This window comes from Xyrauchen texanus, chromosome 37 (assembly GCF_025860055.1).
Source record: "Xyrauchen texanus isolate HMW12.3.18 chromosome 37, RBS_HiC_50CHRs, whole genome shotgun sequence".
Lineage (NCBI taxonomy): Eukaryota > Metazoa > Chordata > Actinopteri > Cypriniformes > Catostomidae > Xyrauchen > Xyrauchen texanus.
This window is the reverse complement of record NC_068312.1, coordinates 33,998,065-34,249,492: the sequence shown is the minus strand read 5'-3', so window position 1 is coordinate 34,249,492 and position 251,428 is coordinate 33,998,065. Positions and strand designations below refer to the sequence as shown.

General features: G+C 37.6%; 2 protein-coding genes across 3 annotated transcripts; one reads left to right on the top strand and one right to left on the bottom strand.

The window, feature by feature from the left end:
• The first annotated feature begins 10,845 nt into the window (after positions 1-10,845).
• Positions 10,846-25,226, top strand: pnck (pregnancy up-regulated nonubiquitous CaM kinase). 2 transcript variants are annotated; one of them, XM_052108729.1, is made up of 12 exons: positions 10,846-12,008; positions 12,543-12,641; positions 13,190-13,321; positions 13,486-13,560; positions 16,162-16,300; positions 16,507-16,630; positions 16,916-16,991; positions 17,103-17,215; positions 18,954-19,032; positions 20,954-21,041; positions 23,004-23,094; positions 24,378-25,226. In XM_052108729.1, the coding sequence occupies exons 1-12, from the start codon at positions 11,722-11,724 to the stop codon at positions 24,386-24,388; spliced, it is 1,314 nt and encodes a 437-aa protein (XP_051964689.1). In that variant the 5' UTR covers positions 10,846-11,721; the 3' UTR covers positions 24,389-25,226. The 2 variants fall into 2 exon arrangements, with proteins under 2 accessions (XP_051964689.1, XP_051964691.1); XM_052108731.1 differs by having other exon boundaries at positions 10,847-12,056; positions 24,378-25,225.
• A 28,891-nt stretch (positions 25,227-54,117) lies between these two features.
• On the bottom strand, positions 54,118-249,614 carry LOC127631087 (plexin A3-like). The gene is made up of 32 exons (XM_052109062.1): positions 249,460-249,614; positions 236,485-237,773; positions 229,158-229,340; positions 170,088-170,228; positions 160,133-160,233; positions 141,115-141,238; positions 140,347-140,503; positions 137,520-137,619; positions 127,909-128,023; positions 107,751-107,951; positions 92,156-92,252; positions 86,945-87,135; positions 86,706-86,854; positions 84,169-84,289; positions 82,465-82,601; positions 81,682-81,849; positions 80,766-80,859; positions 80,407-80,646; positions 77,750-77,893; positions 75,532-75,766; positions 73,312-73,454; positions 72,014-72,270; positions 67,208-67,274; positions 63,138-63,284; positions 60,674-60,833; positions 58,509-58,612; positions 58,293-58,389; positions 57,747-57,937; positions 56,580-56,749; positions 55,921-56,133; positions 55,481-55,631; positions 54,118-54,258 (listed from the first exon to the last, which is right to left on the bottom strand). The coding sequence occupies exons 2-32, from the start codon at positions 237,670-237,672 to the stop codon at positions 54,163-54,165; spliced, it is 5,682 nt and encodes a 1,893-aa protein (XP_051965022.1). The 5' UTR covers positions 237,673-237,773; positions 249,460-249,614; the 3' UTR covers positions 54,118-54,162.
• Between the last annotated feature and the right edge of the window lie 1,814 nt (positions 249,615-251,428).

Below are 251,428 nucleotides of genomic sequence, written 5' to 3'. Positions count from 1 at the left end.
ACATGACGTATGCAAATGACAAGTCATGTGCCAACATCATCGGCGTGATAGCAGATACCATCCGCGAGAACACCGCAGTAAGTATCGTCAGCTCAGTACATCTCAATCATCAATGATGGAGACACCGAAATGCCTGTCAAGTAGTGTGTGATGGTGTAGCTATGTCCGCATCCTGCTTGATGGACAGCCCACAAACATCCTCGTCGGACATGTTGAGGTGGAACACACCAATGCTGATGGTGAGGATGTTTTTAAAAAAAATACATAGCCTATTTAGTTTTATATAGTAACACGTTGATTTACCTGCAGTAATAAATGGCAATATATTAGCCTACTATATTAAGGTCACTTGTAATATCACAATTAGTGTCTTACTGAACGTGTATGTTGGTTTTTCTATTCTAATTGGATTTATTCGGTAAATGTAATTGTTAAATTATTAATGATATTAGCCTTGTTTAAACAGCATTTAACCAGTGGGAATTATTTTAGGAATCTATGCAGCCACCAAATCAAACGAAATCTGTTTATATTGCGTGAGTGTGAGGGAATTCAAATAAATTGGTAAGGAAGCCAGAGTTGTGTTAATATTTTTTATGTTTTGTTTAAATTTTTTTTTTTTTTTTTTTTACTAATAATTATGCAAAGTGCCCTTTTTTTCCACTTGAGCCCCTGCCCCCAAAAATGTCTGTGCACGTCCCTGGGACTAGGACTCATAAGGATGCTACGAGAAAACGTAAAATATGCGCCCTGTGGTTACATTTAAATTAACTTTTTTTTTTTTTTTTTTCAGTCAAAAATTATATGACTAAATGGACCTGTTAAATGAGGTTTGAACAACACAAGTAATTTTTATGGGTTAAATCATAGAAGTAACAGTTGCAGGTTAGCATTTTTTTTTCAGTGTGTATTGTGACATTATTTTCCTGACAATGCAAAATAGTATTTTATTATTATTGTTCTGAGAGACTTTGTGAGATTCACCCATATGGGGACACACACGCACGTACACACACACACACACTGATGTGAAAAAGTATTATTAAGTATTTGCCCCCTCCTGATTTGTTCTATTTTTGTGTATTTTTCATGCTAAATTGTGTTAGATCTTCAAATGAGATATAGCATAAAACAAAGGCAACCTGAGTAAACACAAAATACAGTTTTCAAATATTTTTTTTTACTGAATCAAAAAAGTTATCCAACACCTATATCACCCATGTAAAAAAACGAACTGCCCGCTTAAACTTAACTGCTGGTAGTGCCACCTTTGGCAGCAAAAACAGCAAGCAAATGCTTCTGATAACTGGAGATCAGTCTTTCACAACGCTGTGGTGGAGCTCTTCTTAGCAGAATTGCTTTAGTTCAGCCACATTGGAAAGTTTTCGAGCATGAACTGCCCGTTTAAGGTCCTGCAAGTTCAAGTCAGGACTTTGACTAGGCCGCTCCAAAACTTTCATTTTGCCTCTTTTGAGTCATTCGTGGGTGGACTTACTCCTATGCTTTGGACCATTGTCTTGCTGCATAATCCAGTTGAACTTAATCTTCATCTCACAAACTGATGACTGGATTCTCTCCTTTAGGATTTTCTGGCAGAGAGCAGAAGTCATGTTTCCCTCAGATGTTGCAATTCGCCCTGACCCTAAAGCAGCAAAGCATCCCCACACCATCACAATACATGCTTCACTTGATATGACTTTAGACTCATCAGACCACAGAACATTCTCCCAAAAGGTTTGAGGATCATCAAGGTGTGTTTTGTCAAAATTCAGACGAGACTTAATGTTCTTCTGCGTTAGCAGTGGTTTTCGCCTCGCCACTCTACCATGGATGGCATTTTTGGCCAGAGTCTTTCTGATAGTGGAGTCATGAACAGTGACCTTTATTGACGCGAGAGAAGCCTGCAGTTCCTTGGAAGTTGTCCTTGACTTTTGTGTGACTTCCTAGATTAGTTGTCACTGTGCTCTTGGAGGAATTTTGGAAGGTCGGCCACTTTTGGGAAGGCTTGCTACTGTGCCAAGCTTTGTAACCCTTCCCAGACTGATTTATTTCAATAACCTTTTTCATCATCATTTCTGGAATTTCTTTCGACCCTAGCATAGTGTACCACTGGGTGAGACCTTTTAGCCAACGTCATGCAGCTGAAAAATATTCAGTGTTTGTGACAGACATGTTGTTGACAGGCTTTGTATACACATACAACCATAAACATATACATATATTTGTTAAAAATAAATAAATAAATAATGAATTATTTATTATTACTTTGGTATTTTGTTTAATTTAAAAAGCAAATTAATTATCAAATATAAATCAAACTAAACATATATGAATAAATAAAAACAGCTTGCTTCATCTACAAAAAACTGTCCTTGACAATGATAATTTGTCATTTAGTATATCATTTTGTGATTTCACTGACTTCACCTGTATTTTGCTACTTACATAGACCCCTCCAGCACTTTTTTGTTTTTGTGCTACATCACACCAAAAGGTCTATTATCAAGTCCTGTACAGTACATCTACTTCCCTCTGACCACAGGAAATCCTGTTGTCCCATCCGGAACATCACATATTTCCACGATCTCTGTATGAGACACAGCAGAAAATTGTACATGAACTTAAAATAAACTACAATGCATAAATACACATACAGAACTACAAACATGTACACATGGATACATATATACACACATGCAGTCTTCAAACAACGTTACTCCTTTTTACCATAGTGTTTGCCAGAATTACTACAGTTACTTTTACAATAAATTTGTGTTTACTTGGTAAATTCCAACACACTGTCATAAAAAAACAACAATATTAAAAATAGACAGAAACATTCTGAAAGCTCCTTATATGTCTAAAGGACTTCCCATATTCATTTATGATGACTTAACTGTAGTTACTGTCATTAGTATGATCATTTGGTGGTTAGTACGGTACATTTATGCAAGGAAAAATTCCACTTACTAGTCATTACCAAGCAGCACTTAGTTGTTTGTCCGAAGGCTGTACGGGGTACGAACAGTTTGTCCTTGTGGAACCATGTAAGAGCACTTTTGTGTCTCCTTCAGGTTAGGTTTGTGCCAATGCCATCCCTAAAAGTATCACTAACTATTTTTATCCAGCAAAATGGAAAGATTCAGATTATTGCAACACAAATTCTTAGAAAACCACACATGTACAACATATGAATAGTATTCATGGATTAATTAAATTCTACTGTAAACATCTGTGGATTTTACTGATTCTAAGCCACTGCATATTAAAGAGGTTCTATGAAATGTTAAATGTATGTTAATGTTCAAGGAAACCTGTTACGGTTCAAGGAAAACCCCACATTTTAGCTCTAAGATGAGTGAATCTCGGTCATAAGGGATCATGAATCACTGCCCTAACATATGTTTGCATTTTATTCTTGTAAATGAGCCAACATTCTTGCAAAGTCCTACTGTATTGGTTCCAAGGCAAATGTGTGATAGGGGAACACGCAACATGTTTTTATTGGTCAAATTAATGTTATATGTTGATGTTCCTGACATCTGTGTTTATGTTTTCCAGATTCAACTGTATGAATATAGTTGATACATTGTCAAATTGGAATCATAACATCTCAAGGGTAATAACTCAACCTAGTGTAATGTTAGTCAATATTCCAACATGATCACACAGGTAGTAGGCATGTTGTTTCCGAGAGTTCCAGTATCCTGGGATCAGCCACATTATGCCACTGTGGCTGAATTCGGAATGGCATACTACCCATGCTACTCTTACTACTTCTGCCATATTGGTCTATGATGTGGTAAGCATAGCATGGTAGTATGCCATACTGAACTTTTGCATCGGCTCCAGTGTGTTTTCCTTCCCTTGTGGTGTGACCAGAGTTGTGTTAACTCAGTAGCGTGCGAGACCTGGGTTTGGGTCCCATGTTGAAACCAGGAAGTAATCGTGTTTGCATAATCAATAACGAGTGTGATTTAGAGCTTACATTTTTCCCTCTAACATTACATTTGTACTCCACTGAATGTAAGGTTTGGGATTTGCGGTACAGTATATAAAATAAGCATTCATCTTTGTGACAGGGCGGAGGGCGGGGCCGGGTCGTGATTATACACATCCGGTCCCTTATCAGGATAATTAAGCCTCAGAGAGGGAAAAAGGCCGACTGTGGATGGTGGTGCAATGAGAGAGAGATCGTGTAGTGGGGCAGTGGTGGCTCAGTGGTTGAGGCTCAGGGTTACTGACCAGAAGGTTGGGGGTTCAAGCCCCAGCACCACCAAGATGCCACTGTTGGGCCCTTGAGCAAGGCCCTTAACTCCAAGTTGCTCCAGGGTGATTGTCCCTGTAATAAGTGCACTGTAAGTCGCTTTGGATAAAAGCGTCTGCCAAATGCATAAATGTAAATGTAAATGTAAAACGATTATTTATATTGTCAAGCCGGTTCTCTCCTCCTCCTTTCCCGTGAACTCCTTTACACTCTTCAATGTATTACAGCCTGTACAGCTTAAAATAACTCATTTCACAAGTCACTTTTGGCGCCCCTCTGTGGACAAAACACATGGAAAATGAAGCTCACACACCCCCCTACATCACTTACCACTTTGGCCATTGAGGGCAGTGTTTTGAATTTTGGTATGCACAGACCAATTTTACCTAATGAAAAGTCAACCTACAGGAACTGATATTCATAGGTTAAGTCCTCCAAATCATAATATATTAGTGGGAAAAAACTAAATGTTGGGAGGGGAACTGCTGTCAAAACATTACTATGTTAATCTGAACATCCTGACCAGCCTGACATGTCAAAATTGGCTCAACCAATGGTGTGAGTTTGGGACGTGACTATCTGTTTGTTTACCCAATGGAAGTTATGGGCAGTTTAGAAAACCAGTATGAAAACAGTCATCATTTCTGCAATTCTATTTGATGGCCCTAATGGCGCAGATATTAAACACTTATTTACTTATTTAAATTTAATTTGACAGTCACCATCATGGTAAGCAACTAAAACTAGGTTTTTACTACTCAAAATCATATATCATACACGTGAATCTGGGTATTTAAGAAATTGAGAAGTGAAATAAAGAAGCTTTGGTCATAAATATAATTTACAGTTTACTGATGACTCATAGGTCATTTGAAACACAAGCCACACTATATGCTAAACTCAGACAGCAATAGTGATCATAGAGGTTTCTGTAACTCTTTAAAAATAGCATCTTCCTGTCAAGTTACATCACTGTATGTCCAAATATGTTATACCATAGTACGTTGTTAATTACTTTTGCCACATTGTTTAAATACATGACCAAAAAGACAGTAATTGCTTTTCACGGAGAGCCACAGAAAGTCTAAATCACTGCCAATGTTCAATATAGATACAATTAAAAATTCTTGTTATGAAAAAGCTTGGCTAGTCTTACAACACTGCAGTAATACCAACCTAAATCTCACCTACAGAATGACATTCAAACAATGAGTTAACGACTGTATTTGTTGTTTTACATTTTATATTGAATTAGAGGTCCATCTGCAGGCAAGTAAAGATACATTTATTTTGCTAACCGATAGTTAGCTGCAAAGTTTGTTCCCAGGTCTAAGAGTTTTTATTTTCCCCAATGTAATGTGACTTAAGAGGAAAATATCCACTAATTATAAAATCAGGCTGAAATTATATATGTAAGGGTTTCTTGAATGCCTGATTCTGATGAGTAAATATTCATTCTGTGGTAAAAAAAAAACTGTGTTAATTTTTTTGCATAATGACCACAAGAACGGGTGAACACTGCTATCGATTGCACTTTCATGTTTCTACCAATCTAAGTTTAGTTTAGAATAGACCTCGTGACTTCAGGAACAGCTGCCTTGCAAAGATTATGGCCCTTTTTTATAGCGCCTTCGAAATAGCAGCTGAGTGGAGTCATAACACCATAATCATAACCACCCATTTCTTTACTGATTAAATTGATTGATTTTTTTTCTATATGAAGTGATAGATTTATGTTTTTGGAAATTGAGCGAATAATTAGCCTATTGTTTATCTTTTAATATTACTCTTTAAAGCCAAGCTCATTATACAGTTGATTGTGCATTTTTCTCCAAAACATGAAACATAAATCAATCATCATTGTATTTTTAATGCATAAACAGAATTATATTACTATAAACATTTAAAATAAATAAAAAATGACAGTAGTATAGGTCTAATTGATTCCATTATCTATAAAATAAATGAATGAACATGATTTGCTACATCTTATTGCTAGTCAGAATCATATGGCATGAGGGGGAGGGACATTCTCATTTTAGAGATCAATTGATAAGACAAAATAGGGAGTGCAGGGTGAGTCATTAATATTTTTGTTCCATATTCCCAGAAGAGAGTGACTGTACATTTTAAGTGTGAATATCTGCTGTATAAACAGTTTGAAACCTCACAGACATGGATTAAAAGCCACAAAACTGTGATTTTGATTTCATGGGGGACTAAAAGGAATATTCAGTGTTCAATACAAATTAAAGGGATAGTTCACCCATAAATGAATATTCTCCCATGATTTACTCACCCTCCTGGCATCCCAGATGTAAATGACTTTCTTCTTCTGCAGAACACAAATTAAGATGTTTAAAAGAATATTTCAGCTCTGTAAGTCCCCACAATGGCAAGTGAATGGTGGCCAAAAGTTTGACGCTCCAAAATACACATGAAAGTAATCCTTATGACTCCAGTGGTTAAATCCATGTGTTCAGACATGATATAATAGGTGTAGGGTGAGAAACAGATGTGTTAAAGTCATTTTTATAATAAATTGTCCTCTCTGTCCAGTAGGGGGGTGATATGTATTAAGACTGTGAATCACCAAAAACAGAAGAAGAATGTGAAAGTAAAACGTAAGTATAGATTGACTGATCAGGGAGGAGAATTTATAGTAAAAATAAAAAAAAGACTAAAATATTGATCGGTTTCTCAGCCACACCTATTATATCACTTCAGAAGACATGGATTTAACCACTGGAGTCATCTGGAGTACTTTTATGTTGGCCGTTGTGGATTTTGGCACCCATTCACTTGCATTGTGGGGACATACAGAGCTGACAGAAGTCATACACATCTGGGATGGCATAAGGGTGAATAAATGATGAGAAAATCTTCATTTTTGCATGAACATTTCCTTTAAGCTCAACCGAGAGCATTTCGGCCATAAATTTGAATACCACAAACAATAACTTATCCCTCTATTATAAAAAAAATAAAAAGAAGAGACATAAACCATGGTTGTAGTAAGGCACTTTCAAAGGAAGTGAATGGGACCAGTCCATAAACATTAAAATACACACTGTGTTTAAAAGTATAGCCACAAAACGTAAACATTATACTTGCTAACATGATTGTAAGTGCCTTACTGTAACCGTGATTTTTGAGTTGTTTGTGTTGGTTTGTGGTGATGAACATTGTGCCACAAATGCTGTCGATCAACCTCAATTTGTATTGAACACGTAGTGTTCCTTTAACATCACAATTTGAGGAGAACTACATTTCCATTGTGAGGGTTACCCTAGGAAATTCAAATATTGTGTGGTTTAAAACAGCATATTATTGATCTCTTTCAAACCTGCCCTTAAAAAAGACAATTTTTTAGGATTTTTTTCTGTATGGTGAAAATTATACAGTAAGTTGCGTAATGTAAAAACACCATACCACAAAGGGTTAAATGGAATGTTGAACATCCTTGGAGCCCGTATGAGTAACTCACACAACACGTCTGAAACTTCAGTCATAAGTTTTGCATCACATGTCACAAAAGCTGTTGACCTGCCAGGCAACAAGAATGCTGCCAGTGTATTCAGCAATGCTGGCAATTCAGATTCACACTGGCATTACAATTACAATGCCAATAAAAGTCACTTAATTTGATTATCGTAACAGAGGAAGCTAGAGGAAGGAGCCAAATGTAAATAAATCAAACATACAGTCACACCCTTAACTGTGCACAGAGGGTCATTTATCCGACAGTGTACGATGTTTACTTCACAATTTCAAGAGACCAACTTTCACTCTCTCCTCTTCACTGTTGACCATTTCCACATATTACTGAAATTCCATTTGTTTAAATAGTATGTATCCTGTCTTAAAAATAAAGTGCATCATTTTTGGAGCCTGGTCTCATGAAAATGATGTGACTGTGTGGCGACAGCTGAAGTGGATGAAATCTCAATAGGGTGGTGTTAAAAGATACATAAATGTTCTCCTAAACAGATAAGGGTTTTGAGGTTACTACTTTATCCACTTTTAAATCAACAAATCTGAACTCTCTCTACCCTAAACCTAACCCTAACCGATAATGTCATAAAAAGCAAACGTCATATGGATTTGTGTCTATCTAGTAACAAACACCATCATTACACTCTAAAGAGGAAGGAGTCTGTATCTGTTGACATGCTGTGTGGTGGCACTTTGTGGTTCGATAAAGATACATTTGTTAGTATAATGGTAGTTCTATTAGATGATTTGCAATGTGTGTGTGTGTGTGTGTGTGTGTGTGTGTGTGTGTGTGTGTGTAATTAGAGGGTGATTGTGATGACAGCTGGCTCTGCTGGGAAGAAATAACTCCCAGCAAATGCAGAAAGGATTTGGATAACATGGGATCCACTGACACAGGAGTTATCCTCTATTGCCAATTCGAATATTTCTATAAATCCACTTTTCACACAGTTTCACCCTTTGTTTTTAATGTTTAAATGACAAATTATTCATTAGGCTGATTATTTGCTCACAGAAATTATGAATCGAAAGACATTGGAAAGCTAATTAGTGGAGCGTCACTATTACTACTGCTCATACTTAAGGTTAAGGATTGGAATGAACCCCTAACTTTAAGTATTAAACTACCTCTGCCAGCAGTTTGCTGAGAAGAGGTGTGCAATTACTTATCAGTGTGAAAAAAAAAAATCACAACCAGAATATCATAGAAACTTTAGTGTGAGTTCTATTGATGTTAAACATTTTTAAAACAACCAGTACACCCTAGCAACCATATAACAATGCATTAAAAGACACTTAGAACACTTTGGCAACCACCCACAACACCCTTTTGCATGGGTAAACACCATTCCTATTCTTAAGAAAATGTAAATATTAATCCAAGGGTACGCCAACTTTGTAAGTTTAAGATTTAGATTCAAGATTTAGATTAATATAGTAAAATGTATTTTATATTTGTATCCGGTGGGTTGCAAAGAAACAACATGGATACAAAAATATACTTTGGGTTTTATTCTGACTGCAGATAAAACAGCTGATGTTATATGTGTATAAAAATAAGTTACATTTCAGCACAATGAAACACTGTAGGTTGAAGACTGTAAAATGAAAATAGAAATGAAATACAAAAATAAAAAAATGAAAAATGAAATACGGCAGAGGCCAGTTCTTGCATGTGCTTAAAACATGGTCAAACTCAACACATGCAATCCATATGCATTCCAAGAATCCTCAAAGGATGAACAAAATCGCGACCTCTCTTGCACAACGTATGTTCTCACGTCTCTAACATCAGAGCCTGCCGAAAAGCATGTGTTGCAAAACTCTGGTTCTTAAAGGGGCCACGTCCAATTTATGACTAAATTTAAATTATACAAAATTTCTCCACTTGGCTAAATATTCAATAGTTCTTATTAAACCTAATAAAACAAATCCTTTTAGATGCTGTTACAGTAAATCTAGCAAAATTGAAAAAATCGGAAAAAATTGAGCACACTTTGTTAGGTTTATATGTTATGCGCCGGCACCCCATACAACAGTTAGATAAGTACATATTAACAGCTTCTAGTTTTATCCTCGCTGTCGTTATAATTAACATGCGTGTGTTTTAACTGATGTGAGAACATCATGAACTTCTTGTTTAGAATCAGTGGTGACATTTATAGACACTTCACATGCAAGAATTGGAGCTTCCTGTGGACTCTGGACATTTCGTTCGGTTCAGATATTAAGGTTAAAATGCTTTAATAGCATTGAGATCTACAATAATTATGAATTATAATAAAAATTATAAAGAAATTCTGCAACAGTGCAGGATATGGTCCCTTTAATGTTTAGGGAATCTATTGCTCAAGAACGCCTTCAGCAATTGCATACATATTAATAATAATAAACTTTCTATTTTTATATAGCTCCTTTCAAAAACAATGTCTACAAAGCAGCTTACTGGGAAATTATACTTGTATCAAGTTAAATCTATACATAACATTTTATATAATATTAACATGATATATTGTACCATATAAAAATATTCATAATAATCTTATATATAAATGAATATATTATATAAAGAAAATTATATATAAAATGTAAATTGATGTATCTCTATATTAATTAAAATAAAATAAAAAATATATATTTTTTGTACATAACATATATTAATTATATTATATATAAATTGATATATTATATAAAGAAATATACATACACATACAGTATATACATAGATTTATAAAATGTTAAAATAAATTAATTTATATAATATAAATAAAAAGCAATGTTATTTAGTGCAAATAATATATAAAAATGAATAGAAATGAATGTGAATATTTATGATTTATTGTAAAAAAAAAAAAGAAAATTGTAAATCACTGTTTATGGCATTTCTAATTTATATTAATTGCGCTTCTTGACAATATATCAACAAATATTTACAATATTTTCTCTAACTGTTTAAGGCTAACAGGGAAATAAAGTAAATCAAGGCTTCCATCTAGTGGTGAAACTTTATAACAACATATGATTCTTCACAAAGGCCTTGCTTTATGTCTCAGACAGTATATGACTAATGTATACAATGTACACATTCAGTGGCATTAAAAAGTATTTTTCAGGCGGTTCAAGGTTGGCTGTTAATTGCAGGGTTGGCGGTTCGATTCCCGGCCCACGTGACTCCATGCGCCGAAGTGTCCTTGGGCAAGACACTGAACACCAAGTTGCTCCCAATGGCAGGCTAGCGCCTTGCATGGCAGCTCTACCGCCATTGGTGTGTGAATGGGTGAATGATACACAGTGTAAAGCACTTTGGTAACCTCTAAGGTTAAAAAAGGCGCTATATAAGTGCAGACCATTTACCAATTTTGTCCTTTTTGGATCAGGCACCTGCCTTAATGTTTGGATGTGCCCATACTACTTCTATTCCTAAAAAGTATTTGGACTCTTATGACATACTTAAAGCATGTTAAAATATATTTAAGTGTTAAGTGAAGAAAAACACCATTTGTGGCCCCGGTAGTGTCTTAAATGTTATTTCAAGACACATTTCAACTATTTACATTTAATACCTTATTAGATGGCAGATTTAAACACCTGCCAGTTAACAACACAGCAGTTGATAAATTCATCTTCATTTGAGGTTTAAGAGTGAGTATGAATACAGTTTACAGGCCACAAAGATGGACTGCTAGGACTCATATGGAGTACCCTTGTGCCCGTACAAGGAGAGCTGAGAGAGATCTGGACGTCTGCCATGTTACTGAAAACAGATCGGATAATGTAAATAGAGTGTAGCTTCTGGCAATCTGAAGGCATTTGAAAACAAACTGAAGCACTTTCAGTTGAGCAAACCCTGACTGTAATGATGAAGAATGCTTATTTGATGTGCCGATAGAGTAGATGGTATCAGGTCTCTTTATTACTGGAGATATTGAATGTTCATGTCTCATCGTTGTAAATAAAGCATGAAATTTAAGGAAGTCACTATTAGTCTTAAGGGACTTGTTGAAGGGTGCCCCCCTCCCCCCCTCTCCTCTCCCTCTCCCTCCTCCTCTCTCAGTCTCCATCCATCTATTTTTTACTTTCTCACATACTCTTTTGTCCTTCGTCTTCTATCTTTTCAAAAGACAGCACTAAGTTCTAAAGGGGAGTGTGGGCATTCAAGGCCATCACTCCAAAATGAATGTGATTTTCGATTAAAAAGAGAAGCTTGGGAGTTTGGTGATGACAACAGCATTGGGAAACTGAACTGGTAAGGACCAAAGAGAGATTTCCAGCTCTTCACAGCAGCAATTATCAGGTAATAGTCTTATTAGATGAGTTTCTATTATAGATTTCTTACATATAAGGCAAAACATCACTGATTATGCTGCTAAATCTTAAAATTAGAGATGCATCATTATTGCTTCATTTATAGATATGCATGTCAAAAAGTGAGGCGTAGTTTGGTAGAAAATAAGTCACTGCAGCGTCTTTTCATGCCAAGGAAATCAAACATCAGGGAGTGTTCTGAGCTTGTGCAAATGAAAAGAAAATCTATCAAATCTTGCTGCTAGTCATTCAGATCTGCAAAAGGAATCAGATTTTGGAACTTGAATGATTGTAGGCTACTCCAAAATATATTCTTGAGTGATTGTTGCTGTAAGAAGGCAAGCAAAATGTGATGCTTAGGGCATACAAATGAATGTTCTAGTGATTTTCAGTATTTATTTGCATGCACATATTAGTGGTGTGTGTGTGTGTGTGTGTGTGTGTGTGTGTGTGTGTGTGTGTGTGTTATATGCAGTTCGCACTTACCCAGCATCAGGATGCCTCTTTTGAGAGACCCTCGGAAAAAAGCTGATGACATCAATGCTGTTTATGAGCTGAAAGAGAAATTGGGAGAGTAAGTAATTCCTTAATTACAGACACATTTTGCAGAAGATATTAATATTTTAGGCATTCTTATGTAAGGATAACAAGAAACTGAAAGATGTGTTGATTAGAAACAGAAAAATGTTAGAGACTACATTAAAAATACTCTTTTAATCTTTTTTTAACTATCGAACTACCTTCTACATAATGTATGATTGTTGAAGCAGCTCTTGAAAATATGAAAATAATTACATTGCTTAACAGACTATTATTTATGACAGTACTTTAACAGTAGGTTACGTCAATGTTGTCTAATACAGCATTTCATATTTAAGGCTTATCAAACCAAGTGTGGTTGATATAGCAAAGTATTTCTGTAACAATTACAATTCAGTTAGTATACGTCAGCTACTGTAATTGTTGTTATGATCTATTTCACAATGTGCCGGTGGTGGCTCTCAAACTCAGTGTAATACTGATTCTAGTCATTCAGTGAAAACAAAAGTCAATAAAGTAAATAAAGTGAATTCTGGTTTCGAAGTAGTGGGTTACAAATAATAGAAATGTATAATATTTCAGGGGCTCCTTCTCTGAGGTACGAGTAGCTGAGCACAGATGCACCCAGAAGCTTGTAGCTGTCAAATGCATCCACAAAAGGGTGCTAAAGGGTAAAGAATCCATGCTGGAGAATGAAATAGCAGTGTTACGCAGGTCAGTGGTTTCAAAAACTGAGGTATTGAATGTTTGACTGAATTAATGATACATAGATTGTTTTTCTTTGTAAATTTTATTTATTAATAAAAAAATATATATTTATATGACATTTCCTGGGTTTATGAAATTCATGATTTCAAGTGCATCATCTTTCTTCACAGATTAAACCATGAAAATATTGTTTCTTTGGAGGAAACCTTTGAGACCCCTACAAAACTGTATTTGGTAATGACACTGTGAGTGGACCAGGATGTATTCAAAATGTATTTAAGGAGTTTAAAAATGATAACAATTATAAAGGTTTTATAAAAATAAATGAATAAATAAAAATATAAACATGAATACAAAAATAATTTAAAAAAAAAATTGTAAAAAGGGTTTCAAAATTATTTAGGCTGAATTTTCATGGTTAGATTAGGCAAATAGACAGGCAGGCAGGCAGATCAATAGATATACAGACAGATAGACATGGATGGATGAATGGGTTGATTTATGGTTATAGAGTATGGATGGATGGATTGATTGATTTATGGTTATAGAGTATGGATGGACGGATTGATTGATTTATGGTTATAGAGTATGGATGGATGGATGGATTGATTTATGGTTATAGAGTATGGATGGATGGATTGATTTATGGTTATAGATTATGGATGGATGGATTGATTGATTGATTTATGGTTATAGATTATGGATGGATAGATGAACTGATTTATGGTTATAGAGTATGGATGGATGGATTGATTGATTTATGGTTATAGAGTATGGATGGATGGATTGATTGATTTATGGTTATAGAGTATGGATGGATAGATTGATTGATTTATGGTTATAGAGTATGGATGGATGGATTGATTGATTTATGGTTATAGAGTATGGATGGATAGATTGATTGATTTATGGTTATAGAGTATGGATGGATAGATTGATTGATTTATGGTTATAGAGTATGGATGGATGGATTGATTGATTTATGGTTATAGATTATGGATGGATAGATTGATTGATTTATGGTTATAGAGTATGGATGGATAGATTGATTGATTTATGGTTATAGAGTATGGATGGATGGATTGATTGATTTATGGTTATAGATTATGGATGGATGGATTGATTGATTTATGGTTATAGAGTATGGATGGATAGATTGATTGATTTATGGTTATAGAGTATGGATGGATAGATGAATTGATTTATGGTTATAGAGTATGGATGGATGGATTGATTGATTTATGGTTATAGATTATGGATGGATGGATTGATTGATTTATGGTTATAGAGTATGGATGGATAGATTGATTGATTTATGGTTATAGAGTATGGATGGATAGATTGATTGATTTATGGTTATAGAGTATGGATGGATAGATTGATTGATTTATGGTTATAGAGTATGGATGGATAGATTGATTGATTTATGGTTATAGAGTATGGATGGATGGATTGATTGATTTATGGTTATAGATTATGGATGGATAGATTGATTGATTTATGGTTATAGAGTATGGATGGATAGATTGATTGATTTATGGTTATAGAGTATGGATGGATGGATTGATTGATTTATGGTTATAGAGTATGGATGGATGGATTGATTGATTTATGGTTATAGAGTATGGATGGATAGATTGATTGATTTATGGTTATAGAGTATGGATGGATGGATTGATTGATTTATGGTTATAGAGTATGGATGGATAGATTGATTGATTTATGGTTATAGAGTATGGATGGATAGATTGATTGATTTATGGTTATAGAGTATGGATGGATAGATTGATTGATTTATGGTTATAGAGTATGGATGGATGGATTGATTGATTTATGGTTATAGAGTATGGATGGATAGATTGATTGATTTATGGTTATAGAGTATGGATGGATGGATTGATTGATTTATGGTTATAGAGTATGGATGGATAGATGGATTGATTTATGGTTATAGAGTATGGATGGATAGATTGATTGATTTATGGTTATAGAGTATGGATGGATGGATTGATTGATTTATGGTTATAGATTATGGATGGATGGATTGATTGATTTATGGTTATAGAGTATGGATGGATGGATTGATTGATTTATGGTTATAGAGTATGGATGGATGGATTGATTGATTTATGGTTATAGAGTATGGATGGATAGATTGATTGATTTATGGTTATAGAGTATGGACTTGATTGATTTATGGTTATAGAGTATGGATGGATAGAATGGTTGATTTATGGTTATAGAGTATGGATGGATGGATTGATTTATGGTTATCGATCATGGATGGATTTATGGTTATAGATTATGGATGGATTGATTGATTTATGGTTATAGATTATGGATTGATTGATTTATGGTTATAGAGTATGGATGGATAGATTTATTGATTTATGGTTATAGATTATGGATGGATAGATGGATGGATTTATGGTTATAGATTATGGATGGATTGATTTATGGTTATAGATTATGGATGGATGGATTGATTTATAGTTATACATTATGGATGGATAGATGGATTGATTTATGGTTATAGAGTGTGGATGGATGGATGGATTGATTTATGGTTATGGAGTGTGGATGGATGGATGGATTGATTTATGGTTGTAGATTATGGATGGACGGATTGATTGATTTATGGTTATAGAGTATGGATGGATGGATTGATTTACGGTTATAGAGTATGGATGGATGGTATATATTGGGGGATTGAATTTTAACACAAGTAAAAATGTCTCTTTAGGATCAGGTGGATTTCTCTTACAACCATGTAGAAGATGAAAGATTATTCTGTCAATGCTGTGATGAGTTCAATGCTTATGAAAATGTGTGTGTGTATAATGCAGGTTGACTGGTGGAGAGCTACTGGACAGAATTCTGGAGAGAGGTAGTTACACAGAGAAAGATGCAAGTCGGGTCATTTATCAGGTGCTGCAGGCGGTGAAGTACCTCCATCACCTGGGCATCGTCCATCGGGATCTAAAGGTACCAGACAAACATGATTATCACAGTTTTCTGTTCATTTTCAGAGCACTTAAGCTGAGCACCATTTCAGGCAATGTTTTTCGAGAGCATTTGCGTACATCTTGTATAAAACATGCAAAGTTTAAATTCCAGCCTTTGGTATTCTCTGTGGGTGGTTTGTATGAGGACAAGAGGACATTTCAATCATTGTCATTTCTGTCCATTAGCCAGAGAACTTACTGTATGAGACTCCATTAGAAGACTCCAAGATTGTCATCAGTGACTTTGGTCTGTCTAAAATGGAAGAGCAGGGAGCCCTGTCCACCGCTTGTGGAACACCGGCATATGTTGGTAAGAGTGGCACATTAACTGATATCCCAGCCATCAATTTTTGGCTCCCAGGATGTTGCAGGAATGTTCATTTATGGTCATAAAAATATAAAACCTAAAAGGAACATTTCTAAAACATTAACAGTTGGTCCTATTTTAATCTGTGAAGAACTAGTTAATACAAAAACCCAGCACAAAAATACGGAGCTAATTATTTCTGGTCCTAATTTGTAACAAAAAACAATAGAAGAAGACCCTTTATAAAGTGTCTACTTTTCCACTGACTATTATATTGATTATTTATAGCCCCTGAACTTCTTCAGCAGAAAACATACAGTAAAGGGGTGGATCTCTGGGCCATTGGAGTGATTACGTTCATTCTGTGAGTGATGAAAAATGTCTGTCTATACACCAGTGTGAATAAACTCTATTTCATAAATAGCACTGCTTTAAATGTAGAGTCTGATATGAGCAGTTCTGACATTCCTTACAGACTTTGTGGTTATCCGCCGTTCTACGATGATAACGACACACAACTCTACAAGCTGATCATAAAGGCTGAATATGAATTTGATTCACCATACTGGGATGATATCTCAGATTCAGGTACCACAACTATATCAACAATATTTAATACTTAAAAGCATATTAAAGATATCTTGGAGATATAGGCTCTCCAATTTGGAAAAACAACACATCTTTTGGACTCAAACCATAATACATAATTATGTGGTACATAATACCACATAATGCAGCTAGGGGTATACTGATTTTAGAAATTGACCTACCTAAATAAGGATGCTGCCACCTCTCTAAGGATTTTTTTTTTTTTTTACCTGTAGTTTTGTACCAACCCACTGCTACAAAATAATGGATTACTCAGTGACCCTTGACATTAATTATTTTGGCTTTCTCTATCATTTCTGTTTATCTTTCTTCAGAAAAAGTAACAAAAATAACACAATTATTTTAGCCAGGGAAGTTTCTGAAATGTGATTGATTTGACATGGAATAACCCTACATGGCCAAAACTGTTATACAGTTGAAGTCAGAAGTTTACATACACCTTAGCCAAATACATTTAAGCACAGTTTTTCACAATTCCTTACATTAATCATAGAAAACATTCCCTGTCTTAGGTCAGTCAGGATCACTACTTTATTTTAAGTATGTGAAATGTCAGAATAATAGTAGAGAGAATTATTTATTTCAGCTTTTATAACTTTCATCACACTCCCAGTGGGTCAGAAGTTTACATACACTTAGAATTTGGTATCATTGCCTTTAAAGTATTTAACTTGGGTCAAACGGTTTGGGTAGCCTTCCACAAGCTTCTCACAAAAATGTTGGCCCATTCCTCAAGACAGAACTGGTGTGACTGAGTCAGGTTTGTAGGCCTCCTTGCTCGCACACGCTTTTTCAGTTCTGCCCACAAATTGTATAACGTATTGAGGTCAGGGCTTTGTAATGACCACTCCAATACCTTGACTTTGTTGTCCTTAAGCCATTTTGACACAACTTTGGAGATATGCTTGGGGTCATTGTTCATTTGGAAGACCCATTTGTCACCAAGCTTTAACTTCCTGGCTGATGTCTTTGAAATGTTGCTTCAATATATCCACATACTTTTTTATTTTCTTAAAATAACTGTAAATTTGAAGTAATAGAATAATCTCTAATATACTGTGTGGGGCTTGGTCTAATTTGGGTGGGCCCAGAACCACCCTGGCCGACCCTTTGCTACACCACTGCTAGATGTGTAGAATTTTAAACTAGTGTCCATATTACACATATTAGATTATAATTACATATTAAATGCATTTACATTAATACCCAATAGACCTTTGCATTTACACTTTAACATTAAAAATGATTAACTTGGGTATTAAGTAGTATAATTAATACTTAGTATTATGTAATTAGGATTTGTGGTGAAAACAAACATGTATATTAGAATTACATCAGAATTCATGTGCTTCAGTCTGAATGTCCAGTATACTGTTATATTTTGTTTTACATTGCAAAGATGGTATAAAAAATGCATTCCAAGTGTGCCTTAGGTGTCTAAATATGTTTGGGTCTGCCATATATTAAAAAGAAAATGCCCTTCTGATGTGATATCCGTTATTAAAAATGCTTTTACTAATACTTATGGTATACTGGCTTAAGCTCAATTCTAGTGTTTGGAGCAACAGGTGCATAGATGCTGTTAAGAGTGGTTTGAAAACTTCACCCATTGAATTAAAGCAGAATGTTTTATAATGCAGCTCTAAACACACCACACGCTGGGCACATTAAGTGGTATTGATCGTGTTGTTGTGTTCTCTACCCACTAATGCTTCAGTGAAAGACTTCATAGTTCACTTACTGCAGAAGGATCCGGAGAAGAGGTTCAATTGTGACCAGGCCTTGCAGCATCCTTGGTGAGTCCATAAATAGCAGCATAGATGCAGGCAGGGAACTAAAGAGTTGATCAGTGGTGAAAAAAGACATGGCCATGAAAACAGATGAAGAGCGAGGTCGCATCTGTGCAGCGGCGTGGGAGGGCGTGTGCGCAAATAGGCAAAGGATTATAAAATACACAAGCAACAGATGTCTGTTCACCTGCAGAACAGTTGGAGATTGTAAATGACTGGGGTTTTTTAACAAGCATAACAATTATGTTTCTCATTTGCAGAAATGACATACTTTCCAGGAACACAAAGATTGAAAAAATCAAAGAATTGAGGAATTGATTTTTTTGTGAAACTTTTATAACGTGTATAATAACTTCTCAGAAGATTTTGTTTTGCTCAGATTTTGCTTTTAATAACTTTGGAGATGTTGTTGTCTCAGATTTCTCCTAAAGTCTCATAGGAGAAATAAAAAGACAAGTAAATAAGAAAATAATATGTTTACTCATTTATATTAAGGTCTTAGGATGCTCTTGATGAATTTAAACTGAAGCCTTTAGTTCTCAGAAGCAACACTCAAATATTTTAGCCAATTTTTAAGATTTATGGATTTCAACTAAATTACAAAATTCCATCAAATTGAATTGTGTAATGTTTAAAAAAACAAAAGAATAATATTTAAAGGTGTAATGACATACTCTTTTTTTTATATATACTTTTATTCTCTTCCCTGAGGTCCACTTATAATGTCAGAAACGTTTTGTTTTTGTTGCAGCAAAAATTTAATAATATTTGATAATTTCCCACCCTGTCTCTCGCCCTCTGTCTAAAAGCTTGGTTTAAAGCTATCTGGCCCTTTAAGACTTCAGTGTAAACACCCTCTGTTCTGATTGGCTAACTTCGTGCAGTCTCTCAAATACAGCCATATTTGAAACTCAATCGGAAGATAATGAACAAGTTTCACATTATAATTTATAAAACTACATTTCAGGTTTAACACATAACGCACACCTAGCACATTTCATTTGAATGTATAAAAATGTCCCCCCTAAAGCTCATCAACAATCAAACGGTCATGACATATGAAAGACTCGTGAATGAAACTGTATACTAACGGTCTGGTAGTGAATAACTGCCCCATCCTCAAATAACAAACCCTTTGCAAAGCTTGAATCATATTGTGACACATATGCCAGATATGAGCCGTGAACACATACAATGCACACTGAAATGTTCTGAATACGCGAACGAAATGCAATCCATGGTGATGTTTGGTGCTTCAACTGGTAACAGGCCAAAGCAGAGACGCTGGTCTTCACAAAAGACTAACAACTAAAAATAGCACAGATATGTGCAAAACCGGTCCAGAACAACTTTAAAAAGGAGACCTCCATCTTGTTTTATCTTGCTGTTTTGGAGTCCTAACTTCACATGTCTTTTAAAAGTGGCGCGAGATTACTGATAATGGTCAAAGCTGTTCATCTAATGCAGGTTCATGTAGGAAAACATTTACATCCAGATGATAAGGCACACGAAGGTGTCTTAAGTAAGTCCCCTTTGGATGAATCTTCAATGACAGGCCCATCTCTCTCCTCTTCACCTGTGTGAGTTTGACTGACAGCGCACCAGTGGGCGTGGCCAAGGGCGCAATGATGAAAAATAGGCGTTGATGTCTTGCTGGAGGCAGTCATATGCATATATATTTGGTCCTTGTGACGTCTCAAGTTCCACAAATTCCAAACGCCCATTTCTGGAGCCTGGATTAAATAAATTATTATATTATTATTATAGTATATTTATTATTTATTTTTAATTAAATATATATATATATATATATATATATATATATATATATATATATATATATATATATATATATTAAGGAAGAAATTTTCAGTTGAACGTTTAATGTTTTATTTTGAATATCAGTGCTATATGTTTGGTGTGGCAGGATATCAGGGGGTGCGGCTCTGGACAAGAACATCCATGGCTCAGTGTCAGCACAGATTCAGAAGAACTTTGCCAAGAGTCAGTGGAAGGTAAGAGTGATGAGACAAGCCTGAGCCAACTACATTCCCTCCACATTCTAGTCTCAGTCATAAGCAGCACTCCTGCAGGACCGTCCGATGTATATTCGACATAAAAATGGCAAGAGCATGCTGAAATCGCCTGATGTAATCTAATTGGCAAGCTTCATGCAGGAATCTAGGCGCAAAGGTTTCTATCAGTTAAATGAGATAAAACATTTATTTACAATGTACCAGGCTGCTACAATGAGCACTTCAGAGGAGAACTATTCACCAAAATCTGCAAAGTTCATCGTACCAAATCACTGAAAGATGTTATTGAGATCAGTAGAAAAAAGTAATGAGAAATCTGTTTACTCCACTTTGCTTTCAGATTTATTTATGATTTCAGAATATATACTTCACTTCACTTCGAGTAACTGAATATTTTTAATTTCACTCAATTTAATTTCTGAGGAAAATATGGTACTTTTTACTCCATTAAAATGTCAGTGAAAGTAAAAAGTACATTTTTCATGTCATCGTGACTTAAATATGCATTTTTGGCCATACTACGGAGTTACTAAGACAGTCAAATCGAATGTTATTGGCCACAACTCATATAATCAGTCAGAAGGTGAAAAAGAAGGCGGCATTCTTCATTCTTTCAATCAAAATAGTCAATTGCCTTTTTGATAGACGCATCGCCTGTTTTTTCCTTTGGAATGCATAGCACAGCAGCTCGACCTACCTGAAAAAAGTTTTTACTGATGTGAACTAAAGACAAAACTATTTCCTTCTATGATACCATTTTTCTCACGATTAATCGCAGGTTTAGAAAGTGCTTAAATTTGACTCTACATATGCTTCTTTTCCTGTCTAAATGCATGGAGTCCCTTCTTATCCAAAGCGACTTACAGTGCACTTATTACAGGGACAATCCCCCCGGAGCAACCTGGAGTTTAGTGCCTTGCTCAAGGACACAATGGTGGTGGCTGTGGGGATCGAACCAGCGGCCTTCTGATTACCAGTTATGTGCTTTAGTCCACTACGCCACCACCACTCCATGTAAAGAAAAGAAAACAATGTCCAAACAAAGTATTCCACAATATAAAGACATAAATGCACTAAAATAGCACCAATTCAAGTAACATTAAACACTTTCAAAGTCTAAGTGGAAGGTTAACTGATTGAAAGTACTCCCATATGTTGAGTGTTCATTGCAATGGGCTGAAACATTGCCAAAGTTCTGCCCTACTTCAACCAGTGTTCAGCACTCACGTGGAGCTGAATGAAATATCAATTCAGTAAATGCATTAATCATGATAAAGAAAATTTTACATGCTAAACGTTTTAAATTAATTGCATATGATAGCACATTAATGTTGACTGATCTACTAATTTGACATACTCAGTCTTTTCTCATTCAAGTAGTGCCAAGATGGCCATTGAGCAGTACTTACAGCCAGAATGAGCTGCAAAGTGAACCAGACTTTATGGCAATTGTCAAAGGCCTGGCTCCATGAGACAACATCTAGCTCCATGTACAATTTTTAAAATAGCTCCATATGACCTGCAATGTGACCTCAGAGGCTGATACAGCACTTTGCATTGGAAAATGTATGGATTGAGTTACTTTAGAGGTAAAGGGAACAGTTGTTGTTGTTCTTCTCTTAATAGCTCTGCCCTGCCATACAAACATGGATTGCACCTTTAAAAGGGCAATTGTTGATTATTACTGTAACTATTAGCCTTTAAGTGCTAGCACAACAAATGCCTCCAAAACATTATATTGCCTCCTCTGTACTTATATGCCATCTCCATATGTAGTTTTAGTTCATTGTTTGCTGACGTTCAGTCAGAATTCTGTTGTCATTATCTTAGCCTCGTGTCTTTTCAAACCTGTACTTGATTTATTTTTTTCTGAGTAAATGATGACAGAATACATTTTTTTGTGTGAACTATCCTTTTAACAATGGCGTCCTGTGTTTTTAGAGAGCATTTAACGCCACGATCACCATACAGCGTTTAACGAAGAAAACACACTTTGGGGAGGACGATGAAGGGGACAACTCCACAAGTACAGGTAAAAAAAAAAAAAACTGTGATATCCCTTTATATTTGCTACACCAAAAATTATAGTGCGCAAATCCTTGAAAAGCTACATATGGTTAGCGTCTAAATTGACCCTTAAAAATATATAAGCCTGTTATGATGGTACAGTGATAATATCAGATGGTAATAAGGTACTTTTATGTATACCGTGGTGCTGAATAAATACTATATTTATATATCATATTTACATGGTATTCCAAGGTACTTAAAAGAACACAATGGTACTACTATGGTACACTGTCAAAAACATGGTGGCACTCTCAGAAAAGGTACTGTTTAAGGTACAAGGGCTGTCACTAGGGTGGTACACTCAAGGGGACATTTTTTGTACCTCTATTTAAACTGTATCACTTTTTTGAGTACGTACACCAAGGACCTACTGTGTGCCTTTTTTTCCTCTGGAAACCAAAAAATCCATCAAATGTTTTCTAGCCTCCTTGCTAGTGTGTTCGGCTCTCATCCCAGGGATCGCAGGTTCGAATTCCGCTCGGGGCAGGTCGAGTTGGACCGGTGACACTTAGTTCAAACAATTTAAACACTGACTATTGTTCCACTGACTGTTTGAAGATACATGATGCATTGTTATCGCAGCCAATGATTACATAGCAATTTACATACTGTATACTGTATACAAAGTGTGTCTTTACAATGACAGGTCGAACACAGGACTCCTCAATTTACATTTCTGGGTGAACTATCCCTTTAAGGGTACATATATGTACCCAAAACAAGGGTACAATCCAGTGTCGGCTTTGTACCTTAAACGGTAGAGTGCACCATGGTCCATTTTGTTATGGAATGGGAATACTGTTAGAATGTTATTTTTGCAGAATGCAAGAAGTTGCTAAAATCTTATAACAAAATTATATATAATTTAACAATTATGGCCCAGTGGTGGCTTAGTGGTTAAGGCTCTGGGTTACTGACCAAAAAGTTGGGGTTCAAGCCCCAGCACCACAAAGATACCACTGTTGGGAAAGGCCCTTGACCCTATCTGCTCCAGGGGCGCTGTTTCATGGCTGACCCCAGCTCTGACCCCAGCTTAGTTGGGATATGTGAAAACAACTGCATTTCATTGGCTCTGCTCCTGTACTCTGCACAATGACAATAAAGTTGATTTTTGATTACAGTGTTTCATCCAAAGTCTGACATTTTTCTGTTAGTCTAGTTACTACTTTCATTCTGAAAATAAATCCTGTTTTTCCAGGTTTCTGATAATCATTCATGAAAATGTCCCTTCAATCTCTCCCACAGGGTCCATATGATGATCCACTAGCAGTTAACCCAGCCTCTTTTAACACGCCGACAAGTCTGACAGCATGTGTGTCAATGGTCACTTTATTTAATAGGGTTGATGTAGACGCTATCTGCTGCAATGTTTGAAATGTAGATGTGCTTTATATGAAACGTGACAGAAATCACTTTGCCTTAGCTTCTGCTGCTACACATCACTAGACAGCTGCTGTACAAATATTCTTCCTTCACAACTGTTATTAAAATAAGTGTTCTGGTGCCCATGTACTGTTCTTGTATTCAGTTGTAAGTATAGTCACTTAAAGGTGTAGTACCTTATCAAGGACACATATGACATAGAATGAGAAAATATAGTAGATAAATGAACTAAAGAAATAGTCAGTGTGTGTTTTCTTTTCTTTCTTTTTTTACTTCTGCAGTACATTGTGGAATAAATGAACCAACCTGTCTTTTATGCTGTGCTGTGGTTGGATACAGCCAAAGGAAAAGATTTGGTTTCTGAATGGTCACAGTAAATGTTTTTGTCCAAATATTCAGAATACTGAGTTTTTCCAATGACTGATTCTTAAGCTATTACGCCCCCATCCTAAATACGAGGTCAAAGCCTTGCAAAGTACAAAAAGTTTTTTTTTTTTATCATTGCTAACCTTAAAATGCTTCATTAATTCAACCCTGTCACAGTAAATTTGGAACTGATGTACTTACAGTTTGAACAGATAACTGAGTAAACTATGGTCGATTCAATTCTTGCAATTAATCAAACATTAAAAAAATGAAATAAAATATAAAAAATAACCCATGACATTTCTTTTGGAGAAAATGTGTTGTGAGCCAAGGCTGTGGCATTGAAAAGGTTTTGGGATTGAATGGTATTAGGTATTATATAACTTATTTTAACATTTCTTTTGCATTATATACTAAATGGTGTGATTGAGTTGTATGTTTTAGTTGTTTGAATGAGCAGTTATATGTAGGAACTGTAGGACTCTTTTTAACAGTTAAAGGGGCGTTCACACTACACTTCGCACTCCATTCACCCCCATTCAAACACATCTGAATCCAGCAGAGCGGAAACTCATGCTCATGCAAAGAAATTTCGTACTACACTGCGTAATCAAAGTTCAAGCTTGGTGCACTCTGAACCGTGAAGAGGTCGCGTGAATAATAGGAAACTGAAACGTCACACGCTGACCTCTTGGCTCAATTCAAAGGATACATATTTCACAGCTGCAAGAATTATTGTTGCAGGAAAGAGAGTAAACATTATATTTTAACACTTTTAATATAATATTGTTTGTTTTTTGTGATGTATTATTTACTTACAGCAGAAGTCCACCCAAGTGACATCATATCCTGGCGTTGTAAGAAAACAATTGTGCGTGCTCAAAGCCTAGTGTGACCCCCCCTTTTATGCAAGATGTTGATTTCCAGACATAACAAATTTCACCCTTATTTACTTGTCATTATTGAACAAATAATTATTAATATTACTTGAATAGGGACACCACCAATCTAAACGGAGGTCATGCATGCAAAAAAAGAAGTCATAGCAAACTCTATTTCATTAAAAATAACTTAACATATTTAATGTTTTGTTTAAACCTGGACTGATCTCTAAACTTTCTCAACATTTTCAGCACAAGTGATGTATAGAGTAATTGCGGTCACAAAATTGTTGGCCAGCGTCAGTGTAATGCTATTTTCATTTGGCAAAGAGGCTCAAGCATGACCTAATTATCGGACGAATGGAAAGTAATTAGTGATTAATGTTTTATTGATGTTTAATAAGATTAAAAACATCCACTCAGCATGATTTATTATACGGGCGAAACAGACATAGAAATAACACGATCAAATGTTAAGAATATGAAATGATCAACCTCGGCATGCCAAACTGGAGTCCAAAGGGAGTTTATACACAATTATGTTTGATCACTCCTTTCACATCATGTTAATTATAGTTTTCATTTCTATTTTATTTCAATCTAGTTTGATTTTTGTTAGTCACTCTATGATTGAATTGATGGTATTTTCCAGTATTTTCTAGCTTCAGTTTGTCAATATATTTAATTTGATTTCAGATGTGGTCATAGTATTTTTTCACTTTCAATGTTATTATGTTAACTGATATCATTTAAATATGTTCAATGCTGTTAAATTACATATATGCAAAGTTCAGGTTCAGGTTCAGCTCAACACCATAAGGATTTTCACATGTTTTTGCCTAAATAATGATGTCCTTTAGAGTACAGAGCAACAGAATATACAATTTCAAACTTTTTGAACAAATATTTAATGTTTCATAATTAATTGTATCATAAATATTTACCTTATTCAGTAAAGTTTTTTTAAGAGATTTACACATTTCAATTTCATAATGCACTAGTTTGGTATTAACACACAGGGTTAGAAGGGGGTTCATTAAAGACTAATAACTTATTATAGATAATAAGATTAATTTACAAGTACATACTAAATGATTGATTTGCATCATTGTTATTGATAAATATTGTCTCTTATATTATTAATGAGTCTATATGACACATTCTCTCCTTGTAATCTCCTGAAATCTCACAATAGAACAACATTTTTTCTGCATTGTGACATAATCATGAATCATGGCATTTTATGTTTTTGTTTACAATAAGTATGAATAAGTGTCTTTACTAAGCATTTATAACATGAGTTAATATTGGTCACTATTTAGCAGGTATTTCATCAAAGTTGGCCTTCTAATGTAGCAGGTTGCATATTACAACCGATTATCAATGATGTATAATGCATTTGAGTTATTAGTCAGTAATGAACCCCTTTATAAACCCTAAACAAAGGGAACGTTAATGTATTAATGTAAAGTGTTACCTAAATTTTATATACAGTACTGTTTTTATTTACTATATATTTTTTTATTTTAATTTTCCAATTATGTCAGTTTTTATGTTTCTATTTCACTTGATAATTTGCTCTAGTGTTATTAATGATATTGTTTACCAATATCATTAATAACACTAGAGCAAATGACTTAGGAAATGTAAGAGCTAACACAACAACAACATTTGTTGTTATCAGGGACAGCAGTTTTAATAAAAGAGCTCTTGGTAAAGTATAAACATCCTGAAGGTATCGTGGTTTTCAAGGAGTCATGTGGAGGCAATTTAGTGCACCGCAGGCAATTATATATTAAACAATTTGAAAACAGTTTGCCAGTGAAGACGACGTGTTGTCAGGATGTTCCAAGGCAGAGAATGCGCACAAGCTCTCGGATTGGACAGAGGAAATATCTTGCTGGCCAGTAGGAATGTAGCACCCCTGGAAGCGTGATTTGAGAGTGCATGCATGCCACTAGAACAGCTGCAGATAATGCAGCTGGGATTGAATAAATATGTAATGGAGAGGTTTTTAATCAGGCTGAGTAAGTGCTGGATTGAGTGGTGCATAGTGTGACCTGGGTTACCACTAACAGCTCCAGACTCCTGAACTGTCCAGTGCACTTACCTGCAGTTGAAAGGTCATAACATCCCAGCATGTCTGCTTGAGGTTCATGTCTACACGTGCTTGTGAATCAGATGTCTTGTGATGTTTGCCCAAGATCAGAGTCTTTAAAAAACACATATAATTGTAATAAACCTAAAATCTAATTATGGTATTTGCCTTAGTAAATCAAAGTAAGCAGGACAAATTCTAGGTGGAAGTCCCTGACATTTAAAGAAATCACTCACCCAAAAAAGAAATTTCAGTCATTTTTTATTTACTCTCATGTTGTTCCAAACCAACTTAAAAAAAAATTTAAAACGTACATTGTTTAAACTTAAATTATGGTTTACAATGAGGCACTTACAATGAAAGTGAATGGTGACTGAGATTACCATTCTACCTAACATCATCTTTGGTGTTCCATGGAAGAAAGAAAGTCATACAGGTTTGGACCAACTTGAGGGTGAGTAAATGATGACAGAATATTTATTTTGGGGAGAACAATTTATTAAAAAACACAACTGTCACACCCTATTTCTGGTATGCTGTATACGGACACATGAGCGCACGTTAGTTAGAGAATATTGCATCTTGTTAACAGAGCAGTGTTTACTGCTAACTTGGCCCATTTCCTTTCCACAATCTGCTACCCATCTGGCATAACTCATTTTAATTAAGATGGTGATTTTCTTCAAAAAGGAGCAAAAAAGAAAAGGAAAGTTGGCAATGACAATAGAAACTGCCATTATGCTGAGGTGTGTAGAGAACACCTGCCAATGTCCATCTCCGTGACTGGTTCCAGCAGGCCACGCCGCGCCGCTAGTCGACTCTGACAGCCCGCCACAGCTACTATAATGCTTCACTGGCCAGCAATAGGGCCAGATGTTTCTAACATGACAGAGCGAAGAGAAAAATCCATTAATGTTTGAAACAATAGGGGGGAAAAAAGCACTGTGTATGTCCTCTATAGTCTGTGAAATCGCAGATCACAGGGTCTCAGACATGCTGCTCAGGTAATCTCGCAGGAGTGGCCACTTCAGCTCACTTTTGTGGATAAAAATCCACTTATTCTAGAGAGTGAAAACACACACTTCGAACTGATCATAAGCACCTTTTTCTTGCCTATTCAGATGCATCTGATGCAACAGAAAATCATAAAATCTTGTCCTTGGAATGGGGGCGCAATACCCCTGTTTTTTTGTTTGTTTGTTTTTTGTGTAATTCTTTCGATTGAAAATTCTTCCGGGACTCCAAGATTTTCTGAAGTTCTCTCTCAAAAAGTTTTGCGTTCCCTCACAATGAGATTTGCATCCCTGTGCAATAGCTTTATCAATCCCTTATGTAAATGAATATCTGATTTCTGGTTTTAATACAGAAATCAGAGGCCTATTTTAACCATTATATTTATAGTTAAACAATAGTAATTATACAGGAAAACAATAATAAAAATCAATCGTTATACATACTTACATATATATATATTCCACATAACGACAAAGCAAAAAAAATGATTTTTGCTAACAAATTTATTAAAAAGAAAAAACTGAAATATCACATTGACATAAGTACTCAGACCCTTTGCTATGACACTTGAAATTTAGCTCAGGTGCATCCCATTTCACTAGATCAACTTTGTGATGTTTTCCACTTTGATTGGAGTCCACCTGTGGCAATTACAACTGATTGGACTTGATTTGGAAAGGCAGACACCTATATAAGGTCTTACAGCTGAAAATGCATATCAGAGCAAAAACCAAGCCATGAGGTAAAAGGAACTGCCTACAGAGCTCAGAGACAGATTGTGTTGAGGCACAGATCTGAGGAAGGCTACAAAATGTGTTCGGCTCCATTGAATTTTCCCAAGAGCACAGTGGCCTCCATCATTTTTAAATGGAAGAAGTTTGGAACAACCAGGACTCTTCCTAGAGCTGGCCGCCCAGCCAAACTGAGCAATCGGGGGAGAAGGTCCTTGGTAAGAGAGGTGACAAGGAACCCGATGATCACTCTGGTTGAGCTCCAGAGGATATGTGTGGGGATGGGAGAAACGTGCAGAAGGACAACCATCACTGTAACACTCCACAGTTCTGGGCTTTATGTCAGAGAAGCCAGACGGAAGCCTCTCCTCAGAGCAAGACACATAAAAGCCCACTTGATGTGCAAAAAGCACTTAAAGGACTCTCAGACTGTGAGAAACAAGATTTTCTGGTCCAATGAACCGAAGATTGAACTGTTTGGCCTCAATTCCAAGTGTCATGTCTGGAGGAAACCAGGCACTGCTCCTCACTTGCACAATATCATCCCAACGGTGAAGCATGGTGGAGGTAGCATCACGCTGTGGGGGTGTTTTTCAGTGGCAGGACTGGGGACTGGTCAGGGTTGAAGGAAAGCTGAACTCAGCAAAATACAGAGATATCCTTAATGAAACCTGGTCCAGAGCGCTCAGGACCTCATACTGGGCTGAAAGTTCACCTTCCAACAGGACAATGACCCTAAGCACACAGCCAAGACAACTCAAGATTGACTTAGGGACAACTCTGTGAATGTTCTTGAGTGCCTGAGCCTGGACTTGTACCCAATTGAACATTTCTGGAGAGACCTGAAAATGGCTGTCCACCGACCATTCCCTATCCAACCTGACAGAGCTTGAGAGGATCTGCAGAGAAGAATGGCAGAAAATTCCCAAATCCATTTGTGCAAAGCTTGTTGCATCGTACCCAAATAGAATTGAGGCTGTTATCGCTGCCAAAGGTGCTTTAACTAAGTTATTAGTTAAGGGTCTGAATACCTATGTCAATGTGACATTTCAGTTTTTTCTTTTTAATACATCTGCAAAGTTATCAAAAATCAGTTTTTTACTTTGTCATTATGGGATATGCCCTCACAGCAAGTTTTACCAGTTTTCACTATAGTACAACTGAAGTAACCATTACTATAGCAACCATTTTTGTTGTAAGGTTTTAAAAAACACAAATTAACCATGCCATTATTATAGTAAAACTGTATTTTTGGCAGAGTGATTGTGATTTTTTTTTTTACCATAGTTTTGTTTTTTCTTTATTACTACTGTTTTACCACAAATTACTAAAATATTAAAGCATTTCCCAAAGCCATTACCTCGCTACAGTAGTAAACAGCTGCTGCTAGTCCTTATTTTAATGTTGCAAATGTACAGGGGTTCGGATGGACCCAAATATTACAATAAAATGCGAAAAGAGGCCTGCAGGGCAGGGGTAGTGGGGTGTAACCGAACTAACCAGGCCACTTTTAGCCTAATTTCAAGTAGATCACATGATGTGGCGACAATTTAGCAAAATCCGATGTGAAATGTCCACTGAATGGCACTAAAAGCAAATTGCATGCTCTCTCAAATGGGTGCTTAACAACCCTAGTACGATCCATTGTTGGGAAAACTAACCAGCTAGTCACAACTGTTTCCCGAAACTGTAGTAACTATGACACACACCACATTGGTTCAACAATATAGAGCTGTCGTTAATTACTTTATGCAGTGATCAAATGGATACCAAATTATAATAGCTTATTTAAACATTCACATCAAAGCCGTTTATTGAAAGCTGCTGAAGAAACTAAAACGGCATGCATGGTGAAATGCAACAGATGCATTGCACAGCAAAGTTGTGTTTTCATCGACATCAGACTTCAGGGTTTCCCTGATTTTGCCATTTTCAAAAGGATATCAGAAAGCCACTTGTGCGTTAAAACTGAAGTCAAAAGGTCTAGTCACCATTAATTTACATTGTATGGACCAAAGCTCAGATATAACTATCCCTTTAAAGACACAACAAAAACAGGTCTGTTCAATTCAACAAACTGAAAACATTTCCATAAAACAATACGAGCTCAGTGGGTTTGTCTGATATTGTGACGGAGTATGCTCAAGGCGGAACAGCATGTGTTTAACACATGAGATCCAGAGATTTAAACACCAAAACAGAGAAACTTCACAGACCGACTCATTCAAAACAACACTGCCAACCATAAATGCACATCTAACTATGATCACAGAAAACAGCCTGTTTTGATTTTGGTTACACATCAACAACACAAGTCGTATAAGTCGAATTAATACAATAAAATGAAACCGTGCCACCACAGTAGGCACATTCACAAAATAAATGATATATATGAATGAATAATAATATGAATATTGAGAAAGTAAAAACAGCCTTTCTTACAGGAGCTGTAATAATCAAAGTGTAGACTGAAGCAGAGTTGAGTTTTCACTGCTTGCACCCCCCCTCCCTGCTGTCCTGCCAAAACCTCTTATCTGCCCAAAACAGCCCCTTCACTCTGGCAAAGCTTTAGCAGTTCAAATCGGGGCTAATGTCTTCCTCTTTGTATGCGAGTCCGATCACATCGTATGGATGAAGTGATTATGGAAATGTCAGGGCGGTGCTGGAAACAGCTTTTGGGGGAGACGAGAAGTGAGTTGACATTGAGTCGCCGGCGTGGAGAGAGAAGAGCCGGGCCATTGTGTTGTCAAGTTAGGAATATAAAGGATGTTTTGTGTGTGTGGACTGTTTTCATATAGAGGGAGACATACTACTGTGATTTCCTATTGTGAGGACAGACAGGAAAAAGGAACTGGATATTTCTCTGCCCATTTATTGATCAGGTCTATTCAAAGCCCTGCGTCTATCAAACTGTGCGCCTGAATGTTTCCTTTTTTTTTAAACGCTCAATCAATGCACTTCTGTAGCCAAGCATGCTATTGACAATTATAAATGGTAGTTTAGCCCTATGAACAAACACATTGACCAATTTAATCATCCAGTCTGATTGTGTAACAATTTAAAGCATAAATGAGTGTGTAAATACTGTAAAATGAACTTGGGTATGCATGATTGACTCAACTGTAAGTTTGTATTTTAAAATCCCATTTTTTCTAACATTTAGTGGGGAGTCCACACTGGAAATATGCTATTCAAATATAATTTAAATAAAAGTTTTTAAAGAATGATGCCTTCTCATAAAAAAGGAAACATTTTGTTCACTGTGAGGGAGTGAATGGCGGCAAATTTTGAATTGTTTAAAAGGCATAAATGCAGAGCTATACTTAACTCTTCTGTTAAAACTTGTGTATTATTTGTAAACGATTTTATAACACTAAAATCATATTAAAACATGTTAACATGCACATTGTTTACACCTTGTGGCTATACTTTTGAAACACTTTTGAGTATTTTAACGTTTAAGGATTGGCCCCATTTACATCCATTGTGCCTCATTATAAGTTATTTCTTTTTAAAGAAAAGGAGGGACAAGTAGAAATTGAATTTGTGCCACAAATGCTGTCGATTAAGCGTAAATTGTATTGATCTTAGAATATTTCTGTAAGATTTAAAAAAATTGTAAACAAAGAAACATAACGACATAAAATGTAGAAATATTTAAGATTCTGCTCTATTTTCAGATCACTAATCAAACGTTTGCAAATTTTGGGGCTTTTCCACTGCACGGTACAACTCCACTCTGCTCGCTATTTTTGGGTTTTCCACTGTGGATAGTACCTGGTACCTGATACTTTTGTTAGAACCTCCTCGGTCGAGGTTCCAAGCGAGCCAATCCATTTACATTTATTCATTTGGCAGACGCTTTTATCCAAAGCAACTTACAAAAAGTGGAAAACGTAAGCGAATCATCTTAAGGAGACATTTGTACGAAAATTGCCATACTAGCACCAGAAAAGCATTCAAAACAGATTTAAGTGCAACAAGAATCTTTTTTTTTAGTGACTGGTTAAGTGCTTGTGGAAAAGATGTGTTTTTAGCCGTTTTTTGAAGACAGAGAGTGAGTCAGCTTCACGGATGGAGTTGGGAAGGTCATTCCACCAATGTGGTATGATGAAACTGAGAGTCCGGGAAAGTGTTTTGGTGCCTCTTTGTGTTGGTACGACAAGGCGAAATTCCTTAGCTGACCGCAGGCTTCGGCGGGAGTGTAGATCTGCATAAATGATTTTAGGTATGCTGGAGCAGACCCAGTGACTGTTTTGTATGCCAGCATCAGAGCCTTGAATTTAATATGTGCATGAACCGGCAGCCAGTGGAGAGAGACAAAGAGTGGTGTAACATGTGCTCACTTTGGCTCATTAAAGACCAGACATGCTGCTGCATTCTGGATCATTTGCAGAGGTCTAATTGCACATGCAGGGAGGCCTGCAATAAGAAAGTTGCAGTTGTCCAGTCTAGTTATGACAAGTGACTGAACAAGCAGTTGTGTCGCATGTTCAGAGAGGAAAGGTCTTATTTTCCTGATATTGTAGAGTGTAAATCTAAATGATCTTGCAGTCTTTGAGATCTGGTCTGTGAAATTTAGCTTGTTATCGATGGTTACCCCTAGATTTCTGACCGTTTTGGAAGGCGATACTGTAGTTGAACCCAGCTGCACGGTGATGTTGTGATCAACAACAGGGTTGGCTGGAAAGACAAGGAGTTCGGTCTTGTCTGGGTTGAGTTGCAGGTGGTGTTCTTTCATCCAGGCCGAGATGTCTGACAGGCAGCGATTCGAGCAGTCACTGTGATGTCGTTGGACTGAAAAGACAAGTAGAGTTGCGTGTTGTCAGCATAGCAGTGGTAAGAGAAACCATATGACTGAATGATGGGTCCCAGTGTATTTGTGTATATGGAGAAGAGAAGTGGCCCAAGCACTGATCCCTGAGGTACCCCAGTAAGTAACTGATGTGGCTTGGATATCTCACCTCTCCAGGCTACCTTGAAGGACCTATCTGAGAGATAGGAGGTCAACCAGTCAAGCACAATTCCTCTAATGCCCAGAGTAGAGAGGATGGAGCAAATGATCTGATGGTTGACTGTGTCAAAGGCTGCAGAAAGGTCCAGCAGAATCAGAACGGATGATCTGGATTCAGCTTTCGCAATCCAATACTATATGTGACGTCAAAATCCTGCAGATCACTGATTGGTCAGAGAGAATCATCACTACCAGCGTCACTGGATTTCCGACATGCAGCATCAACCCGCTAGTTTTAAAGTTAAGTAACTGCGCTAGCAGTATTATTTGTTCACGCGCCTTTCAAATTGTGAACAAAGAAATGGCTGTGGTCAATAAACAAGGTGCAGACGGTCCACTCGTTAGCGATGAGCGAAAAGAAAAAGTGTCTCAGGAACTGCCTCAGCTGTTGGCCGCACAAGGCTACCACCGGACTTACCAACAGTGTAGGGAAAAGTAAAAAAAAACATCAAGGAAAAGTGGAAGTGGTTCGACCAAATGAACGCTTTCTAAACTGGCGAGCAATGGGAGGTAGAGTGCCCTGGACTCAGCCACGATTGAGGATGGTATGTTTTGTTATGTTAACTCTATACTCTGCTTGAAAGCGTCACTTTATTTAGTTGACCAACTACTGGAAGCTTGCTTCTAAAACAACCAGGACCATTTAACTGATACACTTATGTAAAATTATCATGTAACAACTGCTTTATGCAGCACAATGTTATCTATTATTAGCTATCTGTTAGCTAGTAGCTAACAGATAGCAGTTGTGTTATTGTTTTGGTCAGTTTGTGTCACGTTTAAGATGATGTCACGGCAGTAGAGTCGGTGCAACTATGACGATCATCCTATAATCCCACCCACGTTGAGGGGCGCTAAACTGCAGTGAAAATGCAAGCTCGGAAAAGTAAAGCGAGTAGAGTTGAGGTGAGTCGAACCGTAACGTGCAGTGGAAAAGTGCCATTTATGACTCCTCAGTACAAAAGGTCAGGTTTCCACTGATGCCAACTTGAGTGTATGCATGTCATTCATGACATTCTAAGAAATTCCTGTACATTTTAATTCACTTTTAAAGTTAAATTTTCACTTAAAAACTAAACACTTCACTTAAATCAACAATTGCTATGCTGATAATACACTTTGTACATTTATTTTAATTAATTTAGAAAAATACTAAATAGAAGCATTTTCACAAGTCTACTTATGAACTCAACTGTATTTACATTGATATGCAAGGATTATGCATTTGTTATTGTCTAAGCAGATATAACAGATTACAAAGTTTGAAATGAGCTTTTCATGAATAATCAGCCTTACTCTGTATTATCCACTGAATAATATTCAAGCTGAAAATGATGATAAATTTGCCCGATGTTATCCTAATTGCTTGTGGTTTGGAGGAATGGCTTTCAAAATGAAGGATTAGCCAAACACAATTTCAGAATGTACGCCAGTGTGACACATGACTCGAGACTCCTGTGGAGATAAATTAGTCACATGGGTGACGTACAGCAACAACAGCATAAATACGCTGGTCTAATTTTGGGTTTTAGATAAAATTAACAAAAAAAAGTATCTTGGGTTTCTGTCTTTTCTATGTTATTTAAGACTTTTTTGGCCTTAAATTTTGAAAACTGAATTGAAGACTTTTAAAAACATTTAAGGATCCGTGGACACATGTTAAAGGAGTACTTAGTAATTTTTTCCACATTAAAAAGTTTGACACCTTAAGACATAAATAGCACTTTTGACAAATATGTTTAAAATGTAAACTCACATGGGATGAATGAAGACTGTTCATATTAGTGGCTTACAAAATGCTGTTTTCATCTACATGGAGCGGGTCACCTCATGGGGGCTGACATGTTGAGAACACATGACCAGTAGAATACAGCCCAACACTTCCTGCCCACTTTTTCAGCCATCTTGGTTCTGGATATATTTTTCCATTCATTTTCTCCATAGTGATTTCATAAAATCCTTCATAAAACAGTTTAATGCCATGAACCAAACCAACCAGCTCCGAAGTGAATCATAACATTACCATCTTATTGATGGCTCTTTTTCATTCTATCCATCTGGAATTGAGTCATAAAAAGTGGGCATTACACACTTCAATAGACCCAGACTCACCTCCTGAAACACAACCAGGCCTTCGAAGTTTCGGCACCCCTTCACTTGCATTGTGAGGACCTACTTTTCTTACCTACTTTAATCTTTGCTTGTGTTCAGCAGATGAAAGAAAGTCATAAACTACACATGTTGAATGGCATGAGGGTGAGTAAATGATGAAAGAACTTACATTTTTGGGTGATCTATCCCTTTAAATTGTATTGAACACAGAATATTCCTTTGACTTGATTTGACACGCATTCACATCTGAATAAAATTTCAACTACAGTTTTACATTTGACACAAGACCTTCTCACAAAAAAGGACTTAATTGCCTCTCTTCTAAGGACTCTTCAAATTAAAGGTCTTTTATGAGCAAAAACTGTTTTGAAATTAATCCATGCCAAGGAATTTACAAATCAATGTGCTGTGGACACACAAGCAGTTATATAATGGAAAAACTGACAGTGTTTGACATGTGTCGACACATAACAGCGTAAGTCAGCTGAAATCAAACAGGAGGTTTGTGCCTGTCAAGAAAGCACATTTCAGCTGTTAGGTTATTAATCATGCGAAATGTTCCAATCACAAAAGACGTGTAGCAGTAGACAGTACCATCTTCTTCTCTCCTCCGACAAATCCAGAGAGTATTAATGCTTTTAAGAGAACAAAAATGGATTGCACTCTCAAATCAATGTTCATGTGACAAATGAAACCCCAGAAAATATGAAAAGAGGGATGAAAAATGCAAAGGGGAGGGGGGAATGAAAAACTACAGCTGGGAAGAACCGTGAAAGCGTGACCTATTCAAAGGGATAATTTGCAAAGATCTGTCATGTCTTGATGGAAAAGCTAATCACATTAATTTAAGACTCCCCTGTTTTTTTCCTTCTTCTGTGTGGTTTAAGAGAGAGAGAGAGAGAGAGAGAGAGAGAGAGAGAGAGAGAGAGAGAGAGAGAGAGAGAGAGATGGCGACGAGGGGATTTGCCATAGTCAGGGATTACTTACAACAGCCTTTGATGGTTTCAATTATTAGTTTGTGTACGCAGAGGAGGGCAACATCAAAGGCTGTGGGCGATTAGCACGCTGCTTGCTTTGCACCGGACGCACGCTAATCTTTAAGATGACACCAAACATATTGTTGGAACTCCAATCCAGATTCCGACATGTCAGGGCGCAGCTACTAGGTTAATTAGACCTGTAACCTTCTGAAGTGATGCTTGAGGTTAATGGAGGGGTGAAGTGGCTTCCACATACACACCTTAAATCTGATCCACTGAAACTGAGGTGAGCTGCTGCAGGATTTGTAAAGGGATTTTTTTACACAGGAAGTCAGGAAAGCCAGGGAAGGTGCTGATGCTAGTCCTAAAAGCCTGACATATAAAATAATTGCCAGAAAATTATTTTTTTTAGACATTAGACAAATTATAAAAAGAAATTGTAAACAACATTTTTGCACATGTTATTTGATAGATTAGGCTTTAAAGGTCATTACCCTCCTGAGGCCCAGCAATTTATTTTTGTGTAGGATAATTGTTATTTAATTTTTCTTAGCCTATACATACAACAGTGGTAAACCATGGGGCATTATCAGAGGACTCCCTGGGCTTTTCTAAATGTTTGAGAGTTTGGCCAAGACAACTTTCATACACAACTTCTTGGTCTGTAAATATGGATTGAAATGTATCACAGTTCAATTCTGCACATCAATTACAATATGAATAAAATATAATTTTTTTCAATAAACAGTTTTTATTATATGTATTTTATGTATCAAACACTATATTGACATTTAAAAAAGGGACATTGTAAAACATATGGTAAGATGACATCATCATTGCTTGTAATGTAAAATAATGAGATCTTTTTAATCACCGAGCGGGCTGCATATATGAAAATACACAGAAATATTAGTTCACACTTTAAATGTATCTTATAAAAATTATATGCCAGAGTTTTCAAAGATCTGTGTTTTTTTTATTATAGTAGGCATGAATGGAATTTAATGGTGTAGACATACCTCAAAAGCATGTTGTATCATATTTGATACATATAATTTCAACATGCTTTTTTAATAAAATAATATACACATTTTTAACCAGGCATAGGTTGCTTATATTCAGCAACTATTCATTTTAAAATATCGTTAACAATATAATCATTACTATCACTTTTACTTTATTAAAATAAGCTGTCATTTATCCCAGCATAAGTGTCATTTATTGAGGAAGTTTGGCACCATTTTAAATAGATCGATATAAACATTGAAACCACTTTTTCCCCCCAGAAATAACCACTAGAAAGTGCCACAAACATGTGAAAATTACATACCATAATATTTTGGCTTTTCATCTTGAACAGAGAGTGAGACAGGATCCGTCAAACGTTGGGTATCACATTTCATTCATACGGCATTAAAGACCCCATGAAATGGCTTTTAAGTACATAAAAGTACTTTTATGTTTGGAATAACATCCCACCAGTGCTAGGTAGTATGGGATGGCATGTAATATGGATTACTTAATCAGATTACAAAACTCAAGTACTTGTAATTAGATTAAATTATATTTTAAAATGCTCATTATCAGATTACAGTTACTTTTATGCATTACACGATTACATATTAATCATTTTATAATTTATTGATGAATTTATATGATAAGCACACAGCATACAGTATATACATCCATGGCTTCTTATGAGGAACATTTATGCAAGTTACTGAACACCGGTGATGTATAACGGTGAATTAATATGCGTATATTATATACAGTGTCATTCACTAGTTGTTTCTTCTGAAAGACAATAGTTAAAAAAAAAATCCTCCTCTTAGTAAGAATAATTACCATAATCTTTTTCTCCCATCTTTGCCAAGAGGTTATGTTATTGATTGCAATTTTAGGCATGTAATTTATAATCAGTGCTATATTGTAATTGTTAAGTAATCCACCCAGCACTGCACACTACACACTGTATGTATTAAATGGTATAATTACATCAGAATGCGATAAATACAAATTCTGTCATAATTTACTCATCCTCATGTTGCTGAATTTCTTCTGTGGTTCACAAAAAGAGATGTTAGCCTAATTTACTTTCATTGCATATTTATTTTTTTCAATGCAATGAAAGTGAATGGTGACTGAGGCCTCTTTTTGTGTTCACCAACCTAGTCTCATGACAACTGTTAATAATTTGTACGAGATGGTGAAATTGTAAGAATTCGTACTAGTTTTAAGCCCATTGAGGCCAACTAATCAATAAACAGTTTTGAATACAATAAAGGCATCAGGTTACAGGGCATCAGACTTTAGCTAGCCACTGGTCCAACAATTTATTTTAAGAAAGGAAATTAATTTTCTTAAAGACACTGATTTTTCTCTTTCATGCTGGCATATAACAGTGATTTACCTATTAGGTTTAGGGTCTGGCTAAAGGGTTACACTTTAAATTTAGCCATTACGTTTTTTTTTTTATTTGCCAAATCATACACTCTTGTATGAGCCAACTCGCCAACTCGAGTAATTTAGGTTTGGAACAAGATGCAATTTCCTCACAAGATGGGGTGAGTAAACTGTGCCTTTAAGTGTTTTACTCAATGGAGTGAAAGTTCATGGATTCAGTTATTCGCCCATATCTTTACCAACTATACCACCCCGAATGGTGTCAAATAAAGGCACTAGGACTATTAAATATACAGTAAATATCACAATAAAACAATTAGTCCATTTATAAAGTTGCTTAAAGCTGATCACCCAAACCAAAAGCTGCAGAAAATACAGTTAAATCTCCAACTCTAGTAAGTACAGCATGATTCATCAAATTGGGATTCGGTGTAGAGGCCAATTGTACCCGTACCCTCTGATAAATGGTTTTATTTTCCTGCGTCATTTAAAGAGCATATGTGCTAATGTTTTATACTGTCCTATGGTTATATTATGCCCTTTTCCTTATTACGCTGAAGGCCGTACGAGGGACTGGCCATTTAATGGCAGGTACATTAACTAAGTGCCTAGAGATAATGATTTTTTCCTACTGCCCTACAAGAATACATTAATTGATAAATGAGAGCTATCTCTTTAGCCATTTTATGCTTTCAACACTGAGGTTATTGGAGCACAAATATAGTCAATGATATTTATCATTCAGTATCAAAACGTCACAATAATCAATCACTGGAGTTCATGATAGAACTCGAAAAATGTGGACAGGAAAATGCAAACATGAGGACTATCTTTGACGGGGTGAAAACTGTTTCTTTGTTGCAGGAAAACATGAAATAATTCCCTGCGGAAAAGAAAATTGGTAACACTTTACAATAAGGTTCTATTTGTTAACATTTGTAAATGCATTAGCTATCATAAATAACAGTGAACAGGATCTATTAATCTTAATAATGTTTATGAAAATTCAATTGCTCATTGTTAGTTCATAATGCATTAACTAATGTTAATATACACAATTTTTAATACAAATATTTTGCCTATTGGTATACGTCGAAACTACCATTAACTGAGATTAATAAGAGCTGCAAAAGTATTGTTCATTGTTAGTTCATGTTAACAAATAAAAACTTTGTCAAGTGGTGTCAGAAAATTCCACAGCAAGAGATGCACATATGTTCTGTACTTTTGCCAACTCTTTCTTTTGTAGCAACCAGATGAGTATAATGAAACACACACACACACACACACACACACACACACACACACACACACACACACACACACACCTTTAGGCTTTAGTTAAGCGAGATGCCTAATTTAATGTGACAGAGGGACAAAAGTACCGTCCGTTCTCTATGTCATGCTGTTGTGGAGTTGGGTTTTGATTTATGATACATAGGACCGGCCCGTGGGTTTGTGGGGCCCCAGGCGAAATCATGAAAATGGGCCCACCAGTGTGAAAATTGTCATAACTTTAAAACGTCCATAAACCCCTGCAAACGTGATGAGCATATATTTTTTTAAAACAGAAAACACTAAAAGAGAAGCACTTTTACTGTATAGCTCAGTAGATGCCAAATGACGTGTCCAATAGCTTTTTTTCCCCAACATGAAGATGTTAGGTTAAAATGTACATGCATGCATAAGGGAATATTCACACAGTTTTTAAGTCACAATTTTAGCAGCTTATTGTGAAGTACAAATAAACTACTGTCTCAATTCATATGAGGTCATGATGTGCTTTTTTCCTGTTGAAGATATCGGTTTGATTCTGCATTTTATCAAATTTTTCCCATCCTGTTTCTTGTCTCTACTATTAATACTTCCTTCCTTTAATGATAATTTTAATAATAAATCAAAATTTATATAAAGGTTGATTTCCTTGCAATGATTTGGTCACGGTGAATGTCGAGAGTTTAGAGAAAGGTTTGATTTGTGTAAAATGAACCATGGTTTTACTATAGTAATATTTTAGTTACCTTGTTTTTTGGTGGAAGCTATAGTTTTAATGCAATTAACATGGTGTTAAACAGGTAACCATTTTTAAAGGGTTAGTTCACCCAAAAATGAAAACTCTCTCATGATGTACTTACCTTTAAGCCATCCCAGATGAATATGACTTTCCTTCTTCAGCAGAACCGAAATTAAGATTTTTATAAGCACATCTCAGCTCTTTTTGTCCATACAATGCAAGTAAACAGGTGCCATCAGGCTGCTGGCTGGAAGCAATTTTTTAAAATTATCGGTTTGTTTCTTACACCAACCCATTGATTTGCTTCAGAAGACATTAATTGATCGAGTAGTGTGGCTTAATTTTATGGTGCCTAAATATGCCTTTTGGACTGTCAAATAGCCAGCAGTCTAATGGCACCCATTTACATGCATTATATGGACAAAAAGAGCTGAAATGTGCTTATAAAAATCTTCACTTCGGTTGTGCTGATGAAGGAAAGTCATCCACATCTGGGATGGCTTAAAGTTGAGTAAATCATTAGAGGATTTATATTTTTGGGTGAACTAAACCTTTAATTTTGTGGTTACTATGATTCTATTACAAAATATCATGGTGATACTCTGGTTACTGTAGTAAAACCATGGACATTTTTTGTAAGGGAAGGTCAGGGTTAGGTTTCGGGGTAGAGGTTGGTGTGGTCTCTGGGACTCTAAATAAGCTGCAGAGTTGCCCTGTATTGTATGCTAATTTCTTAATAATGGGTGCAAATAGTATCTGCCACTATTTGCACCGGGTGCAAATATTATCTAGCACTATTTGGACTTAGTGCAAAGAAGATTCTTTTTTTTTTTTGCTGTTTACACTTAGTGCAAATAGCATCATGGATAATATAATGTGGAATAAGAGTTGTAGATTAGCAAATCATGCAACATTACAATATATTACACCTTATTTCAAATGAAATATGTAATGTGCAGGCAGATAAGGCCTATTTTTTATTTTTTTTTAATCCAGCAAGGTGATAGAATTAAAAACTATGTAAATAATAATAACAACTATCTATACATAAAACTAAGACCCATATATATATATATATATATATATATATATATATATATATATATATATATATATATATCAACCATAATTGCTTCTTTGGCCAGTTTACAACTTCACAACTAAACAAAGTCTACAAGAAACATCTTTAAATTCAAGTGCTCTCCCACATTAACTGGATCTTGGAGTTATTTACATTGATTTCATTGTATAACTTTCATGTATTTTGTGGTTGTTGTTAGCCAGTTGATCTGTGGGGATGGTGTGGGCCCTTCAACAGCACCTGTGGTTGCATTGATACTTCGCTTAAAGACCACAAGGGGAGAGATTTGGCAGAGGCTTCTTTCAGGCTATGGTTCATTGACTCCACCATGGCAGAACAAGGATTGTGATAAGCGCGTTGGAGTCCTGAAGGAGCCAGTGCTGCTCTCTCAAATGCATCCAGTGTTTAAGAAACTCTCGCTCACCGCTGCCAGGATTTAGAGGTCAAGACTTCCTTTATATACTTAATGTTTTAGTGCTTTACATTTGAAAATAATATGCTAGCTGAACTGCTTTAATTTTTACCCATGTAATACAGTATGTTTTTTTTTACACTTGCAATTTGATTTACACTTTCAAAAAAATGACTCTTTTAGTTTAACTTTTAACTTTGTTTTGTACGATAACAGATTTGTCATATTTTTGAGTGAAATATTTCTTCAAGCATGCGTCAATATAAAGCACAGATTATCTATAGTAACCAAAAAGTTAAAAAAAATACAAATAATTATGTAGACATTTCAATAAGTGTAATATATCTGGTTAAAGTCAGTTACATAAATGATTGCAATTGGACAAGGTTAATTGACTTTACCATTTGTGAGACCAGTGAAAACCTTCCCTGCATGACCAGAATCAAAATAATCACAATGACATTCATGGCACACAAACAAAATGTCACTTTCATTTTTCCTTTTTGCAATCTGCAATAATTGTTTGTGAAGCTCATTTTATGAATTAGCCATGAATGCATTTAATGCCAGGCAATATGCTGTGCTCTAATTAAGATTGAGCGAGAATACCTGTGACAAGTGACTTTTTAAAATGCAATTACCTAATTGCACACAACCCTCCTAATCGTAATATGAGTAGGCAAATCTGTTAACAGGCATGTCCTTTTTTTTCACCTGGCTTGTCGCCATTTTGGGGCCCCTCTTCTCCTGTTGCTACACCGTTCATAAGGGTTTGCCATCATTAATCAGAAAATCAATAGAGCACAAAGTTCAGGGAGATGGGAGAGAGACGGGCAAGAGAAACTCAAGCAAAATCAATGAAATGCCAAATATTTGAAAGGGTTGATGCTTGCAGTCGCAGGAAAAAGTTAGCGAAGAGACATTACTGGAAGGAGGAGAGGCCGTTTTTAATTTTCCAAAGTGGTTCCAAAGCAGTGTATGACACCTTCGGATTAGGATTAAATTAGACTTCCAATGATGGAGTGCTTTGGTAGAGGGTCCCTGACCATTTCTATCCAGATAGATCTGCTTGGTTTGAAATCTAGCTCTTTACAAGCAGAAGTGCAGGGGGTCCATTTGAAAAGTGCCCTTGGACTACACTGAAGTACATACCTGAAGTATATTTCTTGTTAACGTAATACAGAAAAAAATACAGAGTAATAAGAATCACCATTGTGATAAATAGGAATTAAAAAAACATTTCTGAACGCATTATGTAACGGGAGCCAGCTGGTACGTGATGGCTGTGCACTATGTGTAAAACCTCACTCCCCGGGCCTCAACAGGTGCACTAGCGACTGATGCTAGGGGCTGTACCATTTAGCCTCCTTGTTAGCACGGCCACCTTCCGGAGACGCCAGTTCGAATTCTGTTTGGAGCGGGTTGAGCAGAACTAGTTACAATTGTAAAATAAAATCATGGATTCTTAATGTAAAAGATTCTTATTTTTCCAATTGATTTTTGGGTGGAATGTGACCTGGACATGTTTTCATGAGATTTGCACAAATATGTCATGAACAATTTCTGGCTGTAAATGTTGTTTCAGCACTTAGTGTATTTATATTCACACCTACCAACTACTGTGAGATGACAGGCTCCGCCCCTGCTCAGCAATGTACAAAAGCAGCCAGCTTGTTTTTACACTTTCTTTCTGGTCACTTGCAATTGCTTTTATTTTGAACAATTAATCAACATTATATCTACTTCCCTTATGCTTGATTATTTGCTTTTGAACCTTTTGAAAAGATCTAAAGGGGGATTTGGCAATTTTATCAGAATATTATCCTACTCCAGATATGAAATGGACAATTTACAAGCAAAACCGATGAATAGCTACCCTAAAAAGCTCAATAAGACAGGCAGGACTGTATACCAGACCCAAGGATAAAGCCAAAACTATCAGGAATACCCCCACACGGACTTGTCCCCCTGTCGTAGCCAGAACAGCCTCTTAAAAAGCACCGCACACTGGTGTGCAGGAGAACCAGATTTATATATGCTGGGTCCGTCTGCAGCTGGTTTGTTATGCCACAGGATGAGAGAGAACAAGGGAGGACCCAATCTCGGAGATGGAGGCAAAAAAAACTTTTATTAACAGAAAACTAAATATAAACCAAAACTCTCACAATGGAGACAAAATGAAAAGCAAAACAGAGTCAATAACTGACTAGTATTGGTCTCTATTTTTCAGTTTACAGTAAAACTAGATTATTACATTTTATAAAGAGTGGTACTTTCCCATTCTCGCAGCCATAATGCTAGTTGTTTTGCAGTTGCTGGGGCTCTTTGGGTTGCTGCTTACTGGTACCCCATTATATTATGATTCTTGGATACTACTCATGTCCCTCTTCAATTTGCAACCTCCAAATCATGCAAAAGGGAATTCTTCCTGGATTTAACATGGGATCTGAACCCAGGACTCCCAGCTGCTGATGCAATGCACCTTCTGTTGCGCCACAGGGGAAGGTAAATGAATTGGAGCTGATGTAAAAATGTTTGATAGATTGGAGATGGTGCATAATGTGGGTATTGGACCTCTCGGAAACAACATGTCAAATCCCAATGAGATCATGTTGCCCGAAGTCTCCAACAGTCTAATGACAACTTGTAATAATTTGTTAGAGATGGCTAGGTTTAGGGTTTGGCTAAAAGGTTAGATTTTATGGTTAGGGATTAAACTGAAGAAAAATCATAATAACTTTTGTTGGTCAAATCAAGTCATTTTTATTTGTATAGCGCTTTTCACAACACACATAGTTTCAAAGCAGCTTTACAGAAAATCATGCATTAAAAAAAAATTAAACAGTAATATCTATAATATCTTACAGTGATTGTATTTAGAACACTAGTGAGCAAGCTGAAGGAAACTGTGGCAAGTCCAGAACATGTTGGTTAATGGAGAAAAATATTCTTGGGAGAAACCAGGCTCACTGTGGGGGCCAGTTCCCCTCTGGCTAACAGCATGAATATAATGCTAATATTAGTTATTTATGTGGAGTCATGGTTTTAAATTTGTAGGTCAAGTGTTTTAAAAATAAAATGAAAATATTTTTTTATGAACTTTAATGACTAATGTCTTTGAAGTCCATCCTGGATTAACTGCAGTAGTTCACATATATGCATTGTCCTTTGTTAGTTGGCTAATGAAGGCTTTTGTTAGCAAGAGTGTAGCTCATCAATAGACAAAGGTGATGCAGGCAGAGATCAGTGCGGTGCATCGCAGTTCAACCAGCAGGTCATTTCAGTGAGGTCTATCCTAAATCCAAGGTTCAGCAGTGGCATATGAAGTATCTGATGTCTTACAGTTGGAGTTGGCATCAGTTCATCCTCTAAAGTCAAAAAACTGAAGTGATGTCTGGCTAGCAGTGGTTGTAGTTTGTCGTTTACTCTTAGTGACATATAGCAGTGGAGTCTGACACCAAGCAGGAACGGAGCTGGATCTGGCAGCCTCTGGTAACCTCGGGATACGAATCATGGAATCATGGATTGGTTGAGTCATGGAAACAAATAGAATAATATTAGCATAAATGCCATTCAATTTTATGCAGTTATAGATCATGATGGATGTTTCAGGTTCTGGCAGACCTAACTGAAGCAGCCTAATTGTGAGCTGATGGATAAATTAGGTGTCTAAATATATGAGTCTTTATTCTAAACTTAAACCGAGAGAGTGTGTTTATTTTGTACAATTATTACAATTTGTCATGAGACCAGGATGGAGGTCTCTACAAAATTATGTTATAATTCTAAGAGTAAACACAAATGACTGGAAATGTCATGGAAATTCATCAGGAACCCTGTAACAAACATCACTAACTACTGAAATCAGTCAATAATGTAGAACGTCAGTTCTTTTGTGCCACAGAATTCTTATAGCTCAGGCTGATTTAATTTGCATGCTGAAGGTATGTTTACCAGACAAAGTCATGCAACTTATTTCATGTCCCTTCAGAATTGAGAAAGCTGGGTTAATGAGTCCCCCCCATCAGTATGGATTATTTATTTATAAGCTCAACACCCCAGAGGCGGCCTGTCTTTTGCCTTTGCGCTTTTCTTCCCGCTCTATTTCTGTAATCCTTCCTTTTTGTTTGGGGGAACAGCTCTTCCGTTCTCTCTGTTTATCCCTATCAGATGTTCAGCACCTCTCAGCAGCATAAAAACAGTGGGCTAAAAAAACAAGGAGAGATGCCACTGATTTGTAAAAATCATGGAACATGCTTGTAGCAGATGTACAGACAAATTGATGTATTTCACAAACAGGAGACCATGTTGGTCATTGAAGAATGCTAAGACAGAATATTAAGTACAGTGTCAGTCACCATTCACTTTCATCGAATAGAAAAAAGATGCAATTAAAGGGAATGGTGACTGAACATATTCTTGTGTGCTCCATGGACTAAAGTCATACGAGGTTGAAACAATATGATGAGTAATTAACTATTTAATTATTATAATTTTTTGGGTTGTACCCAAATGTTTGAATGTGTATTTCAATCATGAATGTTATAATATGTATATTGAATATATACTCTGTTCCTCACACTGAGCTCTTGTATACTTCTAGAAGACTTTAAATGCAGCGCAAGTAATTTGGAATAGTGCTTTTTTGGTCATTTTTAAAAATACATTATAAAGACAGTTCTTTTATCTGCTTGTTACATCTTAAATAGTTGAGAATTGGTTCGGTTAAGGCATAGGGTTGGGATTAAATGCTCAAAAATATCTGTATTTTAGTGTAATGTAACTAACAGTGCTGAATAAATTACTTAATTGTCACACTTGAGTAAAAATAAAAATACCTTAATGGAAATTGACTCAAGTAAAAGTAGCTCTTGAGGAAAATACTCAAAGTAATTGATATTAAATGTACTTAAGTATCAAAAGTAAATGGTATAAATAATGGCACAGCCAGTCATTGTTGATTCATACACATGGTACCTTGGTTAAATGTAAAAGGTAACCACATTTTAATCACTTACGAACTGCTAAATCGTACACATATGTACATTTCTACAGAAAAGGCAGGAAATGTAAAAATGTTGATATTAAATGTTTGAGCCCAAAAATGAATAAAATTAATTTATAGCAAAAACACAGATTCAAACCTACATGAACGGTCTCTTGTGTTTAGATTAAAAAATTTAAAAATAAAAATTCTGTTATCATCTACTCACCCTCATACCATCCCAGATGTGTATGACTTTCTTTCTTCAGCAGACCACAAAGAAGGTTTTTGGAAAAATATCTCAGCTCTGTATGTCCATACAATGAAAGTGAATGGTGATCAGACATTTGTAGCTCCAAAAATCACATATAGGAAACATAAAAGTTATCCACTTGACTTAATTGTTTCAATTCATATCTTCTGAAGCAATAACATAGGTGTGGGTGAGAAACAGAACAATATTTAAGTCCTTTCATACTCTAAATCTCCACTTTAACTTTCAGATGTGAAAGTGAAAATAAATGGGCACCACATGTGTCTTTTATATGTAAAAGTGAAAGTGGAGATTTAGAGTACAAAAAGGACTTAAATATTGTTCTGTTTCTCACCCACACCTATTTGATTGCTTCTGTAGATATGGATTTAACCACTGGAGCCATTTAGATTACTTGAATGTTTCCTTTGTGATTTTTGGAGCTACAAAAGGTCTGATCACCATTCACTTGCATTGTATGAACCAACAGAGCTGAAATATTCTTCTAAAAATCTTTTAGTGTTCTTGTTCAGTCGCAAAAGTAACAAAAGGGAAGAGAAATGTATCGGATTAAAAGTAACAAATTTATTTTCAAAATGTAAAGAAGTAAAAAAAATAAGTATTTTATACTTGAGTAAAGTACAAATATATATTTTTTTACTTAAGTAATAAAGTATTTGTTATACACCTGTTGTAACAAACATTACTGTGTCTTTTACATGTATTATTGTTCGCTGTCCTTTTCTGCATATCGCGTGGTTGTGGTCTGGTATGCGAGATTACCAGTCCAGCCCTGCCCTTGACCAATCAGACTCAAGTTTTCCAGAATGCCATGCAGTAACTGGATGTAACAGTGTGCTTGCAAGAAAAACATGGTCTGTCAAATCCATCTCTAAAATGCTTGACCCCCAAATTTGAAATCTTTCAGCACACTGCAGAAAAATACAGTAATTTGATGTTACTTTAAACCGTAGCAGACATGTTTTTTCATTTTGTCTAAATGAGAGTGATCAAAGACTTTGAGAGAGCAGCTTTGAAATTCAACTCGGCAACAGTCAACTAAAAATACTTTTTTTTTTATCTCTTGATAAAGCGTTGATATAAGATGTTGTTAAGCTAGACATGATATGTACATTTCTGCATTAATATGTATAATGTGCTAGCTGTCATGTAGTAATTACTTTAAAACTAATTTATCTGTCTGAACTGCTCTTTGATCTAATCAGATCTAAATAATGGAAAAGCAACCAAGGCAACTTTAACACAATTTTAGAAAGGTAAGTCATGCCAGAATTTTCAAGTACCCAATCAAAAAGATCTATGAGTGTTCAATTGACTCCAGGTGCGATTTGCGTAGGTTTCACTGAGACACTTGTCTTTATTTGAATGAAAACATCAAGCTTTTGAGACAAAATAGTCCTTGCAGATGATTATATATACAAAAACAATAATAATAAAAAAAAACATTCAAGAAATATACAGCATCATCCACATATCTTTTAATTAGCAAAAAAAAAAAAAAAAAAAAACATACTTGTCCTTTAAACATTAATTTAGTATCCAATCTTTGAAGAAAAAAAAAAGAAAAAACAGCACTGAGTTAAAAAAAAAAAAAAAGGTGCAAATATATACAAAACACTTCATTGCAGCCAGCATCTTAGACTCATTCTCACAACGCCCTCTAAAATTAATACAATAATTTAAACAAAATAATAAAAGAAAAAAACATTTCAGTCCAATAATTATACAAAATATATTTATATATTTATATAGAATTAAGGACTAGGCATAGCAGTTGCCCAATAACAAGTCATCCGATCAACCAGTCAGACAAACACAAAGCTCTCTGGACACAGTTAATAAACTCCATATAATTCTGAAACTGTAAACAAGTATATGTTACAATAAAACCGATTAAAACATTTGGGATAAAGAGACAAACCGACAAATAAATTAGAATTAATTCATCTGAGACAAAAAAAAATCTTATACTTTTATAACTAGAACACTGACTGAAATGTAGTTATGGATCTAGAACAGACATTTTCTATTACTGTATCTACTGAAAAAAAACACCACAGTTATTTACGCACTCCGCTTTCGTCCTCACAAGTTACAGGAGCTTTTAAGAGTATTCCATTTCACCACAAAACAAAAACAATTCGCAAAGCGCCTCATTTTTGCTCTGAGTTCTGCTTGAACAAAACAAAACAGATGATTTTAAGATATATGGCTATCGGCCCGAGGCGTCGTTAGCGTTAGCTCTGTCTTCACCAGTCTATGTAAAAACACCCCGGAGGGCAGTTGCATTTAACAATAGTCTAAAGTTATCTTACAGGCAGTATGTATGTGACCAAGCTAAGTCCACTCCCCCACAGTATGTTTGGCTTTACTCACAGTATAGAAAAATCAGATATAAACCTGACGGTGTGGTTTTAACCAAGATTAATCAAAAAGTTCAACCACTGATAATTTTTTTTTAATTATGCAAGATTTATGAATGCGTTTAATTTTGCAGAGTGGTTCGTTCAGACGAAGGATGTTGGTTTTACACCTGCGTTGCTGACTGCGCAGCTTTAGCAAACAGGCAATAATTCCTGACCGAGCCATAGCATGTAGCAAGAGGTTAAAATGCCATGGCGAAACCCCATTCACAAGCTGACCCCATTCCCCTTGGTGAAAAAGATAAACAAACACAAATGTTCAAAAGGATACCACCTAATTATCATCCTGCAACTTTTTCATATGTTAATGAGCCCCAAATTTAGATCAAAAACATCCTGCAATCATAATTTAACAATTCCAGCCTTGAAAACTTCACAAAAAAAGTTAGCGTTTGATGATGCCACATCTAGACCAAGAATAATTTTTGCTGTCATGTTCGGTACCAGAGCTTGTCATCTTTCAAAACAAATTTAAGCTCTAACGAACATCCAAATCCATGCAGTAAACTTGAAGGCAGGTTTAATTACATTCAATGAAACTGCAAATTATTGTATCCAGATGCTTTTTTTGTGTGTGTGTGTGTGTGTGTGTGTGTGTGTGTGGAAATACCCAGGATTTTGGACTGTGACCTCGCAAAACCAGGCCTACCATTAGTAACGGCTACTAAGTGTTTCATTCCTGTAATTACCAGCAGAAGTTCATAGTTTGTGACCAAGGTAATCACGATTAGCACTTCTGAGCTTCAAAAATCCAATGACGCTCACTTTGTGGAGCAAAATCCAACAACGTACGAAGAACTTAAAGGTATGATTACTTTAAATAATTGTCATAACAAAACATACATTTGGGGATTCTACCCAAAGCTTGATGATTATTGAATATCTACATTCAAACTCAAAACACAACTAATAAGGCCCCAATGGATTTCCCTTCCGTTTGATGATCCGTATTATGATTGCTGTTTATTTGCTTGGACTGACCTTGATAGAGTCTAAAATTAGGATTTTTACATTTTTCAGACAATGTTGAAAACAAACAGATGTCCCTGTAGTCCTGGTTGTGATCTTGAGAGGATAAAATGATTTTTGTGTTAAAATTCTGCATAAAATGGAGGTTGAATTTAGCACGATATGTTCATTTATTCATGCTGTATGTACATTCTCGGTTGTTCAAACTAAATTACTCAATCGATATGATATTAGACAGGGCAGAACTCAGAATCACATACTGTATAGCAAGAATAGAAAAACAGTTGAGAACATTTTGAAATTCACGTATATCACAATTCGAGCCCAAATCAGAGTACCTGGAATAAAACCAGCAGTTTGCAGTTCACATCCGTGGCAGCAGAGGGCGATACTGCTGTCACAGACGTGGTGAAACTTGCATCAAATAAAGACAAAATGACTTAAGGCCTTGTTGTTTTTGTATACAGACATAATTGACACAATTTTTGTATTCAGTCAAGCAGGAACGGACGACTACGCAACTTTCAAAGAACATTGTGGATGTTTGTATCTCTAGCTCGGGACTACAGGTCTCAATAGCTCAAAAATTGCATTTGTTTGTTGAAATAGTGATAAAACAATCAGCAGAACAAGTAGAACAGTCGCCCTTTTGTTTGTGCTTGGCATCGTGAACACGTTTTGCCTGTAGTTTTGACAGAAGTACAGGAAAATAAAAATTGCATGACTCCGCTACAGCTAACATTGATAGAATCAGGATGGTGAATTTGGACTCACAGGGAACTTAAAACACATGGCTTGCAGGTAAATTGAGTTATTGCTCTAGATGGATCTACTACATTTAAGATGCCTGACCAATGGACAAAACATGGTCCTCGCCAATGCAGGGACCACAGAAATGTCAACACTCCAAACCTCACAGTAACACAGTGGTGTACAAAAAAGCAAAGAATGCAGGGATGTACAAAAAGGATAAATGTCCAAAATATAAATGAACACATCCTAGGTACATCCTGGCAAGGGTTTGAGTCATATCCGGACGCAACGAAAAGGCAAGCTTCAAAAGACACTGATCCATACCTCTTGACAAGAAGAGGTCCATTTGGCCCCAAAATCACGAAAAAGAGAAAGAAAAAGATAAAAAAGGCGCTTTTATAGGTCTATGGCATTTTCGAGACAAATAGAAGGTTCCTCCAATTCCGCCCGGACCCGACACTACACATAATGCAGTTTCCCCCAACATTTGGTCTCCATTTTTGATTAATTCTGTCATAAATATCATATTCATTCCCTCGTCGCCCCAGCACAAGATTGTTCCAAAAGTCTTGAGGCATCTTGCAGAGGTCAATAGGAATCTATCGAGAATTGTTTTCAGTCAATTGCATTAGTTGCTCTCAGGTTTACTAAATGCTGCTTCTTTTCTCTCCCAAGTATGCTATTTTTTATCCATGGCACTATCTTGGCAATTTAGCACAGTTTCCAAGGCAACAGCAACGTGCACCTTTTTCATTGGAATGTATCTGATCCACAGTAGTCCAAAAAGTTTGTTAGGCAGTCGTATAGAAGTGAATGGTGTTTGAAATGCCAGCGCAGAAGAGAGGTACCCAAGCTGAGCCAAGGAATTCGGTCCAGGCATTAGGGAGTGAGGGCGTTTTGGTGTACAGGTTCTGGTCCAGAAAAAGATTGGGCTTCATGTGCTGTGCTGTGATTCCTTTAAGAGTTGATTGTCCAGTGTTTTAAGCCTCGACCTTTTGCTAGCACAAGCTGTTGATGTTCTATCACAGAACATTCTGTATATTTCGGACTCCCAATTCCATTGCAATCCTCCCACCCCCCCAACCCCAAAACCCTCAAACTTCCCTCCCCTCCCGTTTCGACCAATTGTTTGCTGCCCTCAGCTGCTGCCAGACATCAGGTTAATGGCTTGTTCCAGTTTGTGTCTTAGCTTGTGTTTGCGGCAGTAGCCATCTCGATCCAGTGCAGTCAAGATCTGTATGAGAGAGAGAAAGAGAGAGGCCATTAATTGAAGGCCAAAGCAATGTAATAATTCAATGTTCTACAGTCATCATTCAGAGTTTCGAGATGTGCACTGGAGCTCATAATGACAATAATAAATGAGCTCATCTGTACATTCATCAAGATCAAACCACTGATACAGAAACAACATTTGCAATTCAAAACGTTTGATAAAGATACACACTATCAGTCAACAGTTTGGAAACACTTGACTTAATCTATGTTTCTCATGATCAGAAAGACCTATGTATGAATTTCCTTACAAAAAACTTGTAGCTGACAATTATCTAGCATACATAAGGACACCTTGAACACTGTTTAAAAAGCCTCTCTGGATGCACCTCATGGAGATGGTTGAGGGAATACCAAGAGTGTGCTGAACAGTAAGCTAGGGAAAAAATAGATACTTTGAAGATGCTATCATTACTCTATTTGTGTTATTTCAGTTTGACATAACATTTCAAAAATTTGATTATATTTAAGGTCAGAACATACATTAGTATATGAATGCAGACACAAGCTTGATTTCGTGCATTGTTGCATGAAATCATGCAGTTTTTGGGGTATGTGGGCAGTTGGGGGGATAGAGTGCCCCATGATCATTTCCCTGTCAGTCAGAACTGCAACATGTAGCAACTTACCTGAATAATAACACGTCAGGCTTTATAGCATTGGCAATGCGTTGGTCATGCACTCGCATCTGCATTTGTGTACCCGTGTTAAATGTGTTTCTGGCCTTAGAGTAAATTATGAATTTACTATGAAAATGTCTAAAATGTCCAAAATAGTCATAAAAAAATAAAAGTGTGTCCAAACTTTTGACTGGAAGTCTTTTGTTACACCAACTCATTATCAGTATCAGCTGATAACTTCATTCTGATTAACAGATGTGTTAGTTCCCCCCATGTAAGTTCCAAAATCTACCAACAGTCATATATATTGTGTAAAATAATTCATTTAATTAATTGCCATCATTAAATTGAATTCTTTATCATATACATCTTTCAGAATAGTATCTGCCTTAGCCACCATGGCCTGTAGATATGAGCCATTGCAAAAAAAAACACATTTTGGTTAACTTCTATTTCATTTTGAATCCCGCCAAACATTAATTCTGCTCAATATTAAATGCAAGTCTCCTGTGTCTAAATGTGTAACGTTTAGAAAAGAGTGTGAAATACAGTCACATGTCTCACCTCTTCCTTGTACTTGTTGATGTAGAAGTACAGTTCACTGAGCGCGCTCAGTGTGTTGAACTCATTACCATGGAGACGAGACTGCTCTACCAGATAAGCATCCATGTCCTGATCACTAATACTCGGCATCTTACTGATGTCTCTGTAATATCTTGAAAACACAAACACACGTGCATAAATCCTCTGCTTAAGAACAGTTTGCAATGGATCTACTAGAGTCTGAAAACAAAACGAATTCATTTCCGTCTACAATGCTGCAAAATAAAGACTGTATAAAGAAAATCTCCAGAATAAAAGGATGACTAATCAATGACTTTCAACCTTAAATCTGCAACCTTTTGGTTACCATTCTAGATCTTTAAACCCTAGGCTACATCAATCAGATAAATAATCTTTGACATTGTGTCATTATGGGTGCAGAGTACAGGGGCTTCTTGTACCTCTCCACCCAGCTCTTGTAGTTAGGAATGTCTTTAGCGTAGAGGAGTTTGTTGGATGGAGAGTCTTTGCCCAAACGATGCTCCGATGTTGAGCAGGAGTCCATGAAGGTCTGAGCCACCACAGACAGACAGGCGTCTGTAATACTGTTCTTATGGATGTCAAAGACAAACTGAGGGTTCTTTATCACATTCACCCAAAACCGCAGAGGCAGGCTTGATGGAGAGACAGAGAGAGAGAGAGAGGGGTAGAGAGACAAAGCAACATTCAATTACATCCAAACTGAAGTAAAAGGCTTTTTAGTGATTGCGGTTTGTTTCAAATCTCAATAAAATGTTATTTTTAGGGCAGTCAATCGATTAAAACTTTTATCTAATTAAATGCATGGTATGGCAATTAATCAATCAAATTAATCACATACCAACATTTGCTAAGAAAATCCCCAAATGTAGACAATTCAAAGACAGAACATTATTTATGGCAGACAACTGAAAAAAGTTGCTTTAGAAGTCAATATTTTGTTTGTGTCATTTCCATATAATTAAACACAAGCCTGTCGCTACCTTCATTAAACTGGAACAGAACCCAGCTGGGCTTCAACACATTAAAAATGGATGCTACAGGAAATTAGGTTAGAGACAGGAAGTGCTCTGTATCTCACCAGTTGCTCTTCCAGGTGTGCCGTACGTCTGGATCAGTGATCTGTCTCTTGTCCGCCTGCTCGTCCAGGAAATCAAACATGTATTTGATGGCTAGTGGTAGAGCGCTGCCGCGATGAGCCGTGCTGAATACAGTCTCAAACAGATCGTCCACAAACTTCTGCAGTGTGCCCTACAAATGCAACGCACACACTCAAGAGTTACATGGAGGTTCTAACAAGGTTTTTTGGCTATACAACTGCTTTATTTCTGGCTGTTATCAGGATCATGGAAAAGAAGGTCAGGAAGTTTTCAGTATCTACAGTAGCAAACGCTATACAAATTGATGGTTTAAACTGACATGTTACAAAGGCAACAGTTAAGGTTTCTGCTAGTTTTATAGTCTAAGAGCAAAACAGGTTTGAATCTTGAGGATGTAGAATTATTCTTATCCACAGTTTTCCTGACCAACCACTAGCACTATTATGATTGCCACTAGCCTGTTTTCTGGTTCCGGTCTCCACATGAAGCAATGTAGACACTATCAAAACGAGAGATCCAGATGGAAAGCAACAACCATTTTAATTCTTACTGCACTCAACCTGTACAGTTGTTGGCAGTCATAACCAAAAGTGGTTAATAACATCAACGTAACTAACCTCAGGCCACCTCGTCAAGCCATCTACACACTCAGGTGAGGCACTCTCAAAAGACTGTCATTGCAACTCTGTAAAGTATCGTCACTACGGAGCCAAATCAAATTGAATACGCTTAACGTCACTATATCCCCCATAAACATGCTGATGCAAGCTAGAACACTGGACATCGGAAAAGTAGCTACAGATATGAATCACGAAACACTTCATGGAAAATGGATAAAACTTCTTTAAAAAAAGTTCATTTTGGTTTGAAAATTTTTAGTTTAGTGGTAATGGAAAGCGTTTTCATTTCTGGTAGAGAACAATGGCGTTTGGTTGAGCCATGTTTGAAGCTACTGCAAAATAGCCGATGCACACTCACCTGTGACCGCACATCATTTGAACATCACAAATGTGGCTAGTTGCTTGGCAACTGTAAACCGTAAGTTAACAAACTATGTTTTTAGAGAAAATGTTTTGCCATGTTTTACAGGGTTTTTACCCCAACGAAAGGGAAGTTTAGGAATTCTGCTTTGCGTTGTGCCTTGGTACCTTGGTAGCCAGTAAGCGTGTGAGGTAAATCTCAGAGACCATCTTGCTCCCACGGTCTCCCTCGCGCTGGTCTGCGTGCTCGTGGTTCTTCACAAGGTGCCAGAGTTTGGTGCCCGTCTCCTGGTCAGGGGTGATCATGGGAGCTCTTGATCGTAGACTGTCTGGACTACTAGAGGTCCTGAGGAGGCTCTCTGCAACACCACAACAACAATCCAAGTTAGAGACGAGTACTTCAATCCAATTCTTTAAGGTGTAGTTCACCCCGAATTGTTATCATTTAAAACAAAAAGAATATGAATTTGGAACAACATGAGAGAGAGAATAATTACAGAATTATATTATATTTTTGTGGTGAAGTGCCCCTTTAAGTGCTAAATCCAGCTGAATTCAGACAAACAGAGCTAGTGAAACAGATCACAATTTCAGTCTCTCAGTCAAACATATTTCACATGGCAAAAATTGTCGAAGTCACCATGATATGTTCAACAAACAAGACCAAAGCCGTGGATTGTGTGGCGTAAAGTGATCCGAGAGACAGCAGCTTACCGTATCGACTGAGGGAACGGGTGAATGTGAAGGAGTTGGCAATGTTGTAAGCGGATACTTGCTTCTGAACCAAAGCCACCAAAGACCCATCTGTCATCTGAGATGGAAAAGGAAAACTATTAAAAAACATGTGCATCTCATATCATAGGAGTAAACAACAAGCATTTGTGAACTTGTGTAACACCACATAGTAGCCGTCAGGAACTGTTGTCAAACCTGGTAGTGCGCCAGTGTGTTTAGTCTCTTCCAATCACTCTCGATCTTTGTGGTGACATCTTCATCTTGGAGGATAATTCTGATTAGTCGACCCTGCCGCCATTCTGTAGAATGATAAAGAAAATTACATTGATGTTTTGAAGTTTCATAAACTCAAGGTAAATCTTTTGATTTTGGTACCTTTACGTTAAAAATGATGTAGGGTAGGGCTTTATTAATCCATCTGAATTTGATTGTATCGTGAAATGTTGGGCTATGATATTATTGGTTAACATAATTTTTCTCTGCTCCAACGGCCTTGGTTGTATCAACAAAAATTATTTATAAAGTTTTGTCACAGTCCATTTCATGTTGTCTTTAAAGACCCCATCAAATGAAGTTGCGGCAGGACATCCTAAAGGATAATTTGCTAGAAGAAGGGACATTCTCATCCTATAGAGAGCTTTTGATAGGATAAAATTGTGCATAGTGCAAAATGAAACACTGTGAATTTTAAATGTGCATACCTGCATTTATAGTAAATTTTGCACATTAGCATATAGATGACCATAATGCTAAAAGACATGGGGCTCTATTTTCATAAGCGCACAAAGTGAAGTGCTAATTGCTGATTTTAAGTGCAATTTTCATGCCAGCGCTAAGCGCAAGTGTATGTGTGAAAACTGTTGGTGTATTGTGCGTTAATGAAGTGGTGCAAAGCGTAATTTACTATTTTCCCAAGAAATAGGTAATTGCACTTAGACGTTTCAGCTATATATATATACACACATACACACAGAACAGTTAGTTACGGTCCTCGAATCTGACTGGACGAGAGACATTAAATGAGCACTGATGGTCTGACACCATCAGCACTCCGACACTTCACTGTGTGTGTATCACTCTGCTTGTGTTCGTCCTGTTCTAAACTTAAGTGGAAGAGCAGTGCAGATCTGTTAAGAGCTATGTTTTGTTTTTGTTTTTTTACATTACATATGTTAGCCAGCAGGTGGTGGCAAAAGATAATTTTTGTGTGTAATATGAGCCAGTTAGGTGATGTGAAGTGAATCCCCATCAGCCGTTACTACACTTACTACACTACACTACTAAAGCTAGGAAATAGCTTTAAATGGCCTTAAACTAACAACTTCAGCATTACAGCTCATCACAGCTGAGACACAACAGACTGATTGATGACACAATGGGAGCTGTTTAAAAGTGGCGGAGGAACATTGCAGTTTCTATAGTGATCGACTCTTGTGCACCGGCTACCTCGAAATAGGGAGAAAAACCCCCACTTGGATGCTATTTTTCCACTGAGAAAGCTGACAACATCTCTGCTTGGGTATGTCAACAAATGATCACACACGCTCAGTCTCTCTCTCTCTCTCCCTCTCGCACGTTTTTTAACACTTCGTTATACGATTATACAGTATTTTCAATTGAAGTGTAAAGTAATTTGAGAGATATTTTTGGTTTAATATTTAGTATTTCAATACATTTTTCAGAAGTACAATCTACCGGTACAACTGAAGTACGTGCTGATACAATCACTTTTATTAATAGCCATGAGTTGTGTGTCAGTAAAAATGATTAATAATGATTACATTCTTTATAATTAATGGAGCGCAAAGCCAAATACTGACAAGAACCACATTTTCTATGTGAACTCATGGAGCGTGTCATACAAATACAACAAGATATTCAACAAGGATGCAGTTAATGCATAAAAGAACTTCAGTCAATATTTATATTCTTCTAATTCATTGCAAACAGTTAATTAACACAAACAAATTCTTATGTGCCATCTTTTGTATATCGCTGGTGCTTGACAGGGAACTGGTTATATAATAGGACACAGATGGTGCCAGAAAAGAACCTCAAAATTAAATTGCACTTGTCCCAGCCCACTGGCGCTTTGCATGCCCAATTTCTCCAGACCCACTTGTGCATAGACTTAGTACATGCTTGCATGAAAATACCAATCACCAAATGACAAAGCGTTGCGCTTAGCACTCTTAAAATAGGACCCATGGACTAAAAACCACGAAAGTCCAATACTGATTTATGGGGGTCTAATTAAGGAATTAATGATCATTCTATGGCCTACAAATAGTACATGGGGCCTACAAAAGCTTATGTCATAGATATGAATTCAGACACAGGTTGTAATCAGAGTTATTTACCTAAGTCCATGTCGTCGGCCTGCGGTCGCTGAGAGTACGGTATGCCTTTGTACACAGCATCTAGCAGCTTGTCCTTCACCTGAGTGATCGTGTCACAGTTTAGCACCTTAACAGGGATTTCTGTACCTGCCTCTCCCTCTGGGGCAATACACATGAGTGTCTAAGAGAAATTGAACGAGATGAAGAGATCTTTAGCATAAAAGGCAACACTTAGAACACATCCAGACTAACACTCATATTTATGTTTGTAAAAGCATTCATTTTGCTGTTTAATTCCTCCATCAGAAAAGGGGGTTTTGAAAATGCTCTACATTATGGCATACTTTGGAAAACAGTAAGTATTAGTGTGGAAGTGGACAAAGTCATTCAATAGCTTTATGTTTATGGTGCAGTTTCATCATTTTTGGAGCTTGTAGGCCCCAGTGAACATTCACTTATTTATTATATTGAAAAGCAGCTTGGGCATTCTGTCAAACTTCTCTTTTTGGGTTCCACAGAAAAAATCATATGGGTTTTGAGCGACATGAGTACAAGGAAATGGATTGGTAAATGATAATTCGTTTTTGGGCACCATTTAAAGGGTGTGGAAAGGTCAACTTACACATTATTATTATTATTATTATTATTATTATTATTATTATACAAAGCTTGGAGGCCCTATTTCACTCTGGTCTGCCAGTGTATCAAAGATTGATCGGGATCCCATTTCAAGCTTCAGCTTGATTTATCATAATAGCCATCTCAACTTTAACTGTTATGTCGATGGTGCAATATTTATCTGCCTGCAAAGTGACATTTAGAATATGTGAAATGCTCCGGTTTTGATAAAACGGTCACAGATCAATAAAAATAAAAAAATGCACGAGGCAACTGATCCGGCCACAAATAAGGATTCATGTGGCACATCTGAAAGTAAAAGAGATACAATACTTGAAGCAGATGTGTGATATTTTTTTCCCCTGTTAATATACTTTCTAAGAGTAAGTAAGCCATTTGCAGGACAATACAGTGCATCTATTGAACATTTCAGCAGAAAAACCCATTGTAAATCTTCATAAAGGAAGGCACCGTATATATTGCATTGTTACAAACAAACAAAAAAGAAACTACAGAATGTGTTCATCAGCTATTATATGCAGGCAGTAGCATGAAAAACTCATAAAAAAGATAACATGACTGCCAGCACTTACTGAGTAACACATACATATAACAGTTTCATAAACAGGCAGTGGAGTTACATTAAAGAGCCCAGCGTTTATTATGAACCCAACACTGATGTATCTCCATTCACACCATGACAACAGTCCATGTAAATTCATGAGAGAACCTCATGCGCTGCGTTAATCGCGTGATTACAACAATGCAGCTGGCACTGATGCGTGACTGTGCATTTGTGATCGTGGCTACTCACTGTTCATAAATTCACGCCAATTCCTGCCCTTCAGCAACAGCTCACACACGAGAAGTTTGTGATTAAAACCCAATTATTCAGTAAATTACAAAATTCTTCCAGAGATGGAGCGAAGCTATATTTGGGACGTATACAGTGCTGGTTTAGGAAAGGGATTGGGTTGAAAACCAATGGAAATTAGGGTTTTATGAACACAAGGGATAGCTCAACCAAAACTGAAAAACAAACCAAAAATCAAAACAAAACTGTAGGCTGTTTATGGTTGAAAGGCAACATATTAACTTGTTGATTTAATATAGAATGTATGATTACAGGTGTGTGTTTATCTGCATTTTCCATCAGCTTTGGACACAGCTCGTCCAATCAGAATTTTGAGAACTAAACATTTTAAAAGTCATGATTCAAATACGATTCATCATTTAGAATTGTAATTGAAATGAATCATTGTGAGAGCAAATATTTACACCCCTAATGAATATACTTCCATATACACTTACTGTAAGCACTGTGTACACAGGTGTGTCTGACCTTTCTTGACAACCCCCGGAAGACTCTCTTTAGAGTTGACAGCTAAGACAGCTGAATAACTATGCCACTTATCAATTACCTTATGCTGACCAATACTAAATATGGTGGAATTGATGGACTGTCTTATAGCTTTAACTACCACTGAGGAGCCATAGATTAAGCCTCATTTATTGTTCGACTCATATTGTTCAATTTAAAATCAATGCACAGAGCTCCGTCGGTACAGACAGTACATATGCCAACAGCGCAGACCATAATTTGCGTAGGCTTCAGTGTAGTTCTCAGTGACACAGGTGTTTGTGCATTTGACCACTCTTTTGAGCAGACATTTTTGTATATGTGTTTGAGGACAGATAGATTACTACATTGGTCATTTATTCCAAGATTTTCTAAAAATCACGCTCCCAATCCAACATAAGGTGAAGTCACACAATTGGTCTGACAAACACACTCTTTTGTGAGACTGGGGAAACAGGAAGTGGGATTATGGGATACATGAGAGAGCTTCACCATGGGGACACTGACCAGCTGCTTGTAGTCGATTTGCTGTCGGATGAGCTTGTCCTCGCTTAGGGAGTATCGCGCCTCTCCTGTGATAGCGTCTATGGGTCCCTTCTCCATCTGCTGCTTTATAGCACAGTAGAGCATGAAGAGAGGCTCGCCAGCACACTCCTGCAGAGAGAGAGAGAGAGAGAGAGAGAGAGAGAGAGAGAGAGAGAGAGAGAGAGAGAGAGAAAAGAGAAAAAAAAATATTATGCCCTTTTATAATAATTGTCAAGGTTTCTTCCACTAAAAACAGTCAATTCATTTAGTTTTAAACATCCATTTTCACCCTTTCTATTGGGGCTTTTCCACTGCACGGTACAACTCGACTCGACTCCGCTCTCTTTTTGGGGGTTTTCCACTGTGGTATAGTACCACAGTTACTAAAAATTGTAACTTTTTTAGTACCGCCTCAGAGGTTCCAAGCGAACTGAGCCACTGATTGGTCAGAGACACGGGACATCAATCCGCTAGTTTTAAAGTTAAAAACAGCGATAGCTGTATCATTTGTTAACGTGAATTTAGAATTGTAAAAATAAATGGCTGTGTGCAAAACCACGCCGTGGTCAATAAACGAGGTGCAGACGTTCCTCTCCTTAGCAATGTGTCTCAGCTGTTGGCCCCACACAGCTACCACTGGACCTACCAACAGTGTAGGGAAAAGTAAAAAAAAAAAAAAACATCAAGGAAAAGTGGAAGTGGTTTGACCAAAAGGACACTATGGGAGCAATGGGAGGGAGAGTGCCCTGGACTCAGCCACGACGTTGTTGGAGTTCACGATGGAGGATGGTACGTTTTGTTATGTTAACTCTATACTCTGATTGAAAGCTTCACTTTATTTCGATCACCAGCTACAGGAAAGCTTGCTTCTAAAACAACCAGGCCAACTTAACTGTTACACTTGTGTAAAATCTTTTATTGTAGTTAATTTACTCTAAATTACACTAAATAATTGTGTTAAATCAACAGCCTTAATTATTTATTTATTATATTAAGCCAATAATTTACAGTACAATATAATTTGTTTTTTATTTCAAAAGAGTTAGAACAATTCTGTTTTCCTTTTTATATCCACTTTAAAACATTTTACCTTCAACTTAAGCCTGCTTCCTGTGCAAAATACCACAGAACGGCATTTCAATAAATCACACAGGTTATAATTTTCACAGACTTCGAATTGCTTAATTGCATGGAAAAGTGGCCATGAAAGGAGAGGAAAAACAATATTCTCAGCATAGGAGTGAAATCTAGTTGCGAGCAGTACAGAGAAAGAAAATATGACCATGAGAATAAGAAAGATGGTCAATCTTCTCAGATGACATTTGTAAAGCATACAGAAGTCTCCAATTACCCACTTAAACGTGTTTGATGACCAAATAGTGATACTGTGGGGAGGCTATTATTTAGTTCTTAGGCGAGATCAGCTTGACATTATTAATTACAGCATGGCATCTTGATTCGCACTCTGCTAACAGACGGAGAGGGCTAGCCAGCATCCATACCTAACAGCATAACAGCACGCTATTCCAAACCAGCGTCTTAGATGCATCTGAACGCCATGTCAAATGCATTTTAGTTTCATAACATAAATCATATTCTCATCTTTCTATTGAGCCTGTATGATTCTGTGTGCATTTTGTCTCCATTTACTATGCACAGGATGGGTGTTAAAACCTTGTTATGACACAACAGATGTGCGTCACTGGACTCATGCCAGGTTACACTTGCTAACGGTCACATTTGAACATGGAGTTCACGCAATTTAACGTATGCAGTGTAAATGCAAATGACATGAACGGATAAGCTCAATTTAGCAACCCCTTTTACTTTTGTAATTTGTCACACTGCAAAAAAACATTCTTAATTATTATTTTTCCACTTTTTTTCCCAGTAAAAATAAAAACATATTCTTAAAACAAGATATATTTACTTAACATGCAAAATGGCATAATATATAAAGTCTTTTTTTAGAGAAATCTGACCAAATTTTGTAAAAAAATTATGCTTAAAACAAGAAGAAAAATCTGTCAATAGGGGTTAGAAAAACCTTTGAATTAAGTTTTTTTTTTTTATTTCGTTATTTTTCTTGCCCAATTGGCAAAATAGTTTTTTCTTGTTTTAAGCATAAATCTCACTAAATTTAGATTTCTCTGAAAACAAGACAAAATATCTTGTGCAATTTTGGTTTGTCAAGTAAATATATCTTATTTTAAGAATGGTTTAGATAATTTTACTGGAAAACATAAATGTAGAGCGGAGGAGGGCGGGGCCGGGCTGGAATGATGCACGCCCGGTCGCCCGGTCCCCAATCTGCCTGATGGGGCGCGTGAGGGATAAAGGCGGCCGGTGACAACAGTTGAGACAGAGAGAATTATGTATGTGTTTGTGTGTGTCATTTTATTTAATTAGATATTATTTATATTGTTAAGCCGGTTCTCGCCCATCAAACCCCCTTACAAAAAAAATACTAATTTAGAAAATGATTTTTTTTTTTTGCAGTGCTTATTTTTAGAGTGAATCAGGATATTCAAAGAGAACAAATGGTGGGATTTAATTTTATCAATCAGAATTTGATTGGATAATAAAAAGTTAGAAGAAGGGTGTGGTGTAGAGATAGACCTTATTCACGCTAGCGCCATCTTTGATTTTTGAAGGGAATGACAACGAGGCCGTGATGGATAGACTTACCATCTCTTCAAATGAAATGAATTGTATAAAGCTGTAAAAAGCTCCTTGATCACATCTGATTTTCCATAATCTTGTTGTCTGGAGATCTTTGTATACTGGATGTTCTTGGAAAGATATTTTATCAATGTTTTTTCTGCAATACTATCAAAAACACTTTAAACTGCAGTAAAGCCCATTGAAAAGATTGTAAGTCTATCCCTCACAGCTTCGTTGTCATTCCCATTAAAAATCAAAGATGGCGTGAATAAGGTCTATATGATAGCTGGTTGGAGAGGGAGAGTTAAAAAAAATAAGAGAGCTTGGTGACATAGATTGGGGGGCAGTGTGTTTTGAAAATTCATGAAGATAAACCTTTTTCTTCTTCGGGATAATAAAATGATGCACAATAAGACTCTAAATCAATAAAGAACTAAATCAAATGTGTTTGAAACAACACGAGGTTCAGTAAATAATGACAACTGAACCTTTTGGATGAACTATCCTTTTAAAAAAATAAATAGGGTTAATTTAGATTTCACATTGATTTTAAACTTTCAAAAATATTCCAAACTTATATTTGGAAATAATCATCACGCATATCAGAGAAAAGCTGACTAAAGTTCTTCAACAAGTCTCTGAAGGTAATGTATACAACATAAACATCCTTTCAAATTATGCAACATATCTAAAAATTTGGCCAACAATATGAACTACCATATAGGCCATATGAGAGGATGCGCTCACACAAAAATTGCACTATATAGTCGTAGGTAGGACTAAGGAAGCATTTCGGGGTAATTACTTCTAGAGGCCCGTGTGTTGGCCAAAAACACTTTAACATCTGTACTGATGGGACTTAAAGACACTGGGCGACCGGCCAGAGCTACATTCTGGGAGAGAGCTACATTCCGGGAGGCAATTCCAGCCCTGAATGCACAATCGGCCTGATGTTCTCGCCCTTAACGCTAATTAGCCATCTGAATCTGCTTTAATACAGCGCTGTTTGGGCTACGGAAGCCACAAGCCGGGCGTCTTGGTCAACTTTGGAACACCTGACAGGATGTGGGTTTGAGCGAGTGCCCTCGTGGCCTCACAGGGATGATTTCAGGCTTGGGTGGAAGCTGTGACATTCCGTCATTGCTATCTGGACCGTAGGATTTAGCAAGATTTATAAGTGGCTTTACAGTGAGTCAGCAGTCAGCGCAGAGAAATCTTCTCACACAAATTAAACAGGATGCTAGTTAGCCAGGGTGAAATTAGTGGTTGTTATTCATTTAACAGTGGTCACGTAACGATTTTTGAACTGAGAGGAATCAGTAGAATTGTATAAATAGACTTGTATAATAAATAAAACTAAGGTAAATCGACAACATAGCAACACAAACCTTTAGGAAACGGTGAAGGAGGAAAGTGAACCAGTTGGTGAGCATCTTCTCAGCCACAGATTCAGTTCTGCAAAGGAAAACAAACGCAATCAATTATGCTAATAAGCAGCATTTCACATTGTTTGCAGCACAGCAACTTGCTAAAAGTCAGCTGTTAAAGCTGCAAAGACTGCCCTTACCAGTTTAGAATTTCAAAATTGACCAAATTTACCAGTTCTTACATAGTATCCATATTTACAACAGAACCATATTATCCACAGCTTAAACTATGGATGACTCCTCATTAGCATGGTTAGATCAAGTATAGTTTCTATAAAGCCAACTACAGTAACTTATATGAAAACTAGTAGTCTAAAGACATTTAGAAACTAAAACGCTTCAGCTACTGTAATAATTGTAATAAAAATAAAATAGATTTGATCATATCCTTCATATGTATGAATCCACAACATTTGCTGAGAAATGCCATAGTTACTAAAGAAAAAATTACTATAGTAAAATCAGGAAGGTGGCGAATCAACCAAGAACTATTTTTGATTATTTGCATTGTTTCAAGAGGTTTTTAAACACATCTCATGCACTACAATGTTGAAGTATTAGAACACCTTTATTAATTTGTAGTAGTAATATCTGAGCAAATATTAGGTATATTTTTACCCCACAAATGAAAATAATTTACTCAACAATAGAAAAAACAAAGCAAGTTCTCACGTGAACAGGCTCAAAACAAATCAAGAGCTCACGTAAACAAGCTCAAAACAAAGCAAGATCTCGAGTGAACAAGCTCAAAACAAATCAAGTTCTCGCGTGAACAAGCTCAAAACAAATGAAGATCTCGCGTAAAGAAGCTCAAAACAAAGCAAGATCTCGCGTGAACAAACTCAAAACAAATCAAGATCTTGCGTAAACAAGCTCAAAACAAAGCAAGATCTCGAGTGAACAAGCTCAAAACAAATCAAGTTCTCGCGTGAACAAGCTCAAAACAAATGAAGATCTCGCGTAAAGAAGCTCAAAACAAAGCAAGATCTCGCGTAAACAAGCTCAAAACAAATCAAGTTCTCACGTGAACAAGCTCAAAACAAATCAAGTTCTCGTGTGAACAAGCTCAAAACAAATCAAGTTCTCACGTGAACAAGCTCAAAATAAATCAAGATCTCGCGTAAACAAGCTCAAAACAAATCAAGTTCTCGCGTGAACAAGCTCAAAACAAATCAAATTCTCACGTGAACAAGCTAAAAATAAATCAAGATCTCGCGTGAACAAGCTCAAAACAAATCAAGATCTCGCATAAGCTCAAAACAAAGCAAGATTTCGCGTGAACAAGCTCAAAACAAATCAAGTTCTCGCGTGAACAAGCTCAAAACAAATCAAGTTCTCGCGTGAACAAGCTCAAAACAAATCAAGTTCTCGCGTGAACAAGCTCAAAACAAATCAAGATCTTGCATAAACAAGCTCAAAACAAATCAAGATCTCGCATAAGCTCAAAACAAAGCAAGTTCTCGCATTAACAAGCTCAAAACAAAGCAAGATCTCGCGCAAACAAGCTCAAAACAAATCAAGATCTCGCGTGAACAAGCTCAAAACAAATCAAGATCTCGCGCGAACAAGCTCAAAACAAATCAAGATCTCGCGTAAACAAGCTCAAAACAAATCAAGTTCTCGCGTAAACAAGCTCAAAACAAAGCAAGTTCTCACGTGAACAAGCTCAAAACTAATCAAGATCTCGCGTAAACAAGCTCAAAACAAATCAAGTTCTCGCGTAAACAAGCTCAAAACAAATCAAGATCTCGCGCGAACAAGCTCAAAACAAAGCAAATTCTCGCGTAAACAAGCTCAAAACAAAGCAAGTTCTCGCATTAACAAGCTCAAAACAAATCAAGATCTCGCATAAACAAGCTCAAAACAAAGCAAGTTCTCGCGTAAACAAGCTCAAAACAAAGCAAGATCTTGCGTAAACAAGCTCAAAACAAAGAAAGTTCTCGCGTAAACAAGCTCAAAACAAAGCAAGATCTCGCATAAACAAGCTCAAAACAAATCAAGATCTCGCATAAGCTCAAAACAAAGCAAGTTCTCGCATTAACAAGCTCAAAACAAAGCAAGATCTCGCGCGAACAAGCTCAAAACAAATCAAGATCTCGCATAAACAAGCTCAAAACAAATCAAGATCTCGCGTAAAGCTCAAAACAAAGCAAGTTCTCGCGCAAACAAGCTCAAAACAAAGCAAGATCTCGCGTGAACAAGCTCAAAACAAATCAAGATCTCGCGCGAACAAGCTCAACAAATCAAGATCTCGTGTAAACAAGCTCAAAACAAATCAAGTTCTCGCGTAAACAAGCTCAAAACAAAGCAAGTTCTCGCGTGAACAAGCTCAAAACAAATCAAGATCTCGCGTAAACAAGCTCAAAACAAATCAAGTTCTCGCGTAAACAAGCTCAAAACAAAGCAAGTTCTCGCGTAAACAAGCTCAAAACAAAGAAAGTTCTCAAGTAAACAAGCTCAAAACAAAGCAAGTTCTCGCATTAACAAGCTCAAACCAAATCAAGATCTTGCGTAAACAAGCTCAAAACAAAGCAAGATCTCGCGTAAACAAGCTCAAAACAAATCAAGATCTCGTGTAAACAAGCTCAAAACAAATCAAGATCTCGGTGAACAAGCTCAAAACAAATCAAGTTCTCACGTGAACAAGCTCAAAACAAATCAAGTTCTTGTGTGAACAAGCTCAAAACAAATCAAGTTCTCACGTGAACAAGCTCAAAACAAAGCAAGATCTCGCGTAAACAAGCTCAAAACAAATCAAGTTCTCACGTGAACAAGCTCAAAACAAATCAAGTTCTCGTGTGAACAAGCTCAAAACAAATCAAGTTCTCACGTGAACAAGCTCAAAATAAATCAAGATCTCGCGTAAACAAGCTCAAAACAAATCAAGTTCTCGAGTGAACAAGCTCAAAACAAATCAAATTCTCACGTGAACAAGCTAAAAATAAATCAAGATCTCGCGTGAACAAGCTCAAAACAAATCAAGATCTCGCATAAGCTCAAAACAAAGCAAGATTTCGCGTGAACAAGCTCAAAACAAATCAAGTTCTCGCGTGAACAAGCTCAAAACAAATCAAGTTCTCGCGTGAACAAGCTCAAAACAAATCAAGTTCTCGCGTGAACAAGCTCAAAACAAATCAAGATCTTGCATAAACAAGCTCAAAACAAATCAAGATCTCGCATAAGCTCAAAACAAAGCAAGTTCTCGCATTAACAAGCTCAAAACAAAGCAAGTTCTCGCGCAAACAAGCTCAAAACAAATCAAGATCTCGCGCGAACAAGCTCAAAACAAATCAAGATCTCGCGCGAACAAGCTCAAAACAAATCAAGATCTCGCGTAAACAAGCTCAAAACAAATCAAGTTCTCGCGTAAACAAGCTCAAAACAAAGCAAGTTCTCACGTGAACAAGCTCAAAACTAATCAAGATCTCGCGTAAACAAGCTCAAAACAAATCAAGTTCTCGCGTAAACAAGCTCAAAACAAATCAAGATCTCACGTGAACAAGCTCAAAACAAAGCAAATTCTCGCGTAAACAAGCTCAAAACAAAGCAAGTTCTCGCATTAACAAGCTCAAAACAAATCAAGATCTCGCATAAACAAGCTCAAAACAAAGCAAGTTCTCGCGTAAACAAGCTCAAAACAAAGCAAGATCTTGCGTAAACAAGCTCAAAACAAAGAAAGTTCTCGCGTAAACAAGCTCAAAACAAAGCAAGATCTCGCATAAACAAGCTCAAAACAAATCAAGATCTCGCATAAGCTCAAAACAAAGCAAGTTCTCGCATTAACAAGCTCAAAACAAAGCAAGATCTCGCGCGAACAAGCTCAAAACAAATCAAGATCTCGCATAAACAAGCTCAAAACAAATCAAGATCTCGCGTAAAGCTCAAAACAAAGCAAGTTCTCGCGCAAACAAGCTCAAAACAAAGCAAGATCTCACGTGAACAAGCTCAAAACAAATCAAGATCTCGCGCGAACAAGCTCAACAAATCAAGATCTCGTGTAAACAAGCTCAAAACAAATCAAGTTCTCGCGTAAACAAGCTCAAAACAAAGCAAGTTCTCGCGTGAACAAGCTCAAAACAAATCAAGATCTCGCATAAACAAGCTCAAAACAAATCAAGTTCTCGCGTAAACAAGCTCAAAACAAAGCAAGTTCTCGCGTAAACAAGCTCAAAACAAAGAAAGTTCTCAAGTAAACAAGCTCAAAACAAAGCAAGTTCTCGCATTAACAAGCTCAAACCAAATCAAGATCTTGCGTAAACAAGCTCAAAACAAAGCAAGATCTCGCGTAAACAAGCTCAAAACAAATCAAGATCTCGTGTAAACAAGCTCAAAACAAATCAAGATCTCGGTGAACAAGCTCAAAACAAATCAAGATCTCGCGTAAACAATCTTCTTTCATATTGCTCATGAATACATAACGAACATCAAATTGATAAATCAATAACATTATATTTGATTGTTTCTCGCGAAACGTCGTCTTCAGAAGACTTGGAGTATGATGCGTGAGTCACATGGACAACTTTTATGAAGCTTTTGGTTTTTCTTAAAGTGAGTCCCTATCAACTGCCATTTTGTTGCAAAGATGGACGACTGTGATATGTGATACACATTTTCCTTTTGTGTTCTGCATAAGAAAATCCAGGTTTGGAATGACATGAAAATGTTTTTGACAAAATACAAAATCTTTGGGTGAACTATACCTTTAACACTTATCCACATTCACTATAAACATACAGTTATACAATTAAAATACAGTTAAACTCTTACCGTCTGAGCAGCAATTTGGGATGGTTCCGGTTCTCCAGGTTCTTTTCGATCAGATCAGCTAGCAGCTGTTTGAGCACCACGGTGGCGTATTCCATCCGTCCCTGCAGCGCCGCCATCAGGAGGGAGGCCACATTGCCACGATCCCGCATAGAGAAGGATCGCTGAGCTTCCAGTGTATGAATGAAGGTCAGCAGAAACATCTTGTTGTGTAGCAGCTGACTGAACAAACGCAGGGCCTTCTCCACATTAGCTGGAGACTGGGAGGAGAGGGAACATTTGTTTAAAGGCATAGTTCAACCACAAATTAAAGTGCCATCATTTAATCACCCTCATGTCATTCCATGTATGACTTCCTTTTTTTAAGTGGAACACAAAAAAAGAGAACATTTGAAGAATGTTAATGAAGATCTTACCCATACAATGAAAGTGAATGGGACTGAGGCTTTCAAGCTCCAAAAATGACAGTTAAGCACCATATAGGAGTCTACAAGTAATGATATGTGTGCTATATTTCAAGTCTATCGAACCCATATGATAGATTTATGTGAGAAGCAGAAAGAAATGTAAATAGTAACTCACTGAAAATCACTCTTAAATTCTAATTTTAATTTCTTCATATTCAAACTTGCTTTTCAGAGATCTGAAAGCTTTAAAGAAGAGGAAGATTTTGAGTGATTAACTAATTTTGGTCTGTTCCTCATACATACCTTTCATATGGGCTCAGAAGGCTTATAATATAGGTTATTGACTATTTTTATGGAGCCTGACAGCCTTAGTTCCCGTTCACTTTAATCGCATAGAACTTTCTTTTTTGCTTAACATCTCCTTTTGAGTTCCACAGAAGAAATTCAGTCATACGGGTTTTGAATAATGACAGAATTAATATTTTCAGATGAACTACACTTTGAAATGAAGTAGAAGAATGGAAGAATTGTTCTTTCTTGCTAACCATTTTCAAAATATTTTTTTTTATGGTGAGACACGTCTCTAGATGCCGATTCCACCAGGGATTTGCAGAGCTGTTGATTTTATACAGCCTGAGGTTTTAATTAAAACTCAAGCTTAAAGAGGACGTTTACTGTGAAGCTGACTACTGAGACAGCATTACCGCAGTAGCTCCAGAGCTTTGGGGATCTTTTTAAAGCACATCTATAAGTTTCTTTGCTTTCTTTTTCTGGTAGAAGGATTAAAAGAAAAGGGTCTATGAATTGTGGCAACCTACTTATTGCCGCTTATAAGTGAAAGACTACACCCTGGGACAAAGAAATGGAACCAAAAGGTTGTAAAAGCTCGCTTACATCCAGCTCTTTCAGAACAGGGTGCTCTTCGATACCGGGGAACATCACTCGCATGGTGTAGGTACGATATTCCAAGAAAGGGATCTTTACACCGTCCATGTCGTTGGTTAGCTCTTGGATGTCTGTTTGTAGCTCGGCAAATGCTAAGAAAAATAAGGAACAAAAATATGCATCCATCAGACCTAAAATAAAATATACACAAGTGTTTCTTAAACTTTAGGACATTTTAGCACGGTAGTCTTCTAGAAAGTCTTGTTAAAAAAAAATGTGTCCACTTTTTTTTTGTGCACCGCTCACAAGTGATTTTTACTTTGATTTTCTCTTTATTTTCATCTCAAGCATGCTCTTCTGACACGTTTGACTCGGTAAACAAGTATACTAACCTTTGAAAAAAACTTTATTAGGGGCTAAATTGTTTGGTAGAAATGATAGGAATAATTTTCACACAATATTTATTAAAATAGTTTATTTTACTATTCGCTTAGATTAATTAACATGCAATAATTTGTATTTTTATAATGAATAATCATAATTTAATATTGAAAGTCTGGGTTTGGAACAAGGCAAAAGCAGTACAATCTGTACATACAGTAAAAGGCATTTGAAAATAACCAAATAAATGAATTAAATCATAATAATGATTCATTTTTAATCAAATCAAACAGAAATAAATAAACAAACAAATAGATAGGTTGAAATCTGTTAAGTTTGAATGAAAATTAACCATTGGGACATCAAACTGAAAAAAGACATCCAAATATATTTTGAGATTATAAAACAAATAATCTCGAAACATTTGGTTTATTTCCAGGTTAAAAAAACAAAAAAACATTTTCATTATATCAGCATTATGTCATATGTATGCAGTAGAGTCTTAGTCTTTTTCTGTTAAAGCATCCCCACTGATGGCTGTCACAAAAACAAGCACAAAATTTGCATCTATTCCAGTTCTTCATAGCATTCTTTCAATGAGTGCATGAAAAATACAGTGGCGCATCAACCCGAGTTACAGATCCTTTAAACCCGTGAATAAAACCAGTATCAAAGGATGAGGACGTTATGACGTCATGACCCAGTTTAATCACCACATAGACTGCGTCAAACTCTGCAAGAATCCAGGCTACATCCTCAGTACAGCAGTGTGAGAGTGTGAGAACATCCAAGTCTCTAGTTTCCAAATACAACACTGCAAGCTGGGCGCCCACAGGAGATATTGCATACAATAAAATAATACATCACAGCTCCATCTGATTTATCCTATGGCTTAAGACCATTAGTAGCTAATTAAAACACTCAACGTACCTGTTGGAAACAGCTTGATACGGCCATATGCACCACAGATGATGAACTATAAAAAAGTGTGGGCTGTTCAGGGCAGGTGTGACGCAAATTTCAGAATTTAAGAATTGGCTCCCTTTCAATCCTTAAGTTGTACTTTGAATTCAATTGGATTTTGAATTGCAAGTACAGGGAGAAGAATTTACTGAATTACAATTCAAATCAATTCAACACAATAACACAACAGAAAAAGTTCAAATTACACCCTTTTATTCCCTAATAGGTTAAATATTTTTTTCTGAACTGATTAGAGATATTTTTCTTAACTAATTTAAATGCATTTAAAAAAAATAGATATATGGATAAATATAATTTTTTCAGTAGCTTGAAATATGATTTCTTTTTTTTAATCTATAAATGATACTGTATAATATAGATTAAACTGTAGTCCATCACTGGAATACAGTATATTCATTTATCACACACACACACACACACTTTATATGTTTAGTGTTTTTTATATAAATACACATTTTCATGTATAAATAAAAAAAGATAAAAAATAATCCATAAAAATAAATAATATTATTTTAATATAATACATATTAAATTAAATACATAAATGAAACACAACTTTCTGAAATGAGCATTTCAAACTTTGATTATTCAGATCATCTAACGTTTCTGGAAATACCCCAGATGTTGTGCGTAAGGGCATGTTTATGTGTAATTCACAATGAAAAACGAGATGTATCTAGACTTTCAGCAGTTTTATGAATTTATTTTTTGAATGTTATTCCATGTTAACTCTACTTTTTTAAATTCAAATCCGTATTACAATTCTGCATCACGTTTGCCATCTTAATTCATCTTCAAGGACTGAAGTGGAATTTTTCAAAGCATCCTCAATTCAACTCTGAATGAGTGTGCTTGGACTCTTACCTTCTTTGCACTCTAGTGCGACTCGGGACTCCAGGTTGTCCATTTGCAGCTGCAGGCGTTTGAGCGTGCGGTCGGCGTCCCTCGTTTTGCGTTTGTAGGCGATGAGCACGGCAATAATTGCGATGAGAAGAACGCCTCCGCCCGCTCCGATCCCTATGATGGCAGGCAGCGTGAGAGTGCTGTCGGAATAGATGTGAAGTGTGCCGGGGGAATATTCCAGACCTCCTACTAGAATCTAAACACACACACACAAAAAGAAACAAAGGTTTGTTCTTGTTAGTGAGTTTTCCAGTCAAAGAGTCCTGCTGATTTTAGTGGGTCATAATGAGGGTGTTTGATTGGTTGAGGGCACACACACTGCTTTTTCCTGGATGAAATCAGCACACAATTAGAATGACAGTGAAATGCACTTCAGAATTATGCACTTGCAAGGTCAGCAGTGTTGGAGAGTAAGGGGCTGTTCAAACAAAACACGTTCATGCATTAAAAAAAGGCTAAGTGCTCCACAGCATAATGGAAAAGAAAGAAGGGGTCTCAAGACACGTTTTTAAAAGTTTAACTTCTTTTACCTTGAAACTGCATCTTAAAATGCAACAATTATAATTTAAAATGCAGAACAAACAGTGAGGTGCAAAACAACGGTAAAAAATGTCAGTCTATCTCAAGTTTACAAGTGAATATCCCAACTAAGAGTTGTTTTCGTGCCAGCCAGATAAATACTGCCCATATTGTAGAAAAAATATCATCCAATAGCTGTAAAAATGAAGAAAAAATAGCTTCAAAGTAATTAGCTACATGCTAGTAGCTTGTAGAGTTGAAAACAACTTTTTCCGCCACTTAGTTGTTGTAGCAGGTACGTTTGGATAGGGGATAAAATAATTTGTGCTCACAACAATGTGTTTTATACCATGAATTAATGGCCAAATAATTATAATGAACAACAAAACATTGCAATGTTTAACTTGTACTTGTTCGTGAACTTTCGGATTCGTAAACTTTTCGTATTCGTCAATTTTTATAACGTTTTTCGTATTCTCTTGGATCACCACTTGATGTACATAAAAAAGAAGCAAAACCATTTGAAAACTACTGATCTAACCACTTAAAGTTATTTTAAAAAATCATGTAGCTTGATAAGCTTCAGTTTCAAAGTAGCTTCCCCAACACAGTTGGCCTGAGAGAACAACTCCTCGCTGTCTTCTTCAGAGCACTAATCCAAATCAAATTACTTCAAAAAGTCATTTTGGCACAGGTGTGACGGCAATTAGGCTCAAATCAGCAGGTAATAGAGGTTTAGTTAGGGATTTCGGTCCGACTGTGGCGTGGTACAGGGAACTCAGCCTTGTACTATTCGTGGACCAATTAAGTCCGGCATCCTGCAGACTGTACTAACGAGTTTCACCTTTCCACCACTGCCTGGGCGCTGCATGGCTGCATGAATTATTGAGAGTCACGGATTGAGAAGAACAAAGTGAAACCTGGTGAGCTGTCGATATGTGTCAGGTCATTAGCCGAGTGATCCCTGCATTCTCACTCGTACTACTATTTCACTTTCTCCTCTCTACTGGTGTTTCTCCAAGCCGTGGCTTCACAAACAGCCTTTAACTTTCATCACCGGAACTCTCCGCATCGTAATCTCCTCTTTGAAACTGTACATGCAATCTTGTTTTCTTAGGGCTTGTTCTAATTAATTAAACCTGATGGAGTTTGGGTGTATGAATACAGCTCTAGGACGTTGCTAGGGTGTTCTCATGAAGGTTATGAAGGACTCCTCTTTGCTGTTCGTAATAATTGTTTGAGCTGTCGAGAGAGCAGATAGCTAGATTACAAGGAAAATTGCTTATATCAGCGCTCCGGTGTAATCCTAATAAGTACTTAATATACAGCGAGCCGCTTCCAGTTGACCTTTATGTTTTCTGTTTTAGCATTAAGGTAAAAATGGTCAAGCAGCAGTGGTTTATTACAGATTAAATAAGACGTACAATGCCCGAGTCCGCGCAAACCAAACATTCAGCATTTTCTCCATTTTATGGCCATCCTTTCATTTTCTGCCACATTTATTAGTTGATATACAAAGGGATAAATATAGGCTCGTAAATTCTGAGTAGCTGTATTGAGAGGCGATACTGTTGTCCTCTTCGCTGGCAGAGAGAGGGTCATTATGGATTAGGTGTTTATTATGCATAATGGGAAAATGTCATGACTGTGTGAAGCTCACCATCACTCGCTGTTCTCCGGTCAGATCTGGTGAATCGCAGAGCAGCTGAGATTCAGAGACTGTAAGCAGACAGGGCATTTCTCCAATCATGACGCTGTAATTCAGGCGGGCATTTCCGGGGGCTGGAGGAATGAGATTCTTTCCCTGTTTTGAAATGGAGAAATCATAAACTAAATTCAAAAATGTTTTTAAACAAAAAACGACTAGCATAGTTTGACACAATTTTGAATCTCGCTAAAACTGTGCAGAATGTTCGGTCATATTTAACCCCAAAATCTAAAGAATTGGATTTGTTTAAAAATACTGAGCTGTTCTACATTTCAACATATATATATATATATATAGTATATAATAGTAGCTACACGACTCTTTCAAACATGTCTTGTTTACATGCAGAAGGCACAAATAAAAAGTCTTCAAGACCATATTGCTTGTCTCTTTATTCACATATGTTACCTTAAAAGGAATATTCTGGGTTCGATACAAGTTAAGCTCAATCAACAGCATTTGTGGCATACAATTGATTACCACACAAAAATAAATTTTGACTTGCCCCTCATTTTTTAAAGCAAAAAAGCAAAAATGTGCATTACAGTGAGACTTACAATGGAAGTGAATGGGGCCAATTTTTGAACATTAAAGGAGACCAGTTATGCCCGTTTTTACAAGATGTAATATAAGTCTCAGGTGTCCCCAGAATGTGTCTGTGAAGTTTTAGCTCAAAATACCCTACAGGTCATTTATTATACCATGTTATAAATGCCTCTTTTTGGGTGGAATCAAAAACACTCTGTTTTTGTGTATGTCTCTTTAAATGCAAATGAGCTACTGCTCCTAACATACTGTAGCTCTAGTTTCCGTGAATACAATCAGACACAATGGTAACTTTAGCTGCATTAGCCGTGGAATCAGCTAACAAGCACATTAGGAAAGGCGATTTGCAAACATTCACAAAATATAAAGTGCAGTACTCAGATCTTCAGGATATAAAGCTGGAACACGAACAGTTGGTACTGATCCATGCTTGATAATAATAATTAATTAAAAATCCTGCTTTATATTGACACTCATTCACAAAGTAGTCCGGTGTTAAATTATTTGCACAAACATACACACATTTTTGTATGTTTGGGGGCACATTTCCTTCAAAAACAAAACTTGTCCACTGCGTCTTCAGTGGCTCTGATGCCGGGAGTGCATGAAGACTCTTATGTTCACTTTTACAGCCAACAACAGAACACTTATGAAGCTGAAACATTATTCTTCTCACTTTATCTGCACCAGCGCGGAAACAAATGGCAGACTACATGTAGATCACTCAGGGGAAGAGCTAGGATAATAGGGTGGAGTCCGTCACCAGTCGTGGGCGAGGCTAACTTGACGTCACTTTAGAGCAGAAACGAAAACCATTAATTTTGACACACTGTTTTTGATTAATAGAAATATAAGAAAGAGGAGTGGGTGGACTTTTAACATTGTACTGTGGTTGTGTAACACTGTCAATTCACATTTATGTACAAACACCATGTAAAAGTGATTTTTGCATAATATTTCCCCTTTAAAATACTCACTTTTTCACAAGTATAGCCATAAGACATAACAATATGCATGTAAACATGATTTTAGTGTGATGAAATCACTTGCTAACCTTTTCTGTGTAAAGTTGAAGCCAATGTTACATCTTTGTTGCCATAACGATGTAATGTCAACAAACCCTAAGACCCTAAAATGACTGTAAAAATTATGATTTAATCCACTTTACAACTGAAATAATACATGAGTTTTAACAGTTGAATTAATGTAAGTACTTTTATAAAATGATAAGCTTTACATTTCTGCCTTTAAACCATCCAAAAATTGGCCCCATTCACTTTCATTGTAAGTGTCTCCTTGATTTTTTTTTTTTTTTTTTTTAAAAGAAGGCTCGAGTCGAAATAAATTTTTGTGGTAATCAACATTATGCCATAAATGCTGTTGATTGAGCTTAACTTGAATTGAACCCGGAATATTTCTTTAAAAGTGTACTCAGTTACTTTTGTCTTTGTGTCATCTTGGACTTACACTTACACCTAGTGGCTTGGATGCAGCATAATTTAAAATGAATTGTTTTCAGTTTCAGATGTCATTAGAAATTTAGTACTCACAGTCAGCCATGGTTAAATTAATCGATGAGTGAAAGTGTCAAATAACAGGCGGGTTACTGAGATTAAGCGAGAATTATTTGGCTGGTCATGTGATTCTAACATGGCAACCCCCATGTGCGGACCCTCTCCATGTAGAATAAAATAGCTTTTATAAGGTTACTGACAAGACTAAAGTCTTCATTTTAATGTGAACAGTCATGATTTCCTACATGAATTGCAAAATTACAATTCATGTCTTTAGAAGTTAAACTTTTTGAATGAGGAAAAAATGACTGAATGCACCTTTTGTTAATAGAAAATTATTCAAAGAAAAATAAAACTCAAAATTACAGTATTGATAATTAAGAAATATGAATGTAATGTCTTCAGGTGATTGGTATCGGCGAATAAATATTATCTTGACATTTATTTGTGAGATTCATCCAAATTGTGAGAAAATAAATTCTCATGCCTTAAATCTAATTAGAACAGTAATTAAAACAAATTAAAACAAGATTAGAACCCAGGTCGTGCCTTTAGAATGATGGGTGACCCCGGTTTGACCTCCAGTATCCCTGCATTCCCAAGGGGGTCAAAGGTCGGGTTAGGGTAGTACATGAATGGAGTTCCATTGAGGATGAGAAGGGCGGAAACGTGGTCCAGAATGAAGCCGAATTCGTCCGGGTGAATTCCGCTCTCTGGAACCTGCCGTTTGGTGTAGATGATGCCTGGAGCCAAGCACGTCATCACAGAGTCGTTCACCACAGTACAAAACTGCAGAGGCACATTCAGAGAACATTCGCTCAAGAGATCTTGTACACAACAGTCTGCTCATAATGACTCTGATAATGGTGGGGGACAGAGAGGATAAGGACAGTTGGCTGGGAACTCACGTTTGTAGTCTCCACTCCTCCATATTTGGCTCTGACTTTGGGTTCCTGAATGGTGAGCAGATTGGTTCCTGTGACAGTGAGGGTGGTGCTCCCACTGTCAGAACAAACAAGCAACAATGACTAAGTTTAGGCATGGAACTCTGAATGGTTCAAGCTGAACTTGTTATCTGTTAGCTAGTCAGCTCGCTCACGTGATGCAGTATGTCAAGCCAATCGTGCGTACTCTCTCTTTGCCTAAAATTGTAATTTGCCCAGTTTGCAAGTTAGCCAGTTTCATTGCAGCGAACATGTATTTATGTCTAATTGTGCAGCAGCAGCATGTCATATATGCTTAAATCAGTATGTCTGTGTATCGTCTAGCAGTAGCAAGTCTCTGCACTAGCTCTGCAGCAGCGTAGCAGATCTAGTACGTAAAGACCAATTTCCTATCAATATGTCACACCCACATTTACATTCTAAATCTTTCAGAGAGTTCACAAAACTAAACTTTAGTTAGACGGGAGATACTCACTTCATTCTTCAAATTGAGTAATGCGTGGGCATTTGTGTGGGTCTGTTGCAAACCCTAGCGAGCCGCCTAACTAGACAGCCTTAAGTTATGCTCTATCTTCCTTAACATATGTTTTTGTGTCCATCTGCAGTGTATTTCAATAGTTTTACTATGTTAACATATGCTAGACGCACATTTTCGACTGTTGTGCCATATCTCCTTTTTTGTTGTTGTTTTTTTTGCTCCATTTCAGGTTGAAAGGAAGGTAAACTTTTAAAAACTCACCTTGAGACAACTGCGTTCTGCATGCGCTGCATCTTGCTTTTTTAGCACGATATGCTATTGGCCTGAGCGGCCCTTATAAGGTAGCAGGAGATATTTGTGTCCGTTGACAGGTTTTGGAACAGTGATTGTGGGTTTACTTACTTTATAATACTCCAGTTTGGCTCCACGCTGGAAATGGTTGGATCCTCGGTGTAAATATAACGTGTATCGCTGGTGACCTCTGCCTTGTCAATGAACAGCTTGACAGATGAAGTCCCAGAACCAGATGCTGATGGTGGGGTCACACACACTATCTCACGCACCGTTCTCCTGTCAGAACAAAACACAAGACCATTAACATACATGAATTATAATTCGTTTGTCCATTATTATTCTATGATTTGAAAAATAAATCATGGCCCAACAGAGAAGACCAGGATATGATGCAATTACGTGCAGGTCCTCCAACCACCCTGCTTTAAAAAAAAAAAAAAAGCTTAAACCATCCATCTTCTAACCTGGACAAGTCAGTAAAGTCAGTGGTCTATTTTTATGGTTTTATAGGGGTTTTGGGCACTTGTCAGCTGGTCAGGTTGAGAAAACTAGCTAAGACCAGCTAAAAAAACCAGCATCATCCAGTCTGGACTAGCATGGAAATACATGCTGATCTAATATAGTATTTTTAGCCACGAAATTACAATATTGTATGTCTTATAAGCAGCTGTTATAATCCTTTAACAACTCCACCAACAACATAAACATTATGTTTCTTGCCTCAACCAATGACTAAAATCATTGTGAGCATCAGAATGTGGACATATTTGAGGATCTCCATGCGTACTCAGTTGATTCGATGTGGAAATGACACATTTTGCTTCCCACAGATGTCGTGGGACACAGATATGATCCGCACCAGAAGATCCGGTTCTGGCAATCGCTGCTCACCTGACAAACAGACACTCTTCCTGGGCCAAAAACACAGTCACAGTGCTGCCTGCGTCCAGATATCGACCTGAGATAGTCAGTCTGGTCCCTCCAGACACGGGTCCTTTCTCCGGCCGCACCCGGCTAAAACTCGGAGTCTAGAGGAAAGAGATATTTCAGAACAAACATGTTAGTAAATAGCGGGGGATGTTGTCACTCCATATGGGGTAAGCTGTCGCAATGGAACCTGCCATTAACCCTCACAGACCCAGTGTAGCACAACTGCAATGTTTGTTTAAAGCAATTAATACCTCATTTTTATTTATTAAAAACGTTACCAACTACACTTTGAACTATATCCTAAGTGCTTAAGTGTGAGGGTGAAATAGATATATATTTTTTTAAGTCTTTTTAAGTTTGCTTAAAAATCAAGATTTCCACATTGACTTCCATTGTTTGCTAAATTCAGCCCAAACTAAAATTTGTTTAAAAATCTAGACTTTTACAATCAGTGGCTTTCTAAAAACACTTTCAAGGAGGAAAATGGCCTTTTAATATTAGTTTTTCAATTTTAACATTTTGAATCAAGATGGAAATTCCGGAAACAGCAATGTAAACGATAACAGAAAAATATCAAATCAATGTTTTGGCCAACAAATTGTATAAATCTACTACATGAATGGGAAACATTCAGGCAAGGATCATATATAAAATGAAGGTAGATTTAAAGGCTGTGTTCTCAGGACAAGGGTATTTTTCAAAAATGTCAGATCGAGGCAAGTTGTCACATGGGTTTCTTTATGTCCACTTGTTTACCCAAAAAGCTATAGCAAAATATTAAGCAGTTAGGAATTGCAAACCATTGCTAGAGAAAACATAAATGTGTAATTGGAAATTTGACTCTAGCTAGAGATATAGCCCTTGTGACAGCTTCCTTGTGTGACAACTATCCCAGTCTCCCCTATGCATCAGCCTTGAAAACCCTACTCTCTAGATTTCGGGATCATCGATTAAAAAACCCATATAGTTTGGCCACTGTCTGACTGGAGTCCCAGTGGAAACTTCCAAACAGATGGGAGCTCAGTGCAGTGTTGATACACACTCGAGCACGCTCTTGCTTTCTCATTCTGGTACTACAAGAAGAAGATTACACTCATCACTGTAATAGAAATGTCCTGTTTGCTGTTGGGGCAAGCAGGGCTCGTTTGTTTCAGCGTAGGATCTGTCAGGCATCGCTGCAGTACTGTCCTTTCACAGTAATTAGTTGCATACCTGTGTAATTGTGTAAGTCTACAAGACTAAAGCTGCCTGGATGCTATTGATTAGATGTTCAGGGAATCCAGGCAGGGCTATCCATTTATGTGTGTGCGTGTGTTCAGCTCCTGGGCTAGGGATAATAAACGAAAGCCCTGTTCCTGCTGGGTACCACTTAAAACTCAGCAGGGAGGAGGGGGTAATTGTGCCACTCTTTACATCGCTTTTCCCCCTCAGCGAACTGCATAATCACATGGTCGCCACAACCAGATCTGATTGGCTAATGGAATGTAGAAGTGGAAGTCCTAATGATTCATTGTGTTTAGGTAGAATACCTGATTGGCGAGTCTCAAATGATGGGAACTTATTGATTGGCTGAGTCTAAATCACCACAAACAAGATGTTACTAGAGATGAGGAGATCTATAGGAAAATAATGATAAGATATCTTAAGAATAACATTGGGACGTACCACAAAAGAGTATGTTTGAGACGATTGCGTGCGATACTCTGCACTGCAGTCACCGATACACAACTCCACCGGACCACCAGGCGGGTTCAATATCTGAGATTCCTCCATATCACACACAATCCTGCAGGACAAACACACGCACATTGAAAACATACCTGTGTAAAACATTGCCCAAACAGGGATAATAACTATTTGACTATAACAAGCAACATGGCAAGAGGTTTACAAAGTACCAAAGCAGCCTATGGGAAGTTCCCATACCAACAGACAAGTACTAAAAACCTCCATGTTATTACCATATAAAGCCATGATTTTTTGGACATGTCCTATAGTAAAACCACACTTTTCAGGACATGTAATATGCAGGGGTTAAATTGGGCCAGTTCCAGATCCATTTGACAGGTTCCTTCTCTATTTAATGAGTGTACTTGTTTAAAAATATTTAGTTCACCTGTTTCTTAGATACATTATTATGCTACTAGCATATTAAATGGTTTCACTGTTATTTGAATTTATGTTGATTCTGCATTTATTTTAATTATGTGTATGTTTTGTTTCCTTTGAAAAAAATATTTTTTCTAGCAAATCCGCAGTGGGATTCAGGCGCGAAGCGGTCCAGTATAAAAGTTGCAAACACCATTCCTCCGAATTTTCGGACTAAGGGACGGAGCGCATTGCTCGCACCCAGAAAAAACAAAAACAAAAAAAAACTCTTGAGTCTGTAGTGCGGCCAGCTAATACAATGTCTCATTCCCTTCATCTAAGGGAACCGAGATTACATGCATAACCAAGATGTTCCCTTACAATTCAGTTCACTAGACATTGCATCATTAAGCTGAAGCAGTGGGCAACAGTGTCCCATCACGCCGCAATACACGACATAACCCTCCCAGAGTGGAAACATGACACTGCAGTCCTGCGGGATGGCGACCAACACGAGTATGCCGCAAGTGAATGACCTTCATGGTGAGCCAGGAGGGGAACACTCAGAATGGATATACAAACTATAGTCATATAGTATGAATAAACCTCTTCACGAATCAGGAAGGAAGTTTTATATATAATGAAAGTGCTTGTGACTTTGGAAAATACAACGGTTTGAATGAAGGCGGTTGTGTAAATGACAGGGAGCCCATACTTAAAAAGAGGGGCAAAATTCTCACTGCAAGAGAGGACTTGCAATGAGAGAGATGTACGCAATTCGCACCCTGCATCTCATAAGCTAGGGCGATAGCATCAATGATCCAATGAAAAAGTCTTTGCTTGGAGATGGACATTCCTTTTGTGCATCCTCCATAGCACACAAAGAGCTGGTCAGACAGCCTGAACTGGCAGGTGGACTCAACATATGTGTGTTGCGCTCGCACAGGGCATAACAAATGCAAAGACTGTTCCTCGTCCAAATTAAATGGAGGAGGGGAAAAAGGATTGAAGGTGAACCACCTGCGCTCTGAAGTATGTGGTTGAACCTTAGGGACATAGCCTCTTCTGGGTTTTACAGTGGCTTTTGAAAGACCCAGACCAAACTCCAGACATGAATTGGCAGTATTTGCAAATCATCAACATGTTTTACTGAGGCCAGAGCAAGCAGTAATGCGGTGTTAGGTCCCAAGTTGGAACAGAAGCCAGGTGAAGGAGGTTTAGCCGCCCCGCTCCCCTAAGGAACTTTATGATTAAATCATGTTTGCCTATAGAGGTGCCGGCTTCGGGTGCTTCCAATTAGTGAACACATTTCATCTCTGAGCGTAAAGGCGTCTTGTAGACGGCGCTCTAGCCTGTAAAATGGTATTCATCACCGACTGAGTCAGTTTTGGCACGTTTAGTGCGCTCCGTTTGGGGGCCACACATGCAGGTTTCACAGCTTGGGCTGATTTTGCCCTGCGCTTGAAATGCGCTTGAAGAGGAGATCCCTCCTCAACATTTTGAATGGGCGCTTCGCAAGTGCGTGAATCAACTTATCTAAAATTGGCTTTCTTTGCCATAGTGCTCGCCACGCATCCGCGTAATGGGACAGAGGGCTATTTGGTTCGTTCATTATATGATATAACGCGTCGCTCACCATTGGGAAGCGGTTAGGCATAAATGTGTATTTTGTGTTCATAACACCGGCGTGTCAGAACACTGTTGAAACGGGGCGGTCGACGTGCAAATTGGATTGCATAATCATGTTCGATCGTTTTTTAACACCCAGATGAAAATAACGTCTGTGTAACGGGACAGAGGGTGATTTGGTTTGTTCATTGTATGATATAATGTGCTGCTCGCCATTGGAAAGTGGTTGTGTACATGTATATGTAAAAAGTGGCACCATAATACAATATTTTTTGGTCATAATATACTGGTAATACAAAAAAAAAATTCCAACACCATGCAATGGTAATACCATGTTTTTTTTCCTACATTCTCAATTTTATGGTGCAAGAACAATCATTCAATACCATTGTTTCACCTTTTCTGTACCATGATACAGCCAGAGTAAGCACACACTGAAACTTGAATAGCCTCATATGTTGTATCAAATATTTTGTATAACTCACCTCTCAGCACTGATATATTCAGAAGCTGTGGGGTAACAGCGCACCCCCGCCACACGCACATATGTAATCTCTCGAACCAGCAGCCCCAGATTCTCTCCCTCAATGGTCACGCGAGTGCCACCCTCTTTTGGCCCCGTCAGTGGGCGGATCTACAGAGAGACAGAAAACATAGGTTTCTCATTGGAGGATCTAAAAGAGAAAAGTCCCTATTTGGATTTAGCTAGACAAGCGTGTGTTACCTTAGCGATACGCGGATGACTGCAGCGTACGTTGCGTCGTCCCTGATGCATCCAGTTGTGTTCAGGTGATGGACAGTGCTGCTTCAGGAGACATTTCTTATCGGCAAGACACCAGCCACATTCAAACATGCTGTCTGCTTTTAGACACAGTCCGCAGCTGTCCCTCTGCGCTTCACACTTGTACAAGAGAGCTACACAAACAGACATAAAGAGACATAGAGAGTGAGAATATAGCCAAACTCTCAGCTGGCCAGTTAAAAGCAGGGCATGTTTGGAGTGGTGCCAGCTGCACTGTGCCAATCGATAATTGAACTGTAAGGGGAAGGTAGGCAAAGCCCACGCCTGCGTTTACTGTGCCATGATTCACTGTGCTGCCCACATATACAAATAAATCTGACCCTAGGCCTCTAGGAAGCAAAGAATCAAGCTGTTCTGGTGTGGTGGGAGTATTGAATACACAACTAGTGTCTACACAGACAGCTACGTTCTAAGGTGATTGATTTGAAACAGTCTTTATGGGTAGCAACTCCATTAATGGTCACTTACATTTGCAATGCAAACACCACTCTTCCCATGTTGCAAAATTACTGTGTAAGTCTGCCTCAGGGCCGTTTGAACCAAACTTGTTTTTGCTTACTGTTTTTTGATAATTATTCTAATGTAAAAATGTGCGTCTTGTGTCTTGCGCTGGAGCGCCATGTTTTTAAGGTGGCATGTCTAGTTAAAAGTGCTTTGGAGCACAGAGATTTAATTAATGCTTAAGAGTTTCCAATGGAATCTGATAGCATGTTAGCATGCTGTTAAGCTAACAATGCGATACTCTAATATACATATATATAGCATACTGAAATACTGCATGAAATAGCACATTTTAATTGGTGTGACCTATTTTTCACTGATATTTTATTGCTTGTATGAAATTGTTAATTGCATTTTTTAACAAACTTGTTGCTCTGCAGTCTATGATAGCCTTATCCACAAATTACATGCAATGCTGTGTTAAATATTGACCAAAACAAGTATCTTAGAAGGCAGCATAATTTTGTTGTCTACTGTTTGGATTGGAACAGATTTCATGTCAGAAACATGCATGTACTGCCTAAAAATGCTGCCTTAACCTTACAAAAAATGACTGGGGTAATACCACGATAATACCATGGCACTTTGATACCGTTGTACCATATTGCACTATGTACAGTGATATTTACATGGCACTTCAAGGTACTTCAAAGAATATCATGGCATTACTATGAACACTTAGGGATGATTCCGATATAGTCTTTTAGCATGTTAGCATGTTGCTAAGCTAATGACATGACAGATTTTCTTTTATATGGAGATACCAACCTCTGCAGCTTTACCATAGGAGAGAGCATAAAGGTAAACTTGCATGTTTTTAAGTCACTGTTTGCTGATACCATACAAATGAATAGGGAGAGCCATAAACCGACACCTACCTGTTGCAAAATTGTCTGTGACTTCTCTTATAAAAGAGCAATTTTATCATTGTAAACTTCACACATTTTAACATGGTGAAGATTAGCAGACAAGCGGTAACTACATTAAGTGATGAGCTGTTTCATGAAAAAAGCACTTTATTCAGCGTACTGAATTATCTCCTCCATTAACATCCATTAAAAAAGAATGGCCTCTGGTTTCCTTGCAAGTGTGCCGTTGCATTGGGCTATACTTTTCTAACCTTGAAGGCTGGGTGTGATATTCAAATAAACAGTGAAATAACCTATTTTAATTAAGTATTTTTCAATATAACTAAATATATTTAGGCCAAAACAACATATCTGTCGACTTGTCAGACATCTTTGCTACTTGCTATATATTCTACGATTGTTTTATCCACAACTCATGTGATACTGCCTTAAATTGTGACCAAAACAAGGTATCTTTATAAGGCAACATACTGAACATATTGCACCATGAACCGTGATATTCATATGGTACTCCAGGGCAGGGGTTTACTAACTTTTTAATGGCAAGGGACCCACATTAATTTTTTTTATGTATTTAACCCATTAATATGGTGAGAAAAATGGTCATATAATAAAAACATGTTTACTGTATTATCATATTACTAAAATCGAAAAGAAATGAAAATCACTGTCATATACAGGTACAGAATATGTATATGCATAACATGAAGGGAAACAAATTATTTAAAAAAAAATACTTTTATGAAGATGAAAGTAAAAATATGAAACGTCATGGATCAATATTTACTGAGTAATGATTTATTTTGTAGAAAGTGGGTGCTTGTTAATGCCCCCTTAGGCCTTCATGTCAGGGGTAAATGTCTATGAAGCCTTAAAATGCTGTCTAGGTAGGCTGCTCACTAGGTTTTGGAAAACCGTTCAAGCAAGGTGGGTGTAAAAGTTGAATTGCTCATATGATCTACGAATAGAAGACCACTAAAAACATGACCACAGACTAATAGTTCACACAAAACCAATAATTTACCACTGAGATTGTATCTGCAGACACACAGTGAGCTATGAGTTTGTCCATTTTGGTTTCTCTCCCGGCTCAATTCCTCTGAAAGCACAGAAACTCTTGGTAATGGAGTGCTTGATGAAGTTCTCCTCAAGATATACAGTATGTATGTATATATATATATATATATATATATATATATATATATACATATACATACACATGATTTATTTCACTTAGGGGTGTACTCACTTTTGTTGCCAGCGGTTTAGACATTAAATGGCAGTGTGTTGAGTTATTTTGAGTTATACAAGCTGTACAATGTACAAAAATGTGAGGGGTGTACTCACTTTTGTGAGATACTGATATATATATATATATATAGAGAGCGCTTCCTGGAGGTCTTTTGGTTCTTATTTCTTAAAGTGTTGAAAGTGAATGCAAAGTGACAACGTAGACAGGTTAAAAGCTGACGGACACAGACTCTACACCATTCACGGCAGTAATTTGATTTTATACTGTATAAGGCAGACGTCTTGCTATCAATAAAATATGCTGTCCTGGCTATGAGAATATCTGATAGACTAAGTTTGTTTGAACAGAATGCGAAATCCATATGAAATCAAATAAAAGATACATTAAGTTCCACTTTACACAAAAAGTAACAGGAAAGGTTAATAATATGAATGCTGGGAGGATAACCTCAATATTTCTTTGAGAGCTCTTGTTTTCACAAAGACATTTGCTTCAACACTCCAAAGTCACTAGAGGGCTTTAGAATGTTGCTCTGTGTGATAAGGTTATCTAAAACTGCCTCAACAGTCACCTTTATAAGATGTTAAAAATCTAAGGCAGGACTGGATAATTACGAGAAACTGCATCAATGAGCCTGTTTACATGAACCATCTTAACAATAATGCTTAATAAGCGGACACTGTGTAAAGTCATGTAAATGCCTTACATGGTTTTCTTTTATTGGTATAAGGTCAAGTAATAAAAATGTCATGTCAAAGCAGAGAATAATCTGATGCATTAGTGTCTAATGAGTAAATTGCCGTTCCCTTACGACTCAGTACACTTGACATTATGAATTTCCCCGGCCTTTTACGCATGAAGCTGTCCAGTATAAAAGCGGGCACGCAAACAACATTTCTCCGAATTTTCTTCCTTCAAGACGGATTTATCTCACATCTAGAAGCCTTTTACTACTTAGCCGTCGACATACACGAGTCAGCGGGTGGGATCTTCATGGGAACGAGAAGATCCTCCACTTCCCTGCAGTGTTCCGGTGAACATTTACACAGCCATGCCACTTCACGCTTCGCTGGTGAACGGGTCGCTTCAGCATCCCGATTCCCAACAGCGCTTCGGCAGGAGTTTTGTATCCTTATAAGCTATTGTGATATTGTGTGTGTGTGTGTGTGTGTCTGTCTGTATATGCATGTATGTATGTATGTGTATATATATATATATATATATATATATATATATATATATATATATATATATACACACACATATATATATATATACACACACATATATATATATATACACACAGTATATAACTAAAAGAGCTGCTTACATATTCGCGTCATTCCATGCAGAGACAGCTCTCATAGAGACAGACTGCCCTCACTGTGAGGGTATGAGTCTCAAGACTGTGAGGGTATGAGTCTCAAGACGCATCGTTCGCAAATCACCCTCGCTCTGAGGGATGATTCAGCCTCCTGCGTCCTCCCACCCGCCTCTTCTGTGACTCCCAAGGTCGAGCAGGACGAATTTGAGGTGGATCTCATGCCGACACACGCCCTGCAAGCCCCACAATCCCCATATACTGCGTCTATGCCGATACAGTATGTACATGTTGAGCTTCGGCCCTCTGCATGAGCGCATGGCCTCATCACATTCGGCAGTTCTGACGCTGGGGATGATGTAATGTCTCTCACTGCATCTAGTGAGTGGTCAATGAATGACCTTGCTGCCCCTTCCCCAAGCGAGGGCAAGGATGCTTCGCATCCTTTCAAGGGCGGTCAATGAACTCGGTCTAGTGGTCTCCTCCAGAGAAACATGAGAAATCTCGCCTTGATGAATGGTTCTTGCAGTCTGGATGCCCTCAAGCGACCGTGTTCCAAAGATCTGCCCCATTCTTTTCCCAGCATTTCCATGCGATTGGACGCAGGGCTCACTCTGTCAATGCTCAAAGTTTATGTTGCGACTATATCTGCGTATCACGCACCTAAAGCCGGCACCTCTATAGGTAAACATGATTTTAGCAAAATTACTTAAGGGGGTGGGACGGCTAAATCCTCCTTGCTTGGCTACAGTCCCAACTTGGGACCTAACTTTGGTCCTAAAAGTGCTCACGGGGCCTCCCTTTGAGCCTCTGGACTATGTTGATTTGTGTGTGCTTTCTCTTAAGACCGCATTACAGCTGGATTTGACCTCATTAAAACAGGTCGGTGATTTGAAGCACTGCCAGTTGACAATTCATGTATGGAATTTGGTTTGGTCTTTCAAAACCCACTGTCAAATCCAGAAAAGGCTAAGGTTCTAACCACACCCTTCAGAGCGCAGGTGGTTTCTCCTTCAAGCCTTTTTCCCTCCTCCATTTAATTCAGATAAGGAATAGTCCTTGCATTTTATATGCCCTACTGTGAACGTTACACACTTAGGTTGTACACACGCGCTTAACACAAATACCAAATCACAAGTACGAGCAATAAAAATAAAGGTACTTGCCTTAGTGAAGGCAATGACACTTACCTCGCATGGAGGATGGTTTGTCGATTGGAAAGTCGCTGTCCCACACAATGGAGAAATCTACGGGCAGGTCTCCCATCTCATTCCCTTCATACCAGTACTGTAAGAAAACAACGGAAACAAAATGAGTCACTATACTTAGAAGAAAAGGAACCTGATCTTTTTTATTCTTTAAAACAAAGATCATTCAAGTTTATTAGGTTTATTATGGTTATTGAAGGGATCGTTTCACCAGGAAAATTTTGGGGGACAATGCCCTCATCTAATATTTTTTTCCATTAATTTGGTCAAAACTGAAATGAACAAATCCATGTATTACATCAATAAATCTTATATTAAATTGCATTTATTATATTGTTACTATGGCTGCGAATTGTTTAATTTATTTTTAACTAATTAATCACTAATTATTCTGTGATTAAATTATGGTACCTGGCACATTACAAGACATAAAACATAACATTAAAAAATGATCATAAATATATTAACTTTATACTTTGTCTCAAAGAACTTGCAAGAAATTGGTTAGACATCATTTACTTCAATTATTTAAATATGTACATGTTAAAATGTACACTTTTTTGTTTTTAGCGGATAGAGATAATTCGACAAATTTTTACAGGTATTAATCTTTTATACAAGTATAACATGCCATAAAATCAGTGGATAGGTTAAATTACAATTTGGGCAAAATCTTGAGGCGTTTGACAGTGGAATTTTTTAAATTATAGGATCAAATAGGCAGATTTAATTCATATCAAACTTTTACCAAGAGAAAATTAAGTGTACATTGCCAATATATTATTAGACACTATAAAAACAGAAAAAACATATTGAATGCTGAATTTTAAAATCTCAAAACAATTATTTTCGTTCAATCTGTACAAGTATTCTTGTCTACAGCTTGCTGAACGGAAAGGTCCTTCTTGTGCACACGCTGGGTCCCTCTCGAGTGGTTTTGCTTTTGAAAAGTGTTCAGATGAAAATCAGTGAGCAGCTTGCCCACATGACTCGCCCGCTTGCGGATGAAAAAATTTATTTCTCCATAATAAATGCAAGTACCTTCTGGAAATATGTGTATGCCAACGCTAGCCACAGAAAGGGGATAAAAACATTAGTGAATTTTCACCCCTTGTACAAAAGTGACTTGGCAGGCAGCAGATACAATAACCCAACCCCCACCCTAATCGGAGACTGTAAGGCTGAGTAGCCAGCCAGGAACAACTTGGGACACTTTTCTCCTATCGGATTTTCATTGCCATGAAGTATAAAAAACTAAATGGATACTGCATTCATTTTTTTATGCATTAAACAAAAAATATAAACGTGTTAAATTTCCCAGCCCTAATTGTTACATGTTTATTGTTAACATGCATAATTTGTACTAATTACAAGTATTAGTAGATATTACTGTCTCTTTAAGAAAACTGTCTGTTTTGAAAATTGTTTGAAAATTCATCATGTGTGTGAATAAATTCGTTTTGTTCCCTCCTTCACGATTTACGGTCAGGCATGTGTCCGTCTAAACATGCAGGTGGAAAATTACTTAAACAAATGAAGACATAAGAACAATTATAAATGTAAAAATAATAATTACAATGAGGATAATAAGTATCAGTTTATATATTTTGTATTATTTTACAGGCTGCAGAGGTGCGTTCACAATATACTGCTCTGTGGAAGTAAAGTGAACTGAACTGAAAGCACCTCCTGAACTGAGAAGTCTGAGGTCATTTGCAGCACTCATAGACGATACTGTTCTTGCAAAAATTAAATAATAATAATAATAATAATAATAATAATAAATCTGAACGTAGAAACAGAGTGAGATCCTTAGATGCGCGTTCCACAAGACTGCACACCTCTGTATCAGCACGTCATATGTGCGCATAGACGGCTATTCTGTCATCCGTTCTTAATAATATAATAAAGTGTTTCTTCAAGCATGTGTCTTTGTGCAAACGGGAAAATCATTGTAATATTAATTTGATCATAAAAATAGTCTAATTATAATTAGAATTGAATACATTAATGGGGAAAATGAGCCAAATATCATCTTGACATCGTCAAAGGCATCAGCTATTGGCGATCACTCATCATCACATCATCAATGCCCAAGATCATTGTCTGTCGGCACAACCTAACGTACATTTCTCTCTATGAAGTTAACAAAATGTTCAGACAGTCTCAGTCTCTGCTGGTTTTGCAGACACATTCAGGGTCATTACCACTTTTGCCGGTGTCGCTGTGGCTAGCTTCATGCGTGCACTTGTAAAATGTATATATTAAAGGCTCATTATTATGGTTGAGTATTTCTCTGTAATGTAGAACAGTGTTAGAAATGTTACTTATAACATTCTTTCTCAACCCTGGAACTCAAACCGTTTTCTGAACAATTTATTTATTTATTTATTTTTTTACACACCACAGCTTTAATTTTCTTGATTTCACAATTTAACAAATCCATGACATTCCCATGTTTTCTATCATTGTGGGAACCCTGCATAGTTGCATTGCGTTATGAGTTGTGCTCTGACACATTTGCAACGATGCACAAAACGAAAGCTTGCTTAGCTAGAAACGTGTTCATTCATGTATTTGTGTAAAGTATGTTTCGGTCCTATGATGGAGACATAGAGAAAAGGAGAAAAAAAGATTATTTACAAGCTAGGACATTTTTGCTAGAGCGTAAACAGCATGTATAATATGGCGCCTCCAAACATGCAGTTGCAGCTCGTCAGGTGGAGCAGAAAGCAGGTGACGGTGGTTTTTACTGTCTGGGTTTAATTAGTTAGAAACAACAGTGAGAGCACTCAGCCAACAAAACCCTGAGAGAATATCGCTGATCAGGCTCATCGATCGGTGGGCAGAACTCGAGAAATCTAACCAGAGGGAGGCTTCAGATTCAGCATTACGAACTAGCATGGCTGCACTTTTACGCTTCCCTCTCCATTAAACTTGTGATTATGCGGTACCTTTTGAAAGGTCTTCAAAAAACTTTCAGGTGTGAATAAATAAACGTGCATTTCTAGTTTCAACATTCTTTGTACTTCAGACATTTGTTGGACAAGAAAAACTAGCTTCAATGCATTGCTCAGAATTCTAAATATTGATACATGGCATTAAATATTTTTGATTTCATCATCATTTATGTTTATGTTTCACCAGCAAAAAATGATCAAAAACAACATTTTGAGCCGAGGACCTCTGGTTCACACAATGACCCATGTCAGGGTAACACTACATTATTTTGATGGCCCTAGTAGATATTTAACTGACTATAAGTGACTCATCAACTGGCCTACTATAGCTAGTAAACAGTGTTTCAACAAACATTCAGTAGACAATCAATATCCTGTATAACAGCAGCAAAATAACAGTTATCGACAGACTTGCTATAGCTAGTAAACAGGGTTTCAACATACATTATCTATATAGATCTATATTAATGACCTTTCAATGAACTGATGTTCTCAACAATAATGTAAGTAGGCCGTTAATATAGACCTATATAGAGACTACTGGAAGTCTACTGAATGATTGTTGAAACACTGTTTACTAGCTATAGCAAGTCAGTTGATGAGCTGTTATTTTGCTGCTGTTACACAGGCTATTGATAGTCTACTGAATGTTTGTTGAAACACTGTTTACTAGCTATAGCAGGCCTGTTGATAAGTCTCTTATAGTCAGTTAAATGTCTACTTGGGACCATCAAAATAAAGTGTTACCCATGGTAGTACTATGGTACTTTTTGAGGGGTATCTCAGTGCAAAAACCTGCTGTCTTAATTTTGGGCCCTGTGTCCAGATGACAATATCGCTATTCTAAGAGAAGTTCCCCCCACAACAGTGAACCTGGGCTACAATTATTTCCACTTATGGCAAAACCCAAATCTATGTTAAAAAATGGCAAAAGAATGCTCTGACCCATTGAAAGCTCATGATTAGCCCAGTCTTTAGGGCTGATAGAAACGTCAGCTGTTATATCAGCACTCATTCATCCGAACAGCCCACATAAATCACAACAGAGAAAACAAGCAGCACCACATCGTTCCCCAGCAGTACTAGAGGCCCTGAAAAGTGGAAAAATGGCCCTCGTGGTGTGTGTATGCAGTGAGCTGGAGTCTTTTTGCAGCTGTTTTCTGGGAAATATTTAGGAGGAACTCAAGTGAGCTGTGCAGTAGACGAAATGGTGAAAGACTGAACTAAATCTCACTCAACCTGTTGACGCCACGCACCCAACAGTCATGCATTTCTATGAGACAGCTGCTGGGGTCTGGACCATCTTAATTGGGGTCAATTATGGTTGACATGCACACTGGCACAGGTCATGGAGGGCACTTCAACATCATTAACTTTTTTGGAATTTGCGGAGCAATTTTACACCCAACCTACTGTAACTAAGAAAAAGGCTCAATTTACAATTGCATTACACAAAATGCACGTTGATGGTGCAACAAAATAAAGAGAAAAAAAAATCACGCTATAGTGTGAAAGTAGTATTCGCCAATTTACCTATAATAACAAATTTAACAAATTAAAATGGTTTTCTTTGATTTAATTTTGTCCAAAGGGCCTCATTTGTGTAACATGATCAAAACTGTTAAATTGTTACATTCTTTCATAAATGGTTGCATTCAAAAGGCAAGAAACTACATGGGGTTATTGCCCAAAATACATTGTGTATGACTTGCAGCTTTTGTCAGAAAAATCAAGAGCAACTCAAGAGTTTAATTTTTTTTCAATACTTTTTTTTTTATTGTTCGAATGATTAAATTCAAAGTAGCAATTTATGTAAGAATGCCAAAAAATTATGTGAAAATGGTTTTATAAATAGTTTGCATCAATCTCTGTAAGAATGCATCAATGTATGTAGTTTTAATAAACAATTTACACAGACATTTGTTCAGCTCATGTTTCACAACTGCCCTATAAGATCAAACATCAAATGAAATCTAAAATACATACAAAATTAGTTTTATTAAAACACGCATGTACAAAAATATAAAAAAAAGCATTCAAAAATCATGAAAGCTGCAAAAGGAGCAATATGCATATTGATAGACGCTTGTATTTTAATAATGCACACTTCTAGAATTTTAAAATTTTCTGATGATATTTTACATTTCGTTTGGATAATTAAATTCAAAGCATCAAAATATGTAAGTTCATGTATGTAAGTTAATTTCAATAAGAATTATTTAATTAACGGTTTACGACAATTTCTGTGAGAATGCGAAAATGTATGTGGCTTAAATAAACAATTTATGCAAATATTTGTTCAGCTTCTGTTTCAAAACTGCCCAATGAGTTTATAATGTCATGGCAAGTTATTCAATTGAAACTTATTCTAAAAAACATAAAAATGGGTTTCATAAAATTACAAACATTTACGACAATATAGAAAATACAGCATATAAAAATGTGGGTAGTGCATTGCACCTGCGGCCTCTGTTTGTGTTGACAAAAGCTGTGAAAGGATTCATATCCAATATTCATTTTGACAGATGTTTGTCTTTCCATAAAGCACATTTATAGAAACCGCATATTTTGTGATGTTTTTGTATTTCGTTTGATGTTCAAATGATTAAAGCCGCAACTTACGTAAAAACTTACATTTATGTGAGAATGCAACAATTTAAGTGGTTTTAACTAACAAATTAGACTGAAATTCATCCAGCTTGTTTTTCACAACTACCCTATGAGTATAGAAATGTCATGCCAAGTTTCAATTATAAATACATTTTAAATGATTCAATTAAAACTTGTTCGAAACATCAAATGAAGTTTAAAAACATAAACATGTTTCATAAAAATACAAGCATTTTCGAAAATACAGCATCTAAAATTCTAGGTTGCGTCAAAGTATGCTGCCTCCGCTTGTGCTGACGAAAGCTATGAGAAGAGTCACGTGCAATGTATTTTGGGCAAAACCATGATGTATTTTCCTGCCTATTGCCTCTCCTGCGGTGAAAGGCGCCACAGCTTTGAGGAGATTAGCCTCGGTGTGTAAATGGGTGGAAGCCTTTGTGTTTTCCTATACAATACCGCTTATCTCTGCCAGTAGTGAATTGATTTTCCTCCGGCTTGTCTTCCCACTGTATCGTGGCGTGCTGTGTGTAGACAGCCTGGCCTGGTTCTGTCAAAGGCCTTATTAGAAATGACTGGCAAATGACAGCAAGGTAATCTTACCTTTTAAAACCCTCCTCAATTTATCAGCAGCCCGAATGTGCAAACCAACCCAAGACGTGTACTATCAGAGGAATAATGGCTATTTCCACCATTTGGATTTAGCTTTATAGACCTCCTTGTGGTATTTTTCAATTCTGCTTGCATGTTTAATCAAAGAATATAATGTGCATGAGCAGCAAGCAGTGTTTTAAAAGAGATCACTCTTAAAATTTGCTGTCCTCAATAATCCACTTATTGGACCAAATTTAATACAGCCGTTTACGGCACTGGCGATGATGAATAACCATATACAGATATTGACTCATGGGGAAAAAATGCTGCTTCTTGAAAACCTGGCCTTCCCCTGAAATTAAGTGACTGCAATTAATTCAAGTGGAACTTGGCGGGACTGTGCTTTAAGCATTTACGTAGGAATGTATTGTTGAAAGGATGTTTGCCAAAGGTCTTCATAGACACTGGGTCACTTTCATTAACCAAACTCAGAAAATAAATATATAAAACCTTTTGGTGAATCAAGAGTTCTACCTGAAAATGTATACATATTTATGCATAAAAGTGTTTTTTTTTTTTTTTTGCGTTTACCCGTATGGGTGCATAAGTATTTATGTATTTAAGCGTTTTTGGATATACACAAACCTGTGCATGAACGCTTGAGTATACACCTTTTTGTGCATTTAACTTGTGTGCAAACGTTTTCACAAAGAACCCCACTTATGCAAAAGTCCCTGCGCCCTGGTGGCACATCTTTATAGAGCACTGTGAAGAAAGCCCTTAAATGGAAATGGTTTGGGCATGTATTATGCAAATTATTGCAAATTATAGGCACGCAGTTCTTCATTTAGAATCATCCAGATTAATTAACATTAGAACTAGTGCAAGACCAAATTTATGCGAGTGTGCATCTGTTATGAATCTGTTAAAAGTTTTTGGCTCCGCAAAAAGCAGCAAGCGACTTGTACACAATTATCAGTCAATGAGACCCACCGTTTCTGAATACGCTTGGCTCCGGTTAACCTGTCAATGGCGTCTCCTTTCAATGACAGATTGAAAATCAATATAAGGTAATGATGAAGCTTTTGTCCATTTAATTAAGTTACAAATTGAACCAGACTCAGCAGAAAGACATAACGACATCAATGGTACTTGGAAAATGAGTTGAGTGTGCGTGCTCATTATTTTATGGTAACTTAATTACTGAATCATAGCTATCCTATTACTAAGCGCAGTCCAGTAATAACAGAAAGTAATTCATTTCAACCAAACGTTGCGTCATTGGTTAATTTCTAGGTTGGGAGAGGGGAATTCTTGGTTATGATAAAAGATACAGCCACAAAGTATGCAACATCAGTCCCTGTCAGTCCAACTATGATGGGATTTGGTTTGGTCGAGAGCCACAGAAAATAAATAATGCTAGGAGTGTTCTGCTAAAGAAAGGAGGACAAAGAAAGCCGCCACATGGATATGCAAGCAATGACTGTATGGCTGAACGCGTGTCACCATAAATGAGGTGAGCGCACCAATCCGAGGCAAACCAAAGCATTCTTTCCTTGTGAGGATTGAGTTGATCCCAAGCAGCAATGTCTGGTGCGGGGATTTCTTAATTTGGAGGTTCAAGCACAGCTGAGCCTCCTAATACACGAAGAGACGCTTTGGGCACATTTAATGCAATGAGATGCATTAAGCCATGGACATATACAGTAGATTGATTACCGTATTAGTTGATCAATTTATTTTAATAAGGTCCACCTGCTTCCACACGGCAACCCAATAGCGTGTACAGTTTATAGAAACTGTGGTGCAAAGCAAAGACAATGTCACCCGCTACAGCTAACTACACAGAAACGTCAAGCTGTGAATGCGAGTAAACGAAATAGCTTTTTTGGCAGATTACCGTGCGAAACATTTCAGGAATTGACAGACATTGGTTGTACGCATGCAAACATGTCACGAAAGAAATGGAAAATTCCAAAATGGAAAATTCTTTAGTCTTCTAAAGACATACGATAGCTTTGTGTGAGAAAAAGACTGACATTTAAGTTGTTATTCACTCAAAATCTTGACATTTGCCCTTTCCTTCATGAGAGAAGTTGCAATGTCAGATGTGGTTAACAAAACTGGACTGAATGATCAATTTTTGAATCAAACTGATCCAGTTTACTGATCTTTAGTGGACAGAGAAGTTAAGAGCTCATCATTGAATTATTAATTACATGTTGGTCCATTTCTCACACAAAGTTATCGTATAGCTTTTGCACAAAACAACTAAGTTGTATGGATGACTTTCTAAACCTTTGCACTTTTATCATGTTTTTGTGTTCTTTTTTTAAGCTTGAAAGCCTCAGTCCCTATTTATTATAATTGTGTGGAAAATAGCGACCAGCACAGTCTTCATAATTTCTGGAAATACATGTGTTTCCCAGAAGAAAGAATGTCATACAGGTTACAGACAATAAAAGGGTGAGTAAATGACAGAATGTTCACTTTTGGGTGAACTATTCCTTTCAAATATGTTCCATTACGTTAGTAGGGCATAAAACCGCTAATGCCTGATTGAGCACTTGATGAGAATAATAGATTAATTAGGTGGTTCAAAATGCCTGACAAAAATAACATGTAAGTGTTTTTATTCTAAAAGCTTCCACTATCCTGCATGGAGGATAATGGGCTTCTTTATGAGGGCCCCGCCATCAAAAGCCTGGTTCAGAACTTAGCCATTGTGTAATAAAGGTCTTAGCGGTACGTTTCCCCGGTAACACGACCGGTGCCTGTCGCTAAGGGTCCAACACTCCATGACTACAATCAAGCTCGTACCTCTAATAACTTCACTACTAAGTACAGTAAAGCCATTCGAAACGTAAGGGATGCTGAACAATAGCAGTATTGTGAGATACTGAAAAGGCTAAATTGTAGGGTGAGGCAGGAACAGGAAGCAGCTGAGAAATTAGGGAGAATGCAGGACCGGTTAACTTGATTTTTGTCAGAAATAATGACCCCCTCAATTCCAGCGACATGCCCAAAGGGAGATCATTTACATTAAGAAAAGAGCTGATTAACTAGCTGTAAAACTACACCAGCAGCTTGTGTGTCTTTATCTTCAACACTATGAGGTCAACATCTTTTCAACATTACAGTAAATGTATAGTTCAGGTCCTGGATGCTGATTGATCGATACAGTGTTCCAGTCCTGCTAAAATACACAAAATTACACTACAGTAATAACCTTGAATACGTTGACTTTACTCAATTGATTGAGTAAACTCAATTTCTCAACTGAATTGAGTAATGGCGTCTCCAAAACTTAGTAGACTTAACTCAGATTTGCTATTTAAATATTGTTGTTTCTACTTACTAATTATAGTTGCACAAATTCAAGTCAGTTCAGGACACTCTGGAATGTTAGTAAAGGGTTAAACTTTAGGTCTTTTCCCCCATTAGAAATCCTATATTTACTGTGCATTATCACATTTAGAATCAATGGGTTCATCCAGTAACACCTCGGCCTAACCAGACGCGACACGATAAGATTCCAGCAACAAGCTATCTGCCTGTCCACAACAGACGCGTTCACCGTGATATTCATACATAAAACAGGGGTCGGAAACCTATAGCACGCGTGCCAATGGAGCGGTAATCACCGGCATGCCAGCAACGGCAAGAGAAGAGTAGACTATTTTATTTATAGGAAATTCCGCACTTGCATTCCAGTTTGCATCTTCATGTAATCCGTCCTCATGATCACGCAGCATGTTTTTCATCAGCTGAATGTGAAGCTAAACAACAATGTGATGAGACTGCAGTACACCCAACAGACTCGTGCCATGTGCAAGCCATTCACACGTCACTTTCGGTAAATCGCGCAGGTTAAAACATGCCCGTTTTCCTTCAGCCAGGCTGCACGGATGACAGCCATCATTCCGTGTTTCATTTGTTTCTTTTTGTTTTCAGAACAGCATGTGAAGTTATATGGAAAACACCACTATAAATCATACATATTAATGAACCCAGCATACAGGTACACACTCTTTAAACCATGGGCACACTCACAATGTCATTAAACGATGAAAGGAGAAAACATAAAACATACAAATCTGAGTCTATTCAAAATATAAATTAAACCTGGAAATAAAGGTTTAGGATTTTGCAGGTGCGATTCAGCGAAAAGGGCTAAAAAGTTGATTGGCTTGTGCTAATGGCTTGCATGCACAGCTTGAGTCTTGTAACACTTTAATAGTGTTTAACCTCCCATTCAGCTGATGAAAACACTGTGTGATCACGAGGAAGGATTACATCAAGATGTAGATTGGAATGCAGGTGCGACAACTTTGAAAAATGACATAATTTAAGAAATATTTAAGATTCCACACAATTTCGTGATCAGTGATAAAATAAGCAAATTTGGGACATTAACTGTGTTAACTCATTTTGTACAAATTTTCTTTCATCAAAGCACTTTCACAAGATGCTCTGTGAAAATTCCCATGCAGGATCATGATTATATCATAATCATCGTAATGCTGAGAATATAATTTGTAATGAAAAAAAAAGATTATTCAATTAGAAAAATGTGGATGTTTGGGGAGATGTCGGCACAGCCATTAACCAGGAAAATAAAAAATAGCACTCCAAGTCAAAAAGGTTGCCGACCCCTGCACAAAAATGAGGATTATTGACAATAAAAAGTAGAAATCAGTGCAATCACAGACGGAACAGTGTGTTTATTGAACGCAACTCATTTTCTCACTGAAGCTCCATAACACATTCTACAGCAAGCCCTGAGGGGATTAATCCACAATCACACACATACACAGGATAAAGTTACTTAATGAATCACATCTTTCTTAAGTCTGCTACAATTGTTTATGTTTATGCATTACTCCTGTTGTTATTTCACCGATCTCCACATAACAGGCAAGCAGAGAGAAAGTTGGAATGAGCCGGGATATCACCCCACTACCATTCTGAACTGGTGTGTGTGTGTGTGTGTGTGTGTGTGTGTGACAGAGCTCTGGTTAAAGACAACAAGACCACAAGCACAACATTCGGTAGGTGTGTGATACCCTCGGCCAACATTTAAGTTGTTCTAAATCCGCTAATGTAATACTGGCTTTAATATACTGCAATAAGAATAATTTTAGACCTGTTCGTTGACTGCATTGCCTGGCACGACATCGCAGAAATAGAAAGCCCTGTTTCTTAGTGATGGGCCGTTCATGAACGATTCGTTCATTATGTGACTCAGAAGAACGAGTAGTCTTCGAGAGTGATTCGTTCATTTTGTGTTGGCTGTGCATGCGCAAAATCAAAAGATTTAAGTCACAGATGTGAACATTAATGTCAGCAATAGATCATATTTCCGACAAAGAAATTACTTGAAACGCTCAAGAAAAGGCCACTGCAGCTGTTTTTGATGTAATTGTGCACCAAAGTTGCACTGAAGTTGACAAGAAAGCCTGTATGACCTCATAAACTTCTTCCTTTCTTCTGTTTATTTCAGCTGCAATCATAAATGGACGTTAGCTACCCTATAACACTTAAAATAAATAAATAAAAAATAGCTGATGGTTTCATCCACGTTCTCAAATGACGTGCAAACGGCATTGATTGATTTGTCGTCGCCCATCTTCGGCCACTCACAATTTCATTAGCATGGACCCCATCGCCTCAATGTCACCTGGTGGTGGCTCCCAGAAGACGGTATGGGGCCATTCGCCTTGACGGCCATATTGATTGATAGTTGTTGCCTTGCATGAGAATATGTGAACGAGAGAGCGCGTGCGGAGGGAGGGAGTGGCAGCTGATGACACTCTCCAGGGAGAGAGTGTAATCTGTAGCAGGTCTTCTCTAATGTTTGATTGTCATTTGGGAAAGATGCACGTCATGCCTTTTCTCTGCTGTGTCACTGGTAATCAAACCATCAATTAATCCGTGGATCCACAGACCAACAGAGAGCGAGCATTAAGGTGAGAGACAGAGATCGAAGAGATAAGACAAGAGAGAGGGGGATGGGAGTAGAGTGACAACATAGGTTTTTATTTTCCTCCACCATGAGGAACGGACAATAGGCAGTATCATCATTCAGCTGATAAAAACACACTGCGTGATCATGAGGACGAATTATATCAAGATGTAGCTTGGAATGCAGGTGCAAAAAACTTCATATAAATAAAATAATTTAAGAAATATTTAAGATTCCATACAATGGCCCTGTTTACACATGGTATTAAGATGCATTTTGGGTGATTCAATCACAAGTGGGCTGGTGAGACATATTGCCGTTTCCACCTGGTCCTAAAATGTGTCTCTTTTTACCACGTGTTCTATGGAAGTATTTTAATGATCTTTGAAACAAAAAAGCACATTGAATTGCACTAATTGAAAAATAAACACATTGCAATAACAGTGCTTGCATTTTTGGAGGGTGCAATATTATATGGTTGTGTATTTAATAGGGCTGTCGATTTAACACGTAAGTACCACCTGTTTACTCCAGAGGGCAGTAAGTGAAACTTCAGCTGAATGGCAACGCACCAATTATACAGTAAACAAAACAACCCTTCAACTGCAACAACACAAACATGCGTTACGTTCTTGCGTTCTAAACACTTGATGGAGTGCAAATTTGAACTAAGGGATCTCAAGATGTTTTCTAAGTATTAAACTATATTTAACTTGACACAGTGACCTAAAAATGTTATGTTTATGATGCAACGCACCCAAGACGCTACACAAGCATGTCTGACGCAGGTGTACATTGACGGGTACTTAAACAAGCCCTCATAATAAATCTCAAACTGATTGACAAATTCACTTGTGAAATGGATTGCTGTGAACTGTGTGCCAATGATTGACTTATGATCAATAATATGGTAGTAAACAATACATTGTATTCTAAAGCCACTTTTTGTATTGTCTTATTAATGATTAACTCTTCTGCTACAAGAATGTAATGCATACATGCATATATGAATATTTTATTTTATTTTATATATATTATATACATTTGCAGCTACTCTGCTTCACCACTAGCAAAAGGTTTTTCTGCTAAATGTTTCCAATTGAAATATTCACAGTTTAAATATCCAACCATATGAAATTGCATTTCCAATCAAATACAAACAATGTTAACGCAATGCATTTATTTTTCAATTAGTGCAATTTAGTGTGTTTCCCCCCCCAAAGACATTTGTCATTAAAACACTTCCATAGTGCTCTGGTTCTGAGGGGAGTCTCTCTGACTTCATTTTGACATACAATCACTACATTGTGTGTTACAGCATGACAACTAAGCACAAAAGAAAGTGCAAAGAAATTGCTGCACAGTTTCACCCAATTATAGCTGCATTTAATTCAAGCACAATTTAAGCACAGTTCTGGCCAAGAACTGCCCATGTAAGCCTAACTTATTCTTACTGGGTGAACAGGCTTCCTTTATTACGCATAAGTAAAAGACTAAATGCATTGACATTTTAGTTCTGCTGAGGTGTTATTTCTCCTCTTTGCATCCATTCATGAGAATTAGGCTAATTGAAGAGTGTTGATGGTTAGTTATAGTTAATTGTGGGTGTGGATTGGTTTCTTCCATTGTATAAAAAGGCTTTAGAAAGGAAGAGACTTTCTGACTGACATGTAAAGTGACCAACCATATTTTGTTTTGTTTTTCTGTGTCATTTAGGGGCAGTCATTGCCACTGCTATCTGTTGGTAAGAAAAAGGAACATGAAAGTAACTTTCATATGTTTTTTTCCAGTAAGAATACAATGCAAAAAATGTCAAACATTTTTAGTTAGTACTGCTATAATGTGATTTAATATAATATGGGTCAATTTAAAAAGCAACGTTCCCCAACAAAATATAGCAACATGGTGATATACCTGACACTTGAAACTCGGCTGAGAATTTGTCACTTTCCTAAGATTTTATAAATAAAATGCACGCACAGAAATCCCTATGTCAATATTCATCAGCTGTAAGCAAATAAAATACCTGTTGGCCTCAATATAGTCAATATGCACTGGGACCATCGGTGACAGGCAGTTGGCGAATTCACTTTGCATCTAAATGCTTTCAGGACCACGGCTGCGTTTGGAGTCCACGTTTCAATTCCAATTTAAATGCATAGCGCCGTCGGAGAGCGAGGCGTGGGTCACAGACAGTGAAAGTGATGAACAGGAGGAGATGAGTCAAAACAGATGGAAGGACAACAGTTGCTCTCCGCGCCGAGGTCCAGCGAGGGGGGTCATCAAACCACGTTCGAGGAAGGCAGCATGTGTCATTTTTGGAAAGGACGACGATCAATTGTGTCTTGGGTGTCGGCTGCGAACGTGATCCTCATTAATAAATTGCAAAGGGACATCAATAGTCTTGTCGCGGGGTTCGGGCGAGTGGATTGAACTCTGACCCCGTCAGGGTATAGGGGTCAAATGGCACACACTCCACCTCCACCGCGGCAAATCAGGTTCAGCACATTCCTTTTCACTAGGTCACACTGTCGTGCCAAATTAAGAGGCATGTCCAGCTCATAGCTAATTATGTTACAAGATTCCCTGAGGTTACCGTAACAACCAGATGGGTCACAGACGGCGAGTGTATGTACCGCCCGCATATGAAAGAGAAAGGGAGGAGCGTGAGAGAGAGACATTCTCAATGTCAGCATCTTGACATGCTCCATTTTTCACCGGGATTGAGAAAACAAGACTTTACAATGTTATGAATTGATGTCTTTGCTGATTTCCCGGATAAAGATTATTATTTTTTATATGATCAGTGATTCAGTAAAAAGTCACCTTGGCTTTTCTCAGCACACATCAGACAGATTCATTGTACCGCTTTGCCCTACAAGCAATGATTTGCAGTTCATGCTAATTTTTTAAAATGGAAGGCATTTGTTTTTTTTGACACTTATTCAAATGCCATCTGGGGTTAGGCTATGCTTGAAAAATATGGTAATTAATAAAAGGACATTGTTATGGAAATATTTTAAAGGTGAAGAGTGTAATTTCTGCATGACTAGCGTCACCTTATGAAACAGCTAATATAATGACTGTTTACAAACTGCTTTTTTGAAGACTAAACTTGTCTGCCATTGGTTGGATAAAAAGATAGTCCTGCCCCGAATTCACTCACTCATGCCACTGGTTGAGCCAATGTTGCTCTGTCAGGCTAGTCAGGATGCTCAGACAAATAGAGCAATATTCTGACCTATGAACCTATTAATAAACCTACAAATGGCTTAAAGTTGACTGTGTATTAAGCTGGAAGAGGATAAATTATTTGAACACCCTTCACCTTTAAGAAGTCCTACAGCGACAAGAAAACCTGCAACCTGAAGCTTCAGCCACTGCTACTAAGAAACATCATGTGTTCATGAACTGACAGCCAAGTAGTGCATTCTGTATGTTGCTGTCTTACCGAAGTGTTCTGGCACTGGATACAGGAGCTGTTAAATCGGACCGCAGGAATGCGCTGGATTTTGCCCTGGATACTGAAGACGCACTCATAGTTCTTTTGACCCGACTGAGGTTGGGGCAAGTTGCGAGCTCGCAATGTGATTGGTCGAACAATCCCTGCCGGTACCAGGATGTCTGTGGTGGGTAGAATTTGTGGGCAGCCCTGAAAATGACAAAATGAAAAAGACAAAAATACACCATTTATTACAACAGAACTCTTTAGTAAATAAACATCCTTTTAATCATTGTCATATAAACATTCAGCCAGTAAGCAAGTAAGATGTTCATTCAGTAACTTGTGAGCAATTGGTTATACTGGTTCAAACCAATAACTTGTAAGTCTTTTGGACAAGTTCAATAAGGAAACTGGTTCATAATATTTTTTTTTTCTGTGTGCAACCAGTGATGCAGTAGAAAGATACTTTATTCATTTATTGTCTTTGTATCAGTGGCGTAGGCTTCATTTTGAACATTATGGGGAACAAGGATCCAAAAATCTACTCCTATTCCATTTTGACTCATCGTTGCAAACTCACAACTTGAGTTGAATAAAATATATTTTATTGCTGTAGATTAATAGCAGTGCAGGAAAAATTGACATGCACACTGAAACCTGACTCATATATACAGAATTGTAACTATTTCCACTTTCTCTCAAAGATGACACTGATTCCAATTTTTGGAGCAAAGAACAAATAACATTTATTACAACTGATACTTTGCCTACACGTGTACTGTAGCACTCACTCTCACACACACAAGCCAGAAAAGGGTAGGAAAAGGAAATAGAGGCCATTAGGGGAGGAATAACTTTAAAATCCAGCAACTTCGGTTAAAAACCCTATTACACAGCAGTTGCGTCCATCTCCAGTTTTACGAACCACGGGTTCTCTCTGCAAATCACACTGATGAAGCGGTAAATGAATATTCTTATTCCTGCGTGTCATCCCGCACTAGAACAGTCATTACGGTCTACTCTGCCCATAAGCGATTGCGACATTTATCAAAGACACACAGTGACGTCTGATAAAACATGGAGCACAGCTACAATGATGGAAAATTATTATCATATCCCGGGATAAATGAGCAGGTAAATAAAAAACAACAACACATTTAACACATAACAATTCATCTGGAGAAACAGGTATACAAGGTTCCTTCATAAGCTAAGCATATTTATTGACCTTTCACAAATCCTTGTCTTCACAATCGTACTCTTCTAATCTACTAATATACAGCTGGGTGCACACTGCACAATGTTTACTATCCTTTATGATTGTTGCGTGACATAATGTCACACTAAACAATATACATCCCAATTGTACTATTTGACAGCATTCATTCGGTGTAATGTAATCTGGCCGTCACAGGAGCAGATTGCAACACTAGATTTCTGATGTTGCCAGAACTTTGGTGGAGGCAAAGATTCTTCGCAAAGGCAATTACTCTGCAGTCAGTGAACGTGTTGCACTAAGCGATCAAAGACTAACAATTTTTCCGTATGATGATATATATTTTGCAATAACGAAATGAGTCTCAGACAGCATAATTGTGTCCAAAATCGTACAGTGTGAACCCGGTTTACATTTCTGGAAGTTCCGTGTACAGTAGGTATAGTTTTATAATGATAACATTAATGAAAAATTAACTAAAATGAACTAAGAGCAATTGTGTTTTTATCAATTAAAAGGAATATTCCGGGTTCAATACAAGTTAACATTTATGCATTTGGCAGACGCTTTTATCCAAAGCGACTTACAGAGCACTTATTACAGGGACAATCCCCCCCAGAGCAACCTGGAGTTAAGTGCCATAATCAAGGACACAATGGTGGTGGCTGTGTGGATCGAACCAGCAACCTTCTGATTACCAGTTATGTGCTTTAGCCCACTACGCCACCTCCAAGATAAGCACAACTGACAGAATTTGTTGCATAATACTGATTACCACAACATTGATTTCGACTCCTTTTCTTTAAAAAAGCCAAAAAATCTGTGTTCCAGTGAGGCACATTTTTTTTTTTATCCTTGTAATAGGTATAAAATGCCCCTGAAAATCAAATCCAGTGGGCAAATATTGCCGATTAATAGTTAAAAAAGTTAATTTCTGACAATAATGTGGAGTAAATTATGTGTCCGTATTTAATTTTGAATACTTTGTGCACATTTTACTGAAAACCTTCACCTTCTGTAAAGTTGTTTGTGTGCGCAACAGTAACCAAGGTGGGCGAGGTATTGATGAGTGAACACACTTTGTTTGCACGGTGTGTGCATCAGACAGCTTGCAAAAACAGGGGCAAGAATGCAGGAGTTTGAATACGTCCCTGTCTGCTTCACCCCAGCTGCACATTAGAGTGTATTCCGAATGTCGTGTAATCTATTTAACACCGAACAAGAATCAGGGTGGCAGTAAAAGCAATTTGCAGGCAGAGAAGTCATAAATCAGGGCGGTTAGCCGGCATGGCTGCCGCCCAGCTCACTGTCTGCCCTTTCCAAAAAAGAGGCATGTTTAACAATGATGCAACTTCTCAACCCGGACCTCCATCAATATGTGCAGGTTTGTGTATCAGTGCAACGATAAATCTAATTTTCATATTGGGTGTTTGAAAAGAAGGATTTAGTCCCTGTAGAGGCACAGGGGGTGCACAGGTGGTGGCAGCGGTTGGGGAAGGATAGCATGCCTTCATACTGCGAAATGAGTACAATGAATCACCGTTAGTTCTGCAAAAGAGGAAAATGAGAACTAGTAATGATAAATAACTCCACACAACTGGAGGCCTGTAAACAAACATAATGTCTTTGCATCAGTTCCACAGGCATCAGAATGAAGGTTTATCTGATATAACATGAATCTCATGGGTGGGTGTATTCAGAGTTGAAGTGTGTATTCTGTTCTATGTTAAAGTACTTTATTCTATCCCAGATTAATATGCAGAAGAACAGTAAGCCATTTGTACTGTAGGTTGATTTCTTCAAAGTATAAACATTGTCTCTGTGGCGCTATCAGATCATTGCTGTCTTTGAGCATCCTGTACAGACCGACTCAGCAACATTGGCTCACCCAATGGCGTGAGTGTGGGGCAGAACTATCTGTTTGTCCAACCAATGAGAGACGGGGGTGTTTGGGAAATCTGATTGTGTCTTATTTCCGCAATTCCGATTGTTTACTTTTGTTATGTACACGACGCATTTCAGCTTTAATGATAAAGCATAATTGAGTCACCAAAACCGATATGTGAACAACGTTTCACATTGTGACATTACTTTCATGACAGTTCCGCATATTTCACCCCCAATTCTCAATACCAAAATGTGATGTGACTAACTGTGGTGAATTCTCCAAGAGGCTTGGAACATCCTATCTGCCAACAACCAAGAAAAACTGTCCAGGTGTACCTAGGAGGATTGGTGCTGTTTTAAAGGCAAAGGTGCTCACACCGAATATTGATTTAGCTTTCTTCTGTTTACTGGACTTCGTATGAACTGCCGGTTGAACTGCGATGCATCTCACTGATCTCTGCCTGCATTCCCTTGGTCTAATGAAGGAATACACACTTAAAATGGAATTCATCAATTAAATTTGCCAACAAAAGCCTTCATCAGCCAACTAACAAAGGACATTGCATATATGTGAACTTCAGCAGTTAATCCAGGATGGACTTCAAAGACATTAATCATTAATCTTACAGTTAATACAAAATCTTTGTTTAAACACTGACCCTTAACACTTACCTAGTTAACATATTTTAAACCATGACTTGCACTGCACACAAATAACTGATATTGGCATTATATTCATGCTGTTAGCCAGAGGGGAACTGGCCCCCACAGTGAGTCTGGTTTCTCCCAAGGTTATTTTTCTCCATTAATCAACATGTTATGGAGTTTTGTGTTCCTTGCCACATTTGCCTTCGGCTTGCTCACTAGGGTTCTAAATACAATTATAATTTCATTATTTATTTTTATACATCCTTTACAATCATACTTAATCAAACTACACAATGATGGCTTTAAGACTTTATAGATATCACAGATTCATTTTCTGTAAAGCTGCTTTTAAATGATGCGTGTTGTGAAAAGGACAATACAAATAAAAATGACTTGAATTGAAAAATAAAGAAGACTTTTACGGTAATGAGACACATCATTGGGAACAATAGGAATAGTAAAATGCCTGGACGCATTATGGTAATGAGAACTGGGGGTAAAAAAACAAAGCTCGGTCACCAAAACAGTTTTGTGGACATGGTTTTCCCACTATTGTGACAGGCTGATTAGTTGTTGAGTTTGATAATAAATGAATGTAATACATGCCTTAGAGCTAACCATGTGTCCTATTCAGCCACGATACTACCAGCTTCTATTTGTCAAGTTTTTTTTTTTTTTTTGGCCCTTACTGAAAGGGAAAAACTGTGCAAAGTGAGAAACAAAAATCAAAAAAAATGTGTGCTTAATATACAGATACTCCTATCTGGTACAGGGTTTTGAAACTATGAGATTCTCACAAAACAGGTCATGAAAATGTCCTGGTACTATTTCACTCCAAAATCAAAAGAAATCAAAGGGGAGGGGCCTGGGTAGCTCAGCGAGTATTGAAACTGACTACCACCCCTGGAGTCTCAAGTTCGAATCCAGGGCCTGCTGCCAGTCAGGTCTCCTAAGCAACCATATTGACTCGGTTGCTAGGGAAGTTAGAGTCACATGGGGTAACCTCCTCGTGGTCGCTATAATGTGTGCTTCTAGCTATGCCTCCACACGTGCTACGTCTCCGCGGTAATGCGCTCAACAAGCCACGTGATAAGATGTGCGAATTGATGGTCTCAGACGTGGAGGCAACTGAGATTCGCCTCCGCCACTCGGATTGAGGCGATTCACTACGCCACCATGAGGACTTAGAGCGCATTCGGAATTGAACATTCCAAATTGGGGAGAAAATTAAAAATAAAGGTAAAGTGACCATTAAGATGTCTTACTTTGTGACATTACACACGATACTGCATGAAATGCAAAACAAAAAAGGTCATTATGATATTTTCATTAATTCAATGTGAAAAAAAAGTGTTACTGTAATGAGAATCATCAATAAGAACAATGGGATTAGTAAAACGACCGGACGTGTTATAGTAATGAGAATTGGGCTGTAAAATGTGCTCAAGTGTCTTGAAAAAAATGTGGTGCAAAAAAATAAACAAACAAAGAGACAAGGGTCCTGTGTACAAATTATCATGTTACGTGTTGCTGGTCGTGGCTTTTTAGGATTAAAACAATGATTTACATGGACGAAGCTACCAAGTGCGATATTAAAAAAATAACGGCTAAGTTAAATGCAAACCTTCAGCTTGTCCCAAAAACAGAAAGACAGAACCAGATTGAAATTGCGCCACTACTCGTTACTCATATTTACCTGACCCTGCAGCTTGTTTGAGTGGATTACACAAGAGTTTTTCAGCTCAATATGATCTCTTTGAAAGTTGTGAAATACCTCCACAAGAGGCTGATTCAAGGTGATGAAAACGAGGGGGAGAAATTACAAGCCACTGATGGCCGCTAACAGATTGCACTCAAAGACATTTAGCACAGGTGATTCTGCTAATGGACTATAATGGGCTTTTCATCAAGTTTTCGCTGTTTAGAATAGGGATGCAGCTGCTTCATCATCAAAAGTTTTTGCAGATGACATCATTAGTTCCATCCAAAACCATAATTTGCAAAATAACACATTTTTTTTTGAGGCTCTCATGATAATTCATTTGACCATAACTGATAAACTCATGCTATCATTTGGAGCCAAAGCAGCATGCTTCAAATGCAATTAAATGAGAGAAGAAAAAAGTGTTTCCACTCCATCTGAAGAGTTATAGTTTCCAACAGACAGCAATGACCCAATAAAGTGAACTTCTGACTTCAACTAAGTATTCAGACCCTTTGTTATGACACTTGAATTTAGCTTAGGTGTATCCAAGTTCTCTGGATCATCTTAGAGATGTTTCTACACTTTGTTTGGAGGCAAATTCAATTGATTGTACATGATTTGGAAAGGCACACACCTGTCTATATAAGGTCTCACAGCTGAAAATGCATATCAGAGCAAAAACTAAGTCATGAGGTCAAAAGAACTGCCTGCAGAGCTAAGAGACAGGATTGTATCGAGGCACAGATTTGTGAAAGGATACAACATTTTTTGACTGCATTGAAGGTTCCCAAGTGCACAGTGACCTCCATAATTCCTAAATGGAATTTTGGAACAACCAGGACTCTTCCTAGAGCTGGCCGCCCGGCCAAACTGAGCAAAGGGGGAGAAGGGCCTTGGTAAGAGAGGTGACCAAGAACCCGATGGTCACTCTGGTTGAGCTCCAGAGATAATGTGGGGAGATGGAAGAAACTTGAAGGACAACCATCACTATAACACTCCACCGATCTGGGCTTTATGGCAGAGCGGCAAGATGGAAGCCTCTCCTCAGTGCAAGACGCATGAAAGCCTCATTCGACTTGGCAAAAAAGCACCTAAAGAACTCTCAGATAGTGAGACACAAGATTCTATAGAATGAAGATTGAACTGTTTGGCCTCAATTCCAAGCATCATGTCTGGAGGAAACCAGGCAGCACTCATCACCTGCACAATATCATCCCAACTGTGATACATGGTGGAGGTAGAATCATGCTTGGGGGTGTTTTCAGCAGCAGGGAATGGGGGACTGGTCAGGGTTAAAGGAAAGCTAAATGCAGCAAAATACAGAGATATCCTTAATGAAAACCAGGTCCAGAGCGCTCAGGACCTCATACTGGGTGAAGGTTCATCTTCCAACAGGACCCTAAACACACAGCCAAGACAACGCAAGAGTGGCTTAAGGACAACTCTGTGAATGTCATTGTGTTGCCCAGCCAGAGCCTGGACTTGAACCCAATCGAACATATCTGGAGAGACCTGAAAATGGCTGTCCTTAAATGGTCCTCATCCAACCTAAAAGAGCTTGAGAGGATCTGCAGAGAAGAATGGCAGAAAATCCCCAAATCCAGATGTGAAATGCCTGTTGCATCATATCCAAAAATAATTGAGGTTATAATCGCTGCCAAAGATGCTTCAACTACTGTAAATACTGAGTTAAGGGTCTGAAAACTTATGTGAATGTGATATTTCAGTTTTTTCTTTTTAATAAATTTGCAAAGTAATCAAACATCTGGTTTCTGTTTTGTCTTTATGGGGTATGGAGTGTAGACTGATGTAATAAAATATAATTTAAAGCTTTTTAGCATAAGGCTGCAACATAACAAAATGTGAAAAAATGAAGAGGTCTGAATACTTATGAATACACTGTATGTGATGTGCAAATCATTGATCTATCAGTTTGTCCATCTGTCCATTCACCCACCCATCCATCCATACAATAAAAGTGAGTCATGACTGAGTAACAGTATAAATAACTGAATAACCTCCACATACCTGTATATTAATTATCAGTTATTATCTGATTGTGATTTTTTAATTTTAGGAGATGTCCAACCCAATCAAAAGTTCCGTGAACAATAAACATAAACATGGTTAAAAACCAGAACTGTTTGCCCGAAAGCATTCTGCCATGACTAATTGTATATGAGAAATCTCCCTCACCTTTTCTCTTAATAAACCTGTTAACAACAGCCATTCCCAATGTATATTCTGCTTAATTTGAAGACAACTGCACCCCGAAGACATTTCCTGCCCGTTCCTTCTTAATGTCAGATTGCTTGTACTCATTAACAAGCTCCAATCAGTGCTTAGTTATGAATTAAACAAGCCAGGGATAAAGTGTTTGCTCAACGTGCCTTAAGGTTACAGACAAGCTGAAGGGCTTGTTAACTAAAGAGCAGAGAGTTAACGGCAGTGTTTACTAGTACATAACTCTTCACGCTGAGAGACAGTAATGGTGGACACAGTGACACAACCACAAAATGTTTTCAAAGTTTACAAAGAAAGTTCTTTGGATTAACTCACAATTAGATCAGGACCATGCATGCATGTTGATTTTAACCGTGGTAACCGCATTGTAACATTTAGTAAAGCCTCTCATGGCTTACTGCTTTAATAAACAGGAGGAGTCAAGCTGTATCTATGTATTTAAAAACTGAGGGTAAAACAAAATATTGCCCAATAAAAACACTCAACATTTTCAGTATGCCCTTACAGTGACTCTTAACAGCTCTGTCACGACAGATTGCTCCATTTGGCTTTGGAGTAAGGCTAAGCGGCTTTCTGCGTGACATTATAATGCCACTGTCCAGTGTTTTTATGCTTGTATGCTGCGGCGGTAACTGTATCCAGCCACCCGAGCAGCTGCTTGTTTCCCCAGTAGGGTTTTTCCCTGGCACTGATTAGCACCCCATTAGGAAGGCCTGGCAGCTCACTGCCTGTTGACAGTCCCTCCATTAACCTTATTGTGCATATCCCGCTTATCACACAGCTAAGCACTTTTCTCCGTTGAAACATAAAAAGCCGGAGTGGGACGAGGGAGAGAAATTTATAAACACATTTCAGGCCATGCAAGAAGTTAAAGGGATAGTTCACCCAAAAAAGAAAATTCTGAAATCATTTACTCACCGTCATGTTATTTCAAACCTGGATGATTTTCTTTTTATCATGGACCACAAATTATTTAAGGCAGAATGTTAGCCTAAGTCACCATTTACTTTCATTGCATCTTTTTTTTTCCACTCCATATAATGGAAGCGAATAGTGACTATTGAACTAGTGAATTTTTTTAGGGTAAACTATCCTTTTAAGAGCACGTGCGCGCACAAACACACGTGCGCGCACACACGCGCGCACACACGCGCGCACACACACGCGCACACACACGCGCACACACACGCGCACACACACACGCACACACACGCACGCACACGCACACACACGCACACACTCTTTCACTGCAGCTCAGCTAGGGGAAAAATGAACTGTTGCTTACATATATAATTTCCAGAGGAGTAAGTCACTCACTCAGTTTTTCTCATTTTCTTCATTCCTTCTACCCTGTTAATCCCATTTTCAGCCCGCATAAACCATAATCCATGAAATATGCTCTTTCGCTCAGTTCTGAGAAACAAATTTCCAACTCCGGATCACTAGGGAGCTGTTCCAATTAAACGTTACATGATATTTCTTGACCTTATTCTTCAGCTAAGGCTGATTTTTTTTTAATTGCCTGTATAATCCGAGGTGTAGTGTGTGTTAAGTGTTCATGGAGATTTCTAAAGCTCTGATTGGCTGATTAAAGCAAGGATACAATTCTACAGGTGTTTTTAGGAGCCTGCCTTTTGTCAACTAATCACTACACATTTCAAACTGTCGGCTAAACAAATCATCACTATACATAACATCATTGATTCAATACTTATTTATCTGACAAAATTAAAGGGATTGTTCACCCAAAAATGAAAATTCTCTCATCAATTACACACCCTCATGATATCCCAGGTGTATATGACTTTCTTTCTTCACCAGAACACATTTAAAGAAATGTATTTTTGGTTAAGATCTGTATTGATCTGTTTCTTTACTCACAATGGTGCATTTGTGTGCTTATGCTGGATGTCTAAACCGAGTGGAGAACGTGAGATTACATCTGTATACATGGCAACGCAAATACATCACTTGAGAGACCACTTGGACTCCACCCTTTCATGAAGCGTTGGATTAGTTAAAGAGTACTTAAATATTTATCTTTTTTGCACCAAAAGTGATCGTGTTGCTTTAGAAGACATTAATTTAACCGCTGGTGTCGTATGGATGACGTTTATGCTGACTCTCTGTGATTTTTGGAGCTTCAAAAGCGAAATCTCCATTCACTTGCATTTTAAGGACCTTTTAAGATATTTTTATGTTTTTCTTAAAATGTGTTCTGGTGAAGACAGAAAGTCATATGCACCTGGGATACCATGAGGACGAGTAAATAATGAGAGACTTTTCATTTTTGGGTGAACTATCCCTTTAAGACAAACTAGAAATTTTGTTTCAGGTCCATGGCCTAGTGGTTGCCACGTGCATATAATAGCATGGTTTTTTTTAGGACACAACTATGGAATTATTTATACAATTGTGGCATAATGTTGATTAAAAAAAGCAATTCTGACTTGTCCCTCCTTTTCTTTAAAAAATTCAAAAATCGAAGTTAAAGTGATGCACTTAGAACGGAAGTGAATAAATGTTAAAATACTCACTGTTTCAAAAGTATAGTAACAAAGCATGAAAAATATGAGTTCACATGATTTTACTGTGATAAAATCACTTACTACCCTTTTCTGTGTAAAGCTATTTCCAATTTTACAACTTCGCTGCCATGACGAAATAACACTTTAAACCCTAAAACGGCGGTAAAAATGATTGAACCAACTTTACAGCTCAAATTTTAAGTTTTAACAGAAGAATTAATGCAGTTGCTTTTATAAACTTATAAGATTCAGATTTCTACCTTTAAACCCTCCAAAAATTGGCCCCATTCACTTCCACTGTGAGTGCCTCACTGTAACCTCTAGATTGTTTTTTTTTTTTTTTTTTTTTTGAGTCTAGATAATTTTTGGCACTAATCAACATTATTTAGCTTAACTTGGACTGAACCCGGAATATTCCTTTACTAATATTTTAATAATTTTTTTAATCATAACATTTTATAAGGATAAAAAAAAATATACACAGGAAGTTGGATTAGAAAATGTCAAGAGTACATTTTTGCAAAATCTATGCAAAGGGTGACTATTTTGAAGATGCTAAAATATAACACAGTTTTTATTTATTTTAGATTTTGATTAGTTACAACATAATTCCCTAATAATTCCATAGTTCCATTTAATTTATTCCATGGTTTTGATTACGATTATTCTAAAATGTAAGAAAAAAAAAAAAAATATATATATATATATATATATATATATATATATATATATATATATATATATATATATATAATTTTTTTTCTCCTCATTTTAGAATAATAGTAAAGAAATATATATATATAAAAATTTTGACCGGTAGTGTATGTATATAGTAATAATAAAAATTGTATCAGCAGAGCTAAACTACTGATTAAACGAAAGGCTTTTTATTTCCCTAAAGGATTTCAGTCTCACTTAATGACTTATTACAGAAATGATAAATGTACAAATGTTTAACTGTAAGATGTATTGGATTTGATGGATAACTGAACCACTTGTTCTTGTAGCAGCCCGAATACATTCTCTTGGCACACACTCCCTAAAATACCAAGAAAAGTACTAGATCACCACTCTCACGCTGTCTCTAAAAGTCTCTTATCAGAGGAACCCATTCAATCTAGACATCAGTTCTGGCCATCTCTGTTTTAGCACTAAAGTGTTCGCTAATGCAAAAACAAGATAGCTTATCACTTGTGGTTGGCATGAGACGAGAAAGAATTGAGGCATTCTGTGTAAGTTGCCATGTCTCGGTGCCAGCTTGTGTTGCCGTGGCACAGTTCAGCGATGCATCGGGAGATCGGCTGTGGGGCTATGTCAGTGGCGCTATGTAATGGCTGGCTGGTGACAGACGCCTGCTGTGTCACTTCCTATGCGGCCAATGTGTCCGGCCTGAAGGGCCCCAGCAGCCGGCAAACTTCCTGCAGTGCTAATGGCGTCTCTGTCACTCATCCTGCAATTAATTACCTCTGCCCGCAGCTCGTTAATGAAAGAGTCATCCCACTGAGACGAGCCCGGGCAGGGGAGAAGGAGAGTTTTGGGACAGGACAAGAGTGTGAGAGAGCCAAAGAAAAATAGGAATCTCACTATTTAAAAAAAGAGAACAGATTGGCAACATTCACTCAGAGTTTGTGATCGACAACCATATTTACTAACAAGTGAAACTCTACATTTGTACATATAGGAAGGATCAAATAATATCTGTATAAGCAAATAACCATGTGAAGCCCCTTTTCTAATCTGGCGACGGCCAATAAAGTTCACCCAATAAAGAATCTTCTGTCATATTTACTCACCATCATATCTATCAAAACTTTTATCTCATGCATCTTTTCAGTACAATTGCAGTTGAAAATAACTCACTTTAAATCTTAAATATTGACCCAAATTTTCATAAAAGTAGTCCATGCGGCTCGTGCGTCATATGCCAGTTCTTCTGAAGCCATACGATAGGTTTTAATTCTTTAGTGTTAAAGCAATGCAATTTTCATGTGAACACTGGGAATGAGCTTCTCTCAGGCACTTATGAATGCAAAATGAATGCCAAGATTTTCACCCAAAAAATTAACAAATACATTTTGGGTTGATAGGGTTGATCGTATGCTTGCTAAAGACTTTGAATATGACGCACGAGTCACATGGACTACTTATTTGATACTTTGGGAGTTTTTTAAGCTTTAACGAGAGCAATTACTAGCAGCCATTGTATTGAAATGTAATTTCTGCATAAGTACAGACATACAGGTTTTAAACGAAGGTAAGTAAATTCATTATAATAAATTATCACCGGATTTTAGATTTGGGTGAACTAGGTCTTTAATAAACAAGTCCAACTGAGAAGCAAGCTCATCCGTCAAATCTTAATTAACAGAAAGTGGCTTTGAATGCTTTTTTTAATTTTGTAATATTACACAGCATTTGGCTTGTGCCTTGATGACAAATCTGACGGGAGCATCTAGAAAACAGTTAAAAAAAACAGTGACTCGTTAATTATTGTACCGTGTATGAATGCAACCGTATTTAGCACTCTAAAACAGGACTGACGACTGTGTTCTGCTGTTTAGTGAACCTAGCCTTTGAGAAAACAAACACAGAGTGTGAGACAGAGAACATCAAAGTGAAAAATGACAGAGAAAAGCTATGAGAGTGGAGAGAAAAGGAGAGGAGAGGAGAGGAGAGGGAGGTGCCGGGGTCCCATTGGGAAAAAGAGCAGTTTAGAAATGTGTGCGGTATCTCTGTGTCCATTAGTCTTGGTGAATCGTGTCCCTGCAGTGCTGCTCTTTAAGGTTAAACACATACAAGCTAATTAAGCTTCCTGTAATGAAAAATGTTACGGAGGGAGAACCATATTACAGCACACCAGCCACATTGTCAATCAATGTCACTCACAGATCATGACACAGCACACTCTACTAAACGGCACAATCAAAATGAAAAAAGGCTTTATATATATATATATATGTAGAGCAGAGGAGTGTGGGGCTGGAACAACACACACCTAGTCCACAATCAGCCTGATGGGGCACGTGAGGGCTAAAGGCGGCCAGGACGACGGTTCGCGCGCGCGAGAGAGAGAGAATTACAGGCAGCTGCTCTGTGTGTTTATTTTTATGTGTTTTAGTTCAGTTTTATATTAAAACTATTATTTATATTGCCAAGCCGGTTCTCGCCGCATCCTTTCCCTTAACCTGCTTTACACTGGAGCCGAAACCAGGGAAAGGAGGAGGCGAGAACCAGCTAGGCAATATAAATAATAGTTTTAATATAAAACTGAACTCTCTCTCTCGAACCGTCATCCCGGCCGCCTTTATCCCTCGTGCGCCCCCATCAGGCTGATTGGAGACTGGGTGTGCATTGTTCAAACCTGGAACAATGCCACCAATCCCCACCCTCCTCCACTCATATATATATTTGCTAAACAAGCACAGTGTAGCCTTATCAACCTATTAAAGTGGCCAAAGAGACACTCACCATTGTGACCATGGATGGTGTAGAGATATTAAAATGCATTTTAATGCCAAATATCAGATAAACAAGACCATTTTTAGAACACAGTCCAGCAGCTGCATTCAGAGCCGGCTTAATCCAGAAAGGACAAATTTACGTCCGTTTTAATTGGCCATGTGAAGGTCAAAGAAAGTTTGTATGTGTGTAAATGAAGAGCCAATGAATTTAAATGTGCTGGCAGTATGATTGCCAGTCATTGAGCAAGGTTATAATGGTTTGTAAAAGTGCACTGTGTAAAATACTTTCTCCTATGATAGCTTAATGTGTAGAGACAACTCTAAACCATTCATAGGTTGATTCACCCGAGAAGTAAAAACACTGCTGCACATTGCTTTGTTTGTTCATCCCAACCAGGATGACACAGCAACACTGGTTTAACCAATGGTGTGAGTTTGGAGTGGGATTTTTAGATTGCCCAACCAATGGAAGACAGAGGAAATATGTCTTCTATATCATTATTTTGGAGGTAACATTGGAGCAGATTTGACACCTCACTTTTTAATTAGTTTTTATTTGAATACTATTTTGACAGTCATTTCTTTTCAGTTTATGAAAATATTTTAAATCAGTACTTTTCTCTTTGTATTATTTCAGGTTGAAATCAGCAGTTTTTGTCTTTGTTTTTGTTTAACTATATGATAATACCCCTGACATTAACAGAAAAGAGGTTTTAACAATCTTGAGGCCAAGCTTGCAGTAGAAGGCTCCTAATCAATACAGCTTTGGAGAACCCTCAAACAGATGCAGCAATACCCCTTTTGGAAAACACTGCAATGGAGAGATGAGAAAGAAAGAGAAACAGAGTGAGAGACAACAGGTTGCTGTTCAGTGGATTACGCCCACGGCACTGGAGTGCTGCTAGGAGCTGGAAAGACCTGTCACACTCACCCTGTTTACAGTGAAGAGTGTTTTTATGTCTGTTTTTTGAAGCACCTCTCAAAGCCTGGGCCAAGGCACTGGGGGAGAGCTTACACTGGGAGAAGATACACTCAAATGAGCTCACTCTTTGAGCGTGCGCTCACACACACACACACACACACACACACACACACACACACACACACACACACAGCTTAAGGGCCAGGATAACTGACTCACACACTGATCAGAGGAAAAGAACGACATTGTGAATGTAAAAATAAGCCAGTGTAGTAATAAGTGAAGCCCACATATGCTCTCGGCCCACGTCAACATGGATTTCAGCTCTCCTACAAAGTATTCTTATGACAAATGACAGTGAGCTTGTTTCTTGTTTGCATACAGTCCAAACCAGGCCTGAAAACTTGAAATGACAATGGAAACTAAATGTGTGATTAGCTCTATTCCAAAACCTCGGATAATTATGCTGCCTTCTAAAGATAACATATTATCAAATTCTATGGCAGTATCGCATATATATTTCATGTATTGTTATACTAATTTATTGTAAACATAGTTATTTTTATTCAATGTCAAAAAGAAGAAAACATTATTCAATCTTAATCTGGCCTATTTTATTTCAATTAAAGTATTCTTTTATGCTTAAGAGTACCACATTGTTTGTATAGCAACATGCTAACATAAAACTTATCTATTGTCTAAATATGGATTATTTTATCCATAATGTATGCATTTTAATGCATGGAGTATCAAATTGTTAGCATAGCAATATGCTAACGTCAATCTTATCTACTGTCAAGCCTAAATATAGATAATTTTATCCAAAATGTATGTATTTGAATGCTTAGAATATCATATTGTTAGCATAGCAACATGCTAACATCAAACTTTGTTTAAAAATAGATTACGTAAACTAAAATGTATGTATTTTTCTGCTTAGAGCATCACATTGATCACCATGCTAATGTCAAACTTTATCTATTGTCAGGCAAGGAGCACTATTTGGGTAGTGCGCAGGGTTGCTGCTCTATTTCTCTTAGTATGCTGCCTTTGCAGGTCGTAGGGAACAAGGTAGTTCACTAAGTTTAGGAATAGAGCTATTGTGTATTTGTCTATGTGTGTTTGTGCACAAAACCAAGAAAATGTTTCTTATGACCAGTGATAAGTGTGTGTGAACTTGCGAGTGACAAATGTCGCAATCTCTTTTCATAGACACGACATTGACGAGTTGGTCTGAGCGTGTATATGAGTTTTTGATCTGCTGCCTCTTCGTTCCAAATGCGCGAGAATCTGTTGGCCTGCTATTCCACCACTCTACCCTCCAGTATCAACACTGAGTGACTCACCACTTTTCGCTAACTCTTTTCTCGAATGAGAAAAAAAGGGGGGTGGGGAGGGGGTTATAAGAAGATTGTCAGGCCGACTGCTGGAGGGGAAAACAGAGAGAAAGACAGACAGAGACAGACAGAGAGATGAGTATATCTCCATGCTTCTGGCTGCCTCTGATAAGCACTGATACGCCATCTCTTTGATGTGCAGTTAAGTGTAAAATTAAAATGTGCCAAAAGCCAAGGGGCACGTGGATTCCACCCCCTCTGTGGTTAAAGACAGAATGAATCTTTCTCTTTAGCTCCTCCTCTTTTGTTTGTGTATCTCTCTTGCTGAAATCAGACAGGTGTTAATTGTATGGGTGGCTGCGATGTTGTGTTTATATGAAGTTCAAATCATATATCAAATCATTTACAATCTTCCGGCTGGCTATCATTAAGCCTTATTATATACATGGCCCGATTATAGATCCAATTAACCTTGTTTTCTCAGAGCTGTGTCAAAGTTAGTTAATAATTTTTCTAATTGAAAAAACGAAATGTCTAATTATAGATATGAAAACACTTAGTTGCATGGCAGCTTGTGCTGCTATAATGGTGACATGGAAAATAATCCATTGCGCAAATTAAATATGAATATATGATTAGAGATGCATGTAGCCATTTTCATATTCCCACATATTCATAGCATTTAAATATCACCCCCAAGCAGTTCACCAACAATATAATGTTAGCCAAGGCTTCTTGCACCAAAGCTTGAAATTTTACTTTAAATGACCCTTCGATTTTTCTGAACATTATTTATCATTAGTGTATTAGTGCCCCACTTTTATTGAAACAATGTTATTATTGGCCTACTCAGTAGCTACAAAAAGTGTTTGGACACTTAAGCTACAACTTAAAAATGTAGAGTAGGTATGACAAATGTAAAATCAAGTGGAATTTATTAGAAAGATAGAACTTTTCAAGCAAGATATTTCCCCAAGATGTTACTTGGGTTTATAGTAAATTAAATAATATAAAGCAAATGATATGCTGTTCAAAATTAGGTAAAAAAAAAAAAGTTGTAGTAGTATTGTGATACTGTCTGGTTGCCAAACATTAGTGGAACATGCCAACAGTTAATGTGCACAACTGACTCTTGAGGCAGGTTCATTAAAAGTCCTTGCAAAATGGTTCAGAAATTGAAGTTAGTATCATTTACAAGCACAATTTGTTTACCAATTGGTTTGATATTTTGTTATCTAATGCAATAACATTCAAACATTTTTAAGTGGGACTTAGTAAGTGAACAAATGTTTTTTTGCACCAGTGTGTACGCAATAAACACAATTATGATTCAAATCAGCATTTCGTCTCAATTAAAGCTAAAGCGTTTGGTTTAGAGGATCACTTTGTTCCCTGTTCCTATGATATCACTCTGTAATCATGATGCAAAGAAATGCAAGGGATATATAAATAAACCAAATGCTTTCAGCGTCTGGTGTCCAAGCAGCTGGAAAATCGCGTATGCTATTTTCTTTTTATTCGTCAGTCACCAGGTGCAGTAAAACTCTGACAGTGGAAAGAGGCGCAGCAGTAACTTCTCAACCTCTAAAGACAGCGGTCCACAGCTCAGTCAAGTGTGCAATAATGTGTTGAGAGCAGAAACGAGCCAGATGAAAAGCAAAGGAGAAAAAGAAAGAGAAAAAGGTAAAAAGGGATGGGGGTGGAGACGAGATGTAAATCTATTCACAGATACAGCCAAATCTGTGCTAAGACTATTATTTCTCTCACCGCAACAGAATCTTGGCTGGAAACATGACACCAACCCAGACATTAAACACTTGGGGCCATTTCAAATACCAGTAACCACAAACAAAAGGCGCAAACAAAAAGTTGGCCAAGTTATTTGGCTCATTATGTATTAGCACCTGAATAACACTGTGGAAACCCTGAAAACACTCGTTCATCCGTAATACTACAGCAAGAAATGTTGCTTTACAAAATTAACAGGATGAGAGTAAAATCGGCTTTGGTGAACAGAAATAAAAAATAATTAAAAACATTATTTTACCTAGCCCATGAGTGGAAAGGGAGGGAATTTATATTTTTAAATATTTTTGTTTGCTTGCAATCATTTTTGTGTTTCCCAGCTAAAAGTTTTTTGTTCTAAGTTACCATGATTTTACTACAGCAACTCTAGTTAAACTATTGTATTTGTAGTAAAACCATGAGCACAAAATGTATCATGGTTTTACCTCAGTTTTACCATAGATTTACCTCACAATAAAGCTATTGTGAGCGAACCCAAAATAATAGTGGGGGAACGCAAAACATATTGCGAGCGATCGCAAAACATATAGCGAGGGAACACATTGTGAAGGAATGCAAAATTATTGTGTGGGAACACTAAACATATTGCTAAGGAACATAAAACCATTGCGAGGGAACGAAAACTTACTGCGAGGGAATGCAAATCTTTGTGAGGGAGAAATAGGGGAAATAATCATGAGAAACTGCAAAAATTTGGTGAAAGAATGCAAAACTATTGCGAGGGGATGCAGAAGTATTGTGGGGGAGCACAAAACATTTTACTAGGGAACGCAAAAACTTTTTGCGAGGGAACACATTGCGAAGGAACACAACACTATTGCATGGAAACACAAACTTACTGCGAGGGAAAGCAAAACTTTTAGTGAGTGAAAACAAAACTATTGCTAGTCAATACAAAACGCATTGTCAGGGAACTCAAAATGCATTGAGGGACTGCAAAACTTATTGAGAAGGAACGCAAAACTACTGCGAGGGAGAAATAGGGAAAACTGTTGTGAAGGAACGCAAAATAATTGCAAAGGAAACAAACATTTTTGTGAAAGAATGCAAAAGCATTGCGAGGGAAAGCAAAATGCATTGCGAGGGAACGCAAAACTTATTGTGAGGGAACGCAAAACTTATTGTGAGGGAACGCAAAACGCATTGCAAAACTTACTGTGAGGGAACGCAAAACTTATTGTGAGGGAACGCAAAACGCATTGTGAGGGAACGCAAAACATATTGCAAAACTTACTGTGAGGGAACGCTAAATGCATTGTGAGGAAACGCAAAACGCATTGTGAGGAAACGCAAAACGCATTGTGAGGGAACGCAAAACGCATTGTGAGGGAACGCAAAACGCATTGTGAGGGAACGCAAAACATATTGCAAAAATTACTGTGAGGGAAAGCAAAACTTATTGTGAGGGAACGCTAAATGCATTGTGAGGGAACGCAAAACATATTGTGAGGGAACGCAAAACACATTGTGAGGGAACGCAAAACACATTGTGAGGGAACGCAAAACGCATTGTGAGGGAACGCAAAACGCATTGCAAAACTTACTGTGAGGGAACGCAAAACTTATTGTGAGGGAACGCTAAATGCATTGTGAGGGAATGCTATACGCATTGTGAGGGAACAGAAAACTTATTGTCAGAGAATGCAAACTACTGCAAAGGAGCACACAACTATGTGAGAGTGCAAAACTATAGCGAGGGAAGGCAAAAATTTTGTGAGGAATGCAAACTATTGCTAGGGCAGAAAAATCGAAATATTGGTTTGTGAAAACTGGATTTTCTCAGTGACATTTGCAACAATTCTTCCTCTTATCGTCCAGTGTAAACGCATCGAAAGAAAAATGTCTTCTCTTGATGTGTCAAGCGAGACAAAAAATGACATTTGTGAGAATATTTCCAGTGTTCCTACAGACATTGTGCTTCCTTTTGAGCGAAATAATTGATTCTGTGATTGACACATACAAATGGGCAGCTGTGAGATACAAAGAGATTCAGTTTAACTCCAGGTCCAAAGGCTGCTGACCACGTTGGGTTCGTTGCAGCCTGAGGGGCTTGTTGGGTGTTAATGTCGCTTGTGGACTTGAAATGGACACACAAGTAATTCTCTGTTGTGTTCACTTCCTGTTCCTTTAAGGGATCAGGGCACAATTCCTTGCATACTCAAAGAATGCAGATTTTGTGGTGCAATGCAGGAAACCGAAGACAGGAGATCAGTTTAGAACATCTGAATGTATCCTATTGAGTCATCTGAGCCACAGCGAATCATTGAGTCAAATTAAGCCATTAAACATTGGAATTCGATAATGCCACATGATCACTCTACAACTGGAATACTTGAGACCGAACCCTCAAGCTTGGAATAAGTCATTTAGAAAATGGTTGTTTAGATAAGTAGTCCATTTAGTTTCTTACCTCTGCGCTGTTTACTCGGCCCTCTTGGAAAGAACACTCGGCCACGTTATTGGTGCAGATGTGGCGATATTTACACCAGTTGCATGGAAAAGGACTGCTCACACAAGACGAACACCTACAGATGAGAAAATATAGAGAGTTGCATGACAAGTCATCAAACTCCTCCAATGGAAAGCTGCGGATCAGGTGGCACTCACACTGATTAGATTGATTATATGATTAAATGTAGCTTGACTGTTTGCATTGGTAGTCACTGTATATGTGCAGAGTTGAACTATGCATAACTTTGTCCCATTGCTAAAGTTCATGTCACCTCAAATTGCCAACTTCCACAAAATGCAAGATGCATGATTCATGAATTTCCCTTAAATAAGCAGTTTTTAGCAACGTACAATTATTGAAGGGACAACCTACCTGGAGAAATCTGTTGTTAAATACCTTGATAATGGGTATAATGGTGATGGATAATGTATCATTCTTTGTGGGGATTGAACATAAATACTGATCCGAGAATTTTTATTTTGCTAATAGTTTATTTCTGAAGAAAGATTAAAATAATCGATAAAGAAAGACAAAATAATACGTTGAAGTGCCTATAACCCCAAAAGTTTTGAAGAAATCTTAATATCCTTTTAGATTATGGTTCAGAACAAACTTTCATTTTTGTATCTTTATTTTTAAGGCCCTACATGGCTAAATCTCAAAAATGGAGCAGAGCCGGGGACCTTTAGTTGAGTAGACACGGAATGACCCGCGTACTTTTTCCACACACTTTTGGCTTTGTAATATACAAGATGTAGAATAAACTAGAACCTGTTTGGTATCTTTAGTAGTGACCTCAACTCTCTGTCCTCAACTGAACTTTTTGCTCCTTGTAGAGTCTTTAGTTCTCTTCATATCTTAGAATAATTTCACTATAATCACGTCTTTGTCCTTGAACAAGCCCCGGGTCAGACTTAAACTCTAGAAGACGCTCATGGTGTGAATGAAGATGCTGCTGTGGAAATCTGAATGGTCAATATGTCACAAATCCTCTCTCTTCAACACACACAATTAATCCTCGAGGGCCATTGAGCACCCGACTTGTTCATGCCGCTTCTCAATTAGTCATTAACCCAACTTTGAAATGGCCTTTCAGATGGCGGCCTTAATGACATTCCCAATTAAACAGTCACGTCTTGTAGAGCAACATAAGCGGGTGACACCTGTGGTCTCGAGTGCAGGACACAAGGCGAAGCACGCAATGTGAGATGGAACACGTGCTGTGGAGTAAACGCAAAAATGTTTGCGTCATATCTGCAGGGGTGTGTTATTTCATGTCATGCTGGCTCTCGTTGTCTTGCTCTCTGGTCCGTACGGCAGGTGACCCACGGCAAAAGAGACGTGCACGAGAAGCTGTACTATATTCCATACTAATCACATCCTTCCCTCTAGCTACACGGTTCAAATTGCCTTCAGAGAGCACTCAACAGTCTAGGCACACCCGACCTGGAGGTATACAGCTCGGTATAATAACTTTCACTATTGCTGCTCTTGCAAGGCCCACGGGAGAAGAACTGGACCTCTGATGCTCACGTTTGGAACATCCTAGATATTCACTGAGCCTTCGCAGCCTTCCTGTTCAGTGCTAAATCATACAGTCTACTTTTGTTCCATTGTATACATTTAAAACATTCTCAACTGTTTATACTCCAGGATTTAACATCAGACATTAAGTGGCCACCCAACACTGTACTAAATTGTTTGGCGTACGAAAAATGCCCTTAAAATCAAACATTGAAAATGTGTTAATGTTACAGGGTTCCACACCTTTCTTTCCAAAGAATTCCAAGAACTTTCTTTACTTGTTTGGTTATTTGTAAATACTACTGGAAAGGATTTTTAAATATAATTTAATAGAGATTGCACTCACAAAATGTCATTTCCAACTGATTTTATAGCTGAGCAAAACTAAATAAAAAAATTTATTAAAAAATGAGGAAATAAATAATAAAAATAAAAAACAATTCTGGATTTGGCCATAAATCACAATTGAAAAATTCCCTAATATTTATAGGTTTCAATGACTAATTTCTTTGTTGGCCAATATGCACAATTATTAAAATTAAATTTTGTTTTTTTATGCTTTAATTTCGTAGGTTAAAGCTCTTGGCAAACAACAATTCACAGCACAAAACACACTGGTTAACACAAACCATATGACCCGTTATGATAACATTATTTATAATATTTTCAATATTTATAAAAAAATATTAAATATGTATAATATTATATGAAAACATTATTCTAACTGCATCTACTAAATTGGGCAAGCTTCTACCAAGTGCTACATGAATTTGCACCAAAATATAGTTTATATATATATATTTATATATATATATATATATATATATATATATATATATATATATATATATATATATATATATATATATATATATATATTTATATATAAACTATATTTTGGTGCAAATTCATGTAGCACTTGGTAGAAGCTTGCCCAATTTAGTAGATGCAGTTAGAATAATGTTATTTATTAATTAATTAATAAATAAATACATAAATACATAAATACATAAATAAATAAATAAATAAATAAATAAATATATATATATATATATATATATATATAGTTTGACTGCATACACCTCTTTTGACAGCCCCACCAGAAGATGGGTTGATAAGCCTAATTATGTTGCTATCCTGTCCATGCACAATTATGGTTAGTTGCATATTATTACTTACATTTAGTATTGTAGTATTGTTTCCCCTGAGTTCCATCATCCTATCAGAACAAACCTGCAACCCATTTTTGGGTTGCCACAAACCAGTTCAAAACCACTAACTTCTTTACTGTATGGATGCATTTTACCTCGGAAGTTAAACTCAGTTAAAGTGTGGAATTAAATTTAATAACCAGCTGTAAGGCATGCAGCGTGGGTGTGTTTTTTAATATGTTGTAAGGTAAAGATGCAAACTAGAACTCATGGTGGAGGGCTTGGTGCTCTGCTGCTGCTGAAATGTGCTGTAAATACTGCCTACGGATCTGCAATCTTGCCTGAAATATGCAATATGCTGTGTCAGGGGTTTAAGGCCCATCAATTTACTCAGCTTTAATTTGAGCATGGGCTGAAAACACAGCACGGCCAAATGGTGACACTCTGATGAAGTGAGTATTTTAACATCATTGGCTGTGTGGCAAGACTGCGCTGGACTTTTAGCTCAGGCAAAAGGCATCAAAACATGAGCTTTAAGGTTACAGTCAACAAGAAAACAAAATTGACTATTTACTTTCTTCTTACATGTATATGTTCTTACTGTGCATTATTCAGTGCATGTTATTCCAAAGAAATAATTTCTGTCAATGTAATCTTTCAACAAAATGTAATAACTTGCTCCACCTCTTAAGCAGGTTTTCTTTCCACTGATGTCACCTCACCAATCATTCTTATTTTCCAACCCACATTCGGTTGGGGCTGCACTCTGTGGAACGCCCGATTTTAATAATCAAATCTATTTTCCTTGGATATCCTACTTCACTCTGAAGTAGCGCTACTATCGTTAAAGGAAACAAAAGCTAAAAAAAATTATTGTTAATTGAAAATGTAAAACATTAAATTAACTTTATATTATTATATAAAATATGGTATTTTATATTATAAGACGTTTATTATAAATATTTACAACCTGCCTTCATTAAAGATGAAAATGTCACTACAGCACTAAAAGTGTTGGGTTATGATTTTAAATGAAATTCTAGAAATGATGAGGAAAAGTTGACTGAAATACATCAGTCTGGGAAGGGTTACAAAGCCATTTCAAAGGCTCTGGGACTCTAAAGAACCACAGTGAGAGCCATTATCTCCAAATGGAGAAATATTGGCACAGTAGAGAACCTTCCCAGAAGTGGCCGACCTTCCAAAATTCCTCCAAGAGCACAGTGAAGACTCATACAAAAAGTCACAAAAAAGCCAAGGAACATCCAAGGAACTGCAGGCCTCTCTCGCATCTTTAGGTCACTGTTCATGACTCCACAGAAAGAAAGACTCTGGCCAAAAATGCCATCCATGGAAGAGCGGCGAGGTGAAAACCACTGGCTCATCTGAATTTTGCCAAAACACACCTTGATGATCCTCAAACCTTTTGGGAGAATGTTGAGTGGTGGTGGTCTGATGAGCTGAAAGTGGAACTGTTTGGAAGACGGGGTCCCGTTACATCTAGCGTAAATCAAAAACAGAATTCCACAAAAATAAAATCATAACTACGGTGAAGCATGGTGGTGGTAGTGTGATGGTGTGGGGATGCTTTGCTGCTTTAGGGTCAGGGTGAATTGCAATAATTGAGGAAAACATGACTTCTGCTCTCTACCAGAAAGTCCTAAAAGGAGAACGTCCGGTCATCTGAGTTGAATCTCAAGGGCAACTGGATTATGCAGCAAGACATAGTAAGAGTATGTCCACCTCTGAATGGCTCAACATAAGCAAAATTAAAGGTTTAGATTGAAGTCCTGACTTGATCCCGATTGAGATGCTGTGGCAGCACCTTCAATGGGCGGTTCATGCTCGAAAACCCTCCAATGTGGCTGAACTAAAGCAATTCTGCTAAGAAGAACTCCACCACAGCGTTGTGAAAGACTGATCTCATCAACCACCAAGACAGGATTGTATCGAGGCACAGATCTGGAGAAGGGTACAGAAAAAGCTGCAGCATTGAAGGGCACAATGAGCACAGTGGCCTCCATCATTCGTAAATGGAAGTTTGGAACCACCAGGACTCTTCCAAGAGCTGGCCACCTGGCCAAACTGAGCAATCGGGGGAGAAGGGCCTTAGTCAGGGAGGTGACCAAGAACCCGATGGTCACTCTGACAGAGCTCCAGCTTTCTCTGTGGAGAGAGGAGAACCTTCCAGAAGAATAAACATCTCTGCAGCACTCCACCAATCAGGCATTTAAGTTTATATAAGTTTTCACATATATGGTTATGAATATATATATATATATATATAGGTTTTGGATAACTTTTTTGCTTCTATATATATATATATATATATATACATACATATACATATATTTGAAAACTGTATATTTTGTGTTTAATCAAGTTGCCTTTGTTTTAAGTTATATCTCGTTTGAAGATCTAAAACATTTAGTATGAGAAATACACAAAAATAGAAGAAATCAGGAGGGGGCAAATACTTTTTCGAAGCACTGACACTATCAAATGATCATTTAAAAAATGTACTTGGCCAGTCAAAAAAAAATGCTAAAAAAAAAGAAAAAAAGAAACTGATTAAAATATATGTACATTCACAAAGTGAAAACTAATATAAACTAAAAATGACAAATTAATAAAATAAATAGAAAAGAATAAACTAGAAACCAAATTCTAAACTTTAATAATAAATTAGCTCTGAAAAATATCAGATTGAAGAAGAAGAATCCATTACAGAACTCGCTCTATATTGAACCATCCTGGGATTGCGGCTCCAGGATCAACTTTTCCCTTTTAAAAACCCATCCAAACTTTTATTACAAAAAAAAAGTAGTAAAAGTAGACACAGCTGTCCTTTGATAAGCACTTCCAGGTAACTTAAGACTACACTGATATCTAGGTTGAGCAATAAAACACAAAAGTGTGTCACGTTTAATGAATGCCCACTTTTAGTGCCAAAACTAACTGGGATAAAGTTCCTAAAAACTCCACGCAAACAGATGCATGGGAGGATGAAACAGAATAAACTCATTTTCAAAAGCTTTATATAAGCAATCTCATAACAATTAACCTAAAATGTTCTATGTATTTCAAGTGGAGATGTTTTAAATAACAAGGAAGCACTGCAGTCAACCGTTCAAACCTCATCCCCTTTCTCAGATATCCTTCTTTAGTTCCTGTTTCACAAGTGCTCATTATCCCACCAGGGAAGTTGAGGTTAAGAGGGGGCTGGGAAGGGATCCTCAGGCCTGGATGGCCAAGGACTTGGAAAAAATAAAGATGGATGCAGGAGTACAAGGGCGAGAGAGTACCGTCCACTGCTTCACCAGAGGCGAAAACAATTGGAGGCCTAAACGTTCCCACAGGGATTTTGTGAAAACTGGAAATCTGGCACAGGCTCTAGGCAGTGCTGGCAAGGTAACAGGCCTCACTTGGACACGGTTGCCATGGAAACTGCCAAGCATATCTTGGTGGATCAGCACAGGCCCTGGTGCTTACACGTACACACAATGTTGAGTGCGTACAAATGGGTTTTTGCCTTTGTGATTTTACCTGCACATGTATCATCAAGGTGCAAATTCTGTCATGAGGCGTTTTCTCCAGTTTAGAGATGAGTCATGATGGTCAACTAGCTAGTTTATCTAGATTTTCTTACGTTTTGTTACACATTTTTAGTGATTGTGCACAGCTTTCCGAGAGCTCTGAAAGGATCGTTGCATTTTTAAGATGCCGTAACAAGTTTAACAATACTCCAGCTATATAAAAAATGGAAATAAAGGTCTTGAGAGCTGTGCATTTTGTTCTAGGAAAGAATGCTTTTGAACACATGGCCGTAAGTTCTTGTGTAAACACCATCTAAGAACCATGTCAGGTCAACACAAAACCAAAGCTTGGATGTTGTCCAAAGCTTACTTAAAACAGACTAGTCCATTTTGAAAACATGTAGGTTTGCACATCCCTTCTCCAGTTTTTACCATATTTTGTCCCCGTTTTGTTTTGGTTGTCCTTCCTTTGATAAAATAATTCACATTTCCCTGCTGGTTTGATGCAAATCACAACTAGAGCCGCTGAAATGGGTCCGAAAACAAAGAAGATACAAAGAATATGCGATTGTGCTCGCTGACTGGGTTAAATTATGTAAACACTCGACTGAATGTACGAACAGCGATGGAAATGAACGAGAGGGACATAAAGACCCATCTCCACCCACTGTATTGACTCCACAGCGACTGAAGTGTAAATTAATATGAATATACAGACAGTGTGGTGCTCTGTTCCCAAACCAAGCAAACTGCCTACAAAGACTGTATTTTAAGTCATCATGGGCACAGTGACTTAATTAAACTGCCTCCTAAAGTCTAATTTCTAATGAAAGAAGCCAAACTTTTTTCTCCTTAGCAAACTAAAGCAAACAAAGTGAACAAAACATACATTTATACTACACATGATGTCTTTTTAAAATTGGTTCAACAACTAAAAAAAATGCTTACATCTTAAAAATAACATTCTAAATCATAAACGTCTCAAAGACATCTGCTGATTGTCTCATTGACATCTGAGAGGAAACATCTAATAGACGCATTGCACATGAGCATACAACCTGAAAAATATGTCTTCCCAATGTAAACACACACATCAAATAACCGTCTGAGTGATATATGTGTGCTATCAGGGTAGTAACCTAGCTAGCTTTAATGTTACTAACTAGGTTCTTCAGGTAAAAGAAGGTAAAACAATCAATGCCAGCTGAGGAGATTGAAACTAGCTAGCATTAAGCTAGGTTCTTCATTTAGCTTGCTAGCTACTTCACTATCTGAAGAACCTAGACAAATGCTAGCTAGCAACAATCTCCTGAGCTGGTGTTGAATGTTTTACCATCAGTCTGGGCAAAGACCCCTTTGTTTATTTTGCTGTCAGGGCAGGGGCATAAGAAGTTTCTGAAGGGGCATGAAGCAAATCTAAGGGGGCAATGCCCCACCTAAGACCCGGCCATGGTTCATTGCAATTAAAATGGTCTATTTCATCTAGTATTTGTTTGTTTTTCTGCTAATTAGAATACCATATTATTAGCTTAGCAACATGCTAACATCAAACTCGATAGTTAAAAAATGTAATAATTGAGTCTTCAGTGCGGTGCGCTCTATGTGTGGCGTAAGGGGTTGCTACCAATGTATGGTATTACAAAACAACACTTCGCACTCTATTCACTTCCATTCTAATGCATCAGAATGCTAGAGAGTGGAACTGTAAGCTCATGCAAAGAAATTTTGTTTTCGGCTGTGGAAGAATGTTCAAGTTTGGCTAACCGTGACCTGCGAATCTGTATGACAAGAGGACGCGTGACCAATAGAAGATCGAAACGCTGGCCTCTTGGCTCAGTACAACGAATACTGTACATATTTAAAGCTGCGTGTTTTATGGTTACTGAAAAGTCAGTAGACAATATACATGTATTTTAGAATTTTTTATATAAGATTATTTGTTATTTGTGATGTATTATTTACTTTTACACCAGAAACCCTCCAAAGTGAACTCATACCCTGGTACGTTGCGTTGTCAAAAAAAAAAAGTTCATCACACGAGACTTTGAGTGCTCAAAGTCTCGTGTGATGTCCCTTTAGAAGGTAGCGGTCTATGAAGGCAGTAGGCAGCAAGGCAGCTCACTAGGCTTTGGAACAGAGCTGGAGTATGCAGGTAGAAATTAAACCAGAGAACTGCATGAATGGACCACAAATATATCCTGAACCTTTCTCGATTCAATCACTAATTTTATCCAAACACCCAACGGCTGAATTGCAAAGCAATTAAACATCAGCGCTAACGCTGCTAGAGCGATTACACGTAGCATAGTGTTGTTTTGGATGAAATTATGACTACTGAAGAATGTTTTGCTGGTTTGAATTCAATTTATAGATTTTTTTTAAGAGATTATTTAAACAATTCACTGATCCCTTTAAAATATAAACAACATAAATTATATAAAATTAAGATATAAATTTTTCCTCAAATGCTGCAAATGTTACAAAATAATGTAGTATAATAATAATAAAAAAAAGATATAAAAAAAAAGAAATCTGATGACACATTTACCACAATCACAAAATGAAGGAAATGTTAGCAAGGAAAATGGAAGCTGTTATTTTGATGATGAATAGAGTTCTGATAAAGGGGCATAAAAGTATTTACCTCAACAAGTATGTATCGCAAACACACAAACACTTCCAGAATCATGAGCATCTGTCTAATCCGGTTCTATCTATTTAGGTTTTAGTGAGCCTGACGACACATCTGTGTTGTGCTTGTGTGTATCAATAAAGCCTTTTGAATTTCAACCATGAGCTGATACACTTACAGTATATTACAGATAATATCATACATTTTTTTTAAAAATTGTTTAAAGGTGAATTGTCTAATTTTGTCAGGTGTTAAAATACTTCATCAAGCATATTTATACCCACTACACTTTGCCGGTCCCTTGGTTTAAATTTCTGCGACACCACACTGGGTAGCCCCATCAACAAAAACTAATTGAACACATTGGTTCCTCAAATATATTAAAATCAAATACATTCCGTGTGAACAGCCCCTTTGGCTTCAATAGTCCCTGTACACTTCTTGTGGATTTTTTTTGTACTCACTTTAGCAAACTAACTCCTCTTAAATAACTATTAGTTTGGCTAAAAAGTTCTGAATTTTTATAAGCTGTGTTAGCTTTTTTTTTTTTTTAAGAGCAAGGACGTTAGGATGGACGAAATTGTGAATAAGTGTAAAAATGCTGACAAAGTGGATAGCGTTGGCGGTGAAGGAATCCTTGAGGAACCAGTTCAATGACTGTGAATCCAATCAAACCCTGTTAGAAGTTTCACACGTCTGGGAGACACTTTCGACCGTCACACTTACGATTGCAAGATGCTGCAGTTGTAGAAGATGAAATCAGTGGTGATGAATTTGAGGCCCGTCTCTTTGGACTTCAGAGAGAGCTTCACAACCCGTTTATCGCCTGTGAAAGAAGCGAAAGAGACAGTAATGAAGAGAAAGAGAGTGAAAATGCATGAGAAATTAGGTTAGTTTGAACCCATCTTTTGCTGATGTTCTAATGCAGGCAGAGCAGTGATTGTAGTCCTCTCTGCACATATACTCGGTAATGTTCATTTTTTTAAATATATTTGATTGCAAGAGCATTTATCCACTTCTTCCATCTGTGAGTGAAATGCACTTACGTTTCAAACTCGGCAACCATTTTGTGTTCAATAATGACTACATCTCTGCCCATCAAATTATACTTGAGGCCTCACTTCACTATAATTGACATAATATTTCCATTTGGACATGCAATAATTGTTATTAATGGGAATACCAGGCTTCCGTAGTCTAAAAGTTACCATTAGTGGATTTGTATTCTTAAAGCACCTTAAAAAGAGGAAAATAAAAGCCATATAAAGTAGTTCCCAAAGCTTTAGGAGCTCAGAAGAAGATTTATGTAATTATCAGTGATCGCAATGGAAGAAAGACCAGAATGAAATGGATGGGAAAAATTAAATAATAATAATAACAATAATAAAATCGTATTTATATAGCACAAATTGTTCCGAAGTAGCTTTAGAAAAAAAAAAGTGCATTAGCAGACATTAGTCAAAGTAGACGACATACGTATTTAATTTAACGGAAATGAAAATGAGGCTATAAGTGACGGTAGTGCAGTCTGTTTGATTTGTTCAACTGACAAAAAGTTAAAAAAATATGTTTCCAAATATTTCATTTGGACAAAGTCTCCAGAAAAAATGGTGTAAATTAGATGTGACTAGGGCTAGGCAATAAAGCTTACAAATTTAAAATTTATTTTGACAAAGTTGAAAATATATGTCTTAATATTCATGTGTTCGCTCTGAAATGGCTAAAACATCGATTTTGTTTTTCAATATGAATAACCATTTCAACCAAATAGCCATTGAGGACATGCAGATCAAAGGCCTTTTGAGAGTTTGTTTACATTATAATTTATTGTAAGTGATAAATGGTCTACACCGGACATGAGCATCGGATCAAAGGTAATAGAACCTACTATAATCAATGATGCTGTCTACACTGGAAGCATCTGTTGTGGTGCGTCTGTGCGTCGACAGTAAATGGGTTTCCCGTTCCATTTTGTTCTGCACTACTGCCAGCAACACAAATAAATGGTTTACAACGTTTGTCAATGCATCCAGTGTAGACAGCATTAACGGACGTGCCCGGTGTAGACAGGGCGTTAGAGTTTGAAGTAACGAGCAGTCCGCTGGCCCGTTTGAACATTCCATCAATGTAAAGTGCAGTCAGGTCATAATTACAAGTTGCAAACATGGAATTCCATGAAAGCTCCGACTTGACAGTCGTGACATCATGTAAATATAGTAGCGGCCTGAACAGTTAAAGGTAGTGAACATATTTCTGTTTTTATATGCTATTTTATTATGCCATCGTTTCCTGTAGAGTTTTTTTTTATTCTATTTTTTGCACTTTTGTTGTCTGATATGAGGTGAATTAATGCATTAATGTAATGATAACCATGTTGTTGTCATCAACAACAAAGCAATTATTGGTGTTATGAGTGTCATCATAGAAACATCTTCTGAGGTCCCAGGACATCAGCAGCTCCAAGCAGAACCTTCGAGTTGCTTCTTGTAATTACAGTAATTCTGACATGATGTGAACGCACCAAAAGTCCATGACATTTTTCAGATTGTTGATCTTCTGCTTTCCAAAAACCGTTAATCGGATCAGTTAAAAGGATACAAACTATTCCAGAACAGTCTGAAGTTCTGTACCAGGTTTTGTGGATGCAACTTGAAAGTTCTAGGAGTAGTTAGTAGAAAGTTTGGCTTTGGTTTAGTGATTTTGAAAAAAAAGCTTTAAACCAACTTTGTAGAGTTACAGTATGTTGGCTTCGTCAACCCAACATAATAATGTGATATATCCCCCAACAGTAAACATGATACGGCATTTTGGATATTACAGTACGGAATACCGTACAAACTCAATGTCTGTCACTCACAGCCTCGTTTTTTGTTGTCAAATTGTGGCTTCTCATATAACTAGGCCTAAAAGCAACAGTAGCACAGAAAAGTCATTAAAATTGAAAAGGCTAGATTTAACAGAAACACCGGGAGGAACCCAAACTCTGCAGGGGAACCCATCCTAGCCTTAAATTATTTATAATATTAGCAATTTGACATTACAGTGATTAAAGAATTCATTAGTGTTGGCAATTAGCAGTCAACCAAGGGAGATAATAACATAATAGATAGTTCACAGAAAACCGAAAAGTTTGTCATTGTTTCACTTACTCTCACATGGTTTCAAACCTGCTTGACTTCCTTTATTTCCATGAAACACAAAAGTTAGGCAGTATGTCAACCTCAGTCACCATTCACTTTCATTAAGTGGTAAAGAGCAGCACCCATATTCTTAAAAACTTCTCATGTTCCATGGAAGACAGTAAGTCATAATATTTGAAACAACATTAGGGTGATTAAATGATGACAGAGTTTTCATTTATGTGTAAACTATTCCTTTAAGATAGTAATAATAATAATAATAATAATACTGTAAGCAATTATATCATAACCCACTTTTCAATATCTAATATAATCTCAGTTCGTAAGTCCCGCACTACATTATTTCCAGCAGAATATTCAGTTTCAGTCCGAAATGTGTTTAAATGATTATCCTTAATGCCTTTGTCTCTTACCATATCCCTGGGTGACAGACGGGACGTCCCGTAGAGATGGAGACATACAGAGAATTTGTCCTTTTGCCAACACTTCACCTGGACTCTCTGTGAGCTCTTCAAACACACACGTTACTCCCGCAGAGAGGTTCGGAACATTGGCTACCTTCACACTTAACTGGAGCAGAAGACACACACACACACTCCTGTGAGACATGCTAAGTCATGTGACCAGTCTTCAGCTACACTTACAAATGTATGAATGTCATTTATTTACATACTGTGTATATGTATATATATATATATATATATATATATATATATATATATATATACATACATATATACACATACATACATATAGACACGCACATAAACACAGTACTGTGCAAATGTTTTAGGCACTAGTACATCTGCTAGGACACCTGTGTAACCTTAAAGGGAAATGAATTCATGCATTCACTGAAAATCACCTTGAAACCAGCTCGTTAGAGGTCATTACAAAAATGGCACAGAAAAGTTATGTTAGTTCTGAGAAAAGCTTTTGCAGCATTTGTTTGCCGATGCCACTTAGTTTGATATTTTGTTATCGGATGCAATGACGTTCATACATTTGTAAGTTTTTGCCTTTTTTGGGGCCACTGTATATTAATTTAATGAAAGCATTAATAACGCAGTGAAAGCAATACTCCTAAAGGACTGTGAAATAAAAATGCATTACAAAATATGGTTACGCCACTTCACCAGAACAATTTTATGCTTCTGGAGCACCATATCAAATTCAATCACCTGTGTCGAGGCGGAGGTCACGGACATGTTATCAGGATTGACAGTGATATCAACACACTGTTTCAGCTCCGTACTGAAGTGCAGTGGCTCCGTCCACTTCTCGCAAGCTTCCTTTCTGGAGCACCTACAAATAAACAAGCAAATGGATGAGTAAACAAACATTCAGGCCACCACAATAGCTAGCAGTTGGCGATGGTTGCTTGATAAGAGGTGTACGGCAAGAGCAGCGGTCCATCTGAACAGGATGTCAATTTTTTCTGATCACTCGAGCCAATGTTTATAAAATATTCAAAATATGGATACTGATTATCTCCCAAAATGTGGAGGGAACAGGTATAGAAATATCTAAAAGTAAGGGACAAAAGCCCCCCACCCTTCATATATACTTCAGTCCTTTAGTTTTCGAGTGCGAAGGCCCGATTTCCTCACAAGTACATCTGCATGAAAAACACACAGATATGAATACATTCATAAAACTGGCATGTTCATTAGATGTGTGAAGTGGAGTTAAAAGACGCCAGTGTTTGTGTTCGACTGTGAAAGAGTCAGTTTGACTAGAGAGTGTCGCTAATGTACACAAGAACTTTACTCGGTCATAACGCGACCCTCGGTTGAACCAGATCATCCATCATAACACACTTACAACCTTTGCGCTACCACAGTCGTGACACGCAGCATTAAAATATGCATTCTCTGTGATCTCCACCTAAATTGGAATCATATTTTTCAGCTGCAGTGCAGTATGCGGCTAATGCTGATTACTGGTAGATGAAATAAGTGAAAGGTTCAGTATAAGCTGATGATGCATAGCGAGGTGTCGTAAATTAAATGTGCTTTAATTTTGAGGCTGCTCCAGAGAAAAGCTAATGAAAAATGCACACAGAGGAGAGATCTAAAAGCGCACCAAATCCAGCCGCATGGATTACTTTAAGACCCTTACACCGCAAAATCAGATATGTGCTGGAAAGCAAAAATATTTGCCAAAAGCTCAGGTACTTAATTTATCATGATGTCAAAGATTGCATTATTTTCCATCAGTGACAGCAAAAGGCCACATTTTTACCTCCAGCGTGCCTGTCTGTCTGTTAAATGAAGAAAGTGCAGTGGATATGGGTGATGCCATTATTCACCAGCTATGCACACAGCAGTAATGATTTGTTTTCCCTCGATTATGCCCATATGTATAAGGGGAAAAAACTGGAGTGGTCTTAATTAAAAGAGACAGAAAGAGACAGGATTGTTTTGTTCTTAAACCTAGTGAGCCATTTACAGAGGTAGCTTTCTAAGGCATCATATGCTCTTGCTCTACGAGGCTCTATGATGCTGCCTTAGGCACTGTTCGGACCGAGCATTCTTGCATTAAAAAATCTAGATGCAGCACAGCAAATGGAACAGAACACAGGTTGTTTTTTTTATTTATGGGACATGGCAGGTCAAAAAATCCAATGCTCCTTAGGGAGACGTGATGCAACGGTCAAAGGTGTCCGTCAAGTGTATGTTTACATAGAAAACAACTGAATAACAGCACGGACAGACTAAAACTCTAACCCTTAGAAGGCAACTCTCTAGGGCAACATTTGGAATAGCATACTACCATACTAATTATTACTATTGCAATGGTATATAATATGTACAGTATATGCATAATTTCAGTATGCTCAGAATACACAAATGTGTCAAAATGTGCAGAATACAACAAAGATGACAGCGTGGATTATTGTATCCCATTATGCAATGCACTCAGTGATGTTTCATGTCTAGTGTGATAAATGAACGATTAAAAAATAAATAAATAATTAAATCTCCTTCTTGACTCTGTATTTGATCGGACTGCCAAAGGGCAAGACAATTTACACAAAATTGGATTAAATTGCAAATTACACATTTTTATTTCCAAGATGATAACATGGCCACCATATAAATACAAGGTGGCCATGTGTCAACAATGTAGCATGCAAATTTTTGAAAAACGTATTGTGGAATAATGCTTACTGTTTTATTCATTTTATAATTACTTGTTTTTTAAATGGAAGATGGGCTGGTTTGAGTATTTCTGTAGCTGCTGATCTCCTGGGATTTTCACACACAATAGTCTAACATCCAGTGAGCGGCAGTTCTGTTGACGGAAATGCCTTGTTGATGAGAGAGAGATCAACAGAAAATGGCCAGACTGTTCGAACGGACAAAGTCTACTGTAACTCAGATAACCGCTCTGTACAATTGTGGTGAGGAGGAATATCAAATCGGAATGCTATTCTGAGATGCAGGTTGGCACCAGGGGGACCTACACAATATTAGGCGTGTGGTTTTAATGTTGTGGCTGACTGGTGTATCTTTCTGGTGAGCTTGAACTAATGCGATTTATGATACTTTTGCAACACTTATTCCAGATAAGGTGGCCTTAAGCAGCAACAAAGACACAAATTCCCAGGTGGCAACTATATTACAATGCTGTGTGACCTGCCAATGAAAACCAATTGGAATGTTATCTTTAAGGATACTTGTACACTAAGCCGAATCTGGGATAGGGACTCAACGAGGGCTGTAAAACGACTATGACAGGAAGCATAGAGTTGTGAAACAATGTTAGCGGTCGTTTAGTAGATGCTTTTATCCAAAGTACACATTGCTGGGTCAAACTCCCTGGAGAAACTTGGGGTTAAGTGCTTTGCTCATGACTTGCTCCTTGCGGAAATCAACCAAACAACCTTCCTGATATCAAACTGTGAGCTTTAAAAGGAATTAAAAAAAATTATTCACCACAAAAAATTATTTAGTCAACATCATGTCAGTCAAAACCTGCATTCAAAATGTCACTTTTTGTGTTCCACTCAAGAAAATAAGTTATACGGGTTCTGAACACCTTTGAAGGTGAGTAAATAATGACAGAATTTTCATATTTGGGGTGAACTACAATATTCCTTTAACCTTCACCCCCCTTCAGTTTTTTACATTTCTATGACCCTACTCCTACTGTCTCTCCAACTGAACTAGTTTGAGGGCCGGTTGTGCAACTGAATCTGTTTGAACTGACTCATTTCTCCCCAGCTGAGATCTCCACACTCAAAGTCCAAGCTTAGCTATTCCAATTTCAAAGAAATCTATTACGCCTCCATATTCGATGTCCTTCTTATAAGGATAATTCCTGGGCTGGTTTCCACTGGTCTCCCATCTCCCCATTCCAGTCTGAGTAATATTGCTTTATTACTTTTCAGGTCACATTGAACCTTGAGTAAATGATGAAGTAGGGCAGAGAAAGGATGAAAACCTTGAAAAACTTCAGTGCCCTTTCATGATGGAGAACTCGATAGTGGCGGTCAGAAATGACAGGGCGAATAGATTGTTAAGATTGAGTGAGGGGCGATGGAAGGAATGAGAGAAATCGATGGCGTGCATCAACTGATATCCGTAAAGGACTAAGTGCTCTAAGAGTCTGGGTCAGTTGTGTCTTTGACTTTGATTAGTGAGAGAAACAACGGGAGAACCGTTCACTTGTTTCAGTGAAGACTTATTGACAAGTGGACTGTTTTTCTAGGTGCCTTTCAGTAAGTCTGCTTGGTACATGACCTTTACGGCTTGTCAGACATCATCGGCAACCTAAAAATAATTTTTATTTATTTTTTAGAAACATTTAGAACCAGAGTCAGACCAACTCAAGTGATGACACTTTCTACACAGGTAGCATAACTGAGGGACCATTAAGGCCAAACGCGATCTTGAGCTAAAAGAAAAACTAGATGCAACGCAAAAAGTAAAACAGAATGCAGGCGTCCCGTTTACATTGTAAACAGCTCATATTAAGTTGATCTTCTTTTTAACCTGACTTGACGTCTAAAAGAAAATTTGCTGCTTCGGCGCAAGACGTTGAAAAAACAGAAAGACGCAGTGCAATGCTCAAGAACATGCGTCTTGCACATGTATATAGAAAAAATATAGAAAAATGGTGCAGATGGACGCATATATATGTTCAGTGTGAATGGCTACGATGTCTGTGGTTCCATCTTTCAGAAACACTTTGAACCAGAGTAAAAAGATGTGTAGTGATGACACTTTCTACCCAGTTATACCATATGGGCCATTCAGACATACATGTTATGGTGCTAAAAAATGTAAGATGCAGCACAAAAGGGGGCATGTGTAGCACAGCGAGTGTTGACGCTGACTAACACCCCTGGAGTCACGAGTTCGAATCCAGGGTGTGCTGAGTGACTCCAGCCAGGTCTTCTAAGCAACCAAATTGGTCCGTTGCTAGGGAGGGTAGAGTCGCATGGGTTAACCTCCTTGTTACCCCATGAAATGCGTTCTTGCACCAAAAAAGAAAATTAGACACAATGCAACGAACAGAACCAAACACACAACGCTTGAACGTTTAAGAATTTTTAAAAGCTGACATGCACAAAAGTTTGAAAAACAGTGCAGATGGACGTAAAAACATGTTCGGAGCAAATGGCCCTGAGCATTGCAAAGACCTCTGGAAAGCATCACAATCTATTTTAAGTGCCATGTTTGTGTAATACGTTTGCTGAATATCGTTCTAGCATTGGACAGGGTGCATTTTAGCGACATCGCATAAGACAAAACGCTTGAGCAATTACAGTACATCTTCGTATGGCTTCAGAAGACGTGGATGTAGCACACAACTGGTATAGACAACATTTATAATGCTTTTGTGGTACTTTTTTGGGGCACAGCAGCCCCTGGTCCACATTAACGTTTTATTGTACAGAAGATAGCAGATGAGACATTCTGATGAATATCTCCTTTTGTGTTTTACGGAAGAAAAAAAGTAAAACAGGTTTGGAACGATATTAGGGTTACTATTTTTGGGTTGCCCATAAAGCTTTTGACGTTTGACGTGTAGGAGAAATTTCGGACCTGGTAGAGGGTTGAGCAAGAGTACGAACGTCCGTTTGCCTGAACGTATCGCCAGGTTTCGTTACACACATGTAACCTCATGTTTTTGAAGCCATTCACTTCATTCTCCTCATTTTTGTTTGCCGGTGTTTCCTCTCATCAAGGAAAGGCACAGGGTGCAGTTGCCATGAGAGAAAGCTTTCACAAAGAACCCTTGCCAAATGCATATTCGTTTTTTTGGCTATGGGGGGGGCTCTGACCTGCATCTCTTTCTACTCCTTGCTGTCTTTGCTTTGTGTTCAATTCTCTGAGGGCTCTTTAGCCTCTAACCAATGACATGGCCAAGCCAGAGAGAGAGAGAGAGAGAGAGAGAGAGAGCAGAAGGGGGAAAACAACATAAAAAAAAAACAGTGTACCCCTGGAAATGATTTGTGTCCATGGCAACGAGAGGAAGCTGTAAGATGGATTTGCAGTGTAGTTCAAATCAGCCCCATTCGGTGGAGTTTGTACTGTATTACCGTTCGTGTGGAGAGGCTCTCATGGATTCGGGAAAATTAGTAATACTCTGTCTGGTAAAAAAGGACTGTGGTTAAAAGCTTTTGCAGCGCTATTATTGTTGGTAAAAGGGCTACTGTTCGTCTAGACATGTTTCCTTGCCTGATGCGATGGATCTGTCATGGGTTTAGTTGGGTTTCTATGTTTATTAAGGGCAGACTCAAGTATGCAGGTCTCTACAGAGGCTGTTAGCAGCTCTCTCGAGTCTCCTTCAGTGTTCATTAATGTTCTATTCATGGTACAGACTCTTTATGACCACATATCCACTGGCTCATCTTACTGACTGACATAGATGCTCTCACATAGGAACCAAGATGCTTCCGGCTACTTCCACCACAACTAGGTACAATTACTAGGTATTTTGCCTTGCTTTATGGCAAAAATATCAAAACATCCTTAAAAGGAATATGCCAGGTTAAATATAATTTAAGCTCAATTGACAGTTTTTGTGGCATAATGTTGATTAATACAAACATATATTTCAACTTGTACATCCTTTTCTCTATAAAAAAGCACTATACAGTGAGGCACTTGCAGTGGAAGTGAATGGGGTCAATTTTTGGAGAGTATAAAAGGCATCAATGTGAAGCTTATCATTTTATAGAAGCACTCCAAGCAAGAATTGCTTCTTAAGTAAAGGTGTCTTGTTTCAAGTATGTTTGGACATTTTTACTGGAAAACAAGACAAAAATACCCAACATGTTTTAGCATCCGTCTGCACTGTTTCTCAATAGTTTTCCAATGTAAACATGCGATCGTCTCTCTCAGAAGCTTAATGTTTTATTTGATGCTATCTTTCTTTAAAACGAGCTAATACATTTTCGAATGCAATGACTTTGCTACGTTTACTCCTCTCATCCACACTAGAATGCCGCTTTTATCCACATAGTTTTAGAAACGCTCTCCATTACTACGGAGGCCCAAAACTGCTAAAATAATAAATAAATAAATGTAATAATAAAAAAATAAATAAAGGAATAAAATGTCTTGATAAAACAAATATCATTTGTTTTTAATTTAATTTATTCCTGAATTTATTATTGTATGACTTTATTCCTTTATTATTTTCTATATTTATTTTTAACTTTATTTTTATTCTTTTTTTTTTATTTATTTATTTTGCATATGTTTTTTATTTATGTGTTAATTTATTTTTATATTCATTTATTCCCACATATATTTATTTCCATATTTATATATTCCCATATAGATTTATTTATTTATACATGTATTTATTTTTAATTTTCTGTGAGCAACATGGAAATGAGGGAGGCGGTCCTTGCGTAGCGCCAGTGCATCATTCGTTAAGAGCTCAATAGTACTTATCGGAAGCAAATAAGATGGACATCCCACCTTAGCACCCCCTGACTCGCACATATTTAGAATATGCAGGGAAACATTTTGCAGAGAGTTTAACAATCCAGGATGTCATTTGATGTGTGGTTATCGACTTAATTCGCAAGTTGCGCAACTATCTAGATATATGTGAAGAGTCAGCTAAAGATTTTTTTATTGCAGAACTTATATATACATACATACATAAATGATCAGGGAAATGAAGCATGGTTGTATCTTTTACAATGAACAATCATAACAACAGAAAACAATATTATGGATTTGTGGACATCAAAATATGAAGTTATATACACAGAAAAAAAGAAAAGAATAAGGTTAAATCATATCATTTATGAAACTTGATCATTTTGTGGTTTTATTGATAACAGCTCCCATTTAATTTGTGATTGTAGTATAACCAATACATCTTGGATTGACTTAAGCTCTTATGTTTTTAGCCCCACAAATAGCTTTAGTTTACACAATATGGCTATGACCTAAAGTCACATCAAAACAAGTCAAGAGTAATCGAGCACATGTTTCAATCTACAATAAACCAATGGTAAGCAGAACAACAAATTAAAGAATAAAAAAAGTTTTAAAGAATAAAAATAAAAAGAGAAAATAATAAAGGAAAAATGTCACACAAAAATAAATTCTGGAATAACTTTCATTAAAAACTAATATTTGTTTTATCAAGACATTTATTCCTTTATATATTTTCTTATTATTAATTGTATTTATTTATGTATTTATTTATTATTTTTGCAGGTTTTGTCCTCCATATATTACCGCTTATTTTGGAAAACGATGACGATAGGAACATTTTTTAAATTAAGATTTCAAAAGACAGAATTTTCATTTTTGGGTGACCTATCCCTTCAGTTCTCATAATTATATCAGCAGACATGAGTTTGCAACAAAGGAAGGGTCTGGAAACAAATCCCCCATTCATTTTGTGATAAAAAGATTTTATGACGATAAGGGTCAGCCTGAAATATAACCTGAACATCTGCTCAACACAGACGGCAAACAGCTTTTATATCATAGTGAAAACAAGAGGCAAAGAACGGAGTCATTGTAAAGGGAGAAATTTAGATATGTTGCCCGTCCAAACATTAATTACAGTATACTGCGATGGGTACTGTCAGTCAACAAAAGAGGAAGATAACCACTGAACAAAACCATGGGGTGTGCCAGTCATTATGTGTACAGATAAAAGACGACAGATCCACAGGACAGCCACTTCAGAGGCTATTAGGATTTATGAAGCTGCAACAACGAACACAAAGATGTTAAGAGCAGTTGTTCTAGTAATTATAAAGCTTATGTTGAGATGGGAGTGGCAGGCAGATTTTGATAGCTCTTCAATTTTGCTGTCAATAAAGCGTGAGAAAGACAATTAAACTGATCCTAATGAGACAATCTGATAGCATACCTTTTTTTTGTCCTACTCTTCTACTTTCATAAGAACGACAATATAGTGCAAGCTAGATTTGTACAGTGGTGCCTGCCCATGCAAAATTTGCCAACACTATGCTAGGGTGTTGTGGGTGGTAGCCAGGGCATTTCTATGCATTTGCTGTGGTGTTCTGAATGGTTCCTATGTGGTTGCTAGAGTGCTCTTGGTGGTTGCCAGGTCACTGCTAGGTGGTTGCTAGGGTGTTTTGTGTGGTTGCTATTGAGCTACAAACAGGTTGCTAAGGCGTCTCCGTTGTTTTTTAGCATGTTGCTATGTGGTTTTTATGATGTTCTGGTTAGTTGCTTGGGCTCTGCAAGGTGCTTTGAAGTGGTTGCACACAAGCCCAATTCAGGCGTAGTGGTCTAAGCACATAACTGGTAATCAGAAGGGTACTGGTTCGATCCCCACACCCACCACCATTGTGTCCTTGAGCAAGGCACTTAACTCCAGGTTGCTCCGGGGGGATTGTCCCTGTAATGAGTGCACTGTAAGTCGCTTTGGATAAAAAGTGTCTGCTAAATGCATAAATGTAAATGTAAAAGAGCCCAACCTGAAATCTCTGATATTCTGGTCCTTATGGCTTGGTTTCCTCCTTCAATGTAAGTTTGGCATTTTGCACTCCATTTCAAACATTCCCTCTATAAAAAACAGTGCAGCAAAACCAAATCTGTGGACGTGGCCCATATCCAATTTCATATCTCTCACAAGAATTTCTACCTGATCAATCTGCCTGTAATTGGTAACTACCGAGTGAGGCAAAAGTACTCACAATATATATATATATATACCTTTATCTCTTTCAAACCAGAAACCGCTTTTGAACTCCAAATTTTCAAATTGTTTGGAAGAAATTATGCTGCTTCAAATAGGATTTAATCAAGCATTTTAGAAGAACCCAAGGACTTGCATTGAAGGAAGGACTCAAAATATGTCTCTATTACTTTTGGTCTTAGTTAGGGTGAGGGATTTGAACAAAACCCTAATGCTAAGTATTAAAATTCAACCGTAACTTGTCCAGTGCAGTTTGTGCTATGGACATGAAAAATAACTCAAATTGTGCAGCTTATTGGAAGCTCTGATACACTCACACCAACGTCATTCTTCCTTCTTCGCTCAGAGCTAAAAAGAATGTTGAAATAGTTGAGCAAAGGTATAATGTCAACAGACTAAAACTTTAACCAGTGTGTCATTGAAAGTACTAACAATTGCATGTCTCATTCTATGAATAGAATACAGAATAGAATAAATCAGTAAAATAAGTTGTTTTAGGGTCAATGTCGTGGCACTCATTTTTTTTGTCCAGATCTATAAAAGATTTAAAAATACATAAATTCAGTTCATACAAAACAATGACTTGAATACACCTCTTCTATGATGAACATGTTTTTAGTTTCTTAATTCAAAGTAATTTAAATTATATTTTTCTGGGGCTTGACATCAGAAATGTCATGTGGTGTAACTATCCAGAGGTAGTGGGAGGGGGGATAAAGGCTATAGAAATGTTGGTATGAGTACTGCTTAAGAAGAATTTAATTATTATTTCTTCAAAAATAAGCTGTGTTTTTTTTTTTTTTAAATATCAGTAATATTTGAAAAATGTGTGTCGACCAAATCAAAGTCTTGTGACGTAACCAACATGTAGGATGTCATTTAAATTTTTTAGTAAAACAGAGAGGACCCCTTTAGACCCTCATGACTGGGTGTGAAGTTTATCCAATAGAATGACAGATATTTTATATTTTTATGAAAAGGCACATTTTGTTCAGGACATGTGGTGTAACTCTGAGAAAATGTCTTTATATTCATGAATAATTATTTTTTATAATATATAAAATAATTATTTTAACAGTTTCTTTTATTAATTAATAATTCAATAGTGAAGTTGTGCATTGATGATTTAAAGGTACAAGGAAGGAATTTTAATACCCATTTCTTTCCAGTTACACCACATTTATTTATTTATTTTGTAGAAAATGCAATAAACATGTTACAAAAAAATACATTTTCTACAATTATGATGTGCATGTTTTAAACTAGATTTGAAAGTTTTCTCATTTTTATCACCTCGAACAACCTTATTTGTCAATGACACTTTAACCAATTGGTGGTGATGTAAAGTAATATAAATTATAATGTGTAATTTATCATGTTTACATTCTGCATTCATAGCACTGATGCTAATACTAAGACGCTTTACATGGCCATAATACAGTATGCACCAGCACCCAAGTTTTTTGTATTTTATCGACAAATCAAATAAATAAATAATAGCACCAAATCGGAAACTCTGTCGAAGTTTTCCAGAAAGTACACATTGGCAAGCATTTTTTTTTATTATATCAACAAATAATAACTTTTTGGCTAGATTTTGTCCTAAATGACGGCACGCCCATTCTTTTTTCGATTCCACTAGAAGTATATTGGTGCCTTGAGAAGGGATGTGCTGTTACTTTTCTGAGCGTTCAGATTTAACATTTTATCCTGGTGGATAAAGTCCCATTGACTTCCATTGAAGGAGTGACCTGAGCCATATCTAGAGACCAGAATACCATAGAGGACATGGGGGTGTGAATCTTTTGACTGGTAGGGCTAGTAAATACCCACCTTGCAACCACCAAGTGACACCCTGGAAACAACTTGCAACGCCCCTGCACTGTGGCAAGCAATTACCACTCACATATTCTTCACAATATTCAAAAATCTAGATGACTGAATACTAGCAATACAACATCCGTACAAAGATGAGCCACCTATTCCACTGAAACCCATTCAATGCGAAAGGCCACAGTAATTACCTTTGAAACCCTCTATTAAATTCTCTAATGAAGCAACAGTCCTAATAACCAACAAACCTCTCTTTAGAGTCTGTGTACGGGTGGCATTATTATGTTACATGCAAGATTTCAAAGATAGCTCAATTATTTAGGATAGAAACCTTGTTCCTCTGACCTACCGTCTGTCTAATGCTAATCATGTGGATGATGCCATTTACGAGTTATAAGGCAATATTTTACTTTATTTTATTAAAAGGTCACGTTTTGTATCGTTAAGCACTGGGAGTTAAACAACCACCATGTAATACGAAGCATGAGTTAATATACTGAAATACTCCCAAGTTTACTTTAATAAAATAGACTAGACAGCCCTGGGCAAGAGAGACACTAGTGTGCCAGTGCGTCCCAAGGTCGTCTTTTCACTGTCAAAGTAAACAGTTTCTATCGACTGCAAAGTCAAAGCAGTCTGAGCAGCACAAAAGCCATGATGTAGACAGCAAGCGGCCTGACCGCGTGTCACTGATAATGTTTTGTCATACTCCTACATTCAAACTGATAGTCAAATTTTTTTCGTTCATGCATTTGTCATCCGAGCATAAATATAGAAAGCCCGGCAGGTTGACAAGCTATAAGTGACATGGTTAAGGTCAAGGGTCATGTACCTTCCTGAGGTGGCGCATTTAGAAAAGGCAAGATCCCGAGGTGTCCGCAAGCCTCGTTACTCTGGAAGCTTGTGCTCGACAAACACGTTGGTCATTAAATCCATTGTATTGCTTGATCTGCTGCTAATTGCGGTGTGCAGCGGCTGTCACAAGGACATGTAAAGTCTGGGGATATGCCATTAATATGCAAACAAATGTCATTTTCTAATGGTGCGGTGAAGGCTTGCACTAATTATTCCATCAATTCCAGATTTAAATCTTAATTAAAAATCTTTATCTTGGTGAAGGTATGGCTATGGAGGAAAATAGATCAGATGGGACTTTTATTTGTTTTTATTTTATAATTTTTTTTTTCAGATTTTTTTTTACAATGTCTTCACAGCAGTCCAGCTGCCTTATCATTCACCTCCCGATAATTCTATCCATGTCTATACACCACTTTCAATCTGTTCAGAAAAGCCAAGACTGCTGGCTCTGATTCCAATTTGTGTATATATATAATTCTGAATAGATATGTATAAATCTGAATACATACGTTGAATGTATAGTTGCAAATCTGAATATATAATTACACATTTAAATGTATATACAAATATACAATAATTATAAAAAATATTATAAATCTGTATTTATAGTTACAGATCCAAATATATAGTTATAAATCCTGAATATATTGTTATAAGTCTAATTGTATAATTGTAAATCCAAAAATATAGGTGTAAATCCGGATATATATTTGTAAATATGAATAAATACAGTTAATAAACTAATTACAGTATTATTATTTGTTTCTCCCCAGTTTGGAATGCCCAATTCCCAATGTGCTCTAAGTAGTTGTGGTGGCACAGTGACTCGCCTCAATCCGGGAGGCAGAGGACGAATCTCAGCTGCCTCCGTGTCGGAGACTGCCAATCCACGCATCTTATTATGTGGCTTGTGGAGTGCCACTCACCACGCGCCCCACCGAGAGCGAACCACATTATAGCGACCACCAGGAGGTTACCCCATGTAACCTACATATATATATATATATATATATAAATCCGAACATATAGTTGCAAATCTGAATCTATAGTAGTAAAAAAAAAGATTATACAGTTCAAAATTCGGAATAGTTGTAAATCTGAATATATAGTTAGAAATCGAAATAAATAGTTATAAACCCTCTATATTACCTCAAATTTAAGTATACTGTACAGTTATAAATCCATATAGACAGTTTATATAGTAAATATAGAAAAATATCCAAAAATATACATTTCAATCAAAATAAATGTTTATTTACAAATATAAAATTGTAAATCTGAATACACTTTCCCAAATTTTCCTATTAGATGGTTAACTTTACTTAAAGCTGCATGTTACTCCTGAAGTTTAAACCCTTGGTTGATTGACAGATGAGTTGGCGGTTCTTCACTGTTGTGTGGGATGCATCAGGCAATTAACATTTCCACTACAAATTTTATGTGGTCACAAGCGTTTCTAACTCCCCCCGAATGTGGTTTGAGTATTCGGATCTCAAACATTTTAGGACCCCATTAACACCTGTAATTAGCACTGACCACCAGTGATCGGATCAACCAAAACTGATAGAAATACCAGGTATAAATGGGGTCATATTTTGACAAATTCCATTTGGTGCAGTAGAAATTGCCTCTACAACTTAAAAAATGTTTTTGTATAGAGTCCATGTAGGGGCAAAATATTTTTAAATTGATTTAGTTTGATTGTACTGTGCACTTGGTGCCGTAAAATTTCCATTTAATTCTATCAGTTGGATCCAATTTGTGTTAACGGAAAGAAAAATAAAGCCACATGGTCTCGCTCGCTAGAAGAAAATGTACAGCTTTCACAGATGAAAAAAAGACACGTCAATGTGTTCCGTTTGTGTCTATGCTTCCAGGGGTTCAACGATGATCTGTACCTCAAGTCCTCACCACCCCTGTCTTGAATGGTCCGCACACACTTATGTCAAAACCTTTTCCAGCAAACACTCTATAAATGAAGGAGCATGTTCTGCATTCACACATGTTCATCCTCCTTCAGCTCTGACTGAATGCAGCCCACTCTGACAGGAGTTCTACCAGTTCATGCATTACAGGAGGGGGTCAAGAGCTCGGATGACAGGGGGATAGGCAACGTGGTGTGGCAGTAAGCCAGCAATACCCAGACACTTCCTGTTTCCTCTGACGGCAGTCACCAGCCCCTGTGACCAGCTGCTGCCTGGGGAGCGACCGGAAGAAAGAGAAGGGAACCGAACATGTGGGGAGGGCTGACACCTGCCAAGTCCAGCATGAGTTAGATGAAATGGCAGCCACCAGCAACACAGTGGTCCATTTGGCTGCCTGGGCTCTAAAATTCTCTGAGTGAATTCCGAGATGGTTTTCACTGAGACCACATACAGAATTAATAATAATAAAAAAGCTGAAAGCGCATAGATTTTTATACATTTACACCTCTCATCCATGCTGGAACATCGTTTTCCTCCACTGAAAACATCTAGGTTACTGTTGTAACCTCCGTTCCCTGATGGAGGGAACGAGACATTGTGTCGAAGAAGCGACACTAGGGGTCTCTCGAGAGCCTCGTGCATCTCTAAACTTGAGAAAAGGCCAATGAGAAATTGGCAGACAGAAATTGCATACGGGTATAAAGGGAGGGAAATGCGTCTGTTCATTCAGGATTTTGCCTGAGGAGCCGACAATGAGGTTCGGCCGTAACAGTGGCTCGGTTCAGCGACATGGCCGGGAAGACACAATGTCTCCTTCCCTTACAACAGTAACCTAGACATTCCTTGTCTGTCGGTTACTTCAACGTTTTGTCGAATAAGCAACACAAGGGGTCCAATTTTAATCACGCCATGCACTGAACCATGTACGTGCGCTGATGACACAGGTGCGGGCAGGCAGTTGTGCGCCAAAACAACAGGCTTGTCAGACTGTATGTACCCTTCCCAATGCCCCATAAGATCGTCATAACCTTCTGGTTCCCTACACCCCGATATGGGGGGAACAATGCGATGTGCCAAGCATGGGAGCAAGCCGCGCCAGCTGAGCCTTTTCTATCTCTATGTGTCTCGCATAGAGATAAAGCGGCTGGGGCCATCTTAAAGCTATCACATGCATCAGGGAAGGTGTTCTTTTCCAATTCCTATTCTTTCAGGGGGGAAAGACCCTGCGGAGACCACACCTGCCCAGGCTGGGGGAGGTAAAGAGTGGTGGAATACATCACATGGGATTTTATGTTGCATGTGGAGAGTGGCACGGTGGTTGATCCTACCTCATTGGGAGGGAGGAGTTGCTACAAACACGGCGACCGGGGGGGTAGTGAGGACTGCCCATGGGAGTCCTCACTGGAGTCCGCAAGGGGACTGTACAACGGAAAATACACACAGGGGGACAAGTCCACATGGGGGCCCGACCTGTGTAGCACCTATTCCAGCACAGAGTCATTTGGACTGGAATTCCTCCAGTCATTTGGACTGGAATTCCTGGAATTCACAGACCAGAGGGCTAGGGAGGAGTCATCCAGAGAGCAGAGTTAGTGGGATCTCCTGGGATAAGAGCACACGATATTAATTCAGTGGAAAGAGAGGGCGCTAGATGCAAGTGGTACACCTGGTCAGTTGTCGCCTCGGACCTGATAAAACACGGGATGAAACCGACTCAACCCTGAGATTGTAAAATCTCATGAAGGTATTGGGTGTTGCCCAGCCTGCTGCTTTGCTTATGTCTGCTAAGGAGGTGCCTTTGGCCAGTGCCTACGAGGATGCCACACTTCTCGTCGAGTGTGCTCGAACCCGCAAGGGGGTGGGCACGGCCTGGATGTGATAGGCCAATGCTATGGCGTCAACCACCCAGTGGGAAAGCCTCTGTTTGGAGACAGCGTTCCCTTTCCGCTGTCCACCAAAGCAGACAAAAAAGCTGCTCAGAATGTCTAAAGCTCTGTCTGTGGTCCAAAAAGATATGCAAAGCACGTACCAGACACAGCAACAAAGGGGCTGGGTCTGCCTCCTCCTGGGGCAGCGCTTGCAGTTTCACTACCTGGTCTCTGAAGGGAGTGTAGGAACCTTGGGCACGTAAGCCTGGTCGCGGTCTTAGGGTGACGAGTGTGTCTGCCATACCGAAATCCAGGCAGGTGTCGCTGACAGAGAACGGTTGCAGGTCCCTGACCCTCTAGATGGAGGTGAGTGCGATCAGGAGGGCCATCTTCTGGGAGAGGGTTCAACTGATTTTAGCGGCTCGAAGGGGGGTCTCTGAAGGCCCGAGAGGACCAATGAGAGATCCCAGGAGGGGAACAGGCTTGGCCAGGAAGGGTTCAACCTCCGGGCGCCTCTAAGGAACCTGATAACCAAGTCGTGCTTACCCAAAGTCTTGCCGTCTACTGTGTCGTGGTGGGCTGCAATAGCGGCAACATACACCTTCAAGGTGGAGGGGCACAGCCTCCCCTCCAACATCTCCCGCAGAAATGAGAGCACTGACCCCACTGCACACCTCTGTGGGTCTTCAGACCGGGAAGAACAACAATTTGCGAATAAGCGCCACTTCAGGGCGTAAAGTTGCCTGGTAGAGGGAGGTCTGGCTTGGTTGATCGTATCTACGACAGCAGGTAGTAGGCCAGCTAGATCTTCCGCATCCCGTCCGTGGAGGTTCCAGAGGTCGTGGCGCGGATGCCAGAAGGTGCCCCGTCCCTGAGAGAGAAGGTCCTTCCTCAGGGGAATTTGCCAGGGAGGGGCTGTCGCAAGGAGCACGAGATCCGAGAACCAAGTCCGGGAGGGTCAGAAGGGGCCACCAGAATTACTTGTTCCTTGTCCTCCCTGACCTTGCATAACACCTGTGCAAGAAGGCTCACTGGGGGAAATGTGTACTTGTGCAGCCCCCTGGGCCAGCTATAGGCGAATAGGTCTACCTGTGCCTTGCTGAACCGTTTCCAAATCAGCTGGACCGACTGGGGGTGGAGCCTCCACTCTCCGCTGGGCGTACCCTGTCGCGATAGCGACTTGAGTTGCTGCTGGCTCCGAAGGGGGAGACGGCGGGCAATTTGTGACATGTGACGGGAGGGTACGCCGCCTCAGCGATTTATGTACGCTACCGTCGCGGTGAAGTCTGATCGGATCAAGACAAACAGAGGTATGTCCAGGGTTTGAAAGTCTGGGGGCAGGCGGGGGTAAACACACGGTGCGTGCCGCAGCACCATGCCCATCTCGGGACTAGAGTCTGGAGCCAGTGCTGAAGTGGTCTCATATGCATCAACCAGGGGGACGCCATATGCCCCAGGAGCTTCTGGAAATGTTTTAGATTGACCGCCGTGCCTGGCCTGAACAAGGGAAGGCATTCCAGCACTGAATGCATGCGCTCGTTGGTGAGGAACGCTATCATTGAGACGGAGTCTAACTCCATGCCCAGAAAAGAGATTCCTCATCTTGTTCAGCGAGCTTGCTCTTTTCCCAGTTGACCTGAAGCCCTAAGCGGGTGAGGTGCCTGAGCACCTGGTCCCTGTGGATGCACAGTAACTCTCGGGAGTGGGCCAGGATGAGCCAGTCGTCGAGGTAGTGGAGTATGCAAACGCCTGCTTCCCGAAGTGGGGCAAGGGCTGCCTCTGCGACCTTCGTAAAGACGTGAGGGGACAGGGACATGCCGAAGGGATGTCATTTCTCATTGGCCTTTTCTCAAGTTCAGAGATGCACGAGGCTCTAAAGAGAGACCCCTAGTGTCGCTTCTTCGACACTCTCCATATACACATACTTGGGGCAGTATTATTATGTTAACAAAAACTAAAAAGAAAAACTATATGAAAACATTTCTATTTAAAAATATTTAAAATTATTGGAGAAAAAAAACTGAACTAAACTAAAATAATTTTTCATAACTCCAAATATAACCTAAATAAAACTAATATGACCTTGTTTTTTTATACACAGGGTGAATATGGACAAAGTGGGACACTTTTGGAATTAACAAAAACTAAGCTAAATTGAAATGAAAAATGTAATATAAAATAGAAATAAAAACTAAACAAATCCCAAAACATATTAACCCTGACTTGGGAAAATAATGACTTTAGGAAACTGAAAATGTAGGCTTTAAATGTGGCCTGAAACTCTGAAACTCCTGGCCCACACAACTCCACATGACAAAGTGTGGAGTTGTGTGGGCAAGACACTGAACCCCAAGTTGCTCCCAACTGCAGGCTAGCACCTTGCATGGCTGCACTGCAATCATTGATGTGTGTGTGTGTGTGTGTGTGTGTGTGTGTGTGTGTGTGTGTGTGTGTGTGTGTGTGTGTGTGTGTGTGTGTGTGTGTGTGTGTGTGTGAGAATGAGACTCAGTGTAAAGCACTTTGAATATTGCCAAGGTTAAAAAGGCGCTATATGTGCAGACCATTTACATTAATACCACTAGCCTAATATTGTGTAGGTCCCTGTATTGCCGCCAAGCCAGCCCATTTGGCACCAACAATCATCCATGCGATTATCTAATCAGCAAAACATGTGGTAGCAGGGCAGTGCATAAAATCATGCAGATACGGGTCAGGAGCTTCAGTTAATGTTCACATCAACCATCAGAATGGAGAAAAATGTGATCTCAGTGATTTTGACTGTGGGATGATTGTTGGTGCCAGACGAGCTGGTTTGAGTATTTCTGTAACTGCTGATCTCCTGGGAATTTCTCAAACAACAGTCTCTAGAATTTACTCCGAATGGTGCCAAAAACAAAAACATCCAGTGAGGGGATGTTCTGCAGATGGATACGCCTTGTTGATGAGAGAGGTCAACAGAGAATGGTCAAACTGGTTTGAACGGACAAAGTCTACAGTAACTCAGATAACCGCTCTGTACAATTGTGGTGAGAATATTATCATATCAGAATGCTATTCTGAGATGCGGGTTGGCGCTGTTTGGTGGCATGAGGGGGACCTACACAATATTAGGCAGGTGATTTTAATGTTGTGGCTGATCGGTGTGTATAATATATATATATATATATATATATATATATATATATATATATATATGCGTGTAAATGCACATTAATCACATTCTATATTCAAGCATCAACCATAAACAACTGGAAGGCATCATCAATCAACGTAGTCATTCATTGAAAATTGGTGTCTTATCATATTGGTGACATTTTATGAAAACTTTAGTTCATTCTTAACACCCCTTAACCACAGTAATGCATGTTAAAATACTTTCAAAATCTGTTTCAACAACCCGTAGCAGATAGGAGTGTTCATCAATGTTCAAGTTGTTAATGACTTATTAATAAGTTATTATAAATGGAAACAAACATATTCTTTGTATGCTCATCCATGTACTTTAATGCACAGTCTCTTAAGTTTCAGTCTATGTAAAAGCAATGCTATTGGCTTACTTGTTATGCAGGACACACCAGCCGCAGTGAGGGTCTCCAGAGCCCAGGCATGTGTTACAGGCCGTGTACTGAGAGCAGCTCTCCACGGCAAGACGGCTCACCTGGAACACATTACACGCATTCAAAAACCTCATTTAACATTTTCACACACAAACATGATGTCTCCACTAGTGACATAAATAAAAGTAATTAAAAACAACAACAACTTCTAAATACTTAAGGTGATGCTTTTTATGGGCGGATGCTTTTTAAATGTCCTTACTACCAGACAGACATCACTGAAATAGGTGTCCTGGGAAATCACACTTGTGTCAGTGATAGCGCTAGGTTTTGTAAACACCAGAAATAAGAGTTAAAGGAATGGCAATCAGAAAACTTGGCCAATCAGAGACACTCTCTGTCTGTCAATTGTATTCAAGTATTCCACATTGCTGACTTTGGATTGGCTGGCATTTCTATTCTCTAAATGCACCTTTTATGAAGTACTTTATGAAATCCCTATGGGGAAAAACAATTAATGGGAACAAATTTTGGGAAAAATTGGGCAGGCACTATTGGATTCAAATAATCCTCAACGGGCCAATCAGCATCACAGAACCATAGGACACATTAGTTACAGAAGCTAATCTCGACACATGCCTTCGCTCAATCTTCTCGTCATACATCTGAACTACACATGCACGGGATTCAGCAGCAAACAAATTCAGCTGTGTTTGTAAACACTTTCAAACATTCAAGCCTTACCATAAAGAACGATACAGGCCTTAAAACAGAGCCGGATTCCCAGGCGAATTCCCGGATGCAGCTGAATGCCAGAGCTCCAGCAAAGTCAACTCATGCGGTAAGAAAATCTTACAAAACAGTGCAGGAGAGACTCATAAAAGAACGACATTTCCAGGGGACAGTAATATTATAATGGCTGAAGATGTGACGACTCGCATGGGAGAAACACCACCATTGCCAAACAGGATGGCGTAATATGCATCAATGCCCAAAAATATGAGCTTATATAAATTATGCTTGAGAGTCGGAGAGAGTGGGTGGTCTAGGACAGAAATAACACGAATATATTAAATCTAAAAGAGCAGTTTGTCGATCAAAGTTGGTGTGGGTTGTCACAGTTCCGATGATTGGCTCACTTAAGGCGCAAAACCTAAAAGTAGTTGTTTTTGAAAAAAATGCCTTTGCTACACAAGTTCTAAAAATGCTCATTCTGTGGAGTTGTAATCGCCTTTGAACGCTGGCAAGATTAGAGTTTAGAGTGAGAAAAAAACAAGAGCTGGGGGAAAAAAACACCCCCAACCAAAAGGGACACAGCTCAGCCTTTCAAGTGCAGAATAGCTGATAGCTCTTCAACACAGTGTGTGTGTGTGTGTGTGTGTGTGTGTGTGTGTGTGTGTGTGTCAGTCTGGTTGGGTCAACTCATATAATTTATTCTGCCACATAGCAATGCATAACGCACTGTTTTATAATGCAGTCCAGACATCTGATTGCACCTAAATGAACAAGAAATAGAATCCATTTACTTTTATAACTGTGTGTACTCAACATTATGCCACAAAATGCTGTTGATTGAGCTAAACATGTATTGAACCCAGAATATTCCTTTAAATGCATTCCCAATGCTAAACGTCATTGTGGTTAAAGGGAGAGTTCACCCAAAAATCATTTACTCACCCACATGCCATCCCAGATGTGTATGGCTTTCTTTGTTCAAGCGGAACACAAACAAAGATTTTTAGAAGAATATCTCAGCTCTGTAGGACCATACAATGCAAGTGAAAGGTGACCAGAACTTTGAAGCTCCAAAAAGCACATAAAGGCAGCATAAAGGTAATCCACAAGACTCCAGTGGTAAAATCCATATCTTCAGTAGTGATATGATAGGTGTGGGTGAAAAACAGATCCAAAGTGCTTTTATACCGTTTTACTCTAAATCTCCACTTTCACTTTCACATCTGAAAGTCAAATGTGATGCCTGTTTAGTTTCACTTTCACATCTGAAAGTTAAAGTAGAGATTTAGATTTTAAACAAAAGACTTAAATATTGATCTGATTCTCACCTGCACTTATTTTATCACTTCTGAAGATATGGATTTAAACACTGGAGACTTATGGATTCATGTCATGTTCCTTTATGTGATTTATGGAGTTACAAAGGTCTGATCAGCATTCACTTGCATTGGTTGGACCTACAGTGTTGGGATATTTTTCTAAAAATCTTCATTTGAGATCTGAAGAATAAACAAAGTCTTACACATCTGGGATGGCATGAGGGTGAGTAAACGATGAGAGATTTTTCATTTTTGGGTGAACTATCCCTTTAAACATTACAACTAGAGCCAGGACAACATATGGAAATGCACATCTGAAATGCACATACTGAATAGAAGGAAACACACACATTGGAGTCCACTGGATCTTCTCTTATTGGTTAGCATATAATCATACATGAAAATGATTTCGGTGCGTGCTCAGTAGATGCAGTCAGAAGAGCCGCAGTTTGGACTGTCAGTGTTTGATGGATGACCACAACGTTAGATAAATGAAAGGTTTCATTTCTCGTTCTCTCTCAGTCTCCAAAGAAATGGCTGCATTACCGATACGATTCGCAGAGCAGGCAGGTAAATAATGACACCGCTCTGAAAACTTGGCATTCACAGACCTTTTACTGACACACATCTGAGTGCGCGGAGTGGCAGCGGGCCATTTTGTGAGCAAATACGCTCTCACCTATCTGTGCACCTGCTCGAAATGAAATATTCAAATCCAGTGACTCCAGCGGCCAGTGTAGACTATGAATTATTGACTCTCGGCCATTCATTCACATTTCATGTTTCATAAAGTGTAGAGGGCGGTGTGATACTACAGACAGACCTCACAACGATTCTGATTTGGGGAGAAATGCTCCGCATGAAACGAGTTAATCAGTGACCACCCTTATTACCAGAGCTGAAAGGAAGGAACAAGCGTCTTCTCCGTGTGTATCATATAATTAAATGAACATTAGATGAAACAGGGATAAACATATAGATGGTGTTTTTACATTTCAAAGCCCAAGGAGAAAAAAAAATGGGAACAGGTCAGTGTCCACACTGCATTCTAAAAACATTGTGATCTAAAAGCAAATGTGTCGTGATGCAAAAAGGACAGCAAACAAAGTGGCGCTTACTTGTGCAACAATTATTGCATAATAAAACGAGGGTTTAAAAGTCAACATGATATCAAAATGTAACACCCATTTCTGCTGTTCAATGAATCATCAGTGCATGTTGTTCCAAATAAATAAAATGTTTAATAATCTTTCATCAAAATGTAAAATCTTGCTCTGCCGCTGAAACAACATTCATTTTCCGCTGACTTCAAAGAAGGCGCCTAGTCTATTGAATCATGTTTTACTGGCAACCCTCATAAACATTAGTTAACTACATCCGCAAACATGAACTAACAATGAACAATATTTTTTACAGCACTTATTAATCTTAGTTTATGTTGATTTCAATATAATATTTTTTAAACACGAGTTGATGCATTATGAACTAACAATGAACAATTGTCTTTTCCTAAATAGCCATTAACAACGAATAATACGTAACACTTTACAATAATGCTCCATTTGTTAACATCATTTAATGCATTAGGTATCATGAACTAACTAGGGCTGTCGAGTTAAAAAATTAACGCATTTAATCGCATGCTTGTAGTACCACCTGTATACTCCAGAGGGCAGTAAGTCAAATTTCAGCTGTGTGATCAACACAAAGTTTATACAGTGACGAAAACAACACAGATATGCGTTACTAAGGGTTCAAATGCGAACTATGGGATCTCAATATGTGTTTAAAGATTGAGTATTAAACTATATTTAACTTGACACAGTGACCTAAACATTTTACTTTTATGACGCAACACACCCGAGACGCGACACAAGCATGTCTGACACAGGTCGGACGGTGTTTACCTCATACATATTTAATTACCAACGAGGTTAAGGAGATGTCCTTTAAACTGTTACACCGTTTTTACCCAGTCAATCTTTATTTAAGAAACATGCTCCCTGAAATAGATGCACTTTGCTCCTTCTGTAATGCTGTAGATGAATCTGCCCCTCACCTTTTTTGGGAATGTGCCCACGCAGTAGTATTTGAGATTTTTTTTTTTATATATTATTTAAATACTCTTTGTACCTCCAACAACTCCAAAGCATTGAAAACCATTTCACTATGTAATGAATATAATGTCTTGGCATTATTGTAAAATATATCTGTAGTATTGTGTACTATGTGGCTTGTTTCTAAAAAAAAAAAAAAAAAAAATCTGATGCAGGTGTAAATTGACGGGCTCTTAAACAAGCCCTCATAATAAATCTCAAACTGATTGATAAATTCACTTGTGAAATGGATTGCTGTGAACTGTTGCCAATGATTGACTTATGATCAATAATATGGTAGTAAACAACACATTGTATTCTAAAGCCACTTTTTGTATTGTCTTATTAATGATTAACTCTTCTGCCACAAGAATGTAATGCATTATAATTATCTGAATATATATATATATATAATTTTAAAATATTTAAAGATAACTATGTATAATAATTTCATCATTATGTATTGAATTATTGTTATATGAGGGGCTTTCTCAGCAAATATTTGTATATGCGATAATCGCAATTAATTAATCGGGACACCATTTCAAATTCAATACAATTATTTAATCGATTGACAGCCCTTGAACTAACATTGAACATTATCTTTTCTTACAGCATTTATTCATCTTAGTTGATAATTCATGTTAGTTCATTGTGCATGAACTAACGCTAACATGCACAATTTCTGATTTTAAAAGTGCATTAGTGTATGTTGGAATTAGCATAAAGCAAGATTAATAAATGCTGTAAATGTACTGTTCGTTGTTATTTCATGTTAACTAATGTAGTCATCTAATGTTAACAAATGGAACATTACTGTAAAGTGTTACAGATTAATAAATGCCATAAAAAATATTGTTCATTGTTTGTTCATGATACTTAATGCATTAACTAATAGAACCTTACTAACCAACAGAAGTGTTACTGTTTTAGCAAACTACATTCTTGTATGTAATGCCCACTTTTTAATATTCAATCAATTCCGATGTACATATAATTCAAGTCCCTTTCTACTTTTTTTTTTTTTTTTGTAGTTGTACATTGTTTCACTCATAAATCTGTTGCATTATAAGGCGTTTCAGATGTGAAAGTGGAGATTTAGAGTAAAAAAGGACTTTTGATCTGTTTTTCACCCACACCTATCATATCACTAATGACAAATAGGTGAAGCGCAAAAAAAAAAAAATTATTATTTGAAAAATTAAATTTTGTGCTTGTAAGGAAATAAAAAACACATAATTCTGTTTTCAGTTGAAATCTACTATTTCCTTCCCTAAATATAAGCCTCTCTTCTTGTAAATCTGAAAACGTGAGGCAAATGCTCGAACTTAATACGTCAACTGTCTCTGTTTATGATCTGAACATAATGAAAGCATTTAATCAGCAAAAAGACTGATCGATCCGTTCAGGGGCCGTCTGATGCTTTAATCCGAAGAACATTTCTTTCAGTTCAACACAAATATCGATGTTTGGAGTTCAATGGTGGAGCTTTACCACATGAGTGACTCTTTTGTGGGAGTGAGACGGTGAAAGAGAGATGCTATTAATCTAGTCCAACACTCATGTTTACAGTGCCTCCCTGAAACTCTGGGAACCTCCCGGAACGAAGCCGTTCTCATGAGCGATGGCACTTCTGCCAATGTCTAGCATACTGTTAATTTATATGGTCACCATTTCAAGAAAGTCATACAGTTTTGGAACAACATGAGGGCGAGTACATGACAGAATTGTCATTTCCAATGATGTAATAAAAGCTGCATGCATAGTTAATTATAATAAAATTAGCAAAATGCTTTTAATGGTCTATAGCATATCACACAGCAGAACATGCCAACTTTCCAAAGGTATTTCATGCCAACTACCCAATTAATGCCCTTGTTCCATAATATCATAGAGATGATGTCATAGCATGCATTGTAGAGCTTGAACCTTCAAGCATATTTCAAACTAAATTAATGCAGATATCTGCATGCCTAATTCCTGCCTACATTTCTCTCCAATGCCTGGAGCAAACATTGGCAATTTTAATCAAGTCATTTTTCCAAATCGCATCGATAAGAATTTAAAAATATCACCGTGCAGAAGGATTTAAAGGAACAGTACACTAAAAAAGCAAATTCCGTCATAATTTCCATTATGTCCTCATCAGTCCTTAACAATCCGCTTAATATCTTCTTTCATGTTCCATGGAAGAAAGAACTCCATGTACGTTTGGAACAACATGAGGGTGAGTAAATGATGACTGAATTTTAATCTTTGCATGTGTTTTAGTACCGTCACTTCACCTGCATCTTTCTCAAGGAAACATACACGGAAAGAACGGGGCTTTCAAAAAATGCACAAAGACCGATTTCTACTCATCTCTCCTTTCTGCAAGATGAAGAAATGAGCATAGAAATGAGTGGTGGGGAGAGAGAGAGGAAAATAAAGAGCTTTATTTATTCTCCAACTATACTGTATGAGTGTCGCTTGTCTGTTTAGCTGTTAGTGAATGTCGGTGTATACTTCCTCTCCTCCGGCTGTATAATGGAGCATTATGGGAAGGCTGTTATTCCGCTTGGTTCTAGATGGAAACGCTTCCCACCAGTTCTTATTAGGGCAGAGCAGCTGGGGCTCCATTCAAAGTAGTGAACCAGCATTTCATATTCTGTTTTCCTGTCTCGCAGATGTAAAAACAACACATTTAAGATTCCGGTTTGTGTCTTAAAACAAAAGCGCCCACTCCCTCCTGGTAAAACGAGTCTTTATTCTTCAGTGAGAAGTTCTTGCTATGCAACAACTATTTTTGCTCACTTTTTGAAATGGCAATGGAATAAATTAACAGCAAATGGAAAACTGGTAAATCAGTTATGAGCTACAGTATACAAACACATTCAGAACAATAAAAGATCTAAAAGGCCATGTCCGCACTAGTACGCTTTTGTTTAAAAACCCAATTTGAATTTCGCAACGTATACGTCTCTCATCCACACTAAAATGCGGTCTTCAACGCTCTTCATTAATGCAAATTTAGAAAACGATGATGTTTAGAAACCGAAAAATTGAGGTTTCAAAATTAAACGGATTAGTGTGGACGTGACCCAAGATGATGAAGATGAAGATGAATAAATGATCATTTCGGTATCTGTCAATATTAATATTTTTAAATGAACAGTATAAGTCTGATTTGCCCAATATTGAACGGAAATAAAATCAGGGTTCATATTTTCAAAGTAAACATTTTTTCTTTGCAAGATTTAAAAATCACAACAGAGTTACAACACTTTTCTTCTGTACATAATGTTTACATGCCCGATTTCACTTGAAGCGTGTTTTTTGTATTAAATTGTTCCAAATGAAGTGAAGCAAGCTGTACAAAATGTTTATAATATCATTATCGATCATATCATTTACATTTAGTAATTTGACAGATGCTTTTATCCAAAGTGACTTACAAAAGAGGAGACAGTGGTACAAAAGTTCCAAAGTTTCACTAGGATCAGAATACTATTCAATATACAAGTGCAAAAAATGTTTTATATATATATATATATATATATATATATATATATATATATATATATATATATATATATATATATATATATATTCACACACACTCTGTATAAATTCAGTACGCATTTATATATATATATATATATATATATATATATATATATATATATATGTACAGCTGAAGTCAGAAGTTTGTGTACACAGGTTGAAGTCATTAAAACGAATTTTTTAACCACTCCACAGATTTAATAATAGCAAACTATAGTTTTGGCAAGTCGTTTAAGACATCTACTTTGTGCATGACACATGTAATTTTTCCAAAAATTATTTACAGACAGATTGTTTAACTTTTAATTGACTTTCACAATTTCAGTGGGTCAGAAGTTTACATACACTAAGTTAACTGTGCCTTTAAGCAGCTTCGAAAATTCCAGAAAATTATGTCAAGCCATTAGACAATTAGCATCTGGTAGGAGGTGTACTGAATTGGAGGTGTACCTGTGAATGTATTTTAAGGCCTATCTTCAAACTCAGTGCCTCTTTGCTTGACATCATGGGGAAATCAAAATAAATCAGCCAAGACCTCAAAAAACAATTGTGGACCTCCACAAGTCTGGTTCATCCTTGGGAGCAATATCCAAATGCCTGAAGGTACTATGTTCATTTGTACAAACAATAGTACGCAAGTATAAACACAATGGGACAACACAGCCATCATACTGCTCAGGAAGGAGATGTGTTCTTTCTCATAGAGATGAACGTAGTTTGGTGTGAAAAGTGCAAAATCAATCCCAGAACAACAGCAAAGGACCTTGTGAAGATGCTGGAGGATACGGGTAGACAAGTATCTATATCCACAGTCAAATTAGTAATATATCGTCATTCCCTGAAAGGCTGATCAGCAAGGAAGAAGCTAATGCTCCAAAACCACCATAAAAAAGCCAGATTACAGTTTGCAAGTGCACATGGGGGACAAAGATTTTTTGGAGGAATATCCTCTGGTCTGATGAAAACAAAAAGTGAACTGTTTGTCCATAATGACTATGGCCTTGCAAGCAGAAGAACACCATCCCAACTGCTAAGCATGGAGGTTGGAGAATCATGTTGTGTGGGTGTTTTGCTGCAGGAGGGACTGGTGCACTTCACAAAATAGATGGCATCATGAGAAAGGACAATTATGTGGATATATTGAAGCAACATCTCAAGGCATCAGCCAGGAAGTTAAAACTCGATCGCAAATGGTTCTTCCAAATGCACAATGACCCTGAGCATACCTACAATGTTGTGTCAATATGGCTTAAGGACAACAAAGTCAAGGTATTGGAGTGGCCATCACAAAGCTCTGACCTCAATCCGATAGAAAATTGAACTGAAAAAGCATGTGTGAGCAAGGAGGGCAACAAACTTGACTCGGTTACATCAGTTCTGTCTGAGGAATGGGCCAAAATTTCAGCAACTTATTTTGAGAATCTTGTGGAAGTCTACACAAAACATTTGACCCAAGTTAAACAATTTAAAGGCAATGCTACCAAATACTAACAGTGACCCACTGGGAATGTGATGAAAGAAATAAAAGCTGAAATAAATTCTCTCTACCATTATTCTGACATTTCACATTCTTTTTTTTTCACTTTTTCCCCCAATTTGGAATGCCCAATTCCCAGTGTGCTCCAAGTCCTCGTGGTGGCGTAGTGACTCGCATTACATGGCTTGTTCAGCGCATTACTGCGGAGATATAGCACATGTGGAGGCTTCACGCCATCCACCGTGGCACCCACTCACAACTCACCATGTGCCCCACCGAGAGCGAGAACCACATTATAGCGATCACAAGGAGGTTACCCTGTGTTACTCTACCCTCCCTCGCAACCGGGCCAAATTGGTTGCTTAGGAGACCTAGCTGGAGTCACTCAGCATGCCCTGGGATTCCAACTAGCGAACTCCAGGGGTAGTAGCCAGCATCTTTACCACTGAGCTACCAAGACCCCGACATTTCACATTCTTAAGATAAAATATCAGGAATTGTAAAAAACTGAGTTTAAATGGTGTATGCTAACTTCTGACTTCAACTGTATGTATAAACAGTATATACAATTCATACTGAATATATACATACATATACACACACTCACACAGTCAATACACAAATATGTATTATAATTACAATATTACAAACATGAAAATATATCCTAATAAATGTAAAAAAAAAAAAATAAAAAAAAAAAAGCAATTAACTGGAAGACAAATTGTCCAGTAAACATGACTTTTGACTAGTTAATATGCTCATAATGGTTCTTAAATGCCTCTCACCTGTTTCTCACTCATCAGGTAGATGTATTGATAATCTGGACTGAACACCATGTTGCGTAGAATCGGGCTTCCCTCCACAACGGTCACGGTCTCATAAAGCAGTGAGTTTTCAGACGCCGACGGTATGCCATCCACTCGAATCTGAGAAGAAAATATGGCACAATTAGGCAGCATGAAATCCAAATTGACTCTATACTTTCTTAAATGCACATTCCTGGCCTTGTTGTGCACAACTCATTGGTGCATGTCATTCCACCTAATTCGTAATCTTTAAAAAAGTTCTAACTTGCTCCACCTCTAAAGTGACTTTACTTTTTGGCTGACGTCACAAATCTTACTTTTCAACCTCTCATCCGACCGACCACCTGACACCATTTCTGTATGTAACACCCACTTTTCATGATTCAATCAAATGCAGATGGATACATGAAAAGCATCTCACCCTAGTTTTGTTGTTGCTAATTATCCTGAATAACAGATTACTTTATATTATATGGAATTTCACAAATATAGACAGGTTCAATAGATTTCCTGAACACTCCCCAACCAAGTCATTGGTAGATCAAACAGATAGTCCGACCCAAAACTCACACCATTGGTTGGGTCAAAGTTGCGATTACAGATGGATCGGGATGCTTAAAAAAACTGAGTAATGCTTTGATAGTATTACAGAGACAGTGTTTACACTTTTCAGGAAGATTAACCGACCAGTGGCAAATTCTAGATGTCTCGGAATAGCAACAGTAAGTATTTTGACATTGAAAAAAATAGAACTTTAAATTCGGTATTTTTTCATGAATGAAGCTTGAAAGTGTACTCCTTAGTATTTGTAGTTGGCAGTAAGCATTGCATATCTTTGCTTACATATCTCATATTATTACTGATACACAGAGTATTATAATTTTCCTCATGAATGCAGAACTCTTAGGCTGACCTAGAAAACGAACGCCGAACTTTGAAACCGGCAGCGTAGAGCTATGGGAAAGATTATAGAATCTGATCAGATGTGTGATAAAATCAATTATGTTTTAACAACAGAGTACACATACACACACACACACACACACACACACACACACACACACACACACACACACACACACACACACACACACACACACACACACACACACACGAACTCCCACTGCTTCATCATTAGCAACAACTCTGTTTCCTCACACTGATAATTAGAGTAGTTGAGCTTGCCGGGTAAAAACTCAAAACTCGAGTTCTAAATATGTCAAAATCAAAACGTCTTTGAAGTGACGGCTGAGGAAAAAACACAGAGCGCGCCTGACAACCGCATTTAAAGCTCACCTATTTCACAACCGGCTCACTGCATCTGCAAATCCGTCAGCTAGCGCCCATGTCCTAATCAATTCTGATGGAAATGTGATGGGAGACACAAATGAGGGTGTAAGTAAACTAAATTCCCTCAGAAAAGGTAAGAAATGCCACTTGTGAATGGCAGAGCACTCAAAATGATGAGAAAATGAAGCAAAAGTAGATAAAGGCAAAAAATATCAAATAAATAAATAAACATCCAAACAGATGCACTGGCAGCGGACTTGGGCGGTCTCCTAAATATCTGAATCGTTTTATGTGACAAACGTTGTTGGTCTGTTAATTAGCTGCCTCCTCATTGCAGCAGTTGCAGTAATTAGGGTTGACAAGGTGGCATCAATTAGTCAAAGGCTGCCATATTGGGTGTCACATACCAAGTCAGAGCCCACATCTCCGCGGGCAGCAGGACAGAAGGGCTCAAAACATGATGGACTCTGTCTGCACTTCATCAATTCATGAGCCACCAGCTGCAGTGTCACATTTTGCAGCCTTCGGCTACAGAGATCCATCAATTTGCATCGTTTTAAACGGAATGTTTAACGCTAACCGCCGGCATTTGCAATGCCTCCCTATTTGTGGAAATCTGATCAGTTTACAAAATAAGATTGCAGGGTGCTTAGCTGTAAACAATATGTGTTGTGCATCTTTTCACTGAGGTTATACAAGCCTGTCAGGATGTGGGGAAATTTGAGCTTCATACCTTGAAACAATTCTATAACCCAACCAGCACTGCCAATGTAATATTTCATGGTTCTTTTAATAGATCAAATGATATGCAAAATAAGGAGACAGGCCATCGGTTTGAGTAGAAACAAACAAGACCAAACTGGAATCCGTTCATATTTGGGTGGCATGTTTTGTGCATCATAACTTTATATATAGTGTTTTGAAAATATAAACCTAACAGAAAAGACATGTCACCACAGGGCTCCAGACTACATATGAGGTGCCACCAAGTTCTACTGATGGTGCCACCGGCACCTGATTTGGTAGCAACAGTGGAAAAATACATACATTTGTCACTGAAATGCACATTAGACATTATAGCATTGATTTTGACTTGATGCAACAGTAACATCTGTAAAAAAAGTTTATATATATATGAATATAACACATTGCACATCTGCCACAGTAAGTGTTACTATAGTAAATCCAAGGCACACTTTGTTAGAATGGTGATGTGTGGATTGGACAGCCTTCTAATTTATGTTCTGGTCAGCGTTTTTCATAATAGTGTGCCATTAAACATGGTTTTAAACTCGTTAAATCACCAAGGCGAGAGGCACTAAGAGTTTTCATAGGGTTTTTCCACAGCCAAATTCAAATGAGTTTCACATCTCGCACCACGCTTCTCCCAGCGCTGTTTATAATGATTTGCGCTGCGTGGGTAAGACTGCTCTGCCGCTGCTCTGTTCATTGAGCTGGCTGAAAATTGATCCGGGTAGTGGCTACTGCGGTTACGTTCCATTTGTTTCTTGTACGAAACAGAAAACAGACATAGCACAAAATCAACGAGAGTTGGCAAACTCTGTAGTTGCACCAATGTGGAAAAATGATTGCAAGATGTGACCATTTAGTCACAGTCTTGAGCCCTACTACCTTTGCCAAAGAAGTTATCTTCCTCTAGAAGAGTTATCATGTTGGGTGTCCAGCAGCGCCGTTCTGGAATGCATATAGGGAAAAAACTGTGCACATGTATCCTCATGCGAACCTGTGTCCACGTGCGTGGACATTGTATTTTGGATTCGCCATACACAATGCATAATTTAAATTAAATTAAACCAACTGATCTCAGCTCAGAACACTCAGTAAAGGGTTAAACTTAAGACGCACAGAGTCACCTGACGAAACAACATGGTGCCGATCACAGCGCAGCTTGTCTTTGGGAGAAACATCTACCTACACCTGATAAGAAACAGAATTAAGTTTTTACATTGAAACCTGTTTGAGTCAAAAGATTAGAGTCTATATTTTCACCCGATATACCATTATTTTTATCACAAAGCGCCACATTGCTAAACACAATGTACAATAATGTGTACTTTAGTGCTATTTTCCTATATTTAAAAAATCCTATATTTATTGTGCACTATATAACAATAAGAATCAATGGGTTCATCCAAAAGCTGAACAAATTTACTTTTAGAGGCTTTATATGGAGTAAGGAAGTAAATAAGGTGCATTTTGAACTGTTCTGAGACCAGCACATTGGAGGTTAAGTCGTTCACTAAAAAGGGAGCGAGGGAGCATCCTAAAGCAATCAGACCAAAAAGTTTAGTTTCAGGATATAGATGATGTTTGGACCACTCAACATGTTTTGTAGACATCGGACAATGGAAATAAGTACATAGATTCTGAATTTATAATGTATAATTTTATTTCAAAATGGTCGTCATTGATTGGATGATGCTGGCCATTCCTTTGAATCAGAATTAATTAAGCAAATTTCTGAATGCTTTAGCACTGGCTAAAGAGAGAACATTGAGATTTTGTTGCTAAAGTAGAAAAAAACATTGTAACATAAGTCAAATCAAGTCAAATAATTGTTATTTGTATAGATTTTAATTGGTCCTTTTCCCAATATACACTGTTCCAAAGCAGCTTTACAGAAAATCAGATGTATTGTCTGTAACGTCTCAAAAACATGAATAACCAACACTTCTGTAAACAAACTATTTGATTAAAAAAATCTTTTCTATATAAAAGACTTTCTATAGCTTGGTGGTATTAAAAATTTTACAACTTACAGTAGTCCTGCGTTCCACATATGCGGACAGGAATTTTAAGGAATATTATTTGCTCTGGAAACCTTTTTTGGCATGTTTTTTAGGTGCTACTAGATGCAAATCAAAAAGGAAAATGCATACAGCAGTCACGCTCAGATCTCAGAAGGTTCGGCATCGGTAGCCCAGCCCTAGCACCACCCATGATTTCCACCACATCTCAGATTATGTTTTTTGCTTGATAACATTCTGTTGTGATATTGAATGAGGTGAAAATTAAAATACTGTTGCAAAATTGTTTGGTTGTGATGGAAATTATGTCGCAACTGAGGAACAGTTGCACAAAATTTGATATAATTTTCACACAAAATTTTGAAATGGTTAATCCTTTTAAAAAACCTAACAGGTCACTCCTAGAACAGTATGTGTTCTAGATAGTGTTTTGGTTAGATGCAATGCAATGAATTCAATGGAACGCATGTATCTCAAGATGGGCTTTAAGAAACATTCTATTTAACCTGGCACAGTGTCTAAAAATGCAGTGCACCAATACAAGATGTGGTGCAATGCTCAAAGGCATTCATCTGGCCCTTTTTTCAATTTGGGACATAAAATGACGCATGATTCAGGATGTTTATATATTATGGGTTGCTCACCCCCTTGGCACGGTCAACTTAAAATACGCTGACAGTTTAACAGAAAGCAGAGACAATAGTCCCAGTGGTTCGCAACTGTTTCGTGATTATGGGGGGAGCAACGTTGGTCAAACTCGAAGAACCATATGTGACAACATCAAACAGTTAGAGGGTATTTCATGGCCATCCCACAAACATATCCAGATGCTGAACATAAATTATGCTGCATCTGTATAATAAACTGGGAATTTGAATTCATTTTGTATGCTTACTTAAGCCTTAAGATGATGCAACACAATTGAGAAAGGGGAATTATTTGAACAATCTAGCTATGTAAAAAACTGTGGTGGTTAGGGTTGGGAACAGAGAATCAATTCTTATTCTGTCTATTTAAATAAAAAAATATACACCAGAACCGTATGATTGTTGTGACTTTTGGCACGGTTCTTTTGAATCTATAGTAGAAAAACACAGCGTGACCAGTGTAGTCTGATTGCTGAACGAATTACTCATTAGAGCCAATTCTTTTGAATCTATAGCATGAAATATCATGACCAGTGTAGTCTGATTCCCCAACAAATTACTCATTAGAGCCAATTCTTTTGAATCTATATCATGAAACAGTGCGACGAGTGTAGTCCAATCCACAAACTAATGACTTGTATGAGCAGGTTCTTTTGAATCTATAGTAGAAAAACACAGCGTGACCAGTGTAGTCTGATTCCCAAACGAATAACTCATTAGAGCCAATTCTTTTGAATCTATAGCATGAAACAGCGTGACCAGAGCAGTCTGATTCCTGAACGAATGAATCATTAGAGCCAATTCTTATGAATCTATAGCATGAAACAGCGTGACCAGTGTTGTCTGATTCCCAAACGAATAACTCATTGAGCCAATTCTTTTGAATCTATAGCATGAAACAGCGTGACCAGTGTAGTCTGATTCCCAAACGAATAACTCATTGAGCCAATTCTTTTGAATCTATAGCATGAAACAGCGTGACCAGTGTAGTCTGATTCCTGGACGTTTGACTCATTAGAGCCAATTCTTTTGAATCTATAGCATGAAACACTCAGCTACAGCAGTGAAAATATTTTAACATCAAAAAAATTACACACATCACCTTTAAATTAATACTTGCACTGCACAAAATGTGGGCCTAAAAAGATAAATAGAAAATAGAAATTGTGCACTATCCATTCACAATAAGAGTAATACTGAACTTTACATTTCAAAACACTTTTTATCTAATTGAGCTATTCATGTGACAAGCGACACTAATGCATGGGCAGAAATGGACAGCTGCAGTATTGATTGTTTTAGTCTCCGTCAGCCAAAATAACACTAAAATCTAACAGTCTAATCTCTCAATCCATGAATGGGGAGCATAGCCTCCAAAAAACATCCCAGTGGCACTCTGACAGGGTGAGTGCTGCCTTGAAATCAGCTACACTTTAAAAAAAAAAAAAAGGGGGGGGGGTCTGTGCTGAACTTGAATGGCTTTCAGGAGGGCACGCTGAAGATGTGTACTCTGTTCTCTAGGCGGGGATGTCCTCGCGGCACGCTCAAGTGTTTGAAATGCAGAGTGTTCGCTCAGCCTGCCGAGAGCTGATCTCGCGACAACATCAAACGGTTCAGATGAGGGTAATTGAAATTTAGATAAATATTACCCCCCCATATCTCCGCCACTCAAATGATGCCAGGGTGGTGGTGCATGCCTATCCATCAATTAATTAACCTGCCGTGGAGTTCTACCGCATGTGCCGATCGGCCACGCAAGTCTGAGGGGTTTGAGCCCAATTTTTACCTCATCGATCACAGAGTCGGCAAAGAGAATGGGGAAATTACTTCAGCAGGAGAAAATGGAAGAGAGGGGATCATTTTTGCTCGTTTGGGAGCTTATTCTTTATCGATTGGAAGCCCTCATAAGAGCTCTGCTTCAAGGACCAGCTGAAAGATGCTATTAAGTGGAGCTGGGTTCATTTTATGTCTTTTTCTCTGTCTCTTCAAAACTACAGTACAGAAAGAAAGAAAAAGAAGTACTTTCCATTCCACTAGCTTCATCTTCCAACAAGGTCGAGAGACAGCAAGATCTTCTTAATATTTTTCAATAATTCGAAATCAATGCTCAGTTTTTACAGTTCATATTGAACAATAAAAAGCTAGTTATTAGAAATAAAAACAAAATGGTAAATGAAAAGTAAATGAAATATGTTCAGTTGAGCTAGTATAGTTCACAAAAAAAATAAATAAAATCATTTTAATTAATTACATGGTGTCCCGATTAATTAATCGCATTTAATTGCATATATATGCAGAAAGCCCCTCATATAACAATAATTAAATATATAATGATGAAATAATTATACATAGTTATCTTTAAATATATATATATATAAATATTCAGATAATTAAAATGCATTACATTCTTGTGGCAGAAGAGTTAATCATTAATAAGACAATACAAAAAACGGCTTTAGAATACAATGTATTGTTTACTACCATATTATTGATCAGAAGTCAATCATTGGCACACAGTTCACAGCAATCCATTTCACAAGTGAATTTGTCAATCAGTTTGAGATTTATTATGAGGGCTTGTTTAAGAACCCGTCAATTTACACCTGCGTCAGACATGCTTGTGTAGCGTCTCGGGTGCTTTGCGTCATAAACATAAAATTTTTAGGTCACTGTGTCAAGTTAAATATAGTTTAATACTTCGAACACATCTTGAGATCCCTTAATTCAAATTTGCGCTACATCAAGTGTTTTGAACGTAAGAACGCAACGCATGTCTGTGTTGTTCTGTCTGCTGGATGGTTGTTTTGTTCACTGTATAAACTGCGCGTTGCTCATACAGCTAAAATTTCAATTACTGCCCTCTGGAGTAAACAGGTGGTACTACAAGCTTGCATTACTCAGGAATCTTCCTTATTATGGTCCAGGGGCATTGCAATTAATTGCATTAATTATTTTAACGCACTATTTTTCATAACATTAATAGCACTGAATTAACGCATTAAATCGATAGCCCTAATATATATATATATTACGTATAAAGTATACGTAAAAAAAAATCCATTAAATAGACTTCATATTCTTTATTTAATTCATATTTGTTTCACTTGCTTTCAGTAAAAATGAGCCAGAGCATTTAGTAAAAAAAATAAAATACTTAAACAATGAAGAAAAATAAAAAACAAATATTATAAAAATTTTAACCACAACATACCTTGTGATCAGTAATGATTTCTTAAATTCAAACCATAAAAAGCTTTGAAGCTTTAGAACAAAAACAAATATATGAATGAAACATTCAAACAGAATATTTAGCGCATAATCACCTTTTCTGAGACACACACACACACACACACATTTCACAACACACAAAACAGCAACTATAGAAGAAAACTCTGTAAATGGAGCGAAAAAAGCCACTGAACTCTAGCGACAACCAACGTGTGTATGAATGCATGAGACACATAGAAGGTGAGAGAGACGAGCTGTTGACTAACACCTCTGACATGCAAGGGGGAGGGACCCAGGAGAGGTTAATTTATCTCTCAGATCAAAGAGTGGGAAAATAGTGCAAGAAAAGAGTGGCAGACATGGCAGAGTGCGAGAGGAGTGATAGATTGAGGGATAAAATTGGATTTTGTGGGTATAAAACAGAAGAGGACAGTCTGAAAACTCAATCACTTTGTAATGACAACATACAACCGCATGACAATCCCACCTAATGATTTATGCTCGTAATGGGCAGTATGTCAGCGTAGGTGTTAATAGATGGCCATATATTAACAGTTAAATATGATGCTACACTGTCACTCTATAACAAACCAAATAAATTAAGCAAATGATAAACTTGGTAAACATCAGCTGAAAATGGCACAAACTGTTAACATGTGGTCATATTACAATCTACAATGAGACTGTTGTGCGTGAAAATCCCAGGAGATCAGCAGTTACAGAAATACTCAAACCTGCTGGTATGGCACCAGCAATCATCCATGTGATTATCTAATCAGCCAATCGTGTGGCAGCAGTGCAGTGCATAAAATCACACTGATACGGGTCAGGAGCTTCAGTTAATGTTCACATCAACCATCGGAATGGGGTACAAAATATTTTTGAGGTAATCAACATTATACCTCAAATGCTGTCAACTGAGCTTAACTTACTTTGAACCCAGAATATTCCTTTAACATGCACTGAACGTGGAACATTCTTCTACAGACTCTTACCATAATTTTCTTACTTTACAAACACTTATTATCTAATGACACACAGCAAGCAATTCTACGGTCCAGACTTTAAAAAGTGTAAACATTTTTGCCATTTTAAATATGCAAAGCGCAATTAAGAGTTACGATAGGAGGGAAGATTTCAGAGGAAGATTCACTTCTGTATGAACTAAACCTTTAAACTTCTCCATCTTGTAGTGAATGTCACTACCACTGGATATTGGTGCTTCCTTATAGTAACTGTCGTAGACTATTACTCATGACAGCTCCCACACCCCGTAGCGAAAGGAGATTACAAAGGTAAATGAGATATATTTTGCCCTCCCGTGTGAAGAGGCATGAGGGGATATTACGCTGTTGCTTTTACATTACATCTGCCCCATCTCAGGTTCTTCAAGCTCTTCGGGTTCAGCCTAGCCTTTAAAGAGGTCTCCTATTCCGTCGAAGCAGATCTATTTTACATGAGCACCACAGTAATGAAAAAAGCCCTTGAGTGTCTGAAAAATGAGGTCAGAATTCTCAAGCTACAAATTTATCCTCTTAGGAGAGGAGGAGACAAAGGCTTTGCACCCCAGGAACTCAACAAAGGGCCTGTAATTCAATTAGAGTTCTTATCCTGTTTCTTCGGATCAAACTTTGTGCAAAGATGGGCCTAAGCAACAGAGTTTACCCTAGTGTAAGCCTCAGACGGGATGCCTACAGACCATTTACAAAATAAGACATTCAGAGATCTGTTTCAGGCAAACAGTAGCTAGTAGACACAAGCAGAACTGTGTTTTGTTTTGTTTATTTTCTACATTTATATATAGTCTACATTTATTTACTGTAATTAAGACTTTCTATAAGTGTAACACTATTTTTCTGTGCAATCGGTTTTCTGTGTGTTTTCTGTCTGTCTATCTCTCCATCCATTCATCAATCTATGGGATGGGTCTGTCTGTTCATCTATCTATCTGTCTCCATTTTATCCATCCATTTGTCCACCCATCCATCTATCTATCTATTGGATCGGTGTCTATCTGTCCTTCCATCCATCCAGTCTGTCTGTCTGTCTGTCCGTCCATCCATTTATCCACCCAGCCATCTATCTATTGGATCTGTGTCTATCTGGTCATCCATCCATCCATCTGGTCTGTCTGTCTGTCCGTCCATCCATCCATCCATCCATCGGGTCCGTCTGTCATTCTAGCCATCCATCAGGTCTGTCTGTGTCTGTTTGTCTGTTCATCTATCCATCTATCCACCTATCCATCTATCTTTTGGATCTGTCCAGCCATCCGTACTGTCTGTCTTTTTATACATCTGTCTATCTCTCTGTCAATCTATCCATCCATCCATCCATCTGGTCTGTCTTTCTGTCTGTATATCTAATGGATCTGTCTGTCTATCCATCCATCCATCCATCTGGTCGGTCTGTCTATCCATCCATCCATCCACCCATCCACCCACCCACCCATCCATCCATCCATGAGGTCTGTCTGTCTGTTTATCCATCTGTCCATCCATTTATCCACCCATCCATCAATCTATTGGATCTGTGTCCATCTATCCATCCATCCATCCATCCATCATTCCATCGGTTCATCCATCCATCCATTCATTCATCTATCCATCTATCCATTAACACTAACAACTAGCCAGAAAACCATTGCAATTCCTAGCCACCACCCAGAACACCCTAGCAACCACTCTGTCTGAATTTGTCTGTTCGTCTCACTGTATGGCCTGTATAAACTTTTAAAACCATTAAAAAAAAATCAATATTTGCCTTGACACATTTTTACCTAAATATTTTTTTATTATTATTTTACTGTCTATTAATGTTTTATAATCTATCTCCAATAACACATCGCTAAACAGCACATAAAAAAAAAACTGTGATTGATTGCTTTACATGTCAGTCAGATGGCTCTTCTTGTCTATGTAGATGGTTCCTGGCCAGAATAAGTTGGAAAATAGACCAGACCTCTGTCAAAGCGAGACTAGAGTTTATCCAGACGATTCACCATCAACACCTGCTTTGTCTCACTCTAACCTAACAAATACAGCACACAAAACCATCAACACCCTCGTCCTCTACAGCTGCGGGCACTTTCTAAGGTACTCTGTGATTTTTGACCCTGGGTCCGATCTTTGAACTTGTCATGAAGGTCTGCTGCGTGTATGCTCATGGTATGCTTTAAGTGTGAGGTCACATGACCCAAAGCACTTAATGCTGTGAAAAATGCATGCATTGCACTAACATGGTGCACAGAAATGCACTTTGGGCAGGGAAAGCTGTGGCATGCAGGGAAACTTGAAACTAAAAATGTGATTTTTAAATGAACACCATTTCCTGACCTACATTCTGATGTGTAAGGTTAAAATAGGGTTACATACACCATTCAAAGGTTTGAGGTCACGTGACTGAAATGTTTCTCATGATCTTAAAAATCTTTTGATCTGATATAGTCTGCTTAAATGTTTGAAATTAGTTTTGTAGACAAAAATATAATTGTGCCACCGTATTAATTTATGTAATTACAAAAAAAAAATTTTAAACATTTTTTTAAATGGATGACTTGGCCAAAATAATAAAGAAAAGCAGCCAATAAGTGCCCAACATAGATGGGAACTCCTTCAATACTGTTTAAAAAGCATCCCAGGGTGATACCTCAAGAAGTTGGATTATTTTGTGTGTGTGTGTGTGTGTGTGTGTGTGTGTGTGTGTGTGTGTATGAACATCAGTTTCAGAACTTGCATAACGCACTTCTGCACCAGGAAGAGAGACATACATATTTAGTAAATATTTGGATGGAATATTTAATTGGAATTGGAAGTGATATCATCACAAATTCTTCTCTACACTTCCTTTAACGCCCTAAATCCTTCACCAGCGCCAAGTTTCAATCAAACAGCAATTACTCTGAGCCAGTCATGTATACCACCCCTTTATAAAGCCCAAATTACAAGTTCACCATCGCTGGAATATTTTTACCAGGGAGAACCTTACAATTACCATTTTCTGGTTTCGGATATCCGTATGGAGTAAATGACAGCCCAGTTACTAAAAAAAAAAAAAACTCATTATGGGGCAGTGCACTAGGATCTACAGAGATTTAGGATTTTATTCATTTGCAAACTTGCAAAATGTTAAACTTGACTTAAAGAGTAAAACAATACAAGAAAACTTTCATTTTAGACCACGCCCCCATCGCTCATTTTTCTTACCTACAAACATTAAGGAAAAATAAATAGATGAATTTTAAAAAAGGGCAGGGGGAGGCAGCATGGAAAATGGTGTGATTTTGTAAATCCCTGCAGGTGCGCAGGTGGGGTGTTTGCTGGCAGCAGTGGCAGGGATTGGGGATTTGGTTTCAGGCATCTCACGGACTGTCACACTGAGCAGAACGATTGTAGACAGGAATGTTACTGCGCTCACACGGCTGTCACAGGCCACAGACCAGTCAGGCTTCTCTGATCACTGCAGACCTGCTGCTCAGGTGCTGGATACAGGCCAAGGGAACGTCTGCAAACTCACCTCTCATCCGAGAGAGAGAGAGAGAGAGAGAGACTGAACAGCTAGACATACTTAAAGGGATAGTTCACCCCAACATTTTTATTGGTTTTGTTAGATTTGTTATTATTATTATTGTATTAAATATTGGAAAATGTAAAATACTAATATATTCCTGTCCTAATTTATTCACTTTCATACATCAATATAAATCATTTTATATGAAGAGATTTTAGTGTCAGTGCAACTAACAATAGTTTTTATTTATACTTGAAAACAGTAACATTAAAAATAATGTGCTATTATGCAAATGTAAAAAAAGGAAACCAAAGCACTGCATTCACAATATACATTTTCCAAATTGTGTTCAATTACAGCACTTGCATAACGCAGTTATGCATCAGGAAGAGAGATATAAATATTTGAATGGGATATACAATATTTAATTGGAATTTGAAGTGTACTGTACAATGATCACAATTATCTCAAATAATCACAATCAGCCAATTATGTGATCATTACAAACTATTGAAAGTGCACAAGGATCGTGTTTATCTCAAATAATCATGGACTGGTGATTATGTAATAATTGTAATATGATGGCATTTCAAGTGAAAAAAGACGGAAAAAACAACCCCATCCCAAACTTTGCCAACAACCCCTTTGAGACTCTTTGAATTCCAATGTAAGCTTATTAACCTCTCCTGCCCAGATCCAGACAGAGGCAAAGCTAACACGAAACTGCACTTGATCTGAGAATTAATTGTGCAGGAAATTGCATGTTGGTTTTGCACATCTTTGCGGTAACATGCGCAACACACACGAACAAACACATTCTTTGTACATGCTGGCACATTGTCAGTGGTGTGTTTGAAATAGAAGTCTTGTGTTTATGTTAGCAGGGAAAAGTCCAAGAACTCCTGTGCAATTTAAAAAGTGTTTCCATGGAGTTAACCTTGTCTGACTTCCCCTCTACTTTGAAATATAAAAGGCTTAAAGTTAAAAGGCACAGTCTTTTCAGCCCAAGCTTTTTCAGTCAATAAGGGAAGTTAATTACAGCATATCTTTGTCAGGAAAAAAAAATGCATCAGGACGAGAAGAAATATATTAATTTTTTAAATTGTATCCTGATGGATGTTGTTGCAAATCTACGTTGCTGTGTACGTCAGCCTGAAACACAGGAACTTTGAAAAGAAAATGTACATTAACGCAATGGTGATTTAGCTGAACGGGCTCGCAGAGGTATTGTTATTCTATCCGTCCCTGTTTGGTCGATGTGACTCGTTTAATTGTGTGTGTCGGTGGGAGTGCAGTCTATTCAGCAGGTTACGAGGAAGTATTTGTTCTGAGACAATTATTATGAAAAGGGGTGCGCAAATGCAAACATTTCACATTTAATTTAAGATCCAACGTGAAGCTAAATCCCTGCTAGGAACATTATTTAGCTTTGAGCTGCAAAGGCAAGCATCTCTTTTACTATTGCTTATACTTAAAGGTTAAAAGCTCAAATAACAGCATTTTTGGCATCATGTTGTTTACCACAAAATATTATTTTGACTCGTCCCTCATATATATATATATATATATATATATATATATATATATATATATATATATATATATATATATATTAAAATAAAAACTACATTTGCAGTTACAGTGTGGGGGCCAGTCCACGAACAATACAATTATGTTCGTCCTTCAAATTCGAAGATTGTGGATGAACATCATTTTAAAGGGGTAGTTCACCCAAAGATTAAAATTCTCATAATTTACTCCCCCTCATGCCATCCCAGATGTGTATGACATTCTTCAGCAGAACACAAAGATTTTTTGAAATATCTCAGTTCTGTAGGTCCATATGTGAATGGTGATCAGACCTTTGAAGCTCCAAAAATCACATAAAAGAAAAGTAATCCATATAACACCAGTGTTTAAAGCTATATCTTCAGAAGCGATATAATAGGTGTGGGTGAGAAACAGAACAATATTTAAGTCTTTTTTACTCTAAATCGCCACTTTAACTTTCACTTTCCGCTGCCGACCGGAAACTTGATTTAGAGTTTAAAAAAGTACTTAAACATTTATATTTTACTGCACCAAAAGTGATCGCGTCGCTTTAGAAGACATGAATTTAAACGCTGGAGCTGTATCGACAACGTTTATGCTGATTGTCTGTGATTTTTAGAGCTTCAAAAGGGAAATCGCCATTCACTTGCATTTAGGGAGCTAATACATTTTCCCATTTTTTTTCAAATGTGTTCTGGTGAAGAAAGAAAGTCATACACACCTGGGATATCATGAGGGTGAGTAAATAATGAGAGCATTTTTATTTTTGGGTGAACTATCCCTTTAAGTTATATCCAATATTACAACCTTGCGATCTACTTAATGCTGTAACGCATTATCTCTAATTTAATCACACTAAAATCATGTCAACACAATGTTTACATCTTATGACTATACTTTTGAAACAGTGGGTATTTTAATATTTTTGGACTTGCCCCAATCATTTCCATTGTAAGTGCCTCACCGTACCTGTGATTTAATGTAGAACACAAAAGATGTTAGGCAGAATGTTAGACTCAGTCACAGTTCACTCTCATTGCATCTTTTTTTTTTTTTACAATGCAAGTAAACTGTGACTGAGACTAACATTCTGCCTAACATCTGCTTTTGAGTCACAGCCAAATGAATTACTAGCCCAAGTTTTCGAGGTTTGGTTTCCTATTCCCAGTGTCCGTGTTCAACCGACGGGATAACATTCCTTCTTGCACACATCATTAAGTCAACAGCTCGCCGTACTCATTATGTGTTGAAACAGTGTTTGGAATCAGCAAGTACAAACAATAATCATGTCACTATGTTTGAGAGCAAACACAATTAATAGCTCACTCGCCCTGCTGAAGTGCCCTTCGGGTTAACAAGACGCAGAAGAGCCCTGTAACGCGTCGGCTAGCTCCTTTTGCTCGGACAGATTTGAATAATGACTCTACAATTTATTTAGGCTGCATTAGCTTATCTATTCAAAATGTTTCATTGCTCTTCTTTGTGCTTTGCGAAAGAGCCTAAGTGCGAATCATAAACAGCCGATCGATCAACGTAAATGGAAGATTTATGATTTGATTTATCACTGGTTTCAATAAGCTAATCAAAACACAGTTGCTTAGACATGTAAATCGGCATTTAGGACCCATATTATGTTTATCTCAAAACTCAAGCGATTACACATTGATAAAATTGTAAGATTTTTCATGTTTATTATGCTTGGCCTTGCCCTTCACGGCCCTGAAACCCAAAACGCTGACAAAACCATTAGTGAGAGAGTGAAGCTGTCCAGGCGGCTGTCTTTCTCTCTCCCCGGCCGACTCGAGAAGACAGACATATAAAATTACAGGACGGGTATTCCACACAGTCAAGTTCTAAAGCTGAGCAGCTCTGGAATACCAGTCAGTGTGGTTCCCCTCGTAACTGGCCACAGAGACCATTGCAAAAGCCTTAAAAAGAGTCTTAAAATGGACAGTTGTCGACATTCATTACTTTAGGATACTTTAGGATTCAGGGAATTTTAGATAGGATAAACTTAACTTTGCCTATGTTCAGAATGGAATGCTAGCTTGTGACATACTGAATTCTGTGCAGTATATGATGTGAAATAGTAAGTGAAACAGTAGACATTATTCAATCATAAACAATTCAAATAGTGTTCTCACATGTCTTTAAGGGATAGTGCAACCAAAAAGGAAACATAAAAGTTATTCATATGACTCCAGTGGTTAAATCTACATCTACAGAAGCAATATAATAGGTGTGGGTGAGAAACAGAAAAATATTTAAGTCGTATTTACTCTAAATCTCCACGTTAACTTTCACTTTCATGTGTAAAAGTGAAAGTGGAGATTTAGAGTTAAAAAAAAGGACTTACATTTTTATCTCTCCCACACCTATTACATTGCTTCTAAAAATGTAGATTTAAACACTGGAGACGTATGGATTACTTTTGTTTCCTTTAAGTGATTTTCAGAGATATAACATAAGATGTTTTTCTCAAATCTTTGTGTTCTGCTAAAGAAAGAAAGTCATTAAATCTGGTATGGCATGAGGGTGAGTAAATAATGAGAGCATACATTTTTTTTGTGAACTATTCTTTTAAACATTGAACATTTTGAATCTGTTTGGTTACAATGGCTGCTTGGATGACATGATGGTTCCTGATTATTTCAGAAGAAAAACGTAATTATCGAGATATACATAACATTTTGTCAATTGGGTGAAAATATTAAGATTACATTTTTGAGGGAGCTTGGTAGCTCAGCAAGTAACTGACTACCACACCTGGAGTCGGAAGTTCGAATCCAGGGCATGCTGAGAGACTCCAGCCAGGCCTCCTAAGCAACCAAATTGGCCCGGTTGCTAGGTTGTGTAGAGTCACGTTGGGTAAACCTCCTGAAGGTCGCTATAATCTGGTTCTTGCTCTCGGATGGGCATGTGGCGAGTTGTGCGCGGAAGCTGCAGAGAACAGCGTGAAACCTCCACATGCACTAGGTCTCCGCGGTAACGCGCTCAACAAGCCACGTGATAAGATGCACGGATTGAGGGTCTCAGATGCTCAAACTGAGATTTGTCATCCGCCACCCGGATTGAGGTGAGTCACTATGCCACCACGAGGTCCTAGAGCGCACTGAGAATTTGGCATGCCAAATTGAAAAATATATATATATATTTAATTTTTGAAACCATATCACCCCACTCTATTCCAAACCTTTATGACTTTCTTTGCAACACAAAAGGTGATGTTGGGCAGAATGCTAGCCTAGGTCACCATTCAATTTCATTGCATCTTTTTTCCATACAGAAAGTGAATGGTGACCGAGGCTAGCATTCTGCCTAATGACCTTTTTTGTGTTCCATGCAAGAAATTTGCAGGTTTGGAATGACATTAGAGTGAGTAAATGTTAGCAGAATTTTCATTTTCAGGTGCACTATCCCTTTAACATTTGGCATTCCAATCAAACAATAAGTACAGAGAAAATTGTATAAATTGTGGCTGTTATTACTTAGTTCATTCATCACACTGGAAATGAAAGATCATACTGAGCAAATTGCACTGAAGCAATTTGCATACTGTGCACATTATAGATACTATATACTAAACCAACAGTAAGAATAGTAAGGTAGTGTACCATTCCAAACATAAACAGAGTCTCTTCTGTAGGAGAACATCTAGATTTTCATCACCTCAAGGAACCACAGAACCCCCAACTTCCTGAAACTCTTAAAACAATCTGCGAACAACTCTGCGTGATTGTAACAAGAAACTTAATGGGTCAGAAATAATTTGTCTGAATTAAAAGCCTTATTCTTTTGTCTCCACACCTTTTCATGTGTTTTGTGATTGTATGCCTTTAACACAAATAAAATGGACACCATACTGGTTTTTCATCTTGGCTACAATAAAATTGGCAACCAAAATGTTGTTGGCTTTTGTTTACATTGATTTGTCGAGCAGGCCGAGAAAATGATTGGCCCCATTGTTAAGGGCCTCCATCTCTGCAACCCTGTGAGATAAACACAGTCACCCCTTCCGAATGACCGTTTTCAATGCGGTCTGCTGGTGATTTTACTGCCTCCTGGTCCTAATAAAAGCACACACTGATATTGAAGCCATTTCAAGCCATCTTATATATTTGTGGCTGACCCGAATTGGTTTTTCTGTGCACTAAATAATTAAATTTGAGCCATCTGGAAGCTTTGTGATCGAATTCAAACCTTTCTCAGCAGGGCAGGCTTCTGTGGCACAGGATCACAGCAACATCTTTGAAAGTCTGACAGGAATGGGAAGGAAGGTTTAAGAAACGTAATTCCAGAGAGAGTAAACAGCGTGGTTTATATCATTTGAAAGTCAAAAAGTACCTCATAGCTGTCGACAGAGGTGTTAGGCCTGAGGAATGTGAGAGACGGACTCTCGCTTGTGGATGATTCACTTGTTTGAATAAAAAGCGAGGCAGGTTATCTGTGGAATAAGAGCAGGCGAGGTTGCTTGCTCTTGGTAGATCTGTGAGCAAGTGAAACCTTAATATTGACACACACTTTCTATCACTAAACAGTTTAGCCGCCGGAGGTCCTCTCGACTGACATCTGGCAGAGGAAGCTTCACACTGTGGCCTGTTTTGACCCAAAACACATTTTGTCAACAAACTCTCTAAGTGCCAGGTCCATTAAAGTCCATATATGGAAGAATATATGGGGGGATAGAGAGAAGACTAGGGAAAAAAAGGTAACGCAAGAAACAAAAAAAAAAGAAGAGGTGACTATATTCCAAAATATTCTTCACTATATTCCAAAATATTCACCAAATTTAACACACCTGCTCCCCATTCACACCTGAGACCTTGTAACACTAACGAGTCACATGACACCGGGGAGGGAAAATGGTTAATTGGGCCCAATTTGGACATTTTCACTTAGGGGTGTACTCACTTTTGTTGCCAGCGGTTTAGACATTAATGGCTGTGTGTTGAGTTATTTTGAGGGGACAGCAAATTTACACTGTTGTACAAGCTGTACACTCATTACATTACATTGTAGCAGTGTCATTTCTTCAGTGTTGTCACACTCTTCGGTGTTGTAATCAAATATTTACAAAAATGTGAGGTGTGTACTCACTTTTGTGAGATAATGTATATATTAGTTTTTAAATATATTTGATAATGTGTATTAATTATTTATGAAAATATGCATTAAATACCATGGTACATAAATATAGTATGTAATCATTAAGTATAAAATATATATTACATTAAATTTACATGATATCTTGTATTAATTATTTATGAAATATGTATTAAATACCATGGTATATGAATATAGTAAATAATCATTAAGTATAAAAATATATATTGTATTAAATATCAATTTTATAATAATATGCATAAATTTGAAAGACAGTTTATTAATAACATGGTATATGAACATATAATTAAAACAATAAAATTATAGTGTATTAAATATATATTATAACAATCAATTAATTATACTTCACATATAACTTTTTGTGCACTACACTATTTTAATGCCACTAATATGCAAATTATTTGGAAATATTGCAAGTACAGTTTGTGTAATGATTAGTAGCAAGCAGAGAGAGAGAGAGAGAGAGAGAGAGAGAGTGAGAGAGAGAGAGAGAGAGAGAGAGAGAGAGAGAGAGAGAGAGAGGAGAAAAGCAAAAATGAGAAGAGACAAGGGGAATAAAGTAAATGGGTTCCAAAGTTTGGGAGGTGTAGAAAAAAAACACCTCATCCTCCTCCTCTCCCATCCCCCCAGTGCTGGTGAAGAACGGCACTGTTAGCAAAAGGTGATGATGGCTGAGCCACATCAGGGGTCCAGAGCTTCTAATTACACACTTAAAACACAAAACACTTTCCAACTCACACTAAGAGCTGCCACTGAGTCCTACACCATTATTTCTCTGCTTTCTGCTAGATTTATACATGTTTTTAAATTCTGCTAAATATTGAACATTTTAGTAGCTTGTTAGCAGGAAAATTTAAAGAGGTGGCTGTATGCACATTAGCACTAGTCTACTACAAAACTTAGCAAGCTACCAACCAAGACAGCATTTTCAGCATCATCTGCACAGTGCACACTACTGTTGTGAAGAGATTTGTTTTGGCCAAATTGTAAGGCAAAATAGCATGTTTCCTTCACTGATATGTGGATTTCAGAATGCACTAGAACAAGCTCAGTGGGGGAAAAAAAAAAAATCATCCATGCTGGTGGACGAGTTGAGATAAATGCTGATTATGAGCATAAATAAAAGAATACATAAAAATTGTTCAATCTAATTAATTCATCCAATGTAGTTGTGTGCTATGAATTATATGGCATTATTAATAATCATGCTGGGAAGCCCAGCCCACAATGAAATCTAATTGGTCAAAAATCCCACTAAAGTTAGCTGTATATTAAATATAAAATGTTAATTGACTGTGAATTTATCACCTCATGTAGTATTTTCTCTTAAAGTGAGAAGAGAGAGAAAAAAGAAGCTGTCAACTTCTTACGATGTTCCTGGTTAGAAAACGATGTAATATGTTCTTATTTCCTGATAAATAAACAACTTAAACAAGCCTAAGCTGGTTTGCTGGTATTTGCTGGTCTCCCAGTTTGGTGAAGCTGGTCTGTTGGCTGGTTTATGAGGGGGTCTGGGCACTTTTCAGCTGATCAGGCTGGAAGACCAACATAAACCACTTAAGATCACCATAAACCTGCTAAGACTCGCAAACCAACTTGAAAATCAGCTTGGACAGGCTGGAAGACAATCTTATATCATTTAAGACCATTTTAGGCCAGCTAAGACTAGCTTGCCCATACTGATAGACCAGCTTAAACCACTAAAGACCATCTTAAACCAGCTGAGACAATTCAAGCCAGCTTGAAGACAAGCTTGGCCAGACTAAAAAAATCATCTTAAACCAGACTGGAAGACCATCTGAAACCACTTAAGGCCACTCTAAACCAGCTAAGACCATCAGTTCAGCTTGAAGACCAACTCGGCCGGGCTGGAAGACCCGCTTAAACCCCTTTAAAACATCTTAAACCAGCTGAGAATGCCAAACTAGCTTAGGGAGATGGTGTATGTGGGTGACTGTGTAAGTTTGCACTATTCTTTCTCTCAGATTAAAAGGTCAATGCATTTAGCTTCTCTGAAAGTCTTCGACTTCAACGCTGAACAAAGTCTGACCGACAAAAAGGTTTTACATGAAAGTAGAAATAAAGAGAAAGAGAAAAAAAGAGACTGACAGGCTTCTTTTTCACAGAAAAAAAAAAAACACACTAAAGCCCAAAATGAACATTAGATCTGTGAGAGATCTCTTTCACTGTTAAAGCTAATGCTAACAAACCACAGCTTTGTGGAAACCATTTAAACTTTCACTTGCACAAAAAACTCTCTAGTACGAGGGCAAACCTTTGCATGAAACTCGCCCTCACTCATATTCAAACATTAATGGCTGTCAGCCCCTTTAATAACTGTTATTATAACGACGGAAGTGTGATTGTTGATTATTAGCACTTGAGCCACTCTGTGAGTGGCAATCTCAGTGCTCTCATATTTCCACTGAACAGGTGCTCCCACGACACAACGCCAATTTTTGGGGCTGACCAGTGGCCCTGAGGCTATATAACACTTCACTTACAAACAACTCATTCAGCACTTCCCAAACACATGTCCCTTTAATCCCTGAATGTCTGTACCAATTATAAAAAGAGATTTGTCAAATAGTTATTTTACGACTGCTTGAGTTGTGTTGGGATCTGGGGTTTTTTCCATTGTGTTCAAAGATGTTTGTTCACCCTCTAATTATATATTCTATAATATATACTGTATATATTACATACACACACACACACACACACACACACACACACACACACACACACACATATATATATACACACACACACACACATTATATATACATACACACACACAAGCACACACACAAATACATTTATTAGATTAATTGTGCCACCATAGTGGTGAATTTTTGAACAGGCACCGTCAATTTTCTTCAAAAAATATACAAAATCTAGTTTTGGACATGTACCATTGTAGCACCATTGTAGATTTTTTAAGGTAGCCTGGGGTATCATGTAAATACCACGTTATTGAATGATTATCATACCATTATACACTTTTTTCAAAGGCATTATTTTTATCTGTCAAAGCTTAGGGCTACGTGTGAGATAAACCCTATTTTTGGGATGAAATGGCCTCAAAGAAAAAGGGACAAATCACAGAGGATTTTACCTCAAATATCTCCTCTCGCTTGACCTACTTCCTTCAGTGTCTTTCGAGAATGTTCTGGTAGCTATTTAGGTGCCTGGCCCAAACACACATGTGCTTCGCCGTAGTACACATTAACCCGAAACACCAAAGAATGGGCAGCAGTAATGAAGCCATTTTCCTGAGGTTTGCTACAATAGATGAACAAGACTGCAAGGCACAACAGGACTGTAGTGTCTGTGGACAGCCGTCCTGTCTGCTCATCTCAGATCACCGTGTGTGTGTTCCTGCAATCTCACGGCCTGAGGGAAGTGCTCACTGGAGCATTAACCCTTCAGGACAGACAGTGACAGGCTGGGAAGGTTTTAAGCTCATTAATTGCATCCGACCCCCTCCTTGCCACACACGCACACACAAGATGCACAAAAACAGAGGTAAAGAATGAGGCAGGACCACAGCGGGTTGCCTCTGAAGCATGGAGGCCTGCGACTGCCCTCCGCCGCTATACATCTTTCTTCTCCTCCCCACCCAGGGAGAGATGATCTTGTCTGGGCGCCCCATCCATGGCTAAGCATTGGGCCAAACTGATAGGCCCAGTTTACATCTGATATTAAAGGGATTGCTGTACATTCTGTCATTATTTACACACCCTCTTGTCACTTCAAACCCGTATTAAATTTTATCTTCCGTGGAACACAAAAGAAGATTTTTGAAAAATCGTCACATGGGTTTTCGGCATATACTAAAAGTGAATAGAGGAGTTCAGGTTGTAGTACAAAAACCCAGAAGAGTTACACACTGTTGACGTGATGTGCAGCAACGGCATGAGACTGTCTACACTGGACGTGTCAAGGTGAATGTTCAAAACAGTTTATTTGTCTTGTTTGCAGGAGAAGCGCAAGTGCGTGCAGCGCAAAATGGAACGGGACATTCGTTTAATGTCGGCATGACGTGCCGTGCCTCAGGGGATAATTCCAGTGAAGACTCATTTGTTATAATGGGACCTATCTGCTTTTGAGACGACTTGCCGTTTATGTCCAGCGTAGACAGGGTGTTAGCACTTCAGCCATGGGTTCCTACTGGATTTTCCTATGGGTTTTTATAATGGCAGTTTTGGATTTTTGAGTAAAATAAGGTTTGTGGCAAACGTTACCTGAAGACAGTCACGCACAAAACATGAATTTTTAAGCATCTTCAAGTAATGTTTACCAGAGACATATTTACAATCATAAATTAAAAACCCCCATTATAAAAACCCATAGGAAATTATTGAGGGAACCCATGATGAATTCGCTTTCTGGGTTCACCTGGTTTGTCACGGCTCGGCCTGTTAAGTTTCTAAAATAGCACTATAAACCCAAAGTAAAAGCAGTCACTCAGTATGACTTCTAATGGAATGTATAGGAAAATTTGGTCTGTACTAATACAGACCAAAATAAGCAGCAAAATCATGCAGGTTTGACATCATGACGGTTTGATCACAAGATGCAAGAACCAATGAGGTTTGATGTTACTGATGTACAATATGTGGTGTAGTCAGCATATATTTTGGTGCTACCGTTGGGATCTGATCAATAATTTGAGAGTGAATGTTGACTTATTTCTGTCTGTCCTGTCTCCTTTCTTGTTCCACGTACGATAGAAAGTTAGAAGCGCTACCTGATTTGTCATGTTAGGTGTAGGGTTGGAGTATAGTTCATCAGACCAATCATGCATCACTTTCCTCATTAATATAGATTACTCTTTCTATGTCATGATACGTTTCGGAAATTCGGGAACGGTCAAGTTTTACGACAGTCCCACACCATACAAATGAATGAAAAGAGCCAAAAAATAAAACCTAATACTTTGGAAAGTATTTTCCAGATACTTTGTGTATTGAACAGATAGAAATTAGCAGCTAATTCAAAAATGGCGACTACGCCACAAGTCATGACGGTTTGGTCACAAGAACCAGTGAGTTTTGATGATCAGCCTGTACTTTAGTCACTATATTTGGCACTGCAGTTGGGATCTGATCAATAACTTGATATGAGAGTGAATAACCTCAGACCTTATATATACCTTAAATTTAGGTATGTTTCTCACACAGAGTGATGGTATGGCTTTAAAAGAATATAGCGCACAAGTCATATCAATTCACTGTGGTTTTATGTCCTTTTTGGAGCTTGACAGACAGAAGTCACCATTCAATTTCATTATCAAAAAGCCTAGTAAAGATTCTTCAAATTTCACTGTTTGTATTCAACAGAAGAAAGACATTCATATGGCTTAATACCAGTTGTAACTATCCCTTTAATACCAGTTGTAAGTGGGGCCCAAGCCCTGCAGGCCTGTGACTGCCCTCCCCCACCCTCCATCTTTCTTCACCTCCCCACCCAGGGAAAGAGAATCTCGTCTGGGCGCCCTATCTAAAGCTACTCGGGGCCAAATTGATAGCGACAGAGGTATGGAAGAAATGAGAGCTATGGGGGAGCTTGTGAAGTACCCCAACCCCCCTACAACCCCTCACACTGTCAGCGTCTTATCTATCATTCAGCGCAAGGCTATCAATGTGTTAAACACATGCAGTGACCTGACTGCAAATGCACTGATCCTATCAGTCACGTGACCAGCTGAAGACAATGTCTGCATGAAGAACAGGTTTGATGGGGAAGATATTTAATCCCACCATCAATACAGTCATACTGCATGTGGAATATCTGATGCAGATATTGCATTTCCAGTCTCAAATCCCTGGTTTATTTGTGGAAAGGTATTGAACTGTGTTAGCTGCACTGCAAGTCTACAGCACCAGGCAAAAGACAATTATTTACCGGAGCTGTGAGGTTCCAATCAAAATGTAATCAATATATATAGAAAACATCTTTATATTGCATTGACTTCACAGCAAAAGCAAAGATATGATGCAAGTTGCCACCAGTGCAGTCTGATTCACTATATTCAAATTTAATCTCATCAGCTGAATCTTTTAATGAATCGTCAGTGGTCTCACACATATTCACAAGTAATTGATTTGAATTAACTTGAATTAATTAGCTGAATCTGTCAGATTTTTTTCAAATAAAGATGTATTGTTTTGTTTAGTATGTATTCAGAAGGAACATTGACTAAGAAACACTAGTAAGGACTAGTATGGTTTGGAACAGTCTTTTCTGCACTACTTATCTTGAACACAATGACAAAAGACTTATTTTATCTTTAAGATTCCAATCAGAATTTGGTGAGATTAAAAACTAGGTGTAGCACGCAATAAAACAATGACAATAATAGAAAACATCTTTAAATTGTATTGTCTTCACTAGAAACAAAAACAAAACATATTGGGCGGCCAACAAGGTCAGATTCACGACCTAACTAATCTTAGAATCTATTTCTTTTAATGAATCATTCAAAAAGACTCACTAGCTATCGATCTGAATGAACTTGAATTAATTTGCAGGATCTGTCTTTTTTTTCTTTCTTCCTTTTTTAAAGTGGTACTTCAATGGGGGTCTGGGAAGCTCAGTGATAAAGATGCTGGCAACCAGCCCTGGAGTTTGCTAGTTCGAATCCCAGGGTGTGCTGAGTGACTCCAGCCACCAATTACAACAAATTGGACCGGTTGCTAGGGAGGGTAGAATCACACAGGGTACCCTCCTTGTGATCGCTATAATGTGGTTCGCTCTCGGTGGGGCGCATGTGGAGTTGTGCATGGATGCCGCGGTGAATGGCGTGAAGCCTCCACACGCACTATATCTCCGCGGTAACGCGCTCAAATAGCCACGTGATGAGATGCGCGGGTTGAATGTCTCAGATGTGGAGGCAGCTGAGATTCGTCCTCTGCATAATAATACAAAGACAACAAAAAAGAAAACACTTTTCAATTGCATCGTCTTCGCTGGATAGAAGCTAAAACAAAAGATATGGTACAACCAATGATGTCCGATTCACAAATGAACTAACCTTAGCATCCGATTCTTTTAAGGAATCATTCAAAAGACTCACAAGCTATTGATTTGTATTAGTAGCAGTTTGGCTTAGCAACCTTCATTTTTCTTTAATTTCTCTGACGTGACAGGGAGTGACACATTTGTTTGAATTCATAGTGTTAATTTTTTTTTTTTACTATCTCACGAGGCATTTAAATAATTTCATGAGGAGTTCTCTGTGCTTCCATTCCACATTTTATTCCAGGGCCCAGAAGATAAAGACAAAGGTCAAGCCTAAACAGACACACTTCAACCATGCAACAAAGCCCAGAACACTCCCAGGCTTTACGGCCTAATCCTGCCCTAGATGCCCCAGACCATGCTGGGAGAATCTTAATAACGCTCGTCATGACAATACGGCAAATGTTCTAATCTAATCTCAAAGAGAAAGAGAGAGAGAGACAGGGTCAAAAAACAAGATGAATGAAAACAAGTGTCTTGGGAGAGCGACAGTTTTTTTTTTTTTTTTTGCATTTTGCCATCTCCTTGTGTCATATTTAAAAACAACAGCCTTGGCTTTACTAAACCTGATAGCGATTTACTAGCACTGCAATGTTTACTATACAACTCATCGCAAATAACACACCCGTGTGTGCAGTCGCGAGGCTAGATGAACGATCATATTAGCAGATGCTGGATAAGATGTCTTCCCTGGCAAGGCGGTTAAAGCTTGGCTGTATTTCTCCTAGGCTGCAAAGCTTAAACTCTGCCAATCGATATGATTGATTAAGATATTTTCCAATCTGTCTTTTATAATTGGGAGAGGATATACTACCTGTCAGTAGCAGATTAATAAAGAAAAAAGACTTATGAGACAATGAAGTGAGAAGAAGCTGAAACGCTATTGCAGTGCAGCCTGTTTCAAATGTGCTGACCAAACAGGATATATGCATTTTAATAATCCGGCATAACGGGAAAAATACATTATCAATTCAAATGTGCTCAAAAGCCCATTCAGTCGGTTAGCATGCGCTACATTTAATTCTGCTCGTTTTAACAATAGGCTCAATGGATTTTGCATGCTATCACATACAGTATCTAGTCCCTGTTCCACGGGCCAACAGGAAGATGCTAATTGAGAACACAGCCGCTTTCAGTGTTGGAGTGACGCTTCTGATTCAACGATTTAGCAAATAAGACAGTAAAAACACTCTTTGTGTAGCTGAGAGCCTGGAGGACTTCATTTTTCCAAGCTGGCACCAAGCTTGGCAGTATGCCGAAAGAAAGAATGACATTACAATTCAAGGAGGACCTACAGAGGTGTCCAAACTCTCCTGGGAGACGATCTTGTCAGGCGGATCTCACTAAATCGGTCAAGAAAATGTCCAGGTCACATTTGACCCAAATTTTGAAGGAAATAAATAAGAAATTTCTAGAAATAGAGTATATTTTAGACTTATATATTATATATATTTTAATTGCTCTGTGGCACTATCAAAACATTGCCCTGTTTGTTTGAACATCCCGACCTGCCCCGGATAGCAACATTGGAGTTTGGGGCTTGATTATCTGTCATGTTGACCAATGGAAGACAGGGTGAGTGAGTGGTTAGGAAACTTGTTTGAAACAGTAATTTTTGCAATTCCTTTTGTTGTTGCTAATGGCGCAGAAATGACACACTTCACCTTTAAATAATAATTAAAAACATCTATTTAACACTTATACACTAATGAGAATCTAATGAGAATTGCCATTGAGAAAAATGAGAACCACAAAAAAACAAACTCTAAAGTAAAACATCTGGATGCATCACAGTAATGAGAATTGGTTAAATGTGCTTAGGCCTATTTGTCATGAGAGTAAATGTCACAATGCATAAAATCTTCAAGAAATGGTTCACCCAAAAATGATTTTCTCTTCATTCCTCACCGTTATGCCATCTCAAACTCAGTTGACTTTCTTCTGCGGCACACAAAGGAATAAACAGTATAAAGAATACAGTGTTTGATGTGTTTGTCTAAACAATGCAGGTCAATGGGGTCCAAAATTGCCAAGGTAAAAGGTAATCATTACAGCTGGAGTGGTTTAAACCATGTCTTCTGAAGCAATGCGATCAGTTTTGTGTAAGAAAAAGAGCAAAAATGTAACTCCTTTTCCACTATTAGAACAAGTTCTGCAGAAAAGAGAAAGCCAAGAGTTTGAGACAGTATACCAATGAATAAATGTTGAGAGAAATATCACTTTTGGGTGAACTGTCCCTTTAATGGTCCAAAAATAACACTTAATTTTCTTACTGCAAAATACAAAATGTTTATCTTTTGATTTCAGGGTGAAATGTGACCTGGAATACTAGTCATTCAGTCCACAAACCAGTCTCATGACCTGAGCTCAACCAACACATGGACACATACATTTTCTCTTCACTTTTTTTTTTTTTTTTTTCAGTCAATTTAGGGCCCCAGCTATGACACGTTTAATATTCCTTTGACATTTCTCTCTGGTTTTTATTAGTTTCCTTCATCTTTCTACCGCCGCCCTGGCCTTTTGTGAGGGTCAATGTGGAATCCAGACCCTCCATCACTTCATAAAGATGGAGAGGAGAGAAGGTGCACAGGGCAGTGGAGCCCGAGGGAACTGTAAAAGTCTGCCGTGTGTGGTAGCGTTCCTGGGGAAAGTCAATCCAAAGGACGATTGGTGGCTGTTGGTCACTGGACTGGGGATGTAACTGGATTTGCTAGAGCATGTTGAATTTGCACTGGTTTGTAATCAGAAACACAGCAAGGGGGATGGAAAGCATTTCAAATGTCAAAGAAATTGAAAGGAGTGAGTTATTTATTTTGCTTGTTGAGTTATTGGGGGGGGGGGCGCTTGAAGAAATGACACTTTTTGTCTTCTAAAGAGGTGGTCTTTGCATAAGACAATCCGAAATAAGGTGTGTTTGCAAGTTCAAGAATAAAAAACAAAACCGCAAACATCGCTGTAATTTGTGGTGTTTTCTGGGGCAAGCATCACTTTTACTTTTGCTCATCGCAGACTGATCATACTGTCAATTCAGCAACAGCAGGTCAAACGTTATGCAGCTAAAATTTGTCTGTGCATTCTGAAATTTAAAACACTGCCCCTGGTGGCCCAAGCTGGAAGTGTCGTTGAATTTGTGCATGCATGAGTTCCAGTCTCTTGGTGAATTGTCCACAGAGGGGCGCCAAAATAGAGTAGTATTTTAGCCATAAATATAACAGTATTTTATTAATTCTATTTTCGAACCCAAAACCAAACCGTGGAGTAAAAATGCAACTTTAAAATCATGCTCACCATTGTTTACGTGAACATTGAATCATGAACACGATTATTTCCTGGTTCCCACAGGACATGTATCAAAGTTTCCTTGCAAAATGTGCTACAAGTAGTGTTAGAGGGCAAAGTGATCCACTTCAAATCTCAGACGTATGACTTTTCCCTTGGGAGAAAACATTCCCAGAGAGTTACATTGAAGAAGGGACCCAACACAGAATATCATAGAAACTAGGGGATGGTCTTTTTTGACTTGGGCTAGGAATCAACCAGAACACACTAGCAATCACGTAGCAACCACTTATAACACCCAAGCAACCACGTAGCAACCACTCTGTACACCCCAGCATCAGCATAAAACACCCTAAAACACCCAAAACCACCTTAGTGTCACGGTGAACCAAAAATATATATTTATTCTTCCCTAAAAAAAGACCATTATCATAATTGCTTAGAAGCTATTTGCAGTTATCCCGCTAATCTCTTATTCAGAATCTTTGGGTCATCCTTTATAAATATCTTTTTACAACGTTAAACATTCCACTGATAAGGTTGTTTTGGTTAGCAAGACATTTCATTTAAGAACTGTCTCGGCCTGGTTTAAAACATTTCCAGGGTGAAGAGAAGCAGACTCTGATTCACTGACATACCGACATGTGTTAGCTGATAGATATGCTCCACAGATCACAACACAAGCCTCTTTGGCCATAAAAACACGTTGAAGGCCATTTAAAACATGTTCTGGAAGCCAAACAAACACTTCAGGAACATCTGAGCCTAGACAACACAGCCACGATGTAAAACAAACATGTCGTCTTGTTAACAGTTTTACAAGTCACATGGCGGCCCTGTCTTCAGTCTCTCGGTGCAAACAAGACATGCGCAGACAGATCTGCATAAATGTTGACATCTTAAATCTCACATTTACCAATTGTCTTCAAACTTTCTATTTAAACATCTGTATTGACAGGTGGGGAAGGAATTCAGGGTTTAAAAAGAACATTCGGAGTTAAACAGCATAAAATGTAGAGAGAGAGAGAGAGAGAGAGAGAGAGAGAGAGAGAGAGAGATAGAGAGAGATAGATAGATTATAGACACAGACAGACAGACAGTCAGACAGTCAGACAGACAGACAGACAGACAGAGAGAGAGAGAGAGAGAGAGAGAGAGAGATCTTGTTTGGTTGTTGTTTTTTTTTGCTATGTAATGGAGCCATATAAAAATAAAACATTTGTTAATTATTATTATTATTATTATTATTATTATTATTATTGCAATAAAGCTAAAATAATGATTTTTTGAATTGTAAAGAATTGAAAAGGTAATGGCAGTCTGTCTTTAATTTTTGCTGATTTAAATATTCATTGTTCTACAGTCATTTTTATTACAGTACAGTAATGAGAATCTAATAAGAATCACCTTTAGCGGTGAAGAATGGGAGAAAAATGGGAGGGGGTGTGTCCTTCATATTCTTTAGCCTAAATATAATTGAGAAGAAGTTTTATTATTATAATATAATTCACTCTTACAGTAAATACACTCACAACGGCAATAAACATTTTAAATATGCAACAATCAAACAGTTTCAAAAGCGTATAACTATAACACAGACATATAGCAGTTTAACCCGTAATATTAAGCTATCCAAATTCACTAAGATAATTTCTCTATATATTTGATGAACAGTACAGGCATACCACCATCATATAACTGACAGATGAACTTTTGAATACATGACAATACATCTATAAGCAGCATAGTGGCGGTTGCCCGTGTGCACGAGACAAAGATGAGAAAAAGATAGCGGGGAGACTGATGGCTTCCTCAGGGGACTGGTGCCTGAGAAATGCACTCTGAGGGAGTGCCAGTCAGTCAAGGCTGATTAAACTCTCTGATGGTGGAAAAAAAATGAGTTGAAAGCGAGACAGACACTATATGACGGCGTTTAGAAGAGCTGCAAGAATAGGGAAAATCACCCTCTGTAAACCTTGCAGTAGCATCTGCCTCCTCACCTCAAAACAAACCATAACTAACAATCTGTAATTACTGTGTGAAGAAACGCCAAACAATCATCCATCCGTAGTGCGAACTGCTTCGCTTTTATCCGTGACATCTGAACGCACACGGCAAACAAAGAACTCTTCAATGTGAAACTTTCCCATCATTAAATTTAGCAATTAAATGCCAAGGTCACACTCAGCATTCGCAAATAAATAAACAGAACACTGAGGCATAGAGGAGAAAGATGAACTGCCAACGTGTGAGTAAATACAGGATTAGAGGGCAGGCAAACACAAGAGGACACGTTGGTTTGCTACCGTAGCCGCTAAGCAGCATGAGAGTCACGCAGAGTCCCAATGCCTTAGCACATATCTAAGTCTGGACAGCTCAGATAAAACCACCAACCAGTAGACAGTATAGAAGCCGATGCCAGCAAAAGCTAGTTAGGTCCAGATCTCAGTGCACCAGAACAGTAAAGAAAGTTTGCTACCCATTTTTTGCTGTATTTATTAAGACAAAATGTAAACTTAACGTCTTTCAGCAGAAGAAATCATACAACAGATATATCTGGTGAAATCATTAAAACCTTTAATGGGTGCCAACAGAAAAAACAAATACTAGGGAAGCGCCGATATGGATAATTATGGCCGATTTAAAAAAATACAAATGTAAAAAAATCGAAGCAGATATTGATATTTTTTAAAGATACTTATAATTCCTGAAATTAGTCAGAAAAAACTAGCCAAAAATATTCTTACCAGCCATGAAACTGTTTTCTACATAATTTTTTATCAAATAAAAAAATACATACATTGTGCCCCTTTGACAATCAAATTATTTAGCTCTTATTTCCATGCATACTGGGCACTACAGAGTCTTTAACACCTTTACATCTATTATTCATACGATTATCTAATCAGCCAATCATGTGGCACGAGTGGTGGTGGCGTAGTGGGCTAAAGCACATAACTGTTAATCAGAAGGTTGCTGGTTCGATCCCCACAGCCACCACCATTGTGTCCTTGAGCAAGGCACTTAACTCCAGGTTGCTCCGGGGGGATTGTCCCTGTAATAAGTGCACTGTAAGTAGCTTTGGATAAAAGCATCTGCCAAATGCATAAATGTAAATGTAATGTGGCAGCAATGTAATGTATAAAATCATGCGGATATGGGCCAGGAACTTTAGTTAATGTTGGTTAATGAGTGGGAAATAATGTGATCTCAGTGATTTAGACCGTGCCAGATGGGCTGGTTTGAGTATTTTTGTAACTGTTGATCTCCTGGAATTTTCACACGTAACAGGCTCTAGAGTGTAAAGATAATGGTGCGAAAAGCAAAAAATATCCAGCGAGCGGCAGTTAAAATGGCTTGCTCATGACAAAGTCAAAGGAAAAGGGCCAGACTGTTCCAAGCTGACAGGAAGGTGACAGTTACCCAAATAACCACACGCTGCAACAGTTCTATGCAGAAAAGCATGTCTGAACATATGACACGTCGAACATTGAGGCGGATGGCCTACAGCAGCAGAAGACCTGTCCGGTACCACTACTGTCAGCTAAGAACAGAAAACTGAGGCTGCAGTGGGCACAGGCTCATCAAAACAGGATAGTAGACAACTGGTCTGACAAGTCTGGATTTCAGCTGAGGTACACAAATGGTAGACCCACTGCAGCCACAGTTTTCTGTTCTTGGCTGACAGAAATAGTACTTGACATGATGTTCCTCTGTTGTAGCCCATTCGCCTCTAGGTTGGACAGGTTGTGCATTCTGAAATGCTATTCTGTGCATTACAATTGTATAGAGGGGTTATCTGAGTTACCGTAGCCTTTCTGTCAGCTCAAACCACTCTGGCCATTCTCTGTTGACCTCTCTAATCAACAAGGCATTTTCGCCCACATAACTGAAGCCTATTGGTGTTTTTTTGTTTTTCACACCATTCTGAGTAAATTCTAGAAACAGCTGTGTGTGAAAATCCCAGGAGATCAGCAGTTACAGAAATACTCAAAACCAGCCCATCTGGCACCAACACTCATGCCACAGTTTAAATAACTGAGATCACATTTTTCCCCATTCTGATGGTTGACGTGAACATTACCTAAACCTTCTAACCCATATCTGCACTGCTGCCACATGATTGGCTGATTAGATAATCGCATGAATAAGTAGATGTACAGGTGTACCTAATAAAGTGGCCTGTGAGTGTATATACATAAAAACTTTGAACATCTGTACCAACAGCATCACCAACAGAGTTTCCAAATACATTTACATTTATGCATTTGGCATGTTTTTTATCCAAAGTGACTTACAGTGCACTTATTAAAGGGACAATCCCCTGGATTGCAACCTGGATTAAGTGTCTTGCTCAAGGACACAATGGTGGTGGCTGTGGGGATCGAACCAGCAACCTTCTGATTACCAGTTATGTGCTTTAGTCCACTACGCCACAACCACTCAAATAAATTAGGCTGAGCCAATGTTGCTATGACGGTTAGGTTGACGTGCATAAAGCAATGTTATCACCACAGTCACAGTGTTTACACTTTAAGGGGATATCAAGCTACGGATTACAGTTGTTTCTGCATATGAAATTGGGATAGGAGAAAGTATTTTCACGTCCACAAAATTACACACTTCACCTTTAACAAAAAATAAACTTAGCACTGTGGCAGAGCCATCGTATGACTTGGATATACTGTATGTACATCATTACGATTTTGAAAGTTGCCAACAGAGAACCAAATATAGAGAAATAGAGAAAAGTTCATAAATGGTGCATGAACTGACTTCCGTTACACCCTTGTGCCCAAATGTGTGATGGTAGCTCATCTGCGCATGTTAAACATGCACTTTGTATTTAGTTTGAGGGGTATACAAAATATCTATTGTTATGACTCGACCCAAGGGACGCTAATAAATATGGTGCACACTGCCATTCAGAGGCAAGCAATTGAAAACAGCCACAATTCATTCACAAATCCATCTCGGGAGACAATCGCAAAGGCATCCGTCACTTCCTGACACTGTGAATGCTAAACACCTCGGAATGCGCGAGCGCACAGTTCGGAGAGTAATTAATTATCTTTCAGGGAAGGAAGTGATTGTCACTCAACACAGATTTCAATATAGCCACAAACGAGGCACAGCACCAAATACAGCTGGCAGGATGAGCACAGCAGCATCTGGAGAGCGTGGATGTGCGAGAGAGTGCCTGATTCTGTTTATTCGTTTCTAGATGGATGTATTCTATATCAACACAAAGTCCCTGTGAAGTATGTCAAAATGCAACTTGATACATCACAATTGGTATTCTTGGAATCGCATAATTTCTCCACCACTATGGAATTGCACATTTCTATTGGAAGTAAACTCACACCATTGGTCGAGACAATGTCCCCTTGAATGCTAAATAAAAACTGTACCATTATGCTTGCACTTCTTTCACTTAACTTAAGAGCATTTTTATACTCCAGTCGCACTGATGGCACCGAGTGAGTCAGGACACTGGCGCCACATAAAAGAAAATTGATGCACGACACCCCTGAATTCAGCAAAGTAAAATACAGTGTTTCTTATTGGTGGCACTACTAGGAGTTCAAACCTGTTCATAAACAAGCTGTGTAAGAACGAGTTCATTAAGCAGGTTTTTTTGCGACTGCTATTAACGAAGGCGAGGAAAGAGACTCAGCCTTTGTCTGCCCTGCCATTCGGCAGTATTATGTTCTTGTGAGAAGCTTTTGCTGCCTTGCACTTCCTGCAAGACAAAACAATGAACAATGTCCCATAATCATTGAATTAGAGAGCAATACAAGACATAATGCCTCAAAGCTTTAACATCTCTGCATCGTTTGACAGAGCAATTTTCTACTTCTATCTCTCATTAGATTATCAAAAGCAGTCAATTTCCATAACGGTTTTCCTTGCAAGGATGTATTTTTTCGCCATTTCCTCTTAATTTGTTTCTCAATCTGTAATTCTCACACAGATGATTGAAGGGAAATGCTGGTGGTGCTATATGCATTATTTTCTCGTGGTTTGATTCAGATACTTTAAATAGATACGAACAGATGACTAAGAATTGCAGTGATTTAAGACCTCTCTGACACTAAACTAGGCATGCACAAAATATCTCATCGTATTGGTATTGGTCAATATTCTGTATACAGCTTTTTTTTTTTAAACATATCCGTCTAATTATGCAGATTTTAATTACAACTAAAACAGTATACTCCGTTCTAGATTTCAAAAGTACAAAACTGATTCCCATCATTCCTTCAGTAAATTCTGATGTTTAGGTGATGAACAAATTAAAATAGTATAGGTGTATAACATTGGGCATAATACTGCATCAACAACAACAAAAATATAATAATCATTTAGCGCATTGGCTAATTAGCATAATGGGAAATTTCACAAACTATCAGGGACCATATAGGTATTGGCCAATTTGTTTTGTACTTTGTTTTGTGAGAGTGCTAATTCTAAGTGCAATTTTCGTGTCAGTGCAAAGCACAAGTGGGCTTGGGTGGGAGTGTGTGTGCGCTATTGTGGGTGTACTGTATGTTAATGAAGTGGCATAAAGCGCAATTTGCTATTTTCCTGAGAAATAAGTCGTTGCGCTAAGACGTTTAGCACAAAGTTTAAACTCAGTTCCTGAATTTTCAGTTTGGAGATTCCACCAGCCGGTGGTAATAAAGTTAATGTCCAAACTCTGAAAATATAGTGCAACATCAAATGATGTCCCTGACAATCAGAGTTCTATACAAGTCTTCTATGAAAAGAAATTGTGTTGAAAAAATACATACAATTGTATTTATGGTCCAATTTGTAAGTCTAAAAGTATTTTTCCAACTGTTATCATAAAGTGACTTTTAAGTCATTACAAAACGGGAAGGTGGAAGTTGGAGAGAGTAAAACATTTGGAATTGGTTGGCAAGGATTGTTTGACCACTTATTTTTGGTTTATTTTTATTGTGTTTAAATAAAGTAATTTAATTGATCAAAATCAACCATTAAAAGTGAAGTGTGTGTGCCAATACAATCACTGTTAATACTAGTCATGATTTGTGTGTTAGTAGTAGGGATGGGCATTCATCAATAATTTGGTATTCGACTATTTAAGCTCATAAAAACGAATATTCAAATATTCTATTATTTAAATGAAGCTTATTAATGGGAAACAGACATTGTAAAATATTTTTTTGTCAAAGTTTGTCACCATTAAAAAAAACAAGCTTCTAATTATATTCAAAACAAGCTTATATCATGTCCAGTGTTTTTATATATATATATATATATATATATATATATATATATATATATATATATATATATATATATATATATATATATATATATATATATATATATATGTGTGTGTATAATATATATATATATGTATTAACATGTACAAATCTAGATTGAATTGAACCTGTTGGACATCTGTTAGAAGGTAAAAAAAAGTGATGCAAAACTGGAGAGCTTGTAGATTTAATTTTGAGAACTTGTACAATAAATATTTGAGCAAGCAATCATCTGTGCGGTAAGACTTGTGGTGGTGGCTTGTGTGTTTACATCAACACGGAATGGTGCAAGAACTCTATGCTAGTCTCTAGTTACTGCTCATCACTGGTGGAGCTTGTGACTGTTAGATGCAGACCTTTTTATTTACCACGGGAATTAACCACTGTTATTATAACCGAAGCATTCTGTGAACTGTATGGGGCGTACTGCAGAACGCTCACCCTGACGGACTGTTTATTGTCGCCGGAGATTTCAACCATTCGAATCTCAAGACAGTGCTCCTTAAATTCCATCAGTATGTGGACTTTGCAACGAGAGGGGCAAACACGCTTGATCTTGTTTACACAAACATCCCAGGCGCGTACCGGGTGGAGCCCCGCCCCACCTCGGCTACTCAGACGACATCTCTGTTATGTTAATTCCAGCATACAGACCGCTCGTTAGAGGCACAAAACCGCTCCAGAAGCAGGTGAAAACCTGGCCAGCAGGAGCCATCTCTGCTCATCAGGACTGTATATCTATAAACAAACATGTTACAAAATGTAGTAATGTAGTAAGTGTAATAAATGTGTAAATACATAAATATTTAAAAGGCACAATAATACATTATGAAACATTTTAACTTTAGAAAACACTGTAAATACAAAAGAATTTAACAATGAGGCTTGTGCTGCATCAATGCAAGGATTTGTTTGTTTTTTTGCATAGTAGTTTTGATAAAGTAGCATAAATAATTATTTTTATAATATAATTATAATCCCATATTCATTAGGATCCAACCTTGTGAATATTTTGTTAAAAATTTGTATGAAATTTCATATCATTATTAAAAATGCATTTTCATGACATCATCTAAATTGATAGAATGTAAAGTGTACATTTGTACACAAGCTAAAATGTGATTAAAAGGATCAAAAGTGAAATATGAAAATAAAATGTATTGTATAATCTTGCATACTATATTGCGTGAATTCAGACATATGAAAACTATTATATATATATATATAAAATGCCCCCTTCTGTTTTCTTGATATAATTGTTAGATTTCAGTTGCAGTACGCTTATATGCTGTCCAAATTCTGGTGAGTAAAAACAAAAAATGTACTAGCCAATGGTGACTGTTTGTCCAATGTGTCCATAGAGTGTTATAATGTCAGACATATTTTATTTTTATTTTATTATTCAAAGCAAGCTCTGTTTTTCTGGTTTCAAAATGAGTGTGCATGTGTATGTGTTCAGGCCTGTGTCCAAAATCGCCAGCCAAGTAAACCAAATAAAACAAGGAATACATTTTATATCACCTGTGCCTGCACATCATGGGTTGCGAAAGACGAATGAAAGGCTATCAGTCTCCACAGAGATACGCAGACAGATCCGCAGACCTCCGCATGAACGAGCAGAGTCATACCCTCTACCCCTCCCTCTATGTCTCTCCTCTTCACTCATCCCTTCTGCTTCTTTCTGGAGATATGACCTAGTTCCAGGTGTCTGCCTCCGACACGCAGTGTGAAGAAAATCTGCTTTCCCCTTCTACTGCTGTAGTCCTCAGATATGAGTTTCACATTTCTACATCCCTGACATCAAACATGAGCTAGAGCAGTTCTCTTCGGCCCAAAAAAATGGAGGAGAATTATTCTCCCCTGAGAAAAAAAAAACGATCCATGCAGCCTACCTGTTTTGGGGAAGTTACTTTGAAACTGTAGACTCTTAAACTACAAGCAACTCTTAATTTGAAAATAGTTTCTCTATTTTCCCTCTTTCTTTGTTAAAATGGAGAGTAATATTTAGCATTCAGGATCCGGAAACCAGAGCGAGATTTCTCGCTTAATGTGAAAATATAGTTAATTCTGGCTGCCACTGTGACCAATGCATTTGGAAGCTGAAAATTCAGCACAAAGAAAACAATGAAAAATGTTCAGCATACCCATCAAAGATTTTCATATCTGCGACTTTGAAAAGAAAAGTGGTTTCCGTCAAAAATGGACGTGAAATCTGACGCAGCGAGATGGTTTGTTTTGTCTGCGGGTTATTTAGTGAATTGTTTTCTCTGGGCTTTCTAAAGCATATTTACATTCGAATGTGGTCCTGTTTGCTGTTCAAATAAAGGCTGTAATGTGGTCATCCAAGACGGAATTGGATGAGGCTGCTGTCGAGCGAGGGGGCACAGTGGAGTGACGCGTCTTTCCGCCATCTGTCTCTTCCAGTTATTTTACGGCCTCGGATTTGATCCCTCGAGTTGGCCAAAGCTAATTACCTTGGACAAACCATATCCATATCTAAATATTCACAGCGAATTGCTTTCCATTATTGGCTTGCTAGACAGGCAGAAAAGCTTCTATCAACACAGGGGGACAGAGAAAAGTGTAAACAACCAGATCTCGAAACCGCACACACGGATGACGGAAAGGCCAATCTACTGCCATAGTGACCCCAGCCACAAATGAGACCCACCAAATGGAAGACACAGTCATCATATATACAGTTTTCCCACAACTTTCGACCAATGATTTTCAATGGTATTTCAATGACTTAATTCTTGTCCAGTAATCATAAACGACTTAAAAAAATATATTGGTAACGCTTTATAATAAGGTTGTAGTCTTTAACATTAGTTAGTCAGCATGAACTAACAACAAACAACAATTTTACAGAACTTATTAATCTCATTTGTTAATTTTAAGATATATATATATATATATATATATATATATATATATATATATATATATATATATATATATATATATATTTTTTTTTTATTGTATATGTCATATCAACTATTTGTTGACATAAGTTAGCTACATTAGTTAGCTTGAACTAACAATAAATGATACTTTATAGCATTGTGGCAGGGCGGAGGGCGGGGCCGGGTCGTGATCTTACACATCCGGTCCCGTATTAGGCTAATCAAGCCTCCCGAGAGGGATAAAGATCGACTGCAGAGGATCGTGCGGGAGATAGAGATAGTTTACGGACATGTCCGTCATATGTGTGTGTTTGTCTTTTGTTTTAGTTTATTCATTAAAATATTATTTATGTTGTCAAGTCAGTTCTCGCCTCCTCCTTTCCACTGACTGCTTTACACTGGTGCCGAAACCCGGGAAGGAGGAGGGATACGCCGTAGTAGAGTTCTCGCCACTACCGTCCACCGCAACGGAGCAGCCGCGGCCATCTGCCGGGGGACGAGGAGCCCAGCCGCCTGAAAGAGGACGATGGCCGCCGACCGCGAGGGGAGAAGGGGCTCCTAACCGACCGCCTGGAGCGGTCAGGGCCGCTGCCAGGGGTGCAGGAGTCGCCTAACGGCCGCTGAAACACAGCTGGGTTTAAGACCGCCGACCGCGAGAGGGGAGGGGCTCACTGCCGACCGCCTGGAGCGGGAGAACCGCTGCCAGGGGCGGGGGAGACCCCTTCTGTTCCCCGAGAACGCGGCAGGGCGCTCCGTCCGCCAGGGGCTGGAGGTCTGCCTCTGATCCGCCCGGAGAGGTGAGGCTGTCGTCCGATAGAGGGTGGAGGATTGGCCGAGGAACAATCTGCGGCATATCGGAGAACTGGCGAGTAAGATGTTTTTTTTTTTCATCTCTCTCTCCTCTCTCTTTCACTGCCGCTCTGCGTTGGCCTTTTCCCTCCCTTTTAAATTTTACAGTGTTTTTGGGGGGGTACTACACTGTTACAGGAAGTACCCCCCAGTTTAATTATTTCTGTTTCCCTCCCCTTGTCCCCTGCCTCGTCCACGTAGACGGAGATTACCTGCCGACAGACGGAACTTAGGGCACCCCCTCCCCCAGGGAAAGAGGGGAGGGATGTACGTCATGCTGGGGGCTCCCCAGCCTGAGATAACGAGGGAGGAATGTGGCAGGGCGGAGGGCGGGACCGGGTCGTGATCTTACACACCCGGTCCGTATTAGGCTAATTATGCATCCCGAGAGGGATAAAGGTCGACTGTAGAGGATCGTGCGGGAGAGAGAGATAGTTTACGGACATGTCCGTCATGTGTGTGTTTGTCTTTTGTTTTAGTTTATTCATTAAAATATTATTTATGTTGTCAAGCCGGTTCTCGCCTCCTCCTTTCCATTGACTGCTTTACAAGCATTTATTAATATTAGCTTTAATTTCAACATATATGCTACACTTTTTCTCATTTCTAATAAAAAAATTTATTACACAAAAATAATATATTTAACAATTTTAGTGTTTTAATTTCATAACAAAATTCCTGAAAATTAAATTGAGGAATTTTTAATAAAATAAAATATTTTAAGTTATTAATTACATTTTTCAAACATTCCACAATTGAATTTTGTGATGAAACTAAAGTACCTAAATCAGAAAAAAATAGGCTAAAATATTAACAATGAACAATTGTGATTTAAAAAATTTACATTAGCCAAGATCAAGATTTTTAGTTCATGATACCTGAATGCACTTACTATTGTTAACATATAGAATATTATTGTAAATTGTTACCATTATATACTCTTGGTTTATGTTCAGTTATAAATATAACCTATTCTTTTTCATTGTTAGTTCATGTTAGATAATAAAGCATTAATGAATGTTAACTAAAACACAGAAATGTAACATTCATCGAGATAAATAAATGCTGTAAAAGTATTGCTCATTGTAAGTTCGTGTTAACTTGTGTGATAAATGATGTTAAAGCATAGGACCTTTTTGTAAAGTGTTACCAAATCATTTTATTGAGATCGAGTGAAATATTTCAGAGCTGAGCATATACCAGAATATGACATTTCCATTCTGTTTCCATGGCTAAGATTTCAATAATTTCCATGATTTTCCAGGCCTCAACATTTATAAAATTCCCTGATATTTCCAAATTTTTCTGAAGATCTGTCTAATAAAGACCTGTCTGGAGCTTTTTGTTCAGACTTAACAAACCTACGTACATTCTTCATTCTTAGGACTTTCCACACAAAACACAAATCCCCACTAAACATGACAACAAAGAACATCTGTGGAGTCAGAAATTACGAACTAGCAGATGGAACCTCAACCTGCGTAAACAAACGCAAACAGTACACATCATTTACAAGCACGGATCACAAAAACCTGACAACTATTTTTCAAAGCTGACATTGAGCAAAAGCTCCTGTATACTTGACTTTAGCAGGTATGTGGCACTTTTAGCTGTTGTGACCAAAGGGACAAGGACTGAGAAAGTGACGGAGAGTATAAGTGTAGTGTGTGTGCGTTTGGTATGCACCACAAAAGGTCAACCACAGATCTCTCCTTTGTGAAATTCTTTATTAAATAACTGATCTTGAATCATGTGACGAGCAGACAGTAATGGGAGATTTTGGAGACTTCCTCTACTTATTTATTAACCAGGACAGTGTGCGCATTCAGCAGTCTAAAGAATAACACCAATCTTAAATCAGGTAGCATGTTCGTAAGAGGCATTTAAGCTCAGCCAGCCCAATGCTAGTTTGCCAAAACCACAACAGTCACTCTCGGAGTAACCTTATAGTGTAATGTTGAATGTATGTAATAAAGCTGAATTCATAAACAACAAGAGTATATCTGAACACCTCTTAAAGTCAACATGAGTCCAAATTAACTATTTAAAGGGATAGTTCTATCTAAAATCAGACTTTTGTTGAGTAAATTATAAACTTTAAATTTTTGGGTGAACTCTCCCCTTTAATAACCAAATCTATCCATCCTCACCCCACCCAGTGACATGCCACTGGATTTATTAGCCATTTTAATGCGTCTGTTTAAAAGGGTCATTTCCTTCTGGACAGAGACAATGCAATAAATGGCATGGAGGTTGCCGGTAGCTTGAGGAGAGGAAACAAATGGCAAATCTTATGGCTCATTTTCAGCGAGCAGCTCCAAGGTTAGCTTCAGCTCAGAGGTGAGGCCGGGCGGAAATTGAGAGACACACAGGATGGGAACGGAATGATAAAAAGCACCGAGCTGCTACCAGGCTGACTGAAACATGACACATTATTTTCTGTCAAACTTTGGCCGGGTAGGGGAGAAACAAATGGTTCAGTGAGCTCCCATAGGATCTGCCTGTATGGTAGTGTGAAAGACATGTGAAACACGTCTACATGAATGGTCTGGAGCCGTTCCACGCATTTCCACTGCAGAAAAGGTGGCTCTGGGCCAGAAAAAAATCAGTTCCGCAGAGGCACCGGAAACTTGCTGGTCTTGAACTAGGAATCAGAGCAGAAAATGTTTTTGTTTCATTTTTACAAAACGGACAAAAAACCAGCCTAATCCCATGAAATAAAATCAAAACATGGCAACGTATTTGCTAAATAATATTATGTGGCTGTTTAAATGCATCACAGCAGTTCCGAGGTGAAATGTCCAATGTGATTTTCTCCCAAATACATGAGGTTTTTCAGGTTAATGTTCTATCGTGTTTTAAATCAATAAAATCGACCTCTCCACCCGAAACCTAAACAATTGTGTCATATAAAACAATTGTGAGATTAAAAAACGCAATTGCTGAAGCAACCACATCATTATGTGGTGCTTCTATAGCTGTTTCCATGCTAGCTGCGAACTGAATTTATACGAAAATCCATATTAAATCCAAAAACAATGTGCGAATAAAGCCGCGTTTCCATTAAATTTGTGAAAAATAACAAAATCGTCACTTCCGGAGAAATTATAGCAACTGTGACTCTTTTATTAATAAAATTATTGCAGTTTATGGCACGCCATCATAGATTATGCGTATTTATTTTTATCGGCAAATTTTCTTTTATCCACCTCAAGCAAGAGTAACGCTCCTGTTCTACTCGCTCTGTACGGCACTCAAACTGGCGACTCCGGCATAGGAGGCAGGTATGCTAACAAGGAGTCTAAAGGCTACGTCTCTAGTACACTTCTTGAGGTCAGGAGAGTCAGGTTTATACACATTTCACAGCTAACTATCAGCTGGCCATCATTACACTCGTCCACCTAAACCTCACTCCCATCCGGGTCACGGCACCATTGTAACGCTCCTGTTCTAACCGCTCCGTTGCGGGACTCGAACGGGTATCTCCGGCATGGGAGGCGGATGCGCTAACAAGGAGGCTAGAGGCTAAAGGCTACAGTCTCTAGCGTCAGTCGCTAGTGCACTTCTTGAGGTCATGAGAGTCAGGTTTATACACATTGCACAGCTAACTATCAGCTGGCCATCATTACACTCGTCCACCTAAACCTCACTCCCATCCGGGTCACGGCACCATTGTAACGCTCCTGTTCTATCCACTCCGTACGAGAATCGAACCGGCATCTCCGGCATGGGAGGCGGGTGTGCTAACAAGGAGGCTAAATGCTACAGTCTCTAGCGTCAGTCGCTAGTGCACTTCTTGAGGTCAGGAGAGTGAGGTTTATACACAATACATAGATATCAGCTGGCTAACATTACACGAGCGTATAAGGTTTTTTTTTGCATCTAGGTGTTTCCATACAGCAGTTTTTATGCAATATCCCAAAATGCACAAAAAATACGTGGATGGAAACCCAGCTAAAGACACATTTGGCTTTCGTGTCGTGCTCTTCAGCATTCGTACTTCGATCGTTTGCTTTGCAAGTGCAACGCTTTATCAGTTGATCTACCGTGCAATTTGATCACAATCAAACAAGCTTATAAATGTAGCTGGTTATATAATGCAGACATTAAAATGTATTGCCTTACAATGCATGCATAGTAGCAAGATTGCTGTATGAGGAACTTAGTGAAAAATAAATGTTTATTAAGTGTTAATGTGCCTTTTTACTTGTGATTTGTGTTAAAGTGAATAAAAGAAATTGTTTTTGTAGCACCTATAGTGTTCATTTTACCAGAAAACAGCCGAACCTGAAACGTACAACGAGACGTAAAAATCCTCTAGCAAAAATGTAGGTATAGTAACATAGTAGCACAAAAAATAACTAGAATGCACAAAATTATCGCTCCAATTATAATCAACGATGCTGCCTAGAGACGGCTGGTGTGCTGATGCAACACGAATTCAGTCACCAGACAACCAGTTCTAATGTATGCCGTGCTGCCCAGCGGCACAAACCAAGCACCATTTCGGCGGAACAGGTGTAGTACAGGGAAGGTGGGTTCTCGACAAGGGCCTTTCCGGCAGAAGGTCCCAGACAGGTGCTTAAGAGCTTCTGTTTATGAGACACGTCTGTCTTGACCTTTAATAAAATTATCAAGCCGCTCATTACATTACAACACATAGTGGCGAGATAAGCACTGCAGCAGCACAGCAGGTGGCCCTGACCGGCCTGATCCTACAGTACAACAGATATAAGCACTTATGTTTATTAGCTGGTACCTGCGACAGCCAGGGTGCAAGGTAAAGTGATTACAACGAATGTGAGGACATACACAAGGCCAAATAATGCTTACACCATCCAGGGATTCAACAAAGTACCAAAAGGAGATGTTACACTAGCCACAGTCACCATTCACTTTCATTGCAAAAAAAGACAAATGTCAATAGTGACTGAGAATGAACATTGCACCTAACGTCTCCTTTTGTGTTCCATAAAAGAAAGACATGTGGTTTGGAATGATATATGGGTGAGTAAATAATGAAAGAATTTTCAAACTATTCCTTAAAGTTTCCATTACGTACACTGAACCAAATTTCCCTCATAAATCACATAAAGATGATAAAGGCAGTCCAGTTACAAATGCTGTATTTGAATGTTCTCCTCAAACTTGATTGTGATCCTGTACAGTATCATTATAATGCCAGGCACAATTACAGTGTGCCAGTTATTTGACTGCATCAAAATCCATACAGCTAAACATGGCCAAATGGGGCCTTATGTTTATTGGTCTATGTGGCAGAAACATGTTAAGAGTAAAAATTAAACTGTGAAAAATATGGACATTTCAATTAAATGTTTTGCCAGGTAAAAATTTTGAAATCCATTGGCTTATTCGAAATCACAGTTTAAAGCTTAAAATATCTTTAATAAGAAGTCTGCATCTCAAAGGCAAAACAAAACAGCAAAAAAGTTTTTGTGCTGTAAAAGTGCATTTTAAAATAAGATTACTTGGCAAAAGAATTGTTTATTCTGATAAACACCGATCAGCCACAACATTAAAACCACCTGCCTAATATTGTGTAGGTCCCCCTCATGTAGACAAAACAGTGCCAACCCGTATCTCAGAATAGCATTCTTATATGATGTTCTTCTCACCACAATTGTACAGAGCGGTTATCTGAGTTACTGTAGACTTTGTCAGTTTGAACCAGTCTGGCCATTCTCTGTTGACCTCTCTCATCAACAAGGCATTTCCATCCTCAGAACTGCCGCTAACTGGATACTATATATATATATATATATATATATATTTACACACGTGTATGCATATATGTATGTTTATATACATAGAAATAAATACACACATGCAGTATATAATATTTTATATATATTTTATACACATTTTAGAAATTATACATATAAATGCACATATATTTTAAACACGTGTTTGTTCCAAAGTAAAGGTGGTTTTATGCACTCCGATTTGCAAGGAATGGATTTAAAATAACAGTTTAACCATAAATGAAAATTCTCTCATCAGTTATTCACCCGCATGCCATCCCAGATGTGTGTGACTTTCTTTCTTCTGCAGAACATAAATGGAGATTTTTAGCACATGTTCAACAAATCAGTATAAATACTTGTAAATATTACAAATTATGAAATTTAACAATAAGTAAAAGAAATAATACATTAAATATCTTATTAATTGGTTGAATACATATATTTGTTTGTTTTTAAAAAGCCAAAATGTGACCAAAATGATGAAAAAGTAATAAAATATAATTATTTTATTGACCCTAATGGTCAATTGGAACGCACCTAAAGTGAAGGTTTCTCAACCGCACCCATCAAATCACTTCATTGATTTAATCGCTGGAGTATTATGGATTACTTTTATGCTGACTTGTGTGATATTTGAAGCTTCAAAATGTTGGCACCCATTCACTTGGACCAAAAGAGCTGAGAAATTCTTCTAAAATTCTTCATTTGTGTTCTGCTGAAGAAAGTCAGTCACACACATCTGGGATGGCATAGGGTAAATGCTGAGAGAATTCTAATTTTTGGGTGAACTATTCCTTTAACTTTCCAAAACGCAATGGCTTTAGTGGCTTTTTGTTTATAAACCACTTTCATCGCACAAAAATAAAAAACTAAATTACCCATATAACTTTCTTTTTATGGAACACATAATGGCAGAATAGGCAGATTGTTCAGTCTCAGTCACCATTCACATTCATTGTATGGAATCTTTTTTTATATATATATAATGAAAGTGAATGGTGACTGAAGCTAACATATTGCCAAACATCAACTTTATTTTCCATGGAAAAAAACAAAAATAGGGCAAGTAAATTATTTGGCTTTTTTGGGTGAAATATCCCTTTAAAGTTGGGGTTTTCACTCCCATAAAGATCGGCCAAGTGTACATTTTCACTTTCAAAATACCTAAAGAACTTTCTAATGCTGACTACCATTTTTGATTAGGCTGATGGTCTGCTAAATGCTTGTAAATATACAGCACTCCCCTATTAAGCTGCATCGCAAATGTACTCTCAGTAAATTCAGACTGTCTGAACAGCACAACACGTGAGCTCAATGGTGGCAAATGCCCAGCTGGAAATCATCTACCGGCCCCTGAATATCATCGCTCTACTGCGGAGACAACACATCAGTATCTCAGGTAGAAATCAGTCATCTAATTAAAGGAGTAGAGCAAAAAAAGCAGCAAGAGTCCAACTTTAGTGGCTTGAGCGGCTCAATCGCACCATCGCTCTTAATGAAGCAGGTCGAGCGTTGATCAAGGGGCTTTGTTATCAACTGGTTGTAATGTGTGGCAGATTGACACTCCTGCAGTGCAGCTCGGCCCAAGATACAAACGCATCCCTCCCTGCCTTGTTCTATGACAGCGGATTTACGGCAAACAGATTTAGCCGTGATCAAATGTGGCTGAGGGCCCAGCCTGCTCGTAAATCAGGCTCCCGGCCATTTTCACGCCCATGCTCCTCTGCTCTCCGCAAGCTGATTTACGCCATTAAATTAGCTCCAATTTCCAGTCCAATCACTTTGAGATTTGAATAGATCAAAAATCAGGCACAAAATGGACGATCAAGTGGTCAGATTTGAACTCTTGTGGGTAACTGTGGGCTGGAGAAAAACAGTGGATACTTTCTGACACTTCAAGGTTTGATTACCCAAACCATTTACTCGCCTTCATGTTGTTCCAAACGCCTTTGACTTTCTTCCATGGCTCGCAAAAGGAGAAGTTATGCAGAGATACAGCCTCAGTCACCATTCACTTTTATTGTGCAATGCCATTCATGCAATTTTAAGAGTCTAAATTCTTTTTTAGGCCACTGAACATGTGAACATATCGAAATATACGCTGGAGAAAATAAAAAGAAATTAAAATAGTTCAAGCTCATGCATGATTATGAGGATTAGAGGGACTCAGTTGATCGTCTTCGTAAAAAACCTTTTTATTGTGTGCGGCACGCTTGCCGGTGAAGCACAGGGATTTGACGCTTTTTAAAAGGCATTAATCTATTTGAACACTGTGACAGGGAAACAAATCTGCCGAATTCAAATGTGTATTATACGTCTACGGCTGGGTGCAGAATGAGAATTTTCCCCCTGCCATTTTTGTCTTTATAAAAATATGATCAGTTCAGATCACACCATAATGTGTAACAGGATCCATTTCTTCATAAAAATTAAAAAAACTGCACAATGGCAATGTTCAGAATAGCAAACTAACACATACTCTTAATATTTCTGCAGTAATTAGGATGTTTACTGTGCAGTATGCTGTACACAGTTGGGGTGGGCGATATGACCAAAATCATATATCACAATAGGAGTAATTTTATATCATGATAACAATATATATATATATATCACTATATAGTACATTTTTGGGGAAAATCAAGAACAATTGTCTTATGTATTAAATAACCGCACCCGTTTAATAACAAGCTCCCCTTCATTTTCTTGACTTGTTTGGGAGTCGTCCCATTCTGTGGATATGTTTATCTCAGGGTTTGTCCTGGTTTAAAAATAATTAAGTAGCGTGCATGATCCCGCTCTGGACTTTCCAGTAAATATCAGGAATCCTGCTGAACACGTGCACACGTGAGTGCTCCACAGATAGCACACGTGACGCTCACATGAAACACAGATATACGCGTCAGATGAGAAGCATATTAAGCGCTTATGAAACGTCGAACGCGAGATGAATGTAATTAAATTTGCTTGGGCAGCCTCCACATTTTTTTAAAACCTGTTCATGTTTCTTAAATTCTCTCAGTCTCACGTGAAGCTCTGCCCACTGATAGACAAGCCCAAGTTGCGCATATGGATATTTACATATCGCGATATAGCTAAATCTCTATCGATTGACACTTTATATCGTCACCACGATATATATCGTCATATCGCCCAGCCCTAGTACACAGTATGGAATTTTTGCATGCATGGAATACCTGAATGGTCTATTGCATTTGCCAAAATACGCAGTATGCGAATGCATTGTTGGAATGCAATGTACTATACTTGACCTTCCATTTCCAACATCTTGGTTTGAGTCTTGACTAATATTTGTCTAATAATAAACAGCCAATGACTTCCTTCTCTTGTGCCTTCAGGAAACACAGGGTCGAGGGGATGTGGAGGTCAGCTCAGGATTGGTTGTTTTGATGATATACTACAGTTACCTTGAGATCCTTTTATCTGTTAAATAGACGACACAATAAACTAACATAAAAGCACCTGATTAGGGATTCAATGGCAGCCACGTACATACATTTGTGCGTGCATGATATACAGAGGCAGGAAGATCACGCTCCCATTTTTATTCACAATGCATCCTTGGCAGAAGCATTCATAAAAAAAAACTTGCAACCTTGGGTTTATTTCCCAGTGGTCAGATTATCTCGTGCCGCACTGCCTCCACAGTTCAGGCTGCACAATCCTCTTGCAGCCCCGCGGCTTTGTGACAGCATGTGAGCAGCACAGGTGAGAGGGAAAATAGCCCGCTGTATTTATTTTCATTTGCCTTTGCACTTTCTGCTAAATGTCTTGGCAGCTGGGAATGGGGCCAGACTAACGGTTTAAACGCTTGCATGTAAAAACACAACGGATGTTATACGGAATTCTTTGCAGACCAGACGTAGATTATTGCAAATCAAAAACCACAGGCGTAAATCCTGTGCTGTCTTTTTCATATGGATGGGATCATGTAAAACTAGATTTTTACATTTTTATGAAGAAAATGTGAGTAGTGTCACACTGAATACATGTGTCTGTGCCAAGGGCGTAGATTTGGCTTAAACTCAGGGTTACAGTGTGAAGAATTTACATGTTTCCATTGATCATCGTATCAATATTAGTGGGATGTAGTTACAGTTTAATCTGTGTCGATAGTAGCTTTTTGGAACTATTGGCAAAAATCAATGTTTGTCTTTTGTTTAAGTTAACCATTAAAATATTGTTTATATCGCCAGGCCGGTTCTCGCCGCCTCCTTCCCAGATTTCGGCACCAGTGTAAAGCAATTCAATGGAAAGGAGGAGGCGAGAACCGGCCTGGCGATATAAACAATATTTTAATGATTAACTCAAACAAAATACAAACACACACACGACGGACATGTCCGTAAACGATCTCTCTCTCGTCGCACCACCGTCCGCTATCGGCCCTTATCCCTCTCGGAGGCTTAATTAGCCTGATAAGGGACCGGGTGTGTATAATCACGACCCGGCCCCACCCTCCGCCCTGTCACAGCAGCCAATAAGTGCCCAACATAGATGGAAACTCCTTAAATACTGTTTAAAAAGAATCTCAAGAAGTTGGTTGAGAAAATGTCAAGAGTGCATTGCTGCAAATTCTAGGCAAATGGTGACTGCTTTGAAGATGCTAAAATATAACATTATTTTTTTCATTGGGCGGCTGTGGCTCAGTTGGTAGAGCAGGTCGGCCACTAATCGCAGGATTGGTGGTTCGAATCCTGGCCCACATGCTGAAGTGTCCTTGGGCAAGACACTGAACTCCAAGTTGCTCCCAATGGCAGCCTAGCGCCTTGCATGGCAGCTCTGCCGCCATTAGTGTATGAATGTGTGTGTGAATGTGTCACAGTGTAAAGGGCTTTGAATACCGATAAGGTTAAAAAGGCGCTATATAAGTGCAGACTATTTACCATTTTTATTTATTTTGGATTTTGTTTAGTCACAACATAATTTCTATATTTCCATTTATGTTATTCCATAGTTTTGATGACTTTACCATTATTCTAAAATGTGGGAAAAAAGCCTATATATAATAAAGAATGAGTGTTTCAAAACTTTTGACAGGTAGTGCATGTATATGTATCCGTATACATACATATACTTATACATATATATATATATATATATAAATAAACACACAAAGTTTCTATGTATATACCTGTCATACTAACAAAAGACTAAGAATTATTTTTAACATTCTATGAATCAATTTTAAAAACTATCAGCTGATTAATCGGTTATCAGCCTTTTCTATCACTTTAGTTATCAGTATCAGTTATCAGTACCTCTATTTTTCAGTCACTTTTCTATGTAAATACAAGACAGACAAAGTCTTTGACCACAGATTCTTTTCAGCATTTTGCCCAAAAGCATCACATTGTTAGATGCCATGTCAATTTAAATTAAACTTTTCAAAATGCATCTCAAGTCACCTGCATTCTGTTCTATATTCGTTGCACTACATCTAGCTTTTTTTAGCGCAAGAACAGTTTGGGGTGAATGGCTCCTAAGTCTGTATGATATTAATGTCCCTAGATAATAGTCTGTTCCCTCCCTCAAAGTGATCTTTCCCATTCATTTTATCATCGACCTGGTGAAAAACAAACATCTTATTGCTCAGAAAAGTAATGGCACACCTCTCCTCAACAAGCTGTACGATTTGAGGTGTCATTCTAATCCGTAGCACAAACTAAGTTTAATACTTGGTATAGATAAATGTGAGCAATAGTAATAGTGAAATTGAGAGTATGAAATACAGCTCTATAAAAAGTGTCCTTTCACAGGTAGGATATTTCAATGAAACTACCAGGTAACAAAACTCTACACTATTTTGAAACCTACAGTCAAAACTACATCCCAACTGGCTCAACTCGCAGCCAACTGGGGACAGGAAGCACTAAAGACTCTTGGGTGATTTCCGTACAGCCTGAGAAAAGCAGCTTGCCGTCTTTCTTCTGCTGCCAAAACAAACAAGCCATTGGGAGGGGAGACATGGGGCAACTACTCAGCCTCCTCCTGTATTCACTACACCACATTTTAGCAGGTAGACTAACACTCTGGAAACCACTGTACATGATCTCTACTACAGGCCATTCCTAGACTGTTAAGAGAGAGATACATGTTTCTTTTGAAACGTTTCTTAAGTTTGATAAGAGATACATTTATTTTGGCTAAACGAGTTGAGATTTTAACTATCTACTTCTATTCCAATGGAGCACGTATAAAAATGTCCTGTTACTTTATAAGTTGCTATTTTAAAACTGGTAAAGGGCCATTCACACAAAACACGTTTTTACGTCCGTCTGTGCTGTTTTTCAATTGATTTTAGATGTAAATACGCAATAGATAGATGCCTTTGTCCATTGCACCATATCTCGCTATTTTTTCACCATCTTGAGCACAAGCAACATGTTTTTTAGATGCTGTGTAGAAGTTAAAAAAGAAATAAAAATGTGTCTTGTGACACCTGCGTTAGGTTCTATTCGTTGCGCTGCATCTAGTGGTTTTTACTGTTTTAACACAAGTTAACAGTTTACTGTCAAATCATACATTAATGTGAGATCTCCTTCAGTGTACAAATCACTGTTCACAATCAAAATGATAATGTCATGTTATTATTTTGATGACAGTGGTGGCTGATACATAGTTTCTAGTTTTATTGCAGTTACAGTGAGTAGTAATTATGGAATTTGTTGGATACTATTTTTCAAACTCATTTTTGAATGAATTTAACTTTTAAACTAGCTGACTATCAGGTTGAAATTGGTTACTGTTGGTTTCTGATATTACTCTCTTCTTTGATTTCCCCTTTGCACATTAGCAAAACACTCGTGCAATTAAGGGTTAATCAGCGACTCAATATAGCACCAGGCACACACATGTGATTCTGTCACTTATACAGACAAAGAGAAAGTAGAATATTCCAAAAATAGAAATTCTATTTTTGGGTTCCAAAGATGAAAGAACATCACATGGGATTTTTTTTAAATTTTTTTAATTAAGGGGAGAAGATGATGAAAAGCATTTTCATTTTTGGGAGAGCTGTCCCTTTAAGGCCTTCATGGCTATAATTTATGTCTCGTCCTCATACAGGAACAAACAGTACATGTATGAAATGATATCTACAAGCCTCCCTGAAATCCAGAGCAGTTCTCCACCTAACACAGACCAGATTCACACACAAACCATTTAGCATTTAATCCTGACACAAAGTTTAGTAGAAATACAAACAATAAGATTTCCCCACACAGTGTGTTTGTTATGATTTGCAGTCTATTTGAAGGCCCTATGGATGAGAGTGTCTTTATAACGCCAATCAAAAACAGAGCTGATTATTATCAGCGAAACCATAAATGCTATTCTGTTAATTAACAATGGCCAAGTAGGAATATCAAAACTTTGTTACCAAGACGGTCCTAAAATATAAAGAGATACAACAGTTTTTCTGAAGTACCAATTGTAACGAATCAACTCAGTATCCGAGGACCATCTGATTGACATGCGGCAGCTTTTGAACGCTCGCATGCAAACAGGTTGTAAAACTGAAGACTCAAATGAACTTCTTGGTGAGAGAACCATGATATTTCACTAATATTGGTATGGACTATTGAATTTGTTTTGACGACCTTACAGCCAAGATCTAAAAATCCAATCTCTGGATATCTCTGTGTTTCCAAATCACAAGCAATCACAGCAAGGTTTTGGAGGTGCATCAGAACATATTCAAACACAAACTCCCATAAATAACCCGAACTGGAAACCAAACAGGACAGCTCCCACAAGACTGACCTCTGGTCCCCCATTCCGATAGGAGAATGGATGTGATCGCATTTATATTCTCCAGCTGGCTGCTTGGACGGCGAACACACAAAACTGAAACATATTTCCTGCCCAATCCCCATCTCACTCATTTTAATTATGATGTCTGCTGAGAAAGAGCCAAGTCAGCTCCTCAGAACGATTTCTCCGATCTCACATCTAATTTAATTTCTTTAATGCGAAATTTTCTCAATGAACTATAACTGAAAGCCATTGCATATAAAACTCCCTGCGATGACCTAATATAGGGTACGTATTGAGGTGATGGTTGCTGAGTAATGTTAAATGTTGCTCACTTTCTCTCTTTTAATACACAGCTTGAACTGTTTATGACCAACTAAAAAAAAAAAAAAATGCTAGCTTACAGACTCCACCCTCACACTTTGGTTCCCTGAAGGTTTAATGTGCATATATGGGCCTAAATCTAACAAAGGAGTGAAATAACTGAGGCTGTTAGCTGCCGTTTGAGAAAAAAGGTTTGTAACTTCTGTGGAGTGCTATCTTAAACTCACCAGTGGGCATATTATTCTTCAAACAAATCCCCAGCTGTTGCCTAGTCTGGATAGGATGAGTCACAAGGTGGTGAGGTTTTATTATTGCTTTGCTGATGGTTTGTGTGTGCTTGCTGTTAAAATAAAGTAAAAATGTTGCAGTAGCTAAAACTTCCAATGTAGCATACGTGGAACAATATGGCTACCAATGATTTCAATCCCGATTTACTCTTTAATCGCACATTCACATGTCATGATTTGTTTAATTACTCTAAATCTTTTTATTTTATTGTTTGCAATTACCTCCACATCACTGAGGGATTATTGGAATTCGTGATGAGTGGAATCAATAACATAGTTCTTACGAAGTTTATGCAATAAGCCATACGCCCAACCTAACCATGCAAACAAACATACAAAAATTCTGCAGTCACTGCCATTCAGACATAATTAGTACCAAACTTAATCTCACCAACGTACATACAAATTTGCACACATGCGTATGCTCAAATATAAATGTTCGTTCAAATGAACGCTCGAACGCTCAAACGTGCCTCACAAGTAAACGTATGCTCACACGTAAATGTAGGCTTCACTAAACTTATTCAAGCAAATCTTATCAATATCACTATGGTGGTGGAATTCAAACAAAATTGCTAAAACAGTTGGCCAAAATTACTTATATAATCATACAAACGTACATGCAACTTTCGCTCATACATACACTCATAAGTATTCTCAGAAATAAGCATATGCTCACCTGTAAACGTACACTGAAATTTAAAATGTACACTTGACGTGCTCAAACGCACACTGAAACATGCGCTTCTAACTTAAATGTACACTCAAATGTAACTTAAACTTAACTTAAAACGCAAATGTCCACTCAAACATAAACATACCCTCAAACGCAAATGTACGCTCCAATGTATGCTCACAAGTATTAGTACGCTCACACGTAAACGTATGATTAAACATGCGCTTAACCAACCACACACTTAAACGCAAACATACGCTCACGTGTAAATGTACACTGAAATGTAAAATGTAAACTCAGACATGTGCTCAAACGTACACTCAACCACAAATGTGCGCTCAAACTTAAATGTACACTCAAATGTACACTCAAATGTATGCTTAACCAACCACACACTCAAACATACCCTCAAGCATACGTGGAAACGCAAACGTACACTCAAACTAGGGGTGGGCGATCGGACCAAAACCTTATATCATGATATGAGTACTTTTACATCACAGTAACGGTATATATCATGATATGAGTAATTTTACATCACAGTAACGGTATATATCATGATATGAGTAGTTCTACATCACAATAACGGTATATATCATGATACGAGTAGTTCTACATCACAATAACGGTATATATCATGATACGAGTAGTTCTACATCACAATAACGGTATATATCATGATACGAGTAGTTCTACATCACAATAACGGTATATATCATGATACGGGTAGTTCTACATCACAATAACGGTATATATCATGATACGAGTAGTTTTACATCACAATAACGGTATATATCATGATATGGGTAGTTCTACATCACAATAACGGTATATATCATGATACGAGTAGTTTTACATCACAATAACGGTATATATCATGATATGAGTAATTTTACATCACAGTAACGGTATATATCATGATATGAGTAGTTCTACATCACAATAACGGTATATATCATGATACGAGTAGTTTTACATCACAATAACGGTATATATCATGATATGAGTAGTTCTACATCACAATAATGGTATATATCATGATACGAGTAGTTCTACATCACAATAACGGTATATATCATGATATGAGTAGCTTTACATCACAATAACGGTATATATCATGATACGAGTAGTTTTACATCACAATAACGGTATATATCATGATACGAGTAGTTTTACATCACAATAACGGTATATATCATGATACGAGTAGTTTTACATCACAATAACGGTATATATCATGATATGAGTAGTTTTACATCACAATAACGGTATATATCATGATATAGTAAAAAAAAAAAAAAAAATACTTTTTTTTTTTTTATCTGAAAAATCAATACAATTGTATTCTAAATTAATCCATGTTGCACTCACAATGTATAATGTTTAGTAATCCAGTCAGTAAATTAAATACTTTATAAATGAAAACTACTTAATCTTATATAATTTTCTCTTGATTTGCCAGTTGACAAACATAGTAAAAGTAAAACAAATTAAATTAAATAAATGCCACATTTCAGTCTGCTAATGTGCACTAATCTTCTTTCTCTTTTTATTATTATTATAATTATTATTAACTTTCCTCAAGAAACTTATAAATAAAAAAATCATCCAAAAATAAACACTTAATTAGGCTCTTAGTGTTTTCAGTAATCTATATAAAGAAAATATAAAATATCTGAAGGAAAATTTGGTATGGATGATTTGTTTCCTGATATCAAAGATCATTCTTACTGCATTTTAGAAAGGGTTTTGATGTGCATTTTAAAAACCCACATGACATTGAGAGAAACCAGAATGTGTAGCGGGTGTGATCTGAGCTTTGTGGTCACTGGAGCACAAATGAAGGGAATGGGATTCCTTCAACCCTCGCACGCACTTGCGTGTTTCAGATTGCGCGTCCATGCAACACTTGCACAAAACACAGCTGCACGTGTTTGGAAGGGAGGCATGTTTGGAGCGCAGGATGAATCTCATTGAATTTGCTTTGACGGTTGCTCAAGAGACATTTCAGGCCTCAGAAGCGGATTCAGTGACATTTTCTTGTGTTCTAGACATGCTTTTCATCTAATGACAAATGCAGCTGTCAGAGAAAAACTATGTGTTTCATCATTTCTCAGTCTCATGAGAAGCCATGACCACTGATATACACAAGCCCAAGGATATTTACATACACAATGTACAAACCTTGCAAATTGCTGTTTCTGCTCGGCATCAAGTTTTATAAAGCCAAACCATTTCCACACCATGGAAGATGCACTTTTCCTTCATGATCTCCTTTTATCTTCTCATTCAAATAAATTTGAGGGACGAGCAGTCGCTCAGCCTTCCTCCATTTATACGACAGAGAGTGTAATGCTTGTGTTATGTAGGGCTGCCCCTGACCAAAGATTTTCCTTGTGGACTTGTAGTCGTTAGTTTAAGCCATTAGTCGACTAGTTGTCGCACGTTTATGATATTAATTTAATTACTTAAATGTATATTTGGGGGTAATCACAAAATGGTTTGAGTTCCAGGGCTGAGAATGTTATAAGTAACATTGCTAATACTGTTCTACATTACAGAGAAGCGAGCCACAGCGACAACGACAAAGGCGGTAATGATTCTGAATGTGCCAGAAAAACCAGCAAGGAGACTGTCTGAACATTTTGTTAATTTACAGAAAACATGCAGTAAGCAAGGTACTAATCAGGTCCGTCACTGACTGAGTGACTTTGCCACTTCCTGTGGAGTTTGTTTCTGTGACCAATCGACCAATCAAAACTTGGTCGACAAAGAGTCTTCTCATCGACTAATGTTTGGTTGACTATTAGGGGGCAGCCCTTTTGTTATGTGCTGTACACATTTCTCGTGTGGCTATTTTGCGTTACCACAATAGAGACGATAATCCAAAATGTATACCGGTTGGCACATTTCTACTGGTTTATCATGTCTACCAGTATATCGCCCACCCCTAACTCAAACATAAGAAATTGCTTAACCACATATGTTAACACAAATGCAAACACGTGTTAAAATGCAAAAGTATGCTCAAACGTACATTAAAACACAACTGTGCGCTCAAACATAAGCATACCCTCAAATGCAAACGTATGTTCAAACACACATTATAGCACAAAAGTACGCTTGAAAATAAGCATACTCTCAAATGCAAACATATACTAAAACTTAAATGTACACTCAAACGTTTGCTTAAACAACCACACACTCAAATGCAAACGTACACGAAAACGCAAATGTACGCTCAAACATAAGCACATGCTCAAACACAAATGTAAGCTGTAAAAAAATGTAATGTTAAAATGCATTAAAACGCAACTGTGCGCTCAAACGTAAGCATACCCTCAAACGCAAACGCATGTTCAAACACACATTATAGCACAAAAGTATGCTTGAACAAAAGCATACCCTCAAATTCAAACATACGCTCCAACGTACCCTCATACATAAATGTTGGCTCACACATAAACGTACAATCAAACTTAAATGTACACTCAAACATATGTGGAAATGCAAACGTATGCTCGAACATAAACATACGCTCAAACACAAACATACGTTAAAGTGTAAACGCATGGTCAATCACAAACTTAAGCATACCTTCAAACATATGCTCAAACATACTCACAACCTCACTCACAAACTCTAGCTACTCTTAGCAATATTACGTTAGTTTACCAATAATTAATTCTCTCTTTGAACACAAATATTGTCAGATATAGATGATAAGACATAGATTAGATAGTTCTTACCTTTTTAAGGTGGCCACTGCGTGTTCCCACAAACACCACCGAATGATCGCCATACGTGTACGTGGCCACAGATGCCATCCCATCAGTGCGATCGTCAAACAGAGGAGTGCCTTCAATGACCCTGAGCCCCCCGAGTGGCTGATTCAGAACCAGGCCACAGAAATCATCACCAATCTGCTTGGGCTACAGGACGAAACAAGAAATAAAAGCATTAATAGTTAATAATCATAAGAATTTGGGAGGGAATAAATACAATCAGAATGACTTAAAGGAATATTCCGGGTTCACTACAAGTTCAACTCTTCATTACCACAAAAGAAAATTGACTCTTTCCTCCTTTTCTTTAAAAAAGTAAAAATCTTGGCACTTACAACGGAAGTGAATGGGGGCCAATTATTGAACATTAAAATACTCACTGTTTCAAAATGATAGCAACAAGACATAAACAATATGCATGTAAACATGATTTTAGAGCGATGAAATCACTTACTAACCTTTTCTGGATGCAGTTATAGCCAATTTTACAACATACCTTACCATGACGATGTAATGTCAACAAACCCTACAACAATGGTAACAATGACTTTTTAACAACTTTACAGCTCAAATAATACATCGTTTTAACAGAAGAATTAATGTAAGTGTTTTTATACAATTTTAAAGCTTCACATTTCTGCCTTTAAACCCTCCAAAAATTGTCACCATTAACTTCCATTGTAAAATGCCTCAATGTAACCTCGATTTTTTATTTAATTTTTTTTTAAAAAGGCGGAACGAGTCAATATTACATTTTGTGGTAATCAACATTATGCCACAAATGCTGTCGACTGAGCTAAACATGTATTGAAACCCAGAACATTTCTTTAAAAAAATAAATACAAATAGTGTTAGGGGGTGTTCACACAGCACATGTTATTGAGTTACAAAACAGCTAGATGGAGAGCAACAGAATTGAACAGAAGGCCCATTTATAATCAGATTTCCTCCCATACACCATTGCTATTATGAACAATGACATTCAATACCAAAAGTGCTAATCCCACACCAAATTAATTCGATTTTTTTATTGTTTAAAAACTGCCATTGTTGAGTGTGAAAACAATTTCAAACTGACCCTACATATTTAAAACATGTTCATGGTGCAAAAAAAGTTTTATAAAAAAAAAAATCCCGCAACAACGTATCATGTGCAAACTGCCTTTTAGATGCATTTTAAAAATAAGGCCTCATTCGTGAAACACAAGCAGAGTGAAATGGTTTAATCTTATGTCAAATGATGGAAGATGTACAAAAAAGTGTTCTGCTCATGTTTCATAAATGAGGCCCGATGTATTTACCTAAATTATCTATAAAAAAAAATAAATAAATAAATAAAAATATATATATATATATATATATATATATATATATATATATATACACACATATATACATATACATGCAAACAAACAATTATCCTGAACAAGCACCAACAGCTTTCTCCAGTTGTCTCACAGTAGACTATCTGAGACAGGAAGTGCCAGCTAATAGATCGGGCAGAGCAAAGCCACCCAAACAGGGGCTCCAAAAACAAGCTCGGGAGGATTAAACTGGGGGTTGATGCTCACCGACCGGTGAGACATGACATCATCCTGCAATCTGCCTCACCATCAGAGCTTTATCACTTTAGACGTGCTCTCTGCCGAAAGAGTTACAACTTACCCTCTGATGTCTCTGAAAAGCATTATTTCAGTGGGTTTTAATGGGTGTCCACTGACACAAAGGAGGAAAAAATACAAGAAAACCCCAGCATGTCATTTTCTTCAGGGAAATGTCGGAAGAGTTATTCAAAAATCAATTGCGTTAGCTAACATCTGCAGCATATCAATGGTGCTAATGATGATGTCATCGAGCACCAACCAAGTCTCCGGTTCATCCTAGAGGTGAACGATTGACTCATTACCGGTTTCTTAGAGGTCTACGGCACACACAGAGCTCTGTAATGTTGGCTTCCACTGGACCCTGGCCTCCAACCACACACAAAAATCTGTTTACCTATATAAAGTGCAGGGAGAGGTCGGCCTACCCTTCCAAATGAATGACATCAGCTTGTGAAGAAAGCTGTTTAGGCTGAGCCGCAACGTCAGATTTATCACACCAGCTATCGAGGCAAAAAAAGGGTCATTTGTGGTGGTAATGACAAACAAAAAGGTAGGGATGGGTCACGATGGTTGGCTAGTCATCCAACAATCAGCTAGTTGAATAAGAAGTCAATTAATATAATTAGATATTCTATTCTTGCTATCTAGATGCAGCATAAATGCAATCCAATATTAGTTCTAACTATGCATTTAATATAAATACAAAGAAAAGGGTAAAATGTCTAAATGGGTGTTTCTTCAACTTAGAGGCACTTTCATGTCCCAGGGGTTAATTTTTATTAGGACAAACTCAGCCTGGGAACTTTAACGCATTAATTTCTGTAATTACTGTTTTTTGTTTAACATGTTTTTTTACTTCCTGAAACTTCACGCGATTGGAGAAAGGTGTCTCGAGCTTTTTGGGGGCCCTTTTTCTCCATGTGTGTTGTAATATATCACGCACAGTGATTTATAGCAATTAATCGGGACAAATCAAAGAAAACGGCACAATTAATTAGTTTTGAAAATGTAATCGATTCACAGCCTTGAAACAAACAGATTTACATTCTTTTAAATAAATGACTGCCACATAAAACTGACTTTTTACAAGGCCTATATTAAATTATGGTAGTTTTCAAATGCCTTTTATGTATACATGTTATTGTTCAGCCTTGTCCCAGACACAGACTTTCAATATTAAACTATATAAAACTATATAAAAAAAATAATAAATGATGACTAACTAATTTCTTGCAAGTTATTAAGACAAAGTATAAAGTAAATAAATATATTTATTTTATTTTAATTTGTTGAAATATATTGTGTACTATGATGTAATTGCAATTAATCAAACAAAACTGTGAGATTAATTTGCTTTTATTTTTTAAATTATGGATTCACATTCCTAAAACAAACCGATTTCTACTTGTTTTGTTTGTTTGTTAAATTTCTATCACATTAAAACCGACTTTGAAACAGGCCTTCATTTATTTTTGTTAGCAAAAAATGCATAAAAATGCCTTAATGTATAAATGTTATTGTTTTATCTTTGTCTCAGACTCAGACTTTCAATATTAAACTATGTTAAATAATTAAAAAAAACATTGTATGTTTAAAACTAAATACACTAAACAAAGAGTAAAAATAAAATCCAATATTTATTGTGTAAAATGAATTTTACACATTTATCAAAAATTACGACTGTCAATTCCAACACACCAAATAACTTTGCCCCTAATAAAGTTCTTTTGTTTTCCAAGTTAGTGTACTTGTTCATAAAGTCCACAAAATGAAGAGCATGCTTAAGGTGAAAAATTAATTGATGTTTGAGGAAAACAAAGAACATTAAGATAAATATCACTTGTGAGTATTTCTATTGGTTGTTATTAGGCCAAAATATGATTAGATGCCTTAATTATGCAAAAATTGTGAAAAGATTATTTAATTGTATGTATTTGGGATAAATAAAATGTTAGCTATGACATTATCCTTATCAATACAAAAGGAGTTTGCCATTTCACCATCACGAATCCTGATAAACACAATACAGAATTTGAGAAGTGGTGAAAATTGCACTGTGGTGGGAATTTATGGGAAAAAACAGAGACAGCATTGTCAAAGATCTCCAGTGATGCATGTTCATATATTGTTAGTAGACAAATAATGTGTGAAAAATGTTTTAACCAGACTTAACTTTCTAAAAGTCTACAGTGCTCTTAAGTTGAAAAAACACCAAAATATTTTATAAAGTTTGAGTGAGACTTTACGACTTGGGATTCAGTTAGTGAGTCTGATTAATGCCGTAACCACTCCCAACTGAACCATAAGAGTTTTTGATTTACTAAAAACATCCGGCTCATAGGAGTCATTCATTCTGAAATCAGACAAAACGCATCACGCCATTACTGCAGCAATCTACTGGTACTCAGTACTGTATTGGCGAAAGAACGCACTTTCATGTTCCGTAAGCGGAACAAAAAGTCATAAAAATAATTTGGTTCAGGTATTTTTAATAAGGAAGCTATAGAAACAACCAAATATTTTTGTCACCTTCCACCCAAATTCTTGAGAGCGTGCTGTTGAATGATGATTGAGCCTGTGGAACTGCTTGTTTTTGTGCATGTGAATAAAGGGTAAATGTATTAAACGAAGCAAGAGCTTGTGGCAGGCACGCACACTCTTATTATAACGCGGAGGTCCGTTGCCGTGCATTAGAATAAGCTAATAATACCGCGGCAGGGCTGGATTCAGAAGCAGATTTGCATCAGTCATGGGGAACCCTGTTGTTGCTCATAAAAACAACCACACTCCTCCCAAAAGAAACCGGGTCATCGGCACTCGCCATCTTCGCCCCATCTGCTCGGGCTGCATGGTGTTGTGCTATTGTTCTCAGCACAATTACAGTCATGGACACAAACCATTCTCTCTTCTGGTTGTCCTCAAGGCAAGTAAAGAAAAATCAAATTTGCCAGTTTTTGTGCTGCTAAAATACGTTGCTATTGTAGCGTGCCAAGATCTTAGTTCACAAGTCCATCCAAAAGCACTTCATCAAAAGATTTGCTCTTACAAATGTGTTTTCTAATTATCTGTAAAATTCCTTATACTCAGAAATACAGTGGATTATTAAAGTGATAGTTCACCTAAAAATGCAAATTCTCTCATCATTTACTCACCCTCATGACATCCCAGATGTGCATGACTTTCTTTCTTCTGCAGAACTCAAACAAAGATTTATAATAGAATATTTCAGCACTGTAGGTCCATTCAATGCAAGTGAATTGTGGTCAGAACTTTGACGTTCCAAAAAGTAAATAAGGGCAACATAAATCTAGAAATCTCCAGTGGTTAAATCCATGTCTTTAGAAATGATATGATAAGTGTGGATGAAAAACAAATCAATATTTATGTCCTTTTTTTTAAATGTAAATTTACATTTACACCAGCCCTCCCATGCGCGTTCATGAGAGGACAGAGATCTTCTGTTTTTCAGCGAATCACAGTTTGAAACAAATGATTTACTATTGATTTAATTTCTTCATCTGTATGGATTGGTTTACTTATTCTCAGCTACATTCTTAAGTGGAAAACAGTGTGCGGGAATTCCCCTCATTATGAACACGGCAAATTCCCAGCCATGATTATCTAATGTTTACTTTGTGTACTAATGTTTAGAAGTCATTATTTTCGAGCCGTTTGTCGTTAAATGTGAATTTCCCCATTATTCGGTATTTGATGACTTCGCCTCTTAATCCACCTCAGCACATCCCGTAACGCTCAAACAACTCTGTTGCTGTTTTATGCGTCTCCTCTATTCATGTACAAAAAAATTGAAGACCCCCCACAAATGGTATTTAAGGCTTCTTGTATTTAATTTAAGATGTTTAAGAATTTTTAAGGTCTTAAATATTAAAAAGTGTATTTAAGACTTTTTAAGAACCCATGGGTACCCTGGATAAAGCAAAGGAACAGAATAAATAAGTCATATTTGCACAACAGCTCAATAGATGGGGATATGCAAGAAGAATGTGAATAGCCAAAAAACAAAAGAATACTCGTGAATGTGCAAAGGAGGGCTGTTTAAAGTTTTATAGTTTAAAAAAGGACTTGAAAAGTTATGTTTCACACCTGCACCTATCATATGGATTCTGAAGACATGGATTAAACAACAGGAATCATATATGGATTACATTTCATGTACAAAACAGCTAGAGAGTGCAGAAATATTTTTCTAAAATCTTCATTTGTGTTTAGCAGAATTAAAAAAGTCATACAAATCTGGGATGACATGAGGGAAGTAAATTCGAGAATACAAATTATTGGGTGAACTATTTCTTTAATTAGCCCATGAGTTTTGTGACATTTAGAAATTATAAAACAAACCTTTAGAGTCTTTCTTTTCCGCTTAATCAGACCAAAAATACTTATGACTTAGCTTGCACAGAGGGCTATATACAAATTTCTTTCAAATAAAATGCTTTTTAAAATGAGAATGCCACCTCCTTGTAATACCAACTGCCATTGACTAGAAATGGCAAGTATCAAATCATGGTTCATGGTGGTGATGTAAAAAAAGGCTATTGGCTACAAAAAAAAAAAAAAAGGATGCACCCTTCAATATGCCCTGCCCAAACTTCCTGTTTTAAATATGTCAACATGGGGAAAAAATGCTCAGAGTCCTTAAAACATAATGCTTGGACATAGATGATGTCAAAAACCTCTTTAAAATGTATATGCAATGTGTAAAAGCAGCCTTTGGGTAGCTTAAAGTCAAATAAATAAAATAACATCATTTTTTTGTGGTATTCTTCATTGCATACTAAATTAGATGAGACAAATATTAAAGATTCATAAATAAAGCATCAAGTGTATTCCGAGGCAAACCATGTGTGGTACACTTGACTGGTTTAAAATGTCAGAGGCGTATTGATTTTGATGTCTAGCCATTACCTTCTTCATCTCTCTCATAATAAGCGATAGCTTCCCACCCTGTCTGGTCTGAATAGATTTTTCATCAGATACATTACATCAGATTAAGATGTGTAATCATGTGAGACAGTTTACCCTACACAGGCATTCCTGAAAAGTCTGCAGTCTTTCAGGACCAACAACAAAAAGAAAAAACAGACCACAATACAATTATCCAAGCACAGAACAGTATAACATTGTTTCTGAAACAAAGTGTCGCTGAACCACGCTTAATGTGATATAGCCAACATTCTTTTTGCTCCTGGAACAACATTCCAATCAACCAATCAGATTTTAGGCTAAAGTTCAGGGTTATTTAGGGGTAGGGGACTTCAAGAACAATCTTGTCAACCTTTCATTTCCCTCTGATTTCAGGGGTTGGTAACAGTTAGGTTCCCTGTTCAAATAAAAAGAGCTTAAAACAGCTTATTGCTGGTTTTAGCAGGTTTAATTTAATCTAGCTGATCATGTGACAAGTGCCCAAACTCCATCTAAAACCAGAGAACAGAGTCAGACTGGAAGACAAGCTAAAACCATCTTAGGTTGGCTTAAGCTGTTTTTTCAAGAAAGGTTGATAGGAGTGTTGTTCCAGCTCCAATCCTAACCCTAAAATCTGCTTGGTTGACAGGAATTCCAGGACCAACAAGGATATTGATCCAAGAAAATATCCTACTTGGCCAAATCAGTCTTAAAAATATTCAGTAATGAAAAGTAACTGAAACTTAATTAGAATTTCAACTCACTGTGTTAATACAAGGCAGCTCCTTGTTGAGCAACCATGGTAGCGACAGCTTTCCTTCACCGCGGTAACATGACTTGATCCTCTCTCGCATGGCCAGGTTGATCTGGTGCAATGTGAAGAGGCACAGTACCGTTTCTCTAGGTGGATTAGCCCTATTCTTCTGACCTTGGGAGAAGACCACAAAAAGCACATCCTCATCCTCAGACAGGCCTAGAGCCTGAGCCAGTATCTTCCCCGGACGGTGCTTGTATGCGGCTTGAACAAGCCGGTATTCCACACCATCCTTGGTGCACCCAAGAGGAAACTCAACGTAGGAGTAGAACTCTGTGTCATTGGAGCACATGCGGACAATCTTTGAGGTGAAGAACTTCTCCCCAGTTGCGTCCACTTGGGTGAGCTGGGTATCGAGTTGTAAAGTAAGGAAATAAATGTAGGTGCGGCTGGAGAACCCATAAACGTAGTAGATGTCAAATGCTGGATATTGAGACAAGGTGTCAGAAGGTATCTTGATTTGTGAGGACACAAACTCATCTTGGTAGACAAGGCTAAACATATTCACACTCTCCTCATCGGTCACCAATTTACGGCTGGACAGGGTAGGAAAATACTCAGATTTGCCATCAATGGCTGCGCCAATGAAGAGGCGACTACCACCTTTCTTTTTCTTCTTCAAGTCTCCATCGTCATCGCCCACCACGACTCCAGCCATCCCATCTGGCTCTTTGGCACCCGAGAGATAGTGTTCTTTGCGGTGATGTGGTTCACCAAGCTTGAAGAGATCTTCTAGCCGCAGGAATTGGCACACGCCCTGCCAGATGCTTCCGCAGGCCACCAGACGATTGCCAGTGTAATCAACTAGCAGTAATTTGTTGACGTTGTCCGTGGATTCCAGTTTCTGTGCGCAGGCTCGTACGCTAGGGGGCGGGTAGCATTTGGCGTTGTCATCCACGGGACCCGTCTGATGTGAACGCAGTTCAGTCAGATTGGCGGAGAGCTTGTAGACTTGGTTTATCGCCCCAACAAAAACCTCACCAGTCTTGCGGTGCACAGTGAGGTGCGTGAGGCTTGTGTCTTTAACTCTGAATGTTCCATTGACTTCAGGGTTTTCTGTAGGAGTCATTGGAAATGCCCAAGTGTTTGTCCCAGTCAACGCACAGACAAAAGATACCAGCAGCCATAAGAACCCCATGATTCCAAACCTTTTATTTGTAGGGGAGTGGGATGAGACGGGGCTCTTCCCTCAAGTGTATTCCAGGCTTTTTCGTCTTTTGCCGTCTTAGTGGTTCATGTCTGTAATGGAAGAGAGAAAATGGGGAAAATGTGAGTTTGAAAATGGATTATGCAGGGAAAGCAATTTATCTCTAAAAGTTTAATTGCATTAGGGTCAATGACATGACTCATTTATTTTTTATTTATTTTTTTGGTCTGGATCTATTAAGTTTCCAAAAAATAAATAAAAAATGCAATTCACACAAAACAACTCCTTGAATACACATCAGCTGTGATGAACATGCTTTACATTTCTTAGGTCAAAATATTATACTTTTCTGGGGGATAAAGTTACAAATGTTGTATAACCATTCAGAGTAATTAAAAGAAATCTCATTAAAATCTGAAGAAATATTGGAAAAAGTAGGTAATATTTTTTGCATTGTATGGACCTACAGAGCTGAAATATTCTTCTAAAAATCTTCATTTGTGTTCTACAGATCAAATAAAGTCATACAAACATGGATAGCATGAGGATGAGCAAATAATGAGAATTAAAAATTTTGGGTGAACTATTCCTTTAAGAAATACAGAGAACTACTTTCAATCCAATGTTCATAATTTAAAAACCTTTGCCCTTTTTGGTCTCCATTTGGAGGCATTAGACTTAGAGTGCCTGTGAGACAGTGCTTGATAGCTGGGTGCGGGGATTTTGGGGTTATGTATTGATTGAGTAGCTTTTGTTGTTGGCAAGCCTTGTCAATCCAACTCCTTTCACTCTATGCTAATAAACCTTTATGTTCATTGCAAGCACTAATCCCGAGCGCATTTGTTAATTAGGAAGCAGTCCTAAACTAGACAACAACATTCAAGCGCACAGATTACCAGGCCAAGCAGCAAGACAGAAAGAACACAAATGAGGCAAGAGGTTTAGCACCATTTTACTCTTTGTAAAGTGGTTCATAGATCAAACACATTGGTCATTTGTTCAATCACTGGTTTACCCCCACTGGGCAGAACAGCAGGAATAAAAGAGGACTTTATGGCTTCTGTTGCCTCTCTCTGTTGGTCTATCTTTCTCTCGCTATCCCTCTCAATAAGGTCAGGAAAGGTGACGCCAAGCACACACAAAGCATGTTGCTTCACTTTGACCACAGTTCAGCAGTTTGGGGTTTCAGATACAGGTTTTCTGCAACTGGCAGCACCTTCCGTGCTTTTCTTAAACTTGTATCTGAGAAACATGTGCTTAAGCCACTGCCAAGCCATTGTAATATTGGTTCAAACTTGTTCAATGGGGCTGTGCTGATACAATCATATTTTGATATACAGTGATTGTTTTCCCTTACATTACTGCACTGACACAAAGGCCACGTCCAAACTTTTATGTTTCCATTTGCCTCTCGTCCACAGTAAGCATTTTCCTCCACCGAAATCAGAGACTTTCAAAAACTTTCTCCATAAGCGCATACTTTGAAAAACAATAACATTAGAACATTTTAAATAGAGGTTTCAAACTTAAATGGATTAGTGTGGATGGGCCTTAAAGGGGTAGTTCACCCAAAAATAACAATTCTCTCATCATTTAATCACCCTCACGCCATCCATTATGTGTATGACTTTCCGTCTTGTGCTGAACACATTAAAGAGCATCTCAGCTCTGTTGGTCCATTCCATGCAAGTGAATGTTGACCAGAACTCTGAAGGTTTAAAAAGCATATAAAGGCAGCATAAAAAGTAATTTATACAACTCCTTTGGTTACATCAATATGTTCAGAAGTGATATGATAGGTGTGGGTGAGAAACAGATCAATATTTCATATTTAGTTTTTCTATAAATCTCCACCTTAGATGATATGCACAAAGAATGCAAATCGCCAAAAAAACTAAATAATGTGAAAGTGAAAGTAGAGATTTATTGTAAAAAAATGACTTATATATTTCAGTTTTTTTACACACACCTATTATATAGCTTCTAAAGATATGGATTTAACCACTGGAGATGCATGGATTACTTGTATGATGCCTTTATGTGCTTGTTGGACATTCTGATTTCTGGTCACCATTCACTTACATTGTATGGACAAAAAGAGCTGAGAAAAATCTTCATCTGTGTTCAGCAGGAGAAAGAAAGTCATACCCTCATGCTATCCCAAATGTGTAAGTAAATGATGAGAGAATTAAAATTTTTGGGTGAACTGTCCCTTTAAGGGGACAAAAATTAAAATTCTGTCATTTTCGATCTATTTGAATTTTTTTCTTTTTCTTTTGTGGATTGCAAAAGGACATGTTAGGCAGAATGACCTGAATCACCATTCACCTTCACTGTATGGAAAAAAGATGCACTAAAAGTGATTGGTGACTAAGGCTAACATTATGTTTAACCTATTTTGTGTTCTACAAAAAAAAGTCAAAGGGTTTTTAAAAGACATAAGGGTGAGTAAATTATGACTATCCCTTTAAGATTCTTAAAGTAATGAAGAAGCACGCTGTTCAAAAGCACAAATTCTCAGTGCAGTCATAATGGCCTAAGCGCCATTCTGGACAAAGAACAAAACAGACCCCACGCACACATTTATGGCACAGTTTTAATCAGAATCCAACTGTGACATCGTAGTGACATTTCAAATGATCAAATTGTGTATTGAATTGTAAAGTAGTAAAGTAGAAATGTGTTTAAGCTAGTTTCTGATTAAAGTTCGAAGAGATGCAATCATATATTCTCAGGTATGTAGGACTAAATGAATAGAGAAAAACCAAGAACCAAGAGTATTGCCAATTAAACCACTCATTAATGCAACTGCAATCTGTGCAGTAAAACAAGTAAGATGTCAATTACACAGCTGCTATCTAATAACCATACCACTGGAAGCTCCAGTCATTTCAAATTGCAAAAGAATGTTAGAAAAATCATTGCAGCCCATAGGTTTTTAAAATCGGAAATCCTTGCTCATTGTATTATAATGATGTATTGGAATACATTCCCTGATGTGCTGGAGAAGCTACTGAACAGCAATCAGAGTAATTTCATTAGCACAGTGGAAGCACATCCTGGTGCCAGTGAAAAAGCGAATGCCTAAGCAGAATGCTTTGACCTGGGAAAAAAGAAATCGTCAGTCACATAATAATTTGGGTTATCTGCAAAGATCTAAACTTTCCTGTAGGTCATAATTACAAATGAGACGCAAAAATATTCAGCAAGCTTATCGCTGTTTTCATCATGCTAAACACTTAATGGGTGGTTTGTATGCAGAACTTTGCAAACAAAGAAATAATATTAAAAGCTAAATTAGTTTTACAGATTTTGCCATGAAAACAAAGAGCAGATAAAACAAAAACGTTGTACAAGTTGTCAACAAATGCAATAACATCAATCAACAAATCAAAGCGTGTATCTGATGGAGCAGATAGCAAATGTGTGACATTCTCCGACCCAAAACTAATATTTGAGAATGTGACAGACGGTTTGGCGCTCTGCAATTTTTCAAGCGTGTCAATATTTTTGACAAATGCCCCAATGTGACCTTTCAGCCTGGCCCGAACTGTAATTCTGAGACGAGCACAGAATTGTAAAACTACATATATAAGTTTTTACTGCACCCAGGTGAAACAGATTTATCTATTAGCCACATTTCCTACATGTCAACCTGCACCCAGTTCATTCACTGACCGTCTGGTGCATATTGCACACAAAACTGGACAGCACTTTTTTGATCAAGTAAACTGTAATCTTGATTGTTTGGCTTTATGCAGCAACTGAAAATAAGGGCAAACATTTTTTTATCGTTTTGCTTCGGAAAAAAGATGTGTTTGCAAGGTACCGAGTTGACACAGTAAGCACTTCTGAGGATGAATTAATCTATACATTCGCCAAAGTTCACCAAGTGAATAACAGTACATTTTTAAAAAGCATTCAGTTTTGTTGGAGGCATATTTGATTATATTTGAGAAATAGTCTGCATTCCAAAATAATATTAAATGGTTCCTGTAAAACAGTTAAAGGGTGGGCAAGGAGGAGGCGAGAACCGGCTTGACGATATAAATCATAGTTTAATGGAAAACTTAAAAGACAACACAAACACACATGACGGACATGTCCGCTAACGATCTCTCTCTCCCGCACGGCCCTCTGCAGTCAGCCTTTAAACCTCACGGAGGCATAATTAGCCTAATACGGGACCGGGTGTGTAGGATCACGACCCGGCCCCGCCCTCCGCCCTGCCACAGTTCCTTACACGTATCGTAGCAGATCCGAGGTGAAATGTCACTAAAAGAGAGTTACATTTTCTCCCAAACAGTGAGGTTAAGATTAATGTTATATCAAGTTTTAAAGCAACAAAACCTACCTCCCTACCCTGACCTTAAACCTAAACAATAGTGTCAGAAAAAGCAAACGTGACATGAAAAATGCGCTTGAGCAAGCTTGTAAATGTAGTTGGTTATATAATATAAACGATAAAAGTGTTTTGGAAAACAGATGAACAGAGGGTAAAGTTAGTGTTTATTAACTGATAATCTGCCCTTTTATTTGTGATTTGTGTGAAAGGAAATAAACGTTGTTGTTGCACCTCTAGTTTTCGTTTCAGCGGGAATCTGCTACAATACAAACAACAAGCCACGGAAAACTATTTTGCTAAATTGTTGGTAAATTAATGTGATTCTGAGACCAGGTGTGTTCTGTACATTGGCCTGCAAAGACAGCTATGTCATTATATAAATGTTTACGAAAGTCTGCATTTTCAAGTCTATTATTATGGTATAAAAACAATACAAACATACAACCAAAAAGAAGTGTGATTGAAGGATATTGAACCAAACTTCCTGCACTTCCTGTGGACCAGACCTTTTGTTGTTTAGTCAAATGGTTTCTATGTTTTCCTAGTGCTAATTTTAGCTCAGTGCCCCTCTGTTCATCACTGTTGAAATAGCACATCAATCAGTCTGGTCAGTTTCTGGAAAAAATAATGGATGATTTCAGATTGAGCCCTTGAGTCCAACAGCACTTTAAAAACACAGCGAAACTGGGGAGCGAGGAACAGAATGGAGCAGTCTGGTGAAAAACGAGAGTTGGTGGTTAGCGGTTCTGGAGAGAGAGACAGCTGGCCTCAGAAACAATCATACACCTGACCCGCTAATGTCAGGGTGAATCAAATACCATGAGAGAGAGAGAGAGAGAGAGCGTGAGATAAAGAGGCGATAACTAGTCCATCTAATCAAGGACTCACAAAGCAGTATCCTCTTCTCCCTCAATTCAGAAATAAGGGACAACAGCTCTTGATTAGAACCAAGAAAGATCTATCCACACTGAGATAGATTAAGCCAACAGCAAATCACACAAATATAAAAAAAAAAGAAGACTGAATGCCTATAAACTTAATAATGTTGCTCCCTCATCCAATTAAAAAAATTAAAAGTTGAATTTCAAATATTTGTCGAAGTTAAGGAAAACAAAATGCACATTCGAGAGCTAAAATTGTGTATTGAAATTTTGGATTTGTGCCAAGCCCTGATGATGACTTCAGATCGATCGCATTCTTGCGCTAAAAAGGCTAGACACAGCGCAACAAATACAGTTTTAAATACATGCTTTTTACATTTATTTTTTAGAAATGGCATCTAAAAAAACAGTGCTCCTGTATGAGATGCTGAATAAACAAAAAACTAAACGAAAAGGACTTTCAACTAGTGCGCGTTTACATAAAATAAACAAATGGATGGTTGCAAAAGAGTTCGGTGTGAACAGCACCTTACAGTTGGTGGAGGTACTTGGCCGTTGCGTCTGGCTCTCTTAATAAGCGTTTCTCAGATCAAGCGTTGAGTTTTTTTAAACGCCCTGTCAGGAAAGGAGTTCAACTTGAAATATATGTCTCGAGATTCTTGCGTTCGTTTCCAGTCTGTTGTGCTCCATCTGCTTGAACAGCCCCTCAACTGGGCTCATAATCTGAGCCGCTTCACCAACATGTTCAGCCGAATACCACTGCTATCTGTGAATATTGCTACACTACATACACTGTAATGAATAAAAACAATGTGGTATTTCGCTGTTATCATGAAACTTGAGTCTTGAGTAGTAGGAATCAGTGAAAGTGTAACACCATGTGAACTGTCTATTAAAGCATTTCTCCCCACAGAAATGGAACAAATGCTTTCATGCCTAAGTGAACTGTTAAAACATTCCTCCCATGCCTCCTGTTTTCTACAAAAATACTGTTTTAAATGGAAAAAAGGGAAAAGTAAAATAAAATCCAACCCATTTGATATGACTGACAGAGATCTATACTTTGTCTGTTGGCAAGAGTCTGTCATGACAATCTGCTATTCCGTACTCAATTGACCACAATTCTTCTGAATCAACAACCATTTTTGTTTCACATTTTAACATTTGTATGTATTTGGCAGGTGACGTTACCCAAAGTAATTTAAAGTGAATTCAATGCATACATTTTATCAGTCCACTCATCAGCTTTTAGGCACTGTAGACCAGCTTGGCAAGGCTGGGAGACAAGTTACATAATCTTAAACCAGCTAAGACCAGAAAAACAGCTTTGGCTGGTTCAGAAAAAAACTGAAAATGGCTCAAGGGCTAGAAAGTGCAGATTTGTGGGATTTTTACCAACATGTCAATTAGCATGGGATATATATTTCCAGGGGTTATTTTTACAGGCCGTTTTACAGTTGGTAAAACACGCTGTGATTTATTACCGGCCCGGAAATCCACAGTCCATAAAAAGTCCGGGAAAAATATTACTGACATGACCAGTTCGCAAGGGATTACAATTACTGAGAAGCTCTGGTAATTATTACATTACCCAACATCCCCATATAAAACTAATCCCGTCCGAATAGGGCTTGACCAAAACGTCAGGAGTGGTGGGGCCCCAGTCCACACGTTTGACAACAGGGAGTTGGTACAAAATGTTCATCTCAACAAGAGAAGATTAGAATTTTTCTTCATAAGGATACAATGTTAAGAAAAGCTATGCCTGACGACAATGCCAAGGGGAATCGAATATGCGTGTTTAGACGCAGGTCAGATGTCCAGATATCGGATTGAGTGACCACATTTGCAAGTGGCTCATATCGGACGCAAAAAATCAGATCTTGTGTGGATTCTTCCATTTACAGGCGTGCAACATTATCAGATCTGGAATTTTTTGTAACCGTGTGAACAGCCCTTGATTTAATTCCGGATCAAATCAAGAAATTGATTGGGTATATTTCAGTTAAAATGTCCATTTTGCTTACATATGAAAGAAATTCTCAAATCTCAGATAATGCTTTTAATTATACAGGGGACCTAGGCTACTAATAGGGCTGCAACTAATGTTTATTTTGATAATCGACTAATCTAACGATTATTAGAATGATTATTCGACTATTCAGCGATTACTGCAACGATTAATCATTAGCTCTTAACCGACTACTCAGCTTGTGCCCCAACTTAAAAAAAATTATTTATTGTGTTTACTAACAATAAAGAGAAAAACATCATTTGAAAATACCTCTAAATGCCATTCACTAAATTAAAGGGAAACTTTTTATTGTTTAATTCAGTAAAAAATTCACTGCAAAAAAAAACTTTGTTATCAAGTGTTTTTGTCTTGTTTTCCGTTTAAAATTGTCAAAAAATCCTAAAAACAAGATGCATTTACTTGAAAAGCATCATAAAAGATATTTAGACTTGCCTTAAGTGAATGTTTCTTAAATATAATTGTATTTTGTATAGAAGTGTATTTTTTCACTTGGTTATAAATAATATACAAAATATACTTATATTCAAGATCTATTCTGTAAAAGCACATCTAAATATCTTATATTTCATATCACAGGTCAATGCATCTTTTTTAAAGGATTTTTGATATTTTAAAATATTAGCATTTTTAATATTATATTCAACATTCTCAGATCATTCTCAATTTTGTATTCTGCAATACAGCTGGTAAAGAAAATGTACATTGATTTAAATGAGTTTTAGATTTTATTTTTGGAAAACATCCCAAAACAAAAACAAATCAAAAACGTATTTTGTTGCAGTGTATAATGGGGCAAAGAGTACCGTCTCTCACCTTTCTGTTCACTTCAATCCATCTTTAACTCTCTCTTATTAGTAAAGCTGCATATTGCCAATTTTCTTCACTATAAGAAATGCACAGTGACACATATATTATGATTCATAAGTCACGAGCCATCACGTTATAATCTAGCTGCATTAAGCGTGTATGCTCGAGGGATGAGCGTCCCTGTGACAGAGTGTGCATCAGCCAGGTGCAGTTTCAATATCTCCCCCTTATATCGGGACACTATGCACAATTCATAGAAATAACTACATACTCTGAAACTGGAATTTCCCTGTGCAATACCAGTTTCGGAGTATGTAGTTATTTACATGACCTGCTTCCTTATTATTTGAACTTTAATAACGCTATAATGCATTAAATATAACTGATATTAAAGATGTAGTGTTTCCTTTAAAGGCACTCGACACGCAAGTTTTTCTTCGTGGAGCGGCAGCTCCAGTTCCGCTTATTTGACAATGAGAGAGCTTCTGCCTTTGCTTTGTTCCCTCATACTTTGGGATCTACATCACCTGAAGCTGTTTGTAAAGTTTGCAGTGCATCCGGACTGTGAGCTGTTTTCTACATCTCCTCAATCAGGCGCAAGCTGCAGAGCTGTTCTCACACGTCATTAGAGTTTAATGTGATCTCATGTTGAGTTAAATGAGATCAAACGACTATTCGATAACAAACATTTTTGTGCACATTTTTTTTTATAGTTGACATTGTCGATAACGTTGACCAATCGTTTCAGCACTAGCTACTAACATCACAAAAATATTAATTAATTAAATCACACACACACATACATAATGTTACATGTTTATATGCATATATTGCACTATTTACAATTTTTACACTTTCCATTGATTTGTTGAATGAGTGCTAAAATGGTTTGGTCTCTTTAATAGCAGCAGTTTAGCAAGCAATTTAAGAATCGATACTAAGATTGTTCAAATGAAGATAGTGATTCACCTGAGAACCCATATTTTTACCCAACCCTTCTGGACAATATATCCCAAAACTTTTAATGTGAAAAATTTAATTCTTGGTGTATAAAATTGACTCAGTATCGTGATGTAAAATATTGAGATGCTCTAAATTATAGACGTTTTCCTCACCTCTACAAAGGTGATGTTGGAATCTGTCAATAAAAAGCCCACATTGGTAGACAACTAATTCATATTCCAATATAGGAAGGCAGGGAGATGGAGAGGGAGAGAGAGGGAGGGAGAGAGAGAGATGAGTTTGAAAACAGACAGTAGCTATTGTTTAGTGTTTAGCATGAGCAGTGATTCCACATGGCAGTTGTACTCATTGCTTACTCACAGGATGAGAGCACAGCGCTGGTGTTTTATTCTACACTACAAACTCACTCAAGGATACAGCACTGCTTGGCCAAAGAATGCAGGATAATAACCTTCAGCATTTGCAATCCCTTTGACAAGCAAATCACAGCTCAGATTTACAGTTCAGGTGCTCAGCCGGTGGTGATCAAACAGACAACTAAATAGCATGTGCTCTGATGAAAGGTGTACGTGTGTGTGTGTTGATATAGAGATCACTGCAAATACAAGGTCAGTGGAACTGTGCTTCTATTGATGAGAACAGGTTATTCATAAACCATTGCTGATCTAATCAAACAACTTCATCTAATAAAGCAGCCATTCTTAAAGGGATAGTTCATAGAACAATTTTAATTCTGTCATCATTTACTCCCCCTTATGTTGTTCCAAACCCAGTATGACTATATTTCTTCTATTAAACACAAAATGAGATATTAGTAAGAATGTTAGCCTTAGTCACCATTCACTTTTACTGAATGGAAAAAATATGCAATGGAAGTGAATAGTGAGTGAGACTAACATTCTGCATAAAATCACCTATTGTGTTCTACAGAAGAAAAAGGAAGCATTAATGACACATAAAAGTTATTTTTCTGTGATCTATCCCTTTAAAGAAAACAGATACGGAGCAGTCTTGTTTTGAATTCAGAGGATGTTCCTTTAATGCTGGGGGTAAAACGCATCAAATGTGCCTTATAATTCAACTACACATGTACGTGAGCAGAAAAATCAGGTAACTGATGATACATCTGGGTTCACATCCACACAAAACACACCATAACGCAAACAGTAACCTCCCAGTTTAAAAGTAGCATTCTGCTTTTATCTCAGTGGCAAATTTGTTGGTTAATGCACTGACTGGATTTATTTATGGAGGTATTCCCAGCCTAAATCAATCCATTTTGGTCCGGTACACTGAAGATTTCTGTACTAAAGAAAATGTAATTACACATAGGCGCCAATGGAGCAAAACACACTAAATGTATGCCGTTTCTATTATTGTGTGTCTCCAATATATAGGATTATCAAATGAAATACAAAGTGATGTATAATATACAGTATATTACAGACATAATATGTATATCTATATACACATATACATACATGTGTGTTTGTGTGTGTGTGTGTGTGTGTGTGTGTATATATATATATATATATATATATATATATATATATATATATATATATATATATATATATATATATAAAATATAACACACAAGATAGATAATTAAATGATCTATAAACTTTTATACATGTATTTTATATAGATATATATTTTTTTATTTACATGGTAAAATAGTGATCAAAACATTGGCGTTTGTTATTTATGACCCATTTGTTTTCGCCTAAGTGTAAAAAACAGCGTGTTGCCAGTTTGTTGACGCTTCCCCCCTCCATCGCATCTAACAGCGGAGCTCACACCAATCTCAGCCCGGGTGGGAGCATCCCTCACTCGGCTAACGCATGCAGCCACAGCTCCTCTTCTCTCCACACCCAAACAAGGATCAAAAACACAAACTGGCACCAAAGGCTTTGAACGATCAGATATGGGTTCAAACTCATCAGCTGTATCGTTTATGATGAATCTCAGGGCGTAAATCACTCATGCAACACAAATACAGCTACAGGGAATACATTAAATCAATGCGAAAACGTGCATTAGGCAATATGTTTGATTTTAGTTTAGACTTTAATGTTTGGGAGCAGCAACATTTGGGTCATTTGCCCTGATGACATGTGACAGGGTTTGTTACAGATGTGACAGAAAAACAGCTCATATTTAGCTAGTGCATAATTTCACCTCTCTATATATTTCAATCACTGATGTCACTACGGAATGAAACGTCTTTTTATAAAAAAAAAAAAAAAAAAAACAAAGCCCCTTTTATGGTCTATAGTGGTCCAAACCAACTTTTCATCTGAAATGATAATATGCATGTGTTAGATCCATGCACAACCACCAACAGTCGAGACTGTAATAATCATCTATCTATTGTGTAGCAGCCTATTGAGCACTAAAAACGGCGATGCTTTGGCGTTTTTAATGCGTTTCCAATGCATACAACAAATGCATTGATATTTTACCTAATTTTAGCTAAACACGGGTTGTAATACCTCCTTTGTTCTTGCTGGCTTCATTGACCACATCCAATAGGATTTTCCACCAAGCGTTAACAGATAACTTCCATTCTCTCCTATTCAACTAAACGATTTCATTACGTTTCCTCTCTAAAATACGCATGTATTCTATCTCCAGCTCATGCATCTCTGATTTCATCGCATGCGTTTTACTCGCGAGCATCAACATGAATCATCGCGCGACTGTTTGTGTATCACTCATCCAGCAATGTATCGCCGCGCTCCTACCTGTGTTCAAAGTGCAACAGTTACATCCACAGTTGGCATTAGAAGAGCCGCACGGTGTTCATCGCATGCAAATTCGGAGATATCTTGTTATTTTCTTGTGCAAAACACCCGAACGGATCACTGAAATGCGCTCACCGCGTCGATGGCATGGTACTCTCCAATCCGTACCTCAAGAAAGCGTCGCGCTCACTTTACAAGCGTGGAGTTGGGAGCTATCGCTTTAAAATGGAGCGTACCACTCGGATGGTAGGGGTGCTCAAAGATGATTCTGTAACAAATAAGAATTCTAAGAACTTATACTATCATATTCAGGCATTGAATACATGTTATTTGATTATAATTAAAAACATAAAATATTTATCAGAACTTTTTAAGGATTTAGTAAATCTTGTAAGTGAATTGTTGTCAATCACTCCTATCACCATGATTGGCATCGTCCCGCCCTTCATTTAGGATTCTCTACCAACCCCAGATGTTGAGCACAAGTGAAGGCAGACTGTAAAGACAGACTGATATATCTGGATTACAACAATTCGTGTTATGATGCTGGGAGATCTGAAATTGGTTGCATCATATTGTTGATCACTGCAATCTAATCATGACATTTACAGTAAACAAAAGTGTCCAACTGCTAGATGCAAAATGATTTTTGGATAAGCATGGAATTGCATGATGCACTCATGCAATCTGTAGCAGCATCAGTAATGTAAGAGGCAAGTCCATTGAAAAGAAAAATCACAAATGACCGAGATCTCTTTAAAATATTGCAGAGTTTTCATTTTGGCTAAACTATCCCGTTAAAGGTAAAGTTCACCCAAAATGAAAATTCTCTCATCATTTACTCACATGACTCCAAATGACTTTGTTTTTTCTGCTAAACACAAACAAAGATTTTTAGAAGAATATCTCAGCTCTGTTGGTCCTTTCAATGCAAGTGAATGGGTACCAACATTTTGAAGCTCCAAAAGCACATAAAGCAGCATAAAAGTTTTCCATACAACTCCAGTGGTTATATCCATGTCTTCAGAAGTGATATGATAAGAGAAACAGATACATATTTAAGTCCTTTTTTACTATTAATCTTCACTTTCGCATCCTTCTTCTTTTGTTTTTGGTGATTCACTTCTTCGTGCATATCACCATCTACTGGGCAGGGTAGGAGAATATTTAGTAAAAAAGGATTTAAACATTGATCTGTTTCTCTCCCATGTCTATCATATCACTTCTGAGAATATAGATTTAATCACTGAATTCAAAGTCTTATGAATTACTTTTATGCTGTCTTTATGTGCATTTTGAAGATCACATTTTGGTACCCATTCACTTGCATTGTATGGACCTACAGAGCAAAAATTTTCTTATAAAAATCTTTGTGTTCTATAGAAAAAAGAAAGTCATACACATCTGGGATGGTGTGAGGGTGGAAAACAATCCCCCCCCCAGGCAGTCTTTGTGCTTGCCACATTCTGCCCAGCCCTGTACTCTTTCTCTGTAATTGTGAGCATCTGTAATTGAAGCCAGTCGACCCCGGCAGCCTCTATTCATCAGTTCTTCAACCACATAAGGTTTTTGGAGGATGATACCACTTGGTGCCACTGTGCACATAGCCCAAAAAGACGGGGTGGAAACGAAAATGGAGAAGTACAAGAGTGGAAACTAGAGAAAAAATGAGAGATAAAAAAGAGTGTGTTTTTTTTTTTGTTGTTGAAATTATAAACCTAATCAGAGCAAAATGTCTGTCAGTTCCCAAAAAGTAACATCCTGGTTGCTGGTTGGTTCGGATAGGGTCATGAACAGCATCGAAAAAACAGTGCTTAATGCAAATATAAAAACGCAGTTACCCATAATCGTGCATAGTTCAAATACCAAAATAGGCTTATCATCTTTCAAAAGGGAGGAGAAAACACATCCCATCTTCTGTTGGTTGTGTGTGCAATCAAACTCTGACTTTTGTGCAAATTCACCTTAG

Bases quoted from the DNA above. Each gene is read 5' to 3' on its own strand.
- pnck (XM_052108729.1), top strand. From the start codon at position 11,722: ATGAAATTTAAGGAAGTCACTATTAGTCTTAAGGGACTTGTTGAAGGG. The intron at 16,631-16,915 runs GTAAGAGTGGCA...GATTATTTATAG, and splicing joins TGGAACACCGGCATATGTTG to CCCCTGAACTTCTTCAGCAG. The intron at 19,033-20,953 runs GTGAGTCCATAA...TTGGTGTGGCAG, and splicing joins CAGGCCTTGCAGCATCCTTG to GATATCAGGGGGTGCGGCTC.
- LOC127631087 (XM_052109062.1), bottom strand. From the start codon at position 237,672: ATGGGGTTCTTATGGCTGCTGGTATCTTTTGTCTGTGCGTTGACTGGG. The intron at 107,952-127,908 runs GTAAGAAACTAA...TGTCATTTTCAG, and splicing joins GCCGAGTAAACAGCGCAGAG to GGCTGCCCACAAATTCTACC. The intron at 75,767-77,749 runs GTGAGCTTCACA...GTGTGTGTTTAG, and splicing joins CCGGAGAACAGCGAGTGATG to ATTCTAGTAGGAGGTCTGGA.